This window comes from Chroicocephalus ridibundus, chromosome 2 (assembly GCF_963924245.1).
Source record: "Chroicocephalus ridibundus chromosome 2, bChrRid1.1, whole genome shotgun sequence".
In the NCBI taxonomy this organism is placed as follows: Eukaryota; Metazoa; Chordata; class Aves; order Charadriiformes; family Laridae; genus Chroicocephalus; species Chroicocephalus ridibundus.
Genome location: NC_086285.1, coordinates 19,197,405 through 19,480,900, shown reverse-complemented (window position 1 = coordinate 19,480,900; position 283,496 = coordinate 19,197,405). Strand labels below are relative to the sequence as shown.

The window sequence follows — 283,496 nt, the reverse complement described above, 5'->3', positions numbered from 1 at the left end:
ATGCGCTGTGTTTTCTTTGCCTTTCCTTTTTTTTTCCTTTTTTGACAGCTGCAATAGATGTTGTTGGTGATGATGTGGTTTGTAGATCTGTTTTTACAGGGCAGACAGAAGAAATAAGACACATAACAGTAGCATTTGGAGTGTCATTGGGACCACCTTGGTAACTTTTTTTGGTTTGCAAAGCAGATGTCTGTGTAATGCACTCAAATTCTTCACCATCACCCATTATCATAAAGTCATTTTAGCGTAACTATTTTTTAATTTTCTAATCCTTTTTACAGCAGAATTTAAAATCAATCTTCGTAGAGTAAATTTAACTCTATATTACAACTCCAAATGCCAGAATTGTAAAATTAAAAAAATAATAATCCTGTAAGAAGCATTTTGTAGTTAATGTAATTAAGTTCCTTTCAGGCTGATGCTTGGAGTGCAGATCAAGAGTTTTATTTCCCGTCTGGAATCAGGTACCCTTTGAAATGTTCATACCTAAGTTCTGTGAACTGTGTTGTCATTAACTACTTCTGACGTCTGTCAGACAGCCGGATTTTACAAATTGCCAGCGGTTCTGAATGGAAGGAAAAGTGTAGGTACGCAACAATTTTCAGTGGAGAGGAAAACCAGAAGGCATTATTTTGTTATTGTAACTTGACCTAAGAGGAGAAGAGGCATGTATGCATGAGTGTGCTGATATTTGATAAGCTGATATCTTTCTCAGAAGGCTTGAAAGTGGAAATTTCTGCAACATTTCTTTTTGTTCAAATTGATTAGGGGATGTTGGGGATTTTTGCTGCCTCCCTCCTCCCCAAATTCGTAAATGCATGACACAAAAATGAAGAGATACTTTTAAAATCAGACTTCAACATGTAGAAAGTGAAAAAGGGAGAAAAACAGCAGCAAAAATCAGATCCAGTGAATAGTCGGAAGCTGGACACAATTCTGCCGAGTGTCTGTGAATTAATGCCTGAAATCGAAATTCTGACCCCTTAAACAATTCCTTTAAACATGACCATGACTAAAACAGGCCATCTCTAGCCTTAAAATCTTACTATAAAAGTGGAGCTGTGGTTTTCTTGAGAGATTTGTTTAAGTTCCTGCTACAGTCAGGCTAGATACCAGGGAAACAGCTTTTTTTGGGGTGGGGGGTGGTTCTACTTTTAGTCTGGCAATAGTTCTGAGGTAGAGGAAGATGAAAGCTTTGACAATTTTTTAAAACCTCAAAAATTGTGTTTAACATGGGATAAGAATTTATACTCTTGCAGTCTGTTTAACTGAAGCTGTATGACTTCTTCCTGATTATGAAGGTTCCCAGGGTATCTTGTTCAGTTTACTGTATGTTTTGTGAGACAGAAAACGTGAGAGAATTTACTTATATGTACACATATATATAAAGTGGATGTATATAGATTGTATATGTGTTTCAGTTTATTGTGTGCCCAGAATATCATGCTCATAGGATCATTGTGAAAGTCATTTTGACTGACGCATCTCAGATCATGTGCTGAAAGAGATGTGCCTCCCCGTGGGTACCAGTCTGCCGCATCAACAGGTCCAGGTGGGATCTGGCCCATGCAGTTGTCCTTTCTACACAACGCCTGTGAGATGTCACAGAGGGGCCACACGACGTTCCTGAGCCGTGCAGTCAGGCTCAGGAACGCAGTGAGGCCTGTGGCCCCGGAGTCTGGCTGGCCATGACCCTTGGCTGGTTTTGTGCAGCACCGTTGCCTGACCTTGGTTCACTGCCGCTGAGAAAGCTGTCACTGAGCTGTGAGAGCACGTGAACTGAAACCGTGCGAGATAAGAAAAGTAAAAACAGGCAGAACTGAAAGTGCTGAGCAGGTAAGAGTGTCTCAGGGACTGGGGACAAAATACTGACATGGAATCTATAAAACCTGAAAGGGAAAGCAGAGACTTAGAAGATGGCATCTCTGCAACTGTGAGGACTTGTACTGATTTACTGAGGTATTTTGACATGACTGAGATACTTTTCTTATGAAATATAGTCTGCAGCGCTAATAAAAAGCAACAGGAACCACCTTATATGCTTTTCTGTCCCACTCTTCCTTTTCCACATTTTTTCTCCACTGTTCCTTATTTGCTCTCGTCTCCTCCCTCCTGACCTGTCTGAGCGATGCTTCTCCAATCAGCCGCTGGTCAAAAGTGCCTCTTGATACCCTTTACCACTTTGCTCTTGTTTCACTCAGTGAAATCACTTGAATCATATAACCCCCAAGGCACACTTGGCATGTGGTACTGTGCTCTCGCTGCTCTTGACCCCAGTGTCCACACCGGCATGGTGTGGTGGCCCTTGAGTACTGTGGTGACCAGCCAGCCCTCCAGCCACCCAGGTGGGCACCCAGCTTGGCATCAGAGCTGGAGGAGTGAGAACAACATTCCCAGCCCTGATGTGGGTATCCAGGGTTAGGGTAGGGGGCAAAAGAGACTCTGCACTATTGCTTATGCAAGCACCCAGATGAAAATAACTTTGTTTTCAGAGCACAGGGGCTTCTGGGCGCTGGCATAGGTCCCCCCTTGCTGCCACAGCCACAGCCAAAGCCAGCAGCTCTCTCCAGAAACATCACTTTTTTCATGTGGTACAAGTAGACTCTCAGCTGCCTTTCACAGAATCACAGAATCGTAGGGTTGGAAGGGACCTCTGGAGATCATCTAGTCCAACCCCCCTGCCACAGCAGGGTCACCTAGAGCAGGTTGCACAGGAACGCATCCAGGCGGGTTTTGAATGTCTCCAGAGCTGGAGACTCCACCACCTCTCTGGGCAGCCTGTGCCAGTGCTCTGCCACCCTCAAAGTAAAGAAGTTCCTCCTCATGTTTATGTGGAACTTCCTATGCTCGAGTTTGTGCCCATTACCTCTTGTCCTGTCCCCGGGCACCACTGCAAAGAGCCTGGCCCCATCCTCCTGACACCCACCCTTTAAGTATTTATAAGTGTTGATAAGGTCCCCCCTCAGCCGTCTTTTTTCCAGACTGAAGAGACCCAAATCCTTCAGCCTTTCTTCCTAAGAGAGGTGTTCCAATCCCCTAATCATCTCGGTAGCCCTTTGCTGCACCCTCTCCAGCAGTTCCCTGTCCTTCTTGAACCAGGGAGCCCAGAACTGGACACAGTGCTCCAGGTGTGGCCTCACCAAGGCAGAGTAGAGGGGGAGGATGACCTCCCTTGACCTGCTGGCCACACTCTTCTTGATGCAGCCCAGGATGCCATTGGCCTTCTTGGCCACAAGGGCACATTGCTGGCTCATGGTCATCCTGTTGTCCACCAGGACTCCCAGGTCTCTTTCAGCTGAGCTACTCTCCAGCAGGTCAGCCCCCAACCTGTACTGGTGCATGGGGTTATTCCTCCCCAGGTGCAGCACCCTACACTTGCCCTTATTGAATTCATAAGGTTCCTCTTTGTATCACTCTGACTAAAGAAAAAAATCTCTTTTTGGGAGTGTCTAGTAGCATTGGTAGGCTTAATGTTTGGATGTACAATGCTTGCAAACAGATGCCTTTCAAATGTAGGAAAGCCTTATTGAACTTCTCTTGGTTTTCACTTGGCTCAGACATGGAAGAAAAGTATGTGCCATCTGGCATGTGCTCTGCAGCTCCCCAGACCTTAGTGGAGACCCAGTCTCCCCTTCTCTCTGCGTGTCTTCCATAACAGGCTCATTCCTTCCAGCACCATGTTTCTTATTGCCAGTCTCTTCATCTTACTTCTCAAGCCAAATGATCAAGCAAGTAGAAGGGCATTGGACTAAAAGGTACTAACTAGATAATTTAAGCTGGACTGTAAGTACACATTGGCTCCATCCATTTTAATTTTGCAAATGTTTTCTTTGGTTTTTTGTTTGTTTGTTTGTTTGTTTTTTAAATGAAGGTGCAAACACAAAATTGTTGGCAATTTAGCTGCCCCTGAAATGTCAGTTCTGAGGACTAGGTTTCAAATGGAATTTATCTCTGTTTTACTTAAAAAGTCTCCTCTTTGGCGTATAGTGAAAATTACATTTGATTCACTAGTTTCAATCAGACCAAAAGATAGATGTTTAATATAGTATATAATGACTTTGTGTGGATTTCAGCTGTAAGTTCAAATGCTTGCTACTTGCCAAGTGATATTCAAAGAAAAACCTTAACGGTTGAAAAATAGAAGCATTCAGGGAAATTAGAGATATGAATTTGTACTTGAAGTGGTTAAGAAATTCCTTCAGCATGTTCTTAACTAAAGAGAGGAATAAACAAGTGATTGAAAATCAACTCAGAGCCAGGGGTAGAAGATGGGAAAGTGGTTGTAGGAAGAAAGGTCATAATCATTAATGTAGTGGAATTGCTTGAAGGTATTAGTGCTATAAAGGGAGTGCAATAGCTTTTTAGAGCACTGGCAAAATTTCAGATCAGAATACAATGTCTGTGATGCAGAGTAATGGAATAAGTGGAAAGTTGGCTCATTAGGTTTATAATTGGGCAAAAAGCAGGAAAAAAAAGGTACCTGTAAAAAGGAGCTTTTTTTATCATCTGGCAAAAAATTAGGCAGTCATGTTGGAAGGCTGTTTATTACAGAGAAAGATGTGACCTCAACTTGGCCTATAATCTTTGTTCTCAGATGATTTCCCCTCTGCAGCCATACAACAAAACCCCCATGAATGTTAACTGCGAAGCAGTGCGACATGCTATTGGTGAGAGGTCTCCAAAGCTACAAAGTGTGAACTAGGTTTAGGCAAAAGATGGGAAAATATATGCCATGAACTAACCTGCCAACTTGATTAAATCACTCAGGGACATGGAGAACTGGGACTTCGTACAGAAGAAAGAGAGGAAAGCACTCGGGAAGCAAGGTTTCCTAGTCGCACTGTGAGCTCCTGCTCTGTAGCAGCTGCTGCTGCCCGAGCTCCTCTGAGCAAATCAGTCTGCGTGGTGTAAGCTGAAGCAGAGATGTTGTTGCACAGTGTAAAATAGCATTTACTTTGGGGCATTTGCTAAACAGATAAAAGGCACATTTTGGAGAGAGACTCGCAGCAGTCTAGCAACTGAAAAAGAAACTATTCTCTTCTGCAGCCCACTCTATTATACCCCACTGTCCTTAGTTGCTTCCTCTGAACTTGGATTCACTACATTTCCAGCCGTTGGTGAGCTTGGAGAACACATTATGTAGCTCAAGGGAGAGCAGGTGGTCCTCTACAGCCCTGTTTGCGTTCAGCCTCATCCAGGAGATTGCCTTTTGGAGGAGGGGCAGAGATCTGGGGGCATATATGCAATTCATCATCAGTATTTTCAACTGACTGGGAGAAACTGCTACACCTGCTGCTCTGCTTCAGATGGGCTTTGAAATATAGGCAGGCTGAAGGGTGTATGCATTTTTCTTCCATGATAACAAAAATAAGGACTTTGTTCTGGTATCTGTAAAGTTAAGGCAGTTTCCTACAAGCAGTGATAATTCAAGAGCAGTTTCTGCCTTATGGTTGATACGTAAATGAGAACAGCATTTTTGGAAGTGTTATTATTTAAAAAAAAAAAAGAAAATCACTGCTAATTTTCAGTTTGCCAAGTCTTTTAAAACATAATTCCCAAGAGAAACACTTTGAGTTATCAGACAGAGGGGAAATAAGTCACTGCTGTGGGACAAAATCAGCAGTCCCTAGTACGGAGTAACTACTAGAAATCTGCATCTTGCTCTCGGAAGGAGTCCAGGTGCCTTTATGCCACAAGAAGCCAAACAATGTTCAGTTGGAAACCAGGACCCAGAACAATGATGCAAAGCAAATGCCCATTGCTTTAGACAGCCTGTCCAAGGGGAATAAGAGTGTGCGAAAGCCTAAACCCAAACTGCTGGTGTGGGTGCCCTGATGGGAAGAAGACTCGAGAAAGAGTAGCTTGGAGGCTATGTTGGAAGATGCAGCTGTGAATGCACTTTCTGTGTTTGCCAGGCACTTTTAGAGAAAGCTGGGAAGATTCGCTCCTGATTCATCGAAGCCTTTCGCAAATCTGCAGACGCCAGGGCTGAGCCTGTGGTCTAGGAGAGGCAGCGTGCCGCCCCCAGTCACTGTTGCAGCAGCAGGACTAACGTGGCCTCCCCAGAGCAGCGCTGATGCGGGGTCTAGGGAACCTCACTGCCCTGCCATGGGGAGCAGGTGAGGATCACGCCCGGGGTGAGCGCGGGGCTGGGTCCTGTGTCCCAGCGCTGCCCATGCTGGCTGCCCCATCCCATCCCAGCCCCTTCTCCCTCTCCCCGTGCTGCGGTACCACTGGTGCCACTGTCCTGCCCTGCGGGGAGTGGTTCCCCTGCTCTGCTGGGAGCCCTTGAGCTAATTTGGGCATTTAGGGGAGGCGGCAACAGATATCTTAGCATTTGATAGATAAGGTAATATTTTATTTTGGAATAACTATTTGGAATACAGTTTCCAAATGGCATTTAAAAATGGATTGCAAGAAGAAGCTGAACTTCCTTGTAAATAATAAAAGTGATAAGTTATCAATTGGAAATACAATCTGTAGCTTCATTGAAGTTCCTTTTTTTAAGCCGGTTAGGAATTATTCTTTTCTTGTCCATCAGCTGACTGTCTGGGTGACTGTGTAACATCAGCATCTACATCTGTATAATGGGAGTAATAGTACTATGCATCTTTGGAGAAGACCTTGGAATTTCAGAATAAAGGGTTTATGTAAGTGCTGAATTTTATATTCCACGATAGATCTGCAGCCTGATTCATTTAAAATGAATCACAAAATTACCATGGAGTTCAGTGGGAGCAAGATTGGATTATTGCAAAATGCAGACTGGAAATTAATTATATATTTATTAACTTTAGAATAATTATCCATGGTTCCCTGTTAACCCTTTCGTTATTATTTTACACAGGCTAAAAGCCAGATTCTCCAACAAGTGACTCCATATAAATTTGAACAGGAACAGAACATCATTCTTTCCAAAGCAATTAAAAATCTCATTCACTCCTTCCATCTCCTTCATGCTTGCCATGTGTAATGAAGCTGAAAGACAACAAGGGACACGGTCACTGGAGATGCTTGTCAAGTCTGTGACTGAAGCTACTGAAGTTCCCTATTAATATGACACGTGAAAACTTGGGAAAAGAAACGCTACCGGTTCAAGGTCAAACACTCAGCTGCTAGGAAATAACCAAGTCAGAACTTCCCAGGCAGCCTTAGCTCAGTTTCCTCATATCTATATCTATATCTATCTATATCTCCTTTATAATAGAGTATTTAATTACATCATGACTGGTAATTTCCTCCTGAATTTTCCTCCTAATATCTACTCTAAGAATACTTGTATTTATGTAGTCCTGTAAGCTGGGTCTTCATGTCTCGTAGAGAGTATTGTATTAGAACCCAGCAGAGAGAGATTTGATATAAACTCTTGCTCCCCGAATGTTTCAAAGGCAAAGTCATCCTGGCGTGATAGCCCCAGGTGGGGATGGCCAAGGGGGGCCCACAGAGGAGAGCGTGGAGCCACGCGTCTGTCCTGTCTGCTTCTCCGTTATATTTCACTGGAAATGCAGTGACCAACGCGGTGGCCCAGCACATCCCCAGCAATGCTGCCCTGCCGCTCGCTGGTTAACCAGAAAGCCCCTTGCCGGATTGAAAGAGCTCATCCTTGCTAGCTGAGCCTTTCTTTTGCTCCAGAGACAGGAAAAATGCAGTGTGGTTTTAAATCCTATCACAGAGGAAGGGTGCGGAGCAGGTGGCCGAACACGCTGAGGGGGGTTGTAGAGTCAGGCCGTGGCTGGTCTGAGACCGGGAGGTGTAAGGGAACACCTTGCAAATCACTGGGAATGAGAGCGGCCGAACAGCTCTGCAAATCTACCTGTTCCTTTCGGCAGTAGCTAATTAGTCTCTGCGTGGGGAATAGGTTCATGGTGAAAAGCAAAGCCCTGCACTGGCTGTTACCAAGCCATTATTCATGTCTGCCTCTGGGACAGCAGCTACTTTCTTATTTGAGAAACACAGGAGATGACTTTCTATTAAGCAGTCAGTCTTGTTTACAGGAAAATGCACAAATAAATAATAGAAATAATCTACTGAGGCAAAATTGTACCTTTTTGATTTTTAAGTGAAAAACCTGAGGGAAGCCAGTGATGTAGAAAACACTGAAGATTTTTGGCTCTACCTAGGGAAAAAGAAAAGGAAAAAACCCAACAGTTTAAAGGCTTTTCTGTAAAATTTTTACCTTATGTTTTCAAAAATAATGATAACCTCTCCAAATAGGTAAAAAATGTCACTACTCACAAGTTTGTGGGGGAAGAAAGACTTTGCATATCTTTCCTTTCTTTCAAACATTTAATTGCTTTCAAGGGTTCTAGTTCCTGATTATTCCAAAGGGGAAGTTTGAAAGGATGCACATGCCTGTCGGGTATCCAGGTGACACTCAGGGTGGCCCTGGCTCAGGGCTGATGAAGACCTATATTTCAAGCCACGTCAATAGCAGCGAAGTTGCACATTCAGTGTCACACGGAGCCAGCTGCAGTTGAACTGGTATTTCCTTATCTATTTCTATATCTTATCACTCTACGTGCCTAGGTCTCCATTATGCTCAATTTTGGTCTTGCAGGATGCTGATTTATAAAAAGCCGGTTAGAAATAATGAACAGGATCAAACGGAAATGAACGTCACGGTGGTGAGAGGATCTGTCCTTTTAACAAGCGGTGGCAGTAACAGACGAAGCAAACTGGCCTTCCCTGGCTCCGCAGCTTGGCTGGGAAATTGCTCTCACGAGGGTGCCAAGCCCACAATTTCATGGCAGCACAATTGCTCAAAAACCAAAAAATGCTGCTTTCCTGGAGGGCTTGCATGGCACATCGTGGTGCAGAGCTGGGGAAATAACGTGCACGTCGCTCTTTCAGCCTTACAATGGTATTAGTAGGCTTTTTTCACAAGTTTTGCTGACTTATCATATCATACTTTTTTAGCCTAAAGCAAGATCAAGGCCACAAAGACACCGTGGCAGCCCGCGTTCTGCTCCGGAGAGCAAAGACAGCTCTGGTGCCGACACTGCCCGGGGTGGGAGAGCTCCCGCGGCACGCTGGGCTTGGGGACGGATCGGTGAGGAGTCTGTCATTAAGAGATCAGCTGTGCTCGGGGCCATGCTCTTTTCATTCCCGGTTTTCCGGACGGAAAGGCATCCCCAGCAGCCATCTGCCGGCCCCTCAGCCCCAGCCCGGCCGGGGTGTAATGGCTCCTGGGGGAAGCATCTGACTCATTTACCCTGGGCTAATAACATATTGCAGATATTTTGCAGAAGACAGCTGAGCTTTTTGATGCCCCCTGATGCCTGAAGAGTGTTTTGTTCCTCTTGCATTCACTGTACACGCCGGTTCCCCCATTGTGTTTTTGAGGGCAGAACCTGCCGTCCCACAAAGTATTGGTTGCTTTTGCACATCTGCCTCGTCTGAGAGGACTGGGATGTTGGTCCTTCTGAAGACATCAGAGAACAGTCTTTTAAAGGGGCATTATTTGTTAAATAAGTTAATGCTTAAGTGCATGACCTGCTATAGGTGTTCATAAAGCTTTGGATTAATGCCTTAAAATCAGTTAACATTATTTTACTGTGGTTCTGTTTTGTTTTGTTTTGTTATATTTTATTTTATTTTGTTTTGTTATATTTTATTTTATTTTGTTTTGTTATATTTTATTTTATTTTATTTTATTTTATTTTATTTTATTTTATTTTATTTTATTTTATTTTATTTTATTTTATTATTTTATTTTCTTCAGCTTGTTCTTTTTGCTCCAACACAGCTCTTACGCACACGTTACTATATCAGAATCAAAGAAAGAAAGGAAGAAACTCTATTGCTGTCTCTTTTCATCCTCCCTTGAGGATGCTGTGACTTAGTCTCTAATCTGGAGGGCACTGTCATTGGGAAGGATGCCAAGTCCTTTTTTCATAGCATGTATGAGACTGAAATTGCTCATTAAAATTCTTTCCCACCTTAGTGCACAGTGTTTGCTGTGGGCTCTGCTGTTATTTGACTGTCTGTGTCAATACCGTCTGGCTGCTCAGCATCTCCGGCCTGGGAGGGCCCCGTTATCCCCTTCTGACCCTGCCTCGGAATACTTGCAGGGTTGTATTCTGGTGCCTTCCAAGTTTCAGCATCTTCCCTTTATGGATTTAATGGTCTCACCAGTTTTACCTGCTTCATTTTATTTTTTTTTCAGCTCATTTATCTTAGTTACATTTAGGTAATTGAGACTAATGTTTTGTTGAAAAATATCTCTCTCAGTCCCCAAGCTAAGCTTTTGAAGTGAATAGATTTGGGTAAAAATTTGCAAATGAGCTATTAATATCACCACAGCAAAGATGCTCTCTCTTTACCCATCACTTCCACATGGGCCTGGAGGGGATTCCCTTTCCTGAACTCATAGTCAAATAGTTGCCAGCATGACTTTCCCCTTTGGGCACAGCTGGGGCTTTATGGCTGTAAGCCTGATCTACTTCTGACTGCTCTACTAGAGCAATCTAACTTTGCAGATGAGACTGTCTTGTATTAGATTTTATCCCAAAATAGGGGAAAATATATCTTTTCTCTCTGACTTCTTAATATCATTCTAGAAATGAATCTGAATCCTTATTTGGCTCTTAGGTTTGGGTATCACCAGATACAGTTTGGGAGCAGGAGGCAGAAGTAGTTATGCATGTTAAAACAAAGCCACCCTCATTCGGGTGACTTGACTTGGGAACGTGTGAGACTGATGAGCTACTCGACAGAACCCCACCACCGCAGCCAAAGATCACCTCCTGAGTAGCCAGTTCAACAGGGAAGCGCCTAGTGGTCTTTATGAAGCTTGTCTGTCCTCTTGCTTATAAAAGGACCTGCAGTTTTCTAATGTTAACGGGCCTAATGTTGCAAAGTGTATTAAGGCGCACCCATTTTTCTGTCTTAGAAGTAGTTTTTGGCATTCCTTCAATGGGTGGGTGAGCCTGGGTTTGCCTCGACTCTGGATTCCCTTGGCTGAGGATGCCCCCACTGCCTCTGTCTCCAGCCTGGGCTCTATGAGATGCACTGTGCCAGGTCCCCGCAGTCCAGGCACCACGAGGGTTGGCTGCTCAGCTGCTCTACAGCTGCAGCACTCCACTGTCCAGCTGGAGAAGTGCCATTTGTACCAGCTGAAGGTCTTCCTCAAATCTTTCGGGGCCACATCTTTCACAGCTCCTGCCCATTTTCGTTTCCTGAATGACATGTGAGTGAATGATTAGATAAAAGTGGCAACATGTTTGAAAAAAGTTGGATCTACACCCCACAGAAGGAAGAAAAATGTCATAATATTTGGTCTTGCATTTGATTGAGTAACTGGTCAAACTGTCAGAGTTACAGCTCAAGTTGAAAACAAATCGTCTAATTTCCTAAAATTGGAAAAGAACTGGAGAGACAGCTTCATCGTAAACCAGCAAATCATTTAATTAGGGAAGAACTGGGAGACAGAGCCAGTGCAGGAGAAGAACAAGCTCCTCCGTGTGTCGGTCCATGAGCGTGCAGCACTGCCGGGGCAAGCGGGAGCAGAGACCTCAGGGAGGCACAAGTCTCTCCCTACCTGGGACGCAGGAGTGACGGCAGCGCCACGGTGCTGAGCAGGGGAGAGGGAATCACAGAATAGTAGGGGTTGGAAGGGACCTCTGGAGATCATCCTGTCCAACCCTCCTGCTAAAGCAGGCTCACCTAGAGCAGGTTGGACAGGATCACGTCCTCAGAGAGGCAGATGTTATTTTTTCTCCGAAGTGGGGACGGGAGCATCCCACCTCTGAATTCCCGGGCTGTGTTTCAGTGGACTGCAGCGGTTTGTGAGACCTAACTGCCCCTTCAACCACCTCCTGTCAATGCAAGATAGTTATGTGAGAGTGACCAGACTGGAGGTGAGTTTTCTGCTCCTCGTGCTTTTTTCCTCTGCAAAGATATGTTAGGTTACAGACTGTGAGGCGTTTCTAATACTTTCATCAGGACTTATTATCACGGCTGCTTTCCACAGGATATTCCCAGCCTCACAGTCCACTTGACGTTTATAGCAGCTATCACCAAAATGAGTGCAATATGTCTTTGGTCTCAGTCTGCTCCAGGATGGATGGGATGCAGGGGTCTTTGTCAGTGACGCAGGGAAGGGGAGGTGTTTCTCCTGGAGACCCTCGTCTACTGCAGCAATTTAGCATGTGCTGAAACTAATCACACTGGTCGTACCGTTTAAAAGGACTAGTCCCAGTTGGAAAGGTAAACACATGCTTCAGAGTAGGGCTAGGCTAGGGGCTAAATAACGTCCCTGACGCTAAGGGCCGTTTAATGTGAAATGTTAATTGTGTTAGGGAGGGGTCAGGTTTGGCAGGACAAAAAAGACTAACCAGCATTTCTAGATCCCAGAGACAAGTTGATAACAGATATTTTACCCTGTTATAGCCCATAGATTATCGTCTAATGACATCAAATTATTCCTAATAATGCTAACCAGTGGCACCGCGTTCAAGAAGGCGTACAGCAGAGGTGCACCCCAGCGACTACTGCGGGACTTGTGCTGAAGGGGGCAGTTAACACAACACGCGCTGGCACAGGCGGGAGGTCCTCAGGAAGGCCAAACATTTTTCTTTCCCTTTGGAAAGTGCTTTCTCCAAAAGCACCGCTTTACCTTAAAGCCAGAAAATTGACTTCATGTTGCTAAGAGGAGGTGCTGATTGAACAGGATGGGATGACCAGGTTGTTACTGGTATGGTATTTATAAAGTAATATTATATGATGTTAGTACTAGGAAAGCTCAGGTCGCTGCTCCCTGGTCTTGCCTTCACAGTCATGGAACAAAGTAATCCTGTGAACGACACATGAAAGAAAATAAATCTGAGTATTTCCATAAGTAACTTGTGTTCTGAAAGAGATTTGCTTTTTGTTACCCAAAATTAGACATCACAGGGAGACTGATTTTTTAGAAATTGTTGACCATGTTCCAGCTGTGAACATAAAGGCTCCTGGCAATTCAGCCGTGGCGAGTATGCACAGCTCTATATTTAGGTATCTGAATGTGAAAACCCTGGCCATGATCTCCAAGCTGACTTCATGAAAGCACTCAGAGCTCAGCTCATCCTTGCTATTTTCACAACCTTTCATGCTCTGTAGGTACATGTCTGTAAAGGAAACAGCCCTGTTTTACGGGAATCTCAGGAACAATATAGCATTTCTTGGATATGTTTGGTTGGGTTTTTTAATTTAAAGCTGAACAGAGCACTGAAGCTTTTGGCCTCCACAAATACAATTAAGTGTTTAAACACTGAAACATTTTCAGTCTTGGCTCATAACTGGGGGCTTTCAGCATTGTGTTTGAAGAGGAGCTATTTATGGGCTATCAAACAACTGTCTGGGAGAAAGGAATTTAAAGAATGTCCTTGAGTGCTTTGGGGAGCTTTGCAGAACAGGAACAACAAAAACTGGTGCCAACCCTTGGTGCCTCCCCAGCGAGGCTGCCTCCCGGGATCCTCCCCCTGGGCGCAATGACATGGAAACACATGGGGATGGAGTCACGGCATCCCTTCAAAGATGGCACAGGTCTGAAGCTTGGTGCTGTTCTCAAAGGGAAGGAATATATTCACAAAGCTCTACAGTGCGGTTTTAACTGAGATGGTTTCTACACAGGAGAGCCCAAACAAAGAGTAGGAGGTGTCCCACAAGGACAGAAATCATGTCAGAGCCCTGACATTATTTCTTCATACTGGGACAACATGCAGTGATGTTTAAAGCATGTTAACGAAATATTTGTATAAACCTCTTTTAAATACAGCACATTTTGTAGATGACGATGGCAACAAGGAGGAATCATAATAGAAAACTCACTCTTTTCTCACCATTAAGTTTCGTGATGGGCAGAAGGAAAGGCTGCCTCAGCCACCGTGCAGGCTCACATCCCGACCTTCCTCTGGCTCCTGCTCTCTTCCCTTTTATTCCAGGGCAATTTCATCAGGGAGACCCAGGAGACTTTGTCCCGTTGGCATGGGCTGGAGAGCAAGGATGCCCTGCCATTTGAGGGGTGACTGCGTGGGGTCCTTGCAGGTATCTGTCAGCAGCCTCAGGGACGTGTCCAGCCTACCTAGGGGCTGCGGGATGAGTCCAGCAAACCACTGTCCCTGCCTACCAACACACCAAAGGGGAAATATTGGAGAAGAAGAGATCCATCTATTGAAAGGACGGTATCAGCCTGCAAACCAGCATGCAGCGAGGCCATAGAGTATATTTAAATCAGAAAGTTTCTACCCCCCTAGATACTGAGGTTTTGCAATAAACCCTTCAAGCTATTCACACAGCAAATGCTTTGCTGTTTTGCCGAAGAAAAGTGGCCAGCATCTGGAGGGGATGACACGATCTGGGCTGTGTGACAACAGGGGACAGGACTTAGTGACCTGGCTGTCTGCTCAAGGTCTCTGCTCTTCTCTGCCTTCAAGTAGAGAAGGCTGCGCCTCTCTGCCGCACCCCAGTAACAGGTTTTGAAATATTCAGCATGTCTAAACTTGCTTATCCTCAAGTGACTGTAAATCCTACACTATCTGTAAACCAAGCAAAAGTGTTATCCTCATCAAAACCAAATAAATTAGTATCCCGCTGCAGCACAGCAACCTAAACTCTTAGACACTTGTTCTCTTAGACATAAATGTTATCTTGGTGTTCTGTAGCTCAGTTGTAAACAGCTATTGTATCAAGATATTTCTTTGAACCCAGGATCTCGTGCTTTGAAGATGCTCAGTGGTGCCTCAGGGACACCCTTCCCACCTCAAGATCCTCCATGCCCTGGATGATCACTTGTGGGCAGCTGGGAAAAGCAGTACCCAAGGAAAGAAATCAGCTCTCCAAACCCCAAAGTCCTGCTGTAGAGCTGAGGAGAGAAAAGAGGGCTCTGTCGAGAGCACCACTTATGGCACATCATCTACTTAGGAATAACAGCAGAAGACATTTCCCCCGTCTCCTGCCTGGCCAAAGACTGACACCAAGGAAGGGCTGTAAATCCAGCACCTGAACTTTGAGTTTGTTTTACCGGTGATGGCGCTCTCTCCTTTCTGAGCAGGGAGTGATGAACTAGGAAAAATGTTTGAACTCCAGCTCCCCTGGCTTCCCGTGAGCCAGGGAGATGTACTGGAGAAATCCTGCCAGACTGAGGAGGCAGCCGGGCTGTTTCTTTAAGGGCATAAAAAGATCAGTGGCTGAAAGAACAGATGTCCTGACACGGTAGGGATGACATTTGCTGTATGACATTATGTGAACTTTAAGATAATTAAGTGTGAGGCCTCCGCTTGGCTTTTGCGCTTCTACAGCACAGCCATTGCTCAGGTCGCTCCTGTTGGACAGGAGGGGCATTGCCAGGGTCCCGGCCGTGCACTCACAGCCAACATTAATGAGCATTTTCCAGATTTCCTGCCTTAAACTAACCTGAATTTATCACCTGACAAACTCAGCAATGAAATCTAGTTTTCATCTGTCACCAAGCAGACGGCAGGGGAAACGAAGGTTCATTACTTTCTCCCCGGGACGGCGGGAGCTGCTCTGCGTTTCACCCGCCGATCGCTGACCGACGGAGCGACAGCTCTGCCTTCAGAGCTGATGAGGGCTGTTGCAGGCGCCATCTCGTCACTGATTCGATCATGTCAAGATGAGGGAGGATGTGGTTTCGAAACCTTGAACGCCCTTCACTGTCAGCCTGCTCTGCCGTTGGGAGGCTGCTGTGCGGCGCGGGCTCTCCGGTTGTCTCCTGGATGAAACGATCTCATTAGGTGATTTCAGAGAGCTGGATGGAGCAGAGCCACCTGCTTTCTCAGAAAGACAGTCTCATCAGCTTTCCCGGAACCGATAAAGCACATGTGAAAGGGATGTCTGCATTCCCTGAAAACCTTACTTTAAAGACGTAGTTCCAAGATTTCCTAGTCTGGAGACCAGTTAAACAGACCTGCCCTTTGCCTCCTCTCCTTTTCCCTCCTTCCCTTTCTCTCCCCTATCCCCAGGCTTTTTTGTCTCCATTATACTTTCAAACAGCTTAGGGATGTTTACCAATTACCAATATGTTTATTCTAGCACATGTAAGCCAACATGGATGCACGGGTATAAATCCCCATGGGGAAACTCCACCTCTGGAACAACGGGGGATTTTTGATTTCTAGTCCACAGTGGTAAAGGTAAGAGAAGAGACCTTGATCCTGGAATAAGACTTTGTCTGTGGGAGTTTTGCCGACACGGCTGTGACAGTTTTCAGTGCCAGGTTAGCACGTGCAGGTACAGCTCTTCCACCTACAAGAGCTGCTGCCTGGGTAGAAGAGACCCTGGGAAGGCAAACGCCTGTGCCTGCCTGCTGAGGGGCACGGGGATGGCACCCGAGGCACGCAGCCTGGGCGTCTGCATCCCAGCCTGTCCGTATGCTGCGCAGAAGGACTGTTTCTGGGAACGGATGGAGGCCTGGGACTGAATCGTCTGCCTCCGGTAAGAAAGACGATAGCTTTGATGATGATTTTTCTAATGGGAGCATCTACTGCCTCCAAAAGCGGGGTGATGTTACCAGCTCATTTCGTACAGATCATTATGTAGCTACCTAATCTGCCTTGAAATGGTGGCCTGCCTGGTTTTGTGTTTCAGGACCATTCTCTAGTCCTCCTTCAGTCCTGTAAAACAAGCAGTGTTAGAGCCGTAAATGTAGCTATCAATTGTGGGGTGGCCTCTTGTCTTTTTAATAAACACCATAGACTGTGTGCTTGGCTTACAACTGACATTTTTTCATCCCAGTCCTTGCAAACATAACCTGGTTTTCTGCATGCGCACACATCAGTAGCTGAAAGGTAGAAGGCAGCATTCCGTTTTCCCGACCATGCAAAGGGCAGACAGACCCTGCTACACTCCTCTTGTGCTGTTGCCTTTGTGGGGCTGGCAAAGCAAGTTTTTGGGATGGGAAGTGTGGCTTGGTAAAGCAGGAGAGAGCGTGCACTTGCAGAGTGAAAGTACTATTTCATGAGGTTTTTTTATCTTAATTGACTTTTTAAAATTACAGTTGGTTTAATCCTTTATGTTGCTTGCACTCAGAATTTGAAGAGTTGCTAGATAGATTACGGAAAACACTCAGTCTCACGAGATGGTTCTTTAAGACGTTCTCAGAGTTTTTCTCACAGCATCGTAAGTTCAGTCTGTTGACTCCTCCTGTGATCTTCCGAATGGTTTCTATTTAATTATTGATATTTACTACACGGCAGAAGTTAAATGTGGCTGCAGTTCCGCAGGTAATCTTTATATGCCTACATTCAGTGAGGAAAATATTTGTATTATGATGAGTCACAGGAACTGATTTAAAATGCTGTATGTAAACATCTACACAACCTCTATCTGCAGCCTGAAATTCTCGGTGTAAGCCACGTTTGCTGCCTGAAGTCTGCAGGGTTTAATCCGACTGTTGTTTCTCTTTGCTGACAGGCAAAGGTGTGCTTGCTCCTGTCTCCTCTTGCTCGGCAGCGACGGTGCCTGGATCACTGCAGCGGCAGAGCTGAGGCCCCTCGGTGTCACGCCTGCAGCCATACCGTCCTGCTTTCTTTTTCAGATGCATGCCTTACGGTTGCACAAACCCTCTGCTTTTGTGCCTTTACGTTTTGGCATCTCTTCCCTGAGGAATTTGCTCGCAGCAAGAGCTCTCTGCAGCGATGGGAAAAGCACTGCTTTCCTCCTGACAGGCGTCCCCAGCCCCAGCTGAGACTTCTCCGGGCGCTCGAACCTCCCTCTGTGATGCACTGGGGAACAGCAGCTGAAGGCAGCAAGGGGTGAAAAAGCACAGCTATGTTGCTGCGTGGGGCACGCTTTTGGGGAAACCTCAGTGCCAGCAGCTGAGATGCTGCCTCTCTTTAGTACCAGGCTCCAGGCAGGGCGCCCTGGGGTGAAGATGCTTTTGCCCTCCCTTCTGCCAGCGCTGGTGACCACTGGCGTTCCTCCGGTCGAGCCCCGTGAGTTTAGCTTTTCGTAAAAATGTGACTGAGGCACCCATTGAAATGATCTCACACTCGGTGGTCTCTCTTGCCGGCGGGGTAGTCGTGCCAGGATTTTACGCTGGTGGATGGATGGGGACCCATCCTCTAAAAATGCCTGGGGTACCAGTGCACGGTGGTTCACGCTTCGGTAGAAATGGGCTTTCATGCAGAGCCCCGGTGACCTTCCCCGATCTACAGTTCTGGGGACTGGCTGATGAGGATTAATTGATTCATCTTGGGCCACCAGCTTTCTCAGCTGGTTGCCACTCCCCGGGAAACGTTATTTTCCTCAGTCAGACTTGACTAATTGTAAGCCTTTAAGAATGGCACTTCCAAAAAAGAGGGGCCTGCTGAGTGAGTTATTAGTCATCCTTATCTGGGAGGGAAGGGACGGCTGCTCTAACAGCTTCTTTATCTCTGCAGCCCCGTGTTCTCCAGAGAGGGGGCTGCGGGGATGCTGTGTGGCGGGGAGCTGCCATCCTCCTTCCTTCAAGGAGAGAAAGGGCAGAACAGTTTGTTTCTGAAGTGCTCTGTGCTCTCCAAATCATGGCTTTGTTTTTAAAAGCTATTTATTTTTAACAAGTTGCACCTAATAAAACCCCCTGTATTTTTCTAATGATGTCTGACACAGATTTTATTTATTTATTTTTTGGCAAATAGATGGAGCTCAGTGTTTCCCCTGATGGATGATCTCGCTCTGTGTCTGAGACAGCTTTGCAGCAGACTCCGAATGTCTGGCAGGAGATATCCTTGCTCTGCAAAAGTACGGTCCTCTCTGTTTGTGGGCATGACAGAGCCCAGAACACATTTTGAGGAACGTCATGGTCAAGTTTGCTTTGGTAGCTGCATTTTTAAGGCCAGGCTGGATGGGGCTCTGAGCAACCTGGTCTAGTGGGAGGTGTCCCTGCCCATGGCAGGGGGTTGGAACTAGATGACCTTTAAGGTCCCTTCCAACCCTAACAATTCTATGATTCTATGATTCTATTTCACCCTCTGAAGCTCTGCCTCTCAGGTTTTACTACGGTTTCTCACATTCCTTCCAAACTAGACTATGTTTCTGTGGTGAAACTCCTTTTCTGTGGTGATAAAGAAGTCTCCAGAGAGCCTGTTGAACATGTTATACATTACACAGATGTGCAATCCACTGTCGGGAAATGGCTAGAGCTGTACCAAACCAGTCTTGTCAGAAGAGGTGTTCTAAATGGGAATGTGAAAGCATGACTATCTTCTCTCTTTAATCCTCATATATCTCCAGAAAGAAGAAAACAGCCTTGCCCCAAACCTCTCTTAGGAAAAAGTATAGTGTCACCTTGTATTTCAGTGTAACTGGTAGACTTCTTCCATCAAAGTTTTGAGTTTGGTCTGCGGTTCATAGGTTCCTTCATTGGCATTTCCTATCAATTAGCAAAATACTTGTCCTCCAGAAAAAATGGCAGTGATCTGCCTGTCCAAAGGAACGGAATTGCTGCCAAACCGTCCATCTTGCGCCTCCTTTGCATACTGCACGCTGTTACAGCGCCTGTTTAATACAGCAGCATTGTCTAGGAAATGACATTTGGCTTTTGCCTTGACGGGTGTTTGACAGTATCTCACCACCTTTCCCATTATTTCCCCATCACAAGTTTTATCCGTAATGAGGCTGAGGACAGGGGCTGCTTTGCACTTATCACAGAGATTGTCACAAATATACTTATCCCCAGCTTCTCGGAAGGACCCCTCAGCACCCAGCTTACGTGGCTGTCACTGATTAGTCTTTCGAGGACTGTGGAACTCTAATCATCGGAAAAGTCCTTTGGTGTGGCAGGAAGCTGCGTCTCTGCAAAGCCCTGGCTTCTGCAGCTTGAAGAGCTGCTCTGTTATTTTCATTAGCTGTATTATCCACACAGACATTAATGGCTCACGTTTTGCTCCTTATCTGTGATCTTCAGTCCTGTTTGTTAGGACACTTGTGTGATAAAAGAGGGCACCTCCCAGTTTGATAACGTGGTTTTTTTCATGAGATGTAGTCACATACCAAATACCTAGTGTTACTTCCAAAAATAAAAATAACTTTAAATTTAATATCTGGCTTGTTTGTAAAATCTTCCCGGCAAATTCTGTTTCAAAAAGTAATTAAAATTTCTGTTTCAGAAGTTTTCTGTTTCTTCTTCCATCAGTGGAGTTGACCTCGTATGGGCACACAGCAGGGATGGTGTCATTGTCAGGGGCTGAGATTAACATCAGGTATGTAAGAGTGCCATCCTGTGTGTTCATTTTCCAGTGAAAGAAAAATAGAGAAAAGTGCATTAAAACCTTTTAGAAAGCAGAGTATTTACTCCAATCCCATCAAGACCCGCACTACAAGAAAGACATTGAGGTGCTGGAGCGCGTCCAGAGAAGGGCAATGAAGCTGGTGAGGGGTCTGGAGAACAAGTGTTATGAGGAGCGGCTGAGGGAACTGGGGTTGTTTAGCCTGGAGAAAAGGAGACTGAGGGGAGACCTTATGGCTCTCTACAGCTACCTGAAAGGAGGGTGTAGAGAGGTGGGAGTCGGTCTCTTCTCCCAAGTAACAAGTGATATGACAAGAGGAAACAGACTCAAGTTATGCCAGGGGAGGTTTAGATTGGGTACTGGGAAAAATTTCTTCACTGAAAGGGTTGTCAAGCACTGGGACAGGTTACCCAGGGAAGTGGTTGAGTCACCATCCCTGGAGGTATTTAAAAGACAGGTAGACGTGGTGCTGAGGGACATGGTTTAGTGGTGGACTTAGCAGTGCTAGGTTAACAGTTGGACTTGGTGATCTTAAAGGTCTTTTCCGACCTAAATTAACCTATGATTCTATGAAATTAATTCAGAATACACCAACTAATTGATTCTGCTACAGAGCTTGTAATTTTCTATACATCACAAAAATTTGTGAATAACTGATGATGAAAGAAGTTTTGCTTCAGCAGGTACTTCTGCTTAAAGTATATGTGAAAGGGCTCACAGCTTCCGTTATGATGTATAAAACAGGACAAAATGTCTAATGGAAAATTTATATTCACTTTCCTCAGAATTTCGTTAGGTTAAGAAGCTGCTGAAACAATTCCTTTTTAATTTACACACGTATAAATTTAGAGAGATTTCCCATTTTTATGATAGACCCGATGTGTGTCATCACAGTGACAGATAGCTAAGTCTCCTGGCTGATACAATACTGTTTGTCAAACAAATGGCATGGGGAGCGGGTTGCAGCAGCATCTCTGCCAACAAAATGCCTCCTGCCAGCGCCGTAGGAGGGTGACTGACGGCCCCTTCCAGTTGGGGACAGTTATACAACAATAACTCCGCTCTGTGTCAGCGGTGATGTTAATGTATGCAAATGCTGCTATAATGAAGCCAATTAGATTTCCCTGTATACAGAAATATGCCAAACTACCTGTATGTTATCTCATGAGAAGGGGAGAGAAAAACGACTCCAGCCTCGGACATGTCGCCCCCGTCTCTGCTGCTGGAGCTGCTCTGCGCAGGGCTGGGTTGCTGGGACGCTGCAAAACTCTCAGCTCCGGAAAAGTCCTGGCTGCTGCTGCTGCTGCCTGGGAAAGAGAGATGCCGTGGCCGAGGGACCTCTGAGGTTGCCCTTGCTCGCTTCACCAGGCTGCAGTGTGTTCAGAGGTACCATTGGTCAAAGCCAAGGGAGAAACAGAGACCTGTGGGGAGGGCGGTCACCTGCTTTATGTTTTCAGGAGCTCACATTCACTTTTATTACAGAATCATAGAACAGCCCAGGGTGGAAGGAATCTTGAAAGATCTTCTGGTCCAAGCTTTTTGTGGGAAAGGGAGCCTATTATCTAGCACCCTGGGATTGGCCCATCTTGAAAACTCCAGTGATGGGGACTCCACCACATCCTTGGGAAGGTTGTTCCAGTGAATGATTGTTCTCACCGTAAAAAAATTTCTTTCTTCTATCAAGATTAGGTTATTGCTTTCTCATGGGACAGGTAATCAGTGCATGACAAATCTCTGTCACTCTTTTTTGAGTATTTTCAGCATATTTCCTGTGCACAATAGTGAACAGTCTCTGCTGTGCAAGGAGGCTGGAGGGGAAGCTGTTAACTCAGTAGTCATGAATGAGACACTTCCAGACATCATGAGAGAGGGGGTGTCATTTATTAAAGAAATTTTACTTTAGGGCCTCCTGAATATTCATGATGTGCTGGTTCCTGCTGATCAATGTTTCTGTTGTCTCGATTAATCAGCTGATCTTGTGAAGAGTTTTAATCAGCTCCAACGTTGCCAGAAACTAGCCCCATTTCAAGTGAAGGAAATGTGACTGTCAGCAGCTGATGGGATGCCCAGCTGCATGTTGGGCCTGGAAGCTTGATGCTTAGGGTGCCATGTAGGTAGACTCCAGGAGGAGGAAAGAGGAGCTATCTGTCATGTCTCTACTCTGTGTAACACCCTTCATGTAACTTAACCAAACTGGTTTCAATTCAAGGAAGACAATTCAAGGAAGAATTACTTTACTGAAAGAGTGGTCAGGCACTGGAACAGCCTGCCCAGGGAGGTGGTTGAGTCACCACTAGAGGTATTTAAGAAATGTCTAGATTTGGCACTTCAGAGTATGCTCTAGTGGCAGAGATTGTAGGTTGTATGTAGGTTGTTTGTGGTGGTTTTTTTTTTTTTTTTGGTGTGTGTATCGTTGGACTTGATGATCTCAAAGGTCCTTTCAAACCATGAAGATTCTATGATTCTATGATTCTAAGATGGTAAGGCAGATAATGCCAGCATGACAGAGCTGTTGAGAAGGAAGAGCAAGAGAGGGGAGGCTGGGAAAGACAAAAAAAAAAGGATGGGTAAAAATCATGGGAGACTGTGTCTGTGAGCAGTGGCTGCGGAGAAGGCAGTGGCACCATGGCCATGGCAACATGCAGTTGGTCAGAAGGGTGGCCAGTGCGAATGGCTGCGGAAAATCTGCTGCTTGGGTTTTTAGGTCATGCAGTGAGAAGTGGGTAGATGCTGCATAGACCAGAATTAGGATAGGTGAACTTCATTTAGCTGTGTTTATACCCCTGGCCCTGATCCCCAGGGAACAGATTGACTTAAAATCACAAGATTTTCTATGTAAAATGTTTGTGTTCATTTTTGTTTGTCTTGTGAGCTGTGGATTCACCTAATTCATACACTAAAGCTTTTCCCTGCAACGACAAGGACCACAGCTACAAGGACCATGGCTGTCTGAGTTTGTCCAACTGCTCAAATTTCGATGAACCTGTGGGCACTGCTGCAAAGAGACAGGACACGCAGCCACGGCCATCTCGTCAAGGCAGCCAGCTCAGATGGGGCACTTGGCAAGCTGTGGCCATGCCGGGCCACGCAACTGCAGACAGGTCAAAGCGGTTACGGGTGAAGCAGCTTAGTGCACCTTTAGACGGGTGCTACAGCAGTGTTTCATGGCAAACTCTTGCTCCCCATCCCCCCAACACAGACATCAGGCTTCATACAAGCTAATAAATTCCACTAAGAGACCAATTAGTTTCCTTGCTGAAATGGGGCATGGCATAAATGGGATCAAGCCACGCTGCACCATGCAAGCTGCACTGAGCTGCTGGAAACTCTTGCTCAGATCTCCATAGGCACAGAGATTTCTGCAGTGTTTCCCGGGGCACACTGGAGCACTCCAACACCCACCAGAGGTCTGCACACTGTCAGGTGGTCCTCTGTAAGCACCTTGTACAGATGCTGACCTGATGGCTGCATTCCTTAATGAGATTTGCCTTCCTTGCAGCAGCAGGGCAGCTCCAGCCTGATGTCCCCTTGGCCTGGCTGCAGGTTTGCAGGGGACAAACTCTCTACCTCACACGTTTCATGGCACGTCTCTTCCCAGAGCTCCAACTTCTGGGTGGTTTAGTTTTTCACAGGGTCAGTGGTCAGCTGAGGAGGTGAAGGAGACTCCTTTCATCACCTTGAGCGTCGAATGCCCCTTCCAGGGCTGACTGCCCTGTCAGCCGCTGGTGACAGTGAGCACTGTTGTGGATGGAAGAGAGTTTTACTATTTTTGAACACATGGTAAAAAGTGTAGAAAAAGGACAACGCAATATTGCTAAGGCAAAAGCATTTCTATTAGGCTTCAGTACTAAGTTTCTGATAACAGGTACAGGAGTAGGAATTATAGCTGAAAGCTCCGAGTCCTGCCTTAAAGATCACTCACTGATAAGGGGGCCAGTTCTCTGGCAGGGGAGAAGTCTTACCTAAACTTCCTGAGTTCTAAGGAAGTGGCCAAGCCATCTGCACATAGTAATTTTTCCTTGAAGATGAGCTCAGATATGGGTTGAGTTCTTCCTTTAATAGCTTATCTCTGATATGAAAGTATCTCTGTCTTTTTAAGGCCGGCAGATATACCTCCTTGTGTTTGCTGTCCAGCTTCTTTCTGTTAATCCAGCAGATAGGACGTCGGGGTTTATCACTCATGCCTGACGCGCTTTGTCTCTAATGCTTTCCTGCTATTTTATTTCCTATTAACCTAAATTAGCATGATTGAAGTCAGGCTGAGGCTTGTGGTAACATCCAGTCACGTTCTTCTACCCCTTTTGCTTTAAATTACTTCTACATTATTTTACACTATTTGACATACCAAGGTCCACAACAATACTGAATATTGAAATATACTGAATAATCAAGATTATTCAAGAAGTTTATACAAGAGCGTGCGTGGTTCACGCTGCATGTCTTTTAATGCCACGCGTGGCCATTTCCTGGTTTGCACGTCCTGCTCAAGGCAGAACCACAGTTGTCTCACCTCAACCTTTGTGAGGTCTTGGAGGGATCGTAGACAGGTATAACGCCTAATGGCTTACCTGTCCCACGCTGAAGCACACCACTACTTTCATTTATGCAGATATAATAATAAGGCTTCATAGTTTTAGGGCTTTGGGGTATCACTTTTGCTTATCATGTAACCCTTGATCAACGTCGCCAGATGTTTGAAGTCTTCACATTGGGGGATCTGTTGAGTAGACACTGGCCAGTTTTCTTCACCCAGACACCTTCTCTGCTGAGGAAGGTTTCCGTTTGAGTAGGACGCACATAAACTTTAGCAAATCTTGAAATTTTTCTTTTGTCATCAGTGTTGGCATCTACTTCCCAGAAGAACTGGAAGGAGAGTGGCAAGAAAGGCAGATTAGCCTCACAAAATGAAGTTTGCAATTTAATATGCCGTTGCTATTGCATCCTGAGAGTTTGTAATAGAAGTCTTTAATAGGAATTTCTAAACTGCTGATAGACAGATTTCCAAAATGATCACTATTCCACTTACCATCAATCTGCCAGGATAAATGACTGACCAAGGTACATGGACAGTTGGCATAAAAATCAATCTTATATCCCTTTTATTAGGCTTGGCTACACAATTCTGTCAATTTTCCACAGAAAATCAATAGCAATAAAAGCTGTCTCATTAATGGCCATCACAGTGTCACTAATACAGCTTCCTTGTAGGGCCAAAACATTGACTGGCCTTTTTTTTCTTTCTTCCACAGGGACTGTCTAGGGATCTAGAAATCCCAGAGATGAGCTAATTGTTCAAATTACATTTGGATGATTTCTTCAAAAGAAGTCCCAGCCTGCTTTATGAAGACCCAGGCTAATCTTCCAGGGCCCAGTTTTGCAGCTCGGCATCTGTTTTCTTGCAGAAATAATTTTCTATCTAGAGTTTGGCATTGCAATTCTCTTGAGCTTTTTCAAGGAAATTGATGATAAAATTAAGTAAATTAATTTTCCTATTTCATCTATTAAATATGCACTCAGTCCCGTTAGCTAAGGCTTCTTATAAACTCAAAAAGACCAATTAAGTCTTTCTTTTCTCTGCCCAGCTGTGTCGGGCAGGGAAGCCTTCAGGCAGGATTGTGCACCCTGAAGTTTTGGTTATTCTTGATCCTTGAAGGGGAGTTGCCTCCCTCCAGGCCCCGGTACTGCCGGAGCACCGTGTCCCGCCACCCACCTCCCTCAGTACCTCCTTTGCCCTGGTCCACCCTGTCCCTCCTTGGAGAACCTTGTCATGCAGAGGTAGTTTAACCGTGCAGGACCTGCACCACCTCAGTGTCACCTGCTCTCGCTGTCAGCAGCTGCCGTTAAGGCAGGAACGGGCTTAATTTCAGTGGTGCGCTGAGAGGGATCAGTGATGGGCCCTGCTGTGTGCAGGACTGATCTGCCATGGCTTTACTTGCCATTGCGTCATGGACCTGACCCGGACCTGAAAGCTGATCTGACTCAGAGAGCTGAGAGGTTTTGTTTGGAGACAAGGAGATAACAAAGCCAAATAGATGAGAAGGAAACTATTCCCTGGGAGAAACTGTTATCAGTTAAATTCTGATTTAAGAATAATTAAGAAAAAAATAAAATTGTTTTGAAAAGGCTCTTCTTCACCCTGATACTGCAGTTTTTAACTTGGGTGGTTTAAAGGCTCTCCAGAAAGTTGCACTGGGGCTACTAAAGGGTGCCGCTATGAGTGGCTTTGCCAGGAGGGTCAGTCAGGTCCTCACAAAGATCAGCTTTCCTTCCAAGTGTGACCAACACTCCTGGAAAGAGGGGGCTCAGTCCCCACTTGGTCCTGAACAGTGTTGAAAGCGCTACAACAAAAAATCACGTATTATTGTCAGGTTTTTTTAAATGCTCCTGCCTTTCTTAGCGAGCAGGCAGAGGACGCAGCAGGCCCTTGGCCAAGGTCATCCAGCAAAGCATCCCAAGAGGGGACCGGAGTGGGGGAATCGTGCCTCACCACCTTGGTCTGACCCTCGCAAGTGCCCTCTGCCTTCACAGGGCTGGAGACCTCAAACTACACCAACTGGTTGAGTTTCACTGACACAAGGAACCTCCCTATCACCAACGCATCTTCGCTCCAAGTGCTCAAATCTGTTCCCTTTTCCTCTTCCTTCACGCGTAGGCAGCACGCACTGAAGAGTGGTTTAAACACACATGACCCTTGGAAGTCTGGGTTATATCCCCCAAGTAAAATACTGCTCTGTTCCAAGGGAAGAGCAGCTTTTTGCCGTTTATCACCTTGCTCTTTTATGAACAGGCTCTGTGCTAGTGCTAAATAGAATAGGATCAGCGCAGAAGAAACATCTATTCTCATGAGAGAAGTCTGAGGTCCCTCTATACGTGGTCATAGGAAAACCCAGGAGTCTCTGCCCCAGTGCATGTTTAACCTCCAAACGCTTCCACCTTGTGCTGCCTCGCAGTGGGGCTGGTGCTTCTGACCTCACCATGTGTGTGCAAACTGATGGAGCTGTTAAATAACTGCCGTCTGTGGTGACCAAAGTATTTCCTAGGATTGTAAGGCTACATTATATTTTCCCAGATTTCAAGCTGACTCTGGCTACTGATAAAGACTCGGTGGCCCGAGACACTGCCTTCTCCTTTTCCCTGGCAGCTCATAAGCAGAAATAACATAAGCCAAAGAGACTTCCTGGGAGAATGAACACAGGAACACCCCACTTCCCTGTTTGCCTCTCCAGCTCCTGCGCATAACTATTTTTTTTAGGGATTTGGACTCTGCAGTGGAGTCTTGGTGTGCACGACTTCTGCAAGGGCAACTGAGCTGGAGAAGACTGGAAGTCCCCAGGAGGGGGGGTGGAGAAGCAGGACACCTGTGTGGCCTTCCCACGGCTGCACTGGTCTCCTTTTTTCCATGCAGATCCTATGGGATACCAGTGGTGGCTGATTTTCCTGCTTTGTCCTTGGGAAGAAAAGAGATAAGCCCAGTTAAACCAGAGCAGGAAGAAAGGACAGGGTGTTGCGAAGGGAAACTCACTGACTGCAATGTACCCAACAGGAGTCACCAGAGAAGGAAAGTCATGACGGTTTACAGACCAGGCAGTAATTTGTAAAGCATTCGCGTATCCTTCAGTGCCAAGGTGCCAAGCAAACGTCACACCCAGTCAAGAGTACAGATGGTGAAAATAATTAGAAAGGCAAGACACGTAGTTTTGGTCATCTTATTTAATACCAATAACAACCTCCATTTCACCCTAAGAGCTCTGAGGCTAATCCTGCTATTTTATTTCTGAGCATTCTTGAGCGCGACTTTTAAAATCTCTTTGACTAATTCACTGCCTTCTATTTTGGGAAAGCCTTGAGAGGTGCTGCTAATGAAGACAAATGAAGGAAAAGGAACTTGACCCCAGAGTATGAAATTTTGCTCATTAACTTGTGCTTCCAATTGGCTGATTGATATCATTTGGATGTAGATGGGGTAATTAATGACAGGAAGTAATGCAGCAGGATATGAGTTGTACAGAATGCACTTCAGTAAATCTACCTTTTATTATGTCTTGATTTATTTATGTGAGCTATATTTGTTATGCCACTGCCTAATGTAGTTACCACCTTCATTCGGAATTTCCTTAACTTAATTGTTTTCTTCATTCTTTTATGCTATTTTGGGAATTTTTTGTTTATGTTTCTGTATGTAATAATTTCCTAGTCTGTTTTTAGTAGCACGAGGATGCATTTTCATGGCCATACGGAACATTTCAGCATGTGAAACGTTTCTTACAATAGTAATTGCCGTTGAAATGAACTGTACTTCCTTCCTACTTCGTTGGACAGGCTATTGGTTTTGCCAGTAAATTAATGGTCACAAATCTCCTATGTACTCTCACTTACATTATTTCTCTGTTCCTGAAGGAAATGAGCTAAATATGAAATTTTTTACATTTTTGGGGTAGGTGGAGGGTGAAAGGCTATGTTAGAACTTTTTTAAAATGACACATCCTCCTGGGAAGGAAATTGTCCTACGGTTTGAGCCAAAGGATTTTCAACCAGTAAAATATGCCTGTGCTTTTGATTTAGCTTCTTGAAGTGTGAATGATATATATCACCAAAGAGAAAGATGAGCTTGAAATACTGAGTGATGTGAAGTGACCCCGGAAAGATTCTGTAAATGTTTATGCATGTGAATAATTTTACACAAACTTACTGAAGTGATAAGAGAATATGCCCCAGCAAAGTTATTGACCTGAATGTTTGTTTGAAGGATCAGGCTGTTGCTACGAATATTTTTACCCAGGTCTCTCAAAGAACGCTGTTTTGTATGTTTGCCTGCCCACCTGTCTTTTGCCACCCAAAAACCTTTGAATTCTTTGACATAAACCTGGTACTTGCACTTGAGGTCCTACAGTGAAACCCCTTATATAGTGTACAGCTCATAAAATAAAAACATTTGAATAAAAAATTACATTCTTTTATGCAAGATGCAAAGCAGCAGATGGAAGAAAGTGGCAGGACAGATTAAGAATCTGAAATATAGAGTTAATGCCTGTGTAGATGGAGCTGGTGTGGTCATAGGCACAGGTTCCTAGGAAGCAGACAAAAAGGGAGTTACAGGTCGGGGCTAGGTGGCAATCGTCTGTGTGCACCTCTCCTGATCAAGGGGATTGAGACTGCTTATCTGCGAGTGAAAGAGGGGAAAATGACGTCACATGTCCTGCAAGGAAGAGCGTTCAGATGAGCAATTATTAGACAATAGCTGATGCTCTGGAATTTCCTCTAATAACAATAACTTGATTGCTTGCATATTCTCACAGGCATTAAAAAAGAGAGGCAGGCAGGGAGATTCAGGTACTCCAATGACTTTGATACTCATGATTTTATTTAAAATAATGTTGAGATAAAAATTGAAAGTGGTGTGTTGGATTCCAGCGGAGGGTGACAGTGCGGTTCAGGTGTGTGTTGCTTTCAGATTACAAAAGTATCTTTCCCCATGCCAGACTGCTCCCTCCGGCTCACCTCAAGCATGAACATCTGGATGTCCATGGATGATGAGCATCCTCCGAGACATCAAATTGAGATCTTAACTCCTGAAGACACCCAGTGTTGGCTGCAGGCTCTTTGCTAAATACAGAGCGATTGAGCGACATACTTACCAGTGTGCTGTACCTAGCCATGGCATTGGCTCGTTGTCTTGAATCACTATGCAGGGAAAGTAGCGCAGTGTTTGTCTTTCACCCTAGAGCTGCCTGCATTCCCTGCATTCCTCACTTCTTATAAATGAAACACATTAGGAAGAAAAATCTCTCTTTAAAATGACTTCATTTATTGGAACAACCTTGGAATAGTTCAGCTATCGGCTCAGTAAGAGATCTTTAAGAGATCTTATTCTTTAGCTTGTTTCAAAGAGCTAATAACCCCTTTAAAGTTCATAATATAATACCCTAATAATGAATATTGCTCCATGTGGGCTATTTTTATGAGATAATAACAATCTGAAGTGAAAGTTCATCTTGCTGGCAATATATAATATAGCCAAGAGGAAAAAAAACCTCTCACCCTCTCCAGTGAGAACTGCAGAAAGGAAAAAGCAGACTTTTGTCATTCAGAATTTACTGAAAACATGTTGAATGTTTATTTGAAAGGAGAGGAATGGCCAGCCAGCTGGCAGCCTTCTGAAAGTCTGTGTGTCTCCTCTGAGCAGATGGTGCACACAGAACCTGAACACAAACCCTCCTCCTTTTGTCTTAGGTGCTTAAAGTGTGCTTCAAGGCATAACCGGGGACTGCTGCGTGACCACGGCCACTGCTTTCAGGGGACTAGCCAGGGTAGGAAGTATTTTAAGATGGGTGAGAAACCACTTATTACAAAACATTTTATTTTTCCTGTTGAAATAAGCCTGGAGTTGATCTTTGTGTCCCAGGACTAAGAAGAATAAAGGGAATAATAATCCCTCTGGTAGTATGACATAGAGTTTGTTGTCTCTTCCAGTCTTTCCTGCTCTTCTCCATCCTTGTAGAGTACCCATCTTTGTCCTTCCCCACAACTGCTCTGCTGTGACCTGCCCACGTTTATTCTCTGTAACTCAAACTCATCCCATGTCCTTTGAATCGGAACTTTAATTTTACATTCTCTCCATTTCTTCTCTAATGATTATTTATGAATTAAATTATGCACATTACAGCTTATATGAAAATAATAAATGTTCTGGGATAATTACTGCGGTAAACTGTCTGGGTCATAAGCCCTAAAAATTGCAGGGAAACTGCCAAAACATTTCATTGCATACGCACCACAACCTGGGAGCATGAAGTTCCCATGACTAATTGATCTCATTAGCTCATCAGTCTGTGGATGTAAAGACTATGGTTAAAAGTAACTGTGTGGCATTTCTGACTTTTTTTCAGAAATGAAAAAAATTGTTGTTGATAATTGGCCACATTTAAGGGCAGGATTAGCTGGCTGCCGGTTTTTCTAATCTGAAAATACCTGCAATCAACCCGACCTCATTACTCAGCAGCACTCATTATCCTGGCGCAGCAGCCCGAGACTGAGCAGGGAAGACAGTGATTTCCCGGGAACTGAAGCCACTGACACAAGTGCTCCCTCTTTTTACAAAACTGGACTAGGTAATGGAGCTCCCCCTAATGTTGTTTCTATATGATACATGCCCCGCTCCTGCAGCCCCTGCCTGGGGAGGCCAGCCCAGGGTGGGTGCTGCTGTGGGTGCTCCACGTACTTGCCCCCGCACACGCAGGCTCTGCCCACAGGGCCCCCGCATCTCTAGGGACGGATGCTCAGGGTTCTGTACCTGAATAAGGAGCCTTTGCTAGCCCAGCCCAAAGGTATTAGCTAGTTCTACTCCTACAACTGGGCAGAGTTTAATGATATTCCTGCTATAAGCCTCCTTGGAAAAGCTCTTCATAGCTATTCAGGTGGCTAACTCTAAAGTAGGAACAAAGCAAAAACTAAATTTCTAGCCTACCTTCAAGCATTAAGGACAAATTTCACTCACTGACGTGTCAGAGGATTGCCTTTTACTGCTGCAGGTCCAGGTATTGGCTCGGGTAGAATTTTTCACCTGCTCTCTTAGGCATTGACTACAGCTGTATCAAATCTTTCTTTAATCAGCCTTGGGGATCTCAGGCACGATGGCTACTTTTATCATAGCCACAGAGCCTTGTGGCAGATCCTGGGATTTATGTAGTAAAGAGAAGTGCTTTTTTTTTTTTTCCGTTCCTTTTTATTTTTTTTCTTTTTAAACCTGCTTCCACAAGAAGAAATAGAAAGGTTGTCGTTGGAGAGTAAAATCCACCCTATTTCACACGTACTCAAGCATCTTGTCTCTAAAGCCTGATGAAGAGCTCTGAAGTGTACAAGCCTTTCACAGGTAAAAATTATTGTATAAAACATCATCGGGTAAGGGTTATCATATCGAATATTCCTGATTCCATTCAGAGGTCCAGAAGCCTGCAGAAGTCTGTAAGCTATACATGGCACAGGTGCAGTTCAGAAATTACCGTGACTTGGAGGGGGTGGCATTCCGGGTGAGGTTTGTGGCTGGGTTAGGTAAATGATCTGAGTTACGCTGCCTGTTGGCAGAGCTTGATCTGAAATACTGTCATTTGGTGAGAAATACTGTGGAGACCTTAAGGAAAGCCCCAAAGACATGGCTCAGGACAGGAGGGCAATACACCAGACTAGAGTCACTACTGCATCAAAGCCCCACGTAGGTAAAGGTAGCTGGAATAGACACGAGGCTAAAAACATCCACGTAGTCTCCCACCCTGAGTTCTGACCCTGGCAACACACCTGCACGCCCTCAAAAAAGATGTAGATGGGGCAGGTACAGCATGTAAAGACTGGAGTACTATCTAGCGCCGTTCACTCAGGCACAGTGCGTTGACAGAAACCAGGAGGCGAAATAAAGCTGCTGGTGGAACGGCAGGTTAACTTGCCAGCTCCGGTTTGCCACTGGCAGGACAGTACATGTTTGAGAAGGGATGGTGTCAGGCTCATTTACTGCAAGCCACCTACCAGGACAAAGCATTCGCAGCTGTAGAAAAAGTACAACAAATTCTGGATGCTAATCTTAGCATTAGTGGCTTGAGTAAATGTAGAATCATAGAATCACTTAGGTTGGAAAAGACCTTTAAGATCATTGAGTCCAACCATAAATGTAACACTGCTAAATCCACCACTAAACCATGTCCCTCAGCACTACATCTACACGTCTTTTAAATACCCTCAGGGATGGTGAATGAACCACTTCCTTGGGCAGCCTGTCCCAATGCTTGACAACCCTTTCAGTGAAGAAATTTTTCCTAATACCGAATCTAAACCTCCCCTGGCGCAACTTGAGGCCATTTCCTCTCATCCTATCACTTGGTACTTGGGAGAAGAGACAGATCCACACCTCACTACACCCTCCTTTCAGGTAGTTGTAGAGGGCCATAAGGTCTCCCCTCAGCCTCCTTTTCACCAGGCTAAACAACCCCAGCTCATTCAGCCACTCCTCATGAGACTTGTGCTCCAGACCCCTCACCAGCTTCATTGCCCTTCTCTGGACATGCTCCAGCACCTCAATGTCTTTCTTGTAGTGAGGGGTCCAAAACTTGACACAGTATTCAAACTGAGGCCTCACCAGTGCTGAGTACAGGGGGACGATTACTCCCTAGTTCTGCTGGCCACACTATTCCTGATACAAGCCAGGATGCTGTTGGCCTTCTTGACCACCTGGGCACACTGATGGCTCACATTCAGCTGGCTGTTGACCAATACCCCCAGGTCCTTTTCCTCCAGGCAGCTCTCCAGCCACTCTTCCCCAAGCCTGTAGGGCTACCTGGGGTCGTTGTGACCCAAGTGCTGGATCCGGCACTTGACCTTGTTGAACCTCATACCATTGGCCTCGGCACATTGATCCAGCCTGTCCAGGTCTCTCTCTAGAGCCTTCCTACCCTCAGGCAGATCAACACTCCCCTGTCAACTTAGTGTCATCTGCAAACTTACTGAGGGTGTGTTTGATCCCCTCGTCCAAGTCATTGATAAAGATATTAAAGAGAACTGGCCCCAGTACCGAGCCCTGGGGAACACCACTCATGACAGGCTGCCAACCGGATTTAACTCCATTCACCACCACCCTTTGGACCCAGCCCTCCAGCCAGTTTTCTACCCAGTGAAGAGTATTCCTGTCCAAGCCATGAGCAGCCAATTTCTCTAGGAGAATGCTGTGGAAAACGGTGTCAAAGGCGTTACTAAAGTCTAGGTAGATAACATCCACAGCCTATATAAGGCTATTTGTACTACTGAAAGAAGGGGATCAGACAAGTTTTAGAAAGACTTATTTGACCTTGTGTGACTTGAGAGCAAAACTTGAACCACAGCTGGAGATGAAGGGATTTGGGGTGAAAGAACTGGTGTTGCTTATTCTCTTGGTTTTATCTATCATATAAAGTGGTATTTCAGCATTTATAATTCATTCAGATTGGTGGCTAAACCAGTTTTTAAAAGTAGAAAAGACGCTCTGGTGAGATTGGTAATAAGCATCATTGCAAAAGTTCACACTGTGACCTTAACACACTCTGTGTGTGTCTCTGCATGTCTGTGGATGGACACCCATCTCTGATGGGTCTTACCTATCCCTCAGAGCAAATTCTCACCATTCATTTTACTGTGTTGCCCTTTGGGGCATCCTTATTTCCAACAGTATGGTCAAGAGCCACGAAGTTATTGTAAGGAAATTACAGGCTTAACATTAGTTGCAACCTTTGCCACAGAAAAACTTAGACAGGACTCTCAGAAAAAACTACCACAGGCAGACAGCATCTCATTAGAGGAAAAATCTGGACAAATGTGAATTTTTTATGGAGAAGTTTGGGCACTTTGGCCTGAGGATAGATGCAAAAGGTGTGAATAAATCAAAGGGTAAAATAACTGCTATAAAATCTTTTCTTGCAAACATTACACCAGGGATCCCAGATATTACTTTTCCCTAACACTTATATTTTCCATCCTTCAGAGTTTTTTTCAATGTGATCTAATGCTGCAAATCCTGAAAGGTCACTGGTTGTAGGTGGATTTATATCCTTCTGTTATTTCAAATAGAAATACAGCACTGAACTTTGTGTGTTTGGCCCTTTATATGTCTTCAGGAAATTCTAGAAATGAAATACTGATGGATAAAACAAATACTGTAATTAACCCCTGCTATTTCAGGGAGAAAGGAAACTGCTAGTGAAAATGAAATGAGCTACTTAGAAGTAAAATCTTGTAGACTAGAGGAACTGACAGTGAAAACAAGGGTACCCTCAGGCCAAAGAAATTACTAAGGGAATTAAGGGAAGAATTATTAGGAAAAAATTACATACCCTGTGGTGCAAGGATGACACAGGAGTGAAGCAAGCGTGGGCTACATGGTACCAGAATTATTTGAAATGCTTCTATATGTATTAACAAGCATTCCCATGTATGTTTGGGTCATATATAAACCACAGGCCTGAGCACTGAGACTTCCTCTCTAATACAGAAGGCTGTAAGTATAAACTTTACTGGGGAATGAGCAGACTAACGGAGAGGCAAATTCTTCTCTTCAGTAAAGCAGGGTTAGTAGGTTAATGTGAGAAATCTGGCAGGGTTTCTGCAGATCAATTGATCAGAGATCCTGATGCACCCGAGGAGAGAACACAAGGATGGTCAGGGCTCTAGAAAATATGACCCAAGAAAAAAAGATGGAAAGCCCTGTGGTAGCTCAGTTCCAAGAAGAGAAGGGTGAAAGCGGATGTGTGCAAAATCTAAATGGTACCTGTAAAAAGGAAGGAGTCAATAGTTCATCATGTCCACTGTGTTGGCAGCAGAAAAATAGGCTGACCTTGCAACAGGGATACGCAAGGACAGGGAGGAAGGCTAGTGGTGCAGGGGTCAGGTTGCTTGGAAAGGCTGTGGGACCTCCACTACTAAGGAATTTTGAGAAATTATTTCATCCTAGAACAAGAAGTATACTTTCAGCATGTATTCTAGTGGCAAAAGTGAGTGAACTGAGAATGGCAGGGCAAGGTTTTAGGGAAATGATGATTTTCAAAACTGACATAGAGGTACAGACATGGAAGAAATAAACCGAGTGCCAAAACCTCTGGGCTAGGCAAAATTGATCGGCACTAAAAGAAAGGACGAATAAGAAATCTTGGAGCACAAATCTTTTTCCAATGCTATAACTCACCAGGATCTAGAGAGCTGTGCACTAATTTTAACAGTGTTTGCAATCTGGTATTCTTTGATGTTGAAAGAAAATTTCCTGTGAAACAGAACTAGCTAACAGGGCCCTTCTGCCTCTGGGATAAAAAGGCAAGGAGAAGCAGTACAGAAAAGATTAAAAATGATGTGGGGAAAGCTATGAAAGGCATTAGGAAATCCAGCAGAAGACTAGACTATGCAAATGCAGACCAGATGTAAAATGAGAAGCTGGGGCACGAAAGATGACAGGTGTTGCACAGAGATGAATAGCTCCTGCGAAGATTAAGAGTGGCCCTTGCCTACAAAAAAGGAAAAGGGGAAAAAAGAGAGGGGAAAAAAAAAAGGCTTGCAAAGCTGCAGAGGGAATAGCAGGGTGCTGGTGAATTCTAAAGAGGCGGGAAATGAATATGAAATGACATGGAAAGAAAGTCAATGGAGAAGATGGCCAAGAGAAAAAGGAATGAGTGAGAAAAGGAAGAACTATGAGATTTAAAACATTTACTGCCATATGTTATCGCTTCCCAATAAAAAGTGCTCATACCAGCGTGCTGCTACCAGAATCAACAGTAGAAAGGAGAAGCGAGATAGAAAAGATGGGAAAGCATGAAGAATTTACAGAAGATTTGAAGGAGTGTTCAGATGACAAGAAATGGAAGGTGGTAAGAGAGTGAATGCAGGAAAGGGATCAAAGAGGAAACATCCAAGACCTGGCTGCAAATGCGAATGCAGAGAGGGAGCGAGAGTGAGCATGTCTGTTTAGAGAGGTGCGGCTGAGCTTGAAATCGCTGAATCTATGGGGTGAAAATAGGAGAGACAAGAGCAAAGTCAGACAAGAGTTGTAGGCTATGTCTGCAAAATGGCCCAGGGAGCACTGAGGCTGCCTGGCCCCGGTGCAGCTTGTACCTAGAGGGCTCAGTGCTTTCAGACTGCTGAAGTCTAGGCTGTGTCTAGAAAGCCTCTTGGGAATGGTCACAGGTTGGCATTAATGCCCAGACGCTGCCATGGAAGTGGTGCTGGGCAATGCCAGCAGCCTCCCACGGTCCGTACTACCTGTGCAGGCCAGGGGCTGCTCCTCAGGACCATGCCCTTGTTCCCCCTGTCACAGATTCTGCCCCCTGCAGCGGCCAAAACTCAAGGATGGGGAAGATTAAAGGACTATGGGGGGTGCTCTGCCATTGCTACTGATAGGACCACACCAACTTCCGCACCTTCATTCAAAATAAGGTGGCTTGAAGCAGAATATGTTAAGTTGCTGAGTGGGGTCACGAGTTAAAATCCTGATCAGGTCAATACAGCATCATCACACCCCTGTCAAAACCACAGGTAATCATTGCAACTACCAGGAAGATGCAGAATTGAGTCCAACCGGCATAAATGTAAAATATATGCATTAGGCAGAAATGAAAATAGACTTGCTATCATTCCGTGTTGCTAAACATGGAGCTTATCGTCTGTTTGCAATAGGAATTTATCAGGTCTGATGGCCTAGAGCAAAGTGACAGGTGAACATCTGCAGCGTAGTGAACAGCGGTGGGAAGCACAGCAGAGCTGGCTAGCAGCTACACAGCTTTGTGGGGCTCATGGGGTGCAGAAAAAAGAAAAGTACTGCAAGGTTCAGTCAGAATATGTGCCCTGGACCTCAGCTGACTTACCCCTGACCTCTCAGCACCGCAGGCACTAGTCCTGGGCGTAACGGGAACGCTGAAAGAGCTCTTCCACTTGTCTTGTCCTCTGCTCCTTGCCAGCTGGGTGAGCCACCTGCACCTTCCTCTTCTCATCTTCGCAAACAGTCGCTGTGACATTGCCTCAGCTGAGCAACGGGGTCTCTCAGGGTTAAAAGTGTGGGTGGGATAAGGGGGTTGGAGTAGAAAAGGAACACGGTTAGGACAGTGTCATAAGGTTCAAAGTGTGTTGATGTATATGTGTGTGTACACACATAGATGAATACACAGGAGTGCAATGGAAGAGATGAAAGCAGAGAACTTAATTAGTATCACAGGACCAAAGCTATCAAACAGAACATGAAGACAAGGGAAAGAAAGGGTTTTTTTTCCAGTGCTGGATAATTTTTGCAGCATTTGGTACTTTAATGGAGGTACCTGGTGTGTTTGGCATGTGGCATTTCATTAGTACAAATGCATTGTCATTCATAGCAAAGAAAGAGGCAGTAGGAGATGCATCTGCAGCACTGTCCCCAGATGTAAGTCATGTGGTGTTCCCTCCCCCTTTAACAGTGCCTGGGGCTCAGGCAGACCTTGGTGAACCCCAGCCAACAGGACGTGATCTTGTGCTTGGGTCAGGGTGGGGCTGCTGGGATGTATGGTCCTAAAAGATAGGTCCCTCCTGGCTGAGCCTGTGGGAGCTTGAAAGCTAAACCTAACACTGGGACACTACACAGGGGTTGGAAGGGATCTTCGGAGATCATCTAGTCCAACCCCCCTGCCAGAGCAGGGTCACCCAGAGCAGGGTCACCTAGAGCAGGTTGCACGGGAACATGTCCAGGTGGGTTTTGCATATCTCCAGAGAAGGAGACTCCACCCCCTCTCTGGGCAGCCTGTTCCAGTGCTCTGCCACCCTCAAAGTAAAGAAGTTTCTCCTCATGTTCAGATGGAATTTCCTGCAGAGAGCGGGTATGATGGGTTTTAAGTGGATGATGTGATCTTTACCCAAGAGGTACATCAAAATGACGAGCAAAAATTTTTTGTTTGGCAGAGGTAGAGACAGGAGACTCCTACTGCCTTAAATCACAGAGATGGTGGGACCTGAGCCAGCTGCAGGCAGCTGAATTTTTCATTTTTGTGTAGCATAAGCTACAGTACTGTGCAGGCTCTGAAGACATACTTCCTTTTTCTTCCCATTTGTAGTGTAATGGAGCCCTGAAGCCAGCTTGCCTTCATTCTTCAATCTTCATTTGTTGTGATTGTTTCTATACAGCCTTTGTGGAGATTAAAGTGCCAAAGTTACAGAATGTTTTTTTCTAGAGTTAGGAGGAAACTTATTACAGCTGATTTTAGCCGTAGGAAAGAATGAACTTACCAAGTATCGCAGCTGATTTTTATAGAGAAACGTTTCTTCACAAACTAATTGAGCATATTTAATTAAAAAAAAGCACTAAACCCCCTTAAGTACAATATTTCTGCCTTAAATAAAATTACAGAAATTCAGATGGAATGGCTGGAAGAGGAAAAAATTATCAAGTCTCATATTTGATTTCCCTTACCGCTTCTTGTTGGCTCACTGAGCACATTCACTTTTTCATCAAAATGGTCACCAGAATTTTGTTCCGCTCTGTTTGTTACAGAGCATCACAGACACTGCAGATCTTAGGAAAAATCTATTCTCCCTCCTTCTCCCGATGTGTTAAACTGCCATCTTGTAAAATGAACTAACCTTGCAATTTGGTATTAAAATAAACCGCTATACGAGTCATTTTTACAGCAGGAACAAAATTTACGAAATGAATGCCGATACGCCCACACAAATACACATACATGCACACACTCCCACACACAGCCATCCAAAGTGAATACTGAGTTCCAGCTTCTGTATAAATTTGATCTGGGGTGTGCTCATTTCAGATGTGGAAATCTGTAGGTTTTGTGGAAAATGCCTTAGAACAGTGTGCAGGGCAGTGATAACACATTTGCAGAAGGGCAGTATAAATAGCAGATCTGAGATAAGATGGCTGATAAGTTCTGGCTTATCAAACAGAAGATGCCTCTCCTGTTTGTGAAAGAGAACGGATGCTTTGCATATCTTTTAACATAACTCTCTGAGATAAGTGAGGAAAAAAAAGTAAAATGTTGTGAATTGCCCAAGTCTAAAGAGTCCAAGTCTCACTTTCCAAAATGATCTTTAACTAAGGCATCGTGATTCAAAAGAATCAGTGGTGCATAGGCTGCTTACACAGGCTGAAAACATTAGCTGCAAATGATGGATGCTGAGAGCAAAGCTGAAGGTTGCGTATCTTCTAATCACAGCAGGGTAAAACTAGAAGACATCCTCTTGCAAGTAAGTAAAAAAAGACATTGACCTGAATTGTCCTCGGCATAGTTGTACGTGAAGGGTGCCTATTCTCTGCAAATCCTGTCCAGCAGCATGGGATGGATGTATTTGAGCTGTCTTTACAGCATTATCCAGCTGCTGTTTCAATCCACATAGCTTGCACTAAGGGCGGACAGAGTGAGGGACTTAGGATTTACAGTGTCAAGAGCTATATCATCCCTATCTTCCACTCTCTTTCATTAACTACTTGCAAGGGACATCAGTCCAGTGCAGAACTTAATGGTGTGTCTCTCTTTTTTTTTTCTTTTAATACAAATTATTATTGGTATTAAGTAGATATCAACAGTCTATTAGCTGAAAACTGCAGATAAGCAAAAATGTCGTTGAAGCCATAACTTAACATATAACTCACATACCTTTGTTTTGACTTTATTATTTGAATAGCCTTAGCAATGGAATTGAGATATTCGATGCAAAAATTGAACCACTGACGATAATATGTCTTAGGGAGAGGAACTGCAGGATGAGGTTAGATGTAGAAAACCAGTTATCCTTCTTTTCTGTTTCTGTGAAGTAGTTCCATTTCTTTTCTTCATGGCAAATCATCTCTCTTTCTAGAGAAGGTAAATGGAAACGTTCCTCTGAAATAGCTTTCCTCTTGACAATAATGGTTGAATCCTCCCTCTACCTCATCTGCATTAGTTTCCAATCTTTTTGGAAGCCACAAATTTGTAGAAACAGTGGGGAACAAGCACTTTCTCCTGAGTGTCATCCTTGCTCAGTTGAACCCGTAGATTCAAGTGTCTCCAATTTTACAGAAATGTACAGAAATTCTCTGCTGCTCTTGAGCTGATATTCATTTTGGAGAGGATTCTAGGGGAATGCTGGATCGGCTGAAGAGATTTCTTCATCTATAGGGATTTTTTTCTGGGTCCAGAGACCAAAAGCTCTTATCCCCACAAGACCTCTTCACCATCTTTATGAAGGATGTAGCTCTGTGCATCATTATTCACCACAGGTCCTGGCAACCAGTGATCCACATCAGGAAATATGAATGCCACAGCTGCAAATAAAGGGCATTAGTGATGGCAGCCTCAGTGGAGACCTGAAAGTGTATTTGCCAGTCTGCTCCTACCCATTGTCTGCCTTAGTTCTTCATGTCCTGCCTCCCTCTTCAATGCCAGAGGACTTCTGGGTCTGGATCAACCCTACAGATTTCTCACCTCCACACTGCTGTGGGAAATGGTCGTGTAATCTTGCTTGTCTGCCGTCCTTGCTTTATAGGTTTTGTACGACTCCTGAAGACTTTGCCCTAGGGTTATCCAACCATGTGCCCTCTTGTCCATTAAAACTGCTGTCATAAGTAAAAAAGATGGGTGTTTTGGAGCCTTGTGCATATGACAAGAAGCTGTATTATTATTACTATTATTATCATTATCATTATGATCATCATCACCATCATCAGTATTATTTCACTGTACTGCCTTCCAGCACATTATCTTTCTCCTTCAGAGTGTAGTCTGGCTGACATATAGTCAGGCAGAGCCTCTCTTTTTACAAATAATTAAAAAAAGAGTCAGAAACTGAAATTTCCTTGGCTCCTTTTCCTCTTTCCCTTTCTGATATCATTGGTATTTCCCTCTCATTCACTGGTAATAGGAGTCAGAGTATCCACCATATCTTACCTGTGGCTTCAATGCTGAATGTGTCATGGGGCAGAAAGACAGCAGTGGAGAGAGGGTAATCTGGTTTTCTTGGGGAAATCTTGTTTTTTCCAAGAAGAAATATAAACCCCAGCATCTTAACTGGGAGTTTATTTTGAATACTTCATCAGGATGGAAGCAAGGTCTGCCTCAGACCTCAGGGTCCACAATCAGTAGCTTCTGCTATTTACTTCTTATCTCAAGTGGACGGCTCTGCATCAAACAGCAGAGCTGTTATAAGGCTAATACCCACTTAACAACACACTATAAAGCGACGATTTCCAAACAGAACTTATTTTGAGATTGTGATTTAGCTCCCAATTAATTCAAATGATTCCTCCCTTTGAAGTTTATTTTCATTAGCTGACATCTGCAGATTCTTAGAACAAAATGTAACAGGATGCAGGTTTTTTAATAGGAAACATTTTAATAGGAATTTTGGATTTTGCCTTCTGTATGTAAGGCGAGTGGGCAAATACTTATCTATATAAATTCTTACAATTTCATTGGCTTCTGTAAAGATATGCTAATCTACATCAGATGACAATTTGTTCTATTTGAAGTAACTGAAAGCAAGTGCAAGATGATTTTAGTTTTGAAATGTATTTGAAAAAAAAAAGTCATTAGTAGAATAATTGGGAGGAAGAATATTGAATCCAGACATATAGCAGAGAGAAAGCAAGGAAGAAAACAACAGATAGCATTTTACTGCTGAACAGACTGGATTAGGATGGGAGGGTAAGACTTTGGCAGGATAGCGTGCATTCATGATTTATTGCATGATGAAAGAATTAGTTTTGTTGAGATATTGTTGGAAATGCTATGAATATCATGCTTGCCACGAGGGAACAAAGAAACCCACCCTTGCCTGTGCTCTTATCCAGCAGATTATTCTTCCCTGATAGTTCTGAAGGATGTATATTAAGCTGTTAAAAAGCGCTGTATTGATTAGGACGCTCATTGTAATCAACGGGTTCATTACACATAGGAAACTTAGCTACTCAATATAACATGTCCTAGTTGAGATTGAATTTTCCTGATGTTTCTAATTTTTTTTAAACTTTATTTTTCAGGTGATTTCTCCTTTCTCTTTTCTTAGTGCGTTTACATTTTATTCTTTCCTTGCCTGCTCCACTCTGTCCCTGCCTACCTGCCAGTCTGTTGTTGGGCTGTCTTCTCCAAGCTGTGGTTTTGAAGCTTTTGCTGAGAAGGGCCTCTGTGTCTCACTTGGTACAGAGATGTCTTAGGCGCTGGCTATTAATCCAAAGGTGAGTAGTATCACCACCTCTGGCTGGGCTTTAGCAGACATATATGTACTGGAAATTATGGGGAAGTGGGACTCACTCTGTGAAGGCAGCCCAGGTACTATGCTAGTAATTTATTCCATTTGCTGTACTCTGCCTTCATTGCCACGGACGCTTCTGGTTTACCTTTGTTTTGATTTGACATCAAGAAATTCAAGGAAACTGTCTCAGGGATCTGACCGCTATTGCTACGTGTTCCGAGTTGCAGTTTCACGCTCCGTAGTGTGAGTGCGTTACGCTGTGAGTCCTTGCGGCAGAGTCTGAAGGCACCGACAGCTCTCAGCATTGCGTGTGCAATGTTTCCCGGTGTTCAAACCATTTCTGTAAAGTACAAGCAGAATGGACTGTGTTTGCAACCTGAACTTCAGCATCCCCTTATCTTTTCCCAACAGTGAGTAAGCTTACAAAGCTTTTGAATAGTATTTATTTAACACTGAGCCTGCACCTGCATATTAGATACATCTGCATATCAGATGCATGTTCTCCATAAACAATTAGGAGTCAAAGCCATCAATATGTTGTCTGACAGACAATTTTCTCCTAATTTAGAGCAACATTTTCTGCTGGAGATGAGATGTGATCTTTCAAAGATATACTACCACTTGCCATTTCAAGTGTTTGGGAGGAAGATTCTAAAGTTGGAAAAAAATCATCCTGTGTATTTTCAGAAAAAAAGAAGCGATTATAAAGAAGCTCATGAGATAAATATCACCAGGAAGATTCAGAAAAGAGCTATTAAACTACTTTTTAGTAATTACCTAGAAAATAATAAATTGATTAAAATAAGCCAATGTGGGATTGTCAAGGAAACTCCATATTAAACAAACTGAATTTTCTTCTTTGACTCATAACTGACCTCGTGGATAGTGATGAAACAATAGATGGGTGATATGTCTGCATCAGCAACATTCATTACATACTTAGCACGAGGTTGTCATCAGAAAGCTAAGGAAATGTTGTGTAGGTGGGTCATGAGTGGGTAAGCAATTGCCTCTGAAGTCATTCTCAAAAATGAAGCATCCGTTGTGTACTATCAAACCAGGAGGATGTTTCAAGTGGGTTCCTGAAGGGTTCTGATCTCAGCTACATTCTATTAAATAGGTTGATGAACAAATTGGATAAGGAAATAAGAGGTCATAAAATTAGCAAATGACTACAAGAAACAAGGAGATAGTTAAAAGCCTTTTGAAGAACAGAACAGGAACTAAAGATAATCTTGAAAAATCAGAGACATGGCCTAAAACCAGTAAGGTGAAATTCAACAAAGACAAGTGCAAAGTGTTACCCAGAGGAAGCAGAGCTCAAATCCTCAAATAAAAGCAGATAATGGATAACTAGGAAGCAATATGTTTTGAAAGGTTATGAGGATTACATAGCATTACAAACTCACGTAGTGGTGAATACTGTGGTGAAGGTGAAAAAGCAGGCAGTCCGCAATGTGGGGTGTATTAAAAGAGAATTTTACATAACCTGCAGAAGATGCATAGCAGGAGACCTTGTCTGGGACACCCGAGAAACAGGCTCACAAAATGGACAGTCAAGAAGAGAACAGTGGGACCAACAACAGTTTTAGAAAGCATAGCCTGTTAAGAAAATTGATTAATTTAGCCCAGAGAAAGAAAAACAGAAGTCAAAGTGGTCTTTTGCAGGCAGGTACTGGTTTATGGTGATTGCGCTCTGAAAAGAGCAAAGGATCAAAGAAAGTAAAGGCAACTTTGGTATTTTAGGGGACCCCCTCACCCTACACTTGGTGCTAAGGCCATGAAACCTGGAACAAGGTAGTTAGGATGGCTGTGGAGTCTACCTGACAGGAAGTTCTCTGAGAAAAAGGTAGATAAACTCCTGCCAGAAACAGTCGTGCTGTACATAATCCTGCTGCAGTGCAGGAGTGCTGTGCTGGGAAACCTCTGAGATTCCTCCTGTCCTAATGGTTCTAAGAAAATATCTGGTGAGTTTGAACTTCTCACTGTAACTGCACATTAATTGACAAGTAGGCTCTTGCTGCTTCTTCCATCAGCTTCTAAGTAAGAACTTTTGTACTCTGCATTTTGGCTATTTCATATTTATTGGTTGTTGGGTTTTTTTTGGCTTTTTTTCCTTTTTTTTTTTTGTTTTCTTTTTTCTCTGAAATACTTTGGTGATGGTTTGAGTTTGTTTCTGAGAGGAAACAAGAGAACTAACGAAGCCTGGTTTCCAATGGATTTGTGTTCACTACCACTCTTGCCCTCTGCTGCAATAAACCCAGCACCTCTCCCAGCCCCCGTGTATTCTTTGCATTGTATATTAAAGCCTTGTGGCATTGTGCCCGCCACCAACAGTGCCACCAGCTATCCCTTGACTTTCAGAGTTCCCCTCCACTGTTCCCTATCTGTTGGGTAGGGAGGCAGCAGCAAATGCTCCAGTTGTTTTGGGGTATGTTTACAGTTATTGGCCAATATGAGGGGACAAACGAATCATAGAATCATAGAATGTGTTCTGTTGGAAGGGACGTTTAAAGATCATCTAGTCCAACCCCCCTGCAGTAAGCAGGGACATCTTCAACTAGATCAGGTTGCTCAGAGCCTCATCAAGCCTGGCCTTGAATGTCTCCAGGGATGGGGCCTTCACCACTTTTCTGGGCAACCTGTTCCAGTGTCTCACCACCCTCATTGTAAAGAACTTCTTCCTAATGTCTAATCTAAACCTGCCCTGCTCTAGTTTAAAACCATTACCCCTCGTCCTGTCGCTACATGCCCTTGCAAACAGCCCCTCCCCAGCTTTCCTGTAGGCCCCCTTCAGGTACTGGAAGGCTGCTATAAGGTCTCCCCGGAGCCTTCTCTACTCCAGGCTGAAAAATCCCAGCTATCTCAGCCTGTCTTCATAGGAGAGGTGCTCCAGCCCTCGGATCATCCTCATGGCTCCCCTCTGGACCTGCTCCAACAGGTCCATGTCATTCTTATGCTGAAAGACCAAAGAGACGGTGTAACTCTTGAACTCACTCTGCAGCTTTTCCCCCAGCATGAGAATGAATGTGAGCTGCTTTCTTTGATCCACCTGTGAGTTCCCCAACATTTGTAGAAGCTTGTAGAAGCTTTGAGACCTTCGCACTGCTGTCAAACTGCTGAAATGAACTCATGAGATCAGAAGTTATTGGCAGAGAGAGGGGACTCACCAGACAGACAAAAATATGACTGCAGAAATGTTATTTCTTTAGGTAATCGAGATAAGAGTACTTTTATTTTAAACACACTTTATTTTTCCTGTGTGTTTGAATACCATAAGCAATGATTGTGATAAACATTTTGTTTCTGTTTTGTGAAAGAAATACAACGCATCATTCTCAAAGTTTTAGCACTTACTCTTAATGAGTATACTCTGTATATCACCTAATTAACGTAGGACAAAAATTAATAAATGAGTCTTTAAATACACTTTGTAGTCACAACAGTCTATCCTTTGTTCCAATTGGTTTTAACAATGCAATAATTCCGATGCTTCTAGCCTTTCAAATAGTTGAGATGAACCAAGGTCTTTTTGCATAGGCCATATTTGGAGAAAGTAGGTAACACTGACTCGAGTCTGTTAAAAACTGCTAACATTTTGCACTGCTATTTTTTCTACACTGTAATTAGACTCAGGTTGAGCTCATGCAACATCTGAATGCAGACTTCTGGCCGGATAGGTAATATAATTGACGGAGAGCCTTCGTGTACAGGTACTTTGCAGGCAGCAATTGCGATAGTCGTAACAACTCAGAAATATGCCGGACAGTGGTCAGATGCCTCCTGATTCCTTGCTGGTGGATGGCTTGAAGCAGCACCTCTGGTAAAACTGAGGCAGAAACAGAGGGAACATTATTCAATCACAGTAATCTTGTGTCCCAGCGACTCCCAGTCCTTTTTCGCATCGGACTGGTCACAGCTGAACAGATTTTCAACACAGTCAACTGATTACAAATGACTGACCAGAATCATCAGGGCATTTTAATATTAAAATAAAAATACAATGATCAAAGTTTGCTACATCTCTTCCAATCCTTAGTAAGATCACGTAAATAAAACATTTGGTGGATTTCTTTATTCTAAGAGGATACTATCTTTCCATGTTGCCAGTTCCCTGGATCTGGGCAACGAATGGTAGGCTTTGGGACCCGCAGCATAGTTTTTACAAAGCCATAAGGAGATGCACATTTGCAACAGCTTAAAATCCGTTTGTGTCTCATTTTGGACCTGGCAGTACACAACGGCTGTTCGGGAGCCGGTCTGAATGGACTGCAGGAGGAAGACCTACAGGATAAAGAAAGGCTCTTTGAACCCTCTTGTGTTGCAGCTGTACAAGACTGAACAAGCGACCCAGCACCCTTAATGAGAAAGTCCTGCAGCTAACCTCTCATCCTCTCCCTCTGACTCGGCAGCGCGGAGAGCACAAACACAGAGCCAACCGGCGAGACAGGAAAAAGAGAGCCTTCTATCTCGGAGATAAGGGAGAGATTTCCAGCAGCTGGAGCTTTGCCCTAAACCATTGGGGTCTTTGCTCCTGGCACAAACCTTTGGGTTAAGAACAAGAGCTTCCGGGGGTGTTAGTGAAGGACAAGGGGGTGGGTGGGGAGTGGTGGGTGCTACTGGAGAAGGGTATTTGGAAGGACTATGAGGAGATCAGGAAACAGGAGCAACTTTCTATGCAAGTACATTAAAGGGATATTTGATTATCCTGAGAATGTGTGAAGGTGGCCATTTAGCAGCCCAACTGCAATTTAGGTAGGTATTAATAGTCAGGCTACAGTAGGGGAAGCGAATTCCCACCAGGGAACTGACCTTTCCTTTAGACCAGTCCCTGACAGTCGGTAAAGAGACTCAGCACAGGCGCACCACTAAAAAAGTGCTTGTTTATTTATGTTGCCGTTGATAACTAACTCCCCATGTAGCTGATCCCATGTTAGCTTAGCTCAGTCCCGACAGCTGCTCCTGTCAAAAGCTCCGCTTCTCACTTATCCACAGCAAACGATGTATCTTTAGGTATTTGTTCAATGCAGACTTGGAAGCACAGACTCCCTGTGCTGTGCTAAACTGTAAATACCAGCTTCTGACTTGCTCAGTTTATGTGGTTTCAAAATAATCTCACAGGCTATTCACTTGAGGGAAAGTTCAGTACAAGTAAATTATTCTTAAGCAGTGAATATCCTCTTCAACTGCATGCAACAAGAAAAAAAAGTATTTATAACTTTGTCTCTTATCCACATGTGATATTATAATTATTAAAGGTGACCGCAGGCAAAGATAGAGTGCATTACATCACTAGGATATACGGACTGCAAATGTATTTTACACTTAGTTATATTAGAATGACTATTCCTTTAAGTATAGTTTCAAATAATTCTAAAATAAGAGTATACTTTAAGGAGCAGATATATCTTGTCAGTGGTTTAAAATTAGATCACATATTCTGCATGACTGAAATCTGCTCCTTATAGGATGTGCATGCACATGTGTGTGTGGGAGAAAGAAAAAAAGGATCCTCTTTTTACTACTCTTTTCATCTGCACTTTTGAATTCCAAGAGGGAGTTTTATAATAAACCAGAAGGGAATGAATTGTAATTAGGAGATCTTGTTGTGGACCATCTCCTCTAAAATTCACCCTTTTCTAACTGCCTCCTGCCACAAACCCTTCATCCAACAGTAAGATACTGAGCAAGTGAATACCGCCAAAGAAAACGCACAGTTAAACATGCTTAAATGCTTTGCTGAACTAGATGCTGATTACTGAGCATAATGGGCCTACAACTGATGGCTTGTGTGGAAAATCCTAACTACATCTTCAACGCATTTGGGCATTTCCAAAGACTGTTTCAGCAGAGCAGGAGGAAAGCCTGGTGATCGGCCCGTGTTGCTCCAGCTCCACGCAAGTCCTCAGCCTGTCAGCGTCGGAAGCCACTGGATTAAGGGCTTAGTTGTGAAGACAGCAGTAGGAATTAGCATCATGGAGTTAAAAGACAGGTGATGGATAAAACGCCAAGGAAAAAAAGAGGAGGAAAGATTATAGTTACAGAAATATAACCAACCAGCCACTGTAGTTGAAGGAAAAGGGAGGCAGCTCAGTTCCCATTATGGCAGGATGCACCCTGTGTCTGGGCCATGCTGGGGCACGCATGAGGCGGGATGCACCCATGGGGCAGCCCACCCGAGGAGGCCGGGGTGCGTGCAGCTCATGCAGCTCTTCCTGTGGGCCCCAAGAAGACAAAGTTGTCCATTCCCACCCAAACGCTGTGCTCTCTGCCAAAAGGCTCCCTCTTCCCTACCGGGCGGCTGCGCGGCAGCCCCAGGCGCCCCGGGGGAAGCCGGGGAGCTGGCCTGTGTCTCCGCCGGCACCCACCCCCAGCACCGCTCTAGGCAAGGGTGCCTTCCTCAGGGCGGCAGGCAGCCCTGACAGCCATCAGCCCACGCTCTGCGGATCTCGCCGTAGCCGCCCTCCTCGGTGGCGCCAGGCTTCTCCCGCTCCCCTCACAGCAGGGTGGGAGAGGCGATACCTTCGACACCCGGCGCCCGCCCTCACCCCTCAGCCCCAACGGCCGCTGCCCGCCGCTTCCCGCCCGACCGCCCCCGGCGCGGCTCCACGCCCGGCCAGCAGGTGTCGCTGTTTCCCTCCCCGGGCGAGCCCCGCGCACCGGCCGGCGGAGCCGCCGCGGGGCCGAGTCCCGGCCGCCACCCCCGCTTCGGCCGAGAGGAGAGCGGAGCGAGTGCGGGTGCGGCGGGCGGCCACCCCCCGGCCTCCGCCCCGGGCCGAGCCGGCGGCAGGTGCAGCGAGGTGCCTCGACGCCTCTCGGCGGCGGCAGCACCGCCTCCCTCCGCTCCGCACGGCGCCGTCCTCCTGCCCCGTGAATGGCTGCCGGATGACTGACAGGCGAGGCGGCCACACAGGGCGGCAGCTGCCTGGCGTACACCTATAAGGGCTGGCGGGGAAGGGGTGCCGGGCGGTGCGGGGCCGCCCGGTGAGCAGCCTCCTAGAGCCGGCGGTCCTCGCTCGGAGAGCTGAGCGGCCGCCCGCGGGCACCCCGCCGATCCCCGCAGCAAGTGGTAGTCCCGCGCCGCGGCCACCCCCCCCCCCGCCCTTCTCTCCGGCAGCGGCGCCCGAAGGATGCGGAGCGGTGGAGCGCGGGCGGCAGCGGCGGCGGGGCGCCGCGGGGGGACCCGCCGCTGCGCCGGGCGCGGGCGCCGCCGCCCCTGCGCGCTGCGCCGGGCAGCAGCTCAGTGAGCGCGGTGGCCGCGGCGGGAGGAGGCGCAGCCGGGCTTGCTGCCGTCGCCGGAGGGGCTGGCGGCCGCTCCGCGCCGGCGGTGGGGCTGCGCGGCGCCCCGCGCTGGGGAAGGCGCGGGCGGCGCCGCCGCCACAGGTGACTCGCGGGCCGGGGGCCGTTTCCCGTCCCGCTGCAGCTCGGCCGCCCCTGCGCGTTCCTGCCCCTGCGCCGCGGCCGCCTGCGCGCAGTCCGTCTTCAGCCGCTCCGCCGTGCCGGCGCGACTGGGAGCGCTGGGGGACATGGCTCTGCTCCGGCTCCTTCTCCTCTTGCTCCTCGCCCCTCGGGGGCTCGGGGCCGCCGGCGGCCAAGGGCAGGCGGTGCGCGGCCGGGAGCGGGCGCTCGGAGGGCGGCAGCCGATTTACAACCACATCAAGAGCCGGGAGTCTGCGCCGGCCCCGCGGAGCCGCTCTACGGAGAGCACCATCTTGGCGCAGCGGCTCGCCGAGGAGGTGCCCCAGGACGTGGCCTCGTTCCTCTACACGGGCGACTCCCGGGAGCTGCGGCGTGCCAACTGCTCCGGGCGGTACGAGCTGGCCAGCCTCGCCGGCAAGTCGCGCTTCACCTCGCACCCCTCCCTGCACGGCGCCCTGGACACCCTCACCCACGCCACCAACTTCCTCAACGTGATCCTCCAGAGCAATAAGTCGCGGGAGCAGAACTTGCAGGAGGACATGGAGTGGTACCGCGCCTTGATCAGGAGCCTCCTGGAGGGGGACCCCAACATCTCCAGGGCAGCTATCACTTTCAGCACGGAGCCTTTCTCCACCCCCCAGGTTTTCCTCCAGGCCAGCAGGCATGAGAGCCAGGTCCTCCTGCAGGACTTGTCCTCGTCGGCTCATCGTCTGGCCAACGCCTCTGTGGAGACAGAGTGGTTCCACAGCTTGAAGCGCAAGTGGAGGCCACATTTGCACAGGAAGGTCTTAAACACCGGCCCTAAAACTTTGGAGAACAGCTGGAAGAGGCGGGAGAGCTTCACTGCTGATAAGAACCACATCAGGTGGTCCTTGCCTTACCTGGAGTGTGAGAATGGGAATTACAAACCCGGCTGGCTAGTGACTCTCTCAGCAGCTTTCTATGGGTTGCGGCCAAACCTCCACCCCGAGTTCAGGTAGGAGGAGTGTTCCTCTGCTTGCTTTCTATCGAGAAGGGGGTAGGATGGGATTTTGGTTCTTCCCCAGTCCTGGGGAAGGGCATGCTGTGTCTCTGGTCCACCCTTGCCAGATGGGCTGCTGGGTCACGCCGCAGAGCAACCTCAGGCCTTCCTGTTGAGCTCTACCTTTGTGTGCCTCAGGGAGCTGTTGCTCAGTAAAAGAATCGCTTTCATCTCCATCTGTTTGACAGGGTTTGCTTTCCGTGCTCCCACTGGGATAGGCGTGCATGTGGGATACGTTCCTGGTGTGCTTCTGGTGGGGAGAGGAGAGCAGCAGTTGCCAGTTGTAGCTTATTTCTGCCTGCAAGAGGAAGATGTTTACTGAGGTGTTAATTCTTACTGCACTGCATGATTAAACCTAGCTTGACCCTGGCTATGACTTTTAACTAGCTGGGAGACAGCATCGTTACGCTGGTAAATTGCAATTTCTGGTCTCCAGGGCACATCCACTGTGGGGTGCTCAAGCCTGGTCAGTGGCCAGCATGTTTTTAGGTAAATAGGTGTTTGTGGCTGCAGTTCTGTCGTAGTGCATGTGACTACAACCTGAACTGGCAGTAGGCAAGCTTTCATTGGGACACCCCCCAGTTACATAGCTGTGTAGCTGATACCTGGCATATGTAAAGAATTGCTTATTTTTTTTTATTGCTGTTACTCCCAGGACTTTGCCACTGGGCTGCAACTAGCGGAGAGTAAGATATAAAAAGGCCCATTCTTGTGTCCTTGTATTTTGACAGCAAAGAGGGATCTCTCCAAAAGCGCAAGAGCAACCTGCGGTGTGTGGGATGCCAGTTTTTCCCACTGGCACTGGTTTTGTGGTAGGGCTGACGGGTAACTCTATCCCTTGGGGAATGCCCACTGCCCAGAAGCAGCTGGCATTTGTCAGGGGTGGGAGAGGAGCACAGCATTTGCTTTGTGCTGTGGATCAGTAGTGGGTAAAGATAGACAAGAACACAGCAGACACCGAAAAGATTTTTGCCACACCTAGGTGGTGAGGCAATAGCGTTTGTGAACACTGGTTTTCTTGTCTTAGTCTGAAATCCACAGTCTTCGAATAGGTATGAATGCAGTTATGCATCCTTGGGGGGAAAAAATAAAAATCTGTTGAATGGAAAGTGTCTGCTTATTTTGCTATTGAATTATTTTTTTATTTTTTTCCCCCTGAAATTTTCACACTTATGAGGCTGGCAGGGTTAAGGTAAAATGAGCTCATCTGCAGGCTGTTTGTTGCTGAATTCCTCTGAAGACCAAAACCCAAGAATAGCTCTACCGGAGAGCTCTTCTGGACCTTAGCAGAAGGGCCAGAAAAGTTCAGAAATGCAGTGTTTCACACTTGGTGAACTTCAGGATGCAGATGAAAAGCTAGCGTGGGCTTATATTCTCTTGTTGGGGATAGAGGTTCACATAACTTGAAGAACCACCAGGCTGGGGGTGGCAGCCAGTAACCAGCTATCTGAGAATTTAGATCTTGATATAAAATTTAACTCAAAGAATCTTCAATCTTGACTTCAGTGAAGAGAAAAAACATGTCTCTTAACTAAAAGAGTGTAAAGCTTCAATCTCAGCTCTGTGCCAAGATCCTGTGATGCCAGGAAGCATCTCCACGGTGTAGGTTTCTGCTGTGGTAGCTCTGGTGTGCAGAATACACCAGGTCTGTTTTGGAGTAACCCTGGCCAACCAAGAAAGGCAACCAGTAGAGGTCCTCCTGGGTGCAGTACAAAGCCCTCCCTTCACTTCCTCATCTTCCTAGCCTCTATTTACCATGTGGGAGTCACTTCAGTTGAAGAAATAAAATAGTCTGTTGTAACTCTGATATTTCGAAGGGCATCCATTAAGCACATCTAAGCTTGGAGAACTTCTTATTTAGAAGATCTTGCCATGGGGTATGCTTTGGAAGTTCAAAGTGTTGTGTTGCTGCTGTACTGAACAGTTAGGACAAAACTAACAAAGTTTTGTTGTATTAAAACCAGAGATGAGTTGGTGCACATTTCTAAGAAAATGGGTCAGTAAGCTTTTGGTAACTATGTCAGGAAGCAGGTGGAAGAAGTACATTTTTTTTATATATATATGTATAAATGTACACACACATTCTGTGTATATAAATATACACACACACGCACGTATTCTGGCAAGGCTAAATGATAGTTCTTGTGCTCCTAGTCTGAGGTATGTTACATGAAAGAGGGGCTTCTAATAAAAGCTTAGTATTTGGCATATTGAAAAAGTAACTCTGCAGCTACATAGGACATACTATAAACAAAATACACTTCTCTCAAGACTTGTGGGATGTCTTAATATTTGCACAATATTTCCTATACTTGATAGGTACACAGCCTTAGTGTGAGTTCTTAAGAAATGGTTTAAAGTATAAGCATGTAATATAAAATCTAATGTAGTTATTAGAACACTAGTATCAATTACTATAATGTGCCTCTTGAAATAAGCTTTATTTCCCCTCACCATCTGTCTTTGAGCGACGCAATGGTTTAACTTCAAATTCCTGTTTAAGGCCCATATGGTAAAAAGCAGTATGTATTACTATGTATTAACCTTCATCTTTTGGGAAAGCTACACTGGCTCTCCCAACAAAGTGTCTCTGAACCATCTGTTAGGAAGATGTTAATGGGTCAGTTTACATGCTCTTTACACTTAATAGTCTGGTATGAGGTCATCGATGGTAATTTAGTGTATGCCCCTTTAATATTCTTCTAGCAGTTTATGTGCTTTCTTTTCTGCTGACATTAGGTTTATGGCATGGTACATTAGGGTAAGAGACATTTGGGAACACATTATCTCCATGGAAGAGAGTTCTTTCAGATTACAGAAGGAAAAGCCATTGCTCCCACTTCTTGGTATCTCTTCTCTTGCAGTAACAGATGGGTAAGTCATGTGGTGTCGCAATGCAAAGAGTTTAATGAAGGCAATACTAATAATTACTACTGGTTATGTTCAGTACACGCTACTACTGCAATGTTGTCAATGACATTCTGAAAGTGCAGCAAAAAAAAAAGCTTTGTTCTTCATGTTGTGAAGGGTTATGGTGCCTTCTGCCAGAGGAAGTGAGTGTTACAGGTGGAGGACGCTCACAAGCAGCTTGCTATCTGTCTTTAATTTCACCCCCCCTCTTTTCTTCCTAAGAGACGACAGCCAAACTGTCCACAGCAAAGGCTAAGGAAGGTGAGAGAATTTGGTTGTTCAAGTTGTCTTGCCAGTGCTGAGATGAAGTGGAGAAACCAGACAACCTGATTGGGCTGATAAATGTACCAGAAGCTGTCCGGGCCCAGGGGGACCATGTTAGCCCAGTGCAATGCTAAGCTAGTGGCACTGACTGTCTGCAGCTTCACAGCAGTGCTTGCTGGTGTTTTGTTGTCTGCATTCACTGGCCTTTGGTCTGCCCAAAGTGCAGGGAGAGAGCGTTCCCACCTGCGAACAAAATCCAGTGTAGGCTCTCATTCACAGAATCGTAGGGTTGGAAGGGACCTCTGGAGATCATCTAGTCCAACCCCCCTGCCAGAGCAGGTAATTCAGAAATAAGGGTCTGCAGATAATAGAAGTAATCACTTGGTGGTATTAACCATTCCATTCTCCTTGCTTAAAAAGTCTAAGTTGATGCAGTTTGCAGCTAGCATTCACTGTCTAATGTGCTTAATCAGTCTACAACTCTAGTGCTGCAGAGGGTAGAGCATGGTAGTGTTTGTCACTAATCTTCTGTGACCCTCCTTCTGCTGCTTCTTACTACATGATGAGAATGAACCGTATTCCATGGCACGTGGTGATCCAGCTGCTCTCTTTGCAGCTCTACTGAGGAAGTGGGAACGTGTGAGAAGCAGCATGTTGTGAGTACGTTTCCTTCTCTAAAAGTACTTGCTTGGCCCCTGGAGAGGAAATAGGAGGTTCTCATTGCTTCATCAGTCTAGGAGGCCAGCGGGGAGGATGACCCCTTGATTGGGAAGAAAGATGTGCTAGTAGTCAGCTACTAGGAACATAAAAGTCTTTAAAAAAAAAATAAAAAAACCAAAAAAAATTAAAAAAAAAAAAAAAAATCCTCTTCAGGTTACTGAGTCAATCTCCTGCTGACACAAGCCCACTTAATGTCATCAGGTGACCAGTCTCCATCTTAAAGTAGGTGGGTTTTCCTCTTGGCTCTCCAGTCCACTGGCCTAACAGTTGTGTAGCTGCTTCTGATTTCTGAGCTAAATTTATCCACAGTCAGTTCTCATCCATTTATTCCTGTTCCAGAACTGTGGTTCTATCTGAAATGGCACTTTTCGCTGGTATTTACTGCCCTGACCTATTTATAGGCAGCAGTCCCTTCTCCACCTTTGTTTACTAGACTGCACAAACCAGCTTTCTTTAGTTTACTGTTATAAGCTCTCTGTTGCCATGGTCCCTCTTCTCAAGTCTTGTTCCAGTATTTCTTGAACGTGGTTAGTCAGATTCATGTGCGGTGTTTCAGCCTTGTGCAATGACATCAATTATCCCCAAACTCTGATGAATGAATTGCTGCTTTTGCAGTTCAAAATGTTCTCTTGCGTGCTGTTCTCATTTTCTTCAATGATGTGTTGTAATATGTCAACATTTTGGGAACTGGTCATTGCTCTCGCACTATTTTTCATCCAGGAGGTCAGAATATCTTTAGGATACGGGGATGTTGTTTTTTCCCTCCTACCACGTTCTAACAAGGTCAAGTAGTTTTTTCACCAAACCTGGGGCAGTATTTGCAACCTTTTTTTAAGGACTAGTGGAAGAACGCAATGGAATAATGGCTGTTTTGGCAGAAAGGTACACAATCAGCAAGCTGAGTAATATTTTTTTTTTTTTCCTGAATGATGATGTGTTCTGGAGCATTTGCAGATAACACTTGACTCAGCCAAACTTCAGAGTGAAGTTACTTCTTAATATTTTTTTTTTGTCTTCCTGTCGTTTGCTACTTCTCTCAATTATTGGAAAAGTGCACAGATTAATCTTTATTTTACAGTTAAATTTAGCTGCTTCTTCCCTAAAGGCAGTGTAACGTAGTGATTTCCTGTGTACAGGAACGATGACTTGGACCACTCCAGTGTTAGGCCATAATGGGGCTCTTAGTTAAGGAAACATTATTGAAGGCAAATTAAACCATGGATGTAGAATTATCTATGACAAATAACTAATTTGTTAGGGAATATAAGTGACTTCATCTTCTGCTAAATATTTCACGGCTATTAAATTGTTTGGCAAAATAACCATAAATGTAGACGTAAAAAATTTGTAAAAATTAGTAACTCTTTCCTTTAAATATGGTTTAATTTTTTCCTTTAGCCCCTTTTTTTAGCTTCCCTGCTAAATTATCTTTAGTCTCTGTAGTGAACTAAGAAATAAAATTAATTTTAACTGTTTAGGGAGACTTTCTCATTTTTTGTGACATGATACATTAGTTGTATAATCCTGAAAATATTGTAAAATTGTGAGGCTGACATTTTTTCTATAACACGCCCTGGCCCATATAACATGATTGAAGGTGTGGGTGGATTTAGAACAGATTTTAAAAATGAAAAAGAATAATTTATTTCGTAGAACTTCTGAAAGTCTTAAATTTATATTCCTGAAAAGAGGTGAGAACAAAGAAACATCATCCTATGACTTACTGTCTGCTTACAGAAACCCCCAGTATGTTTTAATTATTCTGTAGACAACCAATTATGTCTCTGCCTTTTTTGTATGAGGTCATGGATAAGGATAGAAAACTGGATGGTGATGAAACAAAAGGAATAATAAATAGGGATTTCTTTTTTAGAAGCATGATTCAGCTTTCTTCACTATTGGAGAAACAGAAGTGGGTCTTTGAAGGAAGAAGTTAAATATGGCCAGGAGAGGATTGAAACACATGCTGCATTTATGTACACGCTTACCTAGCACATGGTAAGTTGCAATAACAGGAACTAGCTTTTGGGGTCAAACTGCTCTTTCCACTCCTCTGTTCTCTACCCTCACCCGCCTTGGGCAAGGCTTCCAGCACAGCAGGGTATCAAAGTGCTTTTGAAGGGAATGGATGTGTGACAGTCCTTACTATCTGAGATCCAGCTCCAGGACCGTCACCTCCTATTCTGTCTGTTCGTGATCCTGGGCTGAGATAGAGAAATGTTCCTAAAGATAAGAACAAAAGCATGGCTGTGTTAGTTCAGATGAAAGGCTTAGCTAGCCTCCTCTCCAGAAGCAGCTTCTCGAAGGTACTTACAGAAAAATAAGTGCAGGTGCTAGATTCTCCTATCTTGGTTATATCCCGTTTAACAAATAATAAGCAATAAAAAAAAAATTGTATTTCAGACTCTATCCGAATGAGTGTTGATATTAAGTATGGATTAGACTGACGTCCATGATTCTAATCCACTTTTTAACCCATTTTTGTCTTCTGCAATGTAGTTTGGCATTAGATTCCGTAATATAATTATGAACTGGTCTGAGAAGAGAAATTATTTTCTGTTTTTTAAATTTGTTCCACGAATCTAAATTTTTTGGGAGATCCCGTGTTCTTGTGATTAAAAAAAAAAAAAATCACTTTGGAAAGTGCTCATTCATCTTCTGTGTCAGTCAGATTTAGTTGTGGGTTATACTGAGTATTTTTGTCACCTGCAAATTATGTCATGGGTCGCCCATTTGCGGTCGCTTGTGAATGTGTTTTGCAAAGAAGGGAGAGTTGTGGTGCCCAGCTTGTTAACCTGCCTGCATGTGAAAGCTGACTTTTGTCATGTTGATTCTCTCAAGAGTGGCTCAAAGGATGGAACCTGCCTGGCTCTAAAGTGTGTGGTGGTGAAAATAATTTGTTTTCTGCAAAGGCTGACTCTGCTCCAGCATTTTTGATATTTTGGTGGTCTGTTTGCCTTACAGACTCTACTTCAGGCTTCCTTTTTCTGAGGTATTTAAAAGCTTTTAATTAGTGGAGCCTATGCTTTTAACATGCTGCTTCTAAAAATGTCTTTTGGTTTTGTCTTATGTTTTTGTAGTTTTGTATGTTCCTTGCCCAGGTTTATGTCTCTCCATTTTCCTTTTTATTTTAATGTTGACTTCCACTTACTTTTCAGTTTTAAAATTCTGTTATTGCCTTTAAACAAATCTTCAGTGTCAGAAGATTGGGTATAGTGAGGCTGACACCATCTCTTCTGTGTAGGATCCTTCTAATTCAAAAGCTTTTTTTGTTCCTTATATCATTTTTTTTTCTTTATATAGCTTTCTGTACTATTCCTTAAGGCCCTCTCTTTGCACCTGTCTCTTTGACCCCATGGATAGTAATGGGAGCATTTTAAAAAAAAATAAAAATGCTGATTTCTTATTCAATGGCTTGAATTTGTCTCTAAGGCCTTTTTTTTATAGGGAGAATCTAATGTAAGTGGTACCCCACCATCACTGACACCTTGCATTCCTATACAAGGTGATCTTTGTACCAGCAAGTTGAACATCCGCAAGCAAAAAAAAATCACCACCCCTCAAAGTATCTAGGAAGCTCTCTGACTAAACTGCAGGGAAATCCCCAGAGAGGCAGCACTGTGTGCCATAAATCTGAAGGCAGATTTAAATCTGAAATAATTCTTCAGACAACAGAGGATTCAGCTTTTAGTATGCTGCCCTTATAGTACTGTGCCAAATGGCCTAGAGGGATTTTCTTTGCAGGTGAATCCTAATTCATGTGCCCACACTACTATACCTTGCTCTTCAGTTAAGTTTATTTTTATTGAAAGCTGGTTCTCCTGTGAAAATATGTGCTGAAAAGCAGCAGTCATGCTATGGCTGAGGAATTGGGTAAGTCTGTACTATTAGTAAGAAATTAGTGGTAACTGGGTGATCAGATCAAAATCACGTTGTATGTAATGTCCCAGTAGCTTTTTGTGAATCTGGCTGGATATGAAGAGGTAATAGTTTTAAAAATGTCTAATTGATGCAGAATCTGAAATCTTAACTTTCAAAAGCAACTTGAACCTGCTGATTCCCAATAAGACTTATGGCTGAAAGTCACTAGTGAATTTGACACAGGATTTATTTTTTTTTTTTTGGATGCTGATGGTACATTGAAGGAGCCTCAGGTGTCAGGTAGTATCCGCTGTTTGAAAATGAATATTCTTGAAAGTGTCAACCTCCAAAATGAGAATGGTTAGAAAAAGTATCTGCTCTAAAAACATTGGCTGTACTAATTACAGTATGTATTTATATAGAGGCATGGGCATTTGCAGATTTGGGATGGCTGTAGAAAGTTTGTTTTTCTTATCTCCTTGTTTTGTGGTAAGGAGGACTTATGAAGGACAGCATGTAGGGGTGAGTGAATACGGCAGCAATAATTTAGGCAGGCATTTACATTTGGGGGATGATGTCTGCTTCAGTTTGTGATAACCATGCCTTATACCTTAATTATAGCTGCTTGCAGTGCTTACAGGTACAAAAATAAGTGTACAAACTTAGAAGACAAACTTTGAATGCCTGTGATGACCTCTGTGCCACAAAGCTTCTGAAGATCTAGAGGACAACGATATTATTTATCATCGTTTAGATGTTGGCAGGCTATTATTCTGTGCAGTCCTGGCTTAAGCTGGCTGGGTGAAAGAGAACACGTTCCTTCTGCTTTTTTAATGGTGTAACAGTACAGGCAAAAAAAAATCCTTCTGTAGATATAGATTTTTACAACATGTTGTTACAATGAGATATTATAACTACTGAAACTATCAAGAATAGCTAGTAGGTTGGAAAAATAAGCTTAAATCAATTTCTGGCACAGATTTCAAGGCAAATAGCATGCCAACAAACAGTGGTACTGGAAATTAAGACAGACATGAAAGCCTCTTAAATCAAACCTCTGACCTGACAAAATCCTTGATGACATCGTTCTTCAATGACTATGTATTCTGTACAATTCAACTAATTCTTTCTTAACTACATGTTAAACGTGAACTTGCAATCCTTAAGTATCTTTTTTCCTGTAAGGATAGTAACATTGTGGCGAAACCCAAATATTTATTGTTATAAGGAGATTAACAAAATATACTTACTTGCCAGATGGTCCACAATTACCAGTAATATTGTTATTAACTTATTACTGTGGCTTGGGTTCAGCCAGGCAGTGTTGTCAGTGTGGATGAATGTGTTATGCTGATGAGTTTACTCTTATACCACTGATATGTCTTGATGGCTTCTATCAAGATAGCAGAGCTGCAGTTATTCCCAGTTAGTTCAATAAATATCACATTTACAGGCAGCTGGTCTGTATACATTTTAGGAGGATGTGTTCTTCCATATGTTCTATTTTCTGAATGCTGAATCAAAAATAACTGAAAGTGTGGGTGGCTAAACAGGTTGTGCCAGCTGCTGTATTAATCACAGATGAATTTCGGAAATATATCATGTACATATAGGTGTAGTCTTTGTGTAATAATGGTGGGGTACAAGTCTGAGATGGTGGAGATTTTTAAAATGGCAAAGCATCCCAAATGAATGCAGTAAGTCTTGTACCATCATGATGCTTTCTGTAAATGTCACATGTATGCCTAAAGAGACTTTTTTTTTTTTTTTTGGAAACCATTATATCCTCAAGTAGCCACAGACCAGTTACTACCTCAGCAGAACTATGATGTTACCATAAAGCATGAACATGTATTGCAGACATCTAGTGAAAAAAGAATAACATGCACCATGGCGGGGGGAAATAGAAAGCCTATGGTAGATCATAACTGTCAAGAGAGATTGCTTTCATATGCCTGCTTCTGGACTGTACTGTGATTCCTTCCTGGAGATTTTCACCCCAGGAATTCATAAAGCTCTGGGAAAAGGAAAAAGGAGAACAACTTAATCATATCAGAAGTTCAGGTTGTGCTACAGAAGAGCTGCAGACAGGAGAAGAGTGTAGGCAGAATTGATTGTATTGAGTTCATGAAGACTGAGTTTTGTGAAAGGCAAATGTTCTTGTAAGAAAACTTTAAACTCAAAAGAATCAAAGGGATAATGCATTCAGTTTCAAATAGAATAATTTTGTAGTGTTTGTGGAAGAAGTATTGTGAAAATTTTTTGAAATTAGATCATTTTCAGGTCTGCATGGCATAAAAGGGAGCTCCTGACAAAACTCAAGCATAAAATGAAAGTGCACAAGAGGTGGAAACCGGGTCAGGTAATCCGGGGAGAATATGAAGATGTGGTCTGAGCATGACTGTGACCGTGAACATGAGCATCTTGTATCAGAAAGAGTGTGGCCAGCAGAACTAGGGAGTGATCACCCCCCTGTACTTGGCACTGGTGAGGCCCCACCTCAAATACTGTGTTCAGTTTTGGACCCCTCACTACAAGAAAGACATTGAGGTGCTGGAGCGTGTCCAGAGAAGGGCAATGAAGCTGGTGAGGGGTCTGGAGCACAAGTCTCATGAGGAGCAGCTGAATGAGCTGGGGTTGTTTAGCCTGGAGAAAAGGAGGCTGGGGGGAGACCTTATGGCCCTCTACAACTACCTGAAAGGAGGGTGTAGTGAGGTGTGGATCTGTCTCTTCTCTCAAGTACCAAGTGATAGGATGAGAGGAAATGGCCTCAAGTTGCACCAGGGGAGGTTTAGATTCGGTATTAGGAAAAATTTCTTCACTGAAAGGGTTGTCAAGCATTGGGACAGGCTGCCCAGGGAAGTAGTTGAGTCACCATCCCTAGAGGCATTTAAGAGACATGTGGACACGGTGCTGAGGGACACGGTTTAGTGGTGGATTTAGCAGTGTTACATTTATGGTTGGACTCAATGATCTTAAAGGTCCTTTCCAACCTAAATGATTCTATGTTTCTATGAATCTATGCACAGGTGGGGTTAGGGAAACCAAAGCCCATATGGGGCTGAATCTGGCAAGGGACATGAAGGGCAACAAGAAGTACACAGGTAGCAAAACTGGGACTAGGTGGAATGTGGGCGGGCTGCTGAATGGGGCAGTGGACTTTGTGACATAGGACTTGGAAAAGGCCAAGGTACTTGATGTCTTACAAGGACTACAGGCTGATCGGCCTCACCTCAATCCCTGGGAAGGTGATGGAGCAAATCTTCCTGAAAACCACTTCTAAAACACGTGAAGGAGAAGAATGTCATTGGGAGTAGCCAGCATGGGTTTATGAAGGGGGAATAGTGTTTAACCAACCCAATAGCCTTCTGTGTATAGATGACTGGAGTACAGCTGGAGTCCAGTCACTGTTAATATGCTGGAACGAGTTCTGTTTAACATTTCATTTGGTGGCCTGGACAATAGGGTAGCAAGTTTGTAGATTATAAAAGTTGGGAGGAGTGGTTGAGAGACCAGATGGTTGTGTTGCCATTCAGGGAGACTAAAACAGGCTGGAGAAATGAGCAAAGAAGAACCTTGTGAAGTTCAGCAAAGGGAAATGCCAAGTGCTGCACCTGTGGAGAAATAATGCCATGCACCAGTACAGGCTGGGGGTTAATGACTGGAAAGCAGCTTCGCAGAAAAGGCCTGGCAGGTTCTAGTGGACACCAATTTGATGTGAACCACCAATGTGTGCTTGTGGCAAAGACTGACAGCCTCCTGGTCTGTGAGAGGAAGAGCATTGCCAGCTGGTTGAGGGTGGTGATCCTTCCTCTTTACCCAGCCTGGTGGTGCCCCATCAGGAGTGCTGTGTCCACTTCTGGGCTCCTCAGTATACAAGAGACATGGATGTACTAGAGTGAGCCTAGTGAAGGGTCACAAAAATGATTAAAGATTGGAGCACCTCACAGACAGGAAGGGTTGTGCAAGCTGGGACTCTTCAGCCTGGGGAAGAAAGGGCTCCTGGGGCATCTTACACGTGTGTGTAAATACCTGATGGAAAAGCGTAAAGGAGACAGAGCCAGATTCTTCTCAGGGGTAGTGTGTGACAGGACAGAAAGTACAAGAGGCACAAATTGAAATCCAAGAAATTCCATTTAAACATCAGAGAGCTTTATATAACGCTGTGAGGGTGGTCAGACGCTAGATCAGGTTTCCCAGGGGTGGTGAAGTCTCCATTATGGGAGGGTATTAAAAAAAACAACTGAACTGAGCGTGCTTTGAGCAAATGGTTGGACTGGATGATCACAAGAGGTTTCTTTCAATGACAGACGTTGTATGAATCCATGATTTCCACATCTATTAGGAACAAAATAATTGTATTGAAAAGTTTTCAAGGGATACAAGTTATTTAATCAATTCAGATGTGAAAAATCCAGAATTATATTTCCTCTCTCTCCAGTACACAGCTCTGAGCGTTAGGATGTTATCCTGCTTTCTGCCTCTTGGTCCACTAGAACATGCCACTAGTTCTTCAGTTTGCAGCATGTCTGGTACAAGGTCATACTCAAATGCTTGCTCAGTACGCTTACTGTCTGCAATTCCTCTGGCTCATACGTGTTGTCTTTCTCACAAGTAACCTCTAGGTAAGTTTTCTTTTGAAAATGTTTATATGCCTTTATACTGACACCGTGCTTCTACAGGGCCTGCTTGTGATACCACACAGCAAACTCTTAAGGTGTTTTTCCTCTCCTAGCGGTGATTAGTTTACCCTTAATTTGCAATCTGTACCTCTCTCTTCATGGAAGTGTTTGCGGAGGGAAAGCGGAGTTTCCCTTCCTACCAGTTAAAAACAAAATGTGCACAAGGGAAAAGGTTTCCCTGTAAAGGAAATAAAGACCTACTTCCCTAAGGTGCTGGAGAGTCTCCCAGGTGAATCTGTTGCAGTCTTAATAAGGATGAATCATCACTGTTTTTCCTACTGCATAAACTGATTTCTTTAGAGTAATCAGAATGATGCTGATGCTTGAGCAACCCTTGCCAAAGTGCCAGGTGTATAACATGAACTGGGAGAGCAAGGACTAGTGTTGGTCCTGGTCCCGATGCCTGTTTGATGCCTGTATGCAGCCACGGTGAGATTGTTCATGTGCAGAACAGGTCCTGTCCCCAGACTGCTTGCTAATTTTTATGCTCAGAAAGGTCCAGAAAATATTAGAAGCCTACCTGGTGGGATCTGCACATGACCAGATGAGGAATTAGTTATCTCCACTCCTACGAGCATCTGAGATGGATACCTTGGTATCAGGTTAAGATAAACTTGTAATCCACTGACATCAACGTTTTATAAAGAGTTAGTTTGTACAGTACAGCAGTTTTTCCCTTGAGGTCATTGGTCACCTGGAACATGGAAAAAACAGTTCATTGGGGCGGAAGTGTAGTTTTAGCAGTCCCTGGATAAGCTGTTGTTCCAAACAAGAGTGGAAAGGCACAAAGCTATAAACTAAAAATACTTCTGAATATTCTAGAAGTGTGGTGTATACTCTTTCAAACTGAACTTACTAGAGCCAGTACTTAAATATTTCAGGTCGTTTCTAAGTGTGCTCAGCATCGGATTACTTAGCTTCTAGGCAGGAGACAGAGGGGGATGAAGTGCACCTGTACTGTCTAGCTTCCTACTGGCTATCCTACATAATTTCCTAATGCATTCTTCTTCAGATCACTAAAATTGTGTACTTGTGTTTCTCTAATGACTATATAGCGTGTCTGAAGATGAATGTCCAAATATAGCTGTTGTGGTTGTACTGGGGCCAGGTATGAGGGAGCAGTATTGTCTTGGTTTTGATCAAGCTCGCGCTCTTATTCCTGTTCTGACTTTGTTCATAAGTGGCCTCTCAAATATATGACTCAACTCTTGTATTATTATTCTTATTTATTTATTTATTTATTAGTGTTCTTATATGTACTGAGCTTTAACTAAAAGGGGCAACATGCCTTGGGGTGAGTGAGGTGTTCTTGAGACAGAGGTTGGGCCATGCCCTTTGTTGGTAGTCCACAGCCTGAAAGGAGGGATGATGGTGTTTGTAGTTGTGGAAGTTCAGACTGTGGAAATCAAAACTTTTGTCTGAAGTGGCTGAAAAGGTTAACTTAAAAGAAGTGGTATCCTAGATTTAAGAAATCAGTCCAGGGCATGCATCTGTTACAAGTAAGTCCGTGCAATGATCCAACTACCAGAAGTTCCGTACTGACATTTTTGTTAAGTCCAGGCAGCAGCAAAGCAGTCACAGATATGTGCTCTCACAAGATGATGCTATAAAAGTTCTATGTCCAAAGGAATTTTGGAAGCTATTTAGAGAGAATAAGGAAATTTTTGAAGGCTTTTTTTTAAGATATGCAACTACAGTCTTACAGAGTTTTTTTTTTCTTCTGGTGATTTCCGAGTTATTTAGAAAATAGGGTGTTTGCTTTGAAATTCATAGAATTATAGAATCATAGAATCATAGTGTTGGAAGGGACCTCTGGAGATCACCTAGTACAACCCCCCTGCCAGAGCAGGGTCACCCAGAGCAGGTTGCACAGGAACGCGTCCAGGCGGGTTTTGAATGTCTCCAGAGCTGGAGACTCCACCACCTCTCTGGGCAGCCTGTTCCAGTGCTCTGCCACCCTCAAAGTAAAGAAGTTCCTCCTCATGTTTAGGTGGAACTTCCTATGCTCAAGTTTGTGCCCATTACCTCTTGTCCTGTCCCCGGGCACCACTGAAAAGAGCCTGGCCCCATCCTCCTGACACCCACCCTTTAAGTATTTATAAGCGTTGATAAGGTCCCCCCTCAGCCGTCTTTTTTCCAGACTGAAGAGACCCAAATCCCTCAGCCTTTCTTCCTAAGAGAGGTGTTCCAGTCCCCTAATCATCTCGGTAGCCCTTTGCTGCACCCTCTCCAGCAGTTCCCTGTCCTTCTTGAACTGGGGAGCCCAGAATTGGACACAGTGCTCCAGGTGCAGCCTCACCAAGGCAGAGCAGAGGGGGAGGATGACCTCCCTTGACCTGCTGGCCACACTCTTTTTGATGCACCCCAGGATGCCAAATTGGGTTCTTAGCTTTTCATTCAAAAAAATTTCTGAGGGAAACTGTTGATAATGAAAACTTGAGTGTTCGTGACATAGAGCTGATATAGCTCAGACAGTCCTTGAGGACCTGTGTGTGTAGGAAACTTTTTTTTTTTCTTTTTGGTTTCACAGGCATCAGTGTCCTTCTACTCCTGGCTTGCGCTGTCCTTCTGATGTTGTGTCATGTGTTAGACCAGCGCTGGCTGGCAGCGATGGGGAGAGAGGGATTTGGGTGCCTGCTGGAGGTGCTGAGCTGTGGAGGAGAGGATTAAGGTTGCTGGAGATGAGGTTTTGTCTGGGGAGAGTATGGAAAAAGGCTTTTGCCCAGTGGTTTTGGCAAATAGCGTTCCCTGGAGCAAATGGAAGGATGCCATTGTCACTGGGCATGGGGGTGAGGTGCAGCTCCTGGTAGTGCACTCAGGCAGCTTGATGGCCTCGGAAAAAGTAGTGCAGGTCGTTCATTGTATTTATTTTAGTTCTTTGCTGCATTGTAAAATGTGAAGGGCATTAAATTGTTTGAGTGTATAACTTATTCTTACCTGCCGCCTTACACTTAGCGTGTTAGATTTACCATGCTCTTGTCATAATACATCTCAGTAAGGTCTGGCATAGGAATGTGTCTCTGCAATTGTGGCTTCATGAACACAAAACTTCTCTTTTTTTTCAGACATTTCATCAAATTCCATATTTAGAAGAAAGATGTAGTTCTGCTTTGCAGGCTACAGCATCATAAAGAAGTTTAACCTATTTCTGTGGTCGCTGTGTTCAAGGCTGTTTCTCTCTCTTTTCAGGGGTGTTGTCAAAGTTGACATCAATCTGCAGAAGGTGGACATTGACCAGTGTTCGAGTGAGGGGTGGTTCTCGGGGACACACAGGTGTCATCTCAACAATTCTGAGGTATGTCTGTCCCTAAGGGACTGAGCTAGTCTTCAATAACAAGTCTTTCCACTATGAATAATTTTTTTTAGTATAAATGCTACCTATTTTATAGACTTTGAAGGTGGTTTGTAGGTTGAAAAAATCTTTCTGTGCAAGGCATTACAGTGCGTGCGCCTGCTTTTCAGGAATATTGGTGTTAAATAAAACAGAAGCTAAGTTACTGTGCAGAAATAACGATTATAGGGAAAAAGAAAATTACCAGTGAAATAATTTATGAAGTTCTGCTTGGAAGTCAAACATAAATCTATGATCTATGATTTATTTTACACTCAAAATGAAAATAGGCTTTTAATGTCACTTTTGACTGGACAGCCTTGCAAAATACAGTAAAAGTAGCTCAAACACTTATAATAATTATTCAGAAAAACACGGTCTCTTGGTAGAATGATGCAGAATAACAGCCAGAATTGGATACTGTAAATCTTTCCTAATAGAAATGCCAACATTTTGACAGAGCTGACTAAATGTTTCTGTTAAGCTCCTTCCTGCTTCCCCTTTCTTCTGAAGGTCTGTGTCTGGCTCCGTCTGTCAGCATATTGTAGATCACTCAGCCTGGCCAGTCGTATGTATTCAATGAAACTTTAAAACAAAATACATTCAATGATTTTCCTTTTTATTATGGCATATGATGTTGTTTTTGAAGGCAGCCATTTGCCTTCTGTGAGGGTAGGCACCTCATGTACTTCCGTGCTTTCAGAAAGGACAGCTAAAATGTAGGGAAAGTTGACAGTTGCCTACCAGAAGTCAGGAGATGTTTGCCTAATTTATTATAAAATGCTGATTTATCAAAGCCAAATCTAAATTTAGGAAAAGATTTGATTTTGATGAATTCACCTACTAACACTTTTGAGCAAGAAAAACTTGTAAACATCCTTTTTGGTGTTTTTCACTTGGTTTTTTTTTGGGTTTTTTTTTTGTTTTTTTTCTTAAAATAAGAACTCAAATAGTCTTTGATAAAGACCAATTTTAAATGAAATATTTCTGCAAAGGAAAAAAAAAAGATTTTTTGTTTTCTTTGTCAAGTACTGTTTGACTTCTGAATTCAAGGCAACACTTTTTTTAATATCTCATGTTTCTTCCTAGATGAAAATACTGTTTCCCATGAGATCTGATAACCTTGATTTTTAATATATGCTAGTTATATTGCATGTGATTATATATTTTGGCAAGTGCTCCTCCTTTTCCTAATGTCTTATGAGCAAAATTGTCTGCAGAGGGGTGAGACTATAAGTTGCATCTCTTCCTGCAACCAAGAAGAAAAAGGGGAAAAAAAACCCCCACCCTATGAGAAGACTAAGAAAAACCAAGGCAAAAGTAAAATGGAGAAAATGAAGAAAGATCAATGGTGGGCTTTAATGCACCTTTGGTCTGGTTCAAAGCCCATTTGCTGTAATGGGCTCTGAATCATGCTCTGTATTCTTAACATAAAGGAAAACAGAATCTGAGTCCAATCAGACTGGATGTAATTCCACAATTACACTTCCCTTCCAAATCTAAGTCTTTAAGAGTGTGTCCTGGAGAGAACAATGCAAAAAGCTACTCTCTCTGGAAGAGTTTGTTGGAGAAGGGGGGGAAATAAAAGTACTTTTTTTCACTCTTCACAATTCATTTTCATGGGAGTAAAAAGTAGGTTTTATTTCTCTGTAGAATTCACTCTGATTATGAAAAGGGGTTTTCTTCATGAATATGACATGCAGTAAAATCTACCTTCCATTTTATTATTATTTCACATGAGGCAAATGGAAAGTCATTTAGGGAACAGAGTGCAGAATGAAATTCTGCATGAAAGACAACCTTAAGGGTTATAGAAAGTTTTCTGTGACTTGCAAAAAACCACTTTAATTCCACAGCCTTTAGTATCTCAGGGGGCAAGATGGAAAATCTCACCTCTATGATTTGGTCTTTTACCGCGCGTGAGAAACTGAGGCGGCTGTCATGGACCACTGATGCAGGGTGTGAGTCTCCACCAGTTTTGAGCCAGGACTGGGTTTTTGGCATTCTGGGCTTCGTTTTCCTGCTGAGAGGGCAGTGGGCATTTCCTGTCTGCTGAAAGAGAGGATAACATTTATTTTACTTCAAATGTACGTTACAGATCAATTCTTGATGTTAGGATTCTGGCGTGTGTTGTTGTAAAGCTGGCTGTGCTCAAATAAGGGTCTTTGCAGAGCTTTTATTTACCAGACTCACTTGCACTGTTTTTTTTTTTACTTTTTTTTCTGTCCCTGTTTATTCTGTATAGTGTTTTCCTTGTTCTCTAGAGCTAGCAAAGACAGCTCTATATAGTTTACAGTAATATTTTTTTTTATACAGCACTTCTGCTACTGTTGAGTCCAACCTGATACATCGGTATAAAACCAGAACTACTTTGTGCTGTTTTGACAGTAGGAAGCACTACATTTGCTGATGTTACAGAAGATGTTTTATTTTTCATACTGGACAGTTGCATGTTTTTGTTTTAGTAAGCCTACTGTGATGTTGTAGTCCATAAGTGAGTTCCTGTGATGCAAAAAGCAATTAAAAGATACATTCCAGGGCAGAAGTTCTTTAATGAATGATGCAGTGTATGTGAGAGTGGCTTGTGTTCGCACCTTGAGGTGTTAATAACACGGGTAAGGAGATGAATACCACTTCATAAATGGCTTTTCAACTTGTATGTAGAGCAGAAACCTGCCAGCTGTTCTTCCTTCTCCATGGCACTTATTAGAGTGTTAAATCAACAAGGCTCTCATGGCTAAGAGAAGGATATCTAAGTAATACAAACCTCCGCCAAAATGGAACTTGAAGGCAGGGAGTGCCTTTCCTTATTGCACCTGAAGAGGATGAGACTCCTTGCTTAATAACAGTGACCCTGGGAATGGGGAGTTGCTGATAGAATCTACAGAAAAGCTTTTTTTCTCCTTTTACCCTGTGGTCACCACTTCAGGAGAGCTCAGTCTGACAGGGACTTCTCTTCTTTCTTTAGAAGCCGGTCCCATATGCTGCTTTTCACACTTTGTTTCACTGGAATCTACCCTGTGGAATATGGGTAAATTACATACTTGTGCAACAATGCTTTCCACACAGTTTGCCGTATAAGTGCTAATGAATTATATTCCCCATCCTCTCTTTTATCGTCTTAGAGGCAGAGACAGAAATACCTGCTGATGCTGGAATGCTCTGCCCCAGATTGCAAAGTCTGTCTCCAGCAGCCTATGGAAGAGAATGGGGATCTCCGAATTTCCAGTTCTGCTTGTTAAACCCTTCTTCCTCTCTCTAGTTTTGTTAGGTGACTTGAGCATTTAGTGCAGCATAGCCTTTCCACGGACCATTCGGGAAGTCTTTGCCATAGTGAATTTCTGATTTGGCTCTGAAAGTCTGTTTACTGCGTAGCCCATACTATGTGGCCGGGCTACCAGTGCCATTATATCTAAGGCATAAAGCTCAATATTTCAGAGATACAACTCCCCTCTTTCCTAATACTATGAAAATATAGTGACAGAGAAGGGGAAGAGAGTGACTTAGGGAATGGACAAGATGAGAAAAAAGGCCCAATTTATGGGTTACTAAAATGCTTCTTTACTTTATTTTGTATTTGAGTTAATTTTAGAGGGGCTAAAATCTACCAGACACATTGCAGGCAAATTTTCCTACTTTCTGTCCCATCCTCAAGTGTTTATCTTATAAAAATCAATTGAAAGGAGGGAGATGGAGGTGCATTACAGTGAATGTAAACATACGGTAAACTGGTGGTCTGTGTGGGCTAGACAGAAAAAAGGAAGCAATGGATGGGACCAGACTTCTACCAAAAACCAGAGAGATTGTTGTTGAAAGTACTGTATTGCTTTCACGTGCCCAGGCACAGAATCACTAGGAGATGATGCCAACTGTGACATTGGGATTTGGCTTTGGAAGGTCATCAAGAGTAACTTGTTTATATGATGGAATAGTTGTAGTGCTAGTCCTTGCTTGAAAGAAAAATAGTGTGTGGTTGGGGAATTAAAGAATATATTATGACTCAAATACAGAAAATGCTTAGACATATTATTTGTGCTTTAACTGCCATCTTTCCTTAGATTTAGGTGTTCCTCAGGAGAATTGGTGACTTCTAAATATGTTGCTTGGTGTATGGTACCTTCAAATTGAATACAAAACAAAAGCAAGCGCTGGGAACTTCAGATTCCCCATTTTTAAACTGACTACCTAAATTCCTAATATATAGTCATATTTTTTCCTGATTTGTTCTTTTGTGCACAGGACCCATTTATCCCTGATTTCGTAGCAGCCTAGATAAACTGGGAGAACGAGAGTGCCCTCCTTCAACCTCAGGGTGACTGGAAACTGCCCAGTCTTAAGCAGGAAGTTTGGTGAGGCTTTCCACAGGAAAGCCAAACAGCAGCAGCGGCTAAAGTCTATTTCAGTTGTGGTTTTTATTTTTTTTTACGCCCTCTTTTTTTCAGTTGTATCAGCCAAAAAGAGGCTGATGGCCAGGTGTTCTTTTCTTGACCTGGAGGAAGAAGGGAGAACTCACGGTGAAGCACAGAGCGCTACGTTCTCCTTCCTGCCCTCTGCTTTAACACCCAAATAGGGAATAGATTTCCCCCAAAAATACATGGGCAAGAGATTTGGATTCTCTAGGGCTGTAACAAATGAAACGGGTAATATCTGCAGGGTTAGAAATCATAGAATCATCACAGAATGGTTCGGGTTGGAAGGGACCTTAAAGCTCATCTAGTTCCAATCCCCCTGCCATGGGCAGGGACACCTCCCACTAGACCAGGCTGCTCAAAGCCCCATCCAGCCTGGCCTTGAACACCTCCAGGGATGGGGCAGCCACAGCTTCTCTGGGCAACCTGTGCCGGTGCCTCACCACCCTCAGAGTAAAGAATTTCTTCCTGATATCCAATCTAAATCTCCCCTCTTTCAGTTTGAGGCCGTTACCCCTTGTCCTATCATTACACTCCCTGATAAAGAGTCCCTCCCCATCCTTCCCATAGGCCCCCTTCAGGTACTGGAAGGCTGTTCTCCTGGAGCTTTCTCTTAATAATTATTAATAATTTTAATAATTAAAATGAATTAGGTAGAGAAAAAAATGATGCAGGTAATTCTGAAATTAACAAACATTAGAAAAAATAGTTACCCAATAACAAATCCAAAGTAATGTCATGGTACAGGCAAGGCTGGTTATGGGCGTAAGAAAAAACGCATTTTTGAATGTTTGAACCCTGTTTGAAACCTTTGAAGATTTTTCTTTTAATATATTAGATTCCTTCCCCATACATGCTGGCAGCAGCTGCTGGCACTTTTAGTAACAACTTTACAGAGTCCTTGTTGAGACACCAACCATAAAATGAAGGCTGAGGAGCATCTGAAGAAACGCGCTGGTGTGGCTCATTGAGCTCGGCCGAACGCTTCCAACCAGCAGCATCAGTCTGTGAAAAACGGCAGCGGACTCCACGCTGTTCCCCCATCCTTAATGAGTCTACCAACAGCTTGCAGTGCGAGGCAGGCTCAGCTGACATCCCTTTGGGTTTCAACAGTATTCCACAAATGACAGCGTGCAAAAATATCTACAGGGAACGAGAGAGGCAGAGTAAACAAAAAAGCTGCATTGCTGTCTGTATACAGTGTGTGTCTATTTCTGTTTGTCGAAAGATGCACAGGCCTACTGTGTGTGTATTTATTCTGCACAAACACAAAACCAATTGAGAAAGGAAAACAAATGAGCAGTACAGCCAAAATCTTTTTTCTATTGTTAGGCAAAACATTTGGGACCGTCATATTTTATTATACTGTATGTAATGCTACAGACAACCAACCAAAAAAGGGGGAGGCGGGGGCTGATTAAAAATAAAATCGTAATGGGGACTGAGTTGGGAGAGAGGAAAAACCCAGTACTTTCCAGGTTTTTCAAACAGATGCTTTCCAGTGCCCTTGTCAAATGGGAAAAGGCTATTAATGCACATTCTCTGTGGGAAGGGAAACAGGGCAAGGGAATAGCATCCAAAGCCAGAACCCAGTGGGTCATATCCAGTATCACTGGTTTTGCTTATTACTTGCATGTATTTTCTGTCCTGTCCATTAGGAAAAATGCAGTCAGAATGAGAAAAAACTGAAAAGAAAGCTGTTTGTTGGTGATTGAATCTGAGTGAACAGGGTTTACGGAATATAGTTATCTTCTAATATGGAAATAATTGTTGTCCTTGGAGATACAGATTGCATCCAAGATAGGGCAAGAGAAGTACCCAAAGCAGGGTAGAGAGTGTATGTCGGGATGTATTTCCTCTTAGAAGAAAACAAAATCTTTAGTGGTAGAATATAAATACTAAGCGCTGTATCAAATCCTGGGCTAAAGGGGCTCTCTGAGACAGAAAGGGGAGCGGCTGGTTTCAGTACACAGATGGAGAAAACATAGCCAGCGCTTCTTGGATCCAAAAGCAGACAGGCATATCTGTTTTCTCAGACTGATGGCTGCTCACACAAGTCGGGGTATTTGAAGAGCGTGCAGTAGACACAAAGAACATTTCGGATGCTATTTTAAAAATAACTTTGCATCATCTGCATTCATGGGAAAAGTCCCTTTACGACAGTATACCAGATATAATCTGGCACTGCCCCAGACACGATTACATAAAATGAGGTGGAGGTTTGTCAGAGCTTTCAGAGATAAACAAGGTGCTCTGAAAACCAACTTTGAGTTTAAGGAAAAGCCAGGTTGCTTAGCTACAGCATCTTTGCTGTTTTAGAAGAAAAATTAAATGACTCCGGGTTTTGCAGGAGCTAATTTTGGTTATCAATGTTTTCTTCTAAAGAAGAAAACCTTTGCAACAATTCCTTTCATCCTAGTTAACGGTGTTAACTTGAGCATTTAAATTCATCTGGGTCAGTTCTATTTGCTGCTGTTTTCCTTCCCCCAGAGTTAAAAAGTGAAAAGCAGTAGATGATTGGTTCGATGATGCTGTATGACAAAACCAAAAATAGCAGGGAGGTATTTGGTTTCTCTTGCAGTTGACAGGTGATTATAGCATTGCATCAATTACCAGTTCTTTCAGATCTGTGGCTGCAGCTTTCAGATCCTTCTCTGGTGGACAGAGCATCCTATTAGGCAATGCCAATTAGCTGAACTGATGGTTCTCCCCATCATGTTTGGAAAGGGAAGAGGTGAGGACAAAATATACCTGGTGGGAGCAAAGGGGAAGTCGCAGAGAGGGGGAAAGGTGCAGGGAAGAGCTCTTTCCTGGAGAGAGACTGAGAAACTGTCTGTGGCTGGAGAAAGAGACAGAAGATCAAGGTCTGTTGGGAGCTGCAGAAAACCTTGCAGCAAGGAGCCTGGGGACTGTAGCCAGGCTGGACCATTCTCCTCTGGCAGGCTGGCTCTGAGTTACCTTTCCCAGATGTGAAGTGGCAGTAGCTGTATGAGACCTAGGCATAAACAGAGCACAGCTTCGTTCAGGGCCCTCGTTTGTTGTCACTGCATTCAGAGGACTGTACAATATCTGAAGAATGCCTGTAGTAGTATTAAGCACAGTTAGATACATGCAGTTAGATAAATACAGAGCATTTCAGTATCAAAGCATCTGGTCCATCCTATGTGAGATTTGATATGCTTATCTTGGAAGACAAGCAAGTACTCCCGTTTCTTGTGAGATAATATAAAGACTATTACCCCCATCTTACATCTGCCACACAGAAGAAAAATGATTATCCCTAAACTGATAGACACCCTGACTCAGAGTGAGGTGTGGTCTCCACGTGTGGAAATCACCCTCTCTGCAGTTTGGTTTCTGCAAAAAGACCCACCAAGCGCGTGAGCTGAAAGGGAGCCCCGATGCGCTCTAGCCAGGGCCCAGGCTGGATCATCTTCAGACGGGGATTTTGGGGTGCAGTACAGCATGCATCCACCCCACGCTTCACATCCTTCCAGGAAAAGTTAAGCATCTTGATATATTTTTGAAACCTGTGTCTGATGAGCTTTGTAGTTTTCTTAGTGATCTTTATTTGTGATAGCATTCTGGTCAAAAATGAAGCAACCCCACCGCCCCTTAGCGAAACACACTTGCCGCGCTTGCTGTCATTGCAAAGGACACCAGCTTCCTATGAACTGTGCAGACTCCGTTCCTGACGCGCATACTTAGCTGTTTGCTTACTCAGGCAATATCCTGCAGAGGGTTTCTTGGCTGTTAAAATATGAAAATTCTGCTCATGCAAGTATTCTACAGTCTATTATTTTTGTTGAAAAAACATGGACTTGAGAAACAGTAAACCAATGATGGAAAGAACTTGTTGTCTGCCTTATTTTAAGAAAACTTTTATTAAATGTAGCAACTGTTTCTCCTGCCTTTTTTATACTTCATGATACCTCAACAAGTTTAATTTAGCCTTGAGAGGAAAGTTCATTCCTCTTTTTCTATAGCAAATTAAAATTAGATTGAAAACATATTAAAGATCCCTAGATGAAAAACTAGAGAGAGTAGCTGCTGAATCTTCATATTCAAAACAATATACTGAGCCATAGTAATAGCCTTAATGGAAACAAACTCATTTAGTTTTATTTTTGATGCACAATTTTATAGCACTAGACATTCAAATACCATCATTTTTATCGGTGACTTCTGGTAGGAGGTGAATGGTTTTTTTGCAAATGAAAAAGAACTGCTTTTGGTTTACCTATGCTTTTGTTTAGATCCCAGTAATTCATATGATTTCTTCTTCTAGTTTGCATTTGCCAGTACTGTAGACTGATGGCTGTCAGGTCATCCATTCGCTGTGCAGCGGCTCGTCTCCTAGAAATTTCTCAGTCTTTACTAACCTACTTAATATATTCTTTTGTGTCCTGTTCTGTTTTCAATCATGAATATATTAAACACCGGTACTAACATGGGAATGCAGAACATTTGATTTTTAATCTTTACCTTTTTTTAGTATTTCTTCTTTTCTTTTTTATGTTTTGGCTAGTTTATAAGCCATTACAGAGCTTAATCATATTACTGCTTTTCTTTATCGTTCATCTTCTTTAAAGACTTTTCTTTATTCTGATTAAGTAGTGAAAGAAAAAACACTTTTTCCCAGCATCTTATGCATGTAAGCTTCTTAAGGTAAATAAGATGTTTACAGTCTTTGATACTTCCTTTACTTGAAAGAGATGGTGAGGAAAAGTAGATGTTACTGTAGACACAAGACAATTTTATATTTGTAATACTACTCTGTTTTCTTCTTGCAGCAGGATCAGAATGCCTCTGCAGTTAAATTTAGTCCCTAGATTTACCACAACTTTCATTCGTAGGACAACCAGTTTCCATTTACTTGCATAAAATAGATAGTGAGATTTGCTTACTGAGCTCCACTCTTTCTGTCAGAATATAGTAGTTACTTCTTTTATACCACCAATTCCGTCTAATCATTCTGTTAATTTTTTCATCTTTCAGATATGGTTGCCTAGGGAAAAAAATATTCACAGAGTGGTATAACTGTGCATTCTTACTTAGGCAAAGTGAGTTCTGTAACTTTCATCTAAAACAGTTATGGCCTTACTCTTGCATTTGAAAATAAAGCAAACTAGGTTGCATTATAAAATTGAATTATTTGTAAACCTCAAATATTTTTTGTGTGTTTTTTTTATATACATTTATTTATAGCTAATCTGTGTATGGGTGTGCATATGTATGAAAATCATATAAATGCACACGCATGTGTGCCTATATGTACATGTATAAGGAACTGTGAATGACTCAGTCGTTTGCATATAGGCATTCTGCTACAACTGTTGTGCGATGAGATGTTACAGATACTGGGGAAATACTGGTCCTTGTCTTTCACCTAACCCCATGTACTGGTACAGTCTGTGGGGCTGAACGGCTGGAAAGCGTCTTTACAGACAAGGCTCGGGGTGTCCTGGCGGACATCAAGTTGACCATGAGCCAGCAATGTGCCCTTGTGGCAAAGGTGGCCAACAGCCTCCTGGGCTGCGTTAGGCAGAGCATTGCCAGATGATCTTTCCTCTTTACCCAGCCTGGTGAGGCAGCATCTGGAGGACCATGTCCAGTTTTGGGTTCCCCAGTTCAAGAGACATGGATGTACCGGAGTGAGTGCAGTGAAGGGCCTCTGTAATGATTAACGGTTTGGAGCACCTGTTGGCCAAGATGAGGCTGAGCGGGCTGGGACTGTTCAGCCTGCAGAAGAGAAGGTTCAGGGGATTTCTCTGGGTGTGTAAATAGCCGATGGAAAGGTGCAAAGGAGACAGAGCCAGACTCTGAGCAGAGGTAGTCAGTAACAGGACAAGAGGCAATGGGCACAAACTGAAACAGAAAAAGAAAACTTTTGTTGTTTTTTTTTTTTTAACACTGTGAGGGTAGTCGGACACTAGAACAGGTTGCCCAGAGATATGGAATCTCCACTGTTGGAGATACTCAGAACCTGAATGTATGTGGCCCTGGGCAACCTGTTCTAGCAGATCCTTTTCTCAGCAGGGGTTGGGACTGGATGATCTCCAGCGGTGCCTTCCAGCCTCAGCTGCTGTCTGATGCTGTGGTCAGCTCTTTCATATTTCACACAATTCGTTTTTCCTGTCTGAACCTGGAGAACATGGTATCCCTTTTTAGCTTTGCATTTCCACTTTGTTCTATTCACGCTCTCTTCCATTGCCAACTGCTTTTGCTCATCAATTGTTTCTTTTAAACGTCTCGTGAGTGAAGATGTTCATGGGAGTTTTTTGAGAAATCATTTATTTCTGATACTTTTTCTATAACAAGTTCAGCATTTCTTTCTCCTACTACGATAGAAGAAATAGAGTAAGTATATTTAGATTCTTATTTTTTAGTTAATAGCTGCAAACATATCTACTTATTTACTTTCAGAATGTCAAAAGCTGATTTAGTAGAAATAACACTAAGATTTTGAATGATGATACTGGCTTGCTGCTTGGGCTAGGGTTGAAATATCTTTATCCTTTCATATATATTATCTAAATATCTAATGGTTAAAGCTTTGAAAGGGGGCAAGATCTGTAATGTAGATATGGTAGTGGGATTTATTTGGATAACATGCTGCATTATAAAATGTGAGTTTTCTAAACAGAGTAAACTAGTCCACAATGTATAGGATACTGTCCTAGAGATAGAGGAGAATTGCTAGGTCCATTCAGTAAGTTGTTATTGGCTTGTCTGAAGTTATGACGTTTTGATACTTGTTTTCATCGTGAAATGGAGTGAAACCAACACCAGCAGTGCATTTTCTGAAATTAACATTTTTTAAAAGTATTAATTTGGAAATATGAAAATACATATTTCAGAGAGCTGCTTTAGGAAACTGTATAATTTGCAAGACTGACAAAACTTGACTAAAAACGTGCATTAGTTTTTATCCTTTCTTATGGGGAAAAAATGAGAAGAAGACATTTTGAGAGAGTCCTGTTATATGGTAATGGAAAACGGCTTGGTGATAACATTTTGAGCAATTCTAGAAACCTATCTACCAGTCAAACCCCACCAAAACCCCATGTCCTATTACCCTCTTGAAAGGTTTAGAAACTTTAGATACCATTTTGTCCAGTTCCATCGCCAATCATATCTATCTTACACAGCTGGATAGACATTGTGTTTTTTAGCTCAGCCAAAACAGCTTGCCTCTCTTCCAAGAAACGAAGTCAAATAAAGCAGCACTCCAGAACTTGTAAACTTTTACAAGACATGATAAAACATCCTTATATTCCAATATGTACAAGACACGGCACCAATTGATTTTAAGCACGAGGGCAAACATTTGCCCTGTAGAGCTTAAACTCCTGAATTCGTATTGTTCCAGAGCCCTTCGAAGTGAATACTGCATCACACTAGCTGAAGGAGGCATTTCTTGGTAGTTCAATTATACAGAACTTTTATATGGATAACTAATAGGATGCTTGTTTGAAATAATAGTCCAAATAAAATGTTCCAATCATCCTGATATGAATCTTCTGGAATATTTTTGTGAAAAACTCAAGACCGATTTTTTTTTTTTTTTTTCTCCTTGGTAATGGAATGAAGTTTAATTTTGAAGTTTGAGTTTTCTTGCAGGATAGGACTCCATAATAATGATTGCATTCTAAGGGACCACTTCATTGCTAGACAGTCTGTGGAATTATAAAAAGCAATTTTTAGGAAGTATCATTCAGTAAGCCACTTAAAGAAGAATTATTTTTACAGGTTTAATGTGTATTTCAGTTATGTTTCATTTCCATAGGTGATTGAGAGCTGCTTTTAATTATGCATCAGTGGATTATCCTAGCTGCTTTCTAACATCGCTTAACAAAAATGATACTTTGTAACAGTTGTTCTTGTTACAAGTGTAACCTAAAAATATTTTCTTCAGTGATTACATGATTATAAGGAGTCAACATTTTGCATCTTTATCATTGTATTGTACTGCACCAAACTTAAAAGTATTTTCCCTATTTGTATATCTTTGTTATTACCCTGCTAAGTGGTGAAAATGTTGGAACACCTGGCATAATGAAGAGATACATCAATTGAGATAGTTCTATGTTTAAGTGAATACGTATGTTACAGAAGAAATGACTGCTGAGTCTCGCTGATGTATGAAAGAAAGCCAAGCTGGTGTCTGTGACCCAAGTCCGTCAGTGGGATCCTGTGGCCGCAGAAGGCTCCCCTTAAGCTAGAGATACAAGCTTAAATGTCCTCTTGAGAAAAGAGTGACGGAAGAGGAGGAAGGCTTGAAAGTGATAAATTCTATACAACAGCTGAATATTTACCTTCTTAGTAAGAGTTACATGACAGGAATAACGCTGTTAACTTTGTTAACATTAGCTCTTATTTACAATGAAATAGCGTCTCACTTATCCATTGCAAACATCAAACATTTGACTTTCTCTGTGCTCTTATTCCACTCCATTTGTTTTCTCCAAAGATACAAACACTGTTACAAAGAACAGTCCTTGTTGGTTTTTTTTCCCTATTATTTCTTGCCTTGATTAAGTCCCAAATAATTTTGGGTTGCAAGCGTGGGTATGTTTATAGTTATTCATTCAGACATTGACAGACATAGCGGTATTATTTCATAGCAATAGCTTTACATTAGGTGTTTCAGTCGTGAGCATGCAGACAGTTCCCATTAACATGGTTTTAATCCTTGTTTGATCCTGAAGAACAGAGGCAGTAATCTGTGATCTCCACAAAGATGAGCGGAGCTGCTGACCTGTTGCGCTGGCCCTCAGAGACCCTGTAGTGCTTTGTTCTGTCACCAGCTTTTTCCAGTATCCCGGCATTTTAGATCTTGGAGGGAGAATGAAAGCAAATGGGCTGTGTTCTTCCCTCTTGCAACAAAGGTTAATCAGCTCACCATTCACTGGATCATTCTCCCTTTATCACCTTCTCAGGTACTATTGATCTTCTTGTTCAATTTAACCGTCAGTACAAGCAACATAGTCTTAGTAAGTATAGCTCTGTGGACGTGGTCCAAATCGTTGAGGTCAGACCGGTTTCTGGCAGGCATTCATTCTGACTTCTGGAGCGCCTCTGTGCAGGTTAAAAAAAGTTTTTCGTTTCTGCTTCTTCCTTTGGAAAGGAGAACTCTTTTATTTTCTGAAATAAAATAACCACTTACCTCACTAGTGGCATTTCCCTTCATTTCTGGAACGGCTGCAGACATCGCAGTGGTCAAGTTTTAACTTTCAAGGAGCAGCTTTGTATTGATAGCCACCACTGTAGTGAAGTGTTTTTAATGTTTTCTTTCATTGGCAATTTATTTGAGTGGAGGTGAAATCTGACTCTGTCTAGTGCCTGGTACAATGGGACCCTGGGGCTGTTTGGCCGTCCTGGATGTTACCAATAATTATTTTTGCCTTTTGATACAATGTCATAATTGGGACTATCAGACTCTTTCCCTTTTACTTTCTACACTTTGCCTTTTTGGAAAAAACCAACCCCATACAACTGTATAAATTTGTGCTCTTGAGTCTGCAGTCTTATTTTAAATGGGAGTCTCTAGCTTAGCCTAGCCTTAGTTTTAGACTGTATTCCTGGTTTTGGGAGGTATGCAGATGTAAATGAAGCTATTTGTGTGCAACTCTTTGCCTTAAATCTGGTTTTGCTTTTCTTCTCTCTAGACTGACAATCCAGTGAAATGCTTTGGAGTTTCAGCTTTTCTTTCTAACGATATTTCTGTTCTCTTCTTTTATTCTCTTCCTATTATTTTTGTGTTCATACCAGCTTATGTAGCGCCTCCGGTAAATATGCTGGAATGCATTGGGCTGAAGTGAGTTTTGAAACCGGCAGAAACTTGTGTATTGTCCAAGTGTGCGAGTGTTCAGGCGTGTGGGGAGCAGCAGACTGCTGCACCCTCCCTTGGACCTGCACCTTCCTCCTCTCCAGTCTACATCAAATCCCTTCTGCTGTCTGATAGACGGGCCACTGAGGAGCGTGGGGGGATGGAGGCATAATTCATAGACTCATAGAATGGTTCGGGTTGGAAGGGACCTTAAAGATCATCTAGTTCCAACCCCCCTGCCATGGGCAGGGACACCTCCCACTAGACCAGGCTGCTCAAAGCCCCATCCAGCCTGGCCTTGAGCACTTCCAGGGATGGGGCATCCACAGCTTCTCTGGGCAACCTGTTCCAGCGCCTCACCACCCTCTCAGTAAAGAATTTTGTTCTAATATCCAATCTAAATCCACCCTCTTTCAGTTTAAAACAATTACTCCTTGTCCTGTCGTTCCACTGCCTGATAGAGTCCCTCCCCATCCTTCCTGTAGGCCCCCTTTAGGTACTGGAAGGCCGCTATAAGGTCTCCCTGGAGCCTTCTCTTCTCCACGCTGGACAGCCCCAACTCTCTCAGCCTGTTTTCATAGGAGAGATGCTCCAGCCCTCTCATCATCTTCCTCCTCAATTAATAATTATGTATTTGTTTATGTTGTTTATTTTGCCCTGATGACCGTGAGCAACAATGCATTGTAGGCTGGTGATATTTGCACTGTTAACCAGGAAAATCAAATCCAAATCCAGTCCAACCTCTTCTCTCTCTGGTTTTCAAATGCAGACCAGATACCTTTCTGGAAGACCATTATTAGCTGTTCACATGCTGTTGGGATCCAGGCAGAGGTGTTTTGTTTGAAGCCGTGTGGTCTGTGTTATATAGTTGGTCAGATTATATTATCTAGTACTCCCCTTTGGCTTTAAAACATAGTCAATAAAGTCACAGAAGTGCCGAACCATTTCATCACATGTACCTTTGGTCCTGTTACTTTTTCAATTGCTGAGGGTTTTTGAAGTATAGTAATTGTCTCCCCCCTTTTGATGTCTTTTCTAAACTAAATTGGCTGAGAGTCCTTTAAACCCAGACAATTATACAACAGTCCGGTACAATTTTATTTAGTCTAACCCCATTAGAGAGCTTTCTACTTCAGAGCTGGTTTCCTTTTTGCTTCAGCCACTCCATTTGTGAAGTTTTTGCCATTAACAGCATAATGCACCTGAACCCCCCCCGCCCCCGACTTCTTTAAAACTTTAAAATGCTACTACTTTGTAAATGAATTTCAAGAATACAGAAGTTAATGTGGTTGCAGTAAAACTCCCAGTTGCTGGACTGTGGAGCAGAGGCTGCTGCGCGCCTGGGGCTGTGCCAGCTGAGTGGCTGCAGGTGGGTACCACCAAGGTCTCTGCTTCTCCTCCGAGGTGAAAATGCAGAAATGGCAGCATCTGGCTCACCAAATCAGCAGCTTGTCTCTATTTTGAACCAGTTCTGCTCATATATATGAAAACTGTTCTTAGCACAGCTGAACAAAAATAGAGCAGTAGTAGAAGAAACTTTTTTTCTTCCTTCATGCGTCTTCCCCAGACTTGTTATCTTGGTGGACAGTTAAGAGCCTAATTCCTATTAAGCTTGTCTCTGTAATGAAAATCAAGGAAAGATGTCCAGTGAGCCTCTGACAGTTTTCTTTGTGCCTTCTTAAATATCCCCGCTGCATTTCAATTACAGAATTAGTCTTGCATATTTGCTATGTCACATCATGTTGAGAGAAATGAGGCAACACATTGGGGTGCTGTGGCAGCCTGAGAGCCTTGTGGGGAGAACCACTGGACTGGTCACATCTCTCTGTCTCTCCCTGAATATAGTCTGTAAGAAGAAAAACAAGAAGTAGGTTTTGGATATTTGCCTGAGACTGCCAGTTTGGCTTTTGGAGAGGAAAAGTTACAGATGTGAACCAAGTGAATCTTGTTCAGGATAGATACAAGAAGTGTGGAGCCTCATAATAACAGCCTTAGACAATCTTTATGCAGCAGATAACAGATTTTTAAAGTAACAGCACAGCTTTTTTAAAGTGACCTGTGCAGTTTGCACATTCACCTCAAAACACTATGGGCCAGACATCTCTAAGGAAAAAGTCCAGGCTCAGATCAGCGGACATTAGACTTTTAACTTCATCTTATTCTCCCTGCTTGTATAAACTAGGTTCTCCCTTAAACCACTGCTAACACTGATCTTTTGAGAGTTGACTTGAGAAACTGCGCTCTGACTGAAAGGTAAAGAGGGATGGTGAGTTGTCAAAGCATCTAAAGGTATTTACAATGAGTATTTTTCAGCACTCCTTCAAAATAGTGTTGTTTTTTATGTATTCCCCTTTCTCACAAAGAATTGCTTTTTCTTGTCTCTGTCAGAATGCGACTAACTGACATTTCAGATCTGATGGTCCTGAATGTTGAGACAAAATCTGATCTTCACAGGACGGGCCCCTGGTATAGCTTCTTCAGGAGAGATGAGGATGTCTTCTATGATGTGATACCATGTACCAGGGTTGCTGTAGTTCTTATGGAGACAAATATACTGGGAAAACGTGTGATGGATATAAGGAATACAGACATGTTTGTTTTCATGGAAGTAAATGTTCCTAAAGGCAAATGTAAATCAGATCTGAAGAGTTTGCAATCAAGTAGACAATATTAAAGCCTAGGAAAGGGATAGGATGATAGGGAAAACATGCCACTTAGTGGGAAAGGGCCATGGTTTTCCTGTTTTTCTTCATTCAAGGTATTTTTTTAATGTTTTGTAATTAATCTGGTTATCAATAGCAAAGCAAGTTGTTCATAGAATCATAGAATCATAGGGTTGGAAGGGACCTCTGGAGATCATCTAGTCCAACCCCCCTGCCACAGCAGGGTCACCTAGAGCAGGTTACACAGGAACGTGTCCAGGCGGGTTTTGAATGTCTCCAGAGCTGGAGACTCCACCACCTCTCTGGGCAGCCTGTGCCAGTGCTCTGCCATCCTCAAAGTAAAGAAGTTCCTCCTCACGTTTAGGTGGAACTTCCTATGCTCAAGTTTGTGCCCATTACCTCTTGTCCTGTCCCCGGGCACCACTGCAAAGAGCCTGGCCCCATCCTCCTGACACCCACCCTTTAAGTATTTATAAGTGTTGAGATCCCCCCTCAGCCGTCTTTTTTCCAGACTGAAGAGACCCAAATCCCTCAGCCTTTCCTCATAAGAGAGGTGTTCCAGTCCCCTAACCATCTTTGTAGCTCTCTGCTGCACCCTCTCCAGCAGTTCCCTGTCCTTCTTGAACCAGGGAGCCCAGAACTGGACACAGTACTCCAGGTGCGGCCTCACCAAGGCAGAGTAGAGGGGGAGGATGACCTCCCTCAACCTGCTGGCCACAGTCTTCTTGATGCACCCCAGGATGCCATTGGCCTTCTTGGCCACAAGGGCACATTGCCGGCTCATGGTCATCCCGTTGCCCACCTTATTACTCAGAGTATGAGATATTTAGTCTTATGGGCACCTTGAATTGGAAAATATTGAAAATTATTTTTTATTTCTGCGCATTGAATTTAGCAGTAATCTAGAAACAAGAATAGGGAGAATAGTTCCCACAAGTATCATGTAGGGAGTTCCAGAAAGAAAGTGATACTGAACTAAGTGAGCGTGGGTATAAAAACCGGTTGCAATTTCAGAGGAAATTCCTCTTACCAAAAAGGTTCTTTCTGTATTCAGAAATGCCATTGTATTCCTGAGGTATTTCTGCATAAATACCGTGTTACTTTATATGAAAGCGGAGTAACTTTAGTTGAGAAGCTGAAAATCCCCTCCCCTCTGCAGAATGTCCTACCAGAATATTACTGCAGAAGAGCTACAGAGGAAGTGTGTCTTTTGGTTTTGAGATGAATGCTATCTTTAGATTTAAAAGATTTTAAAAGATTTTTTAGATTTAAAAGATAGTTTAAAAGATTTAAAAAAACAACAAAGCCAAACAAAACAAAAAATCCCAGACATAACAATCTTCCTGATTGTTTTTGTGGATAGTACTTTGCTTTCTTTTTTGGCATTTCAAACAAAAGTAACACATTTTATTTACCTTGGGGTTGTGGGGTAAACTGTGAATGCTTTTTGTCAGCAAGAAGATCAGTGTTCCCCATCCTCTAGCCCTCCACAGCCCAAGGAAGTCTTCAAGCCAATCCAGGCAAAATACTTTTGTTTTGGACACTGGTGTGAAAAAGTATTTGGAGACATCTAATTATAGGAGCTCCAAGACCAGTTAAAACTATTGCAGTTGTGTAAAAGTTGCAGTAAGACCACAGGAGTTGGCCGTGCCATGTGTCACCTGCACAAGTGTGGCTACTACATGTAAAGTCAAGAGAAGCTGGTCTGATGTAGGTCTGAGAGATGTTCAGCTTTGCTCCTCATTGGACAGTGCTGCTGCTGACTTCGGCTTAGGACTGAACTTCTCACTGCAGATCTTTGCCCTACAAATGACTGAACGTTATCAGATGGCCTTTGAATTCAGAAAGTAATAATTAAGGCTTTTGAAAGCATTTAAAAGTTTCCAAAGCTTTCTAAAATGCTTATTTGGGGAGAAACTACTGTATTAAAAGTTCATAAGAGTATGGGTTGTTTATGGGTAAAAGGACCCTAAATCCATTAAAATAATCTCTCCAAAATACGTTTGTTCTTCACTCTCCCATGCAAATTCTCTCTTCTTGCCGTCTGAGCACAAATGGATATTTCCCTGCCACCTTCTGCATGAGTGCTTGAGCTTCTCTCGTTAAATCAGGCAGATGCCCAGTGGTTGGTGTCTTCCCAATGCAAGTGGCAAACTCTGCTATGCTATTTTACAAGTGTCCCCTTGATGGCTGGAAATTTATTGGTATTCTATAGCATCCTGTGGCCTTTAGGAGGACATGAGTTGCTGAGGACTTTCTTGGAAGAAGGTGGGAAAACCATTACTTTTTACTTTTGTTCTGCCTGAGAAGTCAAAGTAGATCAAATAAGTCCATTATGCAAACAAGTAACGGATACATTATTCATCTCTGTTGCTCCCAGTTCATGCATTTTGCATATGATCTATTTCCTTCCATTTAATGAAGAAGCTAAAACCCCCTTGATCCTGCACTAAGTAGCTCTTTTTTTTTTTTTTTTTTACTTTTTTATTTTAACAACGTTCTTGTTGATCCTGGCTTGTAAGAAGCCAGATCAGGGTCAGGGTGTACAGTTTACCCAAAGTGAAAAGGCTGGACCTAGTTTTAAAACTGGAAACTCAAGCAGGGGACATAATTTTTGAGAATTGTTTTACTGCTACAGTTGGTAACTGAGTTTGCTTTTATATAACTGTGTGCCTGGATGGGATGACAAAAACTTCCGATTTAAGAACTAGGTATTTTAAGAGCGAGCCCAACTGAAATACTGTGTGGTAGGGAGCGTGTCTTGCTGCTTGTTTCTCACTCTTACCCTGGCAGGAGGAAATAGAATACTTGAAGATTATTGAAGATTAATGCTGACAGGTTCATAAAGGGTTACTTTTTCCTCTTGCTTTTGCACAGGGTTTACTTGAATGTGATTGCATAGACTCCAAGGAACTGCTGCTGAGTTAGGCTGTCAAATCATCACTGAGCCTTGTGTTTCTGAGCAATTTCAACCTGAGGCATCACTCTAGCAACTGTCACGTGTAAGGTGTTTAGTTCCACTCAAAGTCCCAAAACATGACTCAGAGATTTTTTAACTTATCATTTCTTCCCTTCCTTTCTTTTTTATATTTGTGGCTACTACCTAATTTCTGTACTCACAGATGTCTTCGCTTTAACTTCCACCCATACAAACTCAACTTGAAATCTTAGAATTCATATGGGCTCTTGCTTCTTTGTATGAGACAAAATCAGGTTCGTGTTCGTCTGACCATATTAGTGTATCATATAGATACCAGTGATTGAATTCAGAAATAAGAATGCAATTCGTTTATCTGTTTGAAACTAAGTTACTTGGTCTTCAAGGTACTTGAGGAGTACCTTTCTCCAAAGCTGTGTGTGTGTTACTGCTAAATTAGGGTGGAAAACTTCCTGGGTGAGAAAGTGCCATCTTTCTTCTTGTTCAGGTCTATAGCAGGACCAAACTTGTGAATAGTTTGAACAGTTATGAACAACTTTGAACAATTCAGTATTGTGTCTAGCACTGAGTTTTACAAGCAAGTATGTATCTAAACAATTTCCAGTAAATTGTTTTAATGTTTCAGGCTTAAATGTTGTTTTGACCTTGCTTTTCCCAAGGATTTGTATGCACTTTGTCTACAGTATTTGCCAGTTAATCGGTAGGTAGCAATGCCAATAATGAAAGGTGAGCAAACTAGTATGCATGTGTGTCTGTGAGAAGACTTCCAGGGCTTATCCTTTATGGTTGATGGTACCAAAATGGAATTTTTACTTATGAATCATTACTATCATTAAATTCCAATTTTTTTTAGGTTGTGTATTCCCACTGGAAAATAAGAAAAGTAGGTCAAAAAGCATGACTGTAAATACACAAGCTGTTTTTGGAAGCAGAGCTCAGCTCTTGGAGACTTTGAAAGTTCAATTCTCTTGTGACTGATAGGTGCTGAGTGCTCTAAAGGTTTTTTTTTCTGATGAATGTAATGAAAAAATGAGGAATTGCAGTTCTCAGGAGTTTAATGACAATACCTGTCTTGTCTTCAGTGGCTACAGGGTCGTTAGACTTTAATGACCTTATTTCAAAAAAACAATGCTAGGAAGAAAGGCTTGAGAGCCTTGTTTCTGTATAACACTGCGAACAACAGTAAGAGAACCAGCAATAAAGGAGCCAACAATAAGGTTGGCTGTCCAAAGTCTTTTGCCCTCAAATGAAGACTCCGACCTTGAATCTGTTGACATATTGGTTCAAGGTCCTAGATCAGGAAAACATCAGGAAAAGGAGAGAAGGATTTAAACCTCAATGGTACTGAAATGCCACCTTAATTTTCAGCACAAGCTTAAGTGCATGCCTGATATGAAGTCTGGCTTGAAGTGACATAAGAAATGAGGTCAGTACATTGTAAAACTTGTCTTCAATCAGAAAAGGGTACAAGACCACTCTCTTTGGATGTGTGGGCTACCCATCTTTGTAGTGAATTTTTTTTTCACGCCTCCCGGAGGAGACTTGTCATACTGAAAAGGATTGTTTGATAGGTCCGTCTTGTGTCACTCTTCTGGCAAAGGTATTTTCACGCTTAAGTAAGGATAAAAGTGACAAAAGTTGGTCCATAAGACAACTTTCATCTACCTAGCCCAGCTAGCAGCAGTAGCATAGAAAGATAGGTAACAGAGTTTGGGACAGGTTACACCGATTTACATGTCTGTGTGTTGCCTGGTTAAGTACAGGTAGCTGAGTTGTTTCCCCTTCATGCTGAAGACATGATTTCCCGAGTGTTGCATAAATACTTAGGGGACACCATAAATTATAAGTAACGTCAAAAAAGTATGAACTATATGAGGAGGAAAAAAAGCTGAGGAAAATGCCATGACGGATGGCATATCTTGCCTGTGGTAATCAAAAGGATGTGTCAGCATTTGTCTAAGTAATTGAACACTAGAAAACTCTCTGGTCTGACAAACACAAGCAAGCCATTTTTATTTGAAGACTGATAAAGGCATACAAAGAATGCTAAGAGTGCTGATGTATCATCTAGTATCATCTTGCTGAGACTCCCCAGGCAAAGAAAACAGCGCGTGTTTGGGGTTTGTTTCATGGTGGGGAGGGACAAAAACGGAGGTTTGGGGAAATCAAATAGATGGCTTGAGCCCTGTGGATCTCATTTGTTATCTACTGAGAATCTCTTCAGTCTCGGTTCTCTTGCAAAAATGATAATTTCCCTACTGAGTAAAATTCATATTTTTTAACTTGTCAGCATTGTCACAGCAGTGGAACTGATTATTAGTTTTAATAGACGAGAAAGAAATGCTGGAATTTTCTTGTTGATGTGGACTGCTGTATAGGTCTCTAGAAGTCCTTAGTAGAAATAGGGAAATGTTTTTATCCCAGTAGAAAGATAAAATGATGCGCAAATTGTATCAACTCTGTTGTTAGAGGCATGATGAATATGAATTTAATGAAATACAGGACTATTCCCATTGCATTCTCTGAAGAAAGATGCATGTTATCCTCTCTAACTTTAGTTACACCTCAGTTCACAGGCAGCTCTACTGGATATAGCGAAATGATGTTAGAAAAAAAAATGCTATTTAATGTAAGCATTGCATATTGTAGGAATCCACATTTCTTTGTCACCCACTATGAAATATATTTTAAAACATACATTTCTATTTAATCAGAAATTATTAAGAGCTATTTTCCAGCATTTTTTCTTTTGTCCTTCCACCTTCAGTCTCCATCTCAGTAGTCTCCAGGTTTCTCACCATATAGAAACATTGAGTCTGGACAGTCCTTTTTGCAAGGTGTGGTATTAGCTGATTCCAAGGGATTCCTTGCTTAAAACGGAAAAAGGAATGTTCATTGGGTGGTTAACACAGATAAGAGCCATCTCCCTCTGCATCCACAGCCTGTTCTGATTAAGATCAATTGGCTTGCCATTGAATAAAGATGCATTTTTCATTAAGGCTTCATAAGAGCAAGAAAAATACATAGTTTTATGCGTGTCTTTTTGGCTTCTAAAATAATTTCTTTTTTTTTAATGAATAGTGATGCTGAATAATTCTTTATTTCTTAGGAGAAATTATTCCCGATGTCACCCTGGTCCCAACTAGCCCTACCAACAATGAACATTAAAAGCAGAGTCACGTTTTTAACTCAAAAAAAAGCTAAGGGATTCTGTCATCCCTTTTTACAGAAGGAACAGTCATGTTCCATCAATCTGCTGTTACTTTTATTTCAGATCGTTTTTCTCTTGCTTTCAGGAAAGTCTTCATGGTTGTGCTCACTGTATTATCACTGTAATAGACCACAGCTGCTCTTTTTCAGTCTCCTACCTTTGCAGAATGCCAAGATTGTAAGCATTTCGAGGTGAAGCAAACAAAAATCAAAGGCACCATCTGAATTACTGATAAGAGTTAAAAATCACGCAGTGGTAGCGGGCATAGGGACTGAATAAGAAGCCTTCTAGTCTTATATTATTACTCAAAGAGAGTACCCCAGGCTTGCTTTGTTACATCTTTTGGGAAACAATTCTAGGCAGTAAATTCCTGAGAAAATAAATCAAAAGACCAAGCCATTGTGCAGCACAGATTACCCAGAGCTACCTACTAATTCCTGCATGAAATTGGTAGACCACAAGGTGATGAGTTGGAGAGGGAGATCCCATCCTGTTGTTACATTTCAAATGGTAAACAATCTGTTTGGTGGCATGATAGGTTTTCTGGTGAAAATAAGTCTCTTATTCCATATTTGCATTTGTCTAGCTTCAGTTTGTTTTTCATCATAAGTCGCATATGCAGATTCAGAGATAACATGTAAATATCAGCTTCATCATGCCACATACCTATAGATCTCCTTTACTTGTGATTAACTTCTTCCACTGGTTGGTTGGTAATCAAATAAAATTTGCCTTCTTTGTGAAAATCTATTTCAGTCTGAACAACTCAGACTTTTTTATCGTGAAGAAGCCTTTCTGTAAAGCCTGTTTTCTGCTGTTCAGCTCATTTTTATGGATCTTTTTCTGAATTTACTCCAGTGTACCACTGATCCTTCACAAAATGTATACATCAGGACTGGGCACACATCCCAGAATGTGCTTCACCATTACTGAATTCAGGGATGATATAATCTCCCTACTTCACTACTTGATGTTTTTCCTGGTATTCTATTCAATGATTATGATCTCTTTTAGTCACCTGAAAGGTGACTGGAGTGTTTACCTTTGTTCTTTTAACATGTTTAGACTTCTGAGTGGATCCAAACTTTTTTTGGGGAAAAAAAAAATAATTGGTTGGTATCTTTACTCAAACTGTGAACTGAATGTAGCCTTTAGTGAAATAGGAAGTGATTTTCATAAATTTGAATGCATTGGTAATTTTACTCAGTTTTTTGCTGCTGTTGAGAATTGAAATGTGAAATACATGCAAGTAGTGTGTTTGTGTATCTGTGGTTGATAAGAAAAAGAATTGGAAAAAACTTGCAGATCTGTGATGCTTTAGTATTTACCTAGGATGTTTCCCTAAGCGCGTTACTTACTTGAACCAACCATGATTATTTTTTTTGGTTGGCCTGCTGCTGGTATGTCTATTACATCTTGCAGCACTTAAAATGTGCCACTGAAAATAGCAGCTGGCATAATACCAAATGGTGTTAACTGATAGAAAAAACACCCTTTGAAGGCAAGATTCAACAATATAGCATGCCTAGGTATCAGTTTTCCTTAAAACTTTCCAAATATATTCAGCTTGAACTGGGTGTTGTAATCTTTGGTGCATTACTGAGGGTCACTGTGCTAGTGCCTAATATCAGCTCTATTGAAGTGAGTCTTGGATAAATCATCTTAAATCAACAGAGTTGCCCTCATGCGCTGAAATCTGAAATTTTTAAAATGGCTTTGTCAACTAGGGGTGGGAGAAATCATTGTCTTTGTATAATTCTGGCTAAATAATTTCATTTGTCTCTACAGCATGTTTGTAATTACTCATTCAGTTTCAACAAGGTTTCTATAAAGGTATTTGATCTTGGTTGAATTTCTTCCAGTGATCTATAACCAACCACATGAGATGACAGGCTGTTCCAAAAGTTTGTGACTTTAATTGGCAAAAATAATACACTTAGTTCCTTTTTGAGGTTATGTACCTTCAGTTTCCAATAATTGGAACGAGTCAGGCCATTTTGTTGGATAAAGAGGCAACCAGTACTAGAAGTCTGTCTGACAGGGAAGTATTTATGAAACTGATTATTATTTTATTTTTAAATAAATTAGACTATCATTGTGCATATTTCCCAGCACTTGACTTTGATATTTGTCCATATCTTTTCTGAAATTTGGATGCTAAGACAGGACATTGCCTTTTAATTATGGCCTCATAAATGCCATAGTATTATACTAACATTGTCTCTTCACTCTTGCAGTAATCCCCTCCTGGTATATGCCAGGATCAACTCTGCTGTTTTAGCAGTCAGGGCTAATTGGCAATTAATTTTGATCACTAATTTCTAATCCTTCAGAAGTCCTTGAGAGTTTCCTTTCCCTGCTTTCAAGTTCAGTGGTTATCAGACTCTTACGTATTTTCTGAAGATCTGAACTTCAGTCATGTTCCGTGTAACTGCTTTCCCTAATGCTGGCCTTCACCTACCTCAGCTCCTTGCTCCTTTAGGTATGCAATTTCAGGTAGAGCTACGTTAAATTGCATGTTCTGTGAACCTCCTTAACTGGCTGTGAAATTCCTGTTTTTCCTATGTAGTCTTAGAAGCACTTGTTCTTGATTATGCCTTCCTTTTAAACACTGATATTTTCCATTTGGCTTTCCGTTTCCTAGGACATAAGGAGGAACTTCCCATATGTTAAAAAGGGAGAAAACATACCTGCTCTTCTTTCGAAGTGAATGCTTTTTGATGTTAACTGCTTATGCATTTGATACGAGGTGAAGAAGGTGACTGAATTTATCAATTCAAATCAGGTCTCTTTGACATACTGTCTGAGCTACCTGCCTAAGCCTGGTTTTAGTTTTGGTGTCAGAAGACTGAGGTAACCCTACCCAGACTGTTGGCCCTGGATTTCATGCTACTAAGAGTTTATGCTTTTTGTTATCCAGAACTGAACAATTTTGCATTGTCATTTTGGGTAAAATTTTGTTCTGCTCGTATAAATGAGAGATTTTGCAGAAGTTTCTGTAGCAGAAGAACGGTGTAGCCTACTGGACATACACTCTTTTCTTTGTAGTTTCAGCAGTAGCTTGTCGGCTACAGATGAAGCTTCAGGTTTGTAGCAGCTACATAATGTGTCTAGACATCCCGGTCTGGCTGGGATGGTTTTGAAAACAGAATGTCCTGGCATCCTAATGGAAATGGTCAGGATGTTTTTGTTCTGACATTTTTCTCAGGGCACCAGATTTTCTTGCTACAAACTGCCCCCCCCTCCACCCCCCCGGCTGCAGCTATAGGAATTAAGCTGTTTCTGAGCCTCGGCTGTGAAATGTGATCACTGTGTTGGATTATGGAACCTGACACAGAGCAGGTCCCCATCACGTGCACTAAGTGGCCATACAGAATATAGGGAAAAAAAATTTACAAAAATCCCAAAGAGAAAAAAAAGAAAGCACATATTTAGAAACAGAAGAAATGTCTTTGTATTCCTATTGCAAGTTCCTGAGGTTATTTATTAAAGGCTTGAATTGCCTCTAAATATTAGCTATTACTATTCATTATAAATTTTTCTTGGTAAAACTGATTATTACATGTTCTGTGGCCTTTTTAAATTGACAGCACTTAATTTTTGAAGATGTACAAATTACTAAGGTCCAGCCGAATGAAAGGCCGCTGAAGGAGTTGCAGCGTCACAGCAAGGCTGGGCTGTCTTTTTCCTCGGTCAGCTCTGCAGCCTGTCCTGCAGCCCTTCGCTTCTGCGTTAGAGAGGCGCGTAGGCGCTGCTGTGCACCGCCGCCGCTTGTCTGCAGCCAGCCTTTTGGAGCGTGGAGATGACGTTAAGGGGTTAAAACTCCCATCAGCTTGAACCATTCCTGGTCAGCAGTGGGAGTGATTCCCATGGTGGTTAGTACTACATTTTTTCCGGTGACATTTCTAGGTGTGTTGGCGCAGTACGCTCCAAATAGAGTAGCTGGATCTCAGTTACCCTGAAGATGCTGACCTGCTTCTGCCCGGAGCAACTGTTGTCATCCAAATAGATAGTAAAATGCTTCCCTCTCTGCTCTGTGATACAGTTAAATATTACCAAAGGCTTAACATGGTGGGCCGGAATAAATTCTGTAGTGATCTTAAAGTGAAGACTTTATGAAAAATGGTGAATCTTTGTCAGCCTATACAGTTAGGACAATCCTTTGTGCTGATGTGACTGTTGGCCTGGGAGAAGCAGATCTTCCTCTATATATCTACGATCTTCAAAAGTATTCTCAGCTTTTTCAATCAAGTTCTGAGAGTTTACTCTGTTCATATATAGCGTAATATTTTGCTTCAAATTAGTGACCGTTGCCCATGTAGAGGAAGCATCAGCATTTGCTGGGAGCTGGATGTGTTTCCTATGACTGTATTTCAGTTATATCTGGAAACTTGCTTACTGATATTTTTAGCCTGTTCTTGTCTTAGCACATTTCTAATTTTTGCTCTTTTTTTCTTGCTTGTGTCTGAAGAGTTTTGTTATTTCCTGCTGGCTAATGGCTTCTAGTAGGAAAGGCTGCTGCTGTGGTAATAGGTTTTGATAGACACATTTCAAAGCTTCAGGAAAGCAAAATATGATCTACTTACGCTGTCACTACCATAACAGAAGGAAGATAATTCTGCAGAACCAATAAAAGCCCTTTAATCTTGTGAAGTTTTGTTTCTGTTCTTCTGGAGAAGTCTTCCTAGAACTGGTACTCTGCTATCTTGAAAACAACGAAAACACTAACTTTACTTATTATGATTCATGTCCGTGATTTCTCGGCGAGAGCCAACGCACACAAAATCCTACAAGGCTGATAAGATAAAATGTTGACTCGACTGGGGTAAATCAGCTCCCCGCCCCTGCTTAGAATAGCACATTTTGTGGGGGAAAAGTAGTTTTGCCTCTAGCTGTGTTACAAGAAATTGTGAATTGTCCCTCCCTGTTCATTTTCTCAGTGGCTGTCATTTTATAAACTTCAGTTGTGCCTCTAGGGAAGCATCTTTCCCCCAGGCTGGAGAGTCCCACTGTAGTCAGTTCCTCACAGTCATATACATTTTCTCCCTAATTTCTTTTTTGCTTGGTCGGCGTTGCTTTTGGTGCAAGGGAGCTGTCAGCTGAAGGTCCCATGAGAAGCACGGGTCAAATCACTCTCAGCTTTCTCTGCCAGGAGCGGTGCCTAGAGGCATCAGGGCCACAGGGGACAAAGTATTTCCGTTCCTTTCTTCTTTGGACTTGGATGCCAAGTTGTGCCTCGCCTAAGAAGAGACCAGAAGCCTGTGCTTGACTACTCGGCTTCCATGAAGTGTTGGCTCTGTGTTTATGGAGGCCAGGAACTGTAGAGGTTCACCTGCAATTGGCAGCAGTTTGCTCGATGACTGTGGTATTATTCAGGGTATACATCAATACGCTGTATTCTACCGTAAGAATATAGACTACACCGTAGAGAGGCAATACCCATCTGTATGGCAGCTGTTTTTCTTTTAAGTTAAAGTAGCTGTCCCAAAATTCATTTTAATCTTGAAAATATAATCTGAGCTATAAAGTGTTTCTAATTTTAGGGCAGATATTAGCATCCTTACCCAAGTAGCAGACCATGGACGTACATAAGAACAAAGATTAAAAGGGTTGTAGCATCCTCCTCTTGCCTCCTTGGAAGCATTGCCTGGAGTGGTAGGTGTGTTCCACATCAGGTGGTGTGGTGGTGGCTGGCTGGAGTTGAAGTCCACTTTGTCCCTTACGCCCTAGTCCACTGTCTACATAGAATGGAATCATAGAATGGTTTGGGTTGGAAGGGACCTCAAAGATCATCTAGTTCCAACCCCCCTGCCCTTGTCTGTCTTTAAACTAATGTTGCAGTGTAAAGGCTGGTACTTTAGCACTGTTTTTTAAATACATTTTTCAGATAGTGATCTTTCCAGTTTAAAAAGAAGTCAGTGAAAGCAGTACTTGGAACACGCACGGTGTGGTATGGTAAACACCAGCAGAACCCACTGGTTAATATTTGAAAAGCAGAATGTACTATTTGTCAGCATGCATCACTTCCAAATTCAATCAGCTACTAAAAAAGTAAACAGTTTGTAACCGGAACTAAATCAAATGCGGAAGAAATTCAGAATGAAAAATCTGAAGTCGTTCTAGTCATGAATGTCTGGTTACTTTTATTTCTTATTTAAGCATTAAATTCAATTTCATGTTGATGAAGCATATAGCGTGGTGCGCTCAATAAATTAATAGCTAAGTGAGATGGTGTGTAAGAGAAAGAGATCTTGGGTTCCTTAGTACTCCTTGTTTGTATTGGTGAAAACAGCCTGATTTTTCGTTAAATGGATAGTGTTGAGAATCAACTTGGCAATGTGGCTAATTTTGACTGAGGGCTGTCTTTAAAACAGTGGATGTGAAAAGGCACAGCTTTGTGTGTATATACATATGCATACATAACAGCTGATGAAGATTGGCATTTTATTTTGGAGAAATAGTTGTTCAAAGCAAAGTTAACAGGAAAGGACATTTACTGCTTTCCTCAAATAATGAAATAGAAAAATGCAAAAACATTAAAATTAAAACATGATATGTGGCAGAATCAAAGTGGAGCTTTCTGTTTAAAATAGGTGAATATCTCTTAAATTCAGAGTGTTTTTTAAATAGTTCTGTAGAGTATGGACTAGATGCCTCTTAGGGATTTTGTGTGCGAGGGTGTAAGAAGCGCAGGGCCAGGCTGTGCCCCTTGTTGGCGTGGGGCAGGAACGCACGTGATGGCTGGTGGTGATGGTCAGGCAAAGACCGTGCCTTTGCCAGGCTCTCTGGCACCCATCAGCTCTGCTCACCGTGTATTCATAGCCATGGTTACTTTTCAGCAGGGTCTGCTGTTTGTCTCCCGGGATTACATGCCATATATGACCGTATTGGAAGCCTGTGGTGGCAAAGCCAAACAATTTTTCTTGTTGTTGTAGGGTGGTTATTTCCTCATTACTTTCAGCTCCCTTCCTTGGGACTAGCTCTGTATTAGTTAAATTTCCGAAACCTGTGCTTATTGACCCTAGCATATTTATTTAATTGCCTGCCATGTTCACACGGGAAATGCAGTTGTAAAGAGTTTTCTATGAAAATATGTTGTACATTTCTGTACATACTCACGAGTATTCTTTCAACATTTACATAAAAATCTTGTTAAACAGCTGCATATAAATATGCACTGGAGTGTGTGCGCACATAACTCCTTTGAATGTGAGTAATTTTATTGATTAACCTGTTAAGTGTATTCAGTGTTGCCTCCCATCCCTCCCAAACAGGCTGGCAGAGCCAGAAACAATTCTGGTTCCTCAATGGCTACGGTACTTGTGGCAATGAGTTGACTTCCTCACAAGAGCCTGGGAGGCCGAGCCCTGCAATCTCTGCTTCTGACTGCAGTTACAACCACCAGCTTTAATAGTCTGCCCTAGCCTTTGGGTTGCAGCTCTCTCCTGGAGAAGAGGGCTCTGGTTTCTGGGGTTACTAGGAGAACACAATCCTGTATCAACCTTCTCTTCCAGTAGTGGTTTGTTATCATATGCAAGAAGGGGAAGATCTGTCTCATTTTATTTTATTGTTATTTTTTCCCCCACAAGTGGTGACTAGGTACCAGACATACTTTCTCTTTCCATAATAATGACGTTCTCGGAAGGAAGATACTGAATACATCAGGCAAGCGACAAAAATAAGAAAGGACTCCTTCGTGCGCTGAATAGTTCAGCACTGAAATTCCTTGACAGAGAGAGCAGTGTGGAAGCTGACAGTTCACATATGTTCAGAACATGTCTGTACACATGAAGGGAAGCAAAATCAAATGGGGATTATCAAATCCAATGACACCACCTCTTACCCCCAAGCTAGAAGTTGTGGGAGTGTTGTAGAGAGGTATCACTGTATGTTATTCCAGTCTTTATGGGCTTCCCTACGTTTGCTATTAGCCATGGTACCAGACTGGATGCTGGTCACCTTTGCACCTCTGGTCTGATTTAACGCGGCTCTCTTGTGCTCTTGAGGGCTTTCTTCAAAGGATGCTCATAATAGAAAAACCAGCTGAGGTCTGTAGCTGTGTGGAACAGAAAGTGGGAATGGTTGCTGGTGCTGTGTAGCTGCAGCTTTCTAGCTTTACGGACAACAGGAAGGGTTAAAAACAGCAATGAATTTCTCTATCTTTTGCTTAGCTTTCTGAAGCCTCCCCTTGCTCTCTGCCTATCACCATACATTACTGAGTCCTAAGCTCATGCCATGGTTTTTCCCAAGAGATCCTCTTACAAGCATCATTTTGAACAGGACACACACAACTGTACAGTGATCTCATAGAAGCTAAAGAATTATAAAGATCTGTGTTAAGATTGGAAAACTACACTGTCGCTCCCAGAAAAATACACAGGAAGACTAAGAAATTTTATCCTGTTGCTGAGTGCAGTTATATCTTTTTTTCTGCTAAGTCTACTTTATATGTGATTATCTTTTGATTGTGGTTGGTAATGGCTTCTTGAGTTCTGCTACAGACAATCCGTGGTGTCCCTCAAGCAGGGAGCGGTTCCTAATGCACACATGGCCCGCAGGGCTGTCCCGGTCCAGGGCTGTGCTGCAGGTCATACAGGCTCTTTCATGCAACCCTGGTTTTCCAGGGTGAACAAGTGAGAAGATGGCAGTTTCTTGTTTTCTTTTCGCATTTTTGTTGAACTGGGTGTCCTGAGCTCCTCCTGCCAACAAGGGGCCTTACTGACTTGTCTGCATCACTCTCTGCATGCAGATGCTCTTTCTGGAGCTGAGCAGTAACTCTGCAGGGTACAGCTTTTCACAGCAAGGTGTGAGCTTGCTCTTGTCTTCTGGCCTCTACAATTTCAGGACCGTTAAGCCACGAACACGATTCAGTAGCGGAGTTACTGCTCGCACCTGCAGCACCTCAAGCAGCCCACACCGGTTCACTTTATCTGTCCTGCAGCTTGATTTATAGCTCCCCTTCTACCCAGTACACATCCCAGTGTATCATATCACTCATTTGCTACTTTTTTTTTAACCAAGGTTTTCATACAGTACACTGTGTGCAGTACAAAAAGGTGCCAAATTTGCTCCTTTTATTCCTTCATGTTTTGTGTGCACCTAAAGTATGCAAGTCTGTAGCTGTTTCAAATTATTATGATATGCAAATAATATGTATGCTGATTCCAGATACAGTTATTTTCAGTTAAAACCACAAACACAGCAATTGAATTGAAAGCATCCTATTATTTGTTAGCTTTGTTAGTTCTACGTGCTTATTAAACTCTGTCAGTACTACTGGGATCATCATTACTAGTGTTTAACTTGTCTGCAGGTTTGTGCAATTAGCATAGTCCCTTTTCAGTGTAAAGCAATTTTGCCTGTTGACAGGTGTATTATATGTTATTCTAATGCACGTAATACCAAGGTGTCTGAGACCTTGCTGAGCTGTCATAATAGCACAGCCAAAAATCCCACTGCTTGATATCCATATTCTCAGCTGGCAACGTCCCACCACCATTTTAAGTGGTTTCTTTTGATGAAAATGGTTAAGAGATCATAAGACCTTCAGTAGTCCTTGCAGTAATGTAACAGTGGTGACAAGTCCTTTCTCTGCTATGGAGAGATGCTCTGGGTTCTCCTGTGGATTTGGGATGGCGTTGCGTTTGAAAGGAGATTTGAACATGGTTTCTCACAGTAGCTTGGATTACATAGTAGCACTACAAAATTCAGAATATCATTCTAGAGCACTGGTAGAACAAAATGAGGATGTTAAAGTCTAGGTGTTAACTGAAAAGTCGTCCTTTAAAAAAAAATAAAAATGTTTGTGTAGGTACTGAAACACTAGAGACTTCAAATTCCATGTGTAGTGGTATGACTGGAAGTTCGCTACAGCTTCCATATCGTTTCTGTGAAATTTTTAAAAGTTTCTAATTTTTGTCAATTTTGAGAATCCTTTAGAGTGAGACAGAAGGTAGGAAAATTTTATTTAACTCCACTGACTTCAATTGCCTCTGGATCAGGCCCAAATAGAGCCTCACGTTTCTCCCCTTTTGCTGCCACTGGAGTGTGATACTCACAGAAGGGCTGAGTTTGGTCCCTGTTTACTTCCCCTAGTCAAATTCAGCCTTAATGATATTTTTTTCATTACACTGGTTACTGCAGTAAAAAGCAATGAGACAAGGAATGCATTACAGTCGGTTGCAGGTTGCTTTATGGTGCTGCTACTTGAAAGAGATTATAGGGTACAAATAATGCTTGGAAATTCTTATGTAACCTTGTATTATTTATGCCTTTGCCAAAGTATTTATTTACTGTGAATTGTGTGATGTGACCCTTTGATATCTGCTTCTAATCTTGCCTTCTCCCATTTCAGATATGACTTAAGGATCCAATACATAATACTTTTTTTAAAAAGTTGAAGGAGAAGGTTAATGCTTCATAGCCTTTGAAATGTTTTTTTAAGCTATTCTTGGATAGTACAAGGATCTGATTTCTATTTCTGGCTGCTCTTGAATTGTTGGTTGCTAATATCACATCCAAATTGAAATGAAAGGGAAGGAAAGTAAAAATGTTATAAAAATGAAATTATGTGATTTTAACGTCTGATATTGTGGCGCTTGCCAGAAATAGAATAAAATGCATTCTGCCATTTGGTAATTGAGAATTGCTGTGTTCCATTAGCACAAGGGATGTTCTGCTGCTGATGGCCCACGAGATATTAACTTCCCCAGCCTCAAACGATTTTCTGTGAGGAGCTGTGGAAATTTGAATTCACTGAGTCTTGCACTAGTGTAATTTTTATTGAGTTCTTCAAAGACATAAAAAGAATACAGTAAAGATTACAGAATCACTTAGTACTCCTCTGTCTCAAAATTACTACAAGTTAGCAGTGATAAGAATTCATGTATTAATGTTATTGAAAGAAAATATTGGTGGGTTTTGTTTTCTTTCCCCCGTACAATCAGAAACTGATTATTACTTTACTTCAGGGCTACGACTTGTGCATACATTAAATGTTTCCTAATTTTGGACTTGGATTAAACCAAAGCTGAGAAACATGTTCCTATGCAGGAATACTAAGAGTTGAAATCAGTTGGGTCCTGGTAACTTGATGAACTGTGACACCTTACAACTGTTTTAGGCAGAGACTGGTCTGTAAAGTGAAATACTCATTTGGAAAGTCTAGGCCACATCAAATAAGGTAGCGTAGCCTCAGCCGTGATTCACCCATTTCAAGGCCACATAGAGAAGATATGAATAAGTGGTCTGATCACCTGCGTAATACACAGCACAAAATGTCACTTGGTAATTCCTGCTGTGGAGGAAATTCATCTTTCTAGGATGTAAGTAAAAGCTGTCAAGTCTGATAAATTGTAGCTGAACTCAGGTATGTCTTTGAGAGAAACCTACAATCTGAAATTAAAGACTAACCAATAAGAAATTTCTTAGTTCCTTTGATAATCTATCCCACTGTGTTACTCGTGGCTGTGACTAGCTCATGCTCTGCTGTTGGACTGAACGAAGGTGTAATTTGAGTGGATTAAATAATGTATGCTAATGCTAGCTTTTCTCCATTTCTGCCTTTTTCCTCGTGCACTTTTTTCACACTGTAATTCTCAACTTGATGAAAAATGTGCAAAGTGAAATGAAATGACTAAATTATAGTAGACCGAAGGCTAGCAGGAAATAAAATTACCAGTGAAGAGACAATGAAAGGAGAGAATTTCAACTACGGAAAGCCCCTCGTCCTGTAATATAGTGAATATTGCAGCTTCTTTGCCAGTGGGCAGAAGTGATGCATATCAGCTGAGATAATTAGGGCAGTAGTATTGAAATCATTGAAGTTATTTAAGTTTGATTGAGAACAGAATTTGGCCACTTATGATCCATTTTTAGCATATTACTCATATAAAACCAGAAAGATTGGTTTAGTTTTCAGAACAGATGTCCTTAATGTTTATTTGAGCAGTCCTGTCCAAATGTTCTGGAACTTCTGCTTGTCGTGCAGGGTATTTCTTGAAGCTCTATTTGCAAAACTCTTGGATAGGGAGGAAGATGTTAGTTCTTGCAGAGTAAGTGGGAATTTCAGACTGCTCAACCAACCTATATTTTGATCTGGGAACTGCAGAAAAGTTAGAATCATAGAATAGTTTGGGTTGGAAGGAACATTTAAAGGTCATCTAGTCCAAGCCCTCTGCAATAAGCAGGGACATCTCCAACTAGATCAGGTTGCTCAGAGCCCCATCCAGCCTGACCTTGAATGTTTCCAGGGATGGGACATCTACCACCTCTCTGGGCAACCTGTGCCAGTGTTTCACCACCCTCATTGTATGGTAGGAAGGTATGTATCTTATCTCTTTATTAATTCACGAAGGCTTAGCAAGGCTGGAATTTAGAAGGCACATCTCTGACTTCTGGGTCTAGCAGGATTCTTCCTTCTCTGCTGTGCTGAGTAATTTGTGCTTTCTCCTTTATTCTTACCTGCCCGTTCGGTAACTCTTTGGAACAAGTGGTTACAATTTCTGGATACTGAACTCAAGAATGCTTTGCAATAGAAAATATTTTGAGGGAGGGTTGTTCTTCCTAATGTCACCCATCTCTCTCGCACCTCTCTTTCTCTATATGAAAATCTGATTACAAATGAATGTCATGCTGTAATTCCAGCCTGCAATATGGTGTCACCATTTTTTGTACAGCCAACTACTATGTCAGAATTAATAAACCACACAAGTGGTTTTATAGAGATAATTTCTGAATTTGATGTACTGCTGGTTTCCACGGGTTCTTCCGGTTGCAGTGCAGCCCTATGTCTAGGATGTTGAGAGGTACATTCAAATATGTTGCTCCTTTATCCACATAACTTTGCATTACGTTTCAACTGGCTGCATACAGAAGAGAAAGCACAATATAATCTACTTCTGCATCTTTATTCTTATAGTAAACAGCATTTTATAAAAAGTAGTACTTTTAATCAGAACAAATTTTTACAATTATGTATATGTTATGTATACACCTGTTGTACTAACTGTTGTGTTCTGAGCTGTGTTCTTAACCAGTGAAAACTGAACAATTTACTTTTATTTCCAATTTAAAGTTATACTGCTCTAGTACCTTAAGGTGTAGGCAGTTGTCCCTAACACTATCTATCTATCTATCTATCTATCTATCTATCTATCTATCTATCTATTTTAAAACATGATGACAAGCACAAAGTCAATACTTGTGAAGTTAATTTTGAGAGCAACGTTATTTTGGAGAAATAAGATGGGTTTTCCTGATCCCTGAATGCAAGGAGGATCTTTAACATCCATGTGCTCAGCAGCCAGGGAGAGGCAGAAGGGACTTAGTTTTATCCTCTTATCAAGGCTATAAATAACTTTATAATTAAAATATATAGCCTTTGTGAGTTGAAGTTCTGAAGTAATTTCAATGTCAAATAGTATCAATACCTTATCATTAGATACATGGTCTGCTGATTATGTCTGATTTGGGCTGTGTCCGGAGTGCCTCTAAGGTGATGACTCTGAATTTTGGCCTTGGTTTCATGGAGGCTGTGAATTAGTAGAGGAATTAACACTGCTGTGCAGCAACGCCCATTGCTGTTGTTGATGTAATTCAGGATCTTATCAATTCCCTGCAGAAACAGCTTGCAAAGGTGGAGTGTGGTTGTGCAGGGAATAGTAAGTGTCCTCACTGTTCACTCAGCATCTCCGAGTGATTTTTCTGAGAGGGAATGACAAGAGCTGAGGAAAAAACAAAGATGCTCGGGCACTGAGAGACGTGAGGACTCACGGACCGAGCCAAAAGTATGGATAAGCCTGAGCCTAATCCAGATTTTATCTCCTGGAGCTGCTGAAGTTCCCTTTATCAGTACTCCTTAAGAATATGCATGTACTTGTCTGAGGTGTAAATATGTTTTCTAAGCTACAGTGACTACATTGTTCCTATATCCAGTCTTACCTTGCGATAGTGTAAATCATTCTGGGTGAGTAGGAAAAATACTAGCAGCAAGACATGCAGTGGCACTGGAGATGCTTAAATATAGGGCCACCTGTCATAGAATGGTTTGGGTCGGAAGGGACCTTAAAGATCACCTAGTTCCAACCCCCTGCCATGGGCAGGGACACCTCCCATAGATCAGGTTGCTCAAAGTCCCATCCGGCCTGGTCTTGAGCACTTCCAACAACTTCTCCGGGCAACCTGTTCCAGTGTCTCACCACCGTCATAGTGAAAAATTTCTTCCTAATACCTAATCTAAATCTCCCCTCTTTCAGTTTAAAACTGTTACCCCTTATCCTATCACTACATTCCCTGGTAAAGAGTCCCTCCCCATCTTTCCTGTAGGCCCCCTTTTAATACTGGAAGGCTGCTATAAAGTCTCCCCAGAGCCTTCTCGTCTCCAGACTGAACAACCTCAGCTCTCTCAGCCTGTCTTCATAGGAGAGGTGCTCCAGCCCTCAGATCATCTTTGCGGCCCTTCTCTGGACCTGTTCCAACAGTCCTGATTTAGGGAAGAGTCACTCTGGCTTGGGACTTCTGTGCTTTCTTGGAGCATCCTGGACCTCAGTCCTGGGTGTGCTGCCTGGCTGCTCTGCAGAGAGCCCGGGGCAGGGGACTCCCGGCCTCTGCCACCCGCTCCCAGCAGCTCCGCAGGGCTTGCACGCTGGCTGAGAACAGCACCATCGCAACCTGCTTCAGCCCGCTCCCGTCATTTTCTTTGACTTTTAACACTACAGTCAGGGAGCCAGGGACCAAAGGAAAAAATTTTTTGAAAGTGTGAAGGAGTTAAGGTGCAAACCTGCGTGGATGCACTGGTCCAAAGCGGAGGTGTGCCCTGCTGCAGCAGCCTGGTTTCCCAGGGCGCAAGCCAGCCTGTTTAAAGATGGTGTCTCTGCGCTGCACTGCGTCCTGCAGCATCAACACACCCACTGTCCCCTGCTGTTTGATTGCTCAGGGAAATAGGACTTTTAGAAATACAAACACAGTTGTGTCAGCGGAATTAGTGGATCTCTGATCAATTGCTTCTTTTTGTGAAGGCAGCCCCCAAACCACTGACCGTATTAGCATTATGTCAGAAAAAGTAGCAATAGCATATAATCACATATGTACACGCAGATCAGCAAGTTACTTTGGCTTGGTTCGTGCTTCTATTTTAAGCTTTTTCTTCTACGCCTTTACTTGCTGCTTCAAGATAAGGACTGTGTTGTGTGACCTCAAGTCAGTGTCGAAGAGGTGACAAAAAAATATGGAAAACTGAGAGGAAACTGAAGGGCAATATGTCTGTGACAACTGAAGTAGAAAACCTGTAAGAAGACAGTACTACAATTTCTATTAGCCAGCAGAAATTTTGCTGATTCACGCCTGCCGCAGACCTGCCCTGACGAAGAGGAAGAGTGAGGGTGAGGGATCAAGTGTTTTGGGTGTGCGGAGGGCCTCCTCAACGTGACCTGCTTCTGGAGAGAGCTGGTGCTTGGCATGTTCGGTAACCGGGCCTTTTCAGGGGAATCGAGCTGAAGCATCCTGAAATCAGAATACGTACAAGAGCCAACCGCTGTAGAAAATGTTGCCAAGATCTATAAATACCTTTGAGGTAGCATTAGAAATGTGGGAGGCGAGCATTGCTCTGCCTACATCTATAGGAAGACAAACAAGTATCTGAATTTTAAGTCCAGGGAAGTTCCAGGCTGTGGCAGATGTTTGCTGGCATACCTACACATGGTAGATCGAGACACTGCTGCCCCGAGTCCCCTGTGTGTCCCTGCTGTCGGAGACCTGCACCCCTGCCACAGGGTGCAGACGAGAGATTATAGGCAGGTGCATTACCTCCACCGGTTTCCCATCCTGGGCTTTAATGCAAACGAGCCTTTACCAGCTGATGATGGTAATGCCAGAGTGGGAGCTGAGTAATTCTGCTGTGGCTGGGGCAGAATAAACACCCAGGGCAGCAATGTCCTCAGCAGCTGCAGCAGCTAGAGCCAGCCCTGCTGTCTGTCAGGCTAAATATTCAAAATAATTGACAATGGATGGGTTCTCCAAGGAACATCTGCAAAACCTCTCTGTTTTGTGTGCTTACGGGCTTCCTCTCCTTATGAAGCATCTGAACGCTGACAGCCTTTTAAAGCAGCTCTTTGTGTGCCCGTGCGGTAGGTATGTGCTGTAAGCCGTGTCTTCAAATGGCGATGCGGTCTTGGACAAGTAGCTAAGTTATGGTGGGGTAACAAACTGCTGCTTTTTATTTATGGCACTGTAACTATCAATCTGAGAGACTCACAGAGGAATTCAGATTGGAAGGGACCTCAGGAGTTCATTTGCATGTTCCTGGTCTTCCCAAATAAAATGTATTAGCCTAAACTTTTTGCCTGAGGTTTTAAGTGAAGCTGCATTACTTTATAACTCTAAGACAAACATGGGGAATCAAAATGTAAAAAGAAATTGAAGGGAATGGGAAGCAGGTTGAAGAAAAGGTATTTAGAGACAGCCCTTGATTAGTCTAGTCCATGTAACAGCATACTTAAAGGACGTGGCCAGGGGTAGGATGGTCGATTTGAAGAAAGAAAAATCAGATTTCTTAAGGCCAACTCTGGTGGCAAGGGCTGAAACTTGAAGAATAAACTGATTCTAGCACCGGAGGCATTCAAAGGACAGTTTACTCAACAGTAGTGGAGATCCTATTGGCAGCAGTAAAAAAAATGAACAAGACTGTCTTCACACAGTTTAGAAAAGGAAACTAAAAACTGCGAAGGTGAGATCAGAGAAGAGACTACCTAGAGAGTTGTTTAAGGACATATGGAAGGAAGAAAAGACAGGCAAAAAAGACAGATAAAGAGCATGAGGGAGCAGAGTGCATTAATCAGGCAACAAAATGAACGATAAACAACTGTGCGATGCAGTTTAGTGTGCCCTCAGCTCCGGCACAGAGCCATCCGTCCTGGCAGTGAGGTCCTGGGTATGAGAGACCATTTTGAGGCATCTGCTTCAGCGCCGGGTGGATAGGTTAGCTGAAATTTGATGGATCAAACCACATAACTAGATGGAGTTTTCTAACTTACCTGTCTGTGCAGTCACTGAATCTTTCTATTTAATGAATTTTCATCCCTTCTGTAGCTCTGTGTAAGGCCCTGAAAGAAAAGTCTCGTAGCCTCTGTACACAAAGACTGATCTGTCTTGTGGTTCACATGGCCTGGACCACATGTGGTCTGTAGGTGGAAATTTGCGTGACTTCTCCCATCACATTTGGGTGCTTGCTAGTTTAGATCTCTGCTCAATTTCTGATAAGCAGAGTTATACTTTATATGCAAATTATGATAAGCAGACTTATACATTCATACTGTTTGTTTCAGAAGATCCAGTCTGATATTTCTGCTACCATCAAGGGAAGCATGAAGCGGGATAAATGCCTTATCACGTTCACATCTAGAAACATTACAATTTGTTATTCAGTGTGTCATATTTGTCCACTTCTGCTGACAGCTTTATGAACTGTAGGTCTTCTAAGTTTTATTTTTCCTGTGGTCACTCATGAAATCCTTATTGAATGGTCAATGAAATCAGGCAATCAAGCACTTCAACAAAAAGCCTACCAGAATTTAATTTGCCATAACAAGAAAAGAAGGATGTTATTTATTAAATAGGAGGTCTAATAATGAAAATATGGTGAGTCACAATGTAACTGGTGGAGGTTTTTTGTGCTATTAATACACATGTTGTCCCTTTACTTTTTGATGATGTAATTCCCCCTCACTCCTTGACCCCTAAATCTACCCCTATGGGAAGCTCCTGCCTAAGTTACATATTCGCAAAAGTAGGACAATTTCAATTCTTCCTCCCAGAAAGATGCCTTCTCCTCAGGCTTCTGAGTCATCATGGCTGTGACTCACATGGCTTGCTTTCATGAAGATGAGTCACTCCAAATTTTCTGGCGTTAAGACTATCCTACTGTCTGTCAGTGTGTTATCTGCCGTACACTGAGAAATGTCCGAGCCACACAGTTATAAGTAGACATTAGAGAGGGGTAACAAAAAAGAGGGAAAATCTTTAAGCAAGTGATGGTTAGTTTGATTTATCCTTTTGGGGGAGAGGGGAAGGTGGAAGGAGGTGATGGTGATAAAGTATAGATTATCCTGGTGACATTAGCAGATGTTATTCCTTTGACTGCCAAGTTCCACGGGCAGTGATTCAGGAGGCAGTGTTAGAGAGGGACTCTTTGCCTGTTAACTGCGAGAAAGAGAGAGAGAAGTCTTTAAGAGGCTGAAATAGCTGACGCCTGAAAATAAGAAGCCTTTCCCCCCTGCAATAGTTTCAGGAAGCATGTCAACAGGTGCAGCAAAAACTAAAGAAGCTGGATAGCAATCACATGCTATGTAAACTGCAAGAGTAAATATTCACTTCTTTTGTGATCTGTTATTTCTTTTCTTCAAAGGGCCCAGAGAAGAGTGGTAACAGCAAAAATGGTTTTGCGTTGATCATTTGACCATAGACATGCACTCTGAGAAGGGTCTCCAGCGTCTGGGCAGGTTGTCTCTCTGAATCTTCCCCCTTTTGGCTTTTTCTCTGTTTTGTCCTTTTCTTCACAGTAGGGGAATGGCACTCAGGACATAAAACTAGCAGCGGGGGAATAGTGTGTGTATGTCTCCTTGGATTTGTCTAAGAGGAAATGTGCTGAAGGGCTTCAGCACCCTGCAAGGCAAACTCATGTAAAGCTGGGGAATCTTGGGCGGCTGGAAGCTGAGAGCTCAGAAGATGCAGGAGAAAGGGCACTGGGTTAGGAGGCAAGTTTAGATTCAGTTCCCTGCTCTGCTGCTGATCCCTTGTATGACTTCTGGCAAGTCACCGAAGGCAGCAGAGAGGTTTCTTTACATGCTGCTGAGCCCCTCCCGTCATAATGGGCAGCCTTTTTTATTTTTTCCCCATAGAACTCACTACGCCTCTTTTAATTTAAAACACAGCTGGAGGAAGAGCTGCTGCAGGTACCCTCATTCTGCAATGGTTCAATAATTAAAGCTCTCACCCAGGATGAAGGAGACCAGATTCCAATATTCTTCTTTCTGAGTGAATACAAAACCGCTTAGATCAGAGGAGTAACATGCCAGCAGGTTAATGCTGTTCTTAGCTGGGACGCTCACCTCTCTTCTTGTTGACTTGATGCCACTGTGTAACCAAGGATTCGAGATGAATCAGGCAGGAGAAAAGGGTCGGGGAAACCAGTGTTCTGTAGCCAGCTGGTCAGGGACCTCGCTAGATGCGAGGAGCCTTGCCTTCCTCCTGCTGCATATGTGATTTCTTTGTCTTGTACAACAAATCTTTAATTCTGTTTGATAACGCTTCTGCTAAATGGCACCTCCTCCTGCCCCTTGTCTCCTTTCACGTGCAGAGAGTGCAGAGTCTGGTCGTTAATGCTCTTTCTTGGGATTTACAAGGTGTGGGTTTGAACCTTGTTCAGGCAAAAGAGACATAAACCTGTGTCTTTCCAGATCCTGTGCAACTGTTCTAACCCCAAAACTATTACAAAAATGGGGGAGAGGGGCAGATGCTGAACTAGGCAACTGCAGCAAGTGCCTTCTGTCGGTACTGGCGTGCCTGCCAGGCTGCACACCAGGTACAGGGAGGGTAAGGTCAGGAGTATTCGGCTTCTGCACCTTCCTCAGATGTCACATCCGTTCCAAGAGTGTAAAAGCCGGGTTGGCTCTTGTTAAGGGACACTGTCAACAGGCTTAGGGCCTTCAGTATTGTATGATCCAAGTTCTGACTTTTTTTGCAGGGGATGGGTGGGTTGGTCATCAGTGGAAGAAGTGTTAAGGCTGAAGTCCACCTGCCATTTTTGGATGTGTTTCTGAGTGGACTGAGGTAATGGATACTCAGAGCTGAAGGCTGGGGTTACCTTCTCTGAAGGGTTTGTCACTGAGACTGGAAAGTTTTCAGAGTTAACCAAGATGCTCGAACTTCCCTGCAGTATTATCCTTAAAGAATTGAGAGCCATCTGTTCAGAAGATAGCAAGAGTGGAATCGACAAAGATCTTTGCTTGGGAATGTTTGTGCAAAAATAGAGAAACATTTAAAATAATTTTTTAAAATTACATCATTTTGTTTATCTTACAGAGTTTGCAGAGTTCTTTCTCCTTTCTCCTATATTCTTACTTTGGCACAGTCGTGTTTTGGAAGGGGCTTCACAACTTTGTGGAAGATAATTTGAAAGAACTCAAATTGTTCTGAATTAAAGTTTAAGATATTTATTGCAACATGCATTTCTAGAATTATTAGACTTGTTTAACATCCAGCATCTTCAAACACACATGCTGAATTTGAGTCAAACCATTTTTAAGGCCTCAAATCAGTTGGTGGTGTCCCTTTAAATTTGCTATTGCGCTGCTTTCATGAAGCTAACTAGCACAATAGTCAGTGCCACAAAGAAGCTTAAAACATGCATATTTTATGAGTATTTCAGAGAACTGCCACACAAAAGGAGAAGTAGGCTATGTCTACAGTATTATCACTTCACCTACTGTAACCTTCTCAAGGATTTTTTTAGATAAAAGAAAAGCTGCAGTCTATGATCTCTGCAGAGCGGGGTCAGAGATCATAAAAAGGGGGAGGAAAGCAAAGACTCGTGGTGTCTGAGGACACTTACTTCTTGTCACCTTGGTGCATGCCACCTGATCATCAAACTGTTCAGAGCTTTATTCTAAGGTTATTGTTGGAGTCATTCAGAGCATATTAACCCCCAACACTTGTTTCTGATTTTTTGGGCTGAATTATATGAATTGTTGGCTGGGTGTTTCCTATTTTTTAACTCTGAAGGCTTGTGAAAGCAGAAAATTTCATAAGATTAGTAAGACATATAGCATCCTTTACTCCATTTCTATCAAACCCTGTGAAAACAGCTTTTCTCTTTCATGAGAATGAAGAGAAATGTTTGCTAAAACAAAATGCAGTAGTTGCCTGTTTAAAAATACAACAGCACAGTTTGCATCCTTTTAGTGTTTTAATTCCTAGAATATTTACAGGTTAATTCAACTATAAACCACTGTTGGGAATACTAGTTTAGATGTAGCATTATGCAAGTAAAACTAAGCGTGCAACACACCTTGTGTTTGCTGGGCCGTGCAGAAATGCATGGAATAGTATCATTGCACACAAATAGATAGGAAGAACTGCAGCAGTTGTTATCCATTGACAAAGGCAGCAGCCAGGGACAGAGGTGACCTCCACGCAGGACGCAGATGATGCATGCAGGGTGCTGTGGGACCAGGTGGGAGTGCAGTGAAGCTGGCAGAGCTTGGTCCCGCTGCTGGGGATGAGCAGTGTCAGGATCCGTGCGCCTGGGAGGGTGAACAAGCCCCCATGAGCCTGGAAGCTCCGGTGCTCAGTGCGCGGGATGCTTCCCACCTGCAAATAGCTGCAGGCTGCTGAGCACTCTGACTCTAGCATTTATTTCAGATTTCTTGTAAGGCAGCCTTTGGAGGACTATTTACACAGAAGTTTTAGAGGTACTGTTAAGGCAGCTCTCGCTGGAATTGTTTTCCATTATTTACTCACGGGCTTTGTTTCTATGCCATCTTTTCTTCTTCCTGCTCCCATCTGGCTAACCATTGAAGTTGCTGATAGTACCACGTGTGGTTATCAGGCTGCTTCAGCTGGCTTCCTTCCCCAGCAGCAAAACTGTGTGAGTCCAACGTCATCGGCTGGGCGCTTGTTTCTTTCTTCTGATCTCTGCTGCTTTGCTTCTCTTGATTTTGGTTTAGCCAAAGTCCACTGTGCCCAGGCTTGAGCAGATCTCTGCCTCTTGGAAAACTCTTTTTTCCTTCCTGTCTTGATAGGATAGCTGTCAGGAGAACTCAGGGGAACTGCCCTGAACAGCACACTTTCCTCACGGCAGCTGTTGAGACAGGTCACAGGCTATCCCTGGGAGAGATGGGGTTCAACCAAATGGATCTTGGTAGAAAAACTCACATTCTTAGTAAATACTTCACACCACTGACTTTGGGCACCTTATGTGCAGCCAAGTGCCTGTCTTCCTGCGCGGGGAATATGAGCCTGGGCTTTGTGCTGTGGATGTACATGGTATTGGATCAGCTCACCAGCAGGGTAAGCTCATGTTGACTTGGAGAAAGGGCAGGGTGAGCACGAGTGTGCCAAGTTGACTACAAATACCCTTTGCAGCCTGGGCAGGGATAGAAACAGGTTCTTCAGGGAAGTACGTAGTTATCCGAATCATGCAATCATCTTGCAAGTCTTCTAATGCTTTGCCTCATTTTCAATGCACTGCTCAACTGCTGCAACAAATGAAGCAAGGCTTACTCAGGCAGCAGGCACCATCAGTAACCACTTGGATTTGTCCCAAGTCCAGATCTAGCCTGTGTCCTGAATGAAGAAGCGGCGACAGCCTTGGATTTTACAATTACAGACAGTTTCCTGTGATTCTCTTCTTTGTCTCAGTGTTCGCTGGGCCATCCTAAGTTCCTCTCCTTGCTTCTGGTGTCAGATAAAGCAGTGCTATAAGGGTCACAGAAATATGCATTTTGGGACCATGTGGTTGAGGTAGAAGACATGGTCACACAAGTCATCCCGGAAAATCTACTGCTACGTTCAAAAAGAAATGGAAGAAAGGCCTGGTTTAGCTGGAAATGACACCAGGATAGAGCTGGATTTATATACATGACACCACTCCTGACAGCCTCATAATACAGTGGGTAAAACTATGTGTGTTATGTCTATGAGTGAGATGATTTGGTTTGCACCATCTGTTGAACGAGCAGAGAAGCTGCCCCTGCAGACCTTCTAGGAGTGGTGGTCTTCACTGCCACAAACTGCTCAAATGGCGGGAGGTGAACCCCAGCATCACGCTGATGCAGGGAATAGGTAATGCAGGATTTCATTTTTATGTTGAGTAATAGGATGGGTAACAGCTTCTAATGGGAATGAATAGCCAATAATGACAGAAATGACCCTGGGGCAGATTGAAATTATTCCCAGATCCTCTGGGGAAAATTTGTGGTAATATATGAATATGCAATGAATCTTGGGAGGGAAGGAAAAAAGAAAAATAAAAGGACACTACCACTACTTGAGTAACCTTAGTCTAGTGGCGTAAAGGAGTGATGAAATGGGGAAGAAGTAATTGACAAACACCAAAGATACTGTCCAACCAAGTTATCTACTAAAGCAAAAAGAAAACACAGTTAGAATGCTATGGACTATTTCTTCAGAAATCTATGTAGTATCTTCATGTTGATATTTATTTAAAGCTTGGGTCAAACATCATAATAAGGCAAGAGGAATTTTTCCACTAACTTTGCCTGTATTTGACTTAAATTCTTTATTGCACAACTTGGGTATTTTTGTTTCTTTCTTTTATTTCATCTGTACTAGTTAGAACTGAGAAAACTGAAAAACGCACAGGTTGGTTTTAGAAATTGACTTCTTAGGTATGGTTTTCTTTCAGAGACATTCACAAAATATTTTGGTGGCTAATTCTTGATTTGCCTTAGCTTTTCTCCAAAATTTAATATTCCAAATTAAATCCATCTCTTTTGGTTTTCTTACAACATGTTTGTCACATATGTTCCGTAACCTTATTTGTGTTACAAATGTCTAGCTATTAGGCATTTGTAATTCGGTTTTCATTGTTTGTACCATTATTTCTGTCGGCAAACTGCTTGGCTGATTATATGTGGGAGAAAATCAACATTAAAACACAGAAAATGAAATTTAATAAGCAGTTTGGATATGGCAAGAATAATTGAAACTTTTAATCATTCCAGAGTATTATGTGAAAAAGATGATGAAAAGATATCAAAATGTGCATTTAACATTTTAAAACCATTTTAATGAATGATAAAGATAATGCATATTTGGAATGACAGCTATTTATGTTACTAGATAGTTAAAGCATGATTTCTTATTTATGAAAGCAATACAATGATCCTAATGTAAACATTTTGTTAGTTTCTAGAGAAGTGCTTTTTTGAGCTGAACAACTGCAAATGAAGAAGGAATATAAAATTTAAATCCTTTTATGGAAAGTCACTTTGAGAGGAGTATCAACATTGTGTCCTTTCAGTCCACAGCCACTGAGAAATGAAATTAAAAATCATGTAATTCCCAGGCAAAAAAACCTGTCCTTAATTTAGCTGAAAGTGTAAATACGTATCTGCTAATTAAAAATCTTATTAGAGTGCTATTAGAATTTCCCAATACACCAAAAAAACAAATCTTAAATTCAAACAGAAGGCTAAGCACAAATGCAAATGTGCACCCATATCTTCACTGGAAAGAGTTGCAGCACACAAATCAAAGACATTTTTATCTGTCAGTAACAGTAATGGCAAAACCCAATAGTGGTTTACTCAACCTTGAACTTGATTTTTTTTTTTTAAGTGAAAAAATGACCTTAGTAAATTGACACTTCAATTTCTGCATTTTCTTGGTATTTATATATTTCCATTCTGGCACTGAAACTCCTTCTTAGACAAGGCATCTACTAATTATTAAAACTCTGGTGGCTTACTGAGAGGGAAAAGAAAATAGATGTTGCTTGTGTCCTAGACTTTGACTCCCTTTTCTCCTAGAAATCTTTTCCAACTGTTGTTGCACTGCTTAGGAGACAGCAAAGGGAAGAGAGCAGACATGTTCCTGGTATGTGGGGAAAGTGTATATGTTCCTTCCTACGTGCTTGTTTTTAAACATGGCAAATCAGAATGTCTTGAACTGAGTCCAACAGGAAAATGAGATTAGAAAGGACGTTATTTTTCATAAGCAGTTCTCCATGGTCCTCATATTAGTATCCGTAAAGTTGCAACTGCAGCCTTGGTTAAGATTGAGGACACGCTGATTAACGATGTCTGCCTCAACAAGGTGCAGTGGCCCCACAGCTGTGAGGAAATTTCCAGCGATTCTCCAATTGGAAAGATGCAGGTCGAGGCTGCCCAGCTTGCTATCGAGGTTATAAACGTGGCAGGCAGATGGTGGATGAAATGCTGCCACGTTTTCTGGCTGAGTGTAAGCTGGTGGTCATCACTGAATTGTTTAGGCAACTTTGTATAATCTTTGGACTTTGGGATTTTGGGGCAGATCCTTTTAGGCGGCAGATGAGTGACCTCCCTGGCTGGGAGACGTCCATGAAGAAACTGTGATTCTCTTGCTTATGGCAGTTATTAATGCTTTTTTAGGAGGGAAGGACAGAGTACCTGATAGTGAGTCCACTGGGTAAATTTTGCTCAGGAAGCTGGTTTCTGATGATGATAAGTTAATTATTGATCAACAAACAGTTAGGATTATGTCGTTATCCTTGCTTAGTTGCTGCTTTGAAGAGGGCAGGAGCCGTACTGGGAAGGACAAGTCGTGGCAGCGGTGGTGGGCACGAGCGCCTTGGAGAGCTGTGAAATAAAGCAGCTGCCGGTTAGCTGCTTGGGGTCAGCGGTCGCCTGGTGCTCTTGGCTTCCTTGTGGATGACTGAGAAGCAGATGGTTTAAAATTACTTTATTCTCCCCTTGCTCAGAAAGCATGATGTGTTGGGCAGTTCTCTGTTTTCTCAAGACACCGGCTGTCAGTCGGAGCCCATCTTCTTCCGTCAACTGGTAGATGGTTACAGAGGCTATTCACGTGCTAGCGTCACAACTTTTGTGTGTTGTACTTCACCCAAATATTGGTACTGGATGCAAGAGACATTCTTTTGAATAACTATAGCGAGATAAACCTATCTGTAGCTGCAGGTGGAAGATAAGGTGGAGATAAACGATTCTAAGACAAAGAATGATTTTTCTAATGATTTTTACTTCTCATCAGTAAAGTCTCAAATATTTTGGAAACCCCTATATTTCTACAGTCACCTCTCTGTCTAGGTCATACAGTTGTGATTGTAGAGATGTGCAAGCTCAACAACAACAGAAAAATGCTGAAATTGAGTTCTCTCTAATGGTGTTCAGTCCTGCCCTGAGAGAGTCAGAATTTTGGCGAATTTGTGGGCGCACTCCAGGACCCCAATGTTGCTGAACAGGGATTCTGCTTGGAAGTGTTTTGAAGGACAGCCATCCAGGTTAATTAGGGACAGTCTTGCAGCTCAGTGGGTAATGAGCACAGAATCTGGGGTCTAAGAGCGATGGGAGCGGGCAGAAACTGTGTTACTGCTGGATATATTTCTATTGTCATTTTAGCCTGGTTTCCCATGGAAAAGATGCATTCATGACCGTGTTGTGTGACTGTCAGGTTGTCTCATGCAGAAAATTTTGAGCCAGTTGGCCAATATGACAGTGGGATGGAGGTCACAAATAAGTTATGGTCCTGCACATTTTTTGAAGAGAAAGGAGTGAAAGCTCTCCATGAGGTGAAAGACATGGTGTGACTTTATTTGTTTCAGACAGAAGTTGCGCAAGTGCAGGAGATGTTCTAAGTGTCCCAGCCATGTGATATGATTTAAGTAGAGCTCACAGTGAAACAGGAGGTAAACCTATTAAGAAACCAGACTTCCTTCATTGTACTGCCTGTAGACTTTTTTTTAGATGGTAACAGAGGCATCCAGAGTAGGAAGACACATGTTAAATCCTCTTGTCACCCACCCTTTATATAGTCTAAGTTCTACAAGCAAGGACTTTATATTCTCTCAATACTATAAAGCACAGCACAGTCTGGGCAGGCATTTTTGAGAAAACTAATTTCTAACACAATTCAAGGGACAAAGCCTTGCACCAACCCACAAGCTTGCTGAATCCTTGCCCGCCAACCACAAAGAGTACCTCTGCAGATCGCTTTGATAGGGCTCTGTTCCTCTGTGGCCTTTTAACTATTTTCTCTTCCGACAGCACCCAAACGGGTAGTGAAGTGTTACACAAAGCAGCATTTCACTTGTCAGCTGCACCCCTGCTGTTGATGCTTCCCTCCAGGGAGCCGCTGAGTTAAATGGTGCATAGTCAGCTGGCTGTATTTTTCTTCTCTCCTATGCAATGACTTCACCTCATTACCTCCCAGGTGAAACTGGAGCTGTCTGCATCAGCAACCTGCTTCTGATTTCAAAGAATGAGTTAGGATTTATGACTGTTGACTGTCGAAGGCAGGGACAATGGAGCACTAGGCTATTTTAAATCTATTATACCAACTTTTTGTTGCAGTCACTGCTTCTGGAATTAATAGTTGGGCTTTCTTGGTCAGTTTTGTTTTCAAATACTGCAGCAGAAGGTTGAAAAACATAGGAAAGGAGAGCAACACTACAGAAAAAAAAATACGGATTAAAAATCTTCCCTGTGACTCCTGAGAAATGGCACAGTAATCCTAGACGTAACATTCCAATAGTGCTTACAGCTCTCCTTTTATCAGTTTAAGAAGTGTATAGCTAAATATCCAAGTATGCAGAACATAAAAATGCATTAGTAAAAGAAGGGGGAGTAATACTGGTTTGTTTGCTCCTCTGCTCTAGCAGCTTTTTAGATAACGCAGACTGAACGCTTTTAATTGCCTTTGTAAGATATGTTTGAAAATTCATCAAACCCTTACCTATTATTCTAAACCAGTTATTTAAAAAGATGTAAATCCGTTCATTTCTATGGAGATGAGCAGTGACAAATAATTACAAGCGTAAGCTAGGATCCAGTGTATCTGCAAATAAAAGCCTGTGCTCTCCCAGGGCGTCTGCAGCTTGAGAGTGCCTGAATCCAGGCTGCCCAGTGAGAGGTTCCTTGGCATTCGTCTCCTAGTAGGCTAATCCTACTCTGACAATACTTAAGAAGAAGAAATCTTCTTTCTTCATTCTCCCTCAGCATCCAGCATAACCTATTTAATACAGAGGCAGCAACTAAAGCAAAAAAATCCCAAGCTCAGCTTGTTCTGTTCCTCTGAAACCCAACGTAGAAGCTGAGGAAGCTGGATCACATGGAGCAATTTCACACACATTTAAGGCAGCTGCACGCAAAGAATGAGTGGAGGGGAAAAACATTCCGAAATTCTGTCCCCGAGAGTAGTTTCATACTTCTGCACGTGGTGCTGTTTGCAGCACTGGTTCTCATGGGTCCCAGATGGGAGGAGCGCTTCCCACAGAGCTCTTGGGAGCTCTTGATGTGATGGTGCTCTACCAGGTTGCATGCCTTGTTTCTCGTCCTCTTGGAGGTTGCCAGCTTTCCATTAGCAACTGCTCTGCAGACACAAAATGTACTGCAAATGTGGTAATACAGAACGCTTGAGAGGACGTGCCTTGGGAAGCTGACAGAAGTGGTACAGGGTTGTAGGGGGCTGGTTCGTCCTGAATGAGGATGGCCATCTCCTCCAGCCAACCTAAAGGTGCTTCTGAGTTGGTGTCCTTTTTTTGATTGCATAGATTTCTCTGAAAAAATAGTTAACTTGCGTAGACCTGCTTGATGACTTCTTAATTCCTAAGTATTTTGTGTGTCCCTTGTTACAGGGAAGAATAGTGTGGTTGGGTTTGTCCTTCATATCAAAAGTGGCAACAGGTTTGATTTTAGTCATATCAAACTGAACTAACAAAGGAATGGGAAAGGAGGGAAAAGCAAGAAGCAGAAAAAGACACTGAAAGAAATTTGGAAAGAAAAAGAACAGCAGAGCAATTCCTGCAGGTGTAGCTCAGGGCTGTAAAGATGCCACCTGGAAAGTGACGGCTGTGGAGGACAGGTAGGAGAGGAGCCAGCAGAAAGTGGGAAAGCCCAGGAAGAGCATCTGTCAGAGCTCAATAACTGCGACACCGAACTGCCTCGCCCTTGCCTGCTTCTCGGGGATGTGAGTTCCTTGGGCAGGGATCATGTGTCTCTGCCATCCGGCGCTCTCGTTGAGGGCTGTAAAATATTTCAGTGCTCTAGTGAAACATGTGAAAACCCAGAGGGCACCTTGAACAGGAGAGAAATGTGTGAAAGAAAAAAAAAAAAATACAAGGGAGGTGTTTCAGTGTGAGCAAATGGGAAGTAAATTTTACACTTCGACTCTACCCCACTAGTGTCACTTAATAAATAAAGCGCTGGCATGAGGCATGGGAGCACCGAGGAGGTGTGAATGGATCAGTAGCCTGGTAGCTAAAGGGTGCATCTGAGAGGTGAGATGCTTTTTCTAAGGCACATTCAGAGACTTGAACTAAAATGCCCAGAGATCAGTATCTGGCACTGTTCTTGAAGAGTCTGAGAGGAACCACTCCCAGAACAATTTTGCGTGCTAGAGCAGTCTCTGGGGATGTGAGATGGGTCCTTCAACAGAAGGGAAGGACCTGGACCTGTTGTGCTTGCTGCACCATGGTACGTATAGGTACTCCTGGTTTTTCAGTGCCCAGTGGGAGACCAGCATTTCCACAGCCAATATTGAATCCATGTTTTAATCATACAGAACGTAGGCTCACTGGAGTGGATTCAGATAGTTAAGTGGCTTAAATACGACCCAAAAAATTTCTTATTTTGTAAAAAATAGTTGAAAAGTATTTGCTTAGCCCTGCCTGTGGTATTGCTAGAGCTTTCCCTTGTCCTGCATCTCATCGCTGCAAGTTACCAAAGTAGGAAGGACTCCAGTTCTTCAATGGAGGCACTAGATCTGCTCTCCTCAGTTGGTAGAATTCAAGTCTTTGTGCTATATCCATCACACGACACAAGTTTGTTAGGGGAAAAAGCGGTGTCACAGCTGCGTAGCTGCCGACAGCGCCTCTGGGCAGAGCTGGTGACTTCCCCAAGATCGGGCAGGTGGCAGATGAGCAAGGCAAGGGGCGTGGGAAGGGTCCTTGGTTTGATCTGCTGGTTGAGATGACCGCAAAAAATACGCGTGGATAGCTGGAAGTGGTCTTTCCCTCTTGGAGAAGGATGGCTGTGATCCATGTGTGGTCAGCAGGGACTCCCACATGGCTAGCAGCCGGGGTGGGTGGGCAGGTGCCTGAATCTCCATTAGGCAGGAGGTGGGAGAGCAGAGGAGAGGCTGGGAACAGCCATGGCGTTGGCTCCCCACGTACAGACTTGGCTTCTCTTTGAAATGGAACACTTTCCTCTTGCTCCTGTTGAAACAAATAGTACTCATGTCTCCCAGGCATGCTTTTTAGCCAGGATTTTGTCTGGTTAAAAATGGGGAGGCCAGTGGACCACAACCTTTGCCACTGGGTGGGACTGATGCTTTCAGGCCGCTTACTACCTCCTTGTGAGCCATATTAAATAGGGCAGAAAGTAACATTGTGCTGTGCTAGGTATTTTTTGGCAGAAAAATTGCGATTTGCTAATGGCCTTTCCCCAGTTAAATGCTGTACAACTGCATTCTTGTAATTAATATTTAATCAGACGCTAATAGCACTTTATGCAGAATTCAGATGTGCTGGTGAGACCTTGCTGCATCTCAGAGCTTCGGGCTGTTGTGCTGCTTGGAGAACGGTTGCGTGTGTATTTTAAAATGATACACTGGCGGATAGCTCTGCTTACATCTCTGCATCATCTGTAGAGGAAATATATTATAACACAGGTAAACATGACTGCAAGTTGTTTCACTCTGTGAACTTTAACAACACTGACAGCAAAATAAGACCTTTGGAGGCCACAGTTCCTTCAGATGACTGGAAGCTGTATTTAGGAAAATATCATGATTATTGGAGTGGAACTGGCACTTCCTGTTTCTTTTTAAAATTTTACCTACAAAATTGAAGGTTCATAAAAATTACAGTAAGTTTTTATCTTTCCTTTCTCTCTTCTCTGACCATCAGATCGCTTAACTGTGCTGTTAGGCAACATGGCTTGATCTCTTGTGTTCCTGAGAATAAAAGTTTGGACTGCACTGCTAAACAGAAAACCTTAAAGCCAAGCCACGATTAAAATCCTCAGTGAAATTAAACTGAAAGCTACATGTGTACAATTAAGAATAATAATGGGGAAAATCAGTCTTCCTGGTGAAGTGTGTGTTGACATACTAGATGTTGCCTTTCAGGTTTGAATGAAAACGCTTATAATGTTTTTCTTCAGTTGTCATTCAACCCAACGTTAATTACACTGTAGGGTTTCCCCAATGACATGTTTGTTGAGCTGTATCTAAGTGACAAGATGATTATGTCTAAATGATTGGTAAATGTGTTGGCTTCGAGGGCTTAAATATTTGTATAACTGATTCTTCCAAAAGCTGAGGAATGCTTGACATCTCCACAGATAACAGGATAACAGCTTTGTTGCCTACCTTATTTTAGGGCTATATTTTGATTGTCTTGCTCATTTTGGTAGTTTTTTCCTCCAGCAAAGCAACCATGAAAATGCGAAGGGCTGCTTCAGAGTGAGAAGCAAACCAGTATGGAGACGATGACAGAATCTCCCACGCAAAGAAGGAATTTCTGTTGTAGCTTTAAGACATGTGCAGCCATGAGGCCTACTTTTCTGAGAGGAAATGAGGAGAAAATAAACCTGAAGTTAGTGTCTTCAAGTGGGGAGTGCCGCTTACCTCTGTGAGAGAGGTAATTTGTTTGGACAGTAAGCTGAATAGAATTCAGCAAAGTTATTTTAAAGGATGAAATTTCTTAATAAACATCCTGATTGAAATCTGTGTGATCTTAATAGGAAAAAGATTCTAACGATTTTCATTTCTAAGGAGCTAACGTTCAGTTAAGGAGATGTGTGTAATGAACGTGAGTGCCAGGATGACGGCCTAAAAACATTGAGCAGCTTTCCCCCAGTTTTTCTGTAAATTAAGAAGCGTATCTTAGACCAGAAGGAAGAGTGGAATAAAGGAATATGTGAAGCAGGGCAGAGAAGAGGGAGCTTTAACTGGCACCATTTCAGGTTGCGGAGGTAGAGGAACCTCCCGAGGAAGCCAACGGGGCTGCAGGGAGGAGGGGGGAAAGGGCAGACCCAGCCTGCGCCCTGGGGAGACGGCCTTCCCCAGCCAGCAGGCGGTTCGCATGAAAAAGAAGTCAGGACAGCAAAAGTAGTGTGGGTTTACACGATAAAGGGAGCGGATGCTGTCTGTGAAGAGATTGGGGCGATTATTGAAACAGTGAAATTCCCATAGCTCAGCTGTGGGTTACTGCTGCGTAAAAATTGACTAATTTACTGAAAGTGAAAAGGTGTCTCTGGGCTGTCAGAAGTTCTGCCAGTGGAACTGCTTTTTTGAGACAGGGGCTTTTTGTAAGCTAATAGCTATTTTGATTGTCTAATAAAGATGTGAATCAGTTAGGCCGTAGCACAGCATTTACGTTCTGAGCCAGCTATTTCTGTAAACTCAATGCTACAAATAGATATTCCAAAGGAACTTTGGTTTTCTTGGAAAGAGCCTATCTCTGTTAGTCCTACCGGCGAAGTTCAGGCAGTGTCCATAATCCCTCTGGTGTTGATTATGGTGAGTAGGGTGTTCAGCAAAATTAAATCAAGTCTTGTTAACAATCATACAATCATATAACTCTTTTACTCCCTCAAGGATCCCACAGTCCACTTCACTGACTTCAAGAATAGCTCAGAGATTTTTTCCACCTGCTGACAATGAAATCCAGCTGTTTCAGTGGTAAAACTTGACATTTAGTTGGCATCTCAAGGCAAGTTTACATTTGGAGAGGGGCTTGCTGAAACTGTGGCTGGAACAACAGGATTTGAGGATCGAACAGTTTTATGAAAGTATTCACTGATAAAGCTGGAATTTGATGAGGACCTGGGAAATCACCAGCTTAATGAGCGTTATTTGCTAATTGGCAATAGCAGTAAGGCTGCCCTGCCTTCTGGTCCTTCTGGAATCTGCTGGAAGCTGGCATTCTGGGTGGCACTTGAGGCTACGGTGGTCTTCTTTCTTTAGGTTTTATAACTTCTTAGTAGTCTCAACAAATTAATTTATATTAAAGGAAATGAGTGTAAATTAAAGTATACCAGCAGAATGAAGCAAAGTGGATTTGATTCTAGCATCATTATTCATTAATTTCTGTGAGTTGACTGGAAGCACTGGAGACACTGGAATTTTGTTTTATTTAAAATAAGGGCAAATGAGAACAGAATTGGATCCTTCTCATTTTGTCTTTCAAGTGTCTGTTACAATAAACTTCATGTGACAGAGAGCGTGTACGTCTTTTGTTCTGCACAGCTCTGAGCACGTTATTGTGATTCTGAAAATAACCACTAGTCATTTCCTGAAGAATTGTCCTTTTTGATGAACCACTGTGTATTTTCAGCTGTTTTTGACATTATGCCACTAAAAGCTGGTTTGCCTTTTAAATGTGTTTCCTCAGCTGTAGTTTGAGGTTCAGCAGCACAATTTGCCTGTGAGGGTAAATGGCTTTGTATGGAAGATTTAGAGATTACAAGGTTGGGGAAGGAGTATGAGGAGAAAGATACTGGATGGGGTCCTTGGGATAATAAGATATACAAAATTTTCCCCCCTTCCTCTATATTGTTAATTTTGATGTCAGAGAAACTAAAATAAGAGGAGCTTGGCTGCAGTTTTCTGATGGAAAGAGGTTTTCATAAAAATGCTAGTTCAACTGATGTGATTTTTTTGAGGGCACATATCAGCTCTGTTTAACTTGGGGCAGAAAGGCAAGGAGACCACCCTTGTACACATCTGGGCTGCAGCCCCTGTCTGCTCCTCCAGCAGGCTGCCTTCTGCCTACAGACTTGTTCCCGTCTTCTCCCCCCAAGATTACATGTTTGTATTAGATTGTGTCTACATTTTGTTGGAATTTTGCTTGATATTGTCCTATATTACGCTCTTACAGTTAGAAATTTCTCATTGCCAAAACATCCTTTAATCCAAATTCTGACTTGAGTATAAGAAGTAATCCGCGAGGGTACTGACTGAGCAAGTCAGCAGTTACTGAGTAGAACAATCTTGAAGTTTGCCCATTTGGAACCTAGAGGTATTAATTGAAAAATAGATAGACTATATGCACTAAGATGTGATTCTGTGAAGACATACGTTGCAAAGTGACTGGTGTAGTACATTGTAGTATAGAGTTGTTACTAAAATCAAAATGAAATCCTGTAAAAAATGTGTTAGTTATTATTAATGTCATTAATAGATCTGGTAACTTCTACTGTAAAGTGTTCTAAATTCCTTGTAGTTCAGAGACACGTTAGCTGTAGCTAACTGATGATGATCTTAAATATCCACTCGAGTTGTTATTTCTGTTCTTTTCAATGCAGGTTTACATGCAAACATGTTTCCTTGGTGGCTTAGTATGAGTTAAGTATTCTTTTTTAGTATTCACTTTGTATGCTTGGTATTTATGTAAATTTATATAATTCATATTTATTACTCTAACAGTAGGATTTGCTTTTATTACTGAGAGATTAGTGCGAGATGAGATGTCTCTTTTTTTTTTTTTCACTCTCTGTGTGTTTATTTTGGAGTCTTATAATAGGAGTTAGTTACGAGATGTGGCTGAGGAGCCTGTAATGTATCTCTGGGGAGGGAGACAGTTTTCAGCATACCAATAGTTTCTAGGAATACCTGGGTAAAATTTTGTAAGGTGCTGAAGAGCGCCATTGGAAGTAGTGTTTCTGTGTTGATTCTTCTGGCGTGCAGCTGTGGAAACTGTAATGGGAAAAAGCATGATGGGTGCTGTATCTAGATGATGGTCCTTCCCCTCGCTCACGTGTGACAGCTGGAGGCGGATGAAGGGCACCCGTAGTCCCCTGGCTGCTGGTGGAAGGATGCTTTCTCTAGGTGGAGGTGGTGAATTACCCGCTCGCTTCTTTCCATTTGGTGCCTACCCAGGGAACTTTTCCGTCACAGAACTGCTAATTGTTGTAACAGAAGCCTATAAAAGTTCATTGGGGAAATGAAGATCTGCGTTTACAGTAGATTGTAATTTGAAAGGTAGCCAAATGCTGAGTGCATGCAAATACATTTCCCAAATTTACTTTAGTTTGAATATAATTAACTTCAGTGTCTATAACTTGCTCTGCCAGTACGAGCATCACTGCCAATATTAATAGGGTTTTTTTACAGGTCAGGGTAATTATAAGCAGCATACCAGTCTCGAATGACCTAATAAGAATAGCAAAGAGTTATAGCAAAATCTAAGTACAACGTAGCTTCTCAGGTAACCTTCTCTTTGTCACGGGTATACTATAATAGTACTTAGGTTATAGTGAGCAAGCTACTATTTTTAGAGCAAGGATCCTTTCTTTTTTTTTTTCTTTTTTTCTTCTTTTCTCTGTAGTTCCTTATGGGAATGATACTGACTAATTATCCTGGTATTTATACTAGTTCACCAAAACACTTCTCATGGTATGAAGCTGTACAAAATGCTGAATCTTGAGATGCTTTGAGGATTTGCAAGTGGGATCAAAAAAGAAAGTCCCTCACCCCCCAAGAAGTCCATAGATAAGAAAAAAGATGTGTCATTTGCAAGACAAGCAAAAAAGAAGCCTGTAGATAAGTAAAGGAAATATCTTCTTTGTGAGAGATAGGTAAGAGTTGTTAGTAGATGAGTCTCATTGACAGTCTGCTGGAGTATTTGTCCTGGAGTGACCATGCAGATGCCTTAGGAGCTTCTGAATGTTTTGAACCTTATCAAGAACCTCCAAACTTGACCTGAAAGCGTTCGGGCTCTGTAGGTTGGCAAGGCTCTTACGCTACTAATAGAAAGTGCTTTGCTTTTTCATGTGTTTCTGACTTTTTTGAGCTTTTAAAACATTGCTTCTGGGTTTTAGGCTTTTCATTACGTTTTCTGCAGCTGATGCTCTGGAAGGTTGATGTGAGTGGGAGTAGGATTTCACCATAAGCTTCCGCCATGGTCCATTCATGTGGCTTTGTAATTCTGTAATACAGTGAATGCAATTCTATAATATGATAACTCTATAAAATACTTTTGGGTATAGTTATCATATTATAGGATTGCATTCAAGATATTATAGAATTACAACTTTCAGATATAAAATCCAGAAACTTCCTGGAAACTATGAAGTAATGACAGTACTTGGGAGAGTTTGCCTCAGACTCAGGAAAGCTCAACAGAAACTCTTGTCTTCAAACTTGGCTGGTTTATAATTTACTTACTGTACAAAAACATGTTAATACAATTTACCTTTAGGAGGTTTTTTTTTGTTTTAGTGAAGTCAGCAGTCGAGATGGAAATTTAGAAGTCTCAGAACAGAACTTGGGAAGACCCAATCTGTGTCTCATTTGTGCTGTTGGAAGATTTGGAAAAGAGCTGGTCAATGTATTTGGACTGGGCAGGCTCTTCAGACTACTGAATAGCCTGGTGCCTGGATTTGCTTCTTGCTTCATACGCATTAGGAATATGAGCCTGTTGGAATGAGGTGAATGGAGAGTCTGTGTCGTTCCTGGGGGTGAGGTGGGAGACTTCTCTGGGGAGGTGGGTCACAAGTCTCATGTGCTTGGTGGTGTGTTGTGTTTTGCAGCAGAATAAGAGTAGAAAGGACAAAGCAGGGAGAGCAGTAACACAAAACATAACAGTAAGTTAATTTTAGAAGCCTGTGTGCTGTAGCGTTGTCGTTCTTGTGGAGCTGTTAAAGCAGGAAGACAGGTGAGCGTTGTTTATTTATAAATATGAAAGGAAATCCGATGCCATTAACTGTGGGTTAATGAAATTACTAACCAAACATTTTCTCTCTTAACCTGAAAGTCGTTTCCTTTTCCATTGTTGCCTTTATAATATCTACATGTTACCAAATAAAATCTGTGCATGTGTGACAGGACCTGGTTCTGCCTTCATTTGGCCTGGCTTTGGTTTCACTGGTCTCAGGGATTTTGCCACTCGATAGAAGTGGTAACTGGGCTGCAATCTCTTCAAGTGGTTTCAAAGTGAGAGTTAAAAAGTGAGCTGATGTGGAGCGAGGGTGGGCTTTTGTGGGTGCATGCCTGTGTCACATTAAGGCTGGCAGGTCTTTCGTGCTATTTCTGTAGTGGCTTCCGATAAAATGGGTTTGCTCTGGCAGATGGAAAGTAAACTTGACATTTTGTTGAGTCTGAGGCAAACTCTTCCAGGCATCTTATTGTCTGCTGAGGTTTATATGTCTACAATGTACTGCGACCGGATGCTGTTTCACCATTTCTGAGAGCTCTGAGAACAAGAGGTATACTTCTATAATTAATAATAGAAAACAATTTCCTTTTTAATTTTAATGATGTCAGAAAAGATCCAGTCCATCATGCTTTGTGAACCAGCTCCTGGCAGCTGCTGAATAATAGAGAGAAAACTCCTTCTTGGTTTCTCTCCAGTGGATATACCATGTTACTTGTTATTCATTGGTCCCTGTTTTCATGCAGATTCATTAAACAGAATTGGTGGGTGGTAGGTATCTTACTATCCAAAGGCCACTTTTTCCTGTGTTTTAGTGTTACCCTTCTGCCACTCTATACTTGCAAGTACTGGAGGAAGAAATAATCACAGTGCAGATAAACTTGCTGAATTTTTCTGACATTCTTAATGATGCCTACGAAATTGGCTTCCAAATTTGCAGCTGCATGCTGTTCAAATAGTGTTATCAGTAGTTACCCTGCCAGGAGAAGGAATACAAAGTTCTAGAGTTTCTGGTTTGAGAGATTGTTTGATGCTTTGCCTTGGCTTGTCGCTGCAAGCTGGAACAACTTCATCTTTCTTGTATCTCTGTGGTAGTGCCATCTGCCATTGGGGTTAGCAGGGAACTCATTTTAGAACTGGTTAAGCCATCTGCTGGTTTGTGACGTTGGGTCAGAAATCGTGTGTTGCTGAGCTGAGAGAAAGCGGGCTACTGAACAAATTAAACCTAAAAGTGTATTTCATCCTTCCAGCTTAGATTTGAACTTAACCTTCATTTTTGTGTGTGTATTGTTATACATCTTAGAGGATTGTGTGGTTATACATCTGTGGAAAAGATTAGTTATACATTGGATTGATACAAGAAGCAAGGTGTCCTGCTTGGAGCTCTCACGATAGTGGAGGGTTTCTACCAAGATTTTAAGCCACTGTGGCACACTTGTTAGTCTGGGCTGCTCTGTGTTAGTCTGGGCTGCTCCATGGAGGTTGCTGGTGTTAACACTGATGCAGAGTCTCAGCAGGGCTCCGTGAGCCATTAAGTTATGGATGATGTGCTCCAGCTGACACCCACCTGAAATTTCTGCGGACACAAGAGGATTCTGTAACAAACACAGGGGCTCCCTGTTGGAGACAGGACAAGGGGATATTTGCTTTCGTATACATGTCTAGACACAATAGTTTATTATCAGTTTGTTAATATAAGAATGCTTCTTATAGGTCTGTATCAAAGCTGGTGGTATACCATGAGCTTCAGAGAAAATCTTGATGAGGGGTGGCTTTTGTAATATTAAACGGCGGCCGGCTGTAACTTTGTGTAAAGGAGGAGTTCAGCCTGGGCAGGAAATAACAGTTGAGCAGAACGGGGAAAAGTGGCTTTTAATCACCGGGACACAGGAATAGCCTTGTTGGAATAAGTGCAAACCTGAGGGAAAAATAATGATGGGCAGAGAGAAGCATCAATAAATACCAAAAGTGGTCATTTAGAGAAATTTACAGTCATGGCCAAACCCGCTGGCTCCAGAAGACAGTAGAGGAGTGAGACAGGACTCATCAAAACTACACAGCCTTTGGATAAAAAGTAAGAATCTAGATTTAAGATAAGGGAAGCAGAAGAACAAAGATTTTCAATGTCTATAGTATGGTGGCTCCATATAGGGAGCTGGCTCACCAGCCCTCTGGCTAGCCTTAGACCTAGAAGTGAGGACTTACCTATGGGACAGTTACTACTCAATATTAGGGCATTTTTCATCAAAGCTGATCAAGGTGGCAAGAAGAAAGCAAGTGTTCAGAGTAAAAACCGGGATTTCATGGTGTACCCTCGTGGCTGATCTCTCTTTGATGTACTGGATAAGAAGCAGTAAACAAATAGACAGGTATTATTTTATTAAGTATATTGTTGTTTCATATTAATTTTAGTTATAACCTTTTGTTTCTGTTTTGCTACCCAAAAGTATAACTATGTGTCTTGCCCAAATGCATTTTTTAAAACCCTGGTGCTTGCCTAGTGCTAAAAAAGAGGCTGAATGAGCTAGCAAATAGCTGACAAATAGTGGGGGCTGTATTTTCATGGTGCTGGTGGGACATGCAGCACCTCTGTGGGACTTGTGCCTTGTAATAAGTGAGGCTGGTACTGTCAAGTAATGCCAGTTTGGGGAGAATTCTCCCTGAAGGCAATAATGTGGTGCTTCTTCTGACTGTGGTATGACCCTTATGATGGTGCTTCAACAGCAGTCTGACAGAGCATGGTCTGCAGTGTTCTTGGGCAAGGGGAGGAATGATGGCTTTGTCACAAAATCATTGTTTCCTTTGGTAGATGAAATTATGAAAGAAGCCAGGCGATGAGATTGAAAGCAATCAAGAAGAATCTGGAGTTTAACAGAGCTCAGATCACAGGTTAAACCTAGAAACTGTGCTCCAAACTTCAGTTCTGAGAGACATCCCAACCTTGAGGATGGGAGACTTGTGGCTGAAACATGGAGATATGTTTGAGAAGTCGAAAACCTCAAATTCTGATACTATCTTGTAAGCAAGGTGAACTTTCTTGATGTGTTGCCACATTGTCAAACTGTAGAGGCTACAATCCACAATAAAGCAAAATGAATAAAAGAACATTGATCAAGCCGTGGACAGAGCGGTCACTGTGCTGCAGGACTCGACTGTCTTCCTGCATGAAAGAAATGTACTTTTTAAATGCATGCTGCTGATGGACAGAACCTGTCTGGGAGTGTTGTTTTACCAATGACCACCAAGTAACCAGATTCATTTAATAGACCATGTCAGACTCTGTTTTGTGATTAAAAATTGCTGTGTCTTCATTCAAGTACCAGTGAGGTGGGTATTTTCCTTCAATTGCTGTCTAACATTGCACTAATATAAAAGGAAAGAATGCTTCAAAATTGAGCAAAGATATTAAAATTCGCATCCTTTATGCAGCCGTCTTCTCAATCTTGTTTCACACAAAATACTCAAGTAGAATTTCAGTAGGAAATGATTTTGTGACTAGGAGCATAATTTATCCAACTTTGCATAGTTGGACTCAACTCAAGACTCCTGTCAGTCCTGAGTAGTAAAAACCTCTGGAAAAATGGGCCAACTTGTCCTAAAGATGGACTGAATGCCAAGGAACAGGAATATCAGATTATTGTAGCCTGGTTTCCTAAGGCATTTCCTTATGCTGTTACCTGATGTCCGAGGCACCAGTGCCAGCTAAAACTTTTCTTACGGCTGTGGCATTTCAAAGAGCGTTCTCTAGTGTCTAGTGAAAGGTACGTCCTCGTGATGTAGTCTCTCCTCAGCAGGGACACTGATGAAGTACCGGTTCTCTAACAGGATGCTATTTTCATGAAATAAAAGAATTTCCCCCTTGTGGGAAATTAGCAAGTTTCTCACCCCCACTGCACTGCCTGGAACCAGCCAGTAGGTCCAGAAACTTACCGTGGGATGGGAAAACAAACACAAACTGTTACATACCTTTTCCAACGTGATCACATATGTCTTGCTAGTGAGTGGAATCAGCCTAAAAATAATGTTTAAAAGTCAAGAAGTAATTACATTAATGGTTGCTGGGAAATGCAATATAAATGACAGATATAGCAGCTGGCTAGAAAATATTGGTTTAGCAATGTTGTCCATGTTAACTTATTAAAATACTGCGCATTGTTTTCCACTGTTTTATTCCCCTCTTTGAATTATGCATCTAAATTACCCATTGATTATAGCAGCTATTTGTTAGCTTTTGGATGAACTATAGGAAAATGTTTCCCTTTCCAAATAGTGGGTCCAGCAGGTTCTCCATACTGGTGGTACTTTAACAGTAGAACGGTGCAGTCTGCAAGACGTTCAGCCATGCCCTTCTCTGAGATGAGCTGTGCAATTCCTGGGCACCCTCTATCACTCTTTCCTATTCTGAATGAGTTTTCTTTGCTTAAACTCCCTTGCACTGGCTGTTCTAGTATTTCCTGCTGGCCCTCAGAATGAAATCTGAAGGGCTGTTCTTAGGATTGTAAACAAATATTTTTAACAAAGTTTATAAACGTGCCAAATGGATTTCAGAATGAAATTTGTATTGTCACAGTGCAGATAATAGCATTTACTGGCAGAGGTAGGCCAACTGCGAACATTTGGTTTAAAAAAATTAACATCAGTAAGTAATACAAAACTGAGGTTTTTTTACAGTTTTTTTTAAAAACACTGCAAAATTCTGCTAGTTTGTTTATCATAGAATCGTAGAATCTTCATGGTTGGAAAGGACCTTTGAGATCATCAAGTCCAACCAAACAACCTACACTCTCTGCCACTAGAGCATGCCCTGAAGTGCCAAATCTATATGTTTCTTGAACACCTCTAGGGATGGTGACTCAACCACCTCCCTGGGCAGGCTGTTCCAGTGCCTGACCACTCTTTCAGTAAAGTAATTCTTCCTAATATCTAATCTAAACCTCCCCTGCCGCAGCTTCAGACCGTTTCCTCTGGTCCTGGCATTATTCACCTGGGAGAAGAGGCCAACACCCACCTCTCTCCAACCTCCTTTCAGGTAGCTGTAGAGGGCAATGAGGTCTCCCCTCAGCCTCCTCTTCTCCAAACTAAACATGTCCAGCTCCTTCAGCCTCTCCTCATATGACTTGGTCTCCAGACCCCTCCCCAGCTTGGTAGCTCTCCTCTGGACACGCTCCAGCACTTCAATGTCCCTCTTGTACAGAGGGGCCCAGAACTGAACACAGTACTCGAGGTGAGGCCTCACCAGCGCCGAGTACAGAGGCGCGATCACTTCCCTACTCCTGCTGGCCACGCTATTCCTGATACAAGCCAGAATGCTGTTGGCCTTCTTGGCCACGTGGGCACACTGATGGCTCATGTTAAGCTGGCCATCCACCAGCACCCCCAGGTCCTTTTCTGCTGGGCAGCTTTCCAGCCACTCTTCCCCAAGACTGTAGTGTTGCTTGGGAATGTTGTGACCGAAATGCAGGACCCGGCACTTGGCCTTATTAAACCTCATACAGTTGGCCTTGGCCCATCAATCCAGCCTGTCCAGGTCCCTCTGTAGATCCTTCCTACCCTCAAGCAGATCAACACTCCCACCTAGTTTGGTGTTGTCTGCAGACTTCCTGAGGGTGCACTCAATCCCCTCATCCAGATCATTGATAAAGACATTAAACAAAACTGGCCCCAGAACTGAGCCCTGAGGGACACCACTGGTGACCGGCCGCCAAAAGGATTTCACCCCATTAATCACAACTCTCTGGGCACGGCCATCCAGCCAGTTTTTAACCCAGTGAAGAGTACACTTGTCTGTACCATGATTCGCCAGCTTCTCCAGGAGAATGCTATGGGGGACGGTGTCAAAGGCCTTACCAAAGTCCGGATAGACAATGTCCACAGCCTTCCCTGCATCCAGAGGGCGGGTCACATGGTCATAGAAGGAGATCAGGTTGGTTAAGCAGGACCTCCCTTTCCTAAACCCACGCTGGCTGGCCCTGATCCCTTGGCTGCCCTGCACTTGCCGTGAGAGCTCACTCAAGATGATCCTCTCCATGATCTTTCCTGGTATGGAGGTCAGGCTGACAGGCCTGTAGTTCCCTGGATCCTCCTTCCAACCCTTCTTGTCACATTAGCCACCCTCCAGTCACCTGGTACCTCCCCTGTTGACCAAGGCTATTGATAAATGATGGTGAGAGGCTTGGTGAGCTCTCCCGCCAGCTCCCTGAGTACTCTTGGGTGAATCCCATCCGGCCCCATAGACTTATGTATGTCTAGGTGCAGAAGCAGATCATTGACTACTTCGTCCTGGATTATGGGTGGGTTGTTCTGCTCTCCATCCTTATCTTCCAGCTCAGGAGGCTGAACACCTTGGGGATAGCTGGTCTGACTATTGAAGACGGAGGCAAAGAAGGCATTAAGTATCTCAGCCTTCTCCTCATCCTTGGTTGCAACTTTCCCCCCCGCATCCCTGGCTCTCTTTTTGTTGATGTATTCATAAAAACTTTTTTTGTTGTCCTTAATGTTAGTGGCCAAGTTGAGCTCCAGCTGGGCTTTTGCCTTCCTAATTTTCCATCTGTATAATGTAACGTGATCCCTGTACTTCTCCTGAGTTGCCTGTCCCTTCTTCCAAAGGTGGTAAACCCTCCTTTTATTCCTAAGTCCCATCAGAAGTTCCTTATTCATCCAGACCAGCCATTTTCCCCACCCTTCAGACTTGCGACACTTGGGGACAGCCTGCTCCTGGGCCTTTAAGATTTCCTTCTTGAAGACCATCCAGCCTTCCTGGACCCCTTTACCCTTCAGGACTATCTCCCAAGGGACTCTCTCAAGCAGTGTCCTGAACAAGCCAAAGTCCGCCCTCTGGAAGTCCAAGGTGGAGGTTTTGCTAACCCCACTCCTTACATCGCTACATATTGAAAACTTGACCATTTCATGATCACTAAACCCAAGATGACCGTTGACCACCACATCTCCCACTAGTCCTTCTCTGTTTGTGAACAGTAGGTCTAGCAAGGCACTTCCCCTGGTAGGCTCCGCTACCAGTTGTGTCAGGAAGTTATCTTCCATGTACTCAAGGAACCTCCTAGCCTGCCTGCTCTCTGCTGTGTTATATTTCTAGCAGATACCCGGCAGGTTGAAGTCCTCAACCAGAACAACAGCTGGCGATTGTGAGACTTCAGGCAGCCGCTTATAGAATACTTCATCTGTCTCCTCATCCTGGTCAGGTGGTCTATAGCATACTCCCAGCACAACATCTCCCTTATTTCCCTTCCCCTTCAACCTTACCCATAAACACTCGACTTTATCATCACTGGAATCTAGCTCTATACAATCAAAACATTCCCTAATGTACAGAGCCACACCCCCGCCTCTCCTTCCTTGCCTATCCCTTCTGGAGAGCTTATAGCCATTCATTGCGGCATTCCAGTTGTGACAGTCATCCCACCACGTTTCCGTGATGGCAACTACATCATAGCTGTCCTGCTGCACAATGGCTTCCAGCTTATCCCGTTTGTTGCCCATGCTACGTGCATTCGTGTAGATGCACTTGAGCTGGGCTACCGATTTCACCCCCATCCTTGGCCCTTTATCCCTAGGCTCATTACTAGTGGGCCTGGTTTTATCCCCTTCCCCCTTCGATTCTAGTTTAAAGCCCCGTCCATGAGCCTTGCTAACTCTTGGCCTAGTACCCTTTTCCCCTTTTGGGATAGGGTTTTCCCATTCTTAGCAAGCAGGCTCGCTGTCCTGCAGATCAAACTATGATCACTGAACCCAAAGCCCATTAATGGAAACATGAATAGGTGAGAAAGTACCCCACTACTCAGAACTGCACCCTTCCTTCATGGGGATCAGGAGTAGATCCAGCTTTTCCCCTCACCAAATGTTTTTGGAAACGTCTCACATTCTTGCAGTTTTTGGCAAGCTTTCTTAATCCCCTGTGTTATTGTGTGCCCCATCTTCCAGGCAAACTTGTGCAACTCTTGCTGCCAAGTAACAGATGAATGCAGAAGTTGGCAGAACCAGATGTCCAGAGGTAAAGGACCTCTGTGTATTTTGCCATATTCCTTGACAGCTTCTGGAAGGTCTTGTGCAGATAGTGTTTGGTATTTCCAATATTGCCCATGTGTAAAGCACAAAATTATCCTAGTGGTAGGAAAAAAGGGGTAGAGATTGAGTATGAAGAGAATTCTCTCTTAATGCAGGTAAGACACTAAGGAAGTGAATTAGACTTTGCTCTTAATACAGTTTAACTGGTGCTAATAAAAAAAAAGAAGTCTTAATTTATCCTCAAAGCCAAGGAAATCTGGCCCTGCAAAAGTGCCTTCAAATTAATCACACTGCATTATTTAACGGCTATGAAATTATCAGTCCCTTTGGTGTCTGTTAACAGGTTGCCCTGAATTGCTGCACTGTTTTCTAGGAGAGGAGAAATTGTAATTTTGTTGTTTAGCATGTTAATCAGAAGCGAAGTTTGGTGTGTTCTAACATGATATTCAGGTTACCAATAACAATTCCGATCTATCCTGTAAATAGATGTTTTTCTTTTGCTTTTCTTTTTTTTTTTTTTTTAAAGTAGCCTGATTGTAGAGTGCAGAGGTATTTTCATCACTAATGAAAAACCTGCCTTAAACACTGTCATTGCTGAGAACCTTTGAGTTTCCAAGCTATCCAGCCTCTGAAAATTGCTGTAATTGTTGTGCTTTCATCCTTCAGTAAAGGATCCCGATTGTGGGAAGCGTAGTTTGTAAGCTGACCTTGGGTTCTCCGTATGCATGACTACAGCTGATGATGAGAGTTTTCGGCTTCCTATCTCACGCCACCCCCACCCTCCCCCCGCCAAGTAACCTGCTTGCAAACACCGATAAATTCACCTTTCTTCCCCTCTCACTGTCTTCTATCCAAGAACCATGATTTGCATGTATTTCTCATCTCCTTTCTTCCATTTCTTTGCAAAATGCTCCATTTCCACCATGTGTTTTTTTCACTAGCACTTGAAGTTTTGTCGCATTTGTCCCCCAATGGGCTGGTAACATTGGTATCTTGGGAGTGATGGAGGTGAGAACCAGAAGGGAATCCTCTACCTCCTCAGACGTACAGCCTGGTCACTAAACCGACTCACATTGCAGAAGGGGTTAATTAGAAGTTGAAGACTCTGCAGTCTCTTACATTTATTTAGTGTCTTCCTGCTTGAATTGTGGATGATTTGACATTAACTTTTCTGTTCATGGCTTGTCAGTAGTAACCAAAGTATCCTAAGAAAAAACCGTAACGTGAACAATATATTTCATTTTCTGGGTGCTTTGAGTGACAGCTAAGATTAATAAAAAATCAGACATTATAACTTTAATGATTGCATGTAATTTATAGTTATCTGTGTGACTGAGCTGAGGTTCCTTACCATCAATATTTACTCTGGTCCCAACACCAAAATAATGAAAAATCACATTAAAAAGCAGTGAGGAATTTTTAGATTTCAAACTATCAAGACAGATGTTGTCCCGATGGCTGCCTTTGCTGTCAGCAAAATCAGAGCACCTATTGCTGGGCTTTGTCTGACTCAGGATTTAAACAACTCACTGTCATTGTAAGTCCACTGTTGTTGGAAAACACATTTTTAAACTTGAATTTAAAAAAGAATTGACTCCACTGATGCACTCAGAAGGTAGGAGAAAACTATGGGGGCCTACCAAGTAACCCTGCAGTGTAAATTACGGAGGGGCCAGCCCCGTCCTGTCCTTTTGAAACAAAATGTTGTGTTTGAAGAGAGCACTGTTGGCAGGCTGGCTGCTCCCTGGGCCATCCAGAGGCAAGCGGGGGGCTCCCGGGTGATGCACCAGGCCTTCGGATGCGTGGATGTGTCCACTGTTCACTTCTGAGCAGGCTGCAAACATGCTTTAACACGAAACTCTGCTCTTGAAGGGTAAATGAAGTGAGAAAATATAACAGGTAAAGCCTTTTCAATGACAGAGCTGTCTCTGACTTCGGCAGGACTCTGACTTTTATTTTCTTTCATTTGTTTTTATGAGTGAGCTTGACAACTTGACAACGTGGTAAACAGGCTCAGAAAGGAGCTCTCGGGGTCCCGCAGGTCACCAACCTGCTCCAGCTGCCATCATGTGCCAGGCACAAAGTGACTCTTCCGTACATAGTATTTTCTAGAAATTCCCTACATGCCGCCCCAAACCAGAGCAAAAAAATGTGGGCTTATGGGTATGATTTTTGCTAAGCTTTTTTGATCATGACTTTGCTCTTACTATGTCCTTTGAACAAGGCGTTGACTTTAGAAAAGGGAGACATCCCCATTGCTGTATGCATGAAAGATGAGCATTTGAAAGATGATCTTTGAAAAACTTGAAATACCCTAGTCAAGGGTGGCTGCATTTTTAGTCTTTTTTCTTTTCTTTTTTAATTCTAAAATTACTATTTTAGCCCCTGTGCTCCAGAACGCCATGGGCCAGATTTATTTGGTGGTTTATCTAAGTTTGTAAATCACATGTAGGACATGATGCCACAAGCTTTCTCTTAAACTACTAGGGTTTTTTTGCCTTGTTTCTTCCCTTTTGTGTTCTGGTGTGGGTGTAACACCTGCTTTGTGTACCTGCCGAATACTTTGTCACTTGATTTCTGGCTGATCAGATCTGATGAAGGGCTTTGCCTCTCTTGTGCCAGAAGATTTGGCTGAGGCTTCCAAAGCAATTGCACAGGTTATTTGAAGGATTTATTTTCTTTTCAGCAGTTACTTTCTTTATCACAATAGATGTTTCCACATTTGTCCTTTATAACAAGCAGCATAAAAATGAAACCAATACAACCTTTCTTAACTGGTTTAGATGACGTGTCTGTGTTTATTCAGGGCCTGTTTACTTATGAAGAATTTCAAGATAGATATTAATTGAATATCTTATTTTTTGAGGTGGCTGTATAATCATGTAAAGGATACTATCTTAAACTTGGGAGTCATTACATTATACAAGTGTTGTAAAGCTGGAAGTATAAACTTGCAAACCAGGGAATAAACAGCTAGAATAGATGTGCTTTGTGAATTGTACAGACGCCTATTATTCTCTTTTTAGCAAAGGTGATGATAAAGCTGTATTGAGTTGTAACCAAGCCTGTCTGTAAGTACTACTGGCTGGAAGTTAAAGCAATACAGATTCCATTTAGGCGTGTGATGTCCTGAAGGGCGTACAGGGGAAGGCTGGCTCGATAGCCACCCTGCATCTTTCACTGTTTGCCTCGACACTTGCTGCTGGGCAGGTAAGAGGTGTGATACAAGCCTAAATAGAGCTTCTGGTCTAACCTAAGGTAGCTGCTCTTATGAATTAAATAAAGCATGGTTTTTAAAAAGCTGATGGCCACTAGTGAAGAAAAAAAGTTCTCAGGAATACGGTGATTTTTATTCCCAGAGATTTTCTTTCACATATAGAAAGGAAATAAAAGAAAATAAATCACGTTATAATGAAATCTGAAACCAGGTCAGTTTTATGCTTCTTTTTTTGCTTATGTGGAGGCAGATATGTTTCACACATCTGCCTTTTTCGGTGCTAGGTTCTATATGGATGAAATTTTAAGTAATTTAGCAGCAGATTAATATTTTACTGTCTCTGTCTACCCAGTCCGTTGTGGGCTGCCGAGTCTCTGTGCTCCCGGCGGTCTGAAGCCCATGACCAATGCTGTGGGCTGCCGTGGCTGAGCAGGGACAGCTTTGCAGGGCTCCGGCTCTGCGTCTGCCACTGGGGTTGCTGGAACCCGGGTGCCACTTGCCAAGGGCAAGGACAAAAGTGGCTTGCATGTGCTGGCCCAGTGTTTTGCAGATTCACCCACAGCCAGGAAAGGCCTCTGTGTCTGACAAAAGAACCCTGATTAAAGGAATCTGGATTTTGCTAAACTCCTTCTGTACACCAGCAAGCTCTTACTCAATATTACCTGTTTCACCATAATATTTACCACCATTGGTTAATGTACTATTAACTATTAAATCAGCTGTAAAAAGAGGGGAAATTTTTCTTTCTGGGAAAAATACTTTCCCCATTTTTTGCCACATGCTATTTAGTGTTCTTCCTTGCTTAGCTACTGCAATTTCTTAAAAAAAGTCAAGCTGTAAACAGTTCTGTTTCCATGCACTGTTGAGCACGGTGGAATTTCAGAGTTTGAAACTGCATCTAGAGGGATCTAGGCTTTCTTTCTCCCTCTCTCCTTCCCTCCTTTCAACAGATTGATGTTCTGATCCCTATTACACCTCTGCATAAGATTATATGGACTGCAAGAAACAGGATTTGACCGATGGTTTTTATGGTGTTCATTACAGCTGCCAAAGACTTGAAACAAGAATAATATCCTAGACCAAGGAAAGATAACAGCGTTTGAAATATTTGGTTCATTTTAAGAAAGACAGGGAACCACTGGAGAGAGTCCACGGAGGTCTACGAACATGATCAGGGGACTGGAGCATCTCTCTGATGAGGAAAGGCTGAGAGACCTGGGTCTGTTTAGCCTGGAGAGGAGAAGACTGAGGGGATCTCATCAATCCTTATAAATACCTAAAGGGCGGGTGTCAAGAGGATGGGGCCAGACTCATTTCAGTGGTGCCCGGTGACAGGACAAGGGGCAACGGGCACAAAATGGAACACAGGAAATTCCATCTGAACATAAGGAAAAACTTCTTTACTTTGAGGGTGGCAGAGCTCTGGAACAGGCTGCCCAGAGAGGTTGTGGAGTCTCCTTCTCTGGAGATATTCAAAACCCACCTGGACGCGATCCTGTCCAGCCTGCTCTAGGTAATCCTGCTCTGGCAGGGAGGTTGGACTAGATGGCCCAACTATGTGGTCAGGAGGTCCCCTCCAGCCCCTACTGTTCTGTGTTTTCAAGTTCTAGACTGGTCAGTGACAATAAAATAAAAGTTACATAATTTTATTTGGTGTGAGCATTGGATATGTGTTAAAGAATCATCAGTAAAGCGTTTATTTTGATGCAGAACAGATTTATGAGCCTGTGGCACATTTTATATGAAGAATTTGTTCAGTGAGAATGGATTATGGATATGGTATTGCAGGTAGGGTTGCTGAGGTGTTCGCAGAATTCAGTAGAATCTACTTCTTTTCTTCCTTCCCCTCAAAAAGAAAATGTAGTCTCTACAGCAGCATGTATCTTCCCGTTACAAAGCAAGAAGCCAAAACAGAATTTTCCCCTGAAAAATTCTTTTTACTACTTTAACTGATTTTTTTTTGTCTTGATTAAAGAGGTTTTGGCTGTCATTGGACTTGCAAACACACTCATCCCACTTCGATTTCTCCCGTCCTCCACCTTGTCAACAGTCACATTTCTGTAGGGTGAAGATGAGGTGTGAAGAAAAATGATTTGTGCATTCTCTTTCCATTTTTTCTTGCTTTCGTGTTTATACAAAGGCTGAATGAATTTTCAGTGTTCTTGCATTCCAGTTTCCTGCTTATTAGTTGTTTTCCAATAGCGCCCACAGGCCTGCAGTACGTGAACAGACATCAGATTGGGAAAGGGTGAGAGAAAAGACTATGCCATCTGGGGAACTGAGGCAAAGAAAAGCAAAGTGGCTTTCCCAATGTCAGGCAGAATTATGTCACCAAGCTGAAATTTGAGATTAAAAAAATGGAGGTTTTTGTTTAAGTATCAGTGCAGACTGTCCTCTCTTGGTTTGCATTTGATTTTTGAAACTCAGATTTTTTTAACTAAACCCTGTCCTCTGCATCTTCTTCCCAGTCGCAGGCAGTTATGGATTGAAGCTTATTCTAAAGTCACAGTCACAAACAAATGAAACATAAGGAAGTGAGAGGAAAGAGGGTGTTTTAGTTAAATCATTCAGTTGCTTACCAAGGAACCACTAGTGTCTAGTTCCTGTTCATGGAGACATGTTGGTGTACTGATGGGAAGGGCATCTAGTACAGTAGCCTACTGTAAAGGGAAATAAGCTATACTGGGGGAAAACCATTTTACCAGTGTTCCTACGTCTACGTTGCTGAACTGTTTCTTCCCTGTATACTAGGCAGTCTATGCGTTGTACAGAAATGGGCTGACAGTAGATGTTCTGCACTGTAATAAATTTGCTCTGGTTGTCCTTATGTCAAAATAAAGCAAAAAATAAAACTGAGTTAAAATAAAACTTGTTTCACATATTACTTTGTTGAAAAGGAACAAGAAAGCTTAGAAGTAGGGGGCTCTGATTGAAGTATGTTCGCTCTCTTTCACCTAGATCAGATTTAGGTCTGCAGCCATTCTCTAAGCAGTTCTTGCTTTGTTTTGGCTGGGTCAGTCTCGGCTCCGGTAAGGCTGCTGGTGGAGCAGGGGCACCAGCACCAGCACGTGCTGCCCACGGAAGGTTGGTGGCTTGGCTGCAGGTGTCCACATTCTCCCTTACGTAGCGTGAGCTCCAGCTGTCAGAACCCCGCCTGCTCTGCTGGGGAAAAGGGCTGGAAACTCTCCAGGATAAAACACAGCCGTCTGATGTCCCACCTAGAGCCAAAGTATGAGAGTCAAATTTGGCTCTCGGTCAGTTTATCAGTGGGACAGGCTTGATTATAACTGTCTTTGCTGTTTGCTGGTGATGAACAACAAGGAAAAAAAAAATTGGAGCGATATATGACGATGGGAAAAGTCACTGAGAAAATACTGTCAGACTGGAAGGGGTGCCTGTTTATTCTCAGAAGTCTGCTCACAGTATCTTGTAATGTTTTTATGCTTGAATGTACATCTGAGTATATAGTTGTATGATCATCTGCATGACTTTTCTTTTTTCCTTTCTCACAGTGCATGCCAATTAAAGGCCTTGGATTTGTGCTCGGAGCCTACAAATGTATTTGCAAGCCTGGATTCTATCATCCCAACATCTTCTCAATGAACAGCTTTCAGAGTAAGTGCCTTTGCTTCAGTTTAAAAAAAAAAAAGAAAAATGAAAACATAACTAGCATTAATAATGCAGGGCTCCTTTTTATCCTTGTCAGGGTTATACAGTAAAATCCCCGCGGTTTGCATCTCTCCGATTATATAATCACTGAAGGGGTTCCAGCCCTTTGGTTTGTCATTCACGATACTCCCGAGGATCCTGTAAAACATACCCGCTTGAAGAATATTTGATTTGTAAATAAATTTAAAAAACATGAAAAGAAGTCTTGCTATGAGAGACAGAGATTTCTGGCATCTGTGCTCCAGCAGAAGTGTTGAGGAAATTAATCTAGTAATTTTCTCTTTGGTCAGGGCAAAGTAGAATGCCCTAGCCTCTGGCTTTCTGCGGGATTTAATTGTTTTCATTTTCCTTCATTTGCAAAGGAGAATCCAAAGGAGGATCCAAACTCTTAACACTTGCTGATGAGGTATTAGAGATGGGTCAGGCCTGAGAGTCTGGTTGGGTGTATGATGCGGATGACGCTTGCCCAGGACACACATTGTATGGTTCTTAGACCGAGTTGCCCACAGTAAGGGAATCAACTCGGTTGATACTCATCAGGGGAAAAATATGAACTGCATGCCCAAAGTTGATGTCGGTTATTTTCATCATATGACCAAAGCGTAATCTCTGCACAGATTTTGTGCCGAAATTGTTGCAGTTATACTAGTAGAGCTCACGCTGCAGTCACAAGTGTAAAGCTGTTGCTTGAAGGTGTAACAGGGTGTCCTTCTCTGCCTCCTGCTTTCGAGTGAATGCCATCCCCAGCTTCTTTGCACCATCCTGTAGCCAAAGGTTCATGTCGTCAGCTCTCTGCTGCGGGAGCTGTTTGTATGAGATGCCCAGGGAATGGCGATGAGTAGCTTTCACCAGGCTTGGTCCAGGACTGCGTGTATTGTCTCCTGCCTTGTGTGAACGTAGCCGTTCCTGTTCCACTATAGAAATTCCTCTAGTGGTATTCAACACTTAACATGCACCTCTGTGAAACTCACAGATTTAGGTGTTCTGTACTGGTAAATCATGTGCAGGGTTGTATGACATGATACTGCTAAAAGCATGCCGCCGTGCTGCAAAGCTACAAATAAACCTTCCGAGTTCCTTCCTGTGTTAGTTACTCTTGAGGTCTGCTTGCTTATGAACAAAAGTGACAGGGATTATAGATGAAAGGTGAGTAACTTTTAATATTAGGGAAATTTTAGAATTCCCTATTCGTTTGCAGCCCTGAGTTCCAGATATTAAATCTTTGACCTGTGTCACGGGTTGGCCTGTTTTTTATTGATTTGATCTGGTTTGCATATAGATTGGCGAAGATATTTTACCCCTAACTCAATATATCTTGTGTGTGTGTGTGTATATATATATATGTATGTTATATCTCGTATATATATGGATATATGTATGTATATGCAAGAGGTATATACATCATATCTCCTGAACATGTATATATAGCACAAATAGCACAGTGTGTTTATTCAACAATTTACCTGGTGAGCGTTTGTTTCCCTTCTCTTTTCTTATTGTGGAGTGTCGCAGAAGGCAGCCTTGTGATAGTGCTTTTTCTCCGGGCTGTGTGAATCTTCTGATAAGCATAAGGATGATGTTTGGTTGCTCCTGCAGTGCAGTGAATTAAAGTGGAGTTGGGATTTAACTCCTTGGATGAGCATATAAATAGTAATCATTCTTGGATTGGAGCGTATAAATAATAATCATTCTTGGATTTTTGTCATACCAAATGCCACAGACCACATAAAAATAACGTGGCTAGAGATCGTAACAGCATTCATCATTAGGGATGAGATTCATTTATTTCATATCAGCCGTCTAAAATGTATATGCTTGGTATGTATAGTCACCTAGGTTTCAACTGCAGTCAGCATTGAGAGCGTGGCTCCCCTGGAGGGTAATTCTGCTGCTTTAGAAAGGCAGAATTTGTCTTTAGATGGGAAAAGTAACTCTTCAGGCAAATAACCTTTTTTATCTATTTACTGTAGAAGGCAGAGCCTATATAACTACCTTAGATTGGATATTTACCTTCTAAATAGCTAATATTGAGTGAAATTTGTCTCATGAAAGTGTTTGCGTATGCTGGTATTTTAGGGTGTGTAATTACGTGATCTGGGGTCACTTTGATTTGAGCATATGTTACCATGAGCTAACATAAACATGAGTTTTGGAACAGTCAGTAATAAAGAACTGCTTTAATTTGTCCAAATGCAGCTCAGTCTGCCAAGCTCTATAGGTAATCTCAAGAAGTGAACAGTGAGATGGCTAGTGTGAAACTGGAAATGACTGTGAAGTAACGGGATTAAAAACAGTGGTTCAAGGGAACTTAGCCCTGTCACCAGCCGCGTTCTGTAAAATGAAAAAAGGAAAAGATGACATGGTTGAAATGGCTGTAGTATGTATCTGGAGGTTCAAAATGATGCTAATACAGGATTCTAGACATGAATCCAGCACGCAGTTTTGACAGAAACTGTCTGACCTGAAGGTCTCTTTGTGGAGATAGGTTGGTGAAGTCTGATGATGACAGAGATGAAACTGAGTAGAAATGTTAATCGTTTAGAACGTATTCCTAGTGGAAGAAGATATAGGGGCAGGAAAGATTTGCAGGTCTCAAGTTGAGCTGTAAGTAAGCAGATAGATAGATAGAAAAAATGACCAGTTTCTTACTTCTGTGGATTGAAAAAGTGGATTGAGTGTGTTGTGTCTTGAAATGGAAGCGTTTCTCAATGATACTGGGAATCTGCACTGCAGCAAAATACGGTTAACTACAGTTGCACATTGTGCCTGAAGTGTCAGAGTTTTAAGTGGGGGTGAGGTTCGGCTTTAGTTCCAGATGTTTTGGGTTGAGCCTGAAAGATAGCTGGATAAAATGGCTTTGCGGGCATGTTGGACGCTCTACATGGTTTGCTGGTGGGAAGGCTTAGAAGGCTGCTTACCAGCCTCCTCTGCAAACTCAGCTGGGGCCCTGAACACCAAGATGCGGTGTTCCATAAACAGTGGTTTCTTTCTGCAGGAAAGATGGTGGAAATCAGTTGCTTTTCTGACTTCAAGCAGCTGGGTGTTGCTGCTCCCAGGGAGGTCGCGCATGTTGCAGGTTCCTGAAGTGCATGCGGGACGAGGGCACAGCTGAAATTTAGGCTGTTCTCTTACTGAATAGGAAGGCAGGTAGGAGACCGTTTCCTTCCCAAGGCTGTTTGTTCTTCAGAACTGACAGTGCAAGAATAAGTAAAACCTTTCTGTTTTTTCTGCGTTAGTTAATGAGGACCCTGGGTACTAGTGGGGCACAGAATTATTGCCATATTCCAGGGTCCTTTGAGGACAGAAATTGATTTTAGAAAAGATGTATTTCGTGTATCCGCGTTGCATTAACCTGTAAGTGCTTGGGTACGTGATTATGCACTTTCTCCTAATGGCTCACTTTTAGGTAGCACTATAAGTATAGGTAGAATAAACTAACTGCTGACTACATACATTTTAACATTTTAGTAACACCCTTCTCCAAAGCAGTTATGTTCTCTGCCTCACGGGGTAATCAGGTTTGCATTGGAAGATCCTTAGTAGAACAGCGGTGCTTTGTTCAACCTAAAAGTTCATTCTTTGGCAATGCATCATCCATATATTGCAGAGATTCTGCTCAGCTCTTGCCGTTCGGATGTCGAACCTGCCCTGTGCAAAAAGGTGCTTGCACCAGAGGTGGCTCTTTTGTCTGGATTTGGGACTTTACTGTCTCTAATGGGAATTCCCATTTTTACACCTGCCCATTGGCTTTGGTTCTTCAGCAGAAGTCGCACGTGCAGATCTTTTCTTGTATGAAGTTTGTCACTGACTTCAGTGATCGCTTTCTGGGGTGAGGATTATGGCCATGGCTGATCACCAGGTTTTGATGCCAGCAGGTCCAGTTACATTCACACACATTGAGTTACTGCAGCATCGCTGATGCTGCTGGTGGTGTTCATAATTTATGCTGTCATAGAACAGAAGCAGAATCAGTCTTTAGTTCTGCTCAGCACATGCCGTGCTCTCTGCGTTTTGTCTGGGATGATTTTTTGAGGGATGGTAGCAACGCCTGCCCTGGCACTTGGCAGTCTGTGGTGCCATTCTTACCTTGTGGGAAGATCTCAGGTGGCAATGTTGCAGCTGCTGAGGCACTCCTTGCATAGCAGAGTGTGTTTAGAAGAACCAAAGCTTAAGAAGAATTACCCTCAGGAGACCATTTCAAAAACAGATGGGCCGATCAGACAGAAAAATAAGACTGGGATAAAAGGGGGGAGAACTAGGAAAAAATATAGTAGAAGGGGCATAGCTGAAGCATTTAAGCTTTTTGTTTTATTTTTCCAGTACTCAAGCATTTTCCTTATTATACTTCATATTAGTTTGTGTCCCTATTCCTACTATCCAAGAATTCTTTGTTCTCTTCTCCTTCCATTTTATCCCTTTTTTTGTTGTTACTGCATTCCATTTTTTTTCTTTTCTTTTTTTCCTTGAGGACAGTACTTTTTTACACCTTCCTTGTCCTCAGTTTGAACTTCTGCAGCACAGTCAGTCTTTCAGTGTTTGCTTCCATCTCATTTGTGTCACTGCTAAAACCTCTGCTGCCTTACACAGAGCAGAATTGGCTTCCTGTCCATCTACCTTACCAGTGTCCGAAATCTTTTACCATCTTTTTGGGAGGAAAACCTGATTTGCTTCACCGGAGAAGGCACGTGTAATCCCAAAGAGCTGCTGAAATAGTGGAAGGCATGGCACAGTGAAATCTCCAGCAGCGCTGTAGGAGGCAGTAACTTCATGCTTGGCTTGGACTGTCTGTGGGTTCAATTGATGTTACATTGACTTTGGTGAGGGGAACAAGGCCAGATGGAAAGGGCTGAAATGTTCAACTGTGAAGTAGGAAGCAGGGCCCTGAGACATATAGTCAGGGCAAGGGTGTGGGCGGACAAACAAGCTCCCAGTCAGTGGTAAATATAATGATCGGTGCTTTCCCAACAACTTCTTTTAGAGTGTCTGAACAACGCGCTTTCTTTTTGTCGAGGGAAAAAAAAAAGAAAAGAGGATTGTTAATAATTCCTTATCACATTGTGTAAATCTCAAGTAGATCCGATTTTTTGGGTCTTTCCTGTATTAGCTATAATGACGAATCATTTCAAAGTCAAAAGATATTCACCAGATATTCAGTCAGTGCAGGATACAGCAGCCAGCATGACACCAGACACATCTAAGCAAAGACTCGTGGTTGTGTTATGAAGTCATGTCCTTGGGATATTTACTGCAACATGCAACTGTTTATTGGCTGTTATCACTGTAGTATGTGACAAGCATACACATAAAGAAACTTCCATGCATGACTCAGATAAGAAAATGCTTGGTAAAATGGATGATAATGTATTTGCAACAACTTCGAGGTTGAACATTTCAGAAATAAAGTGAGAATATCAAGTTTAAGACCATACAAAATTATCAAGCCATATTCATATAATATTTATGGTTTAGGTAATCTCGTAACTTTAGGTTTTAAATTATATTTTTTCAGTGGTTAAGTTTTTACACTGAAAATAATTTATTTAGTTACCACAATAAAAATATATTAATAAATGGCTTGTGCGTGGCTCAGAAATGTGAGGTTTTAAAGAGATTAAATAATCTTTTTGGAGATGGGCTAATTGAAGGGCGACTCTTTACGGAAATGATAAAGGAACAGGTTGTGTGGTGGAAAAGCGGGCTGACATGAGTGCAAATGTTAAGGAAACGAAGTGGAAAACTCTGACAGTAGGTAGTGCACTCTTGGTTTGGATATGGAAATGGGAGTGGGAGACTGTGACTTCTGTGTCTGATAGAGGACAGTGCGGGTCTGTTGTTCTAGCTGTAATTAGCAAACAGAGATACAACGTTAGATAAGGAGAAGATGGTTTCTGGCAAAAATGATAATGGGCTGCCGTCCATGGGTGTTTGCTCTGAAAAGGAGTTCCAGTCCTTGGATATATTCAGATTAGTCTTCTTTAGAAGTTCTCCACCTTCTTGGGATGCCCGTGCATGATTATTTTCCAACATTTCCATTCCTGCCTCCCACAGTCTGGGTCAAAAAGCCACAAGATGTCTTCTTGCTGTCTGCTTGGATCTAAGAAAATCTGGCTACCAGCATGAGTCAGCACTACTCTGCTATATTCAGGTTTCCAGTATCTTTGTTTAGAATAAAGCTCCAAAGAGAAATACCAGCCTGTTCTCTGCTAACTGCGGGATGCAGGAGCAAAGCGTCCTACACTGAGGACGAGGAGCACAGGGCTGCTGGAACGGCACGACAGATAAACAGACTTGGGTATCCAGCCTCTTTGTCCCTTTCCCAGGCTTTGCCTGTCAGCAGATGTGTGCTCATGTGCATTCGTACACAGATTTGAGAAAGCAAGGAATAATTACCCCTGTAGATAACCTTCTGCTTCAAATGTTTCAAGCTAAAAGTCTGAAGAGAGTTTCATAATCCAATATGCACATGCAACGTTGCTGGAATAGGCTGTCTCTTGAATTAAGACTAAACAATGCATGATTTAGTACTTTCACTGACGGAGGAGGAGAATTTTGATCAAAGATATTGGAGCAATTCTCTAGTTTTGTGAAAAATGAGAGGAGTTATCACTCGTTTTAATACACCATTGATTTGGCTTCATAGAATCATAGAATCGTTTAGGTTGGAAAAGACCCCTGGGATCATTGAGTCCAACCATCAACCCCACTCTACAAAGTTCTCCCCTACACCATATCCCCTAACACCACATCTAAACGAGTCTTAAACACATCCAGGGATGGTGACTCCACCACCTCCCTGGGCAGCCTATTCCAGTGTCTGACCACTCTTTCTGTGAAGAATTTTTTCCTAATGTCCAGCCTAAGCCTACCCTGTTGCAGCTTAAAGCCATTCCCTCTTGTTCTATCACTAATTACCTGTGAGAAGAGACCAGAACCAACCTCTCTACAATGTCCTTTCAAGTAGTTGCAGAGAGTGATGAGGTCTCCCCTCAGCCTCCTCTTCCTCAAACTAAACAGTCGCAGCTCCTTCAATCGCTCCTCATAAGATTTATTCTGCAGGCCCTTCACCAGCTTCGTTGCCCTCCTCTGCACTTGCTCCAGCACCTCAATATCTTTCTCATATTGAGGTGCCCAGAACTGGACACAATACTCAAGGTGTGGCCTCACCAGTGTTGAGTACAGGAGGACAATCATCTCCCATCTTCTGCTGGTCACACTATTTCTAATCCAAGCCAGGATGCCATTGGCTTAAATTGGCTTCATCCACATTCTCCTGTTTCTGGAAGCTCCTAAGCCTGTCTTGCTTGTATTAAACATTTTCACATTTTCTTATTTAACACTCTTTTTTGCCCACTTTTTCTTTCAGCTTTTTATTTCATTAATTGCCTGTAAGGCAAGCAGTCTTACAGGGGGTTATGGGCAAGTGTTCGTGGATCAGAAAGAGGAGGAGTCCTCCCGTGTGCTCTGTCGGTGGGTTCACTTTGATGGACAAGATGTCAGCTCAAGAGTCATTGATTTTCATAGACAAAATGTTAACTTGCCAATAGGTTTTCCAGATTTCCTGGTGTGCTTGTGTGAACAATGGAAAATTAGTGCACTTAGTGTAAGTGCACTGGTCTTGCTTTGGGGACACAGTAGTGCAATCATGCAACAGCATGCTGAACAAATGTTAGTTAAGAAGGGTTTTATCTAATTCGAAGCTAATGAATTCACTAGATAGCATCTGTATGAAATTGAGGAACAATCTGAAATAGGATCAGAGCTTGTACTTTGAACATGTAGTTGTTAATGGGTCTGCACTTCATGTGTCTGTGTAAAATCCTTTCCTTGTTCCCAAATCTTTGATGTAATTTTGTCCCCATTCAGAAGTCTCCTTCAAAGAATTTCCCATGCAGATTTAGCCCACTTTAAATACAATGGGGAAGCGTTTGGCATTTAATAAGCTCACTTTCCCTCATGTCTAAATTGGTCTGCATTTTCTGAATGTGACAAAGGAGGGTGAAATGAGAAAAGCCGCCCTGGCAAACCATTTTGTAACTTCAGGAGAGAGGCCAACAGGGTGGGAAAGGGAGTCAGCAGAGGACTGGTTTGCCCCTGTATGGATGAACTGCCCATCCCGTACAACTAAAGGTGTCTCCCTTTACCCTTCTGATACTTTCAGGAAAGGATGCAGAAAATCGCTTTTCTGGTGGTGAATTGTCGGAGGAAGTCTACACCTGCCTGCCCTGCAGGGAAGGATGTTCTTACTGTACAGATGATACTCCCTGCTATGCACAGGAGGACAAGTATTTACGGCTGGCTATCATCTCATTCCAAACGCTCTGTATGCTGCTGGACTTCATAAGCATGCTGGTAGTCTACCATTTTCGCAAGGCAAAGGTAAGCAGACATGTTTTACTTTGATAATCCTGCTCATTGTATGGTAGAGACTCATTGATGTTAAGTGTATAGCTTGTCATTTTGACAGTCATTTTCTCAGGTAAGGAGGAGAACTCAAGGAAAGGATGGGATTTCCAAACAGGAATGCTTTGCTTTAGGCGTGGAGGTACTTAAATTGTTGATGCAGTTATTGAAAAAATCACCGAGCAATTTATTTATGTCTCCCAGTGAAATCTGCTTACATTTATAGATGATCAGCAAAAATCAAGGAAACCTATTATGTTTGAAGTAATCGTGGGAAATCAGGCTGATTACGCAGGTACCTAAGGAGGCAAGTAGATATTTATATTCTTGGGATTGTGAAAATCTCTCTTTTACCACTGCTGGGAATGATGTTATATTTGAGAGACTATCTGGAAAATAATTATATCAAGGAGAAATCTTTCAAAATAATTCTAGTTTCTAGAGAGTTTAAACTTGATTCTATGGTTAAAGATTTTTTTTTTCTCTGAAGTATGAATATATTGAGGAGTATCTGTAAATTACTGATGCAGGCTGCAATTATGTTTTATGTACTAACCTAATGAACTTTCTGCTTTTGCCTCTCTCAAAGCCTTTTCACATGTAGTATCTCATGGAATCTCACCGTTGCCTCACTAAATGCAGAATATTCTCTGAAACTTCCAATTTACAAAAAAAAAAAAAGAAAAAGAGAATTGAAGCTAGCACATATTCACTACCTACATTTGGGAGACGTAGGTGTGCACACAGTATGCTACACTGTTGAAATTAATTGCTTCATCCACTTTCCATAACTAGATAAGCATTTCCATTTTGGTTTTTGGAACACTTGATCCTACGGTCTTCCTAATCCTACAGTGTCTGTGTTACAAATGCGTGGCTCATTTTGAAAGACTTTAATATCCTGGCAGGAAATCACAGAATGAACAGTAACATTCTTTTTTTTTTCCTCTTCTGTTTCTGACAGAGTCTTTGTATTTAATGACATTGCATAAAATGATTCAAATTACAGACTTAATTGTATTTATAAAGTTTTTCGTTATGAAATGTCTGTTGTAGGCATCTGTTTAGTTGCTTAACATTAACTTAGCAGAAGAACTTCATTCCAGTTTTATGAGGTTTTAGTCCGCCTGGTAATGTTACTCGCTTTTAATGTCATAGACAACATCATGAAAGCAGCATTCCTTGTGACTAAAAACTTTACTTTCTAGACCTACAAAGTGAACAGGGTAGGTTACTTAATATGTGGCGATTGCAAGTTTGGCTTGATGTTTTTTTCACACTGAAATATTGATTGTTTTATAAGAAATTTCAGTATTTTCTCATAGTTTGAGATCAGAGATGAGTAAAATTGTGTACACTCTTGCACTTGTACACTTACATATGTTCTGATATGTGTATCCACTATGGTAAAAAAAAGATATATCATCTTTATTAAACTTATTACAGAAGTCTTATATTTCACAAAACCTGCTAGTAACAAAAAGTGCATTTTTACTTTTGTGATGAATAGTCATTTCTTCAAAGTCGGCTATGAGTAAAGAACCAGATGGGATCTCAATATTTAATATCAAAGCAATACCAAAGAGGCGTATAGACACCTTTCCTTGTTTCTAAAGAACTTTTCAGTCTTTATGAAAAGGTTTGAGCTTATTTTTTTCTAGATTACCTCTTACCATTAGACACCGTGACATCTGAACAAGGGAGAACCAGTCGTAAAACAAAACATTCTTTTTTCCAGAAAGAAGAGAGATGCCTTTGAGACGTTGCATTTCATTTAGTTGGACAGAGATGGATTCAATTATAATTTTGCTACCTTAGAATAGAGTTGATTTTGCCCTAAACGTATATCTCACAAGGAAAAGGGGAGGAAAAATGAGACCAAAAAGTAATGCGGTGATTAACAATTCTTTCCTGTATGATCAGTGTTTTCAGGGAATAGAACCCGATAAATAGATGTTCCATTGCTTTTCATGTCATTCAGCTGAGTTTTTACTTGGATTCTTTTTATGTTCTTTATCTTGTTGGTACAGCATGATTTTAAAAAGAAAAAGATCTTGTGTGATTACCATGAAATGAGAAGCTGTGAAGGGCAAACATACTGAGAACAATGAGTATTTACATAAGAAAACTGCTGGTTACATTGGATAATGACAGAAATTTGGAGCAAAAGATGAAAACTAGTAACTGTGTACTCTCCGCCAAGGGGCGAAAGTCATGAAAATGAAAGAACAGATATTGAAATGTATTCAAACTATTTGCATTTTGAGAATTTCCAACTATTAGTGAAACAAACCTTTATTAGGTTAGTATGTCTGTCTGCGATTAAAGTTACTGTGTTAAACTACTCGTTTCCAATGTGCTGGGTGGGTGTCAGAGAAGAGCATTTTTTTTTATTCTTTCTCACCTGTGGCACTACAATACTCAAATAGTTACAAAAAGTAATTTTTAATACAGCATTTTAACAGAAAGAACTGTGTCCTGCTACCGTGTCAAGAAACAATCTTAAAAGTCTTTTAAAGAGCGAAGGATGGGGGTTAAGAATAAAAAATGCTAAATTAAGGCCCCAGTGCTGGAAAGAATGGAAAGTGGATATGTGGCATTTTGGTACGGTTGTTGGTCAGTAAAATGACCTCAGGAAAATGGGACGGCGAGTGGAATCAGGTTACCACCCTAGTGAAAGTGACTATGCTAAACACTACTTAATGCTTGTACTTTATGAGTGCTCCTGGTACGTATTAACTTCAAAAAACTAAAGTCCTGAAAAGTTAAGGTCTGCCAACAGAAAGTACCTTGGGAAGAAACACGCCTGGCACCTTGACTGTGATATTGTTTGTATAATAATTCAGACAAGGAATGAAAAAGGTCCGTAAGAACCCTTTAGATCATAATGGAGGTGTCAACCTTGGTTTCAAAAAAAATCAACATAGCAGTAACAGCAGATGCAGATCAGAAGTATTTTAGACAAGAGAAGAAATAGCTATTCAGATCATAGCGTTTACACAAATTATGACCAAACAGTACTTATAATGGAAACTGCTGTAGAAGAGTCGCTCATTGGCTTAGTTTCATCAACAGTGTGGAATGTATGCTAGATCCAAGCCAGTTTCTGAAAAATCAACCATTGGTAAAAGATCTACTGCTCCACTCCCAAAGAACATGGCAATGAGAGCAGAGGTGTTTTCAATAATTACTGCCATAGTGTTACTGACAGGATTTAATGATCCGACTTTCATTTTGATGTGGTCTTTATTACTGAATTAGTCTGCAGGGAAACCTGGTAAATATCAAGCAAAGTGGTTCCGCGAGTGAAAGATCTTGGCAAAATGAATGGTAACAAATAGGCAAAGCCTATAGCAAGCCGGATTACTGGCTTCTAAAAGCCAGGCTTCGTTTTAGAGGAACCTTTAGAAGTCTCTGAAGTTTTAAGTCTCTTATTTTAGAACTTCTAAACGTTCCTCTAAAGAGTTCTCCTCAGACTTCTGAAAGAACTCCTCTACAAACTTGCTGAATTATTTATTGTGGAGTAAGCTGCTGCTTACATTAATAGCAGTAGAGGAGGAGTGGAAGAGAGGAAATGTGCCATCTGTGTTTATAAAGACTTCCTGTAATGGTGAGAAGAACTAAAGATCAGTAGGTCCAACTTACACGCTTGCAAATTCACAGAAATGATAATAAAAAAAATAGAACTGCAGGGTCCATGGATAAGTGTGGGAAGTGGGCTTTTGTGAGAATGTGATGCCCTACAAATGTATTTATAGCTCTGTGAAGGTGGATTATGAGCATGTGGATATGAGACTACTTTTTCCAAGGTCTGACACCAAAAGCTCTTAAAAATTATGATCTCAAGGGTGAGCTTGTAGGTAACCTGTCTTGTAGGTAACCAAGAGATAACAGAGGAAAAGGCAGTGCAGGAAATATGGTATAAAATCATGTAAGACAGGGAGATGTTGACATGTGAACAAATATTCATGGTTCCTCTTAAGGTATCACTAGAGGGTGTTGAAGGGATCTTGGAAGTGGTTAAAAAAAATCAAGTAGGTGTTAAACACTGCTTTTAGTTGCTTTGTGTCACTCATTGGCAAAGAATATCTTGGTTCCCAAAGTATAAATCAATTCAAGTAGACTTTAGAAGGAATCATGAAGGTTATTTCCATTATTGTCTGTTTAAACAGAGTGGTTTTGGTGAAACATCTGGTGCAGGAAGTCCATAATTTTTATTGTTGGAAACCAGGAGGACAGACCAGGAAGGATCACTCTCTGCTGTTCTCCTTCTTTAGTAAAGCAGTACAGGCTGTGACCTGAAGTAGGGCACTAGAGTCTGAATCAGAAAGCCGTTCTTTTGTTCTCTTGGCAAAGAGTCATCAAATTAGATTGCATGCCTCTTCTTGAAAGCATTGTAGTTACTCATGTAGACTTGCACATTTGGTAGGTGGCAAAACAAAATTCAACTCATTTGTCCAAGGCACAGTACCACTGGTACATCACTGGTACCACTGACCAAAATTTTGTCATTGCCAACGTGTAAATGAAACTGCAAATTAGTGACTTCAAGCAGTAGGCAGCATTGGCAAACAGTACAAAATGGCACTGCAGAAAGATACTGTGAGAAAGCTCAGATTGATGCTGAGGAATTCATTTGAGGCTTTGTGAAACACAGGTGAAAGTGACTCAGCAGCCCCGAGATCAGCTCAGCAGCAATGTTATTAAACTGCAGGAGTCATAACTGGAGAAAATTACAGGCAGAAAATGTGGCCCTTTGCCGAGAGAAGGGAGAACTCCAAAATGGTAAGAATAAAAAAAAATTGGAAGAACGCGCAGAAGGAGTAGCAGAAGCTAAAACCACTAGTGAAAAGCATTGTAGGGAAAGACAGAAAAAGATGAAAAATGTAAGAGAGAAAGTAGATGCTGCTGCTATAATAGGAAAAGACAAAGCATTTCAGCAAGAGACTAAATGGAGGAAATGTGCCAAAGAAAGGAAAAAAGGAAAAAAATATTCACAGCTAATACAGAAGGGAAAGCAGATGTGGAGATCACTTCAAAGAAATCTTTAACTACTCTAGACAACCCTCATGCCAAGAGTAGTGAAAGCTGGAAAAACTGAGCCTGGCATTAACACAAGCTGCAAGAGGCTGAAGAACTCCCGGGAGATGGAAATGGATGAAATCCCATCAGAAAAGCTGATGGCACCTGACAGCACGAGTTGAATGACACTGAGGGAGTTGTGCAGTGAAGCCTGGGAAAAGGAGATTTTTCCTCAATAGTGGAAATGCTGGAGTTTTATTAGACTGCCCTGACAGGGTGATCTTGCTGCATACTGCAGCTGGGGAGGTGCCGAGGCTTCTGCAGTGTAAGAGAGGTAAAGGGACACTGGATGCAAAACAAGGAACAGGCTCAACTGAGGCTCTCAGCACTTTGGATGGAGGAGATATGCATCCTAGCAATTGTAGAGCAGTGAGTAAAGGAATAGGCTGCTCTTATTTCTTGGTTTTCAAAAGGCGTTGACAGACTATGAGAGCATCTTCCAGAACAACTTGCAGCCCTACAGAGTCAGATCTTCATGGCTGTAGACAGGGGTGCAAAACATTCTCTAAGTTGAACAACTGAGAAACGAATCAGCTCAAGGTGAACAGTAGCAAACCTTGTGTGCCGTGGCATTATTATTGATTGGATAATGCAGACATTACTACTAAAATCATGTCCAAAAAGTATGAGGCTAAGCTAAGAAAAGTAGCTGGCTGGGCAAGGACAGAAATCACTGATGCTAGAACAAATATTCTCAAAAATGAGCAGTTGAGCAGTGATTTTCCAAGAAAAAGGATCAAGAAAATAGGAGAATTCGTCCACAAGTAGTGTTGCGTGAACCAATGGAGAGCTCAAATGGAGTGACCAGCTGCAGTATTGGTAACAGGCAGTGTAAGGGTAGCAAAGCCATACAGCACCAGAAAGAAACAGAATGTTTAAATAAATATAAATAAAAAACAGATTATTTTTTTTTATTTCAAAGTTAGCACAGGATTTCAGGGGCTAAAAATCTACCAGAGCCTTAGCAAGGAAACCAGCTGCATTGTAAACAAGTTCTTTTAAAAGTACTGGACTGTGGAAGAACATCAGCTGCAAAGAACCTAAAGAGCTCATCGGTTATCAGGCTGCCTTTTCAAATAAATCAGAAAGAAGAGCTGAAAATAACTGACCTTTGCATAGCGGCCATACCAACTCAAACGTGGAGCTACCAGGTGGAATACAACTGCCGTGAGAAACTGTAGGTGCCCTTAGGAAATACTAAGAACCACTACTGGCAAAGAGACCAGAGAAGCTGATCTCAGCCGTAACGTGGAAGAGACTAATTGCTACTTCAGAGATGAAGGAGAGATGAGAATGTGGTGCCAGCCTTGACTCACGCTAGACCTATTCAGAGGGCTCTTGTTTGCTGTGAATTCTCATTCAAATCAATGCTAAAGGTTTCAGAGTAGTTGCACTAAAGCCCAGATACTTTCCCATCATCTTTCCTTGTCGTGCACTGCGGAGCAGGCAGGGGAACCGTGGGCATGCGGGAGGAAATCTCTGGGGGATCTGGTCTTTCCGTCTTCCTAACATATCTGTGGCCAGCAGCTCTGGATTTAACTCCAGCACATTAAGGTAAAATTCACAGCAGACACCACACTTGAAAAAGGTTGTTTTCACTCTGAAAAATAATGGGAAAAATGCTTAGAGGAGAGTCTTTAAAACAGCAATTTGGAATGGTGTTGTCATATGGCATTAACAATGATGAAGGACTGTGATAGAGCCCATTGAAATGAAGGGCTTTGCCCCTTTCAAGACCATTTTCAATCCCAAATACTAGAAATTTGTAACTAAACAACCTTTTATTATACTGGTCTTCCCCCCTCCCCCATCACCTCCATTTATGAACACTCAACAACTTTTGGAAATACAGAAATGCTTTTAACGAGAGGAGAAATATATATCTGGAACACTGAACAAGGAAAAAACTCACAGCTAAAAACCTAATCATCAACAAGAATAAATCATTTTACCTCTCTTGAGGGAACCGTGGCAAATAACAGCAACTGACTGTTTTTATATGGTTTTTACACTCTGTTGAATACAGATTTCCAGTGTTTGGAGTTCAGGGTGGTAGACATTCTGTGCCACCGCTTTCCTATTTTTCCATTTAACATAGATACATTTAAGCGTTCTGCTAAATTTGATTTCAAAACTGTGAAGATAGTCCCTAAACAACGCAATTTTAAACACTGCACAAAACTGCACATAGATGGAAAGGCAACATGCAAATTAATGCTGTACTTCCCCTTTCTAATACTGAGAAATCAAGAACATTTTTTCTCCCTTACTGCAGCCATGATAGGATGCAGTAATTCAGAGGGAGATAATCACAGGCTATTGATGTGTGATACATCTTTAAATATTAAAGCACGCTGGCTTTGCAAACATACCTTTTTTGCTAATGTAAATCAGCCGATCCTTTCCTTTTTTTTAAACTCTACAGTGGCATCTTGATGTGCTTATGCTTAGGTGCCTTTCATCTTTGGTGCGCATTCTGCTTTTTTCTCCCTAGACACCAATTTCTGACATTTCAGCTGAAGTGGAAACTTGATAGAGGGAAGAGATCTTGCGCAGATGGAGCAGCTGCCTTTACATGCTGTGCTGGTGGGCATACCTGACAGTTCGCTCAGCGCATACACATTCTGTGCAGTGCTTTAGACACCCTTTCTTCAGCATAACCTGGAGTGAGAACCTAGTTTCTTGTGATTTCTCAGGGAAGTTTATTGTTGTCTTGAGAGGTGCAGCTTTAAAGACACTGGCGATGTTGTTTTCAAAACTGTTGTTGTTTTTAGTGGAATTGTCATTTCCTTTATACATCAAGCAGAACTCATAAAATGTCCTTTCCCATTTTTCTGCGGTTAAGATACGCCTTTAGGGATGCTGTGCTTTTTTAGCTCTCACATAAATAATTGCAGAGTGCCATAGTGAAAAGATAAAAAGTGCAGGGGCTGTTAGCCTGCGCCAGCAGCTGAGAATCGGAGATGACGCTCTGGCTGCTGGAGTTCCCAAAGACAGCTGGCAGTGGTAGGCATGGCTGCAGTGGTGGGGTTGCCCTGGGTTTGCAGGGTGTTCTGGCATTCGCTCCATAAGCCTGAAGGTTTTACTTCTGTATATGTTTGCATTCTAATACGTGGTTTAGATGAATTAAGTACTTGTGAATAGAAGAATAAACCTAGTTCCGCTATAGATGCTTTAGGCCTAAGGAAAAACTGGAATGTGAAGAAAATAAAGATCGAGATATAAAATATGTTGATTGATTTCAGTTCAGCCTCATGAAGAAGAGCTAATGGGAAGAGCAGGGCAGTAAGAAGCACAAAAAGGCTATATACAGTGTTCACTACACAGACTTTACCCCTAATGGAAAAAGTAGGTCTTAAAAATCCCTTTTCATCAGTACTCAACAGTGGCCCTAAGGATTCAAAAGCTGCAGTCTTCTCCATATATCTTTATATCAAGCCAACATTTGTCTCTACAAAGTTAAATTACATGGCACCTTAGGGCCCATCTGGAAGACATACATGGCTTATCAGGGACTGCACTGCCCTTGAAGTGATGTGAATCACCCATGGACTATGACACGTTTGCTCCACTTTGGCATTGAGACTGATTCCTGGCCTTTACTTTCTTAACCTTAATGTTTTTATGTGTTTAAGACCTTGCAGTCTATGAATCATTGTAATCTTCTGTTCTGCCAATACTTCACAAAACTCTACAATATAGAGCCCCAAAGTTCAACTTAATGGAGCTGATAGTAGTGCACTTCCAGTGCAGGGTGCTGGCCAGGAAAATAGCTGTCACCAAAGACAAGGCTGTTGTAGCCTTGAAAGCATGTGTAAGTTTAATTGTATTACGCTGTGATTTCACTTTAAATTATGTAAAATGAAGGTAATCAAATCCTTGAATTTCAGCATATATTTTCCAACAACAGGAACTATTACAGCATAGAGTATTTTTTCTAAAGCTCTTTCAGAGCTAGAAATTAAACTGAGCAAACTGCTAAGATTTTTAGTTGTCTGTTACTCTGATTCTTGCTGGGTCTTGTATTTGTGGCCCTTGTAGGGAAGCTGAGTAGACCAATTGGTCTGTTACATCATAATAAGCTTTCCCCGCTGATTCTTTGATGCAGTAACTTCAGGGCAGTTGCATTTACCTGAAGTTCCATTTGGGTTTGTGAATGGGCATTTACAGATTTACTGGGAAGGGACTTCCTATCATGCCAACAGAATGACAGTGACATTATTTATTTATCCTGCTATTTGTCTTGGAGCTGTATGCTGCTGTGAACCTTCCTTGTCCAATCAATAGCAATAGCAAAGTCCCTGGTGGCTTGCACGAGGTCTTTGGCATGCCTCCCTTTCCGAGAGCAGACTTCTCTCTGAAGTATGCCTTTCTTTTTGTTTTAAGGCTCTAAGTGTAAGCGCCAAAGAACTATTCCAAGCGTAAGCCCAATTTGTAGTGGAGGGACTTTTCAGCCAGGAGGGCTCGCAGAATTTCGTAGTGACAGGTATTTGCTTGATGAGCTCTTCACATCTGCGGAGAGCATTTGACCAATAGACAGGGCCAAGGTCTGGCGACTGAAACGTGGGTTTCGTGGCAGCTGGGATCTGTGTTCCAGTGTGCCTGTGTCTGAACCCCATTTTGACGCTGAAAACCAGTATAACTAAGGAGAAGCACTTTTGAAGATGAGAAATTTTTTTTTTTTTAATTTTCACTCAAAGAGAAGGAAGAAATAGCTTAAATGAAGAAACTGGGAAAACAAACAATACCAGAAAAAATGTAGCATGAGAACTTTCAAATAACAGAAATAAAACTGTATGGGAAACCATATTCTAGGAAAAGTCTTGCATTTTTTACTGATTTTTTTACTGTTAAACTTTAATTTAATGGTAGCATTCTCAAAGAAACTTTATGTGCTGCTTTTTATGGGGTTTTTTGGCTGTGTCATGTGGTGGAAGCTGAACACAGATCATTCAGACTAAAACATATGCCTGTCCTTCTTTCTTTTCTTCATTTCTTTGGGCGAGAGTTGAAGGTTTATACCTCACAAGCAGCAGCCTTATGCTGTCAGCTTCTCTTTAGGACTTCGTGCTGTGAACACAGTCAGATTGCTTTCTGCCTTCCCTGTCCAAGACATGCCTCCCTCTGTCTGGTATAAAATCTTGACATTTTTCTCTGCCGTCTTCTCATCAATATCAATATAGCCGAAAAGAAACCTTGATCTCCTTCTGCTTCACTCTAAGACATGCCCGCTACTGCTTTCGTAGTTACTGTAGCAACCTGCTTGTTATCTAACATCATTTTGGACTCTGGAGCTCAGTTTGCCGCTGGCTATGTCTAAGCCTTACTGAACTCCTCCTGAGTTCCCTTTTAATCCATGTTTTCTGCTGGTCCACAGACCTAAAATTCTTGTCTCAGCTTGTTATCTTGTGCCTTGACTACTGCAATGTCCTTTCAGCTGGCCTTGGCAAATGCAGTCACGGCCTGCTCCTGCTCCTATCTATTCAGAATGATGCTGCAGATGATTTTCTGTCCTGCCACCTTGTGTTGTCCTCATTGCATCTTCTTGTTGACATTGTGCCAGAGCTACACCTCATGGGTTTTGAACTCACACATGAGCTTTTCTCTGTCTCCTCGTGCCATTTCTTTGAAGCAGAAGTGTCAACACCAGCCTCCATCATCATCATCTTGTTAGATTTTTCAAAAAACCCGCCTTGTTCCCTTCATACTTTCCTCGTGCTTGGTAGAAGAGGCTTTTTGAGACTGCCCCCTTCTCTCCGTATCAGGTCTTCAGATTCAAGTGCTGACGAAGTATGTGATGGGATACTGATAGCCTGGGACTCCTGATTGCCTGTTACGATATGTGATGTTGCCATGTTGTTCCATTGTTCCTCCCGTCTGCCCGTATCTGTCGGTTGTCCCTTATCTTAAACTATTAACTTTGTGGAAGAAGAACAGTCGTTTTTATTTTCTGCTTCTGCAGGGTCCACAATACCTTGAGGCTGACCTGGGTCTGGGGCTTTCAGCAATACGGTGGTAGGAAGAATAATTAAGTTACACATATCAGTATTTCCTTCAAAGGCAAATGTGCTCTTATTTCCATTACAATCCATGATCTAAACTTAATGAGAGATTACTTAGCATAATAAATTCTGAAGAGCTGAAAAATCTCACCATTTTCGGGATCAGCATTTATCAGATCCAATCATAAGCTATTAGTTTGGAGCGGTTTAGCCACTAGGAGTTGGATTTAAAATCTTCAGAATTATGAGTTTTTGTTTGATTTGAAATTAGTCTAATGATCTTCATCTATAGTTCATTTGCCTTCTCAGTCATGTGAATAATGAGATTTTTATCATCTTTATCAGATTTATTCTAACCCTTCTCTTCTTACATCATTCTCAGTTTGTTTCCTCTGAGACAGTACTAATCTTGAGCTTCGCAGTCAGGTTGGTTTTTTCCCCTGTAACTTACCATAAACTATTTCTTTCTACATGATTGAACTACAATTTATACAGACTGTTTTAGTCAGCTGTGGTATTATCTTCTGTAATAGGTGATGCCATGTTGAATAAAGGAGCTGAAATTCAGTTGAGGTGTTCTGAAGCTATTTGTAAACTAAATCAGGGGAAAATGCTAAATCAGCCCCACCTCCTCGTTGTAAAGTTTGGGTTTGCATTCCATCAGATTTTTTTGTATATTCCGTTTAATCTCTTGCTGATTAAACAACTGTCAATATTAAAGTGCATTTTATTCTTGAAGACCATAATGCCTTTTCATCTTCCTTTCTTTGTATTTCTGCATTAATTAAATGCATAATCTAATGAAACGGGCCCTTTAAGTGATCCAGAATCTTGATGATCATCATTTTACATATTCAGCTTTTAAATTAGCCACAAGGATGTGAACAGGCTGAAATTGAACTTAGGTGTTATTTACCTCATTACTGATTTTCCTTCATCTACATATTCATCACTGTTTGGCGAGAACCAGGTATCTTGATCTAAGCAGTAAGTCCCCAAGGAAGGAATTCCTGCTCTTAGAAGAAAAGATGTCCCTGGAGCATTAACCGTTTTCACTGCGAGGGTTCTTCACCAACAAATACTGTTTTTTCAAGTATGTGTCTTGTAGGTGGTGTAGTGCAACTTATATGCAGCAGGACCCATGTTTCAAAATGCAGAATACTTCATCATGATACATCATAACGGGTTCCTGCACTTGTATAACAGAAAGGATCAAGGGCCACGCGAACTGAAAAATAAAGTATTTGGGGACTTCTTGGGTCCCTGACATCTTGTGCACTTTTAATGAAATTGATTTATGATTGATGGCTGCTTGACCTTTGCTTTTTGTGATTTTTTTTCCAAGTGAAAAGTAAATTTAATAGTTATATTCTATTTGAGCTCAGCTATAACTAGTAATAGAAAAAAAATTGACCTTTCTGTAAGTATTCTTTAAAGGGAAATGGAAAAACATGAGGATTATATTTATTTGGTTTAGGAATACTGCACAAAACCTGCAAATGCCAGAAAATTCTGACAATTTGCCAATACAGCTTAAGTGGCAGCACATAACTCTAGGCCTATCTTTGGAAAATTGGCCTTTGCTATGAAATTTACTGTATTTGCAATCCATATTCTATTAGGAGGCTACTATTCAAATGGAACAATTATCATTAAAAGTATTTGTCAGTGTGGTAAGAGGTTGAACAGGACACAGAATTTCATCTTGATTATTTTACAAAAAAATTTCAAAAGAGGTACAACCCTTTCTTCTTTGTAGTGAAGAGTGTTTCCTGCAGCTAGCTGGGAATGAGTTGCCTGAATTTTGTACGTCCACCAACAACAAGGAAACGAAAGCATAGTCTTGTTATGACATTTCAAATTTCCTTTTTCCTGAGTAGCAGTCTTAGCCAGTCCCTGAATTTATTATCAAGAAATTAAAAAAAAGATGACAGCACCATTCCGGAGTATCTAACTGAGGCTTCAGGGGACTCCTTCCAGTTGCTTTTGTGCCCATTCTTTAATCCCTAGTAGTCCTTGTCCAGGTGCAAATAATATTAAGATAACCACCACAATGAAAAGCAGTTCCACTTTTTTTCTGCTCTTAATGTCGGTGGCTGCCTGGGAACTGTCAGGTCCAGCTTTTCTCTCTTAGCAGAGGAGCCACACATCTTGCTCGCTGTAGCTCAACCTCATGGAGAGAAAGAAAGATCTCTATATTCTATTTCTTAAAGATAAATTTAAAGTGAAATAAAATTTCTGAAAATTAGCACTTTAGTTTTTCCACACAAATTCTTCACTGAAAAAGATAACAATGTGTTTGTAATTGGGAAAAGTTCGATGGGATAAGAGGGAGGAAAAAGGTTCAATGGACTTTAGAAAAACAGTGCATGGAAACAAAAGCGAAAATATACTGAAAACATTTTTCTGCTGGGAAGACATATTTTAGTAAGAAAAGGAACTGGTAGTAAACCATTTCAGTCAGCTCTGCGTCAGACCAGATATCTTCAACTTGACAAAATCTCCTCTCCCATCTGTCGTTTGATAGAAGAACCACCTATACCAGGAAACAAGAATTTGAACAGGAAGGGTTTTCAGTGAAGTAAGGCACAGATTGAGGAATACAATCCAATAACTTCTCATCACGTCTCCTGTGTCCACGTGTGCAGAGTGGAGTGGATCTGTCGGATCTGCACCACAAGGGTCACGCCAGAGCTACTCCTTGGAGCACCAGAGAAGCGAGCGCGCGGCCATCGCATGACCTTTAGCTAAGCTTTTTGTTCCACTTGTTTTGAGACAGTTTTGCACAATTTATCTAGTCGCTTCAAATACATCAGCTTAGCACAGCAGAGCAAACCTGTATCTGTTCTCTGTGTTTCTTTGCTTCTGTACCATTCTGTCACGTATCCGTATGTGCTTTCTAGCTGTACGTTGAGTGGTGGATATCCTTTACAGTTTACTAAATATGAATGTGTTGTATTCAAAGTTGGGATCAAAACCGGAATCTATCCTCACTTTTTTCTAATAATTTCTTGTAGGCCTTGTTTATCTGTAAGGCAAGCTTGCATTCTGGTAGTAAGCCACCTTACCAAATGGAAATTTTCTTTAAATCACAACCCCACTCAGTCATTCTTTATATTGTAAAAGTGGCAGAACTGTTTAATGAAAGTGAAAAAAAAATCAAAATATGCCAACCTTTTCCCCTCACTAGGTTTCCATGGTACCATGCTCATATAATACACAGTGACATGTGGCCCTGGAGAAATCTGAGTCTTCCTGGACTGACACCAAAAGTCTACAGTTCTGCTAATTCAGTGATGCGCAATGTAGCAGATATGGAATTACTTCAATTTTATTTTGGCTTTTAATTTCTTCTTTTTTCTCCTCTCTGAAAATACTTTGACACTCACATCACTGACTTTGTGTGATGACGTTCAGAAATTCAATGCTAAGTTATGCTGCTGTATTTCCTGGGTTGCTTAGGACCACAGACAACTGAAACACAGTATCTTCTACACTTGTTTATCCATCATTTTAGCTTTTTTTGATGCAACTTGGCCGGCTACATTTTTTTTAGTTTCCCTCACGCAAATAATTGTTAAGCATTTATTTATGACCCTTTAGCAGTGACCAAGAGGCATGTATGACTTTCCTTTCGTAATGTGATTTGCCACAGAAATGGTGTTGCTTTCTGAGATCCAGGGATAAGGAATGACTGTTTATCTCAAAGGCTACTGATGTGATCTAGATCGTATGGATAGACTGAAGACTGAGCAAATCCCAAGGCATAAAGCAGCTCTTCACAAGCAGTATTTTTTGCATGCCTGGTCGAGTAAATGTGCTCTGTTAAGGCAATTGGTAGGGGGCAACAGAAGGTAAGACTGGGGATACTTGGTCTGTGCTATCTAGGAACTCCCCACCCCCTCATGAGTTTCACAGGCAATCTACAGTAAATCTCCAAGTTGAGAAGTGGACTGGCAATAGCGTGCATGGAGCTGATGAATAGTTCCTTCCTACCATGGAGAAAGCCTCAGGAGCAAACCAAACAGTGCACTAACACTGGAATCCTGCTTTGGAAGTGTTGTGACATGAATGTCACCTGGCTTTACCTGTTCTTCTGCAGTGACATCTGAGAGTTAGACTATGTGTGCTTTCTCCTCAGCTTTCGTACTCACCATTTCAATTTTTCTCCAGGAGTTGCCCTCTTGTTTTTGTCAGCTTCTTTATGAAGGAGGTGAAGATAATACCAAGAATAGAGAATGCAATTCCATTTTTATGTTCCAGACACGTGCAGTTGCAGCTCCCTCAGATCCAAAACTGGAACTGATAGTTGGATAGATAAAAAACTCTGTCTGAAACTTCTGTTGAAGTCTCTGGTTTCCAAAGCAGGCATTAGCCCCAGTCTGGCTGGTTTGAATGAGTCCCGTGTGTTACTCCGCATTAAAGGGGTGCTGCAGACCGATGGTGGATGGCTTTCTTCCCGTAATGGTGTTTTGGCGTTGTTTTTATTAATGAGAAAAGATATATAAGAAAGTTAGAAAATAGCTGTATTTCTCTAATAAGCAGTGAATGAGGCTTTCCATAAAGGAATTGCTCCAGAGAGAGCGCTAGGTTTGCTTCACAGGAGAGAAGTAACGAACCAGCCTCTACTTCCTTGTCTTCCTAATTCAGAATATTTGTGTGTGCTAAACTGAGATTGAAAACACAGTTAATAAGAAAAATGCCTCTGTCTTTCTATGTGTTTGGACCACACCAAGATCTGTCAAGGTCTCCTTTCTTACAGGGCTGTCTCGGACCCCAGCACCCTGATTTTGCTTTCCGTGCCCTTGCCCCCAAGTCTCTGTCTCCTCTCCATCAGCGCATCTTGCTTGACTAACCAAAAGACTCTGCCATGGAGTTACTGTTACCTGCTATTATGTCTTGTCTTCCAAGGGGAAGCCTACAAAAGCAATTTCTGTGTAGCTGCTCCTGAACTTGTTTATAGACTGAACATGCTACATCATGTAGCATGGCAGGGGGTTGGTACTAGATGATCTTTAAGGTCCCTTCCAACCTAAACCATTCTGTGATTCTATGTCATTTGCCATGACTCTGACTCTGTACCTGGGTGCAGAGTTGCAGTCAGATCCTGAATCTCACACGGAAGTGATAACTGACCTCTGAGCCACTCAAGACCATGAGTATTTCTTTGTGAATAGTTTTAACAGTTTACTTAAAGTAAACTTACTTAAAGTAAACTAATAGTTTACTTTAGATCACCAACACCCATTTAACTTTGAGTAGTTGCTGAAATGCAAAACGGTCAGTAGCATCTCACCACGGTTAGTAGCTGAGAGGAGGAGTTGCTGTGAGTATTTCTAGTGTCTTCCTCCTTGAGTTGGAGTGCTGGTCCAGTCTGGAGGGGCTGTATAACATGAGGGGATGTGCTCAGCTGTGAGTGCTGTGCCACTGCCTAAGTCACCCTAGGTTACCTGAACTCACTTTTTCCATAAATGCCTCTCAAAGTACATTACAGACAGATGCAAGACATTTTACTGCTCTAGCATGCTGATTTTTCTGTGTAGGTGTAACATTACATACCCAGTGAGTTAGAAGTTACCAAGCCAATCAAACAGGGGCCTTTATGTCACAGAATCATAGAATAGCCTAGGTTGGAAGGGACCTTTCAGATCATCTAGTCCAACCATCAACCTAACTCTGACAAAAACCATCACTAAACCATATCTCTAAGCACTATGTCTGCCTGTCTTTTACATACCTCTAAGGATGGTGGCTCAAACACCTCCCTGGGCAGCCCTGTCTCCTCACACTAATTTGTTATTTGCATTTACTACTACGTACCTAAACTTATCTTGCATTTTGCTAGTTGGCCCTTTTGATAGCTTCCTATGAAACACCTGATTGCAATTCACTTGAATTTCTCTCATGGCTGCCAATTTGCATCAGATTTCTTGGAATTGGCTTAGTGGGCTTTATTGCTCACTGCAGAACTGAAGGACGGTAGCTAGTCTCTTAAAAAATTCTGGCTTGGGATGAGGAAGACGGTTGAGACCAGTACATACCTGGTCTTGACCTTTAGTGTAATACATGCTATACTATTTTAGTTGCTTCCTTTTGGTTCGAGTCCAGTGTTTCTGGATGGAGGCTGGATTGAAGCTAATGCCTAGTTCAATCATTACTTTTCCTCCTTTGGCTTATCGCTCATCATCATCATATTTTTTTTTTTCTTAACCAAGATCTCAGTTAATTAAAAAGCAAACAAAGCTAGAGAATGTAGAAAATGAATGGTAGAGGTAGCTAAGCTAAGTCTGAAAGTTAGTATGAAGCTAGAAGCAAAATAAATTGCAATATCACTTAGGTGTCAGCAATATGTAACCATGAAGTGAGACAGGGAAAACCAGAAAGGACAGTTTTACTGACACAAATAAGTAAACATAGAAATAAAACCCCGAAAGGGAAATGAGCACACAGACTAAGCGGCGGTAAACAAACTGTACACAAGATGAACAGCCAGAGAAATAAATAAGCAAAACCAAAATAAATGCCAACAAGCAAGGCAGATGCAAAAAACCAGGCAGCTGTTAAGGAAGGGAAAAATACATTGAGCAAATGTTACATGCAAGGGGAAGAAAATACCACTGCATAGAATTTTAGGGCTGTATCCTAAAATGCCCTGATTTCTTTGAATTGCATTGGAGAATTTTAATTGTGCAGACAGTATAGGTAGGCACGACTTGGTGGAGGCTTTGGGTTTTCGTTGTTTTCCATTCTTTCATTTTTTTCTTAAAAGAGGAAAGGCTTTTTTCCTTAGCTATGTGGGCGTATTCACTGCTGTGTATGTTGCAGATTCCCATAAAGTCAAGCAATTCTGTTGCTGCCCACAGCCATGCCTTACGGGCCTGTATTTGCAAAGTCTGTACAATAAAGAATTCAATTTTTGTTGGAAAAATTGGTGCTCAGAGACTGGTGGAAATACAGTCTATCAAATATAGAATATCTTTATTTAGTAAATAGATTTAAAAAACATCCTGGTTTAAGTTTGGTTTTCCCCTCTTTAGCCATTCCCTGCTATTAAAACTTCAGTGCTGGATGAAGACTTTACTTCCCGGATCTTACCTCTTGGGCTATAATGGGGATTATTGGAAGAAAGAAGTCATATATATATATTTTTTAAATCAATGTGCGTGTTTTTTCTAAACCAAAAGCTTTCATGTTACTTTTTTGTTATTAAAATACCCGCTTTTCTTTGCAGTAGAGAAAATAAACAATTAGAGTTTCAAAAATGTACTTTGGGAGAATTACGATGCTTCCATTTCCATACCATTTGTTTGTTTTCTCTACACTTATGCAAAAATACTTCTTTGATTGTACAATTTCTTATTTGAAGTTTTGTGCTTTTCTTCATTGCCATGGATGGCATTCATCTCTGCCAGAACGTCTCTCTGTTGGCTGAAGAATCCTGTTGTGGAGAGCTGTGGTACCTGTAAATCTTGGGTTAAGACCCCCATTCTCCAGGTATCAAAGACTGAGAGAAAAGCACAGTCAAAACCTGGATTCGAGCTCATCTTGAATTCCAGTGTTGCTCTGTAAGCCACATTTCTTTTAGGGCAGGAAACAGAAGTGCATAGACAGAATTCATAGAGAATGGTTCCTACCAGAACACAGGTGAGAAGAATATCAGGGATTAATTCATTGTTTTGGAAGAAGAGCTGGAAACGCTGAAGTTCTTTGCCCCTGCGGCAGGTTATCTTATGATTATGCTGCCCAGAAAAAATTCCTCTGATTCCACTGTAATTCAATGAGAAAAGACTGATTAGGATGTGAAAGACATGTTTAAAAAAGGATGTTCACACAGAAGCTGTTTGAAGACCAGCCTTTTTAGATCATTTACATCTTCCCTGTATGATATGCATTTCAGCAACTTTCTCCGCCATTCTGTCATATGCCGATGCATTGTACACAATAAGAAGAAAAAGCTTCTTCAGTGCTTGAGTATTGAGTGATCATGAGAGACGTGAGTTCACTAATCTCTGCCAGTGTGTTGTATGGTGTTGGGCAAGACCCCTCTGCATTAATTCCCAGTGAGTAAAGTGCCGTTGTCTTACAGAGATGTTGTGAAGAAATACTCTATCAAAACATGTGGAGCTTCCAGCTATGGCAGAGTCAGGGCCACATAAGGAATCTTGTGGACATGGTCCTATAGTGCTTTTAGAACATTTATGATATAGTGCTGGAAAATTTACATCACAAAGCGTGAAATCCATGTTATCGGAGGCGGATTTTAAACCTTTTTTAAGCTTCTCTTTTTCATCTACTGCACGCGAGATTTGTGTCTCGCTCAGGCTAAATTTATGTGTTCAGTAGAAATGTGAACTAACTCATACTGGCATTTATAGTTTGTAAAAATATTTGCACTTTCTATTATACGTGTCAAAGCAGTGTGCATGATCCATAGCTTTGAACGTTTAAGCTATAAAAGAATTGGGAGTCTAGTCACTTCTTAATTAAAATAACCTGGAATTATTCCATTTAATGACTTCATAACTGGCATCTAAGCTTCTGCTTCCAGCTTTTTGCTGTTATATTAGATCAGAACAGAAGTGTCTGCAGAAAGCAATCTTGAAAAGTTGTCTGTATGTATTGATTTTTATAGTACCATTTGAAAAAGTTGAAATCATCTGAATACAGAAATATGGGTACATAAACAATTTTATTACAGCAGCCATAAAAGATAGTATCATCCCTTTGTGTCTTTGTTTATTTTTTAGTGATGTTTATAACAAATGAGTGTCTCACAAATGCAGAATCAATGTGTTTTGGGCATTTTTTTGTCTGTTGATGTATATATGCTTTGTGATTGTCTCTCTGGAGCATTCTTCTAGATTAAGAGAGGCCAGGCTGTTATACGGGGAAGTGCAGTGCGGGAGTGCTGGACCCTCTTTACATTAGCAGATAGGTGGGTGAGGCTGCTCATCTATCCAAGAAATAAATTATATAAAGTACTGACTCAGTTGAATTTGATACGTCATTGGACAATGGGATCACTTGAGCCTAAGAAACCCGACACGGGCATTTCACTTACCAGTTTCCCAGCTTTTTTGCATTTGGGATTGTGTTTATGCTTTCCCCAACATAATAATAGAGAAAAAAAATAAATTAATTTGTGTTCTTGAAACAAATGCCTTGCATTGCGGGAACCCAATGTAAATAGAAGCTGCACTTGTGGGTCGATAGTCACGTTTCAGCAATTGCTAAGGCAGGCGTTGCATTTTATTCAGAAAAATAGTTACAGTATTTTAGCTACTTGCTGGTGTTTCATTTTGCTTTACTTTTAAGAAACATTTCATGGAAGCTTATCAGTTCCATGAAAATTTTGGGAAATATTTATGTCTCAGTTTCAGGGTGCAATTTTAGGGAGAGGTAGCAGAACAGTTTGCAACCCTTAATATGAAACTCTTAACATGAAAATCTAAGGTTAAGATCCACAAGGAAAAGTGAAAGAGTTGGAAAAGTCTAGAAAAGATGATTCGCAAATGCATGAAAAATTCTGGCCAAAAAATAAGGAAATAAGGTGTGCTGCCAAGATTTTCCTGGGAAAATCTTGCAGTGGTTGAAGCAAATAGCCACCGTTATCATCTTAACACCAGTGGAAAACCATTCATAATCCTCACTCCAGGTTTTAACTGTGGCTTAAATAGCATCAGTAGCACAAGGTAGTGTTTTCTTTGACACAAGCTTTGATGTGAATACCCGTTGGAAGTAACTTCTCGTGATAATTTTTGAGGTGGGCACTTGTGTAGGATGTTGATGACATCTCTGCTGCAAAATTTCACCATTGCTAGAAATTAGGTAGCTCCGTAATTGTCTCATATTAAAAAGGCATCCTGAAAATTTTCTCAGTGTCTTTCAACCTGTGTTCGGTACATTAGATGTTGTAAAAGTGACTAGTTGAAAAAATGAATGATTAAATAGGAAATATGAGTAAGATTATAGATTCACCAAAAAGCTGAATTTTTATCTAGAAAATTCCACCAGTTTTTGCAAGCAGAAACTGGACCCCAGGTCGCCAGAAATTTGTCTGTAAGTCCATTCATCTAAGAGATTTAATTTTTTTATGATTGTCTTCTGAAAGATAAACTACTCCCATCTAAAACCATTAGAGAGATTCCAGCCCACATGAGGATTTTATGATTCAAAAGAAGGGGAGTTTTCAAAAGATTTTTGGCAAAGCCTCTTCTGCTGTCCTGTCTGCCTGCGTTGCTTGCAGTTGGGAAAGGACTGTATTCTTGCGGAACAGCGTATGAAACAATATCTCAGGGAAAGGGGATGGTTAAAGAAATGGGAAGCAGTGTTGATGTTTTGTCTTTAAGGTAAGGCACAGATGCACTATACATAAATCATCAAACTCATTGCGATACACTTGGTATTAGGAAAAAGAATTATTATTTTTTTTTAATTTTAAAAAGAAAGAGAACTACGATGGAGAGATTGCATTAGATTCAGTGAGGAAATGGCATGATATTTTGCAATCCTGACAAGTTCCTATCTGAATCAACAAAACTTCAGGAAAAATAAATGTGCTTTCAACCTAAGAGCACACTCTGTATTTGGTAAAATTGTCGATTATTCTTACGTTTTATAGAAGCCAAGTCATTAACATCAAATAAGTCAAAATGTTCGAAGGACTTCTTGAAATTTAAATAGTACAGAACAAATCCTGCAGTTAAATTCAGATATGTAATTCCCATGATCCATAATTCTTCACACTTGAGAGCAGTTTTAGCAGTTTCAAAATGTATCCAGGTAATGTGTGCTGAATAGTATTTAACATAGGAAAAAGTGATTTTTTTAAATTAGGTTTTGTAAAACACAACCATTGTAATGGGTCTGTGAATTAAAGAAAGTGGAGCATGCCGATATGACAGACAGCTTAATACTGTGCTTTAATAAGCGTTACTGTGGAAGCGTTATACTGACAAAAGTGAAGGTGCCTTTTGCAAAGAACCCAGCATCTAAATGGCACACAGAATTTTCCAATATTTTGTGTTGTTTTTTTGTCTTCTAGAGTATCAGGGCTTCAGGGCTGGTGCTGTTGGAAACCATTCTTTTTGGATCACTTCTTCTGTACTTCCCGGTAAGTCAAGCTATAAGTTTTTTGAAAAATTATATCCTTGCCAACATTTTAAAACATTGTATGAATCACCTAGGTGAAAATAAAAATGTCAAAACTCTATGTAATGATTAGTTTAATCTGACTATAAAATGTGCCGTCTTCTGTGAATATTCCTAAGAACACTTGAATGTTTTACTATATTTGTAATAATTCTTCATTTTCAGTTTAGGGAACTTTCCAGTGGTTTTTTCCTCCGAAGATTTTAGGTATTCTGGGTTAAGCTGAGGTTTTGCTTTGAAAGACTCTCTAAACTATGCTATGGGAAAAATATGCAAGGTGTGTAAAATGAAGACACTGATTATATGAACTATTTCTCTGGAACGTAGTACAAAGGGGAGTATTTATTTCAGTGTATTACCGGCATATATTTTGATGTGTCTGAAGCTACGTGACATCTGCAATACCATGTATTTGGGAAAATGAGATGGTATTATCCATACGCTGTAAGTGTGGGGAGGGAAAGTAATTTCACAGTCACATAAAGACTGTATCACCAAACACATAGAAATATAGATCCTTTCTCTTTTCAACAATCCCAGAAAACCTGAGTTTGTTAATTGCCACATAAACCCAATATAATGACTAGATAAATGAAGACACCAAAGTGTGAAGTGAATGAAGTTGATAGAAAGCATGCAGATCAGCAAACAGAAACAAAGCTAGAGATGTGGATTATTTTAAAATAAGTTTACATTCTCTTTTCCTCAGTAGTCAGAATCTTCTGTGCCTTTACAGACCATCGCGTAGTTACTGAGAGACTGGCTGGAAAACAAAACTCCTTAGCAGTTGCAGAGCAAGTAGCGCATAAACTGCAGCAGAATGAGGTGTGAAGAATAATATAATAAACACAAATCCCAATGGAATTTCTATACATTATTTTTTGAATCATGTGGGCCTTTCAAGTCCTAAAGAAAAAGTATGTGCATTTCTAGGGTAGTTTTATGTGATTTTTCATATTTCACTTTGCAGATGTCAGGAAGAAAGAAGTTTTGATTTTTGCCATATTGTACAAATGCTTTTTACAACTTGCAATACCTCTCTCTGGGATTTTCAGATATTTCTTTCATATTCTTTTGCAGTGAGCAGAACAGAAAGCCCATGCACTGTTTCCTCAGCTGGTGTAGAAATGCTGTGAAGCATTTACAGCAGTACATAGCATAAAGCATAATGTGGAGGGTTGTTTCCTTTCCGTGGCCGTCTCCTCTTGGCTTTCCCAGAGAACCCTGGAGCCATGTCCTGGCTTCCCCAGGCAGAGGCTCCGTAAGAACCAGTCAGTGATTGTCCAACCTCAACTCCAAACTACGCCAGAAGCCCCATCATAGCTCTTGCTGTGTCTGCAGTCTGCTCACCTGCCAGTGATTCTTCAGGTTCTTTCCCAGTTCTTCTCTTGATCCTCTGTGTTTCACAAGGGACAAACGTCCTTTGGTGGCTGTCTGTCTTCAGGTGCTCAGCATCAGGGATACTGAAATGCTCAGTGGAAAAAGACTTCTCTCTCAGCAGTTGACTTGAAGAAGAGCCATAGTGTTAGATGGAAGAGATGGCCCTCCGTAACCTTCAAACGCAGAGGGAGAAGAGAGGAAACGGAATGGAGCTAGGAGAGAGGGGTTTGATAACCGAAGCATCCCCTCAGCTTTTCCCTGCTGCTTAAACCTTTCCCCCTTTTTTTTCACTGATGTTAACAGTGTTAAATGTACAAGTACAAAACGACAGTTTGGCATATTCTGAGGAAAAATCTTTTGCGGGAAATTCCTGATTAGCCTGTCTCCCAGTTGGGATGTAGATACTTGACTAGAGCTTGTCCTTCTCTGCACATCCCGTTCTCATACTATATAAACTGTCCACTGAGAACACATTCTGTTGGAAGATAATATGCAAAGCGTATGACCTGACTTGTCTCTTATAGCAGTTTTATGCTCCCACTCCCACACTCTTTGCTGGGGCCCTCTTTCTTTCTTACGCAGATAATTACTAATCAGCTGTTACTCCTACAGGCTGAAACAAAAAAGAGAGAGATTTTATCATTTCTATTTTCAAGGTCTTAGGGGAGTGATGTAGAGAGTGTGATAGTGGGAGGTCGTATTAATGTTCAGACAGAGAAATTAATCCTGATTTCACCAACCACAAGAATATGGCTTTGTAAAAAACAAAGAAGATTGGGACTGATAACAGAAATATCAGGATTTCAATATCCCCGTCCCTCAATTCACTGCAAGGAAGATTTCATCAATTTCTCATCCAGGGCAAGCCAGTGGAACGATAGAAGTGTGAAGGCTGAAAAGTATAGACAGAGAGGTCTATTGTATAATGTTTAAGAAAGAAAAGCCTGTGTTTCTGCAAGGTAGGAATTATGGGGTGTGAATCCTTGGAATGTTAACATTTTGCTGTACATGGACAGTATCTAAATGTACTCACCCGCTTCTTGTCTGGAAAAGGAGCACAAAGCAGAGCAGAAGCAGGATGGAATGAGAAAGAAAGAAAACCTGAGCTCCAAACGGAGCATCTCATTTGCACCAGCTGTCTTTCCCACACATGTTCATTTATAGCAAGGTGTAGAGCATGGATTACCAATTATCATATTCGTTATAGGTCACATACATGCAAAGCAGATCTTTTTCCTGGTTCATATCCATTGTTTATTTACTTCCTGTTATTTGGTGGTTTTATTTGTTTCTGAGAAGAATTGGGAATATTCTGTAAGTCCGTGATGTGGTTCAAGAATTAATAACATGTATACAGAGGTATAGAGTTGTTTCAACTACTTGATTTTGTCTTCATTTTATGATAAAGGAGTACATTAGAGTTTTAAGACTAATTAATAGAGATCTCACTTTTTATACACACAAATTAGGCTACGTTTTCCACAGCTAGCATGAAATACAAGGTAAAATATGGAATGGAGTTCACCAGTTTGGGCCAGACAAGCGTCACTGCAGTAAAGTATTCTCCTTTAACATAAGGCTGTTTTCCTTCTTGTATCTTCTCTTCTCCTATTGTGATTTGGAAGGTAAAACAAAAAAGCTTTACTTTAACGTTCAACTAAGTGCAGAATTACACAGCTTGCCTTAATGCGTGTACAATGTAAAGAGGTAAAATGACAGCATTTTAGTTCTAAATAACTCAGATCTCTGTTCATTCAAGGATTCAGTGCAAAATTAAATTCTTACTTAAAAATCAAAATCCCCTTAGATTTTCTCAACACTGCTTTAAGTCTTTTGTATCTTTATAGTCTCCTTTTGCATCTTCCCTAATCCAGTCCTTTTCTAGATCCGTTCACCCAGTCTGCCTTGGATTGTTTTGAGAGCCTCCAGCATACAAATTTCTCTGTGTCCAGAAGGGCTTTATTGCATCTCTGACTTTCCCTACCCTCCAATTAAATGGAAACCAAAACCTACTTTGTTGCATCGCTTAATTTCTTTCACTAATTGTCATTGTTTTCATGTCTATATGCAGTAGTCTATTCACAGTGTAGCATCATTAATTGAAAAATAATATCACCAGCCAGCTGCTTTTGGGGAGAAAAACAGCTGTTACAATGCCCTTCGAACCAAACAGGGAGTGCAAATGATGGTCTCCACCAAAATTTATTATTCAAATTTTGCTATATTGATAACAACACACTGATCTTTCCGGAATTGTAAGCAGGCAGATGAGCTTTGTCTATTACAAATGCGTAGATTTTACCCAGCGGTTGCTGGGCAGCTCCCATTTCTGAGGCTCTCATTTCTTCTCTTTTCTTTAGTTCTCACAGTTAACACCTCTGATTTCCCTTCACTTAGTCTTTCCAGTTATTGATGGACCTCCTCCAAATGAACACTGGTCTTTCTAATTGATTTTGCTTATATTTCTTTGTTCTTAGTTTTTGAAGGGAGGGACAAAACCAGATTGTCTTATGGAGGTGTCTCATAACTTCTATACTTGGCATCTGAGGGGAAGATTCCTATTCTTTTTTTTTTTTTCCTATTCTTTTCCAGAAATACTGACTGTGGTGGAGGTTTTAGATCTTTCCTAACTCCGTATCTTGCTAATGCTTGTAACACATCTTGCATTAACACAGGTTTGAAAACTCTTTGCATGTTGCAAAGACCTTCAAATAAAACAAGCACAAACAGAATGTTGTGGTAGAGTAGCCTGTTAATTGCATTAGGGGCCAGATCTCAGCCGATTTTAGACATCTGTAATGGACACAAGTTGGAAAATAAGAAATTCTGGTTAGATACCAGGAGACATTTTTTACCATGAGGGTGGTCAAATACTGGAACATGTTGCCCAGGGAGGTTGTGGAATATCTGTCCTTGGAGGTATCAGGACTTGACTGGACACAGCTCTGAGCGACCTGACCTCATTAGACCTGCTTTGAGCTCCCTTGCAAATGAAATTATTCCGTGAATCTGTGTTTCTTATATATGTACCCATAGCTGAAACAGTCAACAAATGCTCAACAAATAGTTAGTGAAGAGAAACTGGGCCTTTTATGACTAGTTTTAGATTTCAACTTGAAGATGAGGTGGATCACGGCCAAGGCTTCATTGACTATAAAGGAAACCCGTGGTACTTCCCTCAAATGGTGATGAATTCCACCCTAGGCAACTGTGGGTTATCTGATATATTAGACGTTTCCCATACTGCTAGTCTACTTTAACTGAAACTCTAAAATGCACTCCAGAATCCATGCAATATTGTAATTTCTACAGCCAGTGATGAAATTTAGTGAGTACCATGATGCAAAGAGGAAGGGAATAATTTCTTCTCCATGTTCTTAATATAGCAGATAAGTAGTACTGGGTTTAAATTCCAGCAAGTGAAAGTTGTATTAGACATGGGGGGGAACCTTTATAACAGTGAGATCAGTGAGACCCTAAGGTGAACTAGCTTAGGAGGCTGCGGAGTATCTTTTTAAAAACTGTTTGGATTTTTCCCTTCAGTCTTCTCTTCTTTTGGCTAAAGAATCCAAATTATTTATCTTTACTGCTATCCCTTGTTTTCCCAACCTGTAATTATAGCAAGGCAATACTGCTATCAGTTTAGAGAAATGGAGCTGCCGCGCGGCAGTGCGTTGACTTACTGATGTTCATGAAGCAGTTCAGTAGTGAAGGCTGCAGCAAACTTTGTGCTCAGACATCCTGTTGCGTGTAGTAGGTGTTAGGGTCTGTTTCTGGGACTGTGTTACTCCCTTTTTCACACTCAAGCTAGAATGACCCTTTTGTGTTATGAGAAAGAATAGAAAGAGGGGAGCAGTGGAGCTTAGATGTGGATGTGTTTTTTTTTCCCTCAAGTGATCTGTATGTACATTAGCATGGGAGAAGTGAGCCACGAGTGTTGGGAGCATTAGGCTGTGGTAGCTCCATTAGTCACAGTCATGAGCAGAGCAAGAAGGTCACTGGAAAGCTCTGGTTTTGGCATTAATGAATGTGAAAATGGAACAGTGCATAATACTTCATGCATTTGTTCGTCAAGTATTCCTATAAGGGGTGCATCACAAGAGCTCAGACACTGTTTATTCCTTACATATTGATGTTCACTGAGGCCAGCTGAGAGATTTTGCTTTTTCTAACATATTTAGCACTGCAAGCCTGCTCTGATACACTGGATGTTTTAGCTTGATGTTTTTTCAGCATATAGCTACATCTTCTTTACTCATAAAATAGTTTTTAAAGCTCTTACAGTGAATACCCATTATGTTCTTGTTTCACAGTAGGTAAAGAACATGCCTGTCTTCAGTATAGCTTTCATGTCTCTGAAGTCCAAGGACACAGTGTAACTATCTGCTCTGGGATAATCACTACAGATTTCCCTAGTTCGCTAGAAAAGGGTCTTTCCATTTTATTTGTGTCATAATGGATTAGATGTCCAGCCAATGGAAGAGGCAGATTTTAAACGCCACGTTGCCAGGATATGTACATTGTCTTGCTTGGGCAGAGAAGTGGGCAGAACCAGGCAGACAATTATGCAATAGTTTGTCTCTCTCAGTCAGTGTCCTTGTCAGATGAACATACTTTTTGAAGTTAACGTGCAACCAGTAAACCAATAACTTTTTTTGAGAGCCAGCTTGCTTTGAATGCAAAAGCCAAAGCTAAGCTGGTGTAGCCTGTGCCTTACAAGGTTGTGCTTCAAAGTGCAGAAAGCTCATAGGTACTGGGAACACTTGTGTCCTTGCCCTGAACCTACGAAGAAAAATGTTTAAGACAGTTTTTGTTAACAGGAATCAGGCACTGAAGGATTTCTGCTTTTTGGATAAGTGTATTTTAAATAGCACAAGATACACAGCTCTTCATGGTTCCATCGTCGCTAATCTACATAGCTATCCTAACAAATCTAGTAGCTACTATTAAGGCGATACTAGCTGTTGTATATAGGATTATCCACGTCGAGAACTGTGGTTCGCCACAGCTATATGTTTCATGACCTTGATTCGCTACTGGTATCTCTGTGTAGTTGACAAAGGTTTGGGATATTAGAAACTCAGTAGAGCTATTACATCATAAATCTTAAAAAATTATAAAGGTGGAATTTGGAGAGGAGATTCTTCTGTGTGTTTGTGTGTGTATGTGTGCTGTGTTCACAGAGTACCTCAGGCTGGAAGGGACCTAAGGAAGCTTCTAGTCCAACCTCCTCTTCAAAGCAGGGTCAGCTATAAGACCAGCTGTAAGACAAGGTTACTAAGGGCTTTAAGATACATCTTAAAAACCTCCAAGGGTAGAGACTACCCAACCGGACATCGAGCAGCCACACATTAAAGTCATGTTGTTGTAGTTTTTAAAACTTTTTATGAAATATGTAGTGTTGTTGGAACATATAGCAGGGTTTATAAATGACAGGCTGTAGATATGTCAGTGAAGGTGCAGGTACTGATGTTACTGTTCTTTCATGTCTTGGCCTCCCACACTCATACTTCTGACACTAGTTGTGATACCAAGACAAAACCCGGTTGCCTCCTTCCATAGATCCAAAGGTGCACTAGAGGGTTGTAGGAGGGCAGAGTTATTTTTGCTACTTTGAAAGCTCTTTTGAGAACTGAGTTTGAAGGACACATTTGTCAGAATCTAGGTTCACTGAATAGCCAAGTATATGTGCGCATGCAGGACTTGAGAGCTGGAGAGAAAAGGACAGCAGTCACTGACCTGAACCAACTGCCACATTGGGTTTTCATTGACCTTTTTATTTCAAATTACTGTCTTGCACTGCTGGTTTGCAGGGACTTACATGGAACAGTCTTATCAGCCCTTCCTTCAGTGAAATTAATCTTGTGGTGAGGGAAGCAGGGCAAGATCTTGTGGTCTTTCCTCTTTACTCATAATTCCACTGAAGTAACTTGCATGAATACGCTTGCATATATAAGAATTTGTAGATAAAGACCCAACGTTAGCCTCTTCTTTGCAAAGTAGTAAACAAATGCCATTCCACTGAACATGCCCCCTTCATTCTTCAGTATTATAAAACCCGATCACAATCCTGAAAAACATTCTATGCTCTTTACTAATGCCTAGAACCATGCTATAATAATTCATCCTCCTTGCTCCGCTCTCCAAAGCTAAAACACTAGGGGCTTTGCTAGCACTTGAGTGGGAGATCACAGCAGTGCCATCGGAAAGCCATGGAATTTCTGAACAACACCTGCTAGAAAAAAAACCTAATTACTGAAATTCTTCACTCGGCTTCCCTGTTTCTCCTGAATTAGAGTAACAAAACAGGAAAAAAGTCTTACTGAATGATTATGTACTTTATTTTGTATAACACTTGTTGGATGTCAGCGGCATATAAGCTAGAAAGGATAGGAATATTTTTCTCGGCCAGACATGTTTTGATGATCACACTGGCCACTGGACAGGTGAACTGAGTCGATACGCACTATGTTTTAGAATATGTTCGAATTTTACTGAAGTCACTGAAGTTTATGAAAAGATCAACAAGTGAAAAAGGCTGTCTCATGTATTAGTTGAAAATACAAATGTGATAGAACTTTTATAGGAAAGGTAATGAAAAATTACATACCTCATTTTTATTAAACTGTAAGACTAAAAGCAAGAGTTTTCAATAGTATAGATGAGCTAGGACTGAACTGTACCAGAAAGGAAAATATTAAAAGGTGCAGTCAACTTCTGACATATCCTCAGTAGGGCGTAGTCCTGATGTCAGTGATTTACCTTCACTACTTAGTTTAGCACCTGAGAGACTGCATGTTGGCGGGAGATAAATTTCAGTCGTTCTTTTTCACTTACCCAAGTGTCTTTCAGTGAAGGCTAGGGGCATGTTCATATTTTCCCACCAAATGTCTTTTCTCATTGTTTATTCATGTCTTTATACCTGAGACCCAAAGAGCAACAACTGCAGTCCAGTGAAAGGCCTGTGGCTGTCACTAAATCTTGCTGGACTTGCTTGACTCAGCTGTTGCCCGGTTCCTTAGTTCAGGGTGGTTGTGATCTGCATCAACGCGAATCTGAAGCAAAAGGAAAGAGGAAGCAGTTCATGCCTAAGGAAGACTTGACTTAGATAATCTGATACTGACGTGCTGTTTCTGGTATGAAATTGAGTTCAATTGTAAACCAGTGCTGTCAGACTAAAATGGGCAGTATGATAACTCACCATGCCTTGGAATACGAGGTTGAGATATTAAAGGTAAGACACAGACTGGTATAATATGTACAGATGGGTGATAAAATGTGGTATCTTACCAATCAACTTCCATGTCACTTGACAGAGTACTCTGCATCAACACAGAGGAAAAGGGAGAGGCAGAATCTCTGTCTCAAAGCCTGTTCACTGTGAATAATACAGGAACTGAAATACACTTTTTTTTTCTCACTCGGTTTTTCTTCTCAGTCCCTCGTCTTTTATGCATGAATGCATTAGGTATTTCCTAACCATCTAACTTAAAGTTGTCGCACCTGGAGAATGATTAATGGTTAATGATTAGGAGAAATGAGATATTAAGTGCATTACAATGGAGAAAGAGAAAAGTTGATGGTTTTGGAAAAGATCCTTAAGGAAGGGGATTTCATCCATCAGAGATGAGACTGCCCTTATTCAGTCATTCTACGTGCTGAGAACCGAGAAGATGCAGGCAATGATAATCTTCATGGTTTTTAATACTGACCGTTAGACATTGTTAAGCAGTTTTCAGTTTACAGGCAAAAAGATATGATAACTAGTGAAATCTTTGCACTGGAAAAATCTTTGAGAATTAAAATAGTGATATTGGAAAGTTTTCATTGCTGTGTAGCACTTTTAAACTTCTCATTTCTAAACTTTGGGATAAGAGATTAGTGGGTTTAAATCAATACTTTTACCGCAAAACCACTTACCACCTGATGCAAATAAGAAATTAGCTTTTTACTTGTAGAGAGGAACTGGAAAAAGGAATATGAATACTTATGAGAGCAGAGACAAGTTTACAACATAAAATATAAGTTGCTATATAAAATTATACAAACACATCAACAGGTACTAGTGTATAAGATGCGCTGTATTTCCTCTGTTATTGATAATAAAAGCGTAATCTGGCAGAAATATTGAAAATTTTTGTTTGCCGGTGTTAAAAGAAATGAAGAGTTAGGGGCCAGCAGGTAAAAAGTTCGCCATGAAACCAGGCAGATTGATTTCTGAAAATGAGATGTTCAGAAGAGTAGTCCCTGGGTCTAAATCTCCACCACATCGAGTAGGGAGAGATGAGATTTCTCTTCCTAGAAGTGACAGTGGTCCTGGGGATGGAATAGTAGATGTTCACTAGAGCAAGCAATTAGTCTTTACAAAACCCAGCATTTTCCTATGTAATATAAACCTTATGATTTATTGCATACAAGTCTGTATATTAGGATCATATAGAAAAAGCAATTGTATTTTCAGCAAACTTTTATACAAACTATTTGATTTCTAGATCAGCTGTCTTTGTGGGACTGAGCACAGATCTGCAAATATATGCAAGTTTTGAGGAAGCTATTAAGGAATATCGCGTCCTTCATAGCCAACATACAGCATCAATGTGCTGATCTCCCTTGGAAATCTGAATCCAAAATAGATTTCTTGTAGTGGCATGATACAGTTCAGTAAGTTCTGCATATTCTTTAAAAAAAAGGAGCAAAGAGAGAAATATGTCAATTCAATCAAAACTTACCAGAAATGGATGGAACTAAAAAAATTTTAAGCAATTCCAAAATAATATATATGGGCAAAAAACAGAAAAAAAGAGGATGAAATGTGACTTTCTTTGTTGCAAGAGTTGCATGTGGAAGAAAACATTTTTATACAGTTCTCTTACAGTGTATCATTTATCAAACTTACAGTAAATTATTTAGATCATGATTTTCATTTTTCTTGGATGTTAATCTTTTAAATAAGCTGGGGTTCTAAAGCCTTATTTAATCAGTAAAAGCAAAGTAAAGAGAAAAAGGAATAGGTGATAGTGAGAAAAAAGAATAGAGGACTTTGTCCCTGAGAATTACAACACAGCAATATAGCAACAGGAAAATTAATCCAAAATTGAGCAACCAAACAGTATAGAAATGAAAACAACACAGAAGTGACATCTTGTACCTTGATATAGTGCTGACTTTCCTCTCATTGTCACGATTACATGTTATAGAAGATACCTGTAAAACCACAGATTGTACATTCAGTGCTTGTTCTCTGCTCGCATACGGTTATTTCTCACTACTCCTTGCAATCTTTCTTCTCCTTTCCTAAACCACCACTTACATAATTGCAGAAGATAAATCTTTTATTCTTTCCTTGTGCTTTCTCTGTATTGACGTGTGGTTTCTCATCTCATATTTAAGTTATGAACTCTTTGGTACAGGGATGTTTTGCATAGCTGTGCCGTGCACAGTGGGGTCCTGATCAATGCGTAAGAATCACATTACAAATGGCTGTTACTAATAATAACAATAAGAGTGTTTAAAAATATTTTATTAAAGGTGTGAGCAAGGACAAATTTGATGGTGAATTTTTCATCTTCTCAAAGGCCTGGTGGCATGCAACTGTTTTTATACTGATAGAGATGATAGGTACTCTATGAGAATGACCTGAGAATATTTGATGTAGGCTTGAAAAGATTAAGCCATGAAAATGCTGACAGAAATGCCAGTCCCATGTGGACTGTATTTCGGAACTACTCGACTAATTTCTATGGAGCTGTACTCAACTTGCATGACAAGACATTCGATGATAAACAAAGTAGTGGGGAACAGTAAGAAGAAAATCCATCGCTCCCACCAGAAACCCTCAATCTGTGGGATTTAAGATAACAGAGAGAACAGTGGGAATGCTTAGAATGTCAAGGGGCAAGAGCAAGAAGAGATCCCAATTTTACTCAAAGGAATATTTTGGTCTTCTGCTGAGTAGACATGGAACCATGAATTTGTAACTCAAATTTGTCTGGTTTTAGGGCAGTGACCTGAGCTCATAAGGTACAGGCTGTCCCGATGGTTGCGTCCAAGCATTCCATGTAAGCTGGAGCAGCTCTGCTAGCGTGGGTTGAGAACAGGCCAGCTTCAGATCACCAAGCTGCCTCACGGTTGGCATGCTATTACAGATGAGGGTGTTCGAACCCTCTCAAAACTAATCAGGGATTTAAAACTGCTTTTCCATGGCCTGAGTGAGGTTACTCAGTCCCCTCGTCTGGCCTTGCCAGGAAGACTGTCCCCTACACACTCACAGCTGAAGCGGGCTCAGAAGGGAGTTAGACATTGCATAGTTCAGCACTGGCATGAGTTAGGTGGGTTTATTTGTGTGCAGTGGTAGGGCTGGAGGGGCTTCAGATGCATGCTAGATTAGGCAAGATTTTTGTGACTAACAGCAATGAGTAAGTCTTGAAGTTAACGTGATCCTTTAGATGCCTTAGGCCCCTTGGCAAGTAAGGACTACTGGTTACTTGTCGTCTCTTCTTCTCCTCCTATTTTGCAGAGAATAGATAGTCCTTGCTTTGTATGTCCAGTGTAAGATTGACTCAAGGGTAGTGAGAAAGGCAGTAAGCCAAAAAGCAGGCAAAAGTAAGGCTAAGCAGTGATTAGAAATACCTGGAAACTTTATCAGTGTCAGGGTCATTGGTTTTAAAAGTAATCTGAAAGGGGTAAATCCACTGAAAGTGCAAAACACAGTCATAGTGTACATACCTGTTAATACTGACATATTGTTGGACATAAATTGTCAGACTGGTGCATGTGGGCAGATCAGCTGCGAAGGCAGAGCATGTTCCTTGGGTGTGCTGAAATCTCCGTGCTTTGGGATGGAGTAGTGTTATGGATTTCTCACAGGAGAACGTGCCCTCTGCTGCCACCGCCATGGCTGGCCACCAGCAGCACATCACCACTGCAGGCATTTGCTGTCTGACAGCATATTACGAAGAAGTTTTGTTCTACTTTGTGGTTCATGTACCAAGTTTGGTGAAGAAACATTTTTGGATAAAGGGACATCTTAATAGTTCTTCATTAAACTTTTTTTTGCTATTAAATGCATATTGAAACTGCTTTTCCTGTATGATCAAAGCTTTTTTGGTCATTTTCACTGAAATAAGTGTTTAAACCTATTACATTATATCCAGCAGGTAAATTTTGTACAGGATATGCTGGTACTTGTGCAGACATTCAGGAAGAAAAGTAAAGGAAGTTTTCTTGGCATAAGGAAGTTCTTTCCACTTTTCCTTCAAGTGTTGTATCTTGTTCAGAGTTTTATCTTCCTTATAAATTTGGTAATTTTCTATAGGAAATAGTTAAAATAACCACCATTTTTAAATGTTGGAGCTATGATTTATTCTTCAGATCTCTTCTTCCATGACAGTCGCAAATGTGCAAGTTGTCACATTAGTCACATACATTTTATGTATTTCACTAGTATGTTGTTAAATCTACTAATCTTTCTTAATTTGTTACCTAGCATAATCCTTTCAAATATAGCATGTATTGGGTTACAGAGCAAGTGTTCTCAATGTTTGGCTCACTCTCTTAAACTCCTAAACCGAAATCACCAGCATGCTGAACCATTGATACGTTGTTTTGGAACTCTGGCAGAGCTTCCTGGCCCATGGAGTCAGCTCATTCTTTTTTTCTGTCTTTATTGATGGCTTTGCCTTGACATCTGCAAAGAACTAATCTTTAAAAGTCTGTGTGCTGGGTTATTTAGTCAACTATTTATATCCATAATTATTAAACTTGTATGTACTTCCCAAGACTCGAGGCATATTTATATCTTTGAAATCATAGTCCAAGTAAGTTACTGCCATAGTAGCAGGCGCTCTATGTTCAAGTAATCACCAGTCGCTGCTACAAGAAGCGAAGGCAAAATGCTGTCATAACAAGTCTTTTAAAACCCTAAGGAACATCTATATTAACCATGAATTCAACACAGGGCTCTGTTAGACAATCGTATGCTCTGTCTCATGAAGACCCAGGAATTTTGGAAGATACTGAATCAGAACATACCCTAAATACCTACAATTTCAGTCTTAAGCAAGATTAATACATTTAGTATTGGTAACAATAAGATATCTGCCAATTTCAGATGTCACCAAGAATGTTAAAAAAATCTAAATTTGATTTTTTGCTGCTCTTTATGTAACTTTCCTGGAGCCAAAAGGCATGTCACACTACTAGATTTACAGGAGAAGAAATTTAATGTTTTGACTCCGAGCTGAGATGACTTTCTGACTGTAGTTACTGCTCTTGGTTGTGGAAGTTAACAAATAATAGTCATAGAATCATAGAATGGTTCAGGTTGGAAGGGTTCCAACCCCCCTGCCCTGGGCAGGGACACCTCCCACTAGACCAGGCTGCTCAAAGCCCCATCCAGCCTGGGCTTGAACACTTCCAGGGATGGGGCATCCACAACTTCTCTGGGCAACCTGTTCCAGTGTCTCACTACTCTCACAGTAAAGAATTTCTTCCTAATACCTAATCTACATCTCCCCTCTTTCAGTTTAAAACCGTTACCCCTCGCCCTATCGCTCCATTCCCTGATCAAGAGTCCCTCCCCTTCTTTCATGTAGGCCCCCTTTAGATACTGGAAGGCCGCTATGAGGTCTCCCTGGAGCCTTCTCTTCTCCAGGCTGAACAACCTCAGCTCTCTCAGCCTGTCTTCATAGGAGAGGTGCTCCAGCCCTCGGATCATCCTTGTGGCCTCCTCTGGACCCGCTCCAACAGGTCCATGTCCTTATGCTGGGGACTCCAGAGGTGGAGGCAGGACTCCAGGTGGGGTCTCACCAGAGCAGAGTAGAGGGTCAGAATCACCTCCCTCGACCTGCTGGCCACACTTTAATAATAAGGAGCACTTCTTTTCGCAGGGAGGATATCTTCTCTGTGTAGGGTGCCATCACTGCTTACTACAATTGGAAAAGAAAGCTCTAGTGTATTAGGCTTTCCTCAAGAACTTGTAGACATGAAATTAATTTCATAATAGATAACTAATCATATTTTATACTGTAATTAGCATGTGCTATTGTTTATATTAATGACAAGGGCCCATATATGGATCAGATAAAACAAACAAGAAAGTTGATAGGGAATTAATTATTGAGAAGACAGTAAAGTTGGGAAAAGTTATTCTCTGTTGTTTTCAACAAATGAAAAAAAGTTTGGAACCTTGACCTAAATTCAAGTAACGTTTCTGAACTGTTTATGAAGTAACTGTTTATGAAATGTAACTGTTTATGAAATGGGTTAGAGAACAGGAAAATAATGAAGTTGGAACCACTCAGGGTGAAAAAGAAACAGAGGACAGAGAAGTCCGTGTTGCTAAACACTCTCTGAGTGATCTGTTGGTCCAGAGAGCATGGCAGACATTCTTGAGATTTTGTAGTTACCTAAGCAAGTTCAAAGAAATGGATTTTTTTTCCCTCCACGTGTGCCTTCCATAAAGTAGATGAAATTTTGTAGCGTGATACACTGCATCTGCTGGGTTCATTTCCTTAGACCGTCTAAAGTAATGCTTTTTTCTCAGACATGTCACAAGCAATCCTGTCAAAATTTGCCTGAATGGGTTTGTTTTAAATCATAAATAGTTGTGATATATATAGTAAGCGTTCAAGAACCTTGAAGCAAAAGAAGATCATGGCCTTGTGAGTACTCCCAGCTCCTCATCTAAATGTGGGTCTTGAAGAGTTTGTTTTGGCCAGTCCCACCACTTGGGTGTTTTATCTCATTGCTATCTGTCTTTCTATCTGTCTTACCAGCTTGACTGCTCTTTTGAAAAATTGCTGCGTTTCTCCCGGGCCCTCTGGAGTTTGGTTATTTTGGTTTCTGTTTACCATCTCATTCTTAGTTCTGGTAACAACTGTTCATTTTGCTCTTAGATATTTTGTCCTTCTGCTTTTATGCTGTTTTTATTGTACAGTTATTTATCCAACACCTCAAGCAGTAGCAACACAATGCAGGAGAATATGTTTCTCCTGGTAGAGGGAGGGCCTTTCCTTTGATAAATCAGTGAAATGTTTGGAGGACTCCCCCTGTGCTCAGAAAGGAGTGGAACATTTGAAGAAAGCCTCCTTCTGCCGTTTTGTTCATCTGTTAAACGCATTTTGTGGACCATGCAAGTGAGATGTGTCAGGAATACAAATTAGATCTTGTCCTGGAAGGCTGGTATTTCTGATGCTTTATTTTTACAGCAGCAGCAACAGGAGGGAACCAGCAGGTAGTGGTTATAGTTATTTTGGTCAGTGTCTCTGAAAGGAGGAGACCAAAAAGATGGTTGAATAGTTACGCCATTAGCAGGGAATGTGTTTCCTAACATAGCTTCCATTTTTATCATGGCAAGTCTTCTAAGAACTCATCTTAAACTCAACTCCAGATTGCAGTGCCTGATTTTGGTGAGGTGAGGTACTCTACATTAGAGGGCTGTATGCTCACGGCCAGACACCAAAGCCAGCACGCCTGGTGTACCTTAGGGAGTTGGACGTGCTGAAGGGAGAGGGATTTGTGGTTTATGATCTGCCTAGTTTTTGTGCGTGGGAAGATGCCTTCCTTCACAAAGGGCTGCAGATTCAAACCCTCTCTTCAGGTGCACCATGCAAGCCTTACTTTCTTACCAAGTACAGGTGGTAAAAAAAACCCCTATAGATAGCTTTTTTATCCAGTATCCCACTTGTTAATGTTTTCATTCTGGATGTGACACTTAGGTTAACTTCACCTCTCTGGCTCAGAAGATACAAGCTTGTACCACCGTGAAGAATGTTTTAGCGCTTTGACTCTAAGATGCTGTAGCATGAGAAGCATTCAGTGTCTTGTGCTACTCTTGTTCCATTTCACATTGCTTCGTTAAACAGTAGTAAATGGATATAACCACAAATATTAATCTAACTCTACAGTGTAGTAAGGAAGGTATTTTACCTTTTGGTTAGGTTACCTGTTGGTTAGAAGGGGGAGACTGTGCTTCTAATACCCGCTCCAGTGAATGCTTAAGTTATTTTTAGGAATGAGCAGTGAGTAGCATATGGACCTCCACTGTTAACACTGGAAAAACATAGCTTGAAGTTGGTTGTTTTCCAGGTTAAAGCATTAACTGTCAAGAACTTTCCTCAGAAACCTGCTAATTGTTACACTGAGGAGAGGTGTGATTATTTGTCTAGTCCCTCTAAATTTTCAAAATAATAAAAAAATGCGTCCTCTGAGTTTCTTTTCCTTATCCACAATTTATTTCTCTACAGTTATTTTACATGTTTGAAATGAAAGGCAGTTTTAATCACAAAAGTCCAAACCCTAAGTTACAGAGAAAGCATAGGTCAGCAATTGCAAGTCCTAATGCTCTTCTGGGTGTTTGAGTTCAAATCTTTAGGACCTGAAGATATTTCATATCGTGTGAGAGAGAGGACTGAAGTTTTTAATGACAACTGAAAAAAGATGTTAAAGAGCAAAGATATGCCCATCAAATACAACCTTACATCTCAAATGTTTTTGTGGTTTATCTGTTTCTTTTTTTAAAAGAAATTGCCCATGTCAGACAATTAAGAATCCATCAACATATTTACTTGTGCATTTGCCAAGGCAGTTTTATGGAAAACCAGAATGTATGCTGGGATTAGCTAAATGCGATATTTGGAAGACGAGATGTGCCTATTGTCCCTTAGGGATTTTGCAGTTGCTGAATTTTCAGGTGAGGAGCACCATTACAGATCATTGATAAGTCATTAAACCTTCTTTTGCAGAGCAGGAGAATTTATTACCCTTAGTTTCCCCCAGTCATGATTTCACATTGTGCAACTCCCCTTTCACCTGACTCCTCTCTTTCGTGCGCCGTTGTACTTCAGACTTCTCAGTGCTCAGTGACCTCCATAAACTCTTTGAAGTTTTTCCAGTCCACACTCAATTTCCTGAAGATCTGCTCTAAGATCCGTCCCTCCTATTTTCCACTTCCATGCAGCATTTCCAAGGGGTGATTTCTGTTCTGATTTGTTGTTTGGTTTAGTTGGTTGCCACCTACAGATGTTGAAGCTTTTGAAGTCTGCTCTTTCAGAGTTGAGTATGTTGTTCTTGTACTATTAAAGAAATATTCCTCCTGAGGTCCTTAAAGAAGAATTCTTCTCAGGCTTCTCATCCAGCTACGTTGCTGATACATTGCTCGAGATTGCTTCTTGGCACTTGTATTCAGTATGGCTAGTCTGAGATCATTGCTTTTCATTTTTAGACTTTAACATTTTTCTTCTATAATGGAACTGACACCTGTCCCTTCAGAACATAGCTATTTGCAGTGCAGGAGGGAAGTTTATTAATTTTAACTCTGAACACCACATTTTACCCCTAGGCTCCCCGTATAGCCTGTGGAGAAAAGTAGGCACCTTTGGAGTTCAGCACTCCTAACCCACCTTATGTTCCTGTAGAAGGACGATGTGAGTTGCCCTCTGCCTATGATACAGAGGGAGCTTAGGCTGGAATGTCTTGGACTTTGGCGTTTCGCTTGTCTTCCCTAGCTCAGATGTCTAGAAGCTCCACTCCAGATTTCTATTCCCTGTAGAAATGTACAGATATATAAATATTCTTGCAACCATCTGATTAATTTTTTATGTACAAACACATGCATGCATGTCAACTGGAGAAAAAGTTAGGAAATGCCTGTGTATGTAGAGCTTACACATATAAAAAAAGTTCAGTGTTTTATTTACAAATATCCCCTCATATGCACACATATACCCATAAACACAATAAAATTCTGCAGCACCATAGTGTCAATATATGTCTATTGTCTATAGGATCTCGAAGTTTTGTGAAAGCATTCACTTTGGCACCATCCAAGTATCTATTCTGTATTGCTTTTATTTCTATTGAAAGGACTCGAGGACTTGAAAGGCTGGTGAGTCAGACTTCTCTAGTTAAGAGTTATGTGTGCTGGTTAAATTCCATGAGAGGCAGGAAATCCTATCTCTAAAAGAGTAAAAATGTTTTGATTAATTATTAATTGATTAATTAGTCTGGCAGTATCTTGCACGTGCATGGCAAGGAATGTAAGGGCCCTCTGAATTCCAATTCATCTACCAAGAGTTGGGAGCTGCTACCTGAAAGAGATGCTTTTCTAAAGAGTCTCCAACTCCCAGCACTTCTTCGGTTGCAAGAGCAGTGGTCAGAAATGTGGTGGATACTATACAAGCCTAGACAAATGGCAGCCCTCATGACAACAAATGTGCAGTAGCAGAATTTATTTCTAGAATGTTTTCCATGTCCAACTGACAGTGAAAATAGGAAGACAGGAATTGAGCTGTAGTCTTCATTCGCCGGCACCTTGGAGCCTACATAGAGTGAGGAAATGAGCAATATTTTTCCTTGTCTATAGTCCTTCCAGTAATCTCAGCTGTTCTCTAATTATAGAGGTGATTGAGTTTTTTCTTTTCGGTCTGTGCTTAAAAAACAGAATGGCAGCAATACATCACAAAATGTAAGTTCTGTGAATAACTTATATTTGCTAATGAAAATCTAGAGGAAAAGAGTTGTCATAGGAACATATAAGAAGAAAAGTCTCCTCTTTCACTGCAGTCGGTCCCCTGCTCTTCCAGGCAACCATGGTAGTAATCCCACTCATACATTCATGAATTCGCTTTGCCTTTATTAGGCCATTATTGAACTACTGCTTTGCAGCATCCCTGAGCCATCTGTAGGTGAGTAGTGGCTGTGTCTGTGTTTCCAGAGAAGAGGACCCATGGTGATGTGCCTGTGCTCTGCACAGAGACGGGCTCTTCTGCAGGCTGCTCCGCTCCAGTGCTGCAGAGAGGAGTGAGCTGATTTATGCTGTTCTTTAAAAATCACCTAGGGATTATATGTGACTGAGAGAAAATCTCCAAAGAGCCTGACCACGTTGAATATATAAATTTATTTTGCTAAATTTATTTTAATTTCTCACTCATAATAATTTATCATTATCAGCTCAACACTGCATAAATATTTTTCTTGCCTGGATTTATATAAAACAATTTTTTTTTCCTTTTGACTAGAACCAAAGAGCATGAGCATTCTGGCCCTCTTAGCCAAGCAAACGGTCCACAATTTTTTTGGAAGGCAACAATGTTCATACCCATGTGATATGAGAACTATAAGAGTGTCAGTAGGAAGACAAATAGTATTTCTTTCATATTTCTATAGTTTCTACTATGGAGTGAATTTTGAGTTTGCAGCTGTGGCTGATTTCTTCTGGACTTTGTTTATTACCCATAATGAATTAATTATATCAATGACATAATTGACTTAATGTGATTAATGTAGATTTAAGACCAGTGGAATCACAGATCATGTCATCAGAGTATGTCACTCATTTTCACAGTTCACCCAGTTACCTCTCTGTTGAAGCCAATAGCTTCAGTTTACCTAAAGCAGATTTCCCAGACGAGCATCCGTTCTTGATTTGGGAACATTAAGAGGCGGAGTGTTCCCACCACTTCCTCCGGAGGTTTGTCACACCATGGCCTTTTGCTTGTCCCCACTGTTGTTGTTGCTACAGGTATATAAGCTGAAAATGAAAAGTCGATAGTTCCAGCAGTGATGTCTGCAGTAAACTAATCAGCGCTGGCTGGATTGAGATGTCCGGCTGGTGTTTTGTGGAGAGAGGTTTTCTAAATTACTGGTTGTCAAAATAAATACTGACAAAAACTTTCCTGTGGAGGGGAACAGCTGGTTCTGTCCTACTCTGCTGTGGTTTAACAGGATATTTCAAGACCTGCTCTGTCCCTCTTATCTTTTCCATGTCACCATCTTAAAATTGGTGTCACCATCAATAAAATTCCTCCCTTGGCTCGTGAACCTGCCTAACGTGTAGATCAGAGAGAGCATGCAGCCAGGAAAGAGGTACTCCTGAAGAACCTAAACCATCAGGTAGTTTTTTCTCACAAACTTGGTGTTAAATACTTCACTAGCTTTGTTAGATTAAGACCAGGAGATAAGGTATTTTTGGAACTCTAAACAGCTGCATGTTTTCTTTTCCCAGGTAGAAGTCACTATTTGAAAATACTGCTATAAACCCCCTTCTCTGCACTGTATATTTGTAGGGATTTCAGCCATATTGTAATGAAATGCAAAAGTCTCTCTGAGTCTGTTTTATGACCTGTGTCTTGCATTAAGTATACTTGGCAAGTTGCTCTGAATAATTTAGTCTATTATGTCTTGATTTAGCTGCAGCTCTTGCAAGATTTATTTTAATATCGACTACTTCACCATTAAGTTTTTAAAAGGTTCTTTTTTCTTAAAATCACAGACATGATCTTAAAATGAATTGTTAAATTTTCCTTGTTTTTAATAAAATATTGTATCGCATAGAGCACTTCTTCATTCATAAAATGAAACTAGCATATTCTTAACCCCTGTTGTTAAAATGTGTCAAATATTTGGCAAATGACTGGGATGAATAGATGTCTATCTTTTTCATTAGAGATTTTCTGCTCTTTAAAATGTTTCTCTTTCTGCTTCTTGAGTGACTACATCTTTGCTGAGAAAAGATGAGAGCAGTGCATCCAATAAGGAAGTTTTTCCACATACAAAGTAGGGAAACCGGGACATTCATTTGATTGTTGTCATCTACCCAAGTGGCATGTCAAACAGCGGAAAATGTATATGAAGAGGTGAAAGAAATAGTTGGATTATAAAAGTTAACTAGTAGAGGAAGCAAATATTTTAGAAGATATTTTGACTTAAAACTTCCTTTGATTTTCCACTTTCATAGTTTTGCATTGGTGTGAACAGCTTTTGAAATGTGCCTGTGCATACATACCTGTTGCCTAGATAAAATGTTCTGATGAAATTGCCTCTATTAATTCTGAATTACATTTATTGAACGTGATGCAAACCATGAAAATAGAAGTACTGAAGGGTTAAGGAGCTCAGCTTGCCCTCTGCAATTCACTTGTGCTTCTTTTCTCATCCTTCATGTGCCTGTGGCTGGAGCCTTGGCTATCCCACCTGCTTACCTTTGCTTTTGGTGTTGCTGCTGGCAGAGCATCTCTAATAATCTCCATGCAAAACCTGACAATTTGCTTGATCGGGAGACCCATATTTTCACATATATCTCAATATTTAACCGGAAAGTAATCCAAGGCCTTTGTGTATAAGTTTAGGAAGAAGAAACAGCCAGTGAAGAAGTGTGGAGCATCAATGTGATCTACACTGTTCTTAACACTTGCAGCTCTTTTTGAAAACAGGGAGCCAGATATATTTTAGCCATTTGGGTAGTTGCTTTTTAGTGAAGTCAAATGCTGCTAACCCCCTAGCTAGCTCCTAAGTATCTTTAGTATCTTTACTTTAGTATCTTTACTAAAGTAATCTTTATCTTTAATATCAGATCAATGACTGTACATTAATGTTGTGCTTCCAGGCTGTGGCTGGTGACCTACATGAGTCAGGGAAAACATTTTTCCTCTGTGCACGTTCAGCTGCATGGATTCTGGTGGGCTTTAAATTTTCAAACACAGCAGTTGTGTCTGTTTTTAAAAATCGTGTTTAAACAGGTTTTAAACCTTCTGTGGTAATGTGTTGCTTTCGGTGGAAACTTCTGACGTCCAGCCAAGCCCGCATCTGGCCAGCTTGAAGTCTCTGAGCTGCCGAGACAGCCAGCTCTCAAGTCTGCAGGGACTGATTTCTGAGGCTGTTCAGGTTGCTGTTAAGATAACCGTATTAAAGAATGTGAGGCTGTCAGAAGTGAGGGACACATACATACCAAGGGCAGAGAAATAGCTGGCATATCAAAGCAGACGGATAAGAAGACCCATTGCGCCAGTCAAGCCTATTTCTGCTTGGATTCCCTGAAAAGTATTTATTTGTTTCTTTTGCTTTTTGGTGATAGTGGAGCAGAAATACATTTGAATGAGAACGAGGAAAGAGTAGTATACAATTCAGACTTTATTTTCACTTCTCTCTTAAGATGGGGTGTGACTAGATCTATCGTATGGATTAATTTTTTTTTCAGTCTTGGGTTTTTCAGTGTTAGGTATTTTATTCATTCTGCTACAGCCTATCATGGGCTCAGGGGAACTTCTGAGCTTCAGACCTTCTCCCTGTCTGGTACTGGATGCCGCAGAAGCATCCAATAACTCACAGTGGTCAGGAAGGCGCCTTTCCTAGGCAAACGTTCACCCTCGAGAAATTGAATTTGCCACCTCCAGCAGCTGAGTGCCTATAGCCTCTTAGGCTGGGAGACCTAATACTTCTTGAATGACCGTGTTTTACTGTTTTAGGATCACCACTCCTTGGGCCAGTGCCATTGAAATCTCTCTTTGTATTTGAGAAGTTTACAGTTAAAGATAGTTTATTCAATTACAATGAAAAGCTAGGCATTAATTTCTGTGTTTGGAGGTAGATACAGAGAATGTGTGTGATAACCCATCTCTTGATTTAGCTTGGTTTCAAGGTGATTTCTCTTTCTCCTCAATTCCCCAGTGGTTCCCACAGCTGCCTTGGGCAGGGGTCTCATCCCTTTGGTAATACTGCTTCTTAGGCTTTTCTTTCCCCAAAGGGGCTACAGGCTTAGTGTCGTGTCTTCCTTTGTATCCCCTTTCTCTTGTTGGTTGTGAGTTCACGTTTGGAGAATCCTGCAACCCTTCGCATTTATAACGGATTCAGCCAGGGCATAAATTTATGTCTCTCATAAGCTAAGGAAGTGTTTTCTGACAAAGTCATAGCCTTTATTAGGAAAAAACCTGGAATGCCCTTTGCTACTGCGGGGGCCTTGTTGAGCATAACACTTCATTTGTTGTGAGCAGATCTGTTTAAAGGGTGCAAGCATGTCTCTTTTTAAAGACATTGTGGATTATATGTTAACTTTTTATGACTTTACTTTAGAATACTACTCATTAGGCCGATGTAAACAGGAATAGCGAAGCTGGATCATTAGTAGAGGCTAGAATTTAGGGCAAATAAATGCATTTTCAGGCCATGTGTTCAGCTCCCTTAGAAATGAATATTTCCAGAACTGGTAAGATCTGCGAGATGTCACTTTTTCTCTTCAAATTGGAGAAGGGACATGATGGCATCTTGGAAGTCACACAGACATTTATTTTCCACAAAATAACCTGTTCAGAGATGCCCTGTCAAGCTTTAGCTGAGATCTGCCTTATGAACAGGAAAAAAAAGAGGCAAAAAAATTGATGATGTATTGATAAAAAGGCATTCTAAGTATGCAGTCTGGTATCAAACCAGAATGATCTTGAAGGTTCTGTTTGCTTAATCCACCAGATAAATCTCTCAGGAGGCTAAATGAGCTCCAGTGTAAAAAATATGTTCTGTAAAGAGCTTTAGAGATCTGCTTTTACTGCCTGATGGGGATGAATCCAAAGTATAGTAAAACTTGGTGATAGCAAAGCATTCTGATGAATCAAGTTCTAGAGCTCTGTGCTTGTATTTTACACCAGTGCTGGTGGTTATGCACTTATACTGAATCGTGGGCTTCCAAAAGATTTTACAGGCAAGACATGTCTTCGCTGAAACACAGCCAGAGGTTTAATATATGCTTTAAGACAGATGACGGAGAAAACCTATCTACAGTTGAAAGTATAGTGGGAGGGAAAAGAGGATTTCAGTAGGCAGAATTTCAAGCTGGACTTTGTGTGGGCAGCTAGGAAGAACTTGTCTTTTTTATGAAGAAACCCAAAAGGTCTTAAATGGCCGTATTTTGACTTTGACATACATCTTATGTGAAACGCATTGCCCCCAGCAGCAGAGTGCCTCCAACGCTATGTAGTGAGGAGTTGATTCAGTTCCAATTCAGAGGCAAGAATTAAACCTACTGAGTAGTTAGTGTGGTTTCCTGCAGCAACTGTGTGCTTTACAGAGGCATTGAGCTAATGATCCAGCACAACTCTGCTTTAAAATTGTGACATTTGCAAGGATAACAGGATTTGATGGTACTGTGTGTGCATAGGCCTTTTAGAATAAAATGTTATGGCTTAAAAAGCACATGTGGTTTTTAAAAATGGGGTGGAGATGGATGGAATTGTTCTTATATAATTAACCTAAGTATATATTCAGCTGCTATCATACCTCTAAAATGTTTTGTGTAGTTGTACCGGAAATATTTGTTGGTAGTACGGGATTGGATAATGAGTTGTGCATTCACTAATATTTAAGCAGATGCTCTGAGCTGTGAATCATGTTTGGAACAGTGGTATGTGGTGCCCGTGGTGTACGTAGGCTCATGAATGCCTTCATTCATGCCCATCTGTTAAGATGGCAGTGTGCCCACATACAAGTGGATTGGTCCCTTTTCTAGAAAGCGTAGTGCCAGACTGTTATGAGTTTGGATGGCAAGCTTATCTAACATTGCAAACAGTATCTCTGTTGCGGGAAATCCCTTCTCAGTATTAGGACTGAAGCGTTAATAGGTGACTGGATGTACTAGGTTACCCTGGAGGATATTTTATGTGTTGAAAGAAACTACTGAAACACGGCAGAGGCAAGAAGAGTGCCCATCTCAAAGCACAGCAGGATACCAAGAGGAAGCGATGGCTTGTTCCAAAGCTGAATTGCCTAGAGACAGCCCAAGACAGTTACTGCAGTCAGGCAAGGGCAGATGGTGTTGGGCAGTGGAACAGATCGGATGGATCTCTTCACAGTAGCTCCTAGATGCTTGTTAATGGAATTAGCTCGAAAGGTATTAACTTAAATGGCTGTGTCATGTCCTGCATTGAACTGTGCAGAGTACTTGCAGCAAATTCTGAAGTTAAATGAAAATGTAGGTAGTTTTTCTGTATAGCTTTTTGAGTTAACTGGGCACAATTTTAAAACAAATTTGATTATTTGAAAATGAGAAAAAAATCAATACTTTTGCATTGCTTTTATCTAAATTAGGTGATTTTCACCTTGGATCTGTAACCAGATGATGCTGATGCTCAAATTCTAATCTCTGTATCTCATTTCCGTGTACCTAACATGGATAACATCCCTGCCCACGGCACTCGGAACTAGATGATCTTTAAAGGTCCCTTCCAACCCCAAAAGCATTCTATGGTTCTGCAACTGAGGGCAAAAATAAGGAGAGTTCAAAAGTGAACACTTTGGGGTTTTTTGAGTTAAGGTCCTGCTCAAAAATTTTCATGTTTAGGTTTAGGATTTGTAGCACTGTCAATTCCGTGTATTTTTTAAAATATTTGTTCTTGACTTATGATCTTTTGAGACATTACAGCATTGCCCATTCCCTCTCAACATGAAGTACGGAAATTTGATGACTGAAAAGGAAAATGGGGTTTTGATCTATTCATGTGATTTTTATGGTTTAAGAATCAAAGTAAAAAGCAACTTGTCTTAAATACATTACAGAATTGTTAGAGCTGGCTACAAAGTATTTGACTTAGTCCTCCTAATACACATTATTAATTGACATTTAGTGAAGCAACTTCAAGTACCTTTCTAGTCAGTGGAGATGCGTACTTGAAGCGTTTAGGCCAAGATTCTGTCCAAGTAGCTGAAGTCCTGAACTTCTTCAAGGTTCTTCAAGGTATCTGCCTTTATCTGTGGGTTATCTATGGAACTCACATTAGTAGGGCTGATTTACTAGACCCCTACAACATAGGTAGAAATTATATGCTTGATTTAGGCCGACTGAATCCCAGACAATGCACGTTAGTGAACTGCACAGTATTAATTAAAATATTTTCGCCTGGATCTGGTGCCCAAGGTGACGGGCAGAATTAATCATCTTATAAAGTGCACAGTAAAGTTAATATGAAAAGACCAAAAGAATATTTTGTGTTGCACAGAAGTATTGCTCGCTATTTACATTATAGAGCTCTGATAAGGTGGGTTTGTTTTTTTTCTTCTAAAGAATCTTTCTAAATGCTGTATGTCTTCTAAGAAGCAATGGCACAGAGGCTGTAAACCTCATTATTTGCTCATTTTTTGTGAGGATGATGTCCGATACACTTTTGAACATTAAATTGTTCAATGTTAGTTGTCTTTGCACTGTACTACCTGTCCTGATCACAAAAATTTGCCGTAGTGGGCAAGTTGCCTGTATCGACTTTAGCCATTGTCTTTAGAGACATTGTCTTTAGACATTGTTTTTAGAGTGTCTGTTCATCATGTCAGTTGAATAACTGAGCTGGATGATTGCTGTGTCAGCAAGGGAAGTCTCTGTTCCGTGTCCGTAACTCTCCAGCTCTAGACCTACTTTACAGTTAGCTGGTGACCTTAGAAAGTCTTTTCATCTCTGACTCCACAAGTGATGGCATGACTACTGGGACAATGTTTTGGCAAGAGTAATAATAGCTTAAAACGCATTGAGGTTAAAAGCAAACCTCTAAATGCATTTGTCCAAATGACAGAGATGAGCCACAGTTTATTAAGTCTCATGCACAGCTGCAGTAACCGGTACATGGACAGGCACTATCTGACTTCTCATCTTCTGGTTTCCAAATATTTTTTCCCCAGATCTTTGTTGTTTAAGGAACAGAAGCTGATGTCTCGTATTTAAATGGATTTCAGGAGCTCGCGAAACAGAGGATATCATATTTCCTTATGTACAATAAATAGATTTTGTGACATGCATCAGCAAAACCTCTAAGCATTTTTAGTGAGATTTATGCTGCTATCATGGTCTAATGCATTATAAAAGCAAAAAGGGAAGATGAATTATTGTCAGATTTCTGGTGGGCAGAGCAGTCTTTTAGAACTGCAGGGGGATTCCCTTGCTCTCTTGAGAGCAGCCTGGGTACGTGGGTTAATTCTGTGCTCATCCTACGCTCCTAGCTTGGAGCTCAGCAACCCTTTGCTGCATATTGTTTGTCACTTTGAGGAAGGCTTTTCTCTGGGAATAACAGTAGGGAATGGGGGTTTTGGTAACCAGAAGGTAGAAGAGGCTGATATGGAACAAAACCAAGACTTCTCTGTGTTATGTGTCTTTTTTTGTTTGGTTTTTAGCTAAGGAGAGTGAGGCATGGAGTGCAGCAGACATGCTTTTCACCAGATATATATTCGTTGCAAGACTGTGATTCCACTAAGATTAAAAACTCGAGTGTGGCATTTGGAGTAGTGAGCTTCCAGGGAAGTGTTTCTGTAGCCCCTTGGCTCCAATCCATTAAAGATTATTCAATTTAAAAATTGTACCCCTAAAATTCACTGTGTTTATAAGAGACTTAATGCAGACAAAAGCTTGGAGAGGGCAGTCACCTGAACATCCCGGTGAGCCCTGATGGGAAGGACGTATTCCTAGAATAACCTTCTGGAAAGCCTAAGAAGCAAGCAAAACATAAGTATGGCAATTCTTGCTGTTCAAAGCCTTGGTCCATGTCAGACCACATGCGAGTTATGGAAGAATAAGTAGAAATGGATGTTGGCCCTTGGGGAGGGCATTGCAACTATTCTCCGTCATATAAACGTAGGAAGAGAATTTCAAAAGACCCAAACGGGAATCAAACTTGGATCGAGTCTTTCACAGCTTCTGCAATGTACTTGACCACTGGGCGAAAGTGTAGTTCCAAAATGTCTCCATTCAAATGGGGAAATGAGAATAGTTTTCTCCAACGGAGCCTTGCCTCTGGAGCCTTCCCGGGGATCTGCCACATGCCAGCTCACACCATGCTGCGTTGGAAGCGGTGCTTTCTTGGTTGATAGCTAGCCCAAATGCCTCAGCTGTTCATACAAATCATTCAGTGCAAATCAATGAGATTCTCTAGACACAAGGAGTTAATAATATTTTAACAGGCAAATGCAGATAAAATTGCTGTGTCAGATTTCATGGCAAAGAGAGCTGTTGCCCTTGTTCAGAAAATTCTGTGCCTGGAAAGTTTTCAGGCCTTCCCATTCCAACCATCAAAAAAGTTCTGCTTTCAGATCAACTTTGAAATGTTCAGAATCTCTTCATGCCAGTCTTTTTTGGCATTGTGTTTCTAGTTTGGAAGAATCCAAGATGAAACAGGGTGTTTTCTACCCCTTGGCAAACCTCAGGAGGCAGGTTACTGCTACAGACTTTGCTCTAGTTCTGCAACTGTCCTAATGTGTAGAACGGTGTATTAGGATAAGAGGTCTACCATTCAGGTCTTTCTGGGAAGCTTCTTGCTGTGTGCTCTATTTGCACAAGCATGTTCATGTGTGTGCGGATACATATTAGTTTTCCAGATGATTTTCCAAGGAGAGGTGGGCCTTTTGCTGCACGCTGTTCCCTTCCCTACATGCAGAATTTCTCAGATTCCCAAAAAAAAGTCTACCTTGAAACATGTCAGTCCAATAACAGTGAAAATAGCAGGTTAAATTTTGCACCATGGTTTGATTCAACAAACAGTACTTTTTAAAGAAATAGCTTGATTCTGCTGTAAGAAACACATGCCAGCAAAGCACAGCAGCTTCTTCTATGTCTCAGCCCACATGTCTGCCATTTTTGCCCCCACTCTCCTAAATATGTCTATGTCACCCAAAGGACGTAGTGCTGGGCTTTTGGCCAACGTCCTGAGCTTGAATTCCCACATAGAAAAGCATTTACTTAGGAAAATAATATCATGTGGCAGCCGGTAGGCACAATACTACCTCTACTGCCAGAATGTACTGACTCTAAATGAAGCTGTGGCAGATGGCCCGAAATGTTTCAATGCTTTTTTTCTCTAGACCAAGATTACCCAATTAATCTGTACTATAGTGCATTGGGTCGTTCTAACAGGTTCTGGTCAGACAAGTGGGATGCACTGGACCTAGCTTTGCTGGACCAAGCAGGGTCTGCAGGTGGGGTAGGGACAGCGTACAGCCAAATCCCTGGGACAACAGGTTCCTGGTGGGGCCGGATGAGTGGGGAGGGAATATAGGATCATCCCTCAGGACACCAGGGACATCGTCTGTTGGAACGAGAAGTGGACTCCTGGTTCAGATCATGACTGAGTCCACCATTTGAGCAGCCCTGTTTTAGATAAGCGTGGCATTTTACTTGGAGACGATGCTTTTATATGCACTATACCTGCAGAACAAGTTCTATGTTACCGTTAATTGAGTGTTGTCCTCATGCGTGGTGCTTGGCAGATAGAGCAAAAGGCCAGTAGGACCCTTCTGTTGACATGATTAGAGAAATCCATAAGTGAACAAAAGGATTATTTTCATTAAGAAAGTGGTGAGGGAGATTTGGTATAGCTTAGAGAAAATATATGGGGAAGAATAAGAAGGAGTCAAGTATGACATTGAGATTTTGGGGTTTTGGACAGAGAGAGGCTACTGCAATCATTTTTAGAGTGGCAGAATAGTTGGCAGAGAAAAATGAGCAGCTATCATTTTGCTAGGTTTATTAGAAGGAGCAACTTTGAAGTGTAACCTAGTAAATACGGTCCATCAAACCAGAATTAGGCCAGCTGCATATTACTGGAATAGCTCAAGGAAAATGCCCTTGTCTATTATATCCTCTTCTCTGGATACATGTTTTTACTCAGTTAAGAAAAGTCAGTGGAATTGCATTTAAAAGTGTTGTCACTTCGCAGTCTGTCACAGGGCTTTTGCCAGCTCCCATCAAAAGGAGTTGGTGCCTAGAACCGTGCCAGCTGGTTGATCTGATCATCCCGCCACTTTACTAGAAAATCTAAATATACAGCAGTACGAGCTGAAATATGTCTGCTGTCCTGTTTTGCAACTATTCTGCATTTGAATGAAGAAATACTTTCGCATTAAAGCCGTACTGAAGCTCTCTCTATCTTTCTGTTCTATAGGTTGTCATTTTGTATTTTGAGCCAAGTGTATTTCGCTGTGTTCTCCTAAGATGGGTTCGTCTTCTGGGCTTTGCTACTGTTTATGGAACTGTGACGCTCAAGCTGCACAGGTATTTCACATATTATTAATTTCCATCTCTGTGGGAGTATGTGCAATCTGTGTGAGTAGTTAGATGGAAGAGCTGCAAATATTATCATAAACAAGCGCCGTTTCTGACTTTTGAAACACTGTGTATTTCTCCTCACTATTCCTGTTCAAATTATATGCTGCTAATCCCAGTAAAGAACTACGAATGCAGACAGGATTTGATTAAAAACATATACATCAGCTGTAAAATTGTGCAAGAACTCCTTTTCACAGAAGGTGAATGTATTTCCCTTCAATATAGGAAAATACAGAAGTGTTTGTAGACTGTTCAGAAGTGTTCAAAAGTTTCCCTGCAAAGTGCTCATAGCGAGATGCTTCGATGCAGTGATGGTGGGTAGAACAATACGCTATGGCGTATATACTTCCTGTGTTTTCTTATGGCTCATAAGTCAAGGGCTGCTTTCTTCAGGCGATCACAGCAGACAGGCTACACACTCACAAGCGTCAGTGCCTGCCAGCAAAAATGCGTGGGAAATTCTGGGTTCCACGGGGTTGGCAGTGCATTCACGTGCAATTCAGAGATTAAGATTCAAAGACCCAACTTCAAATCCCACTCCTACGGTCCGCTAAAGAATTGAAGCCTTTTCTGGGTATACTGGATAAAATCCTAATGCTTTTTCCTCTTTAAACTTTAGTGAAAAAAATTACTGATACATTCTGTAAGTATTCTTATTGAAGAAAAGAGATAATGCAGTTATGTGTATTTGGTACTTGGACGTCTTGGATGAAGTAGGCTTGCTTATCTTTTCATCTTAGTTTCATTAGTGTGTTGGCATGTTAGATACAGGAGGTTTGATATTATGCTCGTAAACTGAATGAGGACTGAGAATATCTTGTGTTTCATGTTGCGTTATTGGCTTGTCACGTTTTAGGTGGAAAACCCTGCTTTCCCATTGAAATAGGGCCTCTTCTTGCAGCTCCCTTTTATTTGTGTCCCTGGTTACAAGTGTACGCTTTGGCTGGTAAACTCTTGACTGTATAATGCTGTGTCTGGCCACATCTGTGCATTGAAATTCGTCCAGAAAATCCCACATCCTCATGGTATTTTCTAGGATGAACAATTTGTGATGCAAAAAGAATATCGACTAGAGCACTATAGAAAAGATATAACAGAACTGGTGACTTTGCTTGGATGGTTTGTTACCTGTAGCTCAGATATACAGAGAAACAGCCTACAACTATGTAAGACTCACATTGTCATTGCAGTTCTGCTACCCTAACAGGTTGTTTATATGATTTTACATGATGTGAGGAAGCAATATCCTGACAGGGCAGTTGATCTTCCATTTATATGAAGTGAGGACAGGCTGCAAAATTGGGCAGAAAATCTTGTGCTTCTGCTTTGCTTATTCAGCTGTTTGGTGTTGCTTGGCACCTGTGCTGACAGGGTCAGCGAACAGGACAAAGATTGGATAAGAAACCAAGAATGAACTACATCCTCACCCTTGATCAGCACAAAACAATGAAGGCTAGCAGCAGACGGGACTGTATCAACCAGAAGATTGAGGGAAGTGATTATTCTCCTTTACTTGGCACACCTTAGACCATATCTGCAATGCTGCGTCCAGTTTTGGACTCTCCCAAGACATCAGTGAACTTGAGTGAGTTCAGCAAAAGGCCATCAGGATGGTCAGGACTTGGAGCGCTTGCCCTGCAAGGAGAAGTTGAGGAAATGGGCTTGTTCAGCCTGGATAAGAGATGGCATTGGAGGGACCTAACAGAAGCTGTCCAACACCTACAAGGAGGTTACTGAGAAGATGGAGACATGCTCTTTACAGCTATGTATACTGGGAGAATAAAAGACAATGACAAATTGAAATGGGAGATTTCAACTTTATACAACATAAATTGGCATCAGGGTCAATGTTACACAAGGAAAACATTTTCACTATCAGGGTAATTAAGCAGTGGACCTGGTTGCCTATGAGGTTGTGAATTTCCATACTCAAAGGTTTTCAAGATCAACTGGATAAAGTCCTGAGCAAGCTGGTCTGGATTCAGTGTTAAGCCTGCTTTGAGCAGTGGATGGCCTTCTGAGGTAATTCCAACCTGAATAATTCTATATTTCTGTGTGAAGTATGAAGAGAAAAAACCCCACCCTATTTCATATATTCATCTGGAATTACTATCTCTAGGAATCTGTCTTTGTTTTCCACCCAAGTTTCCTGACCACTCATTTCCTACATTCGTGATATTGTGGTCTTTTTTTAGTACTGAATATTTCAGTCAGGGAGTGTGCCTTGCAAAAGACGAGTCAAGTTAGGTATACGTTTTATTATATACATTTGCAACAGTTATGCTAATTAAGAATAATATGATGCTAATAGAAATTTGGTAGAAATTTAATGTAATTTAATCCACGGTCATTAAAGGGTTGGAGAAGTTGAAGCATGGCTTACTGCAGGCACCCCAAGTGCTCGCGACAAGCACTGGTTCCCTCCTGCAGGTAGCCTGTGTTTTGCCTGGGGGAAGAACTGATTGCTAGCAGGGAATTTGAGATTTTTCTAAGTTTAATGGGAAAACCAATATTGTGTAAAAGCAGCTACTAATGATAACCAGAAAGTGTAAAGCTGTATTTCTCAACAAATGAGGTGCTTTGAGTAGCGCTGGTGCATGAAGGTTATCCAAAGCCAGGTAGGAGGCACTGGAAACACTTGTTTTCTTTGTGGCTTCCCACTTCCCGAGGAGCTCTTTGAGGTTTCGTTAGGATTAAGCATCAAGGAGAAATCAGAAAAGTAGCCAAAAGCAGATGCTTAGGAAAGAGTAAAAGAAAAGGGAAGTCGTGCTGATTCATTCTTTGAACACCCGTCACAGTCAATTTCTACAGTGCCTCATCTTAAATTGCCTTTCATATTCATTGTGCATTTTTAAAAATAATGAGCTGATGTTTATGGGGGTGGAAGGATGGGGGTAAGGAAATGAGCTTAATTTAAGAACTCTAACTGTAGAGCCATGAACATAAAACTCAGTACTTTCCTCAACAATGAATTCTTCAAATTAATTCTCTCAAGAAATAATAATGTTTCGAAGTTAAGCTTTTGAGTTTAAAAGAGATGCTGATGTTGCATTTTTTCATTATATTTCTGTGGCTGAATACTGTGTCCCTTTCCAAGCCCTGTATTTTACGAGCAGAGTATCTCATTTTTAGTATTTTGTGAACTTCTACCGTCTTCTTGTCAGGATTAATTCTTAATTAAAGCATAAGAATGCAAGAAAGCTATAGGTATATACATACAGACGTGTGCGTGTGTGTGTGTATACATATAGGATAGCATACAGACATTTTAGGAGAATAAAACCCAGGAGCGGTGTCTCTAGTTTGTGAGAGTCTCCATTTCTTATGTTACCAAGAGAAAAAGAGGAAAGCGGGGAAGTGAGGAGAATGAGAAGGTATGGAGAACGTAATGTTCCAGGTGTGGAAAAGAAAACAATGACATACAATGGCTTTTATGGAAGTAGTGATGGTGGGATGGGCGTGTTAGTGGGAGGACAAGAAGATGTCACCCCCACGAGGCAATTCTGCACTTCATTTAAATACCGTGCTAAGGTTACATTGCAGTGCCTTGCCATCTGGAGCAAGCAGTGGAACTGTCTACATGAGTGATTTCCCCTCTCCTCCTCCTGAAGGTGAGCAGGCTACAACTTGGGTTAGATTTGCCCCCAAGACTCATGAACTTTAAAGTACCCCTCTCTTGGGTGAGATGGCTTTTTGTAGGAATTGGGTTTGAATTAACAGATAAAACAGATAAAAACTCGTGTAAATTGTGCAGTTACGTAACAATGGTATAATCTTAAGTTTCCCTATTAACTTTAATTCCTAATAATGCAAACAAAGCTCAGTGACACCACATTTCTGAATCTTCCGTGCAACCTCATGCAGGAGGTTCGATGTGCAGTTTGCCTGGTCTCTGGCTGCATTGTCTTAAGCAGGAAAAGGGAAGGGGTATGTGGTCAAACTTGAAGCTGTGATCTGTTGTTCCTGCAGAAATGCAGTAAGTGCTGCATCTGCCACACAAGTCTTGTGCAGTTTTCTGGAGAGAGGGAGATGAAGACATGAAGACGTTTTTTCTGGAGAGGGGAGAGACACGCGGTCTGAAGCCTTGGCTGAACAGAGCTCCTGAGCACTGCTTGTTACTGTTCCAGCTTTGGGAAGAAGGGCAGCTGGACTTTTGAAAATAAACATCCTACACTGAGAAGATACTTATTTTGTACTGCCAGTTTCTATTCTACATGGAAAATGAACTCAAGAAGCTTCCAAAATTTGCTGGTGCTTGGCAGAGAAGGGCTCACAGCCATGAACGTTTTGCTGTGGGCAGCTGGAGCTCACACCGCTCTAATGCTCTTGCAGCCACAGCTCCCTGTTCTGCCTCGTCTCTTTGTGCTCAATCTAGAGGTCAGTGATGCTGCTTTGAATATCAGAGCAAGCAGCGATGTAGGAACTGTAAGGATTAAAAAAGAGCCTGTCACCTCACTATTAGCTTTATTTTCTTTAGTGATGACTCAGATGAGAGGGAGGTACCTAGTTTCAGCTAAAAGAGAGACGTGGAGAAAAAGGAGAGGCATCAGGTACCTTTTGCACTAATTATGAAATTAATTAAATTAGGGAAAAGTAAATCTTCTGTGAAAGCAGGACATCTCTGTTCTTTTACACTACTTTCCTCGCATGGAGCAGTTCATGGCCATACACATTTACCCATCTTTGTTTAAACAAGGGAAGCAGTACATGTAAAATGTACGTGGATTCTTATGTCATTTGCGTTATTTGAAGCTCACATCACTGATGTTTCTTTTTTATGAAAAGAGAGTTCAAAGATAGCAGTGATAAGAGGTTCTACGCACAAAGTCTTACAAAGCTTTGTGAAGAACGGTGTTGGGTGGAAAACAAACCTCATAAATGTTCCCGCAGTGCGAAGGCTGAAACCCGCAGCGTGAGCAGGTCCCTCTGTGCCCGATGTGCCCCGGGCGGTCAGTGGGCACCGGCTGCTGGCTGCTCCCACGCCAGGTCTCCTGCCTGGCCGCTGGAGGAAACGGCAGGGAAACGGGGGCTTAAGGGCTGGGGGGGAGTGAAAGGCGGCGAGATGCAGTTTAGGGAGGAAGGGAGTTGGACTTATGCAAAAATGTATGTGCATACAGTAGGAGTTCATAAGGAATTAAGTTTCACTAATTAGGCTCGTCATGGAAAAATCTGTTTTCTTGTTAGCATGTCTTAACCTAATAAATTCATTTCCTGAGTATAATTAATTTCTCAAACCTTTCCTAGTTTGTTTATTTATTTTTATGCTCCTTAGACAACTTAGAGAGTTTAGTAAATTCCACATAGCATTCCTGCATGATGCACTTTCAAGATTTAATTCTCGTGTTGGTAGTTCTTCTAGATTAAATAACAGAGTCACGTTCTGTTTTATTGTGGCTTTTTTCCCAATAAAATCTGCATTATTAAAATACTATTTAGCTCTTTTGTATCCCTGCCATTCTTAAACAATAACTAGCCTTAACTAGACAGCATAATGGTTCTGTTTCATATTTCTGAATAAAATATCTACTTTCATATGTATAAGCTAATAAAATGTAGCACAACTGTTACAAAGACACTCAGTGTAGAATTAATCTTGATGGAGCACAGTGTAGAAGTGGGACTAATAAACATTATCTTTAAGGAAAAAAATCAGCAGCATATAAAGTATGTAAGATTACTGGAGCACTGTGGTCCTGAAAATATTCTCATCCGTATTCCTATTAATATTTAATTTATATTAAAATATTGTAGATACAGCTGTACAGTTCCATGGGGTGCTTATTTTTTAACCACCTTAATATAACATGCATTCTGCTTTATCATAGTAGTTTGGCTAGGAAAGTTCAAAGAGAAGATAAAGAAAGTACCTGGTGTTTTAATATTAAATTATATTCCTGTCATGATTAGGAAAAAAAAAAAAAGTGGGTTGGAAGGCTCTCTACAATGACCCACAGGTATTACAAGACATTTCAGGTCTCTTTGGTGTTGATGGCATGCAGGAGCACCATGGCAAATAATGGGAGAAAGGACTGGTTTTGCACATCAGGTTACGTGATAGCAGAAGGGCTTCAGAACCGGAGCTGGAAGACTTCCTCTCAGAGACCTTACCGAGTCCAGGACCCCATCAGCTGGCAAAACTTTGTGCTGTGGTGCAGTACAGCAGCATCTTCCTTCCAGGCAGACATGCATTTGTATGTGCATTTGCAATACAAGTAATGTGGCTCTACAGACTGGTTTTTTTCTCATTCCATGGGAACTGGTCGGTGGAACAAGGTATCTGCTGCCCACCTGTCTGCTGGGTGGGATTATGGCATGAAAGAGAAACCAGGCCTTGCACTGCAATACGTGAGCTGTAGGCTATTCGTGGAGGAGTGTGAAGAGGGAGTGAAGCGTGTGACTCACGCTCCACACGCAGGGGCTGATCACAGTTAAGTGGAAGCAGAGATTTCCAGATCCCATACGCTGATTGTCACTGAAGAATCATGACTGGACGGGAGGCTTCTGGTGGGCTACTGTGAAGGATCAGGAGTAAGCCTGATACTGTTCATCATTTTCTTCGTTGCTTGTGCTTGCAGTGAAGAACCAAGCACAAAATGATTACCCATAAAATTTGTGGATAACACAAAGCCTGGTGAAACGATAAATTTTGTTTCAGAAAGGATAGTAATGAGAAGTAATTTTTACTGCTTGGTAACTTGGGCTTAGTCAAAAAGATACACTTGAATACAGCCAAAAGGCAAAGTATAGTTAGGGACTAGTTAAAGACAAAAGTTGAGGAGAATAGGAATTTTAAAGGTTATCAGTAGAGAATTGATTTTGCAACAGGAGGTGACGTCTTTGAAACTAATACAAATGCATTATGTCCCGTTCCTGAGATGCATTTTTAAAGGAGGTGTGCAATAGATGGATGTGGTTCAGAAAGTATTTGAGGGCTGGGAAAAGTGCTTGATGCTGTGAAACCTAATCTGTTTTTTAGATCAGCAAGAAAGGCTGAGAGATGACTTCTTGTGTGGTGTATAAACAATCAGGGACAGAAAAAGTAGTCACAAAAGACTCTTTAATCTCTTGGACTGAGGTTTAATAAGATTTGGTAGCTGGAAGCCAAAGTCAGAGAAATTCAAATGAGCAATCTGGCACAAATTCTTCTCAGAAGGGTGCTTAGCTATAGAAAAACCTAACGAGAAATGAGGAATTTTTTTGTGCTGCTTTCAGATCAAGACTGAATCCCTTCTTGGAAGCTATTCTGTAGTTACATACTACTCCAAATTGTAGGAGTTTCTATAGAAAAATGTAATAGTCTGTGTCATACAGCTGATCAAGCTCTGTAATTTAGTCGTTAGTCCTATATTTGACCTTTATTTTACGAACATGCAATAGAGATGGTAGCATTCATGTTAGTATGGGTCTATTGAGAAATTAAGCATATTTATAAACTGAAATGATATATTTATAGTTGTGCTGTTTAATGGCACACACCAGCTGCTTTGAAATTAGTCCTGATCACTTACCCTAATGCAGATCTGTAGTACTGGGAAAACTGGTGCCTGGACCAAATATTAGCAGATATTAGTTGTTCTCTTCTGGATTATTGTCTTCACAATATCTTCACAATATTGCCATTATGTCCTTGAAAAATTGAGTCTTTATCTGACCAGTGGTAACCAACCACTGGTGACATAAAATGCTACGTTGCCACGCTGTGACGTAGAGAGGGGTAAAGCTTGTCAGCGTTGTACCAGCCTGCGCATCGGTGAGTTATCCTTGTATATGCTTTTCTGAAAGATGTCCAAGGTGTTCTAAGAATTTTAGATGCAATGTATTAGATCCATGACCTGAACTGGAAAGGCCAAGACAATGCTGCCTCAGCTCCTTGAAGTTCAGGAATACACAGACAGTAGGTCCTGAAGAAAGCTTAAGTATTTAATTCAGTTGCAAGTATCAAGCTATTCCTTTTAGGCCCAATCTGTAATATTTTCAATTAAAAATTACCACAAAAAATTGTATTAAAAATTAAAACTCTTTTGCTATTGTGGAGTATTACAGTACAGGGCACTGGCAGGTTTTACATGCAGCTGAGTTTTGGATTTTCTTGACTTGAGTCCTACCTCTTTCATGTGCACAACGTGAGCCTCTGTACATAATTGCAGTTAGTTGTATACAATTCAAGCTGGAGCCTCTATTTCTGGGCAAATCTAAAAATACTAGCAGTTAATAATCAGCGTAAAATTTTGAGTGCCTATTTCTAATGTGTGAATTAAGTTAGCTTGCAGCACTGAGTTACTCAAGGGCCTCTGGGTCTCTTCCCAGCCATCACCGCCGTTGTGCTCTGGCAGTGAATAGCAGCGCAGTTGTTCTGGTGAAGCCACGCTCTGCGCTTGGCCTCTGCAACAGCATCAGCTATTTTTTCCGAGATCTTTTTGAGCAAAAGAATCTCTCTCCCCCTTGCTGGGATTTCAGGGAGATGCCACCCGTTCCCCCGGGTGTGTGGAGTGGAGGTTACCACTTCGTGTGAGTGCAGCCTCTGCCTCAAGCATTGGCTTGCACAGAGTTGTTGGGAAGCGGCAGACGCTCCCGTGACCACAAACCTTCCTAAGCTTTTTGGTTTTCCTTGCCTATTTTTTCCTATACCCATTAGGCCCCTCTGACTCTGGCATCAGTGTTCTCCAGTGCAGGTGTTCTTGTTTCCAGCTTTCGGTTCTACAAAATAATCAATCAGGGATTCATTGGTGCTGCCTTGTTGCTGTGTGTGGACCGAAGTCTTCCTCTGATGTTTTTCAGCATAACTGTGGCATAATTTTCTACTGTTCAGTTGTGGATAATGCAAATTGGCATTACCTGTCTGGAATCATACTTCAGTTCAAACTACGTGAATTCACAGCCTCCAGTCAAGAGCTGATGTCAGAAGGCACCATGGCAGTTTCACCAAAGCTAGTAAAAATAAAGTTGGTATGTGTAAGCGTGGAATTGTTTGGTACCATTCCCTCACTGAAATACGGTGAAATATCTATGAACTGTTTTTTCCAGATGCTGCATACAAATGCGTGCCCACATTTTTTCAGGAGATCTGTTCTTCTGCTTGACTCGTCTTTCTAGTTTTGGCATACGTGACAAGCATTTAGAACCTTTTTCATGCTGCTGTTTGTATTTTTTTACAAAGTTCTGTATTGAACTTTATATTTGATACTACTTTTTATGACACCGTGTATTTTCTAGGTCTCCTATGGTTTCCTTCTGTCCCTAAATGACCATCATGTATTCCTTCTGACATATTTCTCGAGCACCTCAGAAATCACTCTCTTGTTGGCTTCGCACAAAACTCCATATAGTGCTGAGAGTCTTGAAACTGATAAAAGGGCTGGAATTACACTGTCCCAGCCATCCCTTAGTAACAGCCTTAATTACTTTATGCAGGATCTTTCCTCAGCCGTTAAGTCTGCCTTCTATCTTAGACTGGACAGGCTTTTTTTTTTTTTTCTTTTAAATCGGATTAACATAATCCAGCTCTGGACTTTGCTTCTCTGCACTTTTTCAAATGCTTTGGAGAATGTGGCTGCAATGACCAAATCACTTCCAAGTTTTTATTCAATTTACAAATCATACTTTGCTAGTTGAGAAAATAGCCTATATATTGCTCTGGGAACCTTGTAGGTGGTGACCGTCAAACTCTTTTTAGAAGTACCAATTGATGGCTTCTGGTGAGTATCAGCTAACATTGGCCTCTGATGAATAAAAACCTATTACACCGGTGAAGAAGAGACATTGACCGTTTTACCATCGGAATGAATTAAAATGTAGGGTTTTGCAAGGGCATATGTTACGCAATGTTCAGTTTTGTCTGTGGCTCAGTCTCTCATAAGGAAACTTTGTGAGTGTCCTGCCTCGAAATATTGGCTGGCACTCAGTTCAATTTCTTTGCTTCCTACAATGATCCCTCTGGACTGGAAGCCCCACGAACAAACTCGTACAGGTTTTTCACATTCTTTATTGGGATTTGTACTCACGTCTGCTGTGCAGCTGCACCATTAGGATCACTGATACAGGTAAGAGGTTATACACAAAATCCTTGTTGACCACTCTATGTATTTTCATATCTTTTTCTCATTTTGGGGGGGAAACATGGTGATGATGGCCACTGTCTATTTATACTCCTCTTTGAACTTTGTTCCTGTGCTTGCTCTTTCTCTCACATGGCATTCTGGTATTCATTTATCTTTGCCCAGAACCTCTAGTTCTAGTCAAAGATACGTAGAGCCTTGGACAACTGTTCTACCGTCCTTCCTGTACCGAACTGCCACTTAAATAGATTAATGGGTTTTGTGCTAACAAACCACTTTTGTGGTTTTCACTGAAAATTTAGGCATGCCCAAGACAACCTATATCTCACCCAGAGGAGACAGTGGGCACGTGCCACGCATTGAGACGTGGTGCAGGTGTACCAAACAAGTGCTGACGCTTGATTTTCTCCCACAAGGTAGAATATCACGCAGATACCTGAAAGCAGTAGCAACAGTGCCAAACACAAGCAAAGAAACTAACTCTCAACAAATAGCTGAGGCGTGCACCTCACTGTCACTGTCTGGCGGCTTCCAGTCCCAATACCGGTTTACTTTGTACTGATACGGCATCTCTGTGCCATGTCTCCTGAAGACAAGAGTACTGCACACTTGCCTCAGCATTTTGCCTAGTCCGTGTCCTCCAGGATTTCCCTGGTTAGGGTATCCAAATGTTTCTTTCACATTGTTACTTATATTGTAGCCTTACAGGGGCAGGTTTGCACCTTTTGCTAGTCTTCATTTCCCTTCTGAAGAACCAGAACTACCTCCTCCCTTGCGTGTTCGTCAGAGAGGAAATTGACTCTTGCTCCACTTACACTGTCACCATGTGGTAAGCAGCATAAATCGCTGAAGTCGTAAAACTGTAGGTCATTTGGACTCTTCTGATGCTGCTGTGTTCTGCCAGGATGTTCCTCAGTTGCCTGTCCCTTGTCTCGCCACAGAAAGGTATGGCTGAGTGAGACCGAGAGCGAGGCACGCTGAATTCATATGCGTTTTTGTTGGTAAAAGCTATAAACTGAGTCTTTTCCAATTATCTATTTATCCATGCATATATTTAACTCACCAGCTTTCAGGGTATTTGCTTGCCACTTAACTCCCAAACTACACTTATGTTTCATTAGCCGTGCCTTTACTTTGAGCGCTGGACGTTGGTGGAGGTGCCGTTTTGGCTTGCCTGCCTTGGACTGCCTTAAGGTTAGTGGTACGATACTTCCTTGGTTCCTTCATGGCTGCTGCAGAGCCAGCAGCGTCACTGCTTTAGTTCTGTGCGGAATGCGAGTGCTCGGCTGGAGCTGGCAGACTTGTGCCCTTCCTGAGCCTTTCTTCAAACACCAGGCACAGAACTACAAGCACCATGAGCTCTCCTGAGCTGAGAAAGATAGGCTGACCATCGAGAGCTAAGAGTTGTCTGTATTTCCTTTATTTTCCTTCTGTGGTGTTCAGAAATCACGCAGAGCCAGAGTCTGCTTTATGCAGTGGGCACAGTCCAGGCAGCGTTGCGCAACAGGATGGGGCACAGCCACCAGCTGCAGTCGCTTTCTGCCAGATCTTCCTAAAAGCACAGTTCCCCACAGCTGGCAAACACCTTCTTGTACGGAGTCGCAGAGCAGCCAGAATGTGATACATCGGTTAAACCTGCAGCCCAGGCACAGTGCGCGGGCTTTCTGGAAAAAACAAAGAAACAAACAAAAAACCCAACCCAAAGCCATCTGGACTTCAGCTGCGAGTGTTTTTGTAAGAAAAAAGGTAGAATTTGTAAATCAAGTCAGTGAACTTTGTAGTTGTTTTTGCACTGGAAGCGTAGTGACCGTATTAGAGCCACTGACAGAGATTGTCCTGCAAACCCAAACATTACTTTTTATCCCAAATCGCAAAAATGTTTTGCTGGGTGGGCTCTCAGAAGGCAATGAGCGTTTAAGCGTAGCTGTTTCCTAGCTTGTTGCAGCCCGGATGCAGCCCTGGTGGGCTGGGATGTAGGAAGGACTGGCAGCACGCCCTGCCCTGGAAAGCCTCAGGTCCATCATCAGGCAGCTGCATCAGCACGCAAAGCCAGAGTCATCAATGTCGTTTGCAAGACTTGTCAGATGGAATACAGAAAGCAAATGATGTCTCTCAAGACTATTTTCAGTAAAAACAAACCATGTTTTCTGTTCCCTTTTGTCTCCATGTTCAGTTAGACTATGATGATTTGTTTTATTATTGTCCTCATGCTGTATGAAACACCACATTTAAGCTGCCTGCTGTATTCAGGAGTCCAAATCTGTTTCTTGTGTGATTAGCTCTTGCTCCGGGATGTCACCAAGTCTGAGTTTGGGTCAATGTCTGACTGTTAATAAGAAAGGAGTCATTAATTCCCCCCTTTTCCCCTGTTTGTTCATTGGTGTTATTTGGTTGTGAAGCAAGGTCATTGCCACTGCATTTCTTACTACTACTTAACGTCTCTTTGATTGGAATATTCCTGTTTAAACAACTAATCTTTTAAAAAAAATTCATATCTATCAACATTTTTCTAATGTGTATGTGACCTCAGAGTGGAGCTGGGACTCTTCTTCCTTACTTCATCTTTGCAGTTTTTATGGAGCTTCGAGCTTATTGTGTTTTTGTCTCATTCTGTTCAGTCCATTTTGTTGTCAGTAGGGTCTCATTGCTGTATTCGGACAGATTGCCTGGGTCTGCGTCTTTTACATCTTATACATTTGATTTCAGGTGAGATTCTCTGAGTGTTTCATCTATCTCATAGCAATAAACTTTTTCTTCTTGAAAATTTTGGCATTTAGATTAGCTTTCCTATGTGCTTGCTTAATGCTCTTTCAGAACATTCAGAATAGTTTTATCTTTAAACATATTCTTGCTTTTCTTGATTGGCTTAGACCCCTTGACAACTAAACCTTTGACCATAATTTAAATTGTCATTTTTTTCATTATTTTATGGTGAACGCCCAAAGCAACACTTTTCAGAATTCAGCTTGTCAGATGATGCTGTTTCTTCCTGTGCATCTGAGAGGAAACATAGAAGATGAGTTAGTGTTTCTTGCAGTTGACTTTTTTAACTTGAATATTTTATTGCAGAATGACAAATGAACAGAATGTTTCATTTATTTATGGAAGTTTTATGTTGCATTGATATATATAGCCTTGCAGGGAAGTGCAAGTATTGCATTACCTTCTTCATTAGAATGTATGACAGTGTCATCTAGTAATAAATTTGGAAAATAAAAGTGAAAAGGTGTACTTTAGTGGGCCCCTGACAGCAGAATTTGTGATGCTTTGTGGAATATTCAGTCAAAGCTCTGAAGAAGTTTGTAGAACAGTTATACAAAAGAGCTTGTAATGCTAACTATGCTTCTAATGTTAATACACTCCTAAAGCATATTACATCTTAAGATTTAAGGTCTGAATAAAAAGCTTGTTGCAGAAAGCACACTAAGAAAATATTAATGACTTCTGAGTTTCTTCCATCTATTTATACAAATGTATAGTGATGACTGTACAAAGATACAGAATCACAGAAGAGTTGAGGTTGGCAAGGACCTCAGGAGATCATGTAGTCCAACCCACCTGCTCAGAGCGGGCTGAGCCAGAGCAGGATGCACAGAGCCGTGTACAGTCAGGTTCTGAATTTCTCCAAGGACAGAGATCCACAACCTCTCCTGGCAACCTGTTCTAGCGTCTGACCACATTCACAAAAAAAGCTTTTCCTTGTGTTTAAATGTAATTTCCTGGATTTCAATTGGTACCCCTTGTCTCTCATCTTGTCACAGGGCACCACTGAGAAGGGTCTGGCTCCATCTTCTTTACTCTCTCCCATCATATATTTATATACATTGATAAGATTCCCCCTGAGCCTTCTCTTCTCCAAGCTGAACAGTCCCAGCCCTCTCAGCCTCTCCCATTATGAGAGATGCTCGAGTACTTTAATCATCTTTGTGGCCCTTCACTGGGCTTAGCTCCAGTATGTCCATGCCTCTCTTGTACTGGGGAGCCCAGAACTGGACACAGAACTCCAGGTGTGGCCTCAACAATGCTGAGTAGAGGGATTGGACCCCCTTCTTCACCTTGCTGGACATACTCTTCCTCATATAGTCCAGGAGGCTACTGGTCTTCTTTGCCACAAGGGTACATTGCTGGCTCATGGTCAATTTAGTGCCCACCGGTATCCCCAAGTTGTCTTCTGCAAAGCTGTTTTCCAGACAGTTGGCCCCCAGCATGTACTGGTGCATGGGGTTATTCTTGCCCAGCTGCAGGACTCAGCGCTTCCCTTCGTTGAACTTTGAGATTGCTGTTTGCTCATTTCTCTAATGTGTTTCCGTCCCCCTGAACGTCAGCAGAACTATCTGGCCTCTCAGACACTCCTCCCAGTTTTGTATCATCTGCAAACTTCTTGAGGATGCACTGAGCTCCATTGTCTAGGTTGTTAATGAAGAGGTTAAACAGTATTGATCCCAGTATCAACCCCTGGGGTACACAATTAGTGACTGGCCTCCAACCAGACTTCTTACTGCTAATCCACAACCCTTTGAGCCTGACAGTTCAGACAGTTTTCAGTCCAGCCCACTGTCCATTTATTTCACTCGTATTTCATCAGCTCGTCTGTGAGGATTTTTTAAAAAACGGTGTCAAAAGTCTTCCTGGGACAAGATAAACAACATCCACTGCTCTTCTCTGAGCCAGCCAGTCATGTTCTTGTAGAAGACTGTCAGGTCAGTCAGATATTATTTTGTCTTCATAAATCCATGCTGAGTACTCCCAGTCACCTTGACCTTAAAGTGTTTGGAAGAGGTTTCCAGGAGGATTTCTTTCTATCACCTTCTGAAGGATTGAGATGAGTTTGACCAGCTTGTAATTCCTGAGATCGTCCTTCTTGCCTTTTGTGAAGGTTGGAGTGGCATTTGCTTTCTTCCAGTCAAGAGGAACCTTCCCCAATCACCAAGTCCTTTCTAAGAGTATTGAGAGCGGCCTTGCAATGACATTGGCCACATCTTGTCACTTCCCATGCGTGGACTTCAGTATATCCAGTTCACTTAAGTGTTCTCTAAACTGATTCTTCTCCACCAAGGTTAAATCTTCCTTGCTCTAGACTTTTCCGCTGGTCTTGGGGACCTGGGATTCAGGAAAGCAAGTCCTACTAGTAAAGACTGAGGTGAAGAAGGCATGGAGAATTTCAGTCCTTGCTGTGTCATTTGCCACCAGGTCCCTGCATCATTCAGCAGTGGGCCTGCATTTTCCCTAGGGTTTTTTTTTTTTTGCTGCTGTTACACATGTAGAAGCTTTTCTTGTTGCCAGTTGAATCAGCCCTCACCAGATTGAACTCCAGGCGGATTTTGATTTCCCTAAATCCATTGCTGTCTGCTCAGATACTGTCTCTGTCTCCCTCCTGGGTCCCCTGGGTCCTCCTTCCACTTCTTATATGCTCCCTTTTTATGTCCGAGTTTAGTCAGGTGCTCCTTGTTAATCCATGCACGCATCCTGCCATCTTTGCTTGATTTCCTGCACATTGGTATGGTCCATTCCTGAGCTTGGAGGAGCTTGAAGCTTTTTTCCCTTCTCTCAGGATCCTGAACTCCCCCATTCACGGTCACTGCAGCCAAGGTTGTCCCTGACCTTCAAAGTCTGAGCAATTCTTCCTTCCCTGTAAACTTGAGGTCCAGCAGAGTGTCTCCCTTCAGTTCCTCAGCCAGCTGCATCAAGAAGTTATCGTTGGTGCGTTCCAGAAACCTCCTGGACTGCCTGTGCCCTTCTGTGTTGCACTTCAGCAGATATTGGGGTTGCTGAAAACCCTTATGAGAACCAGGACCTGCGAACATGAGGCTTCTACCAGTTGTCTAAGGAAAGCCCACCTCAGGACCTACTGTCTTTGTATTCCTGATCAAGCAATCTGTAGCAGACACCCACCACGTGTCACCATAAGCTCTCACTGGTGTCCTAAGGCAGAGCTCTACGCATCCCAACTGCCCTCTCACAAACAGGGTAACTTGCTGTTCCTGTCTGTCCTTCCCAAAGTGCCTGTACCCATCCATGGAGCACTCCAGTCTTGTGATCAGCAGTTATTTTTAAGGACACCGTTAGTGCTGTTGCTTTGGGGGTAGTCCTAGCTGTTGAGGCAGATTCCTAGCAGTGTGGTATTCTGCAGCGCAAGGGAGGGAACAGCAAGTATTTGTCAAGACATGCAACTTTATTTTTTTTCACAAAATTTAAATTCAGACAGACATTCAGAAACTAGTTTCCAGGAAACTGTATCTTCCTCAGAAGTGCTCATGATTAACTTAATTAGCATTTTTTTCTGATTGCTACGCATGCTTACACATATTGAGAGTAAACATAGTTGAATGAGCATTTACCTGTCAATGGAACACGGAAGCTTATGAAAGATTAATTTTATTCAGATATTGCTGGCAACATAGAATGATTCTGCATTACGATTCTTTAAATTTCCTTTAATTGTATGTTGTATTTTTGTGGTGGGTTGACCTTGGTGGGACATCAGGTGCGCACCAAGCCGCTCTATCACTCCCCTCCTCGGCAGGATGGGGGGGAGAAGATAAGATGGAAAAAAACTTGTGACACAAGGTAAAGGCAATTTAATAAAGCAAAAGCAAAGGCTGTGCGTGGAAGCAAAAGGAAACAAAAGATGTATTCTCTGCTTCCCATCAGGAGGTGATATGCAGCCACTTCCTGAGAAGTAGGGCTTCATTATGCGTAGTGGTTGCTCCAGAAGAGAAGAGGGTAATCGGAGCAGAAGATTCCATCCCTCTTCAACTCTGTATCAGGTGTGGATTTTATACAGCTGGGTCTTTTTGGTTGCTGGATTTTTTAGTTATTTGTTCCTTCACTGTAGTATTATAAACAGAAGAGATTCTGTTCTGCATTCTTCTCGTTCTTCTGTATTTGCCTTTGCTCTGGCCAGGATCGGTTTTCCGCTTTAACTGAGAAGCTGCTGTCCACATACTGATGTTTGCTTTCTTACACAGTCATTGCTCTACTTGTTCTTCCATCAGAAGAGGTGTTTGACATAATGGAGTATGAGTGAAATCAGACCAAAAATTCTCTTTAGGTCTGTTTACTGTGGAATTTACTTTTTTCTCAATTTCTTAGTGAATGCTAAGAGGGCAACGTAAGTAAGTTGGGCTATATGTCACGGAATTTATGTGACTAGCAGCTTGGTTACCAGCGAATGTCTGTTTGATCTCTGCATCATCTGCATTCATAAGAAAAGACAGGGGTTTGAAATAAGGAGGGCTTGGAACCTTTTGTCATTGTTGCTTCTGAGAATGGAGAATTTAAAAATGTAAAATAAGAAGACTACGAAAGCAGGGGAGCTCTGCAGGTAGTACTGCAACTTTCAATAGCCATATCTACATCTCTGTATTGGTAAAGTAGAGGCATATTTATATGTGATGTTCCTGCGTCTTAAGTATCTCCTGTGAGCCTGAAAGTTGCACAGAAGGACATGAAGCTGCTGTAGAATCCTTTCGTATTTAACTTATATGTTGGACTTTTTATTCTACGAGAGGGTTGCTGCTCTTCCATGCCAGGAACTGGCCTCTTCCTTTCCCCACTGTAGATGATTGACACAGACCAGTAACTCAAAACCCAACTGTACAAGGTCCTGAGTAACCCACTTCCATTGATCCAGCTTTGATGAGGAGAGTTAGATTAGGCGATTTCTTAATCTCTCCCTTCCAACCTTGGCTATTCCAGCATTCTGTGAATTAATCGATCAGAGACAGAGTAACTCCCCAGATGCCTGATGAGCTTTGATACTCTTGCCAGGATTTTCATTCCCTTCAGTGTAATATACTCCAGGTACACATTTGCAGAGGAATATTGTTAATAATAACAATATTTTATCACATGGAAATTTTATCCACAGAAGTTAGCATTGTTCATGGTCTCAATTTCTGTTGGCGGTAACACTGCTGTATCTTGTGACAGGGGGAGATGTTCCCGATTTTATCTGTTCTAAGAGTGGTTTGAATCTTATCTTTTGCAGACAAGCCGAAGAATAAACTTTCCTTTCAAATATACATGAAGGTCTTAGCCATGATACCTGCTTGCACAACCACAAGATAAAGTTAATATTTATTCCACAAGTGGAAGGAGAACACAGTGCTGATAAATAGCTTCTTTTTCAGTAGGGTTGATATAAAACACTGCTGCCTGTCAGTCACATTATAAAGTGGCTAATATTTATTTTATTGAAGTGGGCACAAAACCCCCAACAAATATTATAAGTATTACAGTTACATGTCTTTCTGCAGTTTTCTGTACCACATTTCATTAACCCTTGCCAGCTTTGCATAATAGCATAAGGATACAGGCAACCCAGCACCTCTTCTTGAACCCTGCTGAAGTACAGGAGTCTGCATTGTGGATCTGAGAGGAGGATTGTGTCCAGTGGGTGTGATTACTCTTTCTTACACCTAAAGGAAATAAAATAGTAGGACAAGTTCTTTCTTTTACATCTGTGCTATTTGATTGTCTGCCATGGTTAGGAGTTCATGGAAATGAGAGCAGAATACAGCAAAGCTGGACCTTTCAGTGTATCCTCATTCCTCTTCCTCAGTGTCCTCGTGGTTGAAAAGAAATGCAAAGTTGGGTTGTTCCCGTTCATGATTACTTGTCTCTTATTTTGTCAGGAAAAGTTAGATAACTTTGCCAATATGTAAGAACTCTGCATGGTTAATTTATGTGGACTACTAGAAAAAGAGATTTTCCCATATATTAACTGTATTACTTTAAGCATGAATCTTGGAAATTCCGCTCATGTAAATCTTATCAGCGTTAGCTGGAATTCAGGATTTTTAACCTTTTTAAAAATAAGGTTTCCATATCTGTGTATGATTAGCAATGAAGTGATAAAATTGGGAGGATGATGTGATAAAGAAATGTGGACATCTGTATGGATTTGTTTGGCTGTAAAGGTGCACGTGCTCTTGGTCATCCAGTATGGAAGCAGCTGTTATGAACCAGTTCACAGTAACTTCCAGCACGGAGAATTCTGACAGAAGGAAAGTGGAAGGAAAAAAATACAAAAGATGTAAGAAACAGAAGGACATAAAAATGGTGATGTGTTACAGTTTATAAAGCTGGGGGAAGTTCCTGTCCTTTCGGTTGCTGATGTTTCCTTCCTGTATCTTTAATAATGGATTGACATTTTAAAGTAGCGTGTAGGAACATCATTGCACAGCAGAAAAGGAAACAAGTGCTTGCAAGTAAATTGGTGAGGAGATACTTTAGTGCCAAAAGATTTTGTGCATAGTGCTTCAGTGAGCGCACCACAGACACAGGACTTCTCCTGGTCTCTTTCTTTTCACTGGATTTTTTTGGAGGTAATATACTTAAACCAGTTTATTTTGAAAAATACTTTTATTGAATCTTCTCTGGCAACGCGGCTAGACCCACAGTCAGCCACGGCTTTGAGCTGTATGTACCTTTCTCCTGCAGGAACCTCCGAAGAAAGAAAAAAAAAAGAGAAAACTCAGAAAAATTGGGATCTGTTTGACCAGTCAAGGTGACTGATTTTTTTAATGGAAAAAAATCAAGGCAATCAAATATATCAGATAAAAATAGCAGTGTTTATGCCTAATTCTTCACTTCTGTTCTGTGCCCATGCAAGGCAGGAATTGATTTGGTCTAACTTAGTGAATTTTTGAAGTTGCATCATCAAGCTCACGACAATCTTCTCTGTTTCTTGGGGATTTTGTTTCCAGGATTGTGGATCTGTTCCAGGTCTCCTGCTATCACCTACTGCCATCTCCCAGATCTCTTCCTGAGTTTGCTCAGGATATTGCCCTGTTAACAGACAGGGCAATATCACTTCTGTCAGAGAAGTCTACTCACCCCATCTTTTCATAAAAAATTGTATCTTTAGTATCTTACAAATAAAGATAATACCTGATGTCACATGGAGTTTGAAGGTCCTCGACAAAATCTCATCAGCATGAGAAACTGTCTAAGGGAAACAACTGGACTCCTAAGGAGAAATTAATTTTACTCTGCTTTTCATCTCCTCCTACAATTGGAGCGTTCAGATAAATGATTTGGTGACTGAAGCTCCTGTGATGACAAACCCAAACTCAAACTCTGTGATGAGAGTTTGTTCCTGTAGAGCAGGGATGGGGAACTTTCTTGTTGCTGGGGTCTGGGAGACCATACAAACACCTGTACTGGTCTGCTCATCAACGGGTTCCCAGGGATGTCGGCGAGTAAGTGCCCAGCCTGGATGAAATGAATTGAAGAGCTACATCTGGCCTTCAAGCTGTAGGATCTCAGATCCTGCTCTAGAAATTTCAGTAGCAGAATTGTATGATGTTATTATAAGAGCACCATTAATAGTTTTTAATGTTGTTAAAGCAGCTCATAAGAAAAAGAGATCACATAAAAGCACATTTCATTTTATGGTGCTTTAGTATAGAAACTTGCTACGTAATTAGAAATAAAAACTCAGTAAATTAATGGGATCTTTTTACTGCAGTCTTTTTTATCTTGTTTGTTCCACATGAACCAAGAGTTACGATATCATATTAACCACATGTGTAATGGGATACAAAGGGGAAAACAATGAAGCATCTGTCTTAACATTAAGACATTTGTCTGTGAAATTATGGTCACGTTGGGTTTTTTTCAGTTGTTGACTACTATTTAATGCCTTTCTCAGAAAGCAAAGTATAATGATCTGTAAATATGCTATGGATATATAGTTCGGTCCTCACAATAAACAACTGCTATCAAAGTGAATCATAATTCGCTCAAGTTCAATAAATTTTTGTTCAATGCTTTTTAATCCAGAGAAAAGCCTTGCATTGTTCTTATATAGTAGCTTAATAAATTAATCTAATAACTTAGATTTACAGCTGTGGTGAAACATGCAGTGCAGCCGTTACTAACTGCAAAATGTTACAGTCTTGTTGAAAATCTCATACGTATTGTTTTTCTTAAAGCTGCCACTTTTCACATCATACAAGTGGACCAGAATATCTGCTTTCTTTAGCTTAAAAGGACGGAGGTATTTTGTTTCTGTGGCCACATTAAACATGCTGAAAAGGCACCATCCTTTTTTTAAGTGGAGCTTATCATTCTCTGGTCGGAAGCGCAATGCTTGCCAGTGAACTAAGAAGGAGGAGGAAGGAACAAAAATCTTTCTGGATTGAGATATATAACCACCCCCAGATTTACTTTGGCCTGGTTTTGGGCTTTATTCATGGAAGACTTTTCCTATCTGTAGAGTGATTATTTTAAGAACAAAAATACAAGCTTTGGCATAAGGTTTTGACCAGCTACCTTATTGCTGATCACTAGAAAATGCCTCTGACATTCAAAAAGGCTGTTGAAATTGTCTGTGGATGTTTTCAGCAGGAAAAACAAGGAGGGGAATTTGTGTCATCCCGCTGGTTTTACTCATCAGCTTTTGTTAAATGAAACGCTGTGAGCCGGGATCGGGAGTGGAGTTGGCTTCTGTACGTTCGACTCCACAGCGCTTCGTGAAGCCAATTTTGTAATGAAAACCTTGAAAATATTCTTGACCTGTTGTAGGAGAGGATTACCAGGAGGCAGTTCTTGCATCTGTTTTCACGGGGTAAGCTTCCTGATAAATTGTGACCTTGAGATATTTTGTACTGCCTGTTCTGAAAGTCTTTGATAAGGGTAAAGAACTGAATGGCTTTAGATTTACAAAAAGATAATAGTCACCTGATGATTTTTAAGCAGCAAATAATTAGCTTAGCCAAAGCTTGTGTAGGCTGAAGGATTTATAATCTTCAGTCTAAACTACTAGCGGCAGGAGTCTTAAGGATCTATGAATTAAGGTTTCTGCTACTACACCACCTCAAATTTGAATGAAGAAAAGAGCTCAACAGGATTGGTTTGCTTATGGAGAAAAATGTCTGGGGAGCTAACCTCATTTTTACCAAGTGAGGGATGTAATGATTTAAACACATCTATCAGGAGGAGATTATTGAAATGGCTATGTTAACCATTCGGTAGCAGACTCAGGAAGAGATGGCATTGTGCATATCCCAAGGACCCAAGATTTTCAGAATTTTAGGAATCTCACATAGGATTTTGTGGTCATGAGCTCTTGATTTTGGTGCCACCGAAGCAACTGTGTGATGTAACATTAAACTCGAAGAGCTGACAAAAAGGAGACACGTCACTGCTAGTTGTCTGAGGACAGATTGATGGGCTTTTTATTTAATGTTTTACATCGTCACGGTGTGCTCTGTAAGAGCTCTGACCAGGCGTCAGAGTTCGACAGCGGAGGGTCAGATGTTTCACTGACACTGTAGTTCTGCTAATCTCAGCAGGATTCGTGGGGGTATTAGTGCAGTAAGTGGTTTATTACAAGAGATAATTAGCACAAAGCAGATGAGGATTTCATAAATAAGGAGACTTGGTCTGCATCACTGAAACCTAGTTACGTGACATGGCAAATCCCCTTTTTGAACCTTCTTAGCTCCCCAGCGCTTGGTACATCCATCAGCTCACACCCAGGATGGGCAAATACAGTTGAGGAAGAGCCATTTCTGATGAGACCTACCTGGATGACACGGTGCTACGAACAAAAGCACTTCAAAAAACAACACACACGCGCGTGCGGTTTCGGTGTTTCCTGCAATGGGAGCTAGCAGGCAGCCGGAACAGACGCGGGCAGCAGGGCAGCGAGCTGGGGAGTGAGGAGACGCTGGGGAAAAGCCAACCTCAGCTGATCTGTCAGAAGACTCCAGCTACCATCCTCGGAATCGGCTGCAGGCAGAGAAAGCTTTCTGATCTGTTGTTCACCAGGAAATTGAGCTTTCCTCAGATGGGAATTCAGAGTTGCAGGTGAAAGGAGAAAATAAAGCATAAGTATAGCATGAAGAATGTCAGAATCTAGGCTACATTTAAAGAAATAACAAATCATTTTATTTGCTCATTCCAGGCTTACCTACAGATTGACAGAGAAAAGCTACTTCAAGTCAATACATTTTCATCAAAGCCAGTCATGTTTTTAGACTCTTTCCATATTATTAACTATGCATGGTACCGAGAGTCCAGTGCTGCTCACATGGGAATGAGGGAGTGGTTGTGATTGCGGTGGGAGACCTGTTGGACTCCTGTTACCTCCCAGTACCCGGAGCCTTCCCTGGAATGGCATGTGATTTCCCTCCCACCTTCCTCAGTCTACTCAGACTCCTGGAAATTATGGCGGCATATTTTATCTCCTATACATTGATCCAGAAGGGGAACTTTTACAGAAACTGTAGAATTACATTTAGGCATGTAGTATTAAAGCTAATCTAGGAAACTACCGTACGGAGTAGGTTAGCATTAAGCCATGACCCGTGTGTCTTTGCTTACTAACAAAAGCTTATTAACAAAAACAGCTACTCGGTACCTGGTAGTTTTTACCAGGCACTGAGATAAAATGCATTTTTTAACTCCTCTTCACAGCTTGCTTTTCTAGCCATACCTCTGATACAGTTGTATGACATTTCGTTTTCCACGATAGGAAATCACTTTAAAACTCTAGGGAAGATATCAAGGAAACTGTACTTTCAGAATCATATTTTTGAAAGTAAATATAATTTTTTAAGGCAAAAGGACACCACTGCTTCCCTGATCACTCAGTACACGAGATTATCTGATCGGTAATACGTTAATGCACCATCAGGATATCCTTAGATATGAATAATGCCTTTTATCAGCCACAGACCCCCAGGTGAGGATTTGAAGCCAGGCATGTTTCCAGTACAGAGGAAACAATCCCTGTATTTCCAGTGCCACTGGTACCTGGGGTTTACCTTGTAACTATCTATCAAGCTTATGATACTGTTAGTTGTCTCACTGTGCAGACTAGCCTTCACCCAGCTTGTGCTCTGTTAGCAAGGACAAAATCCAGTCCGTTTGGAAGGGTTAATCAATTCGTCTAAGAATTTGTTGTCTTTCATGGCAATGGTCTTCTTCATGGTGTTATTTGCTATTACAAAATTCTTTCCTGAAATGAAAAATGCGGGAGATGCTGTATTATCTGATTTATTGCAGGTGTGGTGTAAAGGTGAGATATTTTGATGGATATCAGTGATATGTGGCCGAGTTTGCTGGCAACACATAGGATGGGGACTCTCAGAACTATTCATACACCCAAATAATTGCCACAACTTCTTTTTCTAGTCGTTGTACCTTCTCACTGGACAGGACATGATGCGTACCATGCGGGTCTCACCATGTCGCTGCCATGCTGTTGACATGGCATGGCTCTCAGCCCGGGTTTGCTCGGGTTCAAGATGATCAGACTCAATAAAGAAAAGATCATCCTGATTTCAATGAGGATATTATTCAGTGCTGGACTTCACATACTCTCTGCCGAGGTCTTGAGAAATCACTGAGAAACAGACAATGACTAATTCGGAGACTTTGAGCTGCAGTGTGCTTCAGAAAGCTGTTCATTTCTCTGTCTCGGTTGGGTTTTACCCCTTCCAGCTGAGAGCCAATAACTAGTGGTATGAGTGCATCTAAACATGATTTGTGACGTCTTGGGCCTTAAGTGTTGACGTTCTTTCTACAGTTATCTTTCCTGTTCTGGAAATAAAACCTGCATTCAGTGTTTGTGTTTGTGTGTGCCTGTGTATCAAGTGGGAAATGTAGACTCTTTTATATTGACATGTTGCCATACCTGTGCCATCGGTACCTCTCCACTGTTTTCAGGAGAATCGTATCAGTTTACAAACTTGAAGTAACTAGTGGCGTGTTCACTGTTACTCCAGAAAAAGCAGGTAAGATGTAATCCGTGCACCACAGGAGGGCAATATACTTCAGAAGAGCTTGACCTCTTATCTTTCTGATGTAGCTTTCATATCACAATAAAAATCATCAGTCTGGAACAGAACAGTTTGACAGGATGACTCAGTAGAGCCACAAAATGACAGATGCTAGGAATAAAAAATAAACAAACCATGCCAGGTCATTGCTGTCAAAGCAGGATCCTTCACCTATTATCCCTGCCACTTGTGCAGTCAGCTGATAGTTTGGGGGCCATGTTTTTCTGTTCACAGGACAGATTATTGATATGACATGAAAATTTAGTATGGTTTATTAATTTTCTAAGATTACACATTACATCTCAGGATGTAACTTCTATAGCAGCAGCCACGTGCTTTGCTTGCTGTTTCCCAGCCAGCTTTGCTTGCTGTCGATCCCAGCCGGTCCTGTGGACCGGCACACTCTGTCCTGTCCCTCGGCTCCAGATCCACTTGCAGCATCGTTTCTCTTCCTGGCTGCTGGGCTTCCCTTGGCTCTCGGCATTTGCAACCATGCCCTCCCCTCTTCCGTTCATACAGAGCCAGCCCCCAGAAAAGCCCCTCAGACCATACAGCTTAATTCTATCCAGACTTGACCGTGCGGCCAGCAGAGTTGGGATTTACCTGCAGTGGTTCCAGGCAGTTCATTCGGCCTGAACTGTGCCTTCTCTTTGCTCTGTAAACAGGATGGCTATTGCATATCAGCTTTAATGCTGCCTGTAGCACTCTGCAAGTCAAAGTTTTGCTTGAAGGCAGCTGTGTCTTCCAGAAAAGCAGGTAGAGCACATTGCAGTGTTCCGTCTGATCTGCCTGTGAACAGAGCTGATGACATGTCACTGAAAATTATGGTTTGATTATCCAACAATACCACGTAAAAGTGGATTGCATATGCTGAATGGTTTTATCTGGGAGAAGAGGTAGAAGGTGCTGAGGAAGATGGTTAAGTTTCCTCTTCTGCCTTAGGTCAGAGGCCATACGTCTCAAACAGTGCCCTAAGCTTCTACCAGGGCACTGCCTGGCGCTACCAAGCATTTTGGGGGTAGACAGGCCAGGAGGAGGAGTCTTTCCAGTTGACATTGCCTTACTTGATGCTGATAATTAAACACTAATTTGCTCAGGGATTTGAATCCAGGGCTGTATCTATATTCATAAATTAAGTATCATCAAGGAACATTGCTGGGCATGGGAACTCCGTCCTCTGTCCTGCTGAATTGTGTTAGTGGTCCCTGGCCTGCCCGTGGCCCGTGCTAACATGAATGCTGCCAAGCCGTTTCCCAGCGTGGTTCAGGAGTTGGCAGAGGCCGTTGCAGCGGGCAGTTTGCGTGCAGCCCCCCTGTGTCGGAGGGTATAGTGTGGATGCTGGCTGTTCTGTGACGGGTGGCATCAGTGCCAGGGACAGCCCTGGGCATATTTAGTTTCCTAATGCAGATACAGCCCACCAGCTCCACTTCCTACCTCCCTCATTTGTTCAATAGGTATTTCAACCCAATATATACATACAGAACAGTGCGAAAAAGGGGGACTGAGTGTTGTCTACCCAGAAGTCAGGGCAGGAAATTGATTCAAGAATTCCCCAGTTTTCTGATGGAGGATACCAGTCATCAGACGATAGGCGTTTGCTGAGGCAATTTGGTCCCATGTTGCAGGAACTCAACTGTTTTATGGTGAACTTTGATGGTATATGAGTCAGAGGTACAGGAGGGAGAATGACCCTCCAGCCTAGTGAGTAGGTTTCCCTTTTGGGAAGGGAAGCTCCTGGGCACTTGTCTGTGCTTTAATACATGTTTAATAATACATAGGAGAGGAGATGGAGCATGTCTGCCAGTGTGGCGGTGGTGAGCCATGCAGATTTGGGTTCATGTTGCCGCAGGAAGATGAGGGAATTGCAGCTCTGGAGCTCATGTTCTGGTTGAGTACTTTTATGCAACAGCGTCTGGAAAGGAGATTTTCAACACTAGAAATCTAACCCAGCTTTCTTTACAGCTTCTCAGAATTTTGGGGAAAAAACGTGTAAAGGTTGGGTTACATATAGGCCTATGTGGTGGTGGTGGTGGACACTTAACTTTTGTGAAAGATACTTAACTTCTGTGAAAAAGATGAGCAAAAAGGAAGGTGATTTGATCCAAATTGGAGGGGTTTTGACTGCTGTACTGCAAAATGTTATTTGTTTCACTGTGCTTAGATCAATAATGTAACAGCAGCCCACCCCTCTCCCTTTGAAATCTGTCTCACAGTCAGCACATAATGAGCTAGTGCTAGAAAAAATGTAATGGATCTTGCCTTGAAAAGGCTCACATGTTGGCCTGCAGTAGAATCACCAAGAATTGACTTTGGAGCGCCAAAATACAAATAACAAAAGTTTCTAGTAGTTCTCAGCTGGTTTGTATGATTTCAGTAGTTCTTAAACCTCCATAAACACGTACAATGAGATTTTTCCCAAACGGCAAACTGTAGCTGTGAAAAGATGGTGTTTTCCAGTTCACTACAAAAAGAATACCTTTTCCTTCCCTTCAAAGAAGCTAAGCATTGATCGGCATTCACAGCAGGGAGGAGGAAAGCCTTCACTTACTGATTTTTAGTGTTCTAAAAACGAGGATTTACCAGCGCTGTGCTGGAACAGGGGTGCTGCGGCTGAGCAATGCGGAGGGAAGTCGCCTGCCTTGCCTCCGTGGAGTTGTCTGTCTATCCTGCCTGAAGTCTTTGGGAAGCTGCTTCCAACATAAAACACTTAGCGACGGCAAAGGGAGAGCAGAACATCTATCAAACATGGGAAGATCAAAAACTGTGACTCCCTGCGGAGTAACTGTTGGGAGGGAAACAGCTGAATAATGTTGAACATATTCAGATCTCTGACTTCACCTAATGCACACTGTGAAGGCTGTGTTTGTAGTCAAACGATGATTCATTTTTATGGATGTGGAAAAGCTTTTGTGCTTCTGCCTTAAGAGACATTGCTCTGTTATTTATTTGAGAGGCAACGCCAGTTGCTTCTGCCTTCTCTTAGACAAATATAAACATAAATATTAATCCAGGGTGTGATTTATTTTTTTTTTGCTGAAAAGGCAGGCCTGGCTGTGGAATCGCTTGGGAGGTGGCTTGGTGCTTGGTACACTGAGAAGACTTGAGAACTGACAAGGGCATTCAAAAACTCAGCTTTCTGAAAAAATTCTGAAAAAGTTCCCTAAACCTCGGTGATAGTTTCTCCCTTCATGGATATTAAGAGTATTCACTGGACGGGCTCATGCTCAGGAATCAGGAACCACCATGGTTTTGAGGACAAAATCGCTGAAGCAGCTCACCTCTTCACTTTTAAAGGCTCCTCAATCTCAAAAAAGCCTTTAAACCTCAACCCATCCACTTTTGAAGGTTTGGGTACACGAAAACTTCCATGACAGCCTTCCCGCTGCCCAGCCTTTGTGGCTGGGCAGGGTCAAGGCAGGAGTGTTGCAATGGCAGCAGCTACTGCAGCCTGCTTTTCTCGTAGGAAGACACCAGGAGAAGATTAGATACTTCTGTCAGATCCCGAGCTGCAAAGAGATATTCTGTGCTATGTGAAGAGTCAAACTACTCCCTCTGCCTGAGTTGATTTCCTCAAATTTTGGTTGTCCTCGTGCTCCCAGCAGGACCTTTTTCTGCTTTTGCAGATGGTGATAGGTAGAAAATGCAGGTGATATTTCCTTGAACAGTTCTTGGCAGGAGGAAACCTATCCTAATAGTAAGTGCAAATATTTTTAAAGTGAGTGCTACATGTTCAATGGCTGTTACATGGTATATGTGCCTGACGTATGATGTGGCTTTTCTTATGACGGTTCTGTCCCAGCTCAAAAAGACATGTTGCTGTCTCTAAACAAGCCAGGAAACTCTTAATTAGCAAAGTTCCTTCCACAGTTATCTCTATGAGAAGTCGAGTATTGCCTCAGAAGCGTCAAACTCAATAGGAAAAATATCCAAGAAGCGCTGAGTTTTTCTATGGAAATGGTATGATTGGGGATGAGCAGACAGACAGCATCAAAACAAAACAAAGTATCACGGACGTGGTTGCTATTTTATGGAAATGACCTTCCCTTTTCCAAAGCAGAAGTCTTCCATGGGGAGCTGGAAGGTACAAAACAGCTTGACAACACAGCATGTGAACGTGTGTCTCTAACATAAACATAGCTAATATTTTCTATTATTGCTGTGGAGCACTCTCTGGGCAGCAATCAGTTCCATTTCAATACGATGAAAGTAATATTATGAATATGAAAGTAATAATAATAATAATAAGTTTCAAATTTCACTCTCGTACATACTGTCAGGAGAAAGAATGTCAAGATTTTTTTTTTAATAATCTGATCGTGAAATAAAATGAAAGTTTAATTCCTCTGACACAGCTGATGCTCTCTTTAATTCTGCACTGTCTGAATTTTTCAGGGTTTTGAAGGTATTCCTGTCCCGAACTGCTCAGCGTATTCCATACATGACAGGTGGGCGAGTGATGAGGATGCTGGCTGTTATTCTCCTGATAGTCTTTTGGTTTCTCGTTGGCTGGACTTCTGCAATAACCCAAAATCTGGAGAGAAACATTCCACTCATTGGCCAAGGGCAAACATCTGACCACCTGATCTTCAATATGTGCCTCATAGACCGCTGGGATTACATGATGGCTGTTGGTATGTTCATTTTCTAGCTTATCTTTTAAGTTCTAAAATAAAGCTTGGTTGCCTTTTCATTTTTCTTCTTTTAGAATATCGTAAAGTTTTGTCAGACTGGGTAACATCACATGAAAAGCTTCTAGGGGAACAAAATATTGCATATGTGTTTTTTAAATCGACTGAGAAGTAAAAGATAATTAAAATATTCTGAGATTTTATGACTTTCAAAGGTTTGTAACTTGGATTGTAGTAACAAAGTGATGGGTGCTCAGGAAATTTCATCTTTGAAAGCAGAAGATATCTTGCTCTTCTACACTATTAAAGTGAGAAATCCTGGCTAGAATAACAGAAGCTTTTTGCTTCTGCACCACAGAACTGGGGAGAGCTCCTGTGTGTGAGGAGGGAAAGAACTTGCAAAACGCCTCTTTTATAATCTCACAGAAATTAGCATCAAAGTAATTGGAATAGGAAATGCACATCAAACATCCCAACTTAGCGTATTTGTTAGGTGTGTTCTCAATGCATGGGATAGGTAGGAGCTAAAAAATGACACCCTCCTCATATCAAGGAGAAAAGTGACACATTTTTGTTTCCTTAATTTTATAAAAAACAGTGGATTCCCCATGCCAGGGTTCAGTTATACAGTATAGAATCATAGAATCATAGAATCTTCATGGTTGGAAAGGACCTTTGAGATCATCAAGTCCAACCATACACACACGAAAAAACAAAACAAAACAAAAAAACCCACAAACCGCCACAGACAAACAACCTGCAATCTCTACCACTAGACATGCCCTGAAGTACCGCATCTACACGTTTCTTAAATACCTCTAGGGATGGTGACTCAACCACCTCCCTGGGCAGGCTGTTCCAGTGCCTGGCCACTCTTTCAGTAAAGTCATTCTTCCTAATATCTAATCTAAACCTCCCCTGCCGCAACTTCAGACCATTTTCTCTGGTCCTGTCATTATTCGCCTGTGAGAAGAGGCCAACACCCACCTCTCTCTCCAACCTCCTTTCAGGTAGCTGTAGAGGGCAATGAGGTCTCCCCTCAGCCTCCTCTTCTCCAAGCTAAACATGCCCAGTTCCCTCAGCCTCTCCTCATACGACTTGGTCTCCAGACCCCTCCCCAGCTTGGTAGCTCTCCTCTGGACACGCTCCAGCACGTCAATGTCCCTCTTGTACAGAGGGGCCCAGAACTGAACACAGTACTCGAGGTGAGGTCTCACCAGTGTCGAGTACAGAGGCACGATCACTTCCCTACTCCTGCTGGCCACGCTATTCCTGATACAAGCCAGGATGCTGTTGGCCTTCTTGGCCACCTGGGCACACTGCTGGCTCATGTTAAGGTGGCCGTCCACCAGCACCCCCAGGTCGTTTTCTGCTGGGCAGCTTTCCAGCCACTCTTCCCCAAGACTGTAGCGTTGCTTGGGATTGTTGTGACCAAAATGCAGGATATAACGTGCTTCCTCCTGGTGTCTGGACAGCTTTGGAGCTTCTGCACCTAGAGCCATTGTTTCTAGTACGGCCCAGGTGTGCCACCCACCGTCTCAAATACATCAGTGTTTTGAGATCGGAAATAAATTCTAACCTTTCTGCCCTTTCCCTGCTTCCCCCGTGGATATCCCACTGACAGAGTTCTGCTGCAGAGGATTAGGGAGAGGTAATGGTGGCTCCTCCACGTGAGAGTGCCAACGGAGATGGATAGAAGCAGCCTGAGTGTATGAGGCGTGTTTTCTCTGAGAGTGGCCAACCGAAAGCCAGCACATGGTAATGCACAGCAGTTTTAAAGGGCAAACCACTGCTGCCAGCTTCACCAAAGACTTTCTGTGGCTCTAAGCCACCCCTGTGTGCTGCTTCTCTCTCCTTCGTGTAAGATCTCCGAGGCAGTCAGGCACGCTGGTACGCCAAGTGCTCGCTGGTAAGCCACACAGAGGGGAGTATAAAGGGGTATGTTTTGAAATGTGTCTCCATTTGAGCCCTTTTGGAGGGCTGTACTGATAAAATATAACTATACTTTGCAGTAATGAAATAGTACTATCGCAAGAGATGTTGTAAAATTAATAACAAAAGAGAATTAAACATGGAACATTTGATGATGTCATTTGCACTAATCCATTTTGCATCAAAATTTTACTGCTTCTCACAGCCGGTAATACAGTGTAGTTTTTCTTTGGTAGTGGTAGTTGTTGCATAATGGCAAACAAATATTTTATAGCTATGATAGTGAAGTGATTAACAACTCGGATCTTAATACCTAGGTACGATCAGTAGTCCCTTTTTGGCAAGAAATTATATAAGTTGCTGTCTGCCTAGTGTTGGAAAAAAACAAGGATCATTTTTTAAGGTATATTTACGTTTAGAGGGGTTTTAAATGTTTTGCAAAATACACTCAAGGGCAGTAGAGGCAAAGCTCTACTTAGAACTACCTTAGAAGAAGTTATGTTTGTGAAAGTCTTTAGTAAACTACACAGCCACATTAGTGGTACCAGGAGATGTATGCCTACAAGTCGGTACTAACGTGTGTGTCTATGTATACACTTACCTATATGTGTGTGTATATGCACTTCAAGATTTTTATTGTTAATGGCAGTCTGAAAAGCTTACAGCTAGTAGGAACTAGTTCCAAAATTAGATACTTCATCTCAGAGATATGCCAGGAGAAATACCCATAATGCAGACCCCCTTTTATTCCTGTAGTTGACTGGGAGCAGCCTTGCAAAAGATTCTGTGTATAAATTAATTGATAGATTATGGTATTTACTTTAAAATGCTAAAATAAAAATGCTGGATGATGATTTATGAAAGGCTTGTTGTTTAATTTAGTCAGGCACAGTATTCTATATAAAACTAGTGAGTGGTTTGGAATATATTCTGTCACCTGTAGCCCTTGCTGGAATTACCTCCCTATTTCACTTGGCTGTCAACACTTTACTGAAGTGGGGAGAGGGAATTTTCAAGGTCGCAGATTAGTGAAGTGAGAATTAACAGGGCTCCGTTAGAAAGTCATAATGAGATGAATCCTTTATGCTACCAGAGATTATTGGAGTTAGGATTTATGAAGCATTTTCCATACTAATCATGCTACTTAGGCTCTATCTCCAGAGACTTTTATTGCAGCGAATGTTTTATATTTACATTTCCATTAAGTTTAAGAGGATGCTCCCTGTGAGACAAGTAGGGACTTAGACACAAAGGTTGTCACTGTTTCTAGCATTGCCTCTGTACTCTGTGATATGTTCATGAGAAAAATTAGCATTCAGTAAATCTTACTTTATCTACATAATGTAATGTAAGTTAGTATGCATTTTCCTTGAGGTTGGATACTTGTGGGTAGCTTGTTTGTCACTTGCCTAGATTCTTTTATTTCCTTTGTGTTCGTTTCTGCATCACTTTCAAGGTTGGGGCATCTGTCTTGCTGACAAGCCTTAGCATGGTTGACAGTCTGAGATTTTAGAGAAAGACCTGAGGGCTTGAAAGCATTCACCCACAAAGCCTTTTTCCTGTGGCCTGAATATATTCTATACCTTTACATCTCACAGCCAGATACCAAGTTAGAAAAAACCCAAGCAATAAACTTTTGGTACCTGAGGGCTCGCAGTGTCACAAATCAAACTATTCTTCTTTATCCTGAGGGAAACATCCTATAAGTGAAACAGATATCAGCACAGGATTTAAAAGAACTTCCCACAAACTGGTAATAAAAAAGCAAAGTAATAAGTTTAATGAACAAAGCCCCAGGCAGAAGAGAAAGGCAGTCAGAGAGATAAACATGCATGCACAAACACAAATAAAAAGCAGAGGTGAAATCTCCGCAGGTGGATGTTCCTGACTTCAGCAGGGCCAGGGTTTCACCCAGCGTGGATAGGATTTGAACTCTCGTTTTTAAAAATCCCCTCCATGCATTCTGTGTGTGTTTTTCAGTGTTTTTTTTTTTTTAACCCATAAGCGAATGGTGGGTATTAACTAAGCACAGGGAGGTATTTTTCCCCAGCGCCTGGTTGATTCCCGGCTGGCCGGAGCGGTGCTGCTCCCGCGCAGCTGGCCTGAGCTGCTGCCACAGACCACTAATCGGTGGGTCGTGCCTGGGGTCCTGGACATCGAGAGGATTTCAAACACGAGGCTGTGTCATGATTACCGCACGCCCTCAGCCAGGAAAAGGAACAAAGCAAGTATTTCAGGCTGTTCCCAAAAGAACTCCCTCCCACTGTTCATTTGTTGCTATTTAACCCATATAATCTTTGCATCTGAAGAGGGTATGAGTTGCCAGGACAGGCTCGGACAGACTGGGCATGAAGACGGCCTGTACAGTTTTGAGCGGGGGCATTGTAATACAGCCTTACGAGGCCCTTTATTAAATTTTCTACAGGCCCTCTGCTGCATTCAGCAAATGAGTGATTATTATTTCTTTTTGTTATCCCCATTTGATGTGGCCCTATGCCATATTCGGGGTGTGTTGTTCAGAGCATGCCATGAATAAAGAACTGTTCGTTTCCAAATGGGTGTTTTTAAGCTGTGTTCTCCTTAGCATCAATGTCCAAAGATTAAAGCCAAAATTGTCAACAGTAGCTATCCATTTTGAGTGTCTGTCTTGAGACATCTAGGGACTGGTTTTTCAGAATTCTGTTTGTAGCCTCTTCTATGTGGAAAGCACAACCCGGAGATACTTGTTAGAATTCAGCACTGATGAAGATCTGGCTTCAGTTCTCACATTAGATACTCAGAAAATGTATCGTGTAAAAACAGTGATCATTTGTGAAAAGCTTACTCTAAGTGATAAGACCAGGGCTGTATAAAATGTTTGCAGTAGAAATAGGAACAGAATTCTCTTTTGCGAATGAGCCTTCAGCTCTGTTCCTTTCCTGCTTGTGACCCTCTCCTCCTGCCGCCATGTACCCCCCTTCACAGTCCGCGTCACCAACGCTGCGCGCAGTTTATGTCCCTCATCTCCAGGATCTGGGAAATCTGGAAAAGGTATGGGGAGGAGCAACAAACATGATGTGTGGTGCAGAATGTCAAATGGGACAATTCACTCATCTCAGATTAACTGTTTATTCCAATTTAATTTAAAATAAAACATCCTCAAGGATGGTGGAGAATGGAGCTTTCAAAAAAAAACCCAGATTTTACTTTTTTTTAATGATGACCAGCCAGCATTCTTCTGTTTTCCATTCTCAAAAATAGCTGGAACAGGTTGAGCAGTTTGGGTTGCATTACTGCTACAAGAAAAGCAGTAATGTTGCTTTTTCTTGATATCTGCTACATCACAGGTGAAATCCCATAGCCTTTATGTAGGCACCATTTCTACAAAGTATTTCTGCTGAGGAAACCGTATTTGGGTTACCTTAACTGCATGTGTATATATCGGTAAAAGCCATATTCAGATTCTTTTGCAAGCCACCTGCAGGAGGCAATGGCATTGGGAGAGGCTGGAAGATGCTCTGACTTGATCTTGTCTTTGCACCACCCTTGCTGGAATCCACTTCTCGGACTGCCCCAAGTCGTTGCAGCCCTTCAAGTACTTTGTATACCATTGGCAGTTGCTTCCATCCTCTTTAAGATGTGAGAGAAGAGGTTCCACACTCAGCTTGCTTTCAGCTGCTGGTGGTAGATCTTTTCTGATTGTGTTCTCCCCCTTTCATCCACACGAGTGAAGAGGATGGTGGGGCACATGGAGACAGAAGAGTGGCCAGCTGGCTTTAATAACAGCAGTGGGCTTTGGAAGGAATGAGACAGGACAGCACATCTGTGTGGAGGAAGGAATAAAATGCATGAGTATAAGGGCTAAGAGAAGTGCAGAAACGAGGAGAGTTCCTGGAGACTGTAGACCTGGGTGCTGGCATGTTTCATGCAGTGAGACTCCTAGGCATATTGCTCACACTCAAGTCAGTGGATATGTCTCCATTGCCAGCAAAAGCCATCTCTAGTCACCCTCAAGCCACGGGGCCCATAGACCGTGGGTCAGCATGTCCCTTGCGTTACTTTGAGTGGACCTGCAAGGCAATCTTGTGGCTGTGTGGGGGACGGAGCGTGCTGTGCCACCCACCAGCCCATGGACCCCTGCTCTTCTTTCATCCTTGCAGAGACACAGGCCATGGGACTTCTGGTAAAAATAAAAAGTCAGAGTTTGGCACCATTAATTCTTACTCCACACATAGGTCTCTGTATTGCTGAGCCTAGCTAATTAAAATAATGCTGAGATATGATGGGAGAGACAGATAAACCTCTGGTAATTCATAATTTGCCAGGAAAACTCAACATTAAAGACTTGTACGTGTAATCACCATTCATTGAAATATATGAAAATCCTTTCAGTTGAAAAAAACTTCTGCTGCGACATGGTGCAAGTCTCCAGGTGGGAGACTGGACGCAGTGAGGCAGAAAGAGACTGCACTGGCTGGCAACACAGGAGCAATTGAGGACACAATTTTTTTCCTATTTTAAAATGGTGTGTGCTCGGCTTCAGCCGGCACCCTGAGTGAACGAACAGACGGAAGAGACGTGCTTCCAGATCCATAAACTCACTTCATCTCAGTAAAGGGGATTTAAAATGTAGACATCAGTCTGATGAAATAAAGTGTGACAGAGAAGTAGATGAGTTGTTGTAGCTGCGTAATGGATGTAAGTAGAGTTGTAACCAGTAATTTGTGTCCAAAACCTGAGGAAAAAATTGGAACAGTTGGAACAGTACCGTTTTGCCAACAGTGCAAAGTTTAGGATGCCAAATGAATTTAGTCAAGTCCCAGCTGTAATGGGGACTTAACTCTCCCTTATTAGTGTAGGGAAAGGATGTCACCGTCTCTGGAGAGCAGTGGCCTGTTCTTGGCCTATGATGGTGCTTTTTAAGCAAATGAGTGTGGTCAGACATAGAACATCACACAGAGTCATTAAAATGGGCTTCAGTCCTTCAGGAGTGTCTTCTTTTTGCAGGTAGCTTTTGGACAGCAGAGTGCAAGCAAGCACGGGGCTGGGCATCCTGGCTCCAGGGAGCTGCTTTCCCACAGCCGTCTCCACGGAGAGGGTGGCCTGAAGAAGTGCAAGAGAAAGGCTTTTCTGGCATTACAGCAGGGCAGGAGGGCTGAGAAGCAACCAGGACAGCCTGGAATAACTTGCTTTCCTTTCCCGACCATGGCGGGAAGGAAACTCACAGTTTAGGATTTAAGCTGTTCTCAAATATGGGTAAATTTATTTCCACTGTCATCTTGCAGTGACAGGGTGGCATTAGCTCCATTTTACAAAGCCAGAGCTGAGGCACAATAAGATTAGAGTTATACGGTCCATTTAATCTGAGTGCCCATTTTGCAATGCCTTTGGCTCAGTCACAGAGCTTAGTCAAATCCATATATAACATGTTATGTATGGTCTCACTGGCCACAAATACAGCCCTGTATGCTTAGTTCTGCTGCAAATCGCAGCAAAAATGCCTAGGTTGGCACCCAAATAGCAAGAGAAATGCTCTCTCTGATCATCTCTGCAAAGCTGGGCTTGAGTGTGGACTTTTTGCCTATGCTTAGGCGCTTACAGTACAGACAATGTTAGAATTCAGTGGTGCATGTGCACAAGGCTTCTGTTTTTCCCCTGCAGTCTTTTCTCTCAGTCACTAGACATCTAAATGTCATTTGCAACAAATTGCAGAGCTTTCTTCATTAGTCAACCTTGATTTATCTCTGGAATTGCTCTGTCACATGCATTAAATGAGTCTGGTCTCTTAAAAAATGATATAGTTAACTCAAGATTATATATGCAAAAGAGGGTAAATTAAGGCTGCGTATGTGGTGTTTGTATTTTAGTGCTGTCCAATTCTTAGAGACAGCAAAGCTGTGGAAGTAAGGATGAAGTACTTTCGTAAGGCCTCTAAGAAGAGTTGGTGTGTAAGCCACGTTCAAAAATCCATCTTCGTATTTCTTGATTTTTCATGTTTCCTTATATGATCTTTGCTTTTTTGAATTCGTTTTTTCTTAACTCTCCTGAGGTCCTGCCCTCACTGCCTTTACTCCATTTGTCATCTGTGGGGGTTCTCTTCCTGTACCCACTCAAGTGTAAGGAGGATCTCAATGACTTTTCCAAATCTTCAAAGAGAGGAAAGTGACTTTGATCGCTGCTTTCCGTTCCTCCTGTCTTGCTCTGCAGTACTGTGCAGTCAGGCAAAGTACAGACACCTGCAGAGCAGGCAATGACAGAGGATATGGATTCATGCGGGAATTTACTTGTGCTGGGGGCTGGACAAGCTGGAGCGGGTGTCCTGGTTTGAGGTAAAACAGAACCAACTTTCTGTTCAGTATTTTTACTTCTTAGCTAGGCCTCTTCTAACTTTCTGAAATTAACCGCATGTTGTGCTGAAAACGGTTTGTTCTCAGAGGGATAAGACCAAGGTCTACAGTTTGTGCCAGGGAATGGTCTGCACAGAGGCTCTTGCTTTTACTTATTGCTGTAACAACCAAGGTCAGCTAACTTCATTATTTGCCCCATTGGAGGGTCGGAAACGGAAAAGCATAGAGGGGTCACACCTGCAGGAAGGAGCGGACAGGACAGGGGATCCAAAACTGACCAACAGGGTATTCCATCCCATCTGCACCATGCTCAGTATAAAAGCTGAGGGATCAAAGGGTCAGGCTCTCTTTTCTCCAATGGCTGACGTCCAATGGCTGTCTGTTCATCTGCCTTAGATCCCGATCCGTGGGTTCCTGACTCCAGCTGTGGAACCCAGTTCCCACCCGTCGGTGAGTTCAGACTGGGACTTCCCCAGTGCCTGCTGGTGGCATCATCCTGGGAGCTTTAATCGGGTTTTGTATATGCTGTGTCTATTTCATTATTTTCCTTTTTATTTTATTACTAATATTCCATTAAAGTAGTTTAATTTCTTCTAAACTCATAAATCTCTTTATTTCTCCTCCTCCTCTCCGTGTACGAGAGGTTGGGGGGGAGCATCTGTCACTGGCCATTGGCCAAGTTGGCCAAAACCACAACAGTGGGTCAGCCTGCATTTGCTGTGCTCTGCAAGGCATGACACAGCTTGGCCAACGGACACTGAACGAAATGTCGCAGAAGACTGTCTCTGGATGTGCTTTGCCTTGTGCTGACTTTAAATACAAAAGAATAATTTGCAACACAGACAACGGCAAGTTTAGTAACATCTAGTAAATATACTAAACCAGATCTTCTGAGTAAGTTTGATTAAGTAATAGTATCACCCCTGAGTCTGTCCTTCTCTATAGAGCAGATGGGTATCACATACCATGAACATAGCATTGTCCTTCGTTGTCAGAAAATGCAGAATATGAAGAATGGCCAAAACAAATCCCAAGTGAGCAGTCATGGGGGACTCTCAGTTACGGCAGGCCAGTGGCATTGGGCATGAGTCTGGTCCAGTGTACTGGATGCCCAGACTAAGTGCTCCAAAATGCTCCATTTTCTGAAAACACGACGGGCATCGCAAACAAAAGAAATAATCATGGATTTTGAGCACCAAAGGATATAACTGAACAGGTTGATTAGCTAGTGCAAAGACCACATAAAATCCTGTGTGGGTAAGAAATACATAATGACTAGCAAGAGAGGTATTTAAAGATTAATTCATTTGTGCATATGGCCACATTTTCTTTTCCTGTCTTCCCTTTCATTCATGTCTTTTATCCCTTTAAAGCAATTTTTCCTTTTCTTACTCTCCTATCTATCAGGGATTTGCACCCAAAATCTGAATGCTTGGTGTAGATTGTTATGGAGTAGCTACTGCAAGTTTTTCAGAGCTCTTTTATGCTTGATTTTTTTGACTTCACATTTTCTGTCCAGAGAGCTGTTGACAGCTCTCTCTCCCAGGAATTTCCGTCATTTCTTCAGAAGGGGGAAAGAAGGTATTTCATGTTCTTGTGCTTAATAAGTAAAATGGAATAATTTATAAGCCTTATGATAAATCATACTTCAAGGAACAAGATCACGTGTTTTGAGCTTTGAGTTTGGTCTTGGCGGGTTTGCAATATGCTATGACAGTCCTTTAGTGGTCAGGAAGTCAGTCTTCTGCACCAGCCTTTTAGTGGAAAATTATTCAGCAAGCCAAACAGAAATTTCATATCACATCTCACAGATTTTAATCATTAAGGATATTTGGCTCAAAACAGTTACTAGTGTGCCATAGACAGAACTAATAAGACCTCAGAGATGAGTGGTACATTCGAACCTTGCTGCATGGTGGCCAGATGTGCACCATTATCTCTCTCTCTCTCTCTCTCTCTCTCTCTCTCTATCTGAAGTTAGGTGTATCTGTCGTTTTCATTGATTTAATAAATACATTAATATGTCACCTTATTTTATATTGAGAAAGCAAAAAGGCCATTTTGCCATACAGAAAAATTGTATAACACCTTCAGATTTTTGTTAAAAATTGCACTGATAGTCTGTAGCTAATTATATGACCTTGATCTCCCCTCTCAAGCACAGCTTCTACATGATGCATTTAAGCTGTGTAATTAGTGGTTTAGATAATAAATTGGTTTTCTATCAGTCTGTTTTGTTTGTTATTGCTAATGAAATTATTGTAATGTTGGGCTTAGCAAGTATAGGAACTCTGTTATTTTACCTTGTGTTTTAAAAGCTATTCCGTATTTGTGTTGCCTACCAGATGTCACACTAATTACTATCTGTGGACAGGAATGCCAGCTCTCTTCTAAATGTAAAGCTTTTATAAAAGCATGATGCGTTAAATGGTGCAAAGTACTGTATGCTTCAGTATAGTAATACTTAGAAATCTTCTCTCGTTGTCTTAGGAACCCCTTGTATCTATGAACTGAAAACTGTGAAATTTTCAGAATTAATCAGATCAAATGCTACCTTCATTCCTACTTACCCCCTCTCATTGAAGTTGGTTTTTATTATGGAGGTCTGGCTTTTTCACTTTCATTTGCTTTCTGAGACACCTGTATACAAATCTGTATACAAAAAAAATAATTCTTGTAAATCTTCAAACTTAGAGCAGATTTTTTTTAAGCAAAAGTTGGCCCACGGTCTTTAGTGTAAATGAGTATCTTCAGCACATGGAGTTTCATACATGTATTTTCATCCCTTTACAAGCCAAACTTTTTCAAACTCTCAGCCTCTGTTAACACTTGTAACTGATTTTTTCAATCATTAGGAGAATTGAGGCTCTTCTCACTTCAGTTGAGGAAGAGAAAGAAGAATGGACCATTGTGGAGTATACGTGTGTATTTCACAATTAGCTCATCTGTTCAGCTCTGCTGCTACTGTTGGGTTTTTTACTGCAGGAGGCCTTTGGATGAAAGGCAGAATGAGAGGAAATAGGCTCTCTGGCATGTGCTGGGCAATACCTTCTAAACCATATCAATAAGAAGTGTTTCCATAGAACATAGGACAGTAAGATACAGTGATTTGGGTTTAGCAACCTAATTCTATCCATTTTTTCCTTTTCAATTTCTTCTAAATCAATATGGAGCAATTAAAGCAATAAATTTCAGTGCTTTGAAGAGCAGTACGTTTCAGTGCCGTGATTCTGCATATGCAAGGCAAGTGTACTTTAAAGAGAAAACCCAAAATTGCTAACATTTGTAAAGGAGCCTTTAATCTTGTTTCATTGAAGCAAAATTTGTGTTCCACTTGCTCAGAGAAGACTTCAGTAGCAAGATGGCTTGGCAGGTCATTCCTCTGTGGGTGTTTTTAAGAAACCAGAATAATAGACTTCAATATTAGCATAGCTAATTAGTAGGAATGAAACGGAAGCAGCAGCCAGTTTGCCCAAGCAGAGCATGTATGGGGGATGTAGGAAAGACACCTGCACATGCCTTTGTAGAGCTCAAAACCAGGCTGGGACACATAGTCTCAGGAGATTCGTACCATGCTTTGTTCATATTGACACCCAATAAGGTCCCCAGTCAAACTATTATAGTCAAAAGGTTTATTATTGCTGGGATTCTGGTGAGGAAGAACACAAAAATAGCAGCATGTGTGGATTATGCCTTTTCAGATGTTTGTTTGCATGTAACTGGTAAAACTGCTGAGTTTATGTAGGATATGTTCGAGGGAAAATGATGGTCTTAAATCTAGGCCATCTATTTTTGCTAAAAGTAAGAAACATGTAAAGTGTTGTTCAGAGTTCAAACTAAACTCTTATCAGAGCACAGAGATCTGTGTAACTGAATTCATTTTCATTTTATTCAAACTTGTCTCTTATTGTTTTTAGCTGACATTCATAGCAAAATGAGAAATTTTGAAATGCTGTAACAATATAATATAGGTAATTTACAGCAGTTATGGACTATTAAAAGTAGAGGAGCCAGAGGACCTGGTCTCATGAGGTATCCAGTGCAGATCATAGAGTGATAGCATCATAGAATGGTTTGGGTTGGAAGGGACCTTAAAGATCATCTAGTTCCAACCCGCCATGCCATGGGTGCCCCTCCCATAGACCAGGCTGCTCAAAGCCCCATCCAGCCTGGCCTTGAACACTTCCAGGGATGGGGCATCCACAACTTCCCTGGGCAACAGGTGCCAGTGTCTCACCACCCTCAGAGTGAAAAATGTCTTCCTGATATCTAATCTAAATCTACCTGTGTCCAATTTAAAACTGTTACCCCTTGTCCTATCACTACGCTCCCTGATAATCGAGTCCGTCCCCATGTTTTATTTCAATCTGTTGCTAATGGCAGGGTTCACAAGCATTTGTGTCCCTATCCAAACCAGACCCATAATGATTTGCTGATCACCACCATAGGGTGATGTCACTGATCACCAGTTCTAGCTACAGTACAATAACAGGTAGTGAGTGGCAAAAATAAGTATGAAAAAGAACTAATTTTCTATTATGCTACATTTGCAGTTTTTACTGCAAAAATTCAACAAGGCAAAAGCAGTGTATGAGTAACAATGGGATCACACTCAATTTCTGAAGCTGGTCCGGAGCAGTGCCAGCATTGCCGGGGTCAGTCATGGAATTGTACGTTGCTGGATAGGCTCAACCACTTCCAGCCATCGTCAACCCAGACTGCAAGGCAAGAGGCACAAGTGCCAGCTCTACTCATAGTTACGTGGCGGAGCTGGGAGGGGGAGGGGGGGTCTGGAAGGAGAGATTTTTCAAGATGGGTACAAAATTACTTCATTTGTATCAAAAGCAAAATGATGAAGTGATGTCAAAGCAGACTGTCTAGTGGAAGCTGAAGTCAGAGCACTGCTGGGATGAGTTAGCTCTAACAGGATAGTTTAGCTGATCCTGACCCTTTCCTCATTCTCCTTTCTTCCTTTACTCATTTTTCTCCTAACAGAGAGAAACACGTCATTTGTTGTAATTACATTAGGTCCTCAGAAGTGACTCATCATATTATGGGCACCAGCAGAATTAACTAACATGAACAGAGGAGGTTTTTTAACCCAAAATGTATTGTTATATCTGAGTTATAAACCTTTGAAATGAAACTGTTGTCTTAAAAAGCTTGTAGTCTTGCCTCTATAACAAGAACCAGAGCTACAATTAAAAACACTCGTTATTTTAAGTGATGTCAAGCTTCTATAGTACCAGTTTGAAAAACAAGCAAGACATTATTAGGCATTGTCTTGAAGTTTGTCAGTTGAAAAACTGAAACACCATGAGTGCAAAGGTTCCTGATCTGCAAAAAAGAAGTGTGTAAAATGAAAACCAAATGTATCTTGTGCAGTGACAATATCTGAAAGAGTTTGAATGCCTATCTGTGTACGTATAGCCATGTATGAGTGTATACTGACTTTGCATAGATACTCACACATACAGAAGATACTATAGTACTTCAAATTTCCTTCCTTTTTCATATATAAAACTAATTGCAAATTATTTCTTTTTGTTCTTCTCACAGCTGAATTTTTATTCCTCTTGTGGGGTGTTTATCTCTGCTATGCAGTGCGGACAGTCCCATCAGCATTTCATGAGCCACGTTATATGGCTGTTGCAGTTCACAATGAGCTCATTATCTCTGCTATATTCCATACAATTAGGCAAGTGATCTGTAGATCTAGTAATTAACTATTTATCTTTCAGGTTTCATATGGTGCAACTTAAAATGAGTGAATGGGATAGGATGCATAATGGAAGGTCTCATAAATATTGTAAACATTATCTGCAAATTAACTGATCACTAAACTTAAAACTGTTCCCATAGGATTCAAGAATATGTACAATCAACTTGTTAATTGTATGATTAGGTGTTTTTTTTCAGTACAGCTAGCTGATAAGTTCTTGGATCAAAGTTCAGTATATATGATAAATTAGATATAGTAAAACTATTATCTGTCTTCAGTCATCTGCATACAGCTCACTGGTTTGTATCCCTAGAAAAACAGCAGGTAAGAATGTCGGTGTGTGTGAACTTTTCCTGGTGTGTAACAGATTGGCAAGGTGCAGCTGTATGCTAAGAGAATTGTACTGGTTTGTGCATGAAGCATAGTGTTTTATATGCTGACATAAAAAATTGTTATTCATATCATGCTATCACAGTAACGTAAAGCACCTGTTTCTTATAAAGTTTATAATGAGCTCTACCTTTCATACTTGTAAATTTATTAGAGTAATAAGAAATAAATAAGGGCCTTTGCCAGAGGTATGTGAAATTTACTATATGTGCCTTTCCTACAGAACACACTGTAAAAATGAATTGGTCCTAGAAAATTCAAAATAGGAAGATAGCATGTATTTCATCTCACGCTCTAAGAGATTCTTATGACTTTCATATGACATTCTCGCACCTTCCTTTGCCTCCTGACAGTCCGTATCTACTAAGATTATTTTTTTTTTCACGTTGCTCCATTGACAGTCTTCAAATACTCTTCTGTGTTCCTTGGGCTGTCTTGGAACTCATATTTCTCTCTGCCTTCTTGATGTTTGCTTCCATGAGGCACCATTTTTTCTGAGTAGACATCAGCAAAGCACATCTTTCATCACTACTCCCTCCAGGTGCTCTTTCCCCTATCATTGTTGTAAAGTTTGGTGCACTTTTCAGGCTTGCAACTTTTTGTTTCCTTCACCTTCTCCTAACCCCATATCTCAGCATCCACATAGTCTCAAAATCTTCTTTTTTACTCCCTAACACAAACATCTTCAAAAATAATGTTTAAAATTTGTATTTGATGGAAGCATTTTTCTTTTCATTCCTGGTAGATATAAAATTCAATTACAGTACTTTTGAATTTATTGTAAGCAATATGACAGCTTTGCGGTCAAAATTTTCCCCCATTAATTAATATTCCTAAGCCATGTTTTGGGCCATGTTAGAAGACACAGTTTAGTGCATTAGGAGAGCTATTCTGTGGGCTGCAGGTTTCTTTTAACAATAGGACAGGATGAAAGTAATCTTGGATTAAAGAGAGGGGAAAAGAGGAAAATGTGGCATTTTAATACATGCCTTATCAAGGAGACGCAAAAGGGTTAGGTCTTTCAGTTTATCCTAGTGAAGATCCTGTTCCTTCAGCCTTAGGTCTGCTGATATTGTTCTTCCTTCTTTTTCAAAAAAATGTACATTTTATACTGATTCTTTGCCCTCTGTCTGGTAAATGCTGGTTTGTTGAAGAAATATCATGTACTGCTTATGAATAGGAACAAATAAAATGCACTGGAAGTACATGATCCCTCCTGAGATTATGTCCATTTCTGTATACACAAATCTTAATCCCGTCTCTTTGAAGTTTACATTGCCTTACTTTTTTTCTTTTTTTTTTGCTTCTGTTTTCCCTGCCAAGTTCGGGATGTAACTGAAAGAACAGAAATGTAAGACTCAGATTTATATGACATATCTGAGTTGTCATGGAGCTGAAAGCACTGGAGCCTTGAAGGAGACCTACTATTACAAGGCAGCCATCCAGTCTGAAAACTCCCAAAGCTCATATAAGATTGATGTGAGCACTAAATAAAATCTTGAACTGTTTGCATTTTCTTTTCCTATAAAACCATTATTCCCATTTGAGAAACAGAGGATTCTTGATTATCTTCGGATCAGCATAGCATTAAATTCCTGCATTGCTCTTTGGCTTGTATTAGTGAGAAAAACAAAATTATATGGGAAAAAATCTCATTTGAGCAGAAACCCCATCTCTGATAGGTCTGAATGGCTACTACAAATGCTATTTTGCTTTCCGGGGTATGGTGTGGATACCTTAATTAATCAAGGTTTCACACATAAAACAAGCAAAAGGCCTTCACAGAATTTGAGGATTGGAGCTGTTAAGGGTTAGCTGAGTCTGGTTGGCATCAGGACCTGGGAGCTTCCTCCCGTCTCTGTCTGATGGATGTGGCTGCTGCTGTTTCCATTTGCAGGCCTAGCCAGGCTGAGCACATCCACCATGGGTGCAACACAAGGCTGGCCACATGGACCAGTGCAGGTCCAACATGTACAGCCTGGTCCTCTTCCTCCTCTGCAGCTGATCAGGTTCACTCACGAAACGTGCACCCTGTGTCAGTTTGCAAGCACACTACATTGACACGTCCTTCAGATACGAGCACAGTCCTTAGGCCAATCTAACACCCATTTTAGGGTTTGGGGCCCCGTATTCAGTCATGGGCTGAGACCTTGAGTCTTCCCAGATGTGGGTCTCCCACGTGCTGGATAGTCCAACCTGAGGGTTGCTTGTGACTTGCACATACACACGTGCACAATGTAGAGTGAGATCACACAGAAGTTGGGAGAAGGATTTAATGAGAAGACAGGAGATATTGCAGTGATCAGATGCAGGGCTTAGTCGGTGACAACTTGCTTACATATCACTAGCCCCTTCTATCCCCCCTTCTTTACAAGCTTGCTCTTCCCCCATCTACCTTAGCCCCTCTCTGTCTCTGCCCTTGTCTTCTCACAAATAAACAACTCATCCTCATTACTTTTTTCCAATTGGTCCTAGTTTTGCTACTTCAGTACTCAAATTTGGTATTTCTGATGTCATTAGCTAGGTAATCACAGCCTTATATGCTGTTACTGATACATCGGTACCACTGACCTTGCAAGTTCTACTCCCCCGAAGGCCCCCAGTGCTCCCTTCAATTGCCTGTGAAGTTTGGCCATCTTTAAATGACTCCCTGTTAACCACCTGTGAAATCTTGCCGTCCCTCACAGCACCGTCTGTAACTTTTGGTCACTTTTCCCTTTTTTATGTTATATCCAGCAGTTTCTCATGTCATCTTCAACAGTTCTCATATTGCGTTCAGTTAGCTAAACCTCAGGCCTAAGCCTCCTTGTATCCCTGCACACCTCACCAGCAACATCTCTGGAAGAAATAATTCTAATATTTTATTGTGTTCATGAAACATTTCATTTGCAAAATATTAATCAAGAAATGATGGCTGCATTATTATGGCATATAAGCCAGTGTTTCATGCCAGGCTATTTCTGTTAACAAAAGCTTCTGCAAAATGTGCATCTGTGGACTTGGATAAGTTGCAAATGTCATTTCTATCCGAATGATTTTTGTAAACCTGCAAATTACAAGCCAGTGGTACGTCCATTCATCCATTGCACTGCTTCCCATTTCTATCTTTGGGAGCTCACAAAAGCGGATAAGCCAAGCATGCTCCAGCTAGCTTGAACCGCGGCGCTTGTTCTACCACTCGTTCAGAAAGCTCAGCAAGGAATTGCTTCATTTTGCAGGTTCAGCCACTCATTCCCCAGCATTCGCAAGGCTCTCGGGCCCAGTGGTATTGAGCTGGGCGGTCCTGCAATCAAGGCCATTTCTCTGCTCCCCGCTAAAATGCATTTCAGTTCAGTTCCCTCTTTGATGGCTTATCAGCCACATTCTCTAGCAGCGATCTGCGGACATCCTGTATTTTTGAAGTGCGCTGCAATTTATCATAGTACGTGTGCTTACTTAACCTAAAATCATCCGTTCAGATCCTTAATGTATGTAAGCTGCCATAACTCACTTCAGGCCAAAGACATTGTGACAATATAAAGATCCAAAAAACCAGCTAAATAGAGTGAGAATGATGAATAGAGCAAATAGAGAGTGAATAAGCAATATCCTTTAAGGTCTGTTGTTTCTTCTTATATTTTGTTTTGGCTTGTTCTGTTGGTTGTTTTTTCGAGTTGTTTTGAAATTGTGGTATACAAGTAAAGCATGGGGATGTAATTTTTAGTCTGTGTGAAAGCAGTACAGAACAAAACGAGTTGTGTTTGGCCTTTCAATGAAAAGAATCCTAAAGAATATTAAAAATGTTAAGTCTAATGTACTGGAAGAAGAGGCAGTGAATTGCAACTCTGAATTCTATTTTCAGATTCATTCTTGCTTCAAGACTTCAGTCTGACTGGATGCTGATGCTGTTCTTTGCACACACACACTTGACTGTGACAGTCACTGTTGGGCTACTTCTGATCCCTAAGGTATTCGAGTCTCCTGTCTCTTTTCTTTTGCCAAGACTGAGGAAAATAAATGTTGTCATGCAGAAGCAATGCCATATAAAATTAGCAAGCAACTGGTAGAAAAGGAAGATGAAAACTTTGGCTATGTTACCTAAAAAGCTGTATTTTTAAAAAAAAAAAAAAAAAAAAACAAAACCTTATACATTTTCAAAGGTTCTTTCTTTCAGCTTTCAAAATTCATGGGCTTTAAAGTACTTAAAATTTTGATGCAATTAATACAAGAAGGAAAGAATCCTGCCTAACAATGCTTATTTCAGGTATCTGGGGGACCATGCTGCTGCCAGAGTTAGCTGAGATCAGACAAAGAGTTTAGGCGAGGGGATAGAAAGACTAGGATGGACTGCTAAATAAAACTGGAATGAGGAGTTTGGACTGGCCATGAGATAGAGAGGTTGGGGTTTAAACCGGGCAGTTGTTACAGGTTGAAAAAGGAGAGCCCTTTGTGAGTCAGAGCGTGGGATGGACAGATGCTGTATACTGAGACAGATGTGGCCTGTCATATGGAGCCAGGTACGGTGCTGGGTGAGAAGATGAGTGTGTGTGGGACACGAGAAGATGGAGGATGACTGGAGGGAGGGAAGAGAAGAGACAGAGCTCTGAGTGCTGCGGCACACCTCCCGTCAGGCACTGGGAGCGGAGCCACAATATCTCAGTCTCACCAAGGGCAGGAGAACCGCAGGCGGCTCCACCTGTCTCTAGCACCAGTCCCCAGGATTTGGATGGAGCTTTCTTCTTAGACAGTACCGCAGCAAAGCGAATGATTTTATAATGGCTTTTGAAATGACCAGTAATATTAATCAAGTAGCCAAGAGTCAAAGAGAACAGGAGAGGTGAAAGCTACGTATGAAGGAAGGACACTAAGCGGTTCAAGTTGATGCAACTCAGGTTAATGAAGCTGCTATTCCTGTCTTTTGCCTGTGTGTCAGAACAGGGCACGCTGATAACTGTCATATATACACCCATTAAACAGTCATAACAGGGGGACACATTGATGCAGCCTTAATATTAAATGACCTTGTTTTATTTTGAATTACTTTTCTGGTCTTTAGCAATAATCTTACTACTTTATATTTTATATTCATATACTTTATTACATATCTTCAAAGATGTCTTTCTAGACTAACCTTGAAAATTTGTTGACCTTTCTGAAGCTGTCTCATAACTACTGTTCAACATTTCCATTTTTAGCTTATTATCTGTGTCACACTACACAGACTTTTCTTCCAGCACGAGAGAGAATTCAGGGAATTAAGAGAAGATTAACAAGGTTTGGTTCCATTCATAAAGTTCTGGGGCCAGATGACTGTGTGGACAATAGATGAGTGAATCAGTATGAATAAATAAATAGTTGACAACCTCTCTCCAACTCTTGATCTGACCACTTGCTAAAACTTAGAGAGATTAACTTGTCTCCTTTTTTATTGTTTCCTTCTTTTCTTTCCTTTTTTTTTTTTTGGCCACCTCATCTCTTCCTTTTCAGGGTTAGGATCTAAAATGGGAGAATTGCTTTCTGCAGGATTATTCAACAGTATGGAATATAAAATACAGTCTTTTGGTTTTAGCAGCCTAATTGGAAATACTGGATGAAAGTCTATGTTTCCTTACTACCTTAATTTAAATGCAATGTAAAGAGGTTCAAATAAGTGTCAAAATAAGCGGGTTTTTTTTCCTTATGCAAATCTGTAAGATTTATCAAGTTAAGCCATCATTAATAAGAGTTCCTTCCATACAATACTGATATTCTATAGGACACTACTTATGCCAATGATGCCTCTAGCTAGTGTGTGAGTTCAGAAAATCCCAAGAACTGTTGATGTAAACTCTTACAGTGATGTTGAAGTAAACTTTTGCACTGATGGCAACATCTTTTTTATGAATACTTATTGCAGTTTTCACATTCAAGCAATAACCCAAGAGATGATATAGCTACAGAAGCTTATGAAGATGAGCTTGATATGGGTCGATCTGGATCCTATCTGAACAGCAGTATCAATTCAGCATGGAGTGAACATAGTTTGGATCCTGAAGATATTCGGGTATATATAACTCATTTAAATAGTATTTATTATCAAGAACAACACTTTTTCCTATGAGTAAACTCTGAATTGCGTCCATTTGACTTTTTTTTGCAGATATTAGCTGAAACAGGCCAGCTTAGGACTCTCAAATTTTGTGGCATCAGGTCATGTAAAATCTCACGGAAAATATTCACTAGTGTGAAGAGAAATTGTATTATTAGTTGTAGTAAAAGTCATAGTGGAGGCTAAAAGAGGCAGAATCATCCACAGCAAGAGCTATTTAGCAGCTTACAGAGGCTCTTTGAATTGTCTTGAAGTGCAAACAAGATTTGGTGTCAGTGTGATTAGTCATTTGTATGTAACATATACAGAACTATACAGAACTATGTAACTTAAAATTTTAAAAACACACGGTTAACAGAAAGAAATACTTTATTCCTATCTTACATGATAAAAGGGCTTATGTTCCCAGAATAAAGAATAGCTAGAGAGTTCAGTAGGAAAGCGTACACCACAGCACTGTGGAATCTGAAACATGGAGCATGAATGTGTACGAATTGTGCGTGCCGTATGCTGCGCAGCTGTGGAAGGTAACGTGTTTGTGCACGAGGGATGAACTTCTTTTTAAAGTGGAAAAAAGTGGGATTCAAGTTAATGGAGAAACGGCATATTCAAGAATTAGAAAAGACAGTGACGTAAGTTTAATGCCATTTTTAGAGCAATGGGTAGAGGGTATCAGGCTGCTTGTTTGACTGGACTCGCTCTGCACATACTAGTTTTGCCATTCACTTTGCTTTGCAGGATGAGTTGAAGAAACTATATGCCCAGCTTGAAATCTATAAAAGGAAAAAGATGATTGCTAATAACCCACATCTTCAGAAAAAAAGGTGCTCTAAAAAGGGCTTGGGGCGCTCAATAATGCGACGTATTACAGAAATCCCCGAGACGGTCACCAGGCAGTGCTCCAGGGACGAGAAGGACCTGATGGAGCACAGTGCTGTGAAGAACGCGGCCACACTGAGAAAAAACCCACAGGATTCCACGAGTTCTGCAAAGCCAAAAGAAGAGACTTTGAAAAACAGAGTCTTTTCATTAAAAAAGTCCCACAGCACTTACGATCACGTTAGGGATCAAACAGAAGAACCAAATAGCTTAACTACAGAAAGTGCAGAAGTTATAGCTGCTGAGAATTCGCTTCTGGATTCCTTGAATGGTAACAAATTAACCAAAAATGCTCCAGAAAAGGTTGAAGCTGTCTCCACTGAATCGGTCCCTTTGGTGTGCAAATCAGTAAGTGCGCATAACTTAAGTGCCGACAAGAAGCCTCTGCATCCAAGAACATCTGTGTTACAAAAATCCCTCAGTGTTATTGCTAGTGCCAAGGAAAAGACTCTGGGACTAACGGGTAAAACACAAAGCCTGGAAGAAAGCACTAAATCTCATAAATCTCAGCAGAAGGGTAGGGAGGCCAGCAAAAAGTACTCAGCCTCCGATAAAGGGGAGCATAAGGATTCCCACCGGAAGGACTCTACCCACTCTGAGGAAACAAAGAAAACCCATAAGTCTGGAATTATGAAACAGCAAAGGGTTAGTCAAACACCTGCAAATCCAGACACAGGCCCAGGTAAGTCGCTGCACAAGGACAATTTCGACATAGGAGAAGTTTGTCCTTGGGAGATATATGACCAAATTCCTGGTCCTGTGCCTTCTGACTCTAAAGTTCAAAAACATGTGTCTATTGCTTCCTCAGAGCCAGAGAAAAACCACCCTTCCCAGTCAAAGGGGAAGTCTCATCATAAGCTGAAGACACCTGAAGGGTATCAACAGTCAAATCAAAAGAGCTCAGAGAAGGTGGAAGCAGCCACTCGGGAGACGCAAGAGCAGCAGGTCTTTGAAAATGAGAAAAACCAGTCGAATTCCAAGTCTCAGGTCTCCCCTGGGCTGAAGTGTGAGAATGTTAATAGATATGCACCTAATACCTGTGCTGGGGAGCAGGAGGAGTTACCCCAGAAAGCAGCAGAAAAGGAAAACCTCAATAAATTGGCGGAACAGAAAAAAAATGCCTCTTCCGAGGGAAACGTGCTTTCATCTGACTCCCATAAGCCAAGTAGTTACGTACAGCAACCTTTAGCATCTCGAGCTGAAGTCTGCCCTTGGGAGTACGATACACCAGATTTACCAAATGCAGAAAGAAGTGTAGCTTTATCGAACACCTCTGCTATAAGTGCAAATAAAACAGCAACACCTCGAAAATAAGAGGCTTTTGGACGGAGGAGAGTAGCAACATTGAGAAGAAAGACACCAGGAAGGACAGAGAGGACTTAGGCCAAATGGATCTGAAAATTCCTAAGGAGCATCACTTAAATCAAGGGAATCAGCACTACAAATAAGTAGGAGTTAAGCAAAGTAAATTATCGTTAATGTTGTTATTATTTATTTGTTGAGTGCCAACAATGTGATTAGCAGTGCCCAGAACATGGTCCCTGCTCCAAGGATTTTACTGTGTCAATGAAAGAAACCTGCCTTTGTGAAATCACTTCTCTTTTAAAAGAAAAAAAACCTGGTGGTAACAAACGCACAGTGTAGATCTCAACCGCGTTATTTCTGAATGCCACAACTGGCTTTAACTTGCCCTTGGGACTTTAAAGATCCAGCAGAAGTAGGGCACAGAAAATGTCCTGATGGCAAAAAGGGGTATCAATGAGCAGCTTATTAAAATGACGACTTTTCACTTTACGTCTTTAATCTAGATAGCACTGCTAACTCGATGCATCCCAAAAATACATTTTATATAATGATTGCTCTCATTTTCTTATTACTGTGTGTTTAAGTACATTGTTGTGTCTCATATTAAAGCATTCCAGATTGTATAATTTTTGCAAATACCTTTGATATTATGTGACACAACAACACATTTATGCAATCTGCAGATACTTTCTTCTAATCGCAAGTTAAAATACCTGCTGTAGACTTTTTTGTTTATATATAAAATTGCAGTAATCACACTGGCTATGGAAGCCGTAATTCATATTGGGAAATTCCTTTGGGCTTTGGAGTTTATTTTTTTCCTTTCCTGTCCTTTCCTGTGATTTATATAGTGAATTTTTTTTGTTTACTCTCTGTTACTTAAATTTATAGTTTGATACTGTATTATTCAGGGGTTTTATACGCGGTAAGTTACTTGTTATGCACCTCCCTGTTAATGCTCATAGACTTTGTTAATAGTGGAAATTCAGTCGTCTTAGCTGCATATTCTGGTAAGTCTTAGGACAACTTATCTGTTGTTTGTTACTAATTGGAAAATATCATCTAACAAACCAGAATTCTTGCTTTAAACATGTATGGTGATGACCTTGTTCAGTATTTTGTACTGAGCATATCCTCACAAATAAGACAAGCGAGAACGACAATGAATATACCCCAGAAAAGATCACCTGTTATACTAAAACCAGACAACTCCAGGAAATATATTAGCTAGCTCATATAGAACAAGTGTACTGTTATCCCTGTTGGCAAACCTCCAAAAACTGGCCTTTGGAGTGAGGAGAGAAGTCCAAAATATTACTCTTCCCCCATATATGCAATTGTAAAAGATAGTAGGAATGGACATAATGGCATCTCTCTCCCACTCTCCAAAATGCTTTGATTATTTATTTATTTATTTATACATACATACATTTACAGTAGAAGTTAATGTTTAATACAGTGCTAATTTTCGGTAATAGCTACGGTCCTCATCATGCATATGAGCTTAATTCATAGATGGCCCATTCACAACTATGATCCTTCGTGATGGTACACCATCAAGACCTGAGGACGTATTGTAAAGATTCTGAGGAGTATCACTAATAATAAAAAACCCTCACTATTCACTAGAATTGGCTATATATACAGCACTCCAAAATAAAGACAGCTCAGTCCTAAAGAACTTGTGCAATTTGAGAGAAGTGATGGGATTCAGTAGAAGAACATGAAATGAGGATGAGTGAAGAGAATGTGTTGTTTAATATATATATAATATATATATAAAATAGATATTTATATATGTTTAATATATATAAAATGTCATATCTAATACACACATGCACATACACGTATGTAGTATAAACTGATTTTTGTGGCATCATAGAAAAAGTGGCTTAAGATAAAATGCAATGAGCAGAGGGACTTAGACAAGCTGGGTATGAGGAGCACTTTTTTTGTCCTTTGAAAAGGACAGGAGACTATGGGCACGTCTACACTGACAGGTCAAGATGGATCTGATCTTCCTCTGCTAAGCCCCAACCTGGAATGTGCCGACACCTGAGCCAGCTGGGGACAAGTCAGCTCAGGTCTCAGTGCTGTCTAAACACATTGGCCTCACTCATAAATTTTGCTCGTTAGATTAAAGTGGCTGAACTGCCCCAACCAAACTGGTTATCCTGGATGGTGCTCGATTCCACCATGGGGACGTGCTGACTTAGGTCTTTGCTACCCTGGGCTTGCCTGACTCTCCCACCCCTCTTTTGTAGGGTGTAGTTGTGGAGATGTGGTTTTTGCCTTCAACACACTTCTTCTGATCAGGACACTTGCAGCCCAGAATCCCTGTTCACCTGTGAAAGGGAGTCAGGCATCTGAGTCTGGGTGCTTTGGACATCTGTGCACCCACTTGCCCGCACAGCGCCAATGCCATCCCACATGCAGCCCAAGCCCGCTCCCTGCCTAGTGTGGGTAGGAGCTGAGGTTAGACCCAGTGTGCCCAGATTCTCCCTTCCCAGTCCCAGACACTAACAGGGTTCGGCAGTAATTTTTCCATCAACTTCAGTGGGCTTTGATCAGCTTTTCAGAGAGAAGGTAACTCCAAAATTCCTTGCATAAGAAGAAGTCCGTCCTGGGAACACAGCTTTCTGGGAGTCCTCCTGGAGCACACTGACATTCTGTGTAGAGAGATGCACAACTTGAAACCTGATGAATATGGTGACCACCTCATGCCTCTCCTACCCTTAAAGGGAGGTTCTGCAGTGCATCTCAGCGGTGCTTTGTGTGAATGGGGTGGGGGGACAGCTTAGGTTGCCCTGACTCACCAACGGGAGTCGGCGCTTTGTTGGAGCCAGGTGCTGAGGTTAGAAGTGGGCATCCGTGGAGGAGTTGTGAAAGGAGATGTTTGTATGTACTCACTGCCTCTTGGAGACAGACGGTCACCAGGAGCAGGCGCCAGCCCCGGTGCCCTTGCTCATCTTGCCGTCCCTCCTTTTCCTCGTGGCCAAGCAAGGACATGCTGCCCCTGCCCTGCTCTGCAGCAGTCATGTCGGGGTACAGCCTGCACCAAGGGTGAGAGGATCCACATCGGCAAAGCGTCCACACAGTACCACTGCCCCATGCACCACTGGCAGGATCAAGCCCTTTGTGCATGACTGTATCTGTGCCACCGCTACCTATCTCCAGTTCCTTGTTCGTTTTCTTTTCCCTTTCTTTCTTTTTTTAAAAGATAACTTCGTTAGAAACACAGAAACAAAGCCTGTTCCTTGGCTGGTGTGGGACAGCCCGGCTGCATGGCAAATGAAAGAATGATGGCTGATTTACCAGGGAAGGCACTGGCTTGTATATTCTTGTTTGGTTTTGTTTTCCTTCATCCTGACCCTTTCCCTCACTTCTTAAAAAATGTCTGTTATGGTTCTTTAGGCTCGTTCTAGTCACATCTCCTACGACTGATACAATCGGAGAAAGCAACAAAGCTTTCCCCAGTTTATTCAGCAACTGATATTTGGGCTACAGATTCAATTGGGACTTTAAATTATTTTGCACTTAAGAAAATGAGGGGCCAAACTTCACTCAACTATTCTATTTCACTATGATGCTGCTAGAAACATTGCTTAATAAAGACATACTAAGTTAGACATAAATAATGTTCTGTATTTCATAGATTTTTCTCCACCAGCATATATTGGCTAGATTGCTTAGTTGTCTTTTTCTGGAGTTTCATTGTCATTATTCAGCCAAGAGAAGTGCAACTCTAGAATCAAGATGTTTTCTAGCAGATCTGTTAAGAGAAAAGATAATAAACACTATGGTCACAAACATTTGCTAGGTTGTCCTTTTAAATGCATGTGCAGGCTGCATTTCTCCTTTATTTCTAAGCCATGGTTTATAAATAATTAGATTTATACCAATCTTATTAGACTTGTATAATTTATGCAAGATTATATGCTTTAAAATATAAATCAGTACACACCTATCATCAGCTTTGGTGGCATCATAGACCTGAAACCGGACAATACTTTTCTATTTGCTCTCCTTAGGCTTTTGCATGCATATGACAACAGGCAGGCCTGAGAAAACACTGCCTTTGGACTTTTAACATTTTAGCTACTCCAAGTTGTAGAGTATATAAAGCTGTAAGTCTCTTCACTTTATAATGTGGTTCTTATAACAATGTTATCTGGCAACCAACAGCATCCACCATGAAATACTTGATAGATTTATGTTGTAATGTGTTGCAGCATGTAAATAATGTAACTTCTCTGCAATAAAGCACATTTATATGAAATCTGTCTGCAGGCTTTTGTGTTGTGATTTTCTGAAGTCATTACTGATCCAAACTAAAGAGGTTTCTCGTCAAACTTGTGAAATAACTAACAATGAGTTTTACAGCTTATATGATCTGGTCACGTCATTAGCATTTTCTGGATTTTCCTCATATTTTCTTGACATCAGCCCTTAGACCAGCTGTGTACCTGTGTTCAGGATTTCAGGTGAAGGAGATAGCATGATTGGCAGCTCTCTTTTCTCAGTGGCTGCAATTTTGAGAGCGAAATTATAGGGTCCATCCTATGTTCTCCTGAATTTAATGGCAAATAGAATGTTAGAAAATATTAGGAAGTAAATAGATAGCATTTTATGATGTCATTGTAAAATCCTGTAGCTCTTCTGTGTGCATGCCTGGATTCCTCATCTAAAATATATGTCTAACAGGTATAGAAAAGATACAAAGAATGGTAGCGAAGATGATCAGAGCCAGAGAATGGCTGCTGTGTGAGGGGGGACTAAATCAACTGCAACTTGCAACTTCTTTAGCTTGGGAGAGAGATGGCCAAGAGGGATGAGACCTATATGAAATTACAAATGGTGCGAAGGTAGTTAGGAAACTGGTATTTGCTGGGTTTTGTCATGCAGAAACTACAGAACACCCAAGGCAGCAGTTTAAAACAAATGATGTTTTCTTCTACCTGTGGCAAAAATAACTTGTGGAGCTCATTTTCACAGATTGCTGTGGATATCGTGAGTTCAAAAAGCATTGGAGAGGTCGTGGAAGAGAAGTCCATCAAGATCCCTGAAAATGGTGGATATGAAACTCTTAAATCCCTAATCTGTAGATGGCTGACAAGTAGTTGAATTGTCTATGCATAATCACCCAGTTTTCTTTCCATAATCATCCACTGCTGGGTATGGTGCTAGATGAGCATTTCATCCAGCGCAACCTTTGTACGTTCTTATGTCTGCATAAATACAGATAGTTAGGCTCAATTAGTTTATATTCTATTGTCATCCCTGATTTTTTAATAATTTTTTATTGATGTTAGAGTTCTGGTAGGTTCTTGCACAGGGATATAAATCTATATATATATTTGTACCTTTCCCAGTGCCTCTTGGGTTGAAAAGCAGGCATTTGGGTAACCCCTCTCTCAGGCGCAGGGTGTCAAACTAATAGAATTAGATTCAGAGAAACGTAGAATTGCCTAGGTTGGAAGGGACTTTTCAGATCATCGAGTCCAACCATCAACCTGACTCTGACAAAAGCCATCACTAAACCGTATCTCTAAGCACCATGTCTACCTGTTTTTTAAATACCTCCAGGGATTGTGCCTCAACCACTTCCCTGGGCAGCCCGTTCCAATGCTTAATAACCCTTTCAGTGTAAAGGTTTTTCCTGGTATCCAATCTAAACCTCCCCTGGTGCAACTTGATGCTGGAGCTCCACTTCTGACATATTCACAGCTTTGAAGAAGTAAGGGTATGATTTCCAAAGTTTTGTGGCTTTGGAAATCATCCACATCTGTATTTTCTATGACCCTCTTCCTTCTATTATAAAATGTATTTAATCTGAGAGGAAACGGTGGGTGGACCTGCCCTGCCATGAGACGGCGGGGGCACCAGCAGCCTGCTGACACCCATGGGGAGGGTATGGAGAAGACAGACATGGGCTTTTCACAGTTAGGCATGGTGGGAGGAAGGGAGACAACGGGCATAAATTCAAGCAAGAAAGGCTCAGGCTGACTACGTGGAAAAGTTGAAGCAGTGGAGAAGGTTTTCCAGAGTTTGTGCATCATTGAAGCTTTTAACGAACCGACTGGATAAAGCCCTGATCTTGTAGTTGACCCTACTTTGAGCAGCAGGTTGGACTGGAGATCCCTAGAGGTTGTACCTGAGTGATCCTATCGTCCTACGAACAGTGTTCACTATTTGAACATGTTCTTCACATCATCCTTTTGAAAGCCCTGCGGGTGGATACCCCAGGCAGCTTTGACTCCTGCCTAACAGTACAGGACAGGTAGTCACCAGCTGCTGTCACAGAAAGGCATTTTGCTTCTCTTCTGATGCCCACAGCCCCGAGCGGTCACTGTGGCAAAGTGAAGGGGGAAATGATTTTGTTTGGAGCTGATTGGGAAGAACAGTTTTAGCTGCCTGTGAGTCCTTGAGCTGGTGCACAGTTGAAAGAATGTCTTGCACAAAAAAACCCCAACCCCTATAAAAGGGGTAATGTTTTTCTCTAACACTGTGAGGATTTTTTTAAAATCAGTACCAGATTCTGAAGAAACCATTAAAACAATTCTAAATTTTGGGGGCGGGGGGGTGGCCTATGAATGCAGTTCTTAAATATGGCAGTTGATTTGGTTCTGGGTTACTGGGCTGCATGCCTGCCTGCGGAGAAGTTATTTCAAGCTGAACACTTTTTTTTTCTTAATAAAATAATATTTCTGACAGGTTGGAGCAAACTTTTTCCCATTCTAAAATAGCTTTTTCATCACTCAGAAATCAGCTTCAGCAATGCTAGAAATGTAGTAAAATATACTGATTGCTCCACTTGGTTGGGCGGGCTGCCATTATGTTTATTCAATCTTCTAGTTCTTTAATACTTGGAAAATTGAACATTATCTCTCCATTTATGCAGGTGATTTATTTCTTTTCCTTTATTTATGAATTAGCTCTTTTAGTCACTGGAAATGTACAAACAAATCGAACGCTGGCCATTTTACCATCAAATTACTAGATTTTAGATTTCTGGATATATGAGTTGAGTCCAATTTTTCATTGTGTCAAAGCATGGAAAAACGTTACATTGTACTCAAAATAGACATATATTTTTGAAATGTGCATTTATGATCTTCTGTATAATATACATATCTTATATACAAGGGCACAGAATCATTATTACATCTTTCTAGCTGCAGAAGGCAAGCTTTCACAGGAGATGGGTAGCAGCCTTTAGACGCAATTAGAAGACAAGATTGCTAAGCCTGCTCAATAGAAGTCTCCTGATGGAATTCAAACCACTGGGTGTCTTTCAAGTCTACCAGCATAAAATGTGTGCTAAGCTAGGGCTTACCTGCGTGTTTGCTTCTTGGCTGTTGGGAAGATGTTCTGAGGCAGAGCTAAGGCAGATGCCTCTCCAGTCCCACTGCGGCATGGGCTGTCAGGCCCACCTGTGTGATCTCTTGCTTTCCTGCTTGCTGTTGGCCTGCTGTGCCTTTACTTCATGATGGGGGATCACGGAGTAAACTTAAAAATCTGTATTTGTTTGATCTGCTTGGCAAACACCCATAGTGGTGGGGTTCTGTTGTACCTTTTCCCCTGCTGCTGAGCAAAAGTTGACAAGAGCGGTGGCAACGAGATGGGTTTGGATGTTGCAGCGTTGCCGGAGCGGGGCAGAGTAAGTCTTTTGGAGGCTGCCTGGATCTGTTTGGAGTTGAACGCTATTATACTTGCTTGATAGATGGCAGGGCCTTTAGGCTGGCTGCAGTATTACAGATGAGAAACAGGTTGATTTGACATACTTCAGTGCTAAAAATAGTATCATATATTGATGTCTTTGTTCCACGAAGATTTTTTTGAAGCTGAAGGGTGGTAAGAACCATGTGGTTCCAAGCAGTCATCTTGGAGACTTCACCAAGGGAAAATCACAGCAGCACTGGAGAAGACGCCTGTCCAACTCTGTTCCCCCATCACATTTTGTGAGGTACTTGGCAAATGCACAAGACTCGTGTAAGCTAGCAAAATTGGCTAGTGCTTCTCTGTAGGCAGTATATTTTAAAAGTTATGTTTCTACTCATTTTAATGCTTTTATAATATATCAATTCACCTTTATTGACAGCAGTTTTATTATCTATGATTTTTTTTCCCTATGGTTTTCAGGAACTTGCTACAAAACTTTGATTTGCATCTCAGCTGCTCCATTGTGAGGCCAGCGTTATCCTCACATATTTCTCTGTTTGAAGTCAGAAGACAATAGGTTCACAATCTGTGGAATTTTCCTTCAGAAATAGTTGAGTATTTTAAAATACAACTTTTACAATTTTTATTCTTATTGCTTTAATGATATACTCTGTTTTAATGACCAACAAAATTGCAATATGTAAAAACTGCTAGCAAAATACTACATTTGTTGCTTTCTAAGTGGTATTTAAATGGATTTTTGCTTCCAGGATCTGTGATTAATTGTAGATTGCAATTGTACACTGCATGGCCTTTCCATTCAATTGTTTGTTGTCTACATTATAACTGGAATTGCAAAAAATAATGTGTCAAAAATCACAGTGCCCAGGTAGGGTTTGGGGGTATTTTTTTTGGATTTGCCATCTCATCAGTGTATGGCAAGCATTTTTACACACAAGCTAAACTACTTGCTAAACCACTTGCTTTGATGTTTTATTCATTACCTTGTAAATTTCTATATTATTTTTAATTCCTCGGGGACAATATTCAATATATATATAATTCAATATAACAGACTAGCAGATAATAATAGAAAATCAATGAGATAAAACTGCATGTTCTTTTTCTTTCTTAAACATGATAGTGAAAATGTGAAAACCCTGGCATTTCTGGGGGAGAAAGCAAAACAAAACAATGAGGATTTTATTGGCGACTTTCCTAGTCAGAACTGACTATTTTTAAAATTAAGGAGCTTAGAGAAAACTTTACTAAATTTCTGGTTGATCAAATACTGCCCTGTACATTCTGTCTATTTAAATTACTTGCGATTTCAGCTGAAACAAGTATGTAGTTCTTGCCCCAAACTCAGTTTTCACTAGGGGTGCATTTGACTCAGTGAGGATGGATTTTCACAGAAAGTGCAGAAACCACATCTACATATTTTAAAAGTCTGTGCCTGCATATGATTGTGTTTATATTAAGGCACCATTTCATTCTCTTCCTGCTTTTACCTCGCAGTAAAATGCCTTTCTGTAAGTTATTTGGATATTGTTACTTCAAAAGGGTGTGCGTGTTTAGAGTATGAAACAGGTAGGTTATAAAAGGAAATACATTTACATAAATCAAGCAACGCAGCTTTTAGGGGCCATTTAGGCAGAGTTCCTGTTTTCCTCTGCTTGCTTCTTGTCTCCTCACATGGGAAACCCATTTTCTAGTGTAACTTAATAAGACCCAAAAGAAGACTTAGAGGACAGGAGGTATCACGTTACTGAATGAGAGTCAAACTATTAGTTGGTTAATTCCTAGCATAGAAATTACTGATTTTGAAGTCACCAGAAAAGGCATTTAGTCTCAAAGTCCGCTTTGAATTCAATTATTTCTTTGAAAACTCCAGTCTGAAAGGCTCAATTATTGGTTTTGATGGTGTAACGAATCTTCACAAATGGCAAGAGCAAATCTGCACAGTCAGCAAAAGAGTCCATGCCCTCGTACAACTGCTTGGAGAAGCAGGCTGATGCTAAGCCAGGTGGGCTCTTGGGGTGGGAAACTTTTGAACAGCACATGGGACCACCCATTGACTATATCCAGAATTAAAGCATTTTGGACTACCAGGAATGAGCTATTAGAGCCACACAAGAGACAGAACGTGTTTGACAGCATAGACACCTTTTCACCAAGACTGAGATGGAGAGACCACAAGCTCATTTTAAGTAGGCCACTGAATGAGCTGGCCCATGTTAAGTCAGGATCTGGTTCACATTCATACCAGGGAAACAGAAACCTGCTGTCAGCAATCCGCCTGATACAAAACCTGTAAGGAACAAAAAAGCATTCATCATCCTAAGAGCTGCCACTGGGCCGTTCACATCTCTGCTTTCCAGCTGGTGGTCCCACCAGGTGCTTACTGCCCTTTGCCACCCTGCAGGTAGTACAAAAGGTTCGCCTTTTCATTGGAAATGTCGCAGTGGCTTATGCTTGGTTTTGCTCTCCTTTCAGCCAGAGGCCAGAAGCATTGTGCTGCGAACTAAAGCTCTTCTCAGCTTTTTCTCCTGGCTGTTCAGTTCCCTTTGATCCCTGGGAGTTACTTTCCCGAGCTCAGGTCCTGGGCAGATGGCAGCACTATTATCCTCAACTTCTCCAAACATCACACTTTATTTTTCAATCACATGCGACCACGCAGGCTAGAGCTGTATTGGTAAAATACCCGTCCCCTGCCCCAAACCAGAGATAGCTAGGACAAAGCCACACACACTCATTCCATTTGCTGCCTAGCTGTAAAATTCCAGTGCAATATTTGGCAAATCGCATAGGGGCAGATTTTTACATAGGTATTGGCCTGGCTCCCAGGCTCCCTGTGCCTTAATTTTCCATCACTGTGGGGATGACCTCGCTATTTCCAAAAGATGATAGGAAGAAGGATGTGGTCAAAATCTTAGAGTTTTCAGATACTCCTGATAGTACTAAGAAACACGCGCATGTTACTGCTCTTTACCTTTTATATGACAATGGATTATATAGTATTGAATGGCAATAAAATGCATATTGATTCACAAAGTAGGTGATTATGGAAGCTTGGTTAATGTAAGCAGTTTTGTACTATGTGAAATTTCCTCATGACTCTTATAATTTGCATTTTTTCTTAACAAACCAGATGAAATCTAGACAAACTTGAAGTTGAAGTGACCTGACCTTTTCCTACATTAAAGTTCTCATAGTCTCCTGAGCTGTTCAAACGCAGGAAATGAATACTTGCTGGGTTTTAGCACCGGCGTCAGGAGTTCTCCAGAATTTCCCTTGCCCACCTGCACAGCTTGCTGGTGCTAGCACGGCATTCCTGTGTACACATGAAGAGCAAATTAAAAATCCTCCTTGCTTCTCCAAATACTATCCAAATGTCACAGAGATGGTCTTGGGTATTTGCATCTCTGGTACACCTGGTACAGTTTTATACATCTGTTTAATTTCAGCAGCCCTTCATCTCCTTTCAATTCCACGGAGACAGGTAAATGCAAAGAAATAATATCAAAGTCTATTCCTCTTTACATCCTTAACTAGAATAGCCGGGCTCTGTAAACAGAGCTGATTCTGCTGGGAAGAAAGGTAAGTTGTGGTACAACGTGGAGATCAAATCTGTTGTTAGCATCCCATTTATTTGTATTTAATGTCACTGTCACAATCTTCATGCAAAGTAAACCCAGATCTTGAAGAAAGCTTTAAGTGCATTTCCTGATCCTCCTTTCTAGCATTCCCTGTTGATCTCCTCCAAGGACTGCATTTTCTCCCCTCTCTTCTCTTACAAAGAGCGACCAAACCAAGCTCATTTACTAACATAGGCTGCACAGCTGTTTCCTAGACTTGATGCTTTATGTCTTGAGCCCATGGCTGCAGATTTCCTTTCCCACCCCTTTTGCATGCTTGGTGTCCGGCTCTTGCTCAGCCTGATTAGAGCTCTTCTCTTTTGGTGGAATTTTTCAGCTCTATCTGTTGCTTCCCAGTAGGACACTGAAAACAAGAGAGACTTAGAAGCACTAAGAATTTAGGTGTTTTCAAAAATCTTCTTTACCCTGTCTCTCCTGCATGTTTCCTTGTCTTTGATTCTTAGCTTTTCCGTCTTTGTCTCAGACGTGGAAACTTTGTGTTATAGTTTTCCTCTGCCTATTCCTCTAGGCTTGTGCCTTTGCTAAACCCTGCTGATTTTCCTGTTCTTGCAGCTTGAAAATCATTTCCGTTAGCAAAGACCACATGCTCCATCCTCGCACCCCAAACGTTCATCACCCCTCACCTTGTCTTCTGCTCTGAATTCTCTTCTCCCCACTGCCACACGCATTTCACCCCAGACACCCCACGCTTGACTGAGCCACCCCCCCCGCCTCACCCCCCCCAGCCTTTCTGCGTTCTCTGAGCAGCACAAGGCAGGAGTGGCAGTATCACTGCATCAATTTCGGTTGTCCTAGGCACTCTACAAAATAAGCACATACATAAATAAGTGCTGATTTTTTTTTTCAGTCCTTACAGCCTAGGATTATGGGAAGACAAAGACAAAACCAAAAGGGGAAGAGGGGTGACTATCACGTGAGTATGACAAACTGACAAGAAAAAATGTATTCACCGCTTTTCCAGCTATATTTGCCTTTTAAAATTTGTCTAAATTTGTTTAAGATTTAAGAGTATTTTCAGGCAAAAATAAGAGATAAAAGAGATCAAAATAATTTTAAAACATGAAAATAGTTCTGTTGACTAAACGAAAGTCTGTGTGTATCTGTACTGTTCCATGAACATACTCTACAGTAATGTAGGAATGCTTGTTTACATAAATTGCAAATCCGTAAGAGAATGTTATAGCTCCATTTTCTAGCTGCTTTGCCAACAGCGGTCTCACCGTGTGCACAGACTGCTGCTTCTTTCTGGTCCATCTCCCCAAACCTTGATTTTCCTTTTCTAGGACCATACTGGATTAGGATTTGCTTTGTTTAGAAAAAGCTGTTTCCGTGGCAGCTGGCCGTAGCAGGGGCTGTAGTGCTAATAAATGAATCGCGCTAAAGGACACAGTTTTGCTGCCGTTCTGTTCTATCTCCTGGATACATCTTTCAAGTGTCTTGGATTTTAAATTAAATGTTCCCTTATTATTATTACTAGTACTAGGAGGAGTCGTCCTTTCACCTTGCTGCTGCTCTCCCTCTGCTGTGTGACGCTCCGATGATACTGTTCATAATCTCTGTTTTTTCCAGCTCCACCTAATGACAAACACTTTGCTGTCTTGCTGATCCCAACCACATCAGCTCTCTGGCTGAGGTGCTACCTGTCCCCCACTGCTTTCCAGTGTATTTAATGCCTCACTCTCTGGAGTCTGTAGACACTTTATATACACATCGTGTAAGTATGTTTTGTTTTGCAAGTTGTCCATTTTACTGGATTTTTTTCTCTTGTATGCAGTTCCTTGCTTCTACATGGGACTGCTGAGGACAGTCTCCTCACAGGGGATTTCCCTGCTCCCGTAGTCTCTGTGGCAGACTCTGCCTCCCAAGGGTGTGTTCAGCATTGCCAGGGAGGGATTCTGCCCATTTTGGTGGCAATGTGTACTGGCAACTCTTGGTCTTTCTGTTGCCTTCTGGTACCCAGCAGCAGATGCTTTTGGGTGGGACTGTCTTGAATCATAGAACCATGGAATGGTTCAGATTGGAAAGGACCTTGAAGATCATCTAGTTCCAACCCCCTGCCATGGGCAGAGACACCTCCCACTAGACCAGGCTGCTCAAAGCCCCATCCAGCCTGGCCTTGAACACTTCCACGGACGGGGCATCCACAACCTATCTGGGCAACCTGTGCCAGTGCCTCACCACCCTTATAGTGAAGAATTTCTTCCTAATATCCAATCTAAATCTACCCTCCTTCAGTTTGAAACCATTACCCCTTCTTCTATCGTTACACTCCCTGATAACGAGTCCCTTCCTGTCTTTTCTGTAGGCCCCCTGTAGGTACTGGAAGGCTGCAGAAACCTACATAAGTGAAGAAGTGAGTCTTCTTTGGACCCTTGTGTGGTTAATGGAGATTTATTCAGTATACTCACCGAAATCGATGGTGTAATTCATTTCACACTACAGACAATGCCTACAGGAGGTCATTTAAATGGCACCATAAAGTTGCCATATTTCCATTTTCCAAGGGAGATTAGGATGACTAGCTCAGATTTAGAAGTATCCAAGATGTCTCATACTAAGTGAGATGTAGGATCCCACATAGGATGTGATTCATCCTGTATTGTACATATTGGCACTGACAATGCCTTAGTCTTCTTTCCAGCCTCCCAACTTTTCATCTGGCAAGGATCATTCAAATAGCTCATATCTTACAGCATGGGTGACTGTCTGAGTAAGGCAGAGCAGACATAGGCCACACAAAATTCTTCACTTTTAAACAGAATACATAACACTCATTAGTATTCAGTGTAGCGTGGTAATGTATACGGAAATAATGTACTCCTTCTCACTAAATGGGAGCTGATCTGTTTTGATCTCTCCCGGGAGATTTCATTAAATCATTAAAATTCAGAAATCATTAAATTCATTGAAGTGTTTCCGTTTGGTTATTGATCACGCTGTTTATTCCACGCTTTGTGTGGTTGCATGTTGCATGTATACTCTCCTTTGGTCCCTTGCACCCAGCAAATGAATAACAGCCTATCACTGGGGGATCAACAACCCCCCATCAAGCCCAAACAATAATTACTTTGTGCTTTCTGCAGCAGGGAAATTCTGTGCGTTCTGCAGTAAGAGATGTCTGAAGGAATAAAATGTAATTACGGTTCCACCTAGAGTTTGGTCAAGCTCCATCTGTTTTGCCGAGATGAACGTTACAGCTATGAACTGTGGCAGGAGCTGATATGTAGGAGCCTGCCCGAGTTGTCGACCTGTTGTCTGCTCTTTTTGTGAGTGTGGTTCTGTGGTTCAGTGGCAGTCTGATACGAAGCCCAGTGAAGACACAGGGAGTTTTTCCACTGACTTAAGTAGGTTTAAATCAGGCCCCAAAATAAAAATTCTCTCTTTAGAAGGCAGGATGTAACAGAATGGCGAGGAGCTGTGAGTGGCTTAATCATTACATTTACTCAGCTTTATGACTAATGCCTGTGTCAGTTAACAAGTTTTATTAACAATATAGTGACCTTGAAAACTCTGTGCATCTGACTAACTCATTCTCCTTTATGAGTAAGTGCTGTATATATTGAGCAAGGATATAATTGAAATGATGTCATATAAAGTGACTTGAAGCTTAAAATGACTTAAATAATATATGGATTGCAATATCACTTGAAACTGATATAGTTTTTAAACATTGAAAGAATACTTTAAATTACTGAAATTAAAGGTGGCAGTATAGTATCAGTATCAGGTAAAATATATGTGTATAGTGAGGAGAATATTAAGGCTATTAATCATAGGTATGAAGTGCTAAGTAGTACAGAATTATTCCAGCACTGGAAACTATTAGATATGGATATGATGAATTTGGGGTCTATAATTTGCCAAGTCTGAAAATCTGTATGACAGTGAAAACGGATATCCATGAAATGTATGGATCATAATGCTAATGTTGTGGCAGGTCATGCTTAACATGAAGTGAGGCTTAAAAGATGCTCCACACACAAGCAAGTGTATGGAGAGCTGGACAATTAGTGTATAGTCACAGGGAGCGGCGGTGATTCGCCATATCAATGGTGAAGGTGCAAATGGTACCTCTCACTCCAATCCACTCAGAAATACAACCACCCCTTCTTTCTGCTCCCAAAATGTCACTTATCACTGAGCTAAATCAGCACATCTACTTAGCCATGTAAGTTCTTTCTCTTCCTCAAAAACTGTTATATGCCATAGCACAGGTGTGATATATGCAGCGTGATCACACCTCCCCAGATACATAACTGGCCTGCCTGCTGTTGAAGCCAATCTTTTACACAACTCAGCTAAATATCATACCCTTTCTTTGAGAAATGAATATCCATACATTTCTCTGCTCATGCATGGTGTGTTTTGCCCTGCCTTATAACTCGGCAGTCCATAGCAACCATCAGTGTAGTAAACTGTATGCATCAATAATGCACCTTGGTCGAGCACCATGACTCCATATCCCCCTTGATGGCCTCATTAACTCAAGAAACAGATACTAGGACCCAAGTGCAGCTGAGACTTGACCTTCTTCCAAATGCTTTGTTAGCTAAACCCTTTATTTAACCCTGCTTAAATGTGCAAGGACAGCACTCTTGTGTTCCTTCATCCAGGAGCACAGGAATGGCACAGCATTTCCAGATGGCAACACAACTCCACAGCCTTGGGGTGTGCTCTGTCGCCACAGTGCTCAGCTGCAACTGCCTGGGCTCCTCTCATCTCTTTTGGAGATCTAGCACAGGGCCATTGGGATCGCGTCCTCATGAAAGGGCTGAGCCCAGGTGCCGGCAGGTGAAATAGTCCCTTTGAGCACCAGAGCCTTCTGTTAAGCCTGCTGCACAGATCATGGTGGTTCACCAAGATGACCACCCTTCACACCACATTGCAACCAAATCCCATACTGGAACCATGATTCTCCTGTGCTGCAGGGGTTGGGGAAAAAAAGCAGGAAGAGAGAGAACTCTACCATGAAAGGTATGTGGGAGGGCTGAGGGAGGGAACTGAGGAAACCTGGGAAGTATCAGCAACTATCTTTGCAAAGACTACCCAAAATAGTATTGATCTGAGTAAGAGCCAACATCTCTATCTGTGAGTCTCCTTGGTCCTCTTCACAAACAGAGAGTGAATCAATATAGTTTATGGAGTCTGGGACACAATTAGTCTTCTGCTCAACCCGTATCTAAGAGATCAAACAAAACACACCCCAAAATATCTTGTCAAGCGTTGGAACAGGCTGCCCAGGGAAGTGGTTGAGTCACCATCCCTAGAGGTACTTGAAAGATGTGTAGGTGTGGTGCTTGGGGACATTGTTTAGAGGTAACTTGTCAGTGTTAGGGTAACAGCTGGACTTGATGATCTTAAGGGTAGTTTCCAGCCTAAATGATTGTGTTATTCTATACTAATTTCTCTCTCTTGGACATGAAGGAAGTTAAGGTTCAAGTTCAAGTTCAAACATAATGCTGACCTTGTACATGTCTAAAGTATAACTGGGGTTAGAGCAACTGCTGGTGTCTTTACTGAGAAAGCCACATTTCCTTCACAGAATACTGTTAAGCAGGATTATTATTTCATTATGAGTAACAAAACTTGTGTATGTCATATTTGTCAATAATTGTAATTGTTAAGCTCTCATTTAACTTCTGTGGGTATACTGTAATTTTTTCCCCCATTTTTCCCCCCCATTCCATACTTATAATTATTCATTTTAATCTTATTATCATGAATAAGCTTGAAACACTTAATAGAAATTTGGGGGAGTCTCGAGTTTGCAACAATTCAATTAGTTTGCTGTCAGGAGGCGAGTGAAGTCTTTATTTTTTACTCTGCCCCTGTGCCTACAGTTCCTGCACCGCCTGTCTGCCTGCCGGCCGCCCTGGCAGCTTCACCACGACGTGCTCTCTTGCCCCATGAAGGCTGCTTTGACTTCGGCCAGAATCCCGCTGGGACCACCGATGGTGCGCGGCTGGCAGCGTACCACGGCTCTCTGCTACGAGTCTTCAAGCTCTCTCTTGCCCCATGCTTTCAGCCGACCAAAGTAATTTATAGAGAAAAATAGCTTGTGTGGTTATGTGTATGTATCTACATGTATGTATATGGATGTATGGGTGTATGTGTGTGAGGGGGAGGGGTGTGTGTGTGTGTATATATATATAATGCATTTAAATACACATGGGCACACATACACAACTATGTCCAGCGATTCCTGATTATCCCCTAGGTGCTGCCTTAAGACCCTGACATATAAAAGCAGTTATTTAAAAAATATAAGAAAATCTCTAAAAGCAGGAGACTAATGCTGTGTGTTAACTTTATTGTTACTCAGATGCGTCACCATTGCAGCTGCAAATCCATTAGGCTATACGTTTCCTCTAGTAATGTTTATGCAATGCTCCAGATTTTAATTGATCAAGTAAGGTGACAGTTGGTCCATGTACATTGAATAGATGCTACTTCAGAGAAATATGACTCAGAATAAAGTGCCGTTGGGGAGGTTTTCTGTGTTATATCTACTAAAGTGAGTCACTGTGGAGTGAACTGCTGCTTTTTGCAGGCGGACCTTTAGACAAGAGGCTGTGAAACATCAAGAAGCTCTGAAACATCAGCCCTGTTCTAGAAATTCTTTTATGTAAACAGAAGCCAATCTACTTCAGCCTACTGTGACATGAGATGCTAATCCAAGTCTTCCGTCTCAGTTTATTGGGGTTTACTATCTGGCAGGTTTTTTTCCCAGAGCAGGGGAATGCTTTGGTAGTGTTAACATTCCCATTCAGAGGTTTCCAATGCACAAAATGCTTTTACCTTCTGTACCTGAGTGTTACAGATGACTATGCTATTGCAGCTCTAGTCTTGATTGATGCTGGCAATATACTACGTTCTTAAGACCTTACTGAACACGGTTAAGGTTCATCAAATGCGGCAGCAGCCAGAAGAGAACAAAAATGTTTAAGTTACAAGAAAATCTGTAGCAACTTACGACATCAGCCTCAATTTTAAATCTAAAAGAAATATGAGTGCTTTTGAAAGTAAGGAAATGCATAGATAAAATAGCTTGGAAACCCCAGCTCTGCCCCTTTAGCAACAGCAATCCAACTTCCTCCCTCCTGGCAGAGCTTCTCCGAGACATATGTTCTTTGAGCAGACACACAGTGTCTTGCCATTAGGGGAGGACTAGGGAGAGCTGGAAAAATAAAAACCCTGTTCTGTGGAGAGTGTCATTGCTTTCTTATGCGGTTCTTTTCAAGTTTAATTAAAAAATCTAAGAAGGGTGACTGTAGCTTGGAAATGGTGGCAATGTTGGTGCATCATGGAGAGTTATCTTCTCTTTATTTGACCAGGTGTACGTTATGAATTAAAAAAGCTTTTACTGAGGAAAGGTACATCAGTACATTGCCATGAGAAGTTTCAATGGGCTGGCGCTTCCTGACAGCAATATAAAAGGCTTCATGAAAAAAATATCTTAACCAGCTCCAGTGAGGGTATCTGTGCTATTGTCCTGGCACAATAAGCGTCCTCCGTAGCTTAGCTTTTGCCCTTTGATATGGTGCTTGCAGAAAGGCTTAAAAAAGCTTCCTGTAGCTATTGCTACTATCTCCCACTAAGCCAGACCACTGAAGAGCATTACCTCTCTTCCTCAAAGTTAATGCTGAGGAAGTCAACAATAAGATGAAAAAGTGATCTTAAGCTGCAACTAAGAACCATTGTTTGCTAGGAAGGGAGTTGGAGGAGCCGCTTCACTCATGGTTTGCACTCTTCCCTCTCCCCCTCCTCCTACACCTTTAAATAATAATGCATGAAAACATTTGAAATAAATAGTTCTTTGGTAGAAATGTGTATCTTCAGTTTTCTTACTTAAATACAGGGACTTTATTAGGTGGAAAAAATCAGCTTTCGTTCATACAAATTTATATGAATTAAATAGCTGCAAAGAGGATCACAAAAACATGAATCCTAAAGGCTCAAACATCAGAAGGCAATTAAAACTTGGGGCTTTGCACATACTGAGAGAAAGAACGGCTATACAAAAATAACTTTGAGGAGGATACTTTCATGGTAGAGGAGCAGCTAACTCCTACATGCAGCAACACATACATGCAGCCTACTTTTTGTCAGGAATGAATTCAAGGGTCCCCAGGGGTCCTGTGTGAATACTGTCACTCTGCATTCACAGCTTCAGGTGCAAGAAGATCCGCTGTAATGTGCACTTTATCCCTTAGAGGAGCCTGGGAAATCCACCATGAGCTTTGTTGCACTCTTCATTTCCGAAACCTTCTTACAAATCCATACCTGCCCCGCTGCAGGTTTCATAGAGAGCCCTTCCCTGGGCAGGTGAGTTAATTCTCCTCATCTCCTCCTCCCTTTCCAGCAGCGCTGGTCTCTGGGGAGTAAGGATCCAGGCAATCATCCCAATTTCTCCTTCATGCAGAGGTGGATATACCTGGGTGAGTATCTAGGCCACCAAACGATATGAAACTGCACTGTGCCAGCCCCTTCCCACACAGCTGGGGCATCGCCGGCGTTGGCTGCTGACTTTCCAGGGTCTCTAAAATACTCTTTTTACAACACTGTTCTCAGAAAAAACACAATAAGCACTTCAAACTCGATGTCTGATTTAAGTATTCTTTGAACTCTAAATCAGGTGCAAAACGACATCATCTCCCACACCAGTGGCCATATCAATTAGTAAAAGATGATATTTCAAGCAGAATTCTCTGTGGGAGGCTCCATTTTCCCATTAGAAACTTCCTTCTCCTTCTTGATTATTTCTCTGTCGTCACTGGTGTTTGTAATTCTTCTCATTTGCTGACAACATCATTAATATTATGTACCAGGTATTTAATGAAGTGACTAAAAAGGGGTAAACTAGTTCACAGTAGGAAGCCAGAAGTGTACCAGGCTGTGGATTAGCCTGTAAAAAGGAGGTCCAAGGATGAGACCAGAAGCTCACATCTATATATGTGGATGTATATTTCATACAACTGCCTCTTACTAATTTATTTATTCTTTCTCTGAGCCTCAAGAAATGTTACACCACTGGGAGGCTGTGAATGCATCGTGTGGGCATAGACTAGGAAAAAAAAATTGGGCCCAGCATGTTTCCATCTGAAGATGTGGAAAAACTTTGATCATTCATTAGGCAAGAAAGAGCAATATTAAAATCCTTTCCCTTGTACTAAAATTAAATCAAAAGTGCAGAAGAGAGTTCTGCTTCCTGCCACCAGCGTGATCCTCCGGAGGGCTGCAGCTTAGACTAACATTATGGCAACTGTATTTACCTAATTCTGATAGGAGAGTGGGGGTCCCTCGGGGCTTGAGAAGTTAGTCTCCTCTACATCATGTTTTCATTTTTTCTCAGTAAATTTTTTACATTCAGGTTTGGATCCAAAAGCTTTTTCTGTGTTTGTATATATTTCAGGTAGTTTTGTTAAATGAATCTTCCTGGGCTACCATGGTACTTACAGCGTTACAAGGAAGCGCTTGATGCTGTGAGAAATTTGGGGTAAAAGCAGATCCTTCTTATCCTTGGGCTTTCCATTTCCCTGTTACTGCATCCTTCCTCCCCTGCAACAACAGGGAGAAGTGAAATCCTATGAATACTGTGTTTGGGTCATTTGCTGAAGACAGACAACCTGGAAATGTGAAGTTTCTCTACTGCAGCAACTTCTGTAAGCCAAAACATGACTGGCAAAAGATGTGAGAGACCACATTTCTGAAGAAAGGCAAATATAAATCTTAATAACTATAAAAAGGGTTTACAGACAGGAATAAAAATATAATGCATCTCTGATTTGCAATTTTCTCTTTAAGGCCTCCTAAATAAACTATCTGTATAGACAAAGTATATTGCATACATGAGGTCAGTGAAAACATACAAAACAGGTTGGTGAAGTTTGTTCTATTTTGTGATTCCCTGAGAGTTAACATGGATATTATCTTCAGAAAATAGGACATAAGACATGTATCAGTCAAAACTGTAACAGTGGTTGGAATAATGTTGTTAAACATGTGAGTGAATCTTAAAATAGAAGTACGTCATACTGGCTTCCATAGATCTCTGGCTCCCATATACCTCTTGACTGGCTCGGTAAAGAAGCAAGTGGAGGATCCTAAAGTGAGGATGCAAATATTGCTTTAATAGGTCATTATAGAATAAGCAGCCTGTTGGGAGGTAGCCCACGCACTCAGAATAACTGTATCACTGATGTTCACTCTCCCATTGTTAAATCCTGTTTTGTAGTGGTGACTGGATTTTAAATCCTTTTTCTGGTCACAGACAGATTGCTGACTTGTGATCTGCAACAGCGAGCCCTCAGCGTAATCTCTTATGCCATTTCTTCTTAATCTAATTCTCCCTGCTCCTTTCCCCGCTGCCGATGCATGCAGAGTGGAGGGGAGGGCGCGGGGGTTTGTTCAACACAACAACATCAAGGTTGGGGCCCTCCTGGTCCTGGGGGGTTGTGGAGCATCAAGGGCCGCTCAGAGCACATAGGAGAGGAGCTACCACAGGCCACTGACCACCCACCTCAGCATCTGAACTACATACCTATTTTTCAACTGGCCGTACCAGTTTAGATGGCCATTATCACTAATTATTCCTGCCAGCCACCATTCTGCATGCCATCTCCCACCTCACTGCTCACCCAGCTTTGCGGTAGTAAGTCTTCTTGAACACTTCTCCATTTCTCATATTTTAATGTAAATGGGGGGGGGGGGAATGTTTAGCTGCAAATGATCATATTTTACTGGACTTTTCCCACAGTAATTAGTAAACAGATTACATATCATTCCTGCAGTGAAGACTGTAGGCTTGCCTTGTGCTAGGCTGAAAGCATATTTGTTCTGATTGTTTGCTTCATTAACTGCAATTGATTCCGGTTAAAAAAAAAAAAAAGGAAAAGGAGAAGAAAAAGAAAGAAAAAGGAAAAAGAAAAAGAAAAAGAAAAAGAAAAAGAAAAAGAAAAAGAAAGAAAAAGAAAAAGAAAAAGAAAAAGAAAAAGAAAAAGAAAAAGAAAAAGAAAAAGAAAAAGAAAAAGAAAAAGAAAAAGAAAAAGAAAAAGAAAAAGAAAAAGAAAAAGAAAAAGAAAGAAAAAGAAAAAGAAAAAAAACTTAGGTAAGAGATAAGGGAGGCACAATTTTTCTTTGGCAAAGTTCTTGCAAGAACCTCATGGTACCATGACTGCCTAACAGTTTCATCCATTCACGTTTAAAATTATTGTTACAGCCAGTTATACGCTACTGAAAATAATCCTGGGTGATGTACATTTTTCCTGAGTTATCCCTATTTTTTTAATAACAAGAGGACAAACATCTATTGCTTTCTGTTTCTCCCTTACAGCCATTGCATTTTAAAAGCTGAAAAAAACAGACTGTGGGAAGCAGGAAATCCCAACAGCGTGGAGGTGTTTCAGCCAATTGCCCTTTGCAACCAAGCAGTGTCCAAAGGGTGTCTACGAGAGCACATCTGGTGCAGACGTTACACGTGATGATTCAGACCTTGGTGACGAGGGTTACAGTAGTGGGCATAACACAAGGGTAGAGAGGAACCATCACAATGCCATAGATTTACCTTACCCCTACTAGATACAGCATTAGGTAGCCAAAATTTAATCTTAGGCTATATAAAATGAGTTGAGGACACTTGATTAAAGACATGGCAAGATTTACAACATGGGACTTTTTCATCATTCTGTTTGTTCTGCATTTATTGCCAGTTGAATAAAGAGACCCTAAGGGGATAAGGGGATATTTTACATGGCAAAGGCTTGTTTTCTTGAAGGTTAAGTTCATTAAATCAAATTCTGACCTTTTAGAGTTTACACTGACTGAGCCTTTCTGCTCCATGGATCTCCCACAGATCTCACTTTTCCACAAACGTTCCCCACCTTCCCGACCATTAAATGCCCCTCCTTGTTCTTAAAGTGCTTGCTGCCGGTCATCAAAATGCAAACAACTAAAGGGCATCTATGAAGCAACTGTGAAAACAACATGGCCACAGTTCGAAAGGAACGACTTTGCAAAATAAAGCCATTTATGCAATCACAGATTTCCCAAATCAGCACAAATATATAGTTGTAAGAACAACTGCACCCGTTTATCCACACACACATAATATATATAAATAGATATTTACATACACACTTAACAGGTAAGACACTGTTTAGCTTGCTGTGATGGCTGTACTGTGGCCCTCACCTGGATACATCATGTTCCTTTAACTCCAGCCCGAGATGAATAGATTGCCGGCTCAATGGAGTCTTTTTATAGCGCTAGTCCGTGGGGAAATTCTTCAACAAAAATGCTTTTCTGATCACATTTGCAATTCATATATGCTATGAACAGGATTCTATTAATTGAACACTGAAAAAATAAATCCTAATTATTGCATATATTATTAACGACCTTCATGCCTCTACAGTAAGCGAATCAGCAATGTTCGGTACCAATGCACATTCTGAGAGTCTTCTTACTGCGGTTTCTGTACAACTGCTCTTCAAATGGTTATGTTTTCCTAAGGATTTCTACATTTAGATGACAAATCAAGCTTCTCTAATTGCCAAATTGTATCTGCTCCTTCACCAAGAGACACCTCACAGAGCTTCTGAGTCAGAGTAACCAGGCAACCCTAAGCCTCTAGACTAGGAGGCAAAGAAAAACGTGTACTCCTACAGTGAGAAGAAAAATGATCATTTCAATCTCTATTCAAAAATTTGTCATAATAGATTTAATGTTTGCTGTGACTCAAACATTTTAAATAGTGACATAAATCCTCAGGGTCCCATGATGTCCCAGCCAGAAGCTGAGGGGTTTCTTGCCAGTTGTCCCAATGCTGCTGGGCAAACTGGAGCCCTGGCAAGAGCTGGTTGGGCAGCGCTGGGCCTCTGAACTCTAGAGTGGTAATGCCTTTTGATTCCTGTTAACTGTGTAAAGTCACACCAGGGAGATACAAAATGCCAATCTGTTGTTTTTCCTGAGGAGAAATCCCCTGGCGGTCTGGTCAAAGCCAAGCCTTTTTAGTGCAAATTCCTGCAAATCCCAGTCGTGACCTTCCACCAAGGGCAGCTGCATAGGCTCAGCTGTGCTTTGAGTCTCTAAGGTTTATCCAATGACCTGAAAAAGACCACAAAATCATATTTATTATTGAAAAACAACCTTACAAATATTTATTTATATGCATACCCTGGACTACCAAGCGCTCTGTGTGTTCTCTGTGATCTGAAAAAGCAAATCTCTTCACAGGTCTCATGATGTCGCATCCTGTCCTGTGACTATCTCTGTTCTCAGCTTAGTGGATACCATTTTGAACAACTATCATGCGCATTATTCCAGAAACCCTTTGCCCTATCAGGCCAGACCAGACTGGGTTTCCTCTGCAGAGGGGTTAGGAACACATCTGCCATCAGGCCTGTGAAGACGCATCCTGTGGATTCTGAGAAAGCCACCTCTCCGTGGCATTGTATCTGTCCCACAATTCTCAAAAGCACGGGTCCCATGGTAATACACGGCAGCTAAAAAATGGATAAAACTTTAAGTTAGGCATAAATTTGTTGCCTAAACTGCCATGTGAAAGGGTATAGCTGAGAAACCGAAAGAGTCAGTGATGTGAAAGCGAAAAAAAAAAGAGGCCAGAAGAAAGGGCCATTAGCACTGGTCATGATTTGGGAGGTGGCTAAAATGGGGGCTCAGGACATGTCTTGGGGTGCTCCTCCATCCTGGGGAGTGCTGCCCAGTGTTGTGGGCTGTGCTGAGGAAGAGTGCTGCCATGGCTTCAGCAAGGAAAGCAGCAGGCTGGAGGGCCAAATATTCAGTGGTGATTGTGTGCTTGTCCCTCTCTCAGAGGCAGGCATCTCTCACAGCTAGGCAGATGGGAGCCATAGATGAAATCCACTTTCCACAGAAGTATCAGTTTAGGCCATCAAATCCCTGTTCTGATTGCTTTTGGTCAGCTTGGCTTCTGGATGCAGAGTGCTAAAATAGCAGCAAAGCAACAGGTACCCCTCCTCCGAGCTCTCTAACCTTCCCGTCTCTTAGAGAGAGATGCTGAGGCCCAGCCTCCTTCCTGCTCACTTTGTGGAGCTTTTGCCCCACCTGTGGTTGTCAGTGGGTGACCTGGGGGCTGGCGAGTCTCTTCTCGGTGGCTGTGGTTTGGAGACTCTCATCGCAGTCCAGAGGGATGCTTGCCTGCCTTTAAAAAGCTGATGTGACACCCCCAGATTATTCTGCAGCACTCGGCCACCATGAGGTGCCTCAGGTTCAATTACACAAGACCATGAAGGTCTCGGCTACACTGTGGGTACACAGTTCCCAGGGGAGCAATGATTTCTGCAGGTTAATATCAGGACTTCCTGGTGTTTAACTAGGAAGAAAAATGAAATCTAAATACTGGAATTATCTTTTCATGTATGTGTTGCATTTACTCTCCTGTTTTCAATGCTAGAGAGTTACCTTATGACAGATATTTCTAACAAAATCGCCTGGGACTATTGCTCCTCACATGTATTTTCTTCCCTGTTGTCTCCTTGGGGGAGCAGCAGACCTCAGCTTTGTTGGTCCCTCTGGCTTCCTCTGAAGCATCTTCCTGTTCTTTGAGGACATTCTCAGGACCCTGGAAGAGCAGGAGGCCTCTCCTCTCCTCTCCTCTCCTCTCCTCTCCTCTCCTCTCCTCTCCTCTCCTCTCCTCTCCTCTCCTCTCCTCTCCTCTCCTCTCCTCTCCTCTCCTCTCCTCTCCTCTCCTCTCCTCTCCTCTCCTCTCCCTCTCCTCTCCTCTCCCTCTCCCTCTCCCTCTCCCTCTCCTCTCCTCTCCTCTCCTCTCCTCTCCTCTCCTCTCCTCTCCTCTCCTCTCCTCTCCTCTCCTCTCCTCTCCTCTCCCTCTCCTCTCCTCTCCTCTCCTCTCCTCTCCTCTCCCTCTCCTCTCCTCTCCTCTCCCTCTCCCTCTCCCTCTCCTCTCCCTCTCCCTCTCCCTCTCCTCTCCTCTCCTCTCCTCTCCTCTCCTCTCCTCTCCTCTCCTCTCCTCTCCTCTCCTCTCCTCTCCCTCTCCTCTCCTCTCCTCTCCTCTCCTCTCCTCTCCTCTCCCTCTCCTCTCCTCTCCTCTCCTCTCCTCTCCTCTCCTCTCCTCTCCCTCTCCTCTCCCTCTCCCTCTCCTCTCCTCTCCTCTCCTCTCCTCTCCTCTCCCTCTCCTCTCCTCTCCCTCTCCCTCTCCCTCTCCTCTCCTCTCCTCTCCTCTCCTCTCCTCTCCTCTCCTCTCCTCTCCTCTCCTCTCCTCTCCTCTCCTCTCCTCTCCTCTCCCCTTTTTTTCTTTCTCACACCAGTCCATTGGTTTGTTGCAGCCACTTGCACTTTGGGCACAGGCCCCAGGGACTGACAATGGGGCCTCTGCCACAGAATTCAACACTGTCACAAAGAAAAACGCTTCTGCTCAGAGCGTTTCCCCTTGGCCCCGCTGTGTGAGGAGGAAGAGGAGGTAGAGGAGGAGAAGGAGGAGGGGGAGGGGGACAGGGCAGTGTTCACTGGCCCCAGTCCTGGACTGCAACCAGCCGCGTGATGAGCCTCAGCCGTGGGCCTTAGTTCTGTCGATTTCACTGGAGCATACGTGGATGTCTCCATGATTTGCCACAGGTAAAGGGAATTAGGTGTTTGTTCAAAGGCATAAATTAAGGCCTTAATAGTCCATTTGTTTTAAGTGAAGCTGCTCCTGGAGTTAGTTTGAGGCATTAAGGGTTGTGACTAGGCCCCGTACTGGGTAATTTTTCATTTCTGCCATTCTTAGAAGCCTAGTGTATTACTCTGTTGGTGTTTTGTGAAAAATCACAGCATGGGAAATGCTGTAATCCTGGTATGTGAAGTGCTCTGGGCAGCCTGGCTGGAGAAGGCTGCACACACCGGCAGGGTGGGTGGGAGTGAGCAGAGCATCCAGAGGGGGAAAACTGATTAATGGGAAAAAGGGGCCAGGGCAGTGCTGGGTGCCCGGCAGCCAGGCTGGAAAGGGGTTCAGTGGTGAAACCGGGAGCAGTTGGCAGAGTCACAGGGCTGTAAGTGAGAGGGGCACAGGGCCCTTCCCCGAGGCCTCATCCCCTCTCTCGGAGCTGTCTGGATGTGGTGCCATGTCTCCCAGCCCCCAGGAAACCACCAATGCTGGTGGCCCTCCCACGCTGGGGCTGCCGTGTGCCCGCGCTAGGACGGGACCGCTGTATCAGCCCGCTGAAAAAGTCCCCTGCAGATGATCAAAGTGTCTAACAAAATCTACACCTCTTTCAGGGAAAGGGAGACCCACATGTAGACACCGAGCACCCATCGCAGGTGTCCCCATGCCTCCCACCCATGAGCGTCCCCCAGTCCCCCTTCCCCAAAGAGCCTCCCTGCAAACTCTCCCTCCCGCACCATGCGCCAGCACCACAGCACCGCACAGCAGCACGCTGATATTTAGGGTTCAGAATTAAATTCAACGGACGTCCCTTAAAAACTGTGTTTTGTAACATGTACGGCCTTACACATGGAAAATGTATGGCCTTACATTTCGAGGGAGGATTTTCCAGGCGAAGAGAGGGGCAGAGCTCCACCTGGTGATGCTGCTGCCTCTCTGCCACTCCTGGCTGGCACCCGGGAACGCTGCTTCGCCGCTTTTTGCTATTAATGAAGGCTCTTGGTGCCCAGTCCAGCTTCCACTCACCGCTTCTGCTTGTGAGCCCCCAAACAATATTTTAAATGAAGCATTTTATTTTTTTTAAGGAGAAAAAGCCCTACGAGATTTACGCTGGTTTGTGTTGAACCGTTTCTAACATGGCATCTATCTTAACTGTTCACAATAGTTATCTGGCAGCGCTACAAAATCCTATTTAACAACAAAATAACATTTGCCCGTTTTTGTAGGCCAAGATACAGTTTGAGACTTAAAAAAAGTCTTTCAGTGCCAGTTTGATACTTAATTGGGAACTCACTCAAATTCAAACTTTCCCAAACTATACACTCAGAGTGATGGCTCTTTAGAGTGCTTTATTTTCAAGTGTCCTAAGCATTTGACATTTCTCAGTGAAATCAGCTGGATTTCTGTGATATTCAGTGCTCATAAAAGCAGCTGAGTCAGATCAGTAGGTATTTGTGACAACATTTCTTTATCTGTAATTAACTGCAATGGAAAAAGTTCCCCCAAGTGGTTTCTAAGCCCATTGCAGCATAAAGTAAAAGATGTGGATGGCTGTGGAAGGGAAAATGCCTTTATTTATATGATGGTTACAAAATAATAGAAAAGAGAGGTAAGTGAGTGAATATATAAGGATGCTATGCAGTATTTATACCTTTCCTCTTTGCCATACTGCCCGGCTTCTCCTTTCCAGGTAGCATCAGAATAAGAGAAGCTGCCTGTGCTTCCAGCAAGGTGTTTACACCCCGGTTTTAAGAGAGAAGCATGCAATGGAACCATCTTGCAGCAGGGCCCACCCCTTGGCCCAGGCTGCAGTGGGCAGGCACAGACACCAAGGGCTCAGCCCCAGTGCAGAGCACTGTGTGGATGGGCACTTCATCACACCTGTGTGGCAGCCTCCTCCGAGTGGGTGTGGGAGGGGAGCAGCAAATCCCTGCTGCCTCCTCCTGGGTTTGTGAGCACTGAAGAGCAAAGGTTAAAGGACAGGGCAAAAAAAATGAAGGTGGGGGCTTAAAAGCCTCTTACTAACTTCAGCACGCTTTGCTGCAGGTGCTGCCTGCTGCTTCTTTTGCTCCTGCGAGCAACCCCGTGAACTCCCCGGGCCCTGCCTGGGTGCGAGGGACGTGAG

At 42.0% G+C, this 283,496-nt stretch overlaps 1 protein-coding gene across 2 annotated transcripts; it reads left to right on the top strand.

Moving 5' to 3' along the window:
• Positions 1-49,648: 49,648 nt before the first annotated feature.
• GPR158 (G protein-coupled receptor 158) lies at positions 49,649-258,705 on the top strand. 2 transcript variants are annotated; one of them, XM_063324628.1, is made up of 12 exons: positions 49,649-51,303; positions 66,975-67,080; positions 141,306-141,408; positions 149,621-149,838; positions 171,991-172,059; positions 202,154-202,263; positions 231,560-231,798; positions 245,613-245,751; positions 250,007-250,112; positions 252,041-252,187; positions 252,971-253,793; positions 253,920-258,705. In XM_063324628.1, exons 1-12 carry the CDS (start codon positions 50,435-50,437, stop codon positions 254,423-254,425), a joined length of 3,435 nt encoding a protein of 1,144 aa, XP_063180698.1. In that variant the 5' UTR covers positions 49,649-50,434; the 3' UTR covers positions 254,426-258,705. The 2 variants fall into 2 exon arrangements, with proteins under 2 accessions (XP_063180698.1, XP_063180696.1); XM_063324626.1 differs by having other exon boundaries at positions 252,971-258,705.
• Positions 258,706-283,496: the final 24,791 nt, after the last annotated feature.

Coding starts and splice junctions, on each gene's coding strand:
- GPR158 (XM_063324626.1), top strand. CDS start 50,435: ATGGCTCTGCTCCGGCTCCTTCTCCTCTTGCTCCTCGCCCCTCGGGGG. Junction 141,409..149,620: donor CTCAATGAACAGCTTTCAGA/GTAAGTGCCTTT, acceptor TGATACTTTCAG/GAAAGGATGCAGAAAATCGC. Junction 202,264..231,559: donor GTGACGCTCAAGCTGCACAG/GTATTTCACATA, acceptor TGAATTTTTCAG/GGTTTTGAAGGTATTCCTGT.